This window comes from Drosophila eugracilis, unplaced genomic scaffold (genome assembly GCF_018153835.1).
Source record: "Drosophila eugracilis isolate 14026-0451.02 unplaced genomic scaffold, ASM1815383v1 contig_81, whole genome shotgun sequence".
Lineage (NCBI taxonomy): Eukaryota > Metazoa > Arthropoda > Insecta > Diptera > Drosophilidae > Drosophila > Drosophila eugracilis.
Window position 1 is genome coordinate 1 of NW_024573712.1, and position 268,085 is coordinate 268,085.

At 42.3% G+C, this 268,085-nt stretch overlaps 49 protein-coding genes across 100 annotated transcripts; 30 read left to right on the forward strand and 19 right to left on the reverse strand.

Moving 5' to 3' along the window:
* Positions 1-17,064: 17,064 nt before the first annotated feature.
* On the reverse strand, positions 17,065-21,911 carry LOC108106606 (KAT8 regulatory NSL complex subunit 3). 10 transcript variants are annotated; one of them, XM_017213800.2, is made up of 9 exons: positions 20,874-21,492; positions 20,410-20,729; positions 19,825-20,351; positions 19,321-19,766; positions 19,026-19,254; positions 18,852-18,911; positions 18,704-18,769; positions 18,035-18,634; positions 17,065-17,977 (listed from the first exon to the last, which is right to left on the reverse strand). In XM_017213800.2, exons 1-9 carry the CDS (start codon positions 21,219-21,221, stop codon positions 17,235-17,237), a joined length of 3,339 nt encoding a protein of 1,112 aa, XP_017069289.1. In that variant the 5' UTR covers positions 21,222-21,492; the 3' UTR covers positions 17,065-17,234. The 10 variants fall into 10 exon arrangements, with proteins under 10 accessions (XP_017069289.1, XP_017069291.1, XP_017069288.1 ...); XM_017213802.2 differs by lacking the exon at positions 20,874-21,492 and adding an exon at positions 21,646-21,911 and having other exon boundaries at positions 18,035-18,769; XM_017213799.2 differs by having other exon boundaries at positions 18,035-18,769; positions 20,937-21,492.
* A 20-nt stretch (positions 21,912-21,931) lies between these two features.
* Positions 21,932-26,057, forward strand: LOC108106605 (ATP-dependent RNA helicase DHX8). The gene is made up of 2 exons (XM_017213796.2): positions 21,932-25,230; positions 25,328-26,057. The coding sequence occupies exons 1-2, from the start codon at positions 22,044-22,046 to the stop codon at positions 25,873-25,875; spliced, it is 3,735 nt and encodes a 1,244-aa protein (XP_017069285.2). The 5' UTR covers positions 21,932-22,043; the 3' UTR covers positions 25,876-26,057.
* Positions 25,890-26,351, reverse strand: LOC108106608 (cytochrome c oxidase assembly factor 5). Its single transcript, XM_017213807.2, has 2 exons — positions 26,054-26,351; positions 25,890-25,988 (listed from the first exon to the last, which is right to left on the reverse strand). The coding sequence occupies exons 1-2, from the start codon at positions 26,249-26,251 to the stop codon at positions 25,947-25,949; spliced, it is 240 nt and encodes a 79-aa protein (XP_017069296.1). The 5' UTR covers positions 26,252-26,351; the 3' UTR covers positions 25,890-25,946.
* A 348-nt stretch (positions 26,352-26,699) lies between these two features.
* LOC108106454 (transmembrane protein 39A) lies at positions 26,700-28,311 on the forward strand. The gene is made up of 4 exons (XM_017213520.1): positions 26,700-27,052; positions 27,117-27,352; positions 27,405-27,966; positions 28,030-28,311. Exons 1-4 carry the CDS (start codon positions 26,783-26,785, stop codon positions 28,291-28,293), a joined length of 1,332 nt encoding a protein of 443 aa, XP_017069009.1. The 5' UTR covers positions 26,700-26,782; the 3' UTR covers positions 28,294-28,311.
* Positions 28,285-30,156, reverse strand: LOC108106453 (probable cysteine--tRNA ligase, mitochondrial). Its single transcript, XM_017213519.1, has 2 exons — positions 30,039-30,156; positions 28,285-29,982 (listed from the first exon to the last, which is right to left on the reverse strand). Exons 1-2 carry the CDS (start codon positions 30,047-30,049, stop codon positions 28,323-28,325), a joined length of 1,671 nt encoding a protein of 556 aa, XP_017069008.1. The 5' UTR covers positions 30,050-30,156; the 3' UTR covers positions 28,285-28,322.
* A 196-nt stretch (positions 30,157-30,352) lies between these two features.
* LOC108106455 (GDP-fucose protein O-fucosyltransferase 1) lies at positions 30,353-32,021 on the forward strand. The gene is made up of 2 exons (XM_017213521.2): positions 30,353-30,498; positions 30,553-32,021. The coding sequence occupies exons 1-2, from the start codon at positions 30,381-30,383 to the stop codon at positions 31,641-31,643; spliced, it is 1,209 nt and encodes a 402-aa protein (XP_017069010.1). The 5' UTR covers positions 30,353-30,380; the 3' UTR covers positions 31,644-32,021.
* Positions 32,022-32,029: 8 nt separating this feature from the next.
* On the reverse strand, positions 32,030-33,587 carry LOC108106456 (eukaryotic translation initiation factor 3 subunit M). Its single transcript, XM_017213522.2, has 3 exons — positions 33,444-33,587; positions 33,151-33,330; positions 32,030-33,096 (listed from the first exon to the last, which is right to left on the reverse strand). The coding sequence occupies exons 1-3, from the start codon at positions 33,486-33,488 to the stop codon at positions 32,158-32,160; spliced, it is 1,164 nt and encodes a 387-aa protein (XP_017069011.1). The 5' UTR covers positions 33,489-33,587; the 3' UTR covers positions 32,030-32,157.
* A 314-nt stretch (positions 33,588-33,901) lies between these two features.
* On the forward strand, positions 33,902-36,033 carry LOC108106460 (solute carrier family 25 member 35). The gene is made up of 3 exons (XM_017213525.2): positions 33,902-34,471; positions 34,538-34,673; positions 35,194-36,033. Exons 1-3 carry the CDS (start codon positions 34,224-34,226, stop codon positions 35,719-35,721), a joined length of 912 nt encoding a protein of 303 aa, XP_017069014.1. The 5' UTR covers positions 33,902-34,223; the 3' UTR covers positions 35,722-36,033.
* A 60-nt stretch (positions 36,034-36,093) lies between these two features.
* On the forward strand, positions 36,094-37,608 carry LOC108106459 (solute carrier family 25 member 35). The gene is made up of 3 exons (XM_017213524.2): positions 36,094-36,369; positions 36,430-36,565; positions 36,671-37,608. The coding sequence occupies exons 1-3, from the start codon at positions 36,122-36,124 to the stop codon at positions 37,199-37,201; spliced, it is 915 nt and encodes a 304-aa protein (XP_017069013.1). The 5' UTR covers positions 36,094-36,121; the 3' UTR covers positions 37,202-37,608.
* Positions 37,609-37,796: 188 nt separating this feature from the next.
* On the forward strand, positions 37,797-39,449 carry LOC108106457 (solute carrier family 25 member 35). Its single transcript, XM_017213523.2, has 3 exons — positions 37,797-38,199; positions 38,584-38,719; positions 38,780-39,449. The coding sequence occupies exons 1-3, from the start codon at positions 37,952-37,954 to the stop codon at positions 39,308-39,310; spliced, it is 915 nt and encodes a 304-aa protein (XP_017069012.1). The 5' UTR covers positions 37,797-37,951; the 3' UTR covers positions 39,311-39,449.
* A 219-nt stretch (positions 39,450-39,668) lies between these two features.
* Positions 39,669-42,610, forward strand: LOC108106461 (receptor expression-enhancing protein 5). 3 transcript variants are annotated; one of them, XM_017213526.2, is made up of 4 exons: positions 39,669-39,904; positions 41,509-41,741; positions 42,271-42,370; positions 42,433-42,610. In XM_017213526.2, the coding sequence occupies exons 1-4, from the start codon at positions 39,754-39,756 to the stop codon at positions 42,492-42,494; spliced, it is 546 nt and encodes a 181-aa protein (XP_017069015.1). In that variant the 5' UTR covers positions 39,669-39,753; the 3' UTR covers positions 42,495-42,610. The 3 variants fall into 3 exon arrangements, with proteins under 3 accessions (XP_017069015.1, XP_017069017.1, XP_017069018.1); XM_017213528.2 differs by lacking the exon at positions 39,669-39,904 and adding an exon at positions 40,236-40,621; XM_017213529.1 differs by lacking the exon at positions 39,669-39,904 and adding an exon at positions 41,339-41,457.
* A 60-nt stretch (positions 42,611-42,670) lies between these two features.
* LOC108106462 (probable 28S ribosomal protein S16, mitochondrial) lies at positions 42,671-43,286 on the reverse strand. Its single transcript, XM_017213530.1, has 2 exons — positions 43,048-43,286; positions 42,671-42,988 (listed from the first exon to the last, which is right to left on the reverse strand). Exons 1-2 carry the CDS (start codon positions 43,162-43,164, stop codon positions 42,716-42,718), a joined length of 390 nt encoding a protein of 129 aa, XP_017069019.1. The 5' UTR covers positions 43,165-43,286; the 3' UTR covers positions 42,671-42,715.
* An 85-nt stretch (positions 43,287-43,371) lies between these two features.
* LOC108106451 (zinc finger protein 665) lies at positions 43,372-52,241 on the forward strand. 15 transcript variants are annotated; one of them, XM_017213501.2, is made up of 12 exons: positions 43,372-44,225; positions 46,170-46,306; positions 46,383-46,462; positions 46,911-47,213; positions 47,572-47,768; positions 47,840-47,945; positions 48,015-48,339; positions 48,405-48,569; positions 48,630-48,777; positions 48,847-48,989; positions 49,044-49,662; positions 50,917-52,241. In XM_017213501.2, exons 1-12 carry the CDS (start codon positions 44,100-44,102, stop codon positions 51,082-51,084), a joined length of 2,517 nt encoding a protein of 838 aa, XP_017068990.1. In that variant the 5' UTR covers positions 43,372-44,099; the 3' UTR covers positions 51,085-52,241. The 15 variants fall into 15 exon arrangements, with proteins under 15 accessions (XP_017068990.1, XP_017068988.1, XP_017068989.1 ...); XM_017213499.2 differs by having other exon boundaries at positions 43,373-44,225; positions 48,844-48,989; XM_017213500.2 differs by having other exon boundaries at positions 43,373-44,225; positions 47,840-47,942; positions 48,844-48,989.
* Positions 52,242-55,021: 2,780 nt separating this feature from the next.
* Positions 55,022-69,752, forward strand: LOC108106585. The gene is given in 7 exon segments (XM_041819604.1): positions 55,022-57,151; positions 57,276-57,542; positions 57,638-57,705; positions 57,766-57,827; positions 57,887-61,742; positions 61,918-65,872; positions 65,874-69,752. Coding segments are annotated over 7 exon segments (13,458 nt in total). The 5' UTR covers positions 55,022-55,606; the 3' UTR covers positions 69,579-69,752.
* Positions 69,753-69,933: 181 nt separating this feature from the next.
* Positions 69,934-72,592, reverse strand: LOC108106586 (vesicular inhibitory amino acid transporter). The gene is made up of 2 exons (XM_017213768.2): positions 71,715-72,592; positions 69,934-71,652 (listed from the first exon to the last, which is right to left on the reverse strand). The coding sequence occupies exons 1-2, from the start codon at positions 72,059-72,061 to the stop codon at positions 70,356-70,358; spliced, it is 1,644 nt and encodes a 547-aa protein (XP_017069257.1). The 5' UTR covers positions 72,062-72,592; the 3' UTR covers positions 69,934-70,355.
* Positions 72,593-72,776: 184 nt separating this feature from the next.
* On the reverse strand, positions 72,777-83,744 carry LOC108106264 (putative transcription factor SOX-15). The gene is made up of 3 exons (XM_017213230.1): positions 83,650-83,744; positions 75,118-75,812; positions 72,777-74,529 (listed from the first exon to the last, which is right to left on the reverse strand). The coding sequence occupies exons 1-3, from the start codon at positions 83,700-83,702 to the stop codon at positions 72,944-72,946; spliced, it is 2,334 nt and encodes a 777-aa protein (XP_017068719.1). The 5' UTR covers positions 83,703-83,744; the 3' UTR covers positions 72,777-72,943.
* A 4,001-nt stretch (positions 83,745-87,745) lies between these two features.
* LOC108106791 (40S ribosomal protein S23) lies at positions 87,746-89,027 on the reverse strand. The gene is made up of 3 exons (XM_017214036.2): positions 88,913-89,027; positions 88,331-88,490; positions 87,746-88,094 (listed from the first exon to the last, which is right to left on the reverse strand). Exons 1-3 carry the CDS (start codon positions 88,914-88,916, stop codon positions 87,827-87,829), a joined length of 432 nt encoding a protein of 143 aa, XP_017069525.1. The 5' UTR covers positions 88,917-89,027; the 3' UTR covers positions 87,746-87,826.
* A 2,154-nt stretch (positions 89,028-91,181) lies between these two features.
* Positions 91,182-101,592, forward strand: LOC108106592 (monocarboxylate transporter 3). The gene is made up of 4 exons (XM_017213778.2): positions 91,182-91,354; positions 91,764-91,902; positions 98,497-100,381; positions 100,452-101,592. The coding sequence occupies exons 3-4, from the start codon at positions 98,500-98,502 to the stop codon at positions 100,604-100,606; spliced, it is 2,037 nt and encodes a 678-aa protein (XP_017069267.1). The 5' UTR covers positions 91,182-91,354; positions 91,764-91,902; positions 98,497-98,499; the 3' UTR covers positions 100,607-101,592.
* LOC108106591 (dynamin-like 120 kDa protein, mitochondrial) lies at positions 101,587-106,645 on the reverse strand. Of its 4 annotated transcripts, none has more exons than XM_017213775.1 (14): positions 106,517-106,645; positions 106,113-106,410; positions 105,917-106,052; positions 105,658-105,774; positions 105,484-105,558; positions 104,830-105,419; positions 104,397-104,770; positions 104,173-104,337; positions 103,941-104,119; positions 102,714-103,186; positions 102,290-102,408; positions 102,142-102,226; positions 101,870-102,074; positions 101,587-101,813 (listed from the first exon to the last, which is right to left on the reverse strand). In XM_017213775.1, the coding sequence occupies exons 1-14, from the start codon at positions 106,543-106,545 to the stop codon at positions 101,749-101,751; spliced, it is 2,910 nt and encodes a 969-aa protein (XP_017069264.1). In that variant the 5' UTR covers positions 106,546-106,645; the 3' UTR covers positions 101,587-101,748. The 4 variants fall into 4 exon arrangements, with proteins under 4 accessions (XP_017069264.1, XP_017069263.1, XP_017069266.1 ...); XM_017213774.1 differs by having other exon boundaries at positions 103,932-104,119; XM_017213777.1 differs by lacking the exon at positions 105,658-105,774.
* Positions 106,646-107,024: 379 nt separating this feature from the next.
* Positions 107,025-110,906, reverse strand: LOC108106744 (SNF-related serine/threonine-protein kinase). Of its 2 annotated transcripts, none has more exons than XM_017213982.2 (9): positions 110,682-110,906; positions 110,147-110,380; positions 109,861-110,079; positions 109,607-109,782; positions 109,179-109,545; positions 108,993-109,118; positions 108,811-108,937; positions 108,086-108,748; positions 107,025-108,020 (listed from the first exon to the last, which is right to left on the reverse strand). In XM_017213982.2, the coding sequence occupies exons 2-9, from the start codon at positions 110,350-110,352 to the stop codon at positions 107,313-107,315; spliced, it is 2,592 nt and encodes an 863-aa protein (XP_017069471.1). In that variant the 5' UTR covers positions 110,353-110,380; positions 110,682-110,906; the 3' UTR covers positions 107,025-107,312. The 2 variants fall into 2 exon arrangements, with proteins under 2 accessions (XP_017069471.1, XP_017069470.1); XM_017213981.2 differs by having other exon boundaries at positions 110,147-110,417.
* Positions 110,907-111,169: 263 nt separating this feature from the next.
* LOC108106510 (ubiquitin carboxyl-terminal hydrolase 20) lies at positions 111,170-114,850 on the forward strand. Its single transcript, XM_017213604.2, has 5 exons — positions 111,170-111,333; positions 111,432-111,795; positions 111,851-112,655; positions 112,715-114,102; positions 114,186-114,850. Exons 1-5 carry the CDS (start codon positions 111,250-111,252, stop codon positions 114,470-114,472), a joined length of 2,928 nt encoding a protein of 975 aa, XP_017069093.1. The 5' UTR covers positions 111,170-111,249; the 3' UTR covers positions 114,473-114,850.
* A 97-nt stretch (positions 114,851-114,947) lies between these two features.
* On the forward strand, positions 114,948-117,383 carry LOC108106513 (SET domain-containing protein SmydA-8). The gene is made up of 6 exons (XM_017213607.2): positions 114,948-115,243; positions 115,306-115,757; positions 116,148-116,576; positions 116,643-116,750; positions 116,821-117,005; positions 117,087-117,383. The coding sequence occupies exons 1-6, from the start codon at positions 115,109-115,111 to the stop codon at positions 117,326-117,328; spliced, it is 1,551 nt and encodes a 516-aa protein (XP_017069096.1). The 5' UTR covers positions 114,948-115,108; the 3' UTR covers positions 117,329-117,383.
* A 104-nt stretch (positions 117,384-117,487) lies between these two features.
* On the forward strand, positions 117,488-123,844 carry LOC108106509 (ATP-dependent translocase ABCB1). The gene is made up of 9 exons (XM_017213603.1): positions 117,488-118,480; positions 119,368-119,593; positions 119,658-119,941; positions 120,064-122,014; positions 122,079-122,384; positions 122,455-122,594; positions 122,655-123,216; positions 123,275-123,421; positions 123,480-123,844. The coding sequence occupies exons 1-9, from the start codon at positions 118,365-118,367 to the stop codon at positions 123,678-123,680; spliced, it is 3,933 nt and encodes a 1,310-aa protein (XP_017069092.1). The 5' UTR covers positions 117,488-118,364; the 3' UTR covers positions 123,681-123,844.
* A 38-nt stretch (positions 123,845-123,882) lies between these two features.
* Positions 123,883-127,427, reverse strand: LOC108106511 (heat shock 70 kDa protein cognate 5). Its single transcript, XM_017213605.1, has 6 exons — positions 127,215-127,427; positions 127,057-127,103; positions 126,227-126,805; positions 124,843-125,947; positions 124,641-124,781; positions 123,883-124,572 (listed from the first exon to the last, which is right to left on the reverse strand). The coding sequence occupies exons 1-6, from the start codon at positions 127,302-127,304 to the stop codon at positions 124,474-124,476; spliced, it is 2,061 nt and encodes a 686-aa protein (XP_017069094.1). The 5' UTR covers positions 127,305-127,427; the 3' UTR covers positions 123,883-124,473.
* Positions 127,428-127,865: 438 nt separating this feature from the next.
* Positions 127,866-130,236, forward strand: LOC108106512 (dnaJ homolog subfamily C member 11). Its single transcript, XM_017213606.2, has 6 exons — positions 127,866-128,123; positions 128,185-128,761; positions 128,815-129,112; positions 129,168-129,284; positions 129,351-129,774; positions 129,833-130,236. Exons 1-6 carry the CDS (start codon positions 128,049-128,051, stop codon positions 129,965-129,967), a joined length of 1,626 nt encoding a protein of 541 aa, XP_017069095.1. The 5' UTR covers positions 127,866-128,048; the 3' UTR covers positions 129,968-130,236.
* Positions 130,237-130,374: 138 nt separating this feature from the next.
* LOC108106514 (beta-1,4-N-acetylgalactosaminyltransferase bre-4) lies at positions 130,375-132,526 on the forward strand. Of its 2 annotated transcripts, none has more exons than XM_017213609.2 (5): positions 130,375-130,700; positions 130,762-131,054; positions 131,110-131,533; positions 131,587-131,805; positions 131,877-131,989. In XM_017213609.2, exons 1-5 carry the CDS (start codon positions 130,576-130,578, stop codon positions 131,884-131,886), a joined length of 1,071 nt encoding a protein of 356 aa, XP_017069098.1. In that variant the 5' UTR covers positions 130,375-130,575; the 3' UTR covers positions 131,887-131,989. The 2 variants fall into 2 exon arrangements, with proteins under 2 accessions (XP_017069098.1, XP_017069097.1); XM_017213608.2 differs by having other exon boundaries at positions 130,377-130,700; positions 131,861-132,526.
* A 1,676-nt stretch (positions 132,527-134,202) lies between these two features.
* Positions 134,203-140,552, reverse strand: LOC108106729. The gene is made up of 7 exons (XM_017213966.2): positions 140,343-140,552; positions 136,804-136,890; positions 136,548-136,747; positions 136,275-136,480; positions 135,172-136,220; positions 134,883-135,074; positions 134,203-134,823 (listed from the first exon to the last, which is right to left on the reverse strand). The coding sequence occupies exons 2-7, from the start codon at positions 136,870-136,872 to the stop codon at positions 134,689-134,691; spliced, it is 1,851 nt and encodes a 616-aa protein (XP_017069455.1). The 5' UTR covers positions 136,873-136,890; positions 140,343-140,552; the 3' UTR covers positions 134,203-134,688.
* Positions 140,553-141,801: 1,249 nt separating this feature from the next.
* Positions 141,802-143,712, reverse strand: LOC108106450 (inactive selenide, water dikinase-like protein). The gene is made up of 2 exons (XM_017213497.1): positions 143,597-143,712; positions 141,802-143,230 (listed from the first exon to the last, which is right to left on the reverse strand). The coding sequence occupies exon 2, from the start codon at positions 143,214-143,216 to the stop codon at positions 142,020-142,022; it is 1,197 nt and encodes a 398-aa protein (XP_017068986.1). The 5' UTR covers positions 143,217-143,230; positions 143,597-143,712; the 3' UTR covers positions 141,802-142,019.
* A 109-nt stretch (positions 143,713-143,821) lies between these two features.
* Positions 143,822-148,133, forward strand: LOC108106447 (chaoptin). Of its 2 annotated transcripts, none has more exons than XM_017213493.1 (10): positions 143,822-144,026; positions 144,091-144,342; positions 144,401-144,561; positions 144,621-144,790; positions 144,848-145,450; positions 145,511-145,765; positions 145,824-146,435; positions 146,491-146,585; positions 146,650-147,537; positions 147,600-148,133. In XM_017213493.1, the coding sequence occupies exons 2-10, from the start codon at positions 144,242-144,244 to the stop codon at positions 147,991-147,993; spliced, it is 3,279 nt and encodes a 1,092-aa protein (XP_017068982.1). In that variant the 5' UTR covers positions 143,822-144,026; positions 144,091-144,241; the 3' UTR covers positions 147,994-148,133. The 2 variants fall into 2 exon arrangements, with proteins under 2 accessions (XP_017068982.1, XP_041675529.1); XM_041819595.1 differs by having other exon boundaries at positions 144,012-144,026; positions 144,151-144,342.
* A 648-nt stretch (positions 148,134-148,781) lies between these two features.
* Positions 148,782-173,966, forward strand: LOC108106445 (potassium/sodium hyperpolarization-activated cyclic nucleotide-gated channel 2). Of its 13 annotated transcripts, none has more exons than XM_017213479.2 (16): positions 148,792-149,684; positions 150,260-152,734; positions 158,821-160,554; positions 164,294-164,471; positions 164,626-164,864; positions 164,960-165,123; positions 165,272-165,408; positions 165,455-165,607; positions 167,507-167,602; positions 170,378-170,527; positions 170,594-170,670; positions 170,799-171,110; positions 171,258-171,352; positions 171,422-171,510; positions 171,568-171,884; positions 172,220-173,966. In XM_017213479.2, exons 2-16 carry the CDS (start codon positions 152,664-152,666, stop codon positions 172,353-172,355), a joined length of 3,948 nt encoding a protein of 1,315 aa, XP_017068968.1. In that variant the 5' UTR covers positions 148,792-149,684; positions 150,260-152,663; the 3' UTR covers positions 172,356-173,966. The 13 variants fall into 13 exon arrangements, with proteins under 13 accessions (XP_017068978.1, XP_017068967.1, XP_017068968.1 ...); XM_017213480.2 differs by having other exon boundaries at positions 148,793-149,587; XM_017213478.2 differs by having other exon boundaries at positions 148,791-152,734.
* On the reverse strand, positions 173,890-176,369 carry LOC108106448. Of its 3 annotated transcripts, none has more exons than XM_017213496.1 (5): positions 176,067-176,369; positions 175,158-176,012; positions 174,936-175,034; positions 174,675-174,877; positions 173,890-174,606 (listed from the first exon to the last, which is right to left on the reverse strand). In XM_017213496.1, exons 1-5 carry the CDS (start codon positions 176,256-176,258, stop codon positions 174,060-174,062), a joined length of 1,896 nt encoding a protein of 631 aa, XP_017068985.1. In that variant the 5' UTR covers positions 176,259-176,369; the 3' UTR covers positions 173,890-174,059. The 3 variants fall into 3 exon arrangements, with proteins under 3 accessions (XP_017068985.1, XP_017068984.1, XP_017068983.1); XM_017213495.1 differs by having other exon boundaries at positions 173,890-174,170; positions 174,234-174,606; positions 174,936-176,012; XM_017213494.1 differs by having other exon boundaries at positions 174,936-176,012.
* A 5,583-nt stretch (positions 176,370-181,952) lies between these two features.
* LOC108106526 (protein Shroom) lies at positions 181,953-227,582 on the forward strand. 3 transcript variants are annotated; one of them, XM_017213652.2, is made up of 10 exons: positions 181,953-182,173; positions 189,522-189,843; positions 200,337-200,569; positions 201,507-201,862; positions 202,377-203,145; positions 203,215-204,226; positions 204,309-204,496; positions 225,199-226,627; positions 226,694-226,951; positions 227,009-227,582. In XM_017213652.2, the coding sequence occupies exons 2-10, from the start codon at positions 189,628-189,630 to the stop codon at positions 227,270-227,272; spliced, it is 4,725 nt and encodes a 1,574-aa protein (XP_017069141.1). In that variant the 5' UTR covers positions 181,953-182,173; positions 189,522-189,627; the 3' UTR covers positions 227,273-227,582. The 3 variants fall into 3 exon arrangements, with proteins under 3 accessions (XP_017069141.1, XP_017069142.1, XP_017069144.1); XM_017213653.2 differs by lacking the exon at positions 181,953-182,173 and having other exon boundaries at positions 188,394-189,843; XM_017213655.2 differs by lacking the exons at positions 181,953-182,173; positions 189,522-189,843; positions 200,337-200,569; ... (2 more) ...; positions 203,215-204,226; positions 204,309-204,496 and adding an exon at positions 217,450-217,747.
* Positions 227,583-228,291: 709 nt separating this feature from the next.
* On the forward strand, positions 228,292-231,774 carry LOC108106700 (spermatogenesis-associated protein 20). The gene is made up of 5 exons (XM_017213933.2): positions 228,292-228,567; positions 228,631-228,786; positions 229,170-230,636; positions 230,722-230,927; positions 230,991-231,774. The coding sequence occupies exons 1-5, from the start codon at positions 228,416-228,418 to the stop codon at positions 231,452-231,454; spliced, it is 2,445 nt and encodes an 814-aa protein (XP_017069422.1). The 5' UTR covers positions 228,292-228,415; the 3' UTR covers positions 231,455-231,774.
* A 150-nt stretch (positions 231,775-231,924) lies between these two features.
* LOC108106701 lies at positions 231,925-233,415 on the reverse strand. Its single transcript, XM_017213934.2, has 2 exons — positions 233,271-233,415; positions 231,925-233,116 (listed from the first exon to the last, which is right to left on the reverse strand). The coding sequence occupies exons 1-2, from the start codon at positions 233,331-233,333 to the stop codon at positions 232,337-232,339; spliced, it is 843 nt and encodes a 280-aa protein (XP_017069423.2). The 5' UTR covers positions 233,334-233,415; the 3' UTR covers positions 231,925-232,336.
* Positions 233,416-233,955: 540 nt separating this feature from the next.
* Positions 233,956-236,347, reverse strand: LOC108106730 (activity-regulated cytoskeleton associated protein 1). Its single transcript, XM_017213967.1, has one exon. The coding sequence runs from the start codon at positions 236,269-236,271 to the stop codon at positions 235,501-235,503; it is 771 nt and encodes a 256-aa protein (XP_017069456.1). The 5' UTR covers positions 236,272-236,347; the 3' UTR covers positions 233,956-235,500.
* A 1,274-nt stretch (positions 236,348-237,621) lies between these two features.
* LOC108106298 (activity-regulated cytoskeleton associated protein 2) lies at positions 237,622-238,413 on the forward strand. The gene has a single exon (XM_017213267.2). The coding sequence runs from the start codon at positions 237,733-237,735 to the stop codon at positions 238,315-238,317; it is 585 nt and encodes a 194-aa protein (XP_017068756.1). The 5' UTR covers positions 237,622-237,732; the 3' UTR covers positions 238,318-238,413.
* A 222-nt stretch (positions 238,414-238,635) lies between these two features.
* Positions 238,636-241,058, forward strand: LOC108106775 (general transcription factor IIH subunit 1). The gene is made up of 6 exons (XM_017214016.1): positions 238,636-238,669; positions 238,827-239,095; positions 239,152-239,490; positions 239,550-240,512; positions 240,579-240,754; positions 240,809-241,058. Exons 2-6 carry the CDS (start codon positions 238,942-238,944, stop codon positions 240,932-240,934), a joined length of 1,758 nt encoding a protein of 585 aa, XP_017069505.1. The 5' UTR covers positions 238,636-238,669; positions 238,827-238,941; the 3' UTR covers positions 240,935-241,058.
* A 204-nt stretch (positions 241,059-241,262) lies between these two features.
* On the forward strand, positions 241,263-242,245 carry LOC108106352. The gene is made up of 5 exons (XM_017213332.1): positions 241,263-241,366; positions 241,425-241,541; positions 241,602-241,780; positions 241,832-241,942; positions 242,062-242,245. Exons 1-5 carry the CDS (start codon positions 241,277-241,279, stop codon positions 242,243-242,245), a joined length of 681 nt encoding a protein of 226 aa, XP_017068821.1. The 5' UTR covers positions 241,263-241,276.
* Positions 242,246-242,397: 152 nt separating this feature from the next.
* On the forward strand, positions 242,398-243,470 carry LOC108106290. Of its 3 annotated transcripts, XM_017213259.1 has the most exons (6): positions 242,412-242,461; positions 242,532-242,567; positions 242,631-242,747; positions 242,812-243,026; positions 243,089-243,199; positions 243,257-243,470. In XM_017213259.1, exons 3-6 carry the CDS (start codon positions 242,637-242,639, stop codon positions 243,432-243,434), a joined length of 615 nt encoding a protein of 204 aa, XP_017068748.1. In that variant the 5' UTR covers positions 242,412-242,461; positions 242,532-242,567; positions 242,631-242,636; the 3' UTR covers positions 243,435-243,470. The 3 variants fall into 3 exon arrangements, with proteins under 3 accessions (XP_017068747.1, XP_017068746.1, XP_017068748.1); XM_017213258.1 differs by lacking the exon at positions 242,532-242,567 and having other exon boundaries at positions 242,398-242,461; XM_017213257.1 differs by having other exon boundaries at positions 242,402-242,567.
* A 99-nt stretch (positions 243,471-243,569) lies between these two features.
* Positions 243,570-244,728, forward strand: LOC108106289. Its single transcript, XM_017213255.1, has 5 exons — positions 243,570-243,707; positions 243,766-243,879; positions 244,021-244,262; positions 244,317-244,427; positions 244,483-244,728. Exons 1-5 carry the CDS (start codon positions 243,606-243,608, stop codon positions 244,652-244,654), a joined length of 741 nt encoding a protein of 246 aa, XP_017068744.1. The 5' UTR covers positions 243,570-243,605; the 3' UTR covers positions 244,655-244,728.
* Positions 244,729-244,847: 119 nt separating this feature from the next.
* LOC108106235 lies at positions 244,848-245,913 on the forward strand. The gene is made up of 4 exons (XM_017213161.2): positions 244,848-244,952; positions 245,024-245,140; positions 245,197-245,585; positions 245,643-245,913. The coding sequence occupies exons 1-4, from the start codon at positions 244,857-244,859 to the stop codon at positions 245,890-245,892; spliced, it is 852 nt and encodes a 283-aa protein (XP_017068650.2). The 5' UTR covers positions 244,848-244,856; the 3' UTR covers positions 245,893-245,913.
* A 38-nt stretch (positions 245,914-245,951) lies between these two features.
* On the reverse strand, positions 245,952-246,626 carry LOC108106356. Of its 2 annotated transcripts, XM_017213337.1 has the most exons (3): positions 246,519-246,626; positions 246,375-246,458; positions 245,952-246,317 (listed from the first exon to the last, which is right to left on the reverse strand). In XM_017213337.1, the coding sequence occupies exons 1-3, from the start codon at positions 246,612-246,614 to the stop codon at positions 245,952-245,954; spliced, it is 546 nt and encodes a 181-aa protein (XP_017068826.1). In that variant the 5' UTR covers positions 246,615-246,626. The 2 variants fall into 2 exon arrangements, with proteins under 2 accessions (XP_017068826.1, XP_017068825.1); XM_017213336.1 differs by having other exon boundaries at positions 245,952-246,458; positions 246,519-246,614.
* A 183-nt stretch (positions 246,627-246,809) lies between these two features.
* LOC108106302 lies at positions 246,810-247,614 on the forward strand. The gene is made up of 2 exons (XM_017213273.2): positions 246,810-247,052; positions 247,108-247,614. The coding sequence occupies exons 1-2, from the start codon at positions 246,849-246,851 to the stop codon at positions 247,612-247,614; spliced, it is 711 nt and encodes a 236-aa protein (XP_017068762.1). The 5' UTR covers positions 246,810-246,848.
* On the forward strand, positions 247,615-248,639 carry LOC108106303. Its single transcript, XM_017213274.2, has 3 exons — positions 247,615-248,032; positions 248,094-248,192; positions 248,249-248,639. The coding sequence occupies exons 1-3, from the start codon at positions 247,937-247,939 to the stop codon at positions 248,615-248,617; spliced, it is 564 nt and encodes a 187-aa protein (XP_017068763.1). The 5' UTR covers positions 247,615-247,936; the 3' UTR covers positions 248,618-248,639.
* A 123-nt stretch (positions 248,640-248,762) lies between these two features.
* LOC108106359 lies at positions 248,763-249,389 on the forward strand. Its single transcript, XM_017213340.1, has 3 exons — positions 248,763-248,849; positions 248,903-248,998; positions 249,054-249,389. The coding sequence occupies exons 1-3, from the start codon at positions 248,763-248,765 to the stop codon at positions 249,387-249,389; spliced, it is 519 nt and encodes a 172-aa protein (XP_017068829.1).
* Positions 249,390-249,470: 81 nt separating this feature from the next.
* LOC108106380 lies at positions 249,471-249,988 on the reverse strand. Its single transcript, XM_017213369.1, has 3 exons — positions 249,893-249,988; positions 249,649-249,829; positions 249,471-249,589 (listed from the first exon to the last, which is right to left on the reverse strand). Exons 1-3 carry the CDS (start codon positions 249,974-249,976, stop codon positions 249,471-249,473), a joined length of 384 nt encoding a protein of 127 aa, XP_017068858.1. The 5' UTR covers positions 249,977-249,988.
* Positions 249,989-250,196: 208 nt separating this feature from the next.
* On the reverse strand, positions 250,197-251,008 carry LOC108106351. Its single transcript, XM_017213331.1, has 4 exons — positions 250,890-251,008; positions 250,712-250,831; positions 250,497-250,653; positions 250,197-250,438 (listed from the first exon to the last, which is right to left on the reverse strand). Exons 1-4 carry the CDS (start codon positions 250,986-250,988, stop codon positions 250,224-250,226), a joined length of 591 nt encoding a protein of 196 aa, XP_017068820.1. The 5' UTR covers positions 250,989-251,008; the 3' UTR covers positions 250,197-250,223.
* A 2,203-nt stretch (positions 251,009-253,211) lies between these two features.
* On the forward strand, positions 253,212-260,539 carry LOC108106271 (diuretic hormone receptor). 2 transcript variants are annotated; one of them, XM_017213236.1, is made up of 12 exons: positions 253,212-253,763; positions 257,360-257,657; positions 257,889-258,087; positions 258,214-258,307; positions 258,466-258,640; positions 258,699-258,772; positions 258,846-258,956; positions 259,193-259,381; positions 259,446-259,561; positions 259,770-259,826; positions 259,890-260,097; positions 260,157-260,539. In XM_017213236.1, the coding sequence occupies exons 2-12, from the start codon at positions 257,393-257,395 to the stop codon at positions 260,181-260,183; spliced, it is 1,515 nt and encodes a 504-aa protein (XP_017068725.1). In that variant the 5' UTR covers positions 253,212-253,763; positions 257,360-257,392; the 3' UTR covers positions 260,184-260,539. The 2 variants fall into 2 exon arrangements, with proteins under 2 accessions (XP_017068725.1, XP_017068726.1); XM_017213237.1 differs by having other exon boundaries at positions 253,546-253,588.
* A 5,680-nt stretch (positions 260,540-266,219) lies between these two features.
* Positions 266,220-267,482, forward strand: LOC108106343 (lysosomal aspartic protease). Its single transcript, XM_017213323.1, has one exon. The coding sequence runs from the start codon at positions 266,244-266,246 to the stop codon at positions 267,453-267,455; it is 1,212 nt and encodes a 403-aa protein (XP_017068812.1). The 5' UTR covers positions 266,220-266,243; the 3' UTR covers positions 267,456-267,482.
* Positions 267,483-268,085: the final 603 nt, after the last annotated feature.

The window sequence follows — 268,085 nt, forward strand, 5'->3', positions numbered from 1 at the left end:
CTCGTTAGGCTTGTAATTTAACTCCCAATAAAACTGCATTCCAGTCTAGAAATGTATGTTTTTGGCCATTTTTCGATGTTTCCAAAAAAGTAAAATTTGCTCCAAACGGATTTTTCGCCCTTAATATCAGTATTTTTGCCATAGCAAAGCCAAAAATGATTGTCGAAATATGGCATTTTATAGCTCGTTAAGCTCGTATTTCAATTTCCAATAAAACTGCGTTCAAGCCTAGAAAGTCACATTTTTGTTACTTTGATTTTTCGCCCTTAAAATCAATATTTTAGCCTCAATACCCATATTCTCAACTAACAAGCTTTCTTGAATATATATCTATATCTGTTTATACTTTTACTTACTTTATCTTTCAAAAACATGTAAATTCATATTTGATCTTAGCTTCTAAAAAACCCTATAATGAACACAAATTTTATCCAGTCAACCTCAATCTTGTGGTCTAGTGTCGATGAGCTTATATCTGTGTACTCTTTTCATGACAGCGCTCGGTGTGCCAAATATTTTTGACAAATGCCGCTCAGCTTATAAAATATTTAAGCCAATTTTTCACATCTCCAGCGCTGGTGTCATTCTTTCAGCAACATTTTCTAGGTTACGCCATTAAAAATTAATTATTAATTTTCTGTGTTTTGATGGGGCGTCCTTATCCTCACAGGGGAAACAAATTTGGACACCTAAACCTCTAACAAAAAAAATGCTAAAGAAATGGGAAACTGAAGACCAGTAAGCCAGAGACACACCCAAGAAACAAATTCTTCACTTTCACATTTTGTCCATTGATTTCTATTTGATTTCCATTTCATTTAATTTCTTTACTTTGCTTTTTGTTTTGGCCATTAAAGTGCTGTTTCAGTTTGAGTAAGATTCGTTTTTAAGCATTTAATTTTGCTACTACGGCGGCACTTTCTAAACAAAAGTTTGCGAGTTGGAAAAATCACGGCCATTCTTATGTAACTCACAGTTTTCAGTATTCTTCTCCACGAAATCCGAACTTTTCTGTTGTTTTTCCTTATGCACCTTTCTTGGCAATTTCGCTTTGTTTAATGCCCATTTCAAGCGCACTCACTGCTCTTGGCCAGCAGCAGCAGCAATTAGCGTAATTTAGTTGCATTTAAGAAGCGGAAATAAAACTATAAAGATTTTTTTTCTGCTTTGTTTTTCTTACATTTTTTTTTTGTGGAGAAAAGATGGAAGGAAAGGCAGTTCCGATTGAAGAAATTTGTTATTGTTTGCGGTTTTTTTTTTTGCTGATTTTTTCCCTGAACTTTTTCCGCTGGATTTATTCATGGGGAAATTTTATTGTAATTTTAATTCATAATTTACTGTTCGTATGGTTAAACCACTTGACAGCTAGAGTCTGGCTGGTTGGCTGGCGGTGTTCTGGGCCGGTTTGGAACGTTGGAAATTTCATTTTAATTTGATTGCAGAAATTATTACAAATTAACTGGATTTTGCTTAGAGCCAAACTTTAATTGAATTCACAGATGAGAAAGTTCTAGCGCAACTTTCTTCATAATTCAACTTTCTTCTCTGCTAATCCCCGTGCTCATAATGCCCTCCCCCCGTCACTCCAGCTCTTTATTTGTTCAACTTTGGCACGTTCTTGGCTTCTACTCTTCCTATTTGTTGGCCAAAACTTATTTATTGCAACGCCAACACCATCCCTTTCCCCCCTTCATCCAACCCACAACAATAAGCCCATGAATGTCGTGCCAAGCCAAGGGGGCTCAGGAAAGACAAAAAGAAAAGAAAATTCCATCGTCTGGCAAAGAAAATGTTGATTTACCACAATTGCAGGCGATTTTGCTTTCTTTCCTTAAATGGGCTGCCCATAAACTTTGGCTTTTGTTGCTCTCTTTTTGTTCATGGTAATGAAGATTTAATTTGACTATGATTACGTTAATAATTTCGCAAATCAAATCCAAGGGAAAACAGTCAAGTTCAGGGCATTAAAATAAATGTTTAGGTAATTAGTTGGCCTGGCATTTAATTTAATGCTAATGTTTCTTTTTCTATCCTTCATACAATAAATTTTATATAATTTTAAGTATACAAATTTTATATTCCAACTTTTTCAAATTCAAAATCCATCACAAGCAACATCAAAGTAAAAAAAGAAATGGTTTCGGCGGAAAATCATGGGGAAAATTTATGCAGTAGGGCCAAAAATTAGCATAAAATTCTTGGGGGCGAAGACTTTGATAAACATTCTTGTTTGCCATTCTTAAACCACCCTAAACCCACTTATAGATCCCCCTCTTTTCCTGGCAATGAACCGAAGCTATCGACTTGTACCAGTTAACCTTGATTCAAAGCCGCAGAGAGGAAGCGCGCGTGGCGCGATTATTGCAAAACTTGCACTAAATTATCAAGTCAAACTCCCCCACAGAGCAAACAATTATAAAATTAGCAAATGAAATAAAAAGTTCTTGGCAAATATAATATATGACACTGGGGGATATTGATAGGAATTTCCTTGCTCTGGACGTTCGGCCTTATCGATGCCTCCACAGAATTGAAACCCCAACTGAGCTCAGCAGAAAATACTTGAAAAGAATGAATGAATCACTTTTGCAAAATATTTTTAAAGCACACTTGAAGATAATAAATCCGGCATGGGTTTACAAAGGCGTTATCTCTTGCTGGATTATGTATATATAATAGTGATTTGCAAATATATATCAAAATTTGTCTTGAGAACAAAGTGGAAATTGTGAAATTTTTAACTTGTTTAAAGTGTCAATGACTGGGAATTGCAACAAAAAGTATATTTTGATTAATATGGCATTGCAGTAAGGCTGTTTATAAGAATTTGGCACAAGTTAAGAGATTTCTGATGACAATAATCAGAATAAAATCCAAATCCCTAAGCTTGGCATGCATATTTTCTGCAAAAACCAAATTGCAATAGTGAACATAATGTATCTCTTCTGAATTATTCACGAGGCTTACTTTTGCCACTTGAAATCTGCTTTGCCATTACACCTGAATCACGTCCATAATGCGACCCCACAAAAAAAAAGTTTTGCATTTTGCGTTTTTAGGACATGTGTCCCATGCATCGTATCTATAATATGTGGGCCACGTTTAGTGCTCGTACGTGTAGTTTTATCCTTGTGCCAGATTGATTTTCCTTGCTGACTTTCCCACAGCCCATCCTCTCTTCTTCTTCTTTTTCTTGTTACTGTTGTTGTTGTTGCGCATTGTGGTGGCAGATTCTTTTTCATACGCCCCATGCTCTTATTGATTTTTTTTCCTTCTGCTCATTCGCTTTTTTTCTCTCGTGTGTTAAAGAAAAAAAGGAAAATCGTTTTTTTTGTTCGACATTTTTTTCCACATTTTTAATTGCATTATGCAGTGAAATCATTGGGTGTCAAGGGGGGGCGGGGCAACCAAAGTTAATTTCATTTGCGAGTGTGGACAGGATGCAGGCGAAATCAGAGTCTAGGGCTTGGCTCTCTGGCCATTGGATTCCATTGTTCGGCCCCGTCAAAAGTTCAAACTTTGCTTTTAACTGATTTGCCAGGGGATGAGGGGGAGTGGTGGCGGTAATGCGATTGGGTTTTCCCCCAAACATTTCCGTTCATTGCATTGCTTTTATTTGGTTCAAGGATTTTCCACATCTATTAGGAAAACTTTTGAAAATTGCAAGCGAATTAAAGCTAATTAAGAGTGGAGAATACAGAGAAATTGTAAAAAATATAATCCAGCCAAACATTCTTTTAATATTTAATAATTAATAACTAATATATAACTTAAAACAAAACCGAACTAATTTCCCTTTAAACCAAAAATAGTAAAACTGTAATTTTTATAATTTTCATTGCAGTTTTCTTTCGATTTCGATTTCCTTTAACTTTTTCCATTTCCTTTTATCTGGTTGGCCATAAATCTGCGTTGGGATCATTAATTTGAACCCGCTTAAGGGCTTTTGCCCGGGGACTTCATTTCTGTGCCACAATCCGTTGCACGTGTACCACTTTACCCCCACAGTTGATTCCCTTTATCACCTTCCCTTATCAGTGTAGCGACAGACAAAAGGCGGGCGAAGTGAAAATAGAGGGAAAATGCCAACTATTAAGTTTTCCGAGCTTAGCAGAAGTCGGCAATGTTTTCACTTCGCACTTTGAGGGACTTCCCTTCTGGTTTTGGCCTGCTAAGAGATCTGAGAGTGGGCACATAAAAATGCTAATCATTTGCTCATTAAATCCGCATCATCCGCTGCCGACGTCGCTGCTAGTGTTAATGACAGGACGACACCAGCCGGATAAGAGAGAACCGTAAAGACTCCCGGAAAAAGTTAGAGAGATAGAAAGAGATGTACATTGGAGGCCCGGGCCAAGCAGCACAGCTGTTCTGGGGGCCTCAAAAGTTCAACGAGAATTTGGCACAAGGCAAATAATAAATGAAAAACAAAAACAACGAAGAGCAGAAAAAGAAAAGGGAGCGAAAACAAGAAGAGAAATAAAGTACGGGCAGAAGAACAGAGGCGAGAAGTTGAGCGAAGGGCAAGTGAGGGGCATTACAGTGGTTGCTAGAGTTGAGGGAAAAATATTTACTTTGGTAATATTACATTCCTTAAAATTTATTTAAAGCTTCATATTTATCCAAATATTATTATTATTATTATTACGAATTTTACTTTTAATATTTCTTAATAAAAAATATATAATTTCATTTAATCAGAATCAGATTATATAGCTTACACAGCGTGAATGTGTAATCAACTCTAAATACCTAATTGATTATTAATTACATTTGATTACACTTTGATCCCAAAAAATATCACAATAATACATAACTAGATACAATAAAGCCTACACAGTTATAAAAATAAAATAAGCTGACTGCCTTTGGTTGGGTAATTTCCACCCGCTATCCCCTTACGCAGACATCTTAACGGCCTGTGAAATATTAGGCCTGGGCCGGGAAGCTCGGAGTTCGGAACTGAGAACTGAGAACTCGGAACTGGGGCTGCTGGGATATGCCGAGGTCCTTCGTCAGGGAAACAAAACAGGCCACAGGGATACATAAAGCACACGGAGTCGGGCCATAAAGGGGGCAAAATGGACTGGTGTGATGCCAAATCATCTGTTTTAAATCGATTTTCCTTGTTTTTGTTGTTCTTTTTTTTCCCTACTCCTTTGTATGTGTATGCTTCTTTACACAGAAAGAAAAGATAAATGGTGATAGGTTAAAGACCAGTTAATCTGAACATGAAAAATGAGAGATATTTTAGGAGATAATAATTGAGTAGACAGATTTTGTTTAGTGGCACGTCTAAGCTAGAAAATCCACAATTAAAAATACAGAAAAAATCTTAATATGAAAATTTCCTGATTTTTTCAACAGTGTACTACTATATCTGACTTATCCGCCAACTGTAAATATATGTTAAACCCTTGGGACAGCGAAAGAAGGAAAAATTGCGGCAGTCATTGCCTCTAATTCAGGTCTTAAATTTTCCTTTGGCAAAAAAAAAAAAGTTTAGTTAAAAAAATAGTCCTACGCCCACACTGAACTCCCCCTTTTACTATCTAGCTCTTGGTATCTGCGGCTCCCCCTCGAAACTTAATTGACCCCAAAAATAGCAACGAAAATTGCTTTAAATTTGTTAAACTTCAACGGCAGCCAACCAATCTCAGATCTACGCCTACGGGCCTTCGAAAAGAGAGGCCGATAGAGATTACTTATAGAGAGGGAGCCCGAAAGAAATCGAACGAAGCATTTTTGCTCATTAAATAAATCAAAAATTGCTTGGGCCTCTCAGTGGCTCTGACCAAAAATGTCGAATTTCTCGACTTGGAGATCGAAATACTCGTAATTTATGCAAATTGAGGGAAATGTTGGCCAAAATCTTGAACAAAAATGTCGCTTTTGGTGTGCCAAGACGAAATACTGATTTCTTTAGATTTATCTTTGGAAAAAAAAAAGAAAACTTGCAAATTGTTTTGAATGGAAATGGCCAAAATAAAGCAAAGTTATGAAATTAAGTAAGATCACGCACCCAGGTAACACTGGGAGCTGTAAGTTTTCGATTTAAGCAGATATAGCATGAGCTCACGTTATAAGTTTAGTAAGTCGAACTAGAACTAGAACATTTGAATATTTAAATTCCAGAATTATTTAGGTTTTCTGAATGAGAGAAATCTGTTTTACCATAAAAAGGCATGAGAAATTTTACGAGCTGAACAATTCTAAGTTTGTGTCCAATTTCTGTTGGTATAAATCTTGGAGTGTTAATTAATGCAAAGTTTAATGAAGTTCTTTTGATGAAATAAATTTAGTCTTAGAAGAGGCAACTACTTAAAATAAACCCTCTTCTTATAGTCAGTTAAAACATTGGTTATTTGATCGTTTCAGATTATAAATAAATAAAATATTTTAGCTTATAAGTTTAGTTTAAGTTTAAAATATTTAAATTCTACAGAGAACCCCTTTATGGAACTTTTCTATCCCTATGTTTTCCCACATCTAAGACCAACTGTAGGCGCAGCTTCTGATATCAGATTTTTTGGAACAATTAAGCCGCATCCACATTAAGTAACTTAAAAACCAAAAGGCAGCCGCTGACCCAGCTCACCGATCTCAGATTGTTCTCCGCTCGCAGAGAGATCAACGTGATATATATGTATGTACATATACGAGTATATGCCCCTTTCAAGCCGCCCCTATATATCAACGAAAACAGCTAAAAACAAACTGTGTTACGTGCCACAAGCGAACAACTATCAGATAAAACATGATCATAACAGCACATATAAAATTTTAACTATTTTTCATGGCGGGCCAGTATGAAATTTTATTGTTACGCTTGTGTAACAACAAAAACAAAAATAACAACAAAAAGCAATAAGCCACAACAAGAACCAGTCACGTTATGAGTAAAGTTGGAACAAAAACAACAGCTAAGATAACTGCAATTTGTTGAAAAGGGGAAAAAAAAGGTAGTGGTAAGGGTTAGGGTACTCCAAAGAAGAAGAGATTGCAATTTTCAAATCACTCGGAATGAAAACGAAATTTATGAATGCCTTTTTATAAGCAGCCCCACTCGAGTGAAGGTCAATATATTGGTGAATCCATAAAAAGGTGCGATTAGGAAAAAAAAGTCGTCCAAGAAGTAGACGTGATGCCATTCCGATTTTATTGCGAATGAGTGTGCCTTATAGGCCAAATTCCCCAACTTAAATAGCCAACTGATAAAATTTCTTATAATATACAAAAACCAAGAGTTTTTCTAGTATATTATTATCAAACGTGTCCGTTATTAAATCATAAATGTGTTAGAAATTCCCCTACTATAAATGTGTAATAATTATCTTCGCTTGAAAAGAGTTTCAGCTTGAGCTGCAAGTCATTTTCAGAAGGTGAAACATGTAAGTAAACAGTAAATGTCATCAGGTGTTACTTTTTCTAATCAACCAAGACATTCCAGTGACTAATGTAATTATATAAAAAATATAATGTTGACTTCCAGCAATTATGATATCAATTTTTTATTGTAAGAAGTAAGGAAATGATAAATTAACCTTATATAATTTTTGATTCCTCAATAAATAGGATTTTCTAGCTTTAGCTACTATCAAAAGGGTGTCTTAGACCAGACCCCAAATTAAATTCCCTTTAAATATATTTAAATAAGGTATAAACACGCTTTTAGTCTTAGTTTTATAACTTAATCAATTTTCTTCACAAAACACAAATTGGAACTCAACTTTATCTACACCTTCTATTCATTGTGAATCTACTCATACATAAATTTATGAGGAACCCAAAAACTAACCAAAGTTTTGAAGATTAAAAAATGCTCTGTTCAAGTTCCCTTCTTCTTTCTGAGGTAGCTCACCTCACTAAATGACCATTTTCACAACCTACTGACCATGACCATGCGAGAGAGGGTTTCCAATTAACGGTGATCAAGGCTAAGGGTTAACTGCTACACCGACTTTGATACTGCCAATTTGCGAGGGTGTCCATGGGTGAAGGTCAAATGGGGGACTATTAAAACGCGTTTACTTCACAAAACACAGCACTTTATATGCCACTCGGGGTTTTCAACTTGAATTTATTTAATTTTCCGGGCAATCAATCAGCTTGTAGACTTTGTTAGTTACTGACCTTTTTTTTTGGTTTCCTCTGGCTGCAATTTTCCACAAATTCGTTGAGTTTCGGCGCAATTTGTTTACTTTTGCAGTTTGTCAGCGTGTGGTGTTGTTGTTTTTGGTGATTTTCCGGGAGCTTTTCGTCCAGTTTTCTTGCTCTTTTTTTGGGTTGGGTATTTTTGGGGCCCCGAAAAAAGGACGATTTCTATATTGGTCTGGCTCGCTCTCACTCTCTTTTCGTTCTCTCTTCCTTTTTGCTCCTTGCGCGCGCGCTCTCCCAAATTGATTTTCACTTTTGGCGATTGTCAAAAAGACGGCAACATAAAAATAATAATAAAACGAAAAACGCAGGAATTTTCACTTGTGCCACTTTTTGCGGCCACAGTTGTTGTTGTTGTTTTTTTCTTATTAATTTTTTCACCTCTTTTCGATTTTGTGTTTGCAGGAAAACGGGTTTACGTTTTACGTTGATTTTTTCGGTTTTTGGGAAACAAGAAATTCCTACTACGTTTTTTCCTCTCTTTTTTTTATCTTTTCCTTACGTACGCCTTTTTCCTACTGACTTTTGCGTTTTTCTCCTTCGCCGAGATGCTCACACACACACTATAGCACACTCCTACTCACGCACACACACACGCACCGGCCAAACAACAAAAATTCTTTCGCTGTCTTTGATTTTTGTTTCTTTTCCTTTTTGGCTTTGATTTTAGCTGCTGCAAAGGCGAACCGGTTTTTGTTTTTATTTGTATTTTTCTTCTTGTTTTTGCACTTCACATCGATCGGTTTTTGATTTTTTTGTAGGTTGGTTATTTTGTTAGCTGCAGTTGGCAGTTTTAAATTCTAATAATCGTCGTGATTATTTCAAATATTAGTCGGGCGAATTCCGTGCACCGTTATTTTGCACGCACACACAAACGGATGTCTCGCTCCTTTTCGCTCGCACTCTCCTTGAGCCTGGGCGAAAATGACGCGCACAAAGCGATTTTATGTTAAATATTTAATATTTCGATTGTTTTAGTATTTGTTTTTTTTCCCGGCGACTTTAACGGTTACCGATGTGTTTTTAAAACATTTTTTGAACGGACCACGCGAAAACACATGCAGCACGAATCGCGGTTGAAAAAGCAATAACAAAATTCGTAGGAGAGCGCACTAGAGGTGGCAAAACATCGATTACTCTTGCTTATCGCTCTTTCTGTAGAGCTAATTGGAGAGAGAGTTCGAGTTCGAAGGGAGAGCGCATTCTGTTAACCGTTTGTAGCAAAAGGTTTGAGTCGCCGCTTAGTTCTTATTAGGGTTCTGACCACAGAATCGATTCTTTGATAAAGGAATCGACTATGGTTAATTTATTTTTAAATTTAAGAAAAAGACATTTCAAAATTAAATCTTATTAGTACACGAACAAAAATATATACAAGAATTTAATATTTTTATATTCTTTCATTAAGACACTCTGATAAGAATCTAGTCTAGACACCAACCTATAAATTCCACCATCGAATTCGAAAAATAAACTGTTCAACTACGCTCTCTAATATTTATGGAGCCGGTTGTTGGGGCGAATTTCCTAACAGAGGCTTAACATATCCGTCTAACATTTTATGTTTTTGCTGGTCACTTTCGTCATTAGTTGAAATACATCAAAAGCGTCGGAAAATCAAACGCCTCCGCAGCACCCCATTACCCCGCCATCATGCCAAACCCCCTCGAGCACCTTGACTATTTTCTTGCACAAGTTCTGGGTCACTTGGGTATTTTTGCAAGCATTTCTTAAGGTTTTTCCCCGGATTTCTTTTAGCTCTTTTTTGGCGCCCGAATCGTTTTTCATTTTCCTGCCTTTAAGTGGGTAGTGGGGGCGTTTAGTTGGAGAGGCCACGTGCGGCTCATCCATCGCTTCTGCTGTTATTGTTGTTGTTGATGTTGTTTTCTTGGGAGCGACAGCTTTTCTTTGCCGGTCCATTGTTCCCAATTTCCTCGTTTGCTGTTTTTGTTTTCTTGTTTTCCAAGGGTTATTTCCAAAGGCGCCTTAAGTTGTGGTTTTGTTTTTTTTATTGCAAAAAAAAACCTGAATGTCCAAGTGGCTTTTTGCCCACTTTTATTGGCCAGCAACGATTTGGGGCTTGCTAATTGGCAGCTTAAAAAAAATGCAAGTTATGACCATTCCAAAAGGAATTAAAATTTTAGCATTTTTTCAGATTGGCATTTTTGGAATTTTGAGTTTTAAAAATAAACGATTGTAATTTTCCTTTAGTTAAATTATTATCCATTTTTCATTATAAACCTAAAAATTATTAAGTGTTTTTAAGGCAATTTTTAAGTGTTTTAAGGCAATTTGTTAAGTTTTACTATAGGATTTCTACACAGGCTTTCTTTTGGGTGGTAAAATACTTTTATTTCCTCATAAAATTGGAAACTCTATCTAGTAATCATTCCCACATATGAAGTTTATGCAATTTTCCTCTAAATTGAAGATCAAACCCATCACTCATTTAGCATTTTCCTACTTTTCCCATTTGACTTGATTTATGCAAAACTCCAGCATTTTGCGAGAAATGAAAATGTTCAGTCAATAAACGTGAGCCGAAAAATGATGACCCCAGAGGTCAGTTGGGAGTACCAGTACCCCTATTATGAAGAGGAGGTGGCATTGGCTTTGTATGGAAAATTTAGTAGCGGCAGGAAGGAAAATGCAATTTCGTTGATGCTGCCGATTTTCAGCTCTAATAATACCCGCGCGCTTGTGCTGAAGAGAGAGAAAGGTTTTTCTCTGCACTTTGCAAATTTCACGCATAATTAGAGGGATGGTTCGTTTTCCAGCCAAATAAAGCTTCTTTTTGTAAACTGCTTTTATTTCTAATTGGTAACTGACATAAACTGCTCTCCATAACCAATAAAGTAACCTTGGAATACAAAATATTCCGACCAATAACCATATTTAAAATATTACTCACATGCTAATTGGTATGGAGATTCCTGTCGGCTGTAATGGCCCCACAACTTGCGTGCTAACCTTAAAGTTTGAGAGCCATAGATGTTAGATGTTGCAACTCGTGCTGCTGGTGCAACATGTAATGTGTACGACACGCCCCCACAAAACCTATTCGCCTCCGCCCAACGCTTTCATAACGTGCACTGAAAAAATTTGATGTAAAATATAAGAATAAAAGTTTAGTCAAGTTTCAGTTTTTGAATTTATATTTTTCCAAAACAAATACAAATTTTTAATTCACTTTTAATAGTAAAAGAAACAAATCTCAAAACTAATCAATTTTCTTAGGAAAAACATCTTTATAGTATTAGATCCTAGAAGATATTTTTCGTTTCCGTGTAGCCACAATGGGTGGCAAAGCTCGGGATGAAAATTCAAAAGCGGCAGCCAACGAATTAACAATAAATAACAATCAACAGTGAGGGTCTGTGAAAGGGGCAGAAAGGGGGAAATGTGGTGCTAAATAAAACCCAGCTGCAGAGGATCACTTCGATCAAACAAAGGCTTTCGAAGCGCCATAAATCAGGAAAACCAACTGCAAAATTAGCCAAAAGCCTTTTTACTAGTTACGGTTAACAAGTTGATGCTTAGCCCAAAAATTAAATTAAAATTCATATTTTTCTACCTTGTGATAATTTAATTTATTAATTTGTAAGACCAATCAAAGGTTAGATTTTGTTACATAATTAAAAAAGATGTTTAAAAACTACAAAAATATATTTTAGTAAATTTTGCAAGTCATATTGAGTTTGATTTTTTTTTGCTAAACAGGAAATGCTGGAAAGGAATTGTGTTTTAATTTCTTTTAATTGTCAAAAACAAATTTATACAAAATAATAAAGCAGCCTAATATTTTTAAACTCATCTAAACTGAAAATCTACTTTGTATGAAACTGCCACTCCGACTTGCAACTTTGCATAGCCGAATACCGGTCGCTAATTTATACGAAAAGCTTATGATCTGTGAATAATTACGATAGCCTCTCGGCAATGCTAAAATAATCAAAAGAGCTCCCCCTTTTTTTTGCTAAGGATCGCGGATCAGTTTCTGCGGCTCAGCAAAGCAGAAAAATTGGTGGGAGGAAAGGGAGGGCAGTAGTAAAAAACAAGGCTGTCCGAGTGAAAGTCCAACGTTCGGCCGCTTCGTTCACATCTCACTAACCTCGTGATTTATATATTTGGCCCAAACCGGCTGTCTGTTTCAAAATCCCGCTACCCCTTCTCTCCCCCCGTATGCAACCCGATTGACTGACAGTTGGACAGACAGACGGGCGGCTGGAAAAAAGAGGCGTGGCATGCGTTGCTGCATAATGAAAACGTTTGCAGACAGCCCAAAACGGCAGCTGAAAACAAATTTGCATACTTAGGCGAAGAGGAAAGTGAAAATTGCATCAAATATTTTCCAGGCCAAATGAGCGAAAGTAAAACGTAAAAAGGAGCAGCAAAAAGTGGCAGAAGCAAAAACGCCAAACAGGAAATGCATTTCAAAGCGTTTGGCAATTTGCAATGCTTGCCGAACTGATATTTGATATTCAAATTAATTTTTTTTTCTTTCAGAGCCCACCAATTATGTAACTGGATTATGATTGAAGATTATGTAAATTATTGTCGAGTTGGAATATTAAAATATTTGAGGTATTTTCCAGGCAGCTAAAACTATAATTAAATAATGAGTAAGTGGATTTTGTATAAAGCAGCTTAAATCGAGATTTTAGATTATGCTAATGGCTTTTGAGGTAACACCCGGCAATAAATAAACCATAAAAACAAACAAATTTTTCAATTAGATTTTGAATTTTTATTATGCAATTTGTTGGCTTGTTTAAGTGACTGTAACCTTCGAACATACATAATACTTAAATTAAAACTATAACTAAGTAGCTAGCTATTTAAAATAGTTAAAAACTTCACTGCAAATAGCTTTAACATTGTTATTTAAAATAAAATTATTTGTTAGTATAATTTAAAAGACAATTCCAAAGTCACAAAAAGAATATATAAATAGAAGCTGTCTTTACTTAATAAGTTCCTTGAATTATGGTTAAACTCCCTTTTAAGTAGATTTCCATAGCTTGTCAAACTGTAATATCTTAATCAGCATTTTATGGACAACATTCTGCATATCAAGAGCTCTTTTCTAGTTAATGAATACCCAACTGCCATCAAGAAAATAACAGACACTTAAAGGTAACCGGATAATACTTTAAATCATAGTCATCATACAAATTATCCATCCCTGTCAAACTGTAATAACTTAATGAGAAATTTATGCAAAATATTTTGTAGACAGAGAGCAACAGCCAGAAACGGAATTAAGTAATAAATTCATGTTAAGAACCAACTGAAAGCTGCAAACTGTCGACGACTGGCCAGAAAAACCAGCTTTTCCCCATCTCCCCCTTGTTCATATTTTTTGCTATTCCAGCACTTACACGAATTACGCGACCTGAGAAAATTGTAATTCATAATATTCCATCCTGGGGAGGCGGACTAACAAATCCCCGGGGACTGGCATCCTTGCTCTTGCTGTGGGATCTGTTTTGTTATTGCTAAAAATAGCACATGCCTCAAGGTTGCCCGGCTGAGGGGTTGCTTGGTGGGGCCAGAAGGTCTCATTCTGCCACCGTTTTTGTTTCGTTTAACGTGCCAAACTTTTGGCCAACGCAACTCCCCCAAGACAGTTAAGAGATGGAATAAAGGAATACGAAATGAGAATGGTGACAGGTGAGTGGAAAGGCAAGAAAAGGACAATGATGCAAAGTCAGTTTGATCACAGTTCATGCAGAGCTTGTAAAACTTTTTCAGTTTGAAAATTTACATTTTTTTTAACAACGAAAGGATTAATGAAATAAAATATAGTAAGAGTATAGTATCAAGTTTCTGTTACATGAAAAACGCTAGAAACTAAGTTTACATAAAACAAATTCCTTTATTAAAATTTTAGTTAGTTTTTAGAAAAAAAAAGCTTTTTAAATAAAGTCATCAAGTCACAGATATAAATTCCATTGCTTAAACTTAAATATGGACTTTTAAGAATTCATTTTCATTACTTAATTTAACCAGTTCTTCATTATTCAAAAACGATTTCCACTTTTTGTTGTCTGCAATTCTGGGTATGTTCCACTACGTCACATCACATGAACTAATCAAATTAAAAAGCGCAAAAAGCAAACTGAACTTAGGATGGAGGCTTTAGGCAACTACCAAATCCGGATCAGAGTTACCTGCGTTTTTTTATCACGTGACTGCAAGGTAGTGGCCAGTTCCCAGAATCATGTTAAAAAATATGGAAAATGTGCGAACTATATTAACTTTTCTTCAATTCAATAATAATTTAAAGCTTCCTTTAAGAGACAATGAAAACTGCAAAAATATTTCAGAAGTAAGTAAATATGTAAGAACCATAGTTTTTCCCCATTTTTTCTGACGTAATCAGATGGCTGACTGAAATGCGCCGGCTCCTGTTCCCTCTCCTGATGATGATTCTGCTCCTCCTGGCGAATGCTTGCCCTGGAAAAATATTGAAAGTGTCAGACACACATTGAATAAAAGAAGCAAAGAGATAAAAAGGCGGGAAATTTGGGCGAGGAGTTGGCGAAAAGAGTCCGCGAGATTGCAATGTAAGTGGCATTCGCTATTTTCCCTCCGCTTTTCGCCATTGCACTTTCACATCATTTGCATGTTATTAAGCACCATTTGATGAGGGGGGGGTGCTGTGTGGGATGGAGATGGGTGGCGCATTTGTGTAAAGCAAACTATCAGAATTTGCCCGATTCCTGGGCTCACTCTCATTTTCCATTTCCCCAGGAGTATGCAAAATCAGAAGTGCAGCTTTTCACCTCCTTCCCTCCTCTTTTGGACAGCATTTCGCATGAATGCCCGCGCTTATTAGTATTTGTGTAAGGGATTTTGTGTGAAGGATTTGCGGTGTCCTTTTCTAGGATGTTGAATTTTCCAAAAGAGAATAGGATGGGGAAAAATAGAAAAGGATAGGTGTAAACCAAAAAACCGACAGATTTTCTGAATGGATTTGCAAGCAAAGTTTAGTTCTGGGGGGTTACAGTTTTAGAATCACTATAATGAAGTTTTAAAATTTAACAGAATGAAAACTGAAAACTTTTATTTCATATTCTAGCAATCTTGAATTTAATATTTATATTTATTATATTTATTTAATATATATACTAGCTTCTTTAAAGTTACAGCAACAACTCGACAAATTTTGTTCTTAAAAATCTTTACAGATTTTAGAAACAACACAAAAACATAAATTAAATGAGTTCAACCTGGTTAACATAAGCCACCAAATGTGCAACAAACTTGCCCCAAAAAATTAGGCTAAACACAAAATAATAATAATAAGCCATAAACAAACGCACATGCTGGCTGGTGGCTGGCCCAGTGGGTTTCTGGTCCGACAAATTGCCACAAATTAAGACCAGATGGGGAAAAAAAAGGTAGAAACCAAATGCTCCCGGCAGGTGGTAAGCGAAGCGAGACTGCAACTGAAATTGCATTGCAAATGCAACCAGCAGCCAGCTAAAGACATTTTTAAATCAAATTCGATTTGGGTCTTGGCATTTGGCGATTTACTGAGTCTGGGAATCGCCCGGCTGGCTTTCCACATTATTTTCCAATTGCGTAAGCCCCTAGGAAATGGTCAAGGAAATATTCAGGATTTTTTCGAGCCCATAAAATATGTCGCCGAAAATCAAAAGAGATATTTCCAATAAGTTAACTTGCCATGCAGCTGACAGTTTTAATCGTTTGCACTTTTAATTTATAAATTACTTAAGGAACTTTTATCACTTTATGTTACTGAGAAAGTTATTTATTCGTTAAGAGAATATTTTTATTTTTAATATTTGAGATATGGAAAGTCTCTTAAGATCACTCTAATTTAATCACCCACTTTGATCCTTTACTTTAAACTAGTTTATCCTTGATAATCACTAGTAACTCTGACCGATCTGCTTCTGATCACATTTAGCGCACTACTGAAATCCCAAGAAGTCCAAAATGTCGGTATTACCCTTGACGCTATAGAAGTCCAGAGATATATGTACATATTTATTTGTATATATCTGACCGATGTCGAACTGTACATGAAATGTAATTAAATATATAACAGACACTAATGCAAATAAATAGATATAAAAATATTTTGCAGTCGGGCTTCGGGATTCGCGACGATGTTCTGAGTAGCGAAGGCGCTTTACAAATTGCTGACTGGTCAAAAAGGGTATTTAACCCAATAATGCCAATCAAATTATTAGCTGGCTTAAAACTTAGAATATACAAAATTAAATTGTGAAAGTAATATTTTTCAAATATTTTTAGAACGAATTATATTTTGAAAATAAATAAGTCCTTTCAAAGAACTATATATAATAGATTTTTTCTTAAAAAAGTATTATATAAATGCCAGATACGTTTGTATTATTAACCCCTCCCTAATGGGTTAATTTGAACTACATAAAATAAAGAGACATTTACCAAGAAACCCAACATATATATATGTACCTATGTATGTGTACATATGTAAGATCGTCCATCCATTTGCCCATGAAACTTTAGCTTTTTGTTCGAGCGAGCAGCGACGAGCGACGAAATGCAATTCTAAGCAGAAAGCCTGTCAGCAGACCAAACTTTGACAATCACTGGTTCCAGTGCAGGCGTGTGAACAGTTGGAATATATAATGCCAGATAAAGCCCCTCTCTGATCACTAACTTCAAGGTAACGCATTTTTCAACAGCAGCATTTTTCGAACTTTCATTTAATAATTTTCTCACGCCGCTGCCGCTTCCTGTTATCCATGGCTCTCCACCTTATGCATATATATCTAAAATATGTATATAAACCAGCATAAATCCAACCAGTAACCTTAAACCCAGACGTGGAATTTGCACAGGTTTGCAAGCGAAGCATTCTCAAAATTCCCAGAACTTAAATTCAACTTTTTTTGTCAATTTATATATTTTTTTATTTTATGAAATTATAATCCTTCGAATAAAATAAGAGGGAAATTGAAGACCTCCCCCTTACCAACATATTATTGACTTTCTTAACATATTTACAACGTTATCATCTATTTACGTACTAAAATGTAACCAAAAACGTGTAGTTCTTATTTTTTGATTTGGGTTGGTGCTGCCGCTGTCGAAGTTGGTGGTGTCGAAGTGGCTGTCATCTTGGGGACGGGTCCAATATTGACCACTCGGCGCACTGCAGAACTTCCCGAAGATGATGATGAGACGACAGCTCCACCCGGTATACGATTGCCCAGCATTTGCACTGGCAACTGCTTGAGTCCGGTGGCAGATTTAAAGTAGATGTTTCGTACAGGAGTCTTCCCGTCTCCGGAAACTGTTTTGGTAGTTCCCGGAGTGCTACTATTGATCACCTGGAACTGCGGATAGCTCTTGTTACCCGCTTGACGGAGAGTTCCTTGCGCAAGACCAGAAGCCGTCGGCTTAATGGTTTGTACATTAACGGTCTTGACACTGGTAACCAAAGATCCTGTAGCGGGATCTACCATGATGGGACTATTGGAAGATGTGGTGGTCACTACTCCTCCCGTCTTTGGACCGCTTACAATTCTTATAGGAACACGATGTGCACCAGTAACCACATTTCCCATTGGTTTCATTGTATTCCTATTGAGATATACCACTTTATTCTGGCTGGTAACAGGTCCTCCGGGAGAAGAAGTAAACAATTGCTGAAGGCCCTTGTTGAGCACGATATTGCCCGACTTGGTGGCACCACTAATGCTTCCACTGCTAGATACTACGCCTGAAGGTTTATTAGCCTCTTTAATGATCTTCTGACTGATAATCAGTGGACTCTTATTCGCGCTACGAATGGAAGCTTTAAAAAAAAGAAAAGTTAATATCAAGATTATAAAAATGATGTCATTTAACAAACCTGGTTTAATTTCCTTATCAACTTGTTGATGTTCCGGGATATTTCCTTCGTTGTCGGCAAAAACAATGGGCATATCGATAATATTAGACAAATCCATACTCCCGGAAGCGCTGCTATTTGCTGTAGTAGGTGCACTTTTGGTAAGGTGCAGCATGGTCATGCCGTTGGCGTTCTTGAACACCGTGTACTTCTGTTGTCCCGACGCTGCGGACGTCGATGACCCGACTACACCTGTAGATGATCCCGCGGTAGCAAATTGCTGCGTTTGTCCAGTGGGCGTTTTCAGGGTGAAGATTTGTTGGCCACTAACTGATGTGTTTGGTAGCGTCTTCACAATGCTGCCAATGGTTGCTGTACTGGCAGATCCACCACTTCCCTTATTTAGAGTGTAGTTAATGAGTTTTCCCTGCGCTGGTAGAGACTTGATTTGGACAAACTGGTTTGAGGGTATCATCTTGATCTTGGTGCCAGCGGCGAGATTAACGGGCGGCAGTTGTTTTCCCAAAACACCTGTTGTGATCATCTTAGACAGTCCTAATGATCCTCCTGATCCAGATACTCCTGCACTCGATTGGCCGTCTTCATAGTCCATGGAATCATCTAGTATGAATTCAATTGATTTGTTAAGTTCTTCGCTGCTCATTTTGATTTTGTCTGGATGAAGTGCACCTTTTTGGCTACTAGAGCCGGCCGAGCCACCGACATTGGGGAGAGGGCGAGTTCGGGGTCTTCCAACTGAAGGGGGTAAAAATGTTAGTTGATGAATCGGGGATGGTAGCCGTAAATGGCAATAGGGAAAGACCCAGGTTGATTTTACCCTTTCGCTTAGCAGCAAACGGATCAATGAGGCGCGGTGGCTTCGGCTTGTGAACGCGATCTTTGATTGATGTATATTTTTTGATTGGGAGTGTTATAGTTAGTGGGTTAACATGCGGGATGGATAGTAGGATGATAAGGTTGTGCTGAACTGTTCGTTTTGGTTGGTACTTACTGTGTGGCACAAACTTCGTCTTTGCGGGCAGACCCATTGTATCGTCCAAACCACCGTCACCCTTACGCTTACGCATCTGCTGAACAGCCTTGTTTGCGTTTCCATCGGCCAGAATGTGAGTTTGTTGCTTCTGTTGGCGCTGGTAGCCCTGCTGCTGCATTAGAGAAGTGGGCATACGTGGTCCAGGTGGATTAGTCAGAGTTCTATTCACAAATTCAAAGACTTCCTCCTGAAAATAACAAATTATTGAATATATAGTTAATTAATTTTTTATATTGGTTTGGATTGAACTTACAACCACCATATAATCCACCATGGATTGGGTAACGCCCTCTATGCGTCGCTTGCTTTTCGGAACGCGCAGTGCATCATCAGCACTACCCACAACCACCAGCGAGGATTCAGACTGCATTCGCTCGCGTAACCCTTCCATTTCTTCCTGGCTGGTGCGAGCTGAATTCTGCCCGATGACAAAGAGTATAGGCGCCTTAATGTCTAGCATACGATCATCGGGTGTTCCACGAGGCCCACGAATAGTGTTGTAGGCAAAGCCCATGCAAACCACACAGGCCACACTTTCCGAAAGAGCAACCTGTAGAGCTAAAGCCGCTCCAGCATTGAAACCGACAAGAATAATGCCTCGGTTAGGATTATCTGTGCGCAATTCGTGGATCTTGACACGTGTAAGACACACAATGGTTTCGGCCACCTGGTCCAGATTGTGATTGCCAATTCTGTTATCTAATGGAGTAAAAAAATTAGTTTATGAAAATTGTGATAGGATTAGTTGTAAACGTACTTGTATTCGGTAGTGTGATTTGCACGACTTGTGTGATAGTGGCCAATGCCTGGTACCACTTCTGCATTCGGTCCGAAACCGGCCCACCGACGGGCATAGTGGGTATCACTACCATTACAGCGTTGTGTGTAAGTTGGCGACCCTTAGGGAGTATGTTAGGCTCCCATCGCTTTTTCATCACAGGTGCAAGCAACTCCTGACTGTTGTTTAGCGGTCTACTGAAAAGCATCTTGTCCACTAAAGTAGGCAGCTTGGTCTTCAGCGTCTGCAGAATTTCTAGGTATGAAGCCATGTACGAGGGCGACAAGTGCTCCATGAGCAGAGCATGAATCCATTGCGTGATTCGTGACTCCCAAGACACGCTGGCCAGAACCTTGCGAAGCCTAGAAGCGGACTTGTCTGCACTTACACGACGATAGATAGCCTCGTGCTGGCGTTTGTCGTTGGCCAGGCGAGCCAATTGATCCTGGTCCAGAATGGCACAGACCTTTTCGAATAGTGTCTGCTGCATGGGTGTCCAACCAAATCTTTAAGAAAGACATTGTGTTTACAAGGTTTTACAGGGAATTAAATTCAAAAACTTACTGATTGACGCGCGCCACCCAATCTTGTTCATCCGAATTGTTGTTCTTAACGTATTTTGCAATACGAGCGCATTCATTCATTGCCTCCTTGGCAGCTATCTCATCATAGGGCGGAACATGCGCCTGCTGCATCTCCGCCAACTCTTCGTGCTGCTGGGGATACGTGTGACAACTGGGGCACTGCGGCGGATGGCGGACCAAGATGTTCCTCGCCGGTGTAAGGCCATTGTGGACTTCGCTGCGTACTGGCGTATCGCGCATATAGCTGTGCTCCATTTTCTCACCAAAAGAAGATTCACTTGGCGCAGAAATAGTACTCGACTAGTGGATAAAAATAATAATTATTAGTACTTAAATATACTAAGGGGATACATTAGTGATTAGAAAATGATGTGATTGAGAGGATTTTGGGCGCATGCAGTGCTGGTTAATGGATGATATGTGGTGCCTCTAGTTTAACATTACACTCTCGGTCGGCGTAGAGGGCGACGTGACGACCAGGGCGGGTGACTTTATCATCGACTGAACCTTTGGCGGTGAGCTGACTTTAATGGATCCCGACATGGAGGCTGCGCTGCCCAGGGAGCCGGCCTTAACCACATAGTACGAGGCACTGGCTCCACCCACTGGTAGATTGTTTGTTTTTGTTGCGGTCGTTGCCGCCGAAGTTGCTGTTGTGTGTGTCTGTGTGGTGTAGGTACTTTTGCCTGCTCCAACCCGAGTCAGAAATTTGCTGGGACTGTAGGTTATAATCGAGGTGGAGGCCTCTGAAGTATGTGGCTGACTTCCGCTGGAAGTTGCTATTTCCTTCATGGTTATTTTTTTATTTTGTTTGTTAAAAAGGCAGCCCTTAGTTGATTTTCTTCTTCTTCTACGTTGTTGTCAAACTTGCGGCGTTGTGAAACAGCTGAAATCGCGACAAACCCCTGGCCTTTGGCCCAAAACAAAGGTCAATCGCGACACGCACAGATTTTAACCAATTTTACCAGCAATTCTTATTGATTTTCTGGTATTTGCTTGAGCACTACGCGAATTTTCGTTGTCGCAAAATATGGCGTGCCTGATATGGTGTTGCCACATCTTTAACTGAAAATTCAATACGGCAACTCCGCAACGTCCCCATACCTCAGGCCCCGCGAAAATATTTATTCTATTTCACAACAAACAGACAGCCAAGCGAATACGCACTATCACGGAAGTATGAAGTAGTTACAACGTTACCCTAGACACTACTTACACTCTCGCTGGGCGTTGGAGTAGTGGGCGGCACAAGCTCTATGTCGCCGTCCAGCGGCTGGGCCGCGATTTTTTGTTCCTCCTCCTGCGACACATTCTGGACTACATTGCCCCCGCTTTGGAGAAAATTGTTGAAGCAATCGAAAAACGAAGCCATATTTCGACGTGTGTTAGATCAAAACGGAGACTATTTTACTTTTGACAACAAAAACGCGACAATAATAAGCGGAGCGTCGAAAACCGAGTGATAGGGGCTAGAGTTGCCACCTTGCTTGGCAGCTGGCATACTTGGGCAACCCCGCGGCGTGCAAAAACAGCTGGCCGCGTTTGTTGCAGAGGGAAACTTGCCATTATTTCAATAAAATAGATATAGTTAAGTTGAAATAATACTCAGGCAGCATGGACGAGTTGCAGAAGTTGGAGTACCTTTCGCTGGTCTCGAAGATCTGCACAGAACTGGATAATCACTTGGGCATTAACGATAAGGATCTAGCTGAGTTTATCATAGACTTAGAGAACAAAAATCGCACATACGACTCCTTTCGCAAGGCTCTGCTGGAGAATGGCGCCGAGTTTCCGGACTCATTGGTTCAGAATCTCCAGCGCATCATCAATCTGATGCGCCCAACTCGTCCTGGCGGCGCTAGCGAAGAAAAAATTGGCGGCGACAAGAAGGAGGACAAGAAATCCCAACTGATGAAATTGTTTCCCGGTCTCGCTTTGCCCAATGATAAGTACAGCAAAACGGAAGACAGTGATGACGAGGAAAAACAGAAACCGGAGAAAGACGGCGGTCCACAAAAAAAAACCGACATGAGCGACGTGGATGCAGCCATGCTGGAGTTGGAAGCTCTTGCCCCTGGTGAGGGCAAAACAGAGGTGAAACCGCCTAAGGAAGCTAGTTCCAGGGATCGCCACAAGCACAGAAGCAGGGAACGAGATCGGGATACCAAACGACGCAGTAGATCACGAGAGGATAGACACTCAGATCGCCGAAGAAGCAGATCTCGTGATAAGGAACGCCGTCGGCGCAGCAGATCACGAGAAAATCGCCGTAGGAGCAGGTCTCGAGAGGATCGTGATAGAGATAGGGAGCGACGTCGCAGAAGATCCAGTTCAAAAGATCGCCATGAACGCCGACGACGCAGTCGCTCTCGTTCCACAGAACGAAGGGACAGAAGAAATCGGTCCAGGGAACGTGATCACAGCGAAAAGATGCCACCACCCTCCGCCATGACCGATGATCCTGAAGCAGGCAAGATCTATTCCGGCAAAGTGGCCAATATCGTGCCCTTTGGCTGCTTTGTGCAGCTCTTTGGACTCCGCAAGCGTTGGGAGGGATTGGTGCACATCTCTCAGCTAAGAGCAGAAGGACGAGTAACCGACGTTACCGAGGTAGTCAATCGGAATCAGACGGTTAAAGTGAAAGTAATGTCCGTAACTGGCCAAAAGGTTTCCCTGTCCATGAAGGAGGTAGACCAAGAGTCTGGAAGGGATCTCAATCCGCTGTCACATGCGCCCGAAGACGAAGAGGCTCTAAGGGATCGAAATCCAGATGGACCCTTCAGTAGTAGCACTTCCATGCTGAACCTCCAAGGCAATGGCTTAGATGGCGATGAACACGAGTCCAGAAAGCGGGTGACCAGGATTTCAAGCCCTGAGCGCTGGGAAATAAAGCAGATGATCAGCTCCGGTGTGCTAGATAGAAGTGAAATGCCGGACTTCGATGAGGAGACGGGACTGCTTCCTAAAGATGAAGACGACGAAGCCGATATCGAAATTGAGATTGTGGAAGAAGAACCACCCTTCCTCTCCGGCCACGGTAGAGCATTACACGACCTCTCGCCAGTAAGAATTGTAAAGAACCCCGATGGCTCCCTTGCCCAAGCTGCCATGATGCAGTCGGCTCTGTCCAAGGAGCGTCGCGAGCAGAAGATGCTCCAACGTGAGCAAGAAATGGAAGCTCTTCCCACAAACCTCAACAAGAACTGGATCGATCCACTACCGGAGGAGGACAGCTCCCGTACCTTAGCGGCTAATATGCGAGGAATGGGTGCTGCTCCTGTCGAAGTTCCGGAATGGAAAAAACACGTAATTGGAGGTAAAAAGTCGTCCTTCGGCAAGAAGACTGATCTGACGTTAGTGGAACAGCGCCAGTCGTTGCCCATTTACAAACTGCGAGATGATCTGATCAAGGCTGTTACGGACAACCAAATTCTTATTGTAATTGGAGAAACAGGTTCTGGAAAAACCACACAGATTACTCAGTACTTAGGCGAATGTGGATTCACTGCCAGAGGAAAGATTGGATGCACCCAGCCTAGACGTGTGGCTGCCATGTCTGTGGCCAAGCGCGTGGCGGAGGAGTACGGTTGCCGATTGGGCCAGGAGGTTGGCTACACCATTCGTTTCGAGGATTGCACCAGTCCAGAGACCATAGTCAAGTACATGACAGACGGTATGTTGCTCCGTGAGTGCCTTATGGAGGCGGAATTGAAAAGCTATTCGGTGATTATGCTGGACGAAGCTCATGAACGAACAATCCATACGGATGTGCTCTTTGGTTTGTTGAAGACAGCCGTGCAAAAAAGACCAGAACTGAAGCTTATTGTTACATCGGCTACTTTGGATGCGGTAAAATTCTCGCAGTATTTTTTCAAGGCACCTATCTTCACAATCCCCGGAAGAACTTTCCCGGTGGAGGTCCTATATACTAAGGAACCGGAGACGGACTATCTGGACGCCTCCCTGATTACAGTAATGCAGATCCATCTGCGAGAACCCCCTGGTGACATTCTGCTTTTCCTTACGGGTCAAGAGGAGATCGACACGGCCTGCGAGATCTTATACGAACGAATGAAGAGTTTAGGACCAGACGTGCCAGAGTTGATTATCCTGCCAGTGTATTCTGCTTTGCCATCTGAGATGCAGACGCGTATCTTTGACCCTGCGCCAGCTGGAAGTCGCAAGGTTGTTATAGCCACGAACATTGCAGAAACTTCTCTGACAATTGATGGAATATTCTATGTGGTAGACCCTGGTTTCGTAAAACAAAAGGTGTACAACTCAAAGACCGGCATGGACTCTCTGGTGGTCACTCCAATCTCGCAGGCGGCTGCAAAACAGAGAGCGGGAAGAGCTGGGCGTACGGGCCCAGGAAAAACCTACCGTCTGTATACAGAGCGTGCCTATCGAGATGAAATGCTGCCCACTCCGGTGCCAGAAATCCAGCGTACCAATCTGGCCACCACAGTACTTCAACTAAAGACGATGGGAATCAACGATCTGTTGCACTTTGACTTCATGGACGCGCCGCCAGTGGAATCACTGGTGATGGCACTCGAGCAACTGCATTCCCTATCAGCATTGGACGACGAAGGACTGCTTACTCGTCTTGGTAGGCGTATGGCAGAGTTTCCCCTTGAGCCGAATCTCTCAAAGATGCTTATCATGTCCGTGGCTCTACAGTGTTCCGATGAGATTTTGACTATTGTTTCGATGCTCAGTGTGCAGAATGTGTTTTACAGGCCAAAGGACAAACAGGCGCTGGCGGACCAGAAGAAGGCCAAATTCAACCAGGCGGAAGGTAAGTCCATCCTTAAAACTTAACTATGAAAGAATTGAAGCTAAAACCTAATATGATTATTTTTGCTGAAAGAGTACTAACCCGTTCTTTCTTATAGGTGACCATTTGACGCTGCTGGCCGTGTACAACAGTTGGAAGAATAATAAATTCTCGAATGCCTGGTGCTACGAAAACTTTGTACAGATTCGAACCCTAAAGCGCAGCCAGGATGTCAGGAAACAACTGCTGGGAATCATGGACAGGCACAAATTGGATGTGGTATCAGCAGGAAAAAACTCCGTTCGAATTCAGAAGGCCATTTGCTCTGGATTCTTCCGCAACGCGGCGAAAAAGGATCCACAGGAGGGTTACCGGACCCTGGTCGATTCCCAGGTGGTTTACATCCATCCGTCAAGTGCTCTCTTCAATCGCCAGCCAGAGTGGGTTATCTACCACGAGCTGGTGCAAACCACCAAGGAGTATATGCGTGAGGTGACCACCATTGATCCCAAGTGGCTGGTGGAGTTTGCTCCGTCATTCTTCCGATTCTCGGACCCAACAAAGCTGAGCAAATTCAAGAAGAACCAGCGTCTGGAACCGCTGTATAACAAGTATGAGGAGCCCAATGCCTGGCGTATCAGTCGCGTTCGAAGGCGTCGCAATTAATTGACTAAACCCAATTATGTGTGTAATTTTTTGTATTTTAAGCTCTTAGAAATATAATATAAGTTTAAACTTCAGTAGCCTTTACGACCGCGAAAGCGCTGCCGATTGTCCAACTAAAAAGATGGAGGTATACATAGGTTTTGTTAGATATAAATTGGAATATTAAAGATAAACTAACCAGAGAACGCTTGCACTCGTAGAAGGTGTTTCGAAGCACCTGGCATTCTGGCGGGACGTTATTGTCCTGAAGGCACTGGCGCGGCGTCTTTCCCATCCGGCAGCACTCACTCTCTAACAGGCACATCTTGAGGTCCGCCCGCACTCCCGCACATGCGGTTTCATCGGCCAACCTCTCGTTACCCTCGTAGCGCATCATCTTTCGATGTTTGTAAGTTTTTTAATATATATTTTAAATATTTCTTGGATCAGTTACAAAACCAAAGGACAGCTGATAAAAACTGCCGACTTCCAGTGTTGCTTAACATTTGATATTTAAACAGCTGTTTTCATGGGCGTAGTGAGCTTAAGGGTATATTAATTATCCGACAACTATTTCTTGAAAAATAATAGTTTTTTTCTTGTAAATATGTAAGAAAAATTATTAAAACTTAAATAAATTCTCATAAATGGATTTTTAAATTATTCTTCACGTTAAGTGAAAAACAAATAATGTTGTTGGCTCGCAGCAAGCTGAATATTGCCCATACAAATCTATAAATTATTCTTCTATTAAAAACATGAAGGGCTATGCGATCCCCCTAGAAAAGTTGTTGGCTACGCCCATGGCAAAATGAGTTAGTGTTGCAAATCGCACAAGGTTGTGTCCTCCACCCGCACAAAAACATTGTCACTTGAATTGAATGTGATCTCAATGTAGCTCTCGCTAAATCCAAGAAATTTAATAGCTATGACCTACGACGAGCGAAGTAGTGATGGCAGCAGCTCCAGCGAAACGCAGGACTCTTACGCACACCTACTGTCCCCTAAACCGGGCCAATCCCAGACACCGGCCACCGCGATGCCGAAGCATATTCCTTTTCCGGAGCACGCCACCACATCCGAGTGGCTCAGTGAACTCATAATGTGCGCATTTACCATGGGCTCTGCCATCGTACAGTTCATCAACATTTACAGGACTAACTGGTGGCTACCACAGGCTCACACTCGGCACATGGTGGTGGGTTAGCACAGGTTTCTATACTTCATTATTCACAGCATTAATAGCAAGTCTTTGCCCCTAGAACATCGAGCTCATCGATCCTTATCTACGTTATCTCCTCCTCATACTCAACACGCGAAGACTGATTTACTGCTTGCTGCTGGTAAAGGTTAAGAAGGGCAGTGAGAAGAGCCGACATTTTATCCGGCTGGGCATAAAGTACGGATTTGGAGGTATAGTGCAGCTGGCCCTGAGTTTCTGCGCTATGAAGCTGTACCAGCAGCACTCCTATATTCTACTTCTCTTCCTGTCGTATCCGTAAGCATGAAACATTTAATTTTTAGTAGATACACCTGAATCTCTTCTTTAGAGTTGTCATCTATCTGCTGATCTTCGGCTTCCAGCTAGAGCCCTTCCTGCGCACCAGGTTTGAGCTGCCTGGCGTGTATATCAACGATCTCCCCGTCCACAGCTGTACCACCAACCCGGTGAACATTCGGGACGAAGTGGAGACACTGCGTCATGACTTTAACAAGCGCTTCAAGCAGCTCATTTTCACATCCATGCTCAATGCATACTACAGCGGCCTGGTGCCCTGCTGTTTGGCCGTCAGCGTTCAATATAATGTACTCCGCGCTGCCCAGCACTGCATTATCGTTTGCTTGGGCGCCTTTAGTCTATGTGCCGTATTCCTATATCCTGCTAAGTACAGTGATACTTTGCATCGAGCTACTTTGCATTTAGGCTGCTGGCAACGAATCGACCGGGAACCTGCACCTTCGCAATTGATAGTCGCCGCCAGTGCTCTCACCTGGTCGAAATACTCCTCCTACAACCATGGCACTGTGGTAAAGCACAACGGTGGCCTCTACCGAAGTCAGGGCGTAGTCACGGTGGCCACACCGGGAAACGCCAGCCATGCACGATTCTATGTAAGTTTGAGAGTTGAGGCTTTTAGCAAGAATGTTAAATGTTTGTATGTATGACTTTTACAGAAACTCTTCCACAATCCCACTATTATCTACTCTACATTGGCTATACTTCAGGCTGCCGTTTTGCTGGTTGAGATTGGATCTCTAAGTGCCGAGAGCGTTGAATGGCACTTTGTGCTCTCTATTAGCTTCGTGGCCTTCACCAGCATGGGAGCCTTTTTTAAGCTAGTCCGTGACTACCTTATCACCAAGGACCTTTACAAGACGGAGCACGCAGTGACACCTGATCAACCCTTTCGACTACGCATGAGAGATGCATTTATGTAATAACATCACAAAGAACAATATTTCGTGTTTTATTCGGCAGAGCTTTTGCTCTTGTCATCGGACTTTTCACAGGACACGGCAAATACCCAAGAGCTGCCCTGTTGGTGGTCACGCACCTGGATGCCGTGCTGTTGGAGCAGACTTCTCAGTTCATCACAGGCGGCCAGTAGCTGGGTGTTCTTCACTTTTCCAGAAGTGGCATTCTCCCTCATTTTTCCTCGAATGCTTAACACATCATCCACTAGCAACGATGGATCTATGCTATGATCCGTAGAGCAGACTTTCTCATGCAAGGATTCTCTTTCGTGCAACTCCGATAAACCAAAAGTGACTACAGCACGATTAATAAAGTTTCCAGCTGCCAAAAGCAGGTCCATGCAGTACGCAGGCTCCTCTTGGGCGTCCACTTGCTGATCGTTGATACAGCGACTTATGCTGCTCATCTGATCCATTAGCACGCTAATTGATCGGGCGGTATCAAAATCATCTCGGAGGCAATTATCGAACTCAGTAACCATATGAGTCAGTTGTGCCTTCAAAGCTCCCTCGTCCAATAAGTGCACCGGCTTTAGAAACTGTGTATAAGCATTGAGATCAGCTTGAAAGTTCTTGAAACGCTGCAGGGTCTGCCGAGCGGTTAACATTAACTGATCGCTATAAGGCATGGCATTACGATAATTGGACAGAAGGCAGGCCATTCGAAACTCGTCGGCTGTGTACTTCTTAAGCAGTTCGGTCACAGAAATGGTGTTTCCTAGAGACTTTGACATCTTTTGCGAATCCCCAACCATATGAAGCTGTCCAGTGTGTATCCAGTAGTTTACCCACTGTTCTGTTTTATAACGAGCGCAGCACTGAGCTTCCTCATTTTCGTGGTGAGGAAACCGCAAATCTAAACCGCCAGCATGGATATCTACCTGGCGACCAAAGAACAGGCCGGCAATAGCGCTACATTCGATGTGCCATCCCGGGCGACCCTCACCACCCCAAGGAGCCGCCCAGGTGGGCTCCGTGCCACTCTTACGCGCCTTCCACAACGCAAAGTCTGCGCTGTTTCTTTTCAAAGTATCTGGCTTCTCCTCGCTTATATTCAGCTTTAATAGCTTTCCATAGTTTTTGCTTTTTGAGACATCAAAGTAAACGGACTTATCTGGCGTAACATAGGCTTGCTTTTCAGCTATCAGATGTTGTATGAACAGTATAATAGCAGGCATGGTGGTGGTAACACGGCTGCGCACATCCGGCTGCTGGACATTAAGGCGCAACATGTCTTGCCGAAACTCTGCCTCGTAAGCTAGCGCCATCTTTTGCCAGTCTAGTCCTGCGAGCTGGGCTCGCTTGATAATCTTGTCGTCCACATCCGTTATATTCATAGCGGTTACCAAATTTATTTTAAAGTAATCCCGGAGAATTCTCTGCATGATATCTACCTTCACGTAAGTACTGGCATGTCCAAGGTGGGCAGAGTCGTAGACCGTAGGTCCGCAGGTGTACCAAGTAACCATTTGAGGGTTTCTCAAGATTAGGGGCACCTTCTGTTGCATTCCGTAATTGTAAATGTTGATGCCGGTGTGCTGACCAATTGGTTTTCGCCATTTAAACGAAATGTCTGTCTGGTTAGCATCATCTGCAAAATTCCGCCGGCAGACCGTTTTGGATCGCCTGCTTAAAATCCGAAGCGCCTCCTTGCTGTAATTAGGTTTACATGTGAGGATAATAACAACTGCATTCAGATTAATACTCACAGGCCTAGCATTCTATCTTTTAAATTTTGACTAGTCTAAAAAATATATTTCTTAAGTTTCATAAATAACAATAACATCTGATTGTAAAAAAGGAGGTTGCCAGACTTAAACTTCTTGGCACTATACAGTAGGGTGTGTCGATATAAGCTTTACATTTGTTAGTCACTTTATTGTTGTGCACACATATATTTTTGATTGATTTCAAGAAAAGTTTGTGCAATGAAACCTAAACTATTTTTACCGACTAGTAACAAAAATAACAGCTTACTGAATATTTAGTCAACAATTGAAACGTCCCATTACAGAGCTGCCACCTGGTTAGAGAAAAACGAAGCCGGCAGAATGCAGTGGCTTAAAATGAAGCTCCGCTTTATAAACTTAATTTTACTATTAATAAGCTCAGCATGTGGCCAATTAGGAGGCGATCCCAACGGCTACCTCACCTACTGTCCCTGCATGGGTAAGCTCGACATTTAAAGCACCTTAAAACCTATGTAAACCTTTCCTTTTAAAGGACGCTTTGGCAACCAGGCCGACCACTTCCTAGGATCATTAGCCTTTGCCAAAGCTTTGAACCGTACACTGATCCTACCCCCGTGGGTTGAGTATCGCAGGGGCGAGCTGCGATCTCGCCAAGTGCCATTTAACACCTACTTTGAGGTAGAACCCCTCAAGGAGTACCACCGCGTCATCACTATGGCGGATTTCATGTGGCACCTAGCTGATGACCTGTGGCCTGAATCGGAACGTGTTTCCTTCTGCTACAAGGAGCGTTACAGTCTCCAACAGGAGAAAAACGATCCAGAAAAGCCTAATTGCCATGCAAAAGATGGAAATCCATTTGGTCCGTTCTGGGACACTTTTCACATAGACTTTGTGAGATCAGAGTTCTATGCTCCATTGCATTTTGATGTTCATCACAGCAATGAGGCTGCCAAGTGGCAGGCCAAATATCCTGCGGAATCATGGCCTGTCCTCGCTTTTACTGGTGCCCCTGCTAGTTTTCCTGTTCAGTTAGAAAACTGCAAGCTGCAACGCTATATGCAGTGGAGCCAGAGATACAGAGATGCTTCAAAGGAATTTATCAGGGAGAATCTCCCGCGAGGTGCCTTTGTGGGCATTCACTTGCGCAACGGCATTGATTGGGTGAGAGCCTGTGAGCACGTTAAGGACAGCCAGCATCTCTTTGCATCACCGCAGTGTTTGGGCTATAAAAATGAGCGTGGTGCCCTCTATCCGGAACTCTGTATGCCCTCCAAGGAGGCCATCATACGCCAGCTAAAGAGGACTATTAAGAACGTGCGTCAAACCCAACCAGACAATGAAATCAAGTCGGTCTTTGTGGCTTCCGATTCGAACCACATGATTGGCGAACTTAGCACGGCTCTTAGTCGTATGGGCATCAGTGTACACAAGCTCCCAGAGGATGATCCTTACTTGGATTTGGCCATTCTCGGACAATCCAATCACTTTATCGGCAACTGCATCTCCTCTTACTCGGCTTTCGTAAAAAGAGAACGGGACTCGCACGGATTTCCATCATATTTCTGGGGATTTCCAAAAGAGAAAGACCGCAAACACTCCAATGTGCACGAAGAGCTATAATTGATCAACAGAAAACTATACTTAAATACTCTTACAGGCCATTTTCGGTTTCCATCTCAGCAAGCAATTTTTAAAAACATTCTCAGTATAATGATTAAGATTAGTTTTACATCACTTTTAAACGTATTTAGTTTCGCAATGTGTAAGATAAAAGTTCCAATTTATAATGACAAAAAAAAATGTCTTCAACTCTTTTTTACATAGTTAAATAACCCTCAAAATTATTTGATTCATTAATGAGTTTAGAATCTTTTTATCAGAAAAGCTAACTTTTATTGTTTTAGCTCTAAATCGTAAATTAAATTTTGTGAAAACCGTTAAATGCCTTTAAAAACACTACAACTTAGATATAAGATATTAAAGTATTCCTCGCATTTACCCAGACATCGATTTTACTTATAAATTTATTCAAGGTTTTTAATTCACGCACTCTTGAAAATAATTTAGGCCGTAATTCCATTGCCCCGAGGCTAGCATTTGTTCATCATCATTGCAGTTTTGGGGAGTGGTATTCTTAGTGTATCAGCTTCTGGGAGCGGGCCAATTCAAGTTGCGCTGAGGATACGCTGGTTAGGCCCTCACGCACTGTGCTGAGGTTCTCCTTCCAGGCTTGTAACAGGTCGCGGAGCTGCTCCCACTGTGGCGCTCCAAAGGTTCTATGCATTGTGGACGAGATGTGGACCTTGTGGTTAGCCTGATCCAGACGTGCGCGCACCAACTTCGTTTTCAGCACTTCAATAACAAAGGGCTCTACCTCATCCTCGTTGATCTGCAGTTCCTTCGTCAGCGTTTCAAAGGTCATTTCCGGACTGCTCTCAGCCAGCTGCATAAAGGTCAATAAGCGCATCTTCTTCATGTTTTGCTCATGGTTCAATCCCTGCGAGTTAACGAACTCCCGGTGGTCCTCGTAAAACTGAACATAGGCAGGCAGCTTCTCCGACACAAAAATGGACAGCAGGTCGTGAATGAGGTCGCCCTCCAAAAAGCGCACAGGCTTCAGCGCCAATAGAGGATCCAGCAGGAATGTATTGGGGTCGGCTAGGGCAGTCACAATGCACTTCATGGCATCCTCGCGAGCCACACAGGCATTGTCTGCCGTGTAGGTGCCCAGCAACTCGATCATAACCTTAGAAGACAGCTCCAGATTCGTGTCCTTAGTCACATCGTGCAGCAGACGGTACAACTTTTGCATCTGTTCCGATGAAGGTGGGCAGTTGGCGAACTGGGACTTGAGCTGATCCACACCAGTAAAGACTTCCAGTACCTGTTCGCATTGCTTGGCCACCTGAACGAGATGGTAGTAAACATGGTAGCGCAAAGGTGAAGCGGTGTCCAGGTTGTTAAAAAGACGCCATAGCGATTGGAGGCACACCTTGCCCAGCGGATGGTTGGGAGCCTTGGTCATCTTCTCGCAGTAGGCCAACACAATGTTTTCGCCGCGATCCAGAGGTATCTATAATTTGGCAGGATATTATTTTCTGTTAATTAAGTAGACAAGATTACTCACCGTGATCATAATAGACACAATGCTGTTGAGGATGCCGTCAATCTGCGAGGGCTCACCGTCCTTGAAGCAAACGTCGCAGACTCCAATGATCTTGTGCAAATCATCCTCGACTCCTTTGTTAGACTTCTCCGAAGAGATTTCGGCTCCCAGCTTCTTGAAATACTTGCGCAGCTCTTGCACCTTTTAATAAATCAAAGAACATTTTAGTTTTGTTTTGCAGCAAGAGGAAGACATAACCTCAATTTCGGCCAGCCGCCTAAAACCATAGTTAAAATCGTACACTTCTACTCTACCTGCTCGTCCAGGGACAGGTCTATAAAAACCGGATGCGAAGTCATGTTTTTGAAAAATGTTATTCCACTTATTTAAACAAATGCAGCTGAAAATAACACGCACACACGTCTTCGGCGCTTTGACAGCTCGAAAGGAAAGAGAGCAACCAGTGCTGCCGCCTTTACCCTGTTCCCGCTAAACAGAGATGCTCTCGAACAGAAGAGCAAAAGAAATATGATTTTATTAAGTATAACCACTTTAAAATAGATAATTTGTCTCCAGCATTAACAAAATTTATTATAAGAACAATAATAAATAAAATGTAGCTTTGTTACATTTGACACAAAGCTAAGTTTTATGGAATTATATCAGAACAAAATCTAAGAGCAGAGTTGCCGGACTTGGAAAACTTCATAAGTGACTGCTTCACAGCTACGGGACTCCCGTTATAAAAACTCTTTTCACAAGATTTGTTTTTTTTTTTTTTGAAAAATTATTTTAATACTAAAACAAAAGAGTTATAAATAATTGTAGTACATATTTGCAACAATCTGGCAGCATGATTTCGGCCAAGACCGCCGGCCACACTAGTTATATTATTCGCCTTAATTATATTATATTTGTATAACGGGCGGGGGGATCGCAGTTGCAGCCGTGATAGCTAATCGCGGCGGGGAATTATGAAATACACGGATAGATACGCAGATACGCAGCGTGCGGCTTCCTAGGGCCAACGAATCCGCGGCAGGCGGCACAACAATTTCTAGTCAACTACCATCCTCAAGTTAACTCGTGATTACATGGCCACCTCGGATTTTGTACTTGGCGGCCTGGCCTCCGTCGGCGCCACTTTCTTCACCAATCCAATCGAGGTGATTAAGACTCGAATCCAGCTGCAGGGAGAGTTGGCGGCACGGGGTACCTATGTGGAACCTTACAAAGGCATCGTGCATGCCTTTGTCACGGTGGCCAAAAACGATGGATTATTGGGCCTCCAAAAGGGTCTGGCACCCGCACTGTACTTCCAGTTCATCATCAATTCCTTCCGGTATGGGTTACCGATCCGTCTGTGATTAATAGCAACTAATTATTATTCTGCAACTCCACTTTACAGACTTAGCATTTATTCGGAGGCAATGGATCGTCGGTGGATGCACAATAAAAAGGGCGAGGTGTCCTACGGCATGGGACTCTTGTGGGGCGCCATCGGCGGCGTCGTGGGCTCCTATTGTTCCAGTCCATTTTTCCTGGTACGCTTAGATACGGATGTAGCGAAACGTTACATAAACAAACAACTTATCTAACTGAGCCGCGTGCTCATCAGCATTTTGGACCTTCCATAGATAAGAGCCTCTATTGACAACCGTCTATCAGTATCTAACTATTACTATTTCAAGATAATCGCAGAGAAATTATCATAGTATCTTAACTAAAAACGAAAATAATATCATTTTTCCGACGGATTTGATATTGGTTTGCCCCAGTTATCTCCAGATATTTGCACATTACTAAATGAGTCATAAATAATGACATAATGTATTCAGACCGAATTTTTTATGTGCACAACTAATTTGCATTTCTTAATGAATTTAACTATAATTTTTCCACGGTGTTCATATAATAATTTCAAATACTTTTTCTGGGCTTAAAGATTTAATATCTAGATCATAGAGCTTTATTTCTTTGTAAGCTTTCAATGACTTTATTAATTTTCACAATTTATTAGCTAATTTCTATTTTCAACATTACTATATTATCTTTACGTTTCAGATCAAAACGCAGTTGCAATCGCAAGCTGCCAAGCAAATTGCAGTGGGCTACCAGCATGCCCATACTTCCATGAGCGATGCATTGCGACAGATCTACGCCAAGAATGGAGTACGAGGACTCTGGCGAGGATCGGTGGCTGCGCTGCCCAGAGCGGCTTTGGGATCAGGTGCCCAGATAGCAACCTTTGGCAAGACCAAAGCCCTGCTAGTGGAGTACGATTTGGTGACCCAACCCACGTTAAACTCATTTTCGGCTGGCTTAATAGCCGGCTCCATTATGTCGGTGGCCATAACGCCGCCAGATGTGATAACTACCCGTCTTTACAACCAGGGCGTGGACGCCGAGGGACGAGGTCTTCTCTATCGCGGTTGGCTTGACTGTTTCGTTAAGATTCTGCGATCCGAGGGTGTCTACGGTATGTACAAGGGTTTCTGGGCCAACTACCTGCGCATTGCCCCACACTCAACACTGGTCCTGCTTTTCTTCGATGAGCTGATCGCTCTGCGCACAAAGTATAGCCGTCAATGACCCCAAAGATATGTGGTTAAGTAGCTTTACTTTAAGTACAAAATTGTTCGACTTGTTTGTAATGCTCAACATATATATTTTGTTTGATTATGGCTATGTTCAGATAGATAAAACGTTTTATAACATTTTATCCTCCTGAACTGTGCTTTAGTCTGTAGTGAGTAGCTCAATTTCCTAGTTCCAATCTCTAAGCCTAACCAAGCCTCAGAACCAATTTGTGCCTTCAGTAAGCTAAACATAGAGCTGTTCCTGTAGCCATTAACTATGCAATATTTTGGTGCAATAAACCAGTTAGTTTGTTACTTTTTAAAACACATTGTTTGCAAGTCTCAGTCTGGTGCTTATCGCAAGTATACCATTAGTGATCACTAGATTGTGATACAGGACGGACGTCGCATTGATGGCTACCTCGGATTTTGTGCTGGGCGGCGTGGCTGCCATGGGAGCTGGTTTGTTCACCAATCCCGTAGAGGTGATCAAGACTCGCATTCAGCTGCAAGGGGAGCTGGCTGCCCGAGGATCACATGCACAGCCGTATAAAAGTGTCTTTCAGGCCTTCGTCACAGTGGCAAAAAATGACGGAATACTGGGGCTCCAGAAAGGATTGGCTCCAGCGTTATGCTTCCAATTTGTCATCAATTCTTTCCGGTAAATGCTAGCTGTCATATAACAAAGAAAGTTTCATTTTATATATAAATTTATTGTCAGATTAAGTATTTACACCCAAGCCGTGGAGAAGGGTTTGGTGCACAACAAAACTGGGGATATATCCTTTGCGAAGGGCATGTTTTGGGGCGCCTTGGGTGGCGTTGTAGGTTCCTACTGCGCTAGCCCCTTCTTCCTGGTAAGCGATTATGTAAATCAAACTTTAGAGGTCTGATTTGGCAGACATTTGACAATGTCTCGAGCAGATAAGATAAGACCGCTGATAGCAACTTTTTCATTCCAGATCAAGACGCAACTTCAGGCACAGGCCGCCAAGCAGATCGCCGTTGGTTATCAGCATCCGCATGCCTCGATGAGCGATGCGATAAGGCAAATTTACCGGAAGAACGGAGTCTTTGGACTCTGGCGGGGATCCATGGCTAATGTTGGCCGGGCTACGGTTGCATCCGCCGTTCAAATCGCTACATTTGGCCAGGCAAAGTCTCTTTTGAAGGAAAACGGGGTGGTAACTAATCCCACAATCCTGTCCTTCTGCTCTGGGTTATCAGCTGGATCATTTGTGGCGGTGGCAATTACTCCTCTGGATGTGATCACCACTCGTCTTTATAATCAAGCGGTGGATTCCCAAGGTCGTGGTCTTTATTACAAGAGTTGGCTTGACTGCGTGCTCAAGATCCTGCGATCGGAGGGAGTGTATGGATTGTACAAGGGCTTTTGGCCAATTTACCTTAGGAGTGCCCCTTACTCCACTTTGGTGTTATTGTTCTTCGATGAGCTTATCGCCCTTCGCGAAAGATATGGCCTTCACTACTGATTTATTGAATTTTTAAAAGTCGCAAAGCGCCATTAGGAAATCAGAAATACTTCGTTTTTTAATTTATATATAATAGTTGAATACTTTGAAAGTGACAAGTGCGATTCTGAAATCAAAATTGTTAAAAATAAAGCTAATAGTTCATTAAATTATTAGGTTTCTTTTCGTTTATATGCTTTAAGTACTCAAGTTTTAAACCTTCTTCACAAATAAAACAATCCTTTCAAAATGGAAGAAATTTACTTTTTTTCTATTCAACTCAAAAAGGTGTTCGTTTCATTCCTTAAACCAAGGACCAAAATGAAAATGTTAGAAATATCAATAAAGAATTATTTTAAAACTATTTTTGTAAATAAATTTGTTTTGCAGCACTTACATTTATCGATACTATCGATAATATAATCAAACCTTTTTTTAATACAAAGTACCCAAGAAAATATATCTATTTTTTAAGTGTTAAATAAAATTTAGTAAATACATATGTACATATATATATATATATGTATATATTACACTGCTATTAATATTTCTTATTTTAAAAAGTTTAAAATAATCATTATTTAATGGATCATCACCATATTATATTATTAAATGACTTCATTTTAACTTAGGATTCAGGCAAATAGAATTCTGTTTTAAGTTACGTTTTGAATCGATATCATTTCCGATTTCTTTACAACTCTGTCGACTGCTAACAAGACGACAGTAAACAAAATGATAACGTAACATTAACTAAATTAAGGTGAAGAAATGACGAAGTCCGATTTTGTGCTGGGAGGAGTGGCTGCGATGGGGGCGGTAATGTTCACCAATCCCATCGATGTGGTCAAGACAAGGATGCAGTTGCAGGGAGAGTTGGCGGCTCGAGGAACATACGTGAAGCCCTATCGGCATCTTCCACAGGCGATGGTGCAGATCGTTCGCAATGATGGTATCATGGCATTAGAGAAGGGTCTTGCCCCGGCGTTGTGTTACCAATTTGTTCTCAACTCCATGAGGCAAGTAATTGGGGATCTCTTTGGGTTGTATTCCATATGGTTGTAAAATAGAGAGAAACTTGTTCCCAACCCTAGAAGCCAGTGGCGGGGTTAAGCAATATTTTTGAAGGGCATGAAATGTACAAAATCAAATCATCTGTTGAATAATTTTAAATTATATAATATGGAATTATTAAAATAAGTTGCCCCTTTGAAATTTGATAACATATTGTCTGAAGAGCTTTACCTAAGTAACAAGATAATGTCAAATAATTTTGTCACCTATTTATCTAATCTTTGTCAAGAAATTAAGTATGTATAAAGAAGATGATTTAAGATAGGAAATTTCTATTAAAAACTTCTTTCATATTGTAATTTTTTAATTTTATTTTAATCTTTTCTTAGACTTAGTGTTTATTCAAACGCATTGGAGCTCGGATATTTGCAAAGCGCCGATGGCTCTATATCCTTCTTCCGGGCCATGATCTTCGGAGCCTTGGGCGGCTGTTCAGGAACGTTCCTTGCTAGTCCTTTTTACATGGTACATTTAAGATATAAGCTTTATCTGATCTGGATACCTATATATATCTCCCCATTTCAGATAAAGGCACAACAGCATGCCCAGGCTGTGCAGTCAATTGCCGTGGGATTCCAGCACAAGCACACCTCGATGATAGATGCCTTCCTGCACATTTACCGAAACAATGGCATTACGGGATTTTGGCGCGGTGCGGTTCCCAGCATAAACCGAGCGCTAATCGCCTCCAGTGTCCAGATTGGCAGCTTCCCTAAAGCAAAGGCGCTGCTTAAGGATAATGGATTGGTCACCCATCCTGTTCTCCTCTCCTTTTGTGCCGGGTTGACATCGGGATCTTTTGTGTCTGTGGCCAACTCTCCTTTGGATGTGGTCACCACTCGAATGTACAATCAGCCAGTGGACGAAAAGGGACGCGGCCTTGTATACCGGGGAGTGGTGGACTGTTTTACCAAGATCCTGAAAACAGAAGGTCTCCACGGGATGTACAAGGGCTTTTGGCCCATTTACCTTCGTAGTGCTCCTCACACAACCTTGACATTCGTCTTTTTCGAAAAGTTGCTTTATTTGCGCGATAAATACGTTATTTCAGCTTAAAAAAACGGAAGTGTATGTCAATATATTTATATTGATATCAATATATATGTTTTATATATTTATATTAATATCAATATATTTGAGAACAAAATTCATTTAATAAACATGTACATGTACATGTATAGACGTTATAACATTAGATAAGCTGTTTATAATTTCGAATTTAAATTATAAGAGCTTGTTTTTTTTACTTTCTCAAAACTACTTAAATAAGTTTCTAAAATCCTTTCTTATCTTTGATCCGAGGGATAGAAAAAGAAAAAAAATATTTTGAAAACGAAAAACCGACATCGCAGTGGGACCATTTGTCGTGAAAAAACTCGATTTTGTATTCTGAGTAAAGCTTGCGCGGTCATACTGAAATCCCCATAAGTGTTGGGAAAGTCGGCGGCGTCGCATATTTTTGATTGACAAACTTATATTTTTAAATATTATTGGAAAACATGGCCTCCCCCGTATCTCAGGTGCAACAATTCTTCGACGGCTACAAACAGAATGTAGCCGGGGCACTTAATGATACTTCCAAGCCCTGGACCAAAGCCTTCGATTCCCTGGAGGAGAAGACCGGCGTGAATAGGGTCAATATTTTTTTGGGTGAGTATGCTATCCTGGCGACGTCATCGCATAGTCTTATGTGAACCAGCGCCCACGTAAAATTCCAATTTGACCCCCGGGTAATTGACTGCGTAACCAGTGAGATTTATCAAGATGCAGTGGAATTTTTCGAGATGCTTAAAAATAGCAACCTGTTATATGTAAGCAATGTTATATGTTTAAATCAGGAGGGGGTGACCAATTTGGGAATTAATCACTCGACTTAAACGTTAAAGCCCAATTAAATAGTGTGTTTTGTTTTATCACTAAGCGCTCAACCAATACAACATAGCATTTAAGCATGTGATGTGTGCGTGTAAGCAGCTACGTAGGCAGCTGCCGATGTGTGCGCGCCTTCTGTTATCCACAAAAGTTTTCATGTTTTGTGCTTTTCTTTGTTTACTTAAACGAAAGTACTTTTTCTTAGTACGCGGTGAGCAATACATTTCGTGCATTCCATAGTCTTAATATTTTACTTATTCGGAGAAAGCCCATATCTCCGGGGTCAAAAGGTCTAGAAGGTTTACAATTGAGACGTGGCGCTTGGCACACGTGGAGAAAATCTACACACCTGTGTGCGTAGTTTAATAGAGCTTAAAGTTCTCGTTCGGAGCTCTCCGGAGTTACCGATGTGGCTCTGGGATTATATTATGCTAATCAAACAGCGACGGGAGTCGCGGCGCAATGTCAGAGTTCCCCTGGTTTACCTAGGCACAGGTGAGAATGCGGTCATAATAGCAATGAGAAGATATATTGTGAAAGTCAAAAATCCCACCATAATAAACATTTATTAATCATCAAACTATTTGGCCTCATTAGTTGTTAAACATCTATACGATATATTGTCGAAAGATTTTAATTTGTGAAATATTTATAACAAAGAAGGAAAGCCAAAGTTTTACCTATTTTCGAGAGCATTGTCGACTCGGTAAAGATTCAGCAAGGGAATAAAAAAAAGTAGTTTTCAACCTTAAAACAGTTTTTAAATCAATTTTCAATTTGCATGTTACCTGTAATATTAAAACTATGATTTATAGGGCATACAACATGTCCTTTTTTACAAACATTTTTTCAAAATTACAATACGCAATGCAGAGCATAAATATAATTAGCCGCTGCCTAGAATGAATGACATCATACATTTATGGCAAAACAACTGGCCGAAGTCCGCTCATCTGGGCGGACAAAATGCAACTGGCCGGGATCAGAGGTAGGCCAAGACATCCGCTGACAACAGCTAAAGGTTTATAATTAGCCAAAGGCATGGGGCTGTTTAGGAACCCCAGGGATCCCCGAAGGGGCACCCTTAAAAGGCGATCAGATATCTGGCTAAATGCCCCTCGAATTGTCAGTCTGTTAGCAATATTGTGTAAGTTTAAAATCCCTTTGACCAACCTGCGCCTTGTAGAACCGCTCCTGCCTTGGACCTAGCCAAAGGGAAAATGCGCCACTAGGGCAACAGCAATTGACCAAGTAGACGGCAAGCATGGCAGTCGAGGGATTGGAGATCAAAATAGTGGAGCTGTTCATAGAGAATGCTATTCTGCGCTACGGTAGAACTCCAAAAGTTTATTGTAGTTTACTAACTAATTTACTATTTTCAGTTGCTTCTGGTTTTTGCGCTCTCTACCTAGTCTTCGGCTGGGGCGCCCAGCTGCTGTGCAACATCATTGGAGTGCTATACCCCGCATATATCTCCATCCATGCAATCGAGTCTAGCACAAAGCAGGACGACACCAAATGGCTGATCTACTGGGTCACATTTGGAATCTTTACGGTGATTGAATTTTTCTCCAGCCTGCTGACTTCCGTGATTCCCTTCTACTGGCTGCTGAAGGTGAGTCTAGTCTGCCTTTATTTAATGAATGATGAAAAGTATGTAACAGGTAGAAAGTATAAAGTATATATTCTTGATCAGGATCAATGGCAAAGTCGATTAAGTCATGTTCGTCTTTCTGTCCGTATGAACGCTTGAGATTAAGCATGAAGATTCTTGAAGTCCCTACGCAGAGCAAGTTTATTTCAGCATCCTACCACGCCCACAAATCACGAAAAACTAAAATCGGTGAAATCTCAGAACTATTAGATCTAGAAAGTTGAAATTCAGTATGTATAATCTTGAGATGCCAGCGCATCTTATAGCGATACCATTTTTATTTTATGTTAATATTATTTATCTATGTTATATTTATTATTTATCTATTTCGCTATTTATGAAGAAATGTAGGTTATAAGACCTTACATGGGGAGTGACGTCACTAGCAGGTACTCAACATGCTTTCTCTGACAATAGGTGGCGCTTTATGAATTTGCACTAGCAAAACTACTACGACTATAGCGTGTTTTCTTGTTTTCTTTCTATGCAGTGTGTCTTCCTTGTCTGGTGCATGCTGCCCTTTGAGCGCAACGGTTCCACCATCATCTACCACAAACTGGTGCGACCCTACTTTCTGAAACATCACGAATGTAAGTGAATTGACCTTTTAAAACTTGAAGTTAGCTAATGAGAGTATTTGTTTCCCTATCAGCCGTCGACAGGATCATTGACGATGGCATGAAGAAAGCCGCTGGAGTGCTTAAGCACGACTAGAAAGCCGATGTGCCGTAGCTCCGCCCGCTGCTCTCTTACCCATGCATTTGGTTTAGGGCCTGGTCACCAACCTCACCTCGTATTGGTTATGTTTTGCAATAAATTTTAAATCTGTACTATATTTGTTGTTAATAAGAGCACCAGTGGTCGGTCACTGAACAAGAAATCTCCGCTTGTTAAAAGTAAAACGAAAACGAGGTTTTATTAATGAACAACTATCTTCATGAGCTTGATTCCGCTTTTTCTGCGGTATCCTCCGCCTTGGCAGCTGCTCTTCGGTTCCGCCAGGCAGACATGTATGTGCGAGGGTGAATGGGCAGTAGTCCGGCGATTCCCAGCAATTCTGCAGCCGGTGTGGACAAGTGGGCACCTTTTCCTAGCCAATAGCGAATCCTCTCGGTGTTCAGGGCCACCAATCGTTCGTTGCTATCATTGGGAAGGGGATCAAAGGAACCAACCTGCTCAATGACAGGCTGGTGCTGGTTCTTGCGCCTCTGAAATCACAAGTATCTTTTATAAGCTGTAACCAATTCTATGCGTTAAAAATACACACCTCCATAACGACAATGTGATAAAAAGGCCGGTTCGTACATCCCAGGCGTACGAACCGAATGATTTTAGCCGACTTGGCATAAAAGCGGCCAATGCCACTGGCTGGCGATAGAGACATCTTCGTAGTTCTAAGTTTTTATACAAGTTATAATGGGAAATAAATATGAAATCAGAAAATGTGAATTGTTATGCAAAGCGTGACCGCCGAGAGTACTTTAAAAAATACCAAAAGAGATGGTCCCACTAGCCATTTAATTTTAAGCGTTGCCAACCCGCTCGACGTTGATATTCGCGGCTTCCTGACAACCCTGTCCCGCGCACACACAAGATGGCGTCAGAGAACGAGAAGCACGAACACTAAGGAATTTGTTCAGTGGTGTCTGTGTCTGTGAATTATATTGAAGGAAAAAAGAGTGTTTTGTTTATAAATTTAATTGCAAAAACTGCACATAGTCACACGGGGCGCGTGCACACGCACACCCACGCCCACACGTCGCCAAACAGCCAAATCAAACCCGAGAATGTTATCAATGAAGCGTTCCCCAACGAACGCCAAGTGAATTTTTTTAGACACCGAGGGACGGAAAAAAATGGCGCCCGCAGCCAGAGCAACTTGACTTTCTTTTCGGTCTATATAGTAGTTCGCCCCCGTCTCGTCGTCGGCGAACGAATGCGGTGATTTTTTCGATTTCGTCGCAGTGCGATATACCTAAAATATAAAAAAGGAAAATAAATAAAAGAAGATAGAAAGAAAAAGTGCTTGAGAACCCAAACGTTTTGAAATTTGTTGTGTATATTTTGGCTTCGAATACAGCCGCAAAAATACCATTACCAATTTCCACTTACTACTACTAGAGGAGGCTAGTATTTTGTACGTGCTTTAGAATACATACATACATACCTACATATACCACAAAGCAAGCGAGAAGTGCAATTACATTTGCGTTTGGAAATTTTGCGCTTTTTTCTCTTCCGTCCCGTTCCCCCCCGAAAAAAATTCCCGCTCCCCCTCTCTCTCTGTCTCGCTATCTGCCCCCCGCATTGTGGTAAATAATGTGCGCCGCCCAGAATCCGCCGCCCTTCGGCTATACCTGGGGCTTTGCGGACAACAGCAGCCGCACCGCCGAATCGGTACTGGAGATATCGCCTAACATCAACTATACGGTCAGCGGGGAGTCGGTAAGTTTTAACCAAATTTTATGTTATTACTAAAAAAAAAAAACCTTTGAAAGCTGCCAGGATATTCGTATTATCCACCTTTCCCGCCCACTTCAGGTGCGTGTGTGTGAAGGTGTTGCTGTTGCTTTCCCACACCGAATTGTGTTGTGGCCACCAACGCATACATATGTACATACATACAAATGCACACACGCACTGCGTTACAGTCGCACTCGCTCGCCTCACCAACACTCGCTGTTTTCGCCAACGAACTGTGTATGTATACGGCCCGACTGGCATTCACGTATACGGTATACGTGGATAACGAGCAACTGCGACATACAGACATACCTACATGTACAATGTATATATGAATACGCCACACTTTATGTAACTGCGTTGTCATGCGAATATACGAATATGTATATAAATATATATATATGTATAAGGGGAATGGAGCGAGTGTGTTAGAATTCTTTTACCATACATCCATACGGTTTTTTTTCGTTTCCATTTCATTCGTAAACATTCATAATTTGGTATTTGTAAAAGCGAATGCGTACACAATTGGCTCTGTGTGCAAAGAAATTCCCAAAATAAAAACACGCGCACCTGGCAAATGGGTAAATAAATAAATAAGGCGTAAACCCCACAACCCATTCCCAAACCCAATCTAGCCAATTAATTAGCGGGAAGGTCGTGAAATTTTCAAAAGTCTGGCAGCTGGCAAAGGCAATCGATGCTAATCGATATTTTTGTACACTATGTATCGCTAACCTAATTTTAGTTCTATTAATAATTATGGCTTTCCTTTTGATTTTGTTGTTGTTGTTTTTGCTTTATGGAGAGCAACAATTTTTGTTGTGCAATTGGCAGGAGAAATAGCGTTATTGTTTTTATTTATGTATTTTTTGTTGTTGTTGTTGCTGGCACTTACACAATTGCACACGAGGCAAATTCGCCGCACTTGCGCGCCTGATTACGACGTGTGTGTGCGTCAGTAGATAATTCGCCGCACTTACTTTCATGCAGCTGTGTGTGTGTGTGTATACGCACGCATACACTCCCAAAAATGACGTGAGCTCTTTGGTGTGCGTTTTGTCGTGCGTGTGTTTTGATTACTTTTGCCGTACCGTTTTGGCGCCCATCACACACACACTCACATGCCACGATGTCCAATTGCACTTACACACAAGGAGTGAAAAAGGCGCGCTTTTTGCAAACATACCCTCTCGTCATCAAATCCCCACCCCTTTTCTCTCTGTTTATCATCTGTTGCCGCACTGCTGGCTGCGCAGGTGTAGCGTGGTTATTGGTTATCAATCAGAGCGAAAAAAAACAAACAACAAAACCATAGCACGATTGTAAGCAATTACCGCTAACCTGAAGCGCAGCTTGCAGATCTTGGCATAGCGAGTAGCGACTGTACTTGTTAAGTTTAAGTTCTCTCAAAAAAAGCTTTTAAACGTGCATTCATTCAGATTTCGGGACTACATATAAGTAAACGTTTTTCCAAACCAATCTATAATATTTAAGAAACATAAGCAAAGACGTTCTACAACTAACAGGGTAGTGGAAATCTAAAAAAAATCCATGGAATTCTTAAGTTTATCAATGGATATGGTAAAATTAACAAAAAAAAGTTTAATGTTAAAAAAAAAAAAAAATTCAAAAATGAAGTACACTTTGTAGATTACCTATTAATTGCCCATAGAAACATTGACAGTTACTTAATTGAGTAAAAATTAAAAATGAGTGCATTAACCTCACAAACCACGTGTAATTCTGTACATACATATGTACATATATATGTATGTAGTTACAAACGTAGACTGTATTGTTTACTGATTTTTTTATGTGGATTTTGTTTTTAGTTAGTAGTAATATAAACCTTAGCCTGGTATTTAATTTTAGTTATTCAAAAATTACCCAAAACGACAAAAGTATTAAAATCCTTTATTTCAGATGCCCTACCTGTTATCGACGGATGGATCATTGTCCGTTCAAAAGGATGTCAAAGGCCTTACAGCTGGCGGTAAAAATAATGTCGTTCGTCGTATGTTTGTCGTAAACGATCCATCATTTCCGCCTGGAACACAAAGGTGCGTTTATGCTCCAGAGGTCCGAGTTCCAACCAACAAAATCATCAACTATACCCCTTTTTACATCCCTTTGCAGAGTTATAACCGCCGGTGGAGCATCGACGGTGGTCAAGAAACAGGACCCAAATCAGCAGGTCCTGAGCCTCGACAAGAACTGTAAGTGGATCGATTCAAAGCGAATCCAAAACCCTTCGAATCGAATCAGTGTTGCACGCATTGCTGTTACTGTGTTGTGATTATCTATATATTTTGGGTTTTCTGTTAATCGATTGTTTTTCTCTCTCTACTCCCGTTTATTTATTTTATTTATTTTTTTTTTTAATTCTCGCTCGATCTCGCTCGCCCTTGAATTCAACCCGAAAAACCGAACCCCAAAAATCCACCATCTCCTACAAAACTCCCACCGTGCTTGTGTGTTTGCCCGTATTGCTATTGCACCTGATTCATCAACGACCCACCGATCATTTCGCTAACTGAACCGCACAAACACAACATCACTTTGCAACCATTTAACACCACACACAACAACACCTCATCACTTGGCGGGCGGCGGGCGCGGGCTGATCGAACCTTCTTCAACGAATCCATCGAAACGAAACAACAGATCTGTTAGTAGATCCGGCCACAGCCGCAGCAGCTGCAGCCGCTGCTGGTGGGGATCCGGGGCTCGCCCACCATCACACGTTGACCAACGGCAGCATTGTTGATGCCAAGACCGGACAGACGGTGCTAACTGCCGGATCTGCGGCGGCCAAGTCGCACTTCAGCTCGATCGGAGCACTGCATCTCACGCAAGAGGAGTGCAACGAGATCCTGATCAAGCGCGCCATCGCTGCCGGCCACCATCAGACGCACACAATCACCGCTGCCGACGGATCCCATCACCATGCGTCCGGCGGGACACCAAGTAAGCATCTCAAATCTGTGTTTGTTACCCCTGCTCCAGTCCCTCCTGCCACAAACTCCTCCACACACACACACTACAATCCGTTCCCCGATTGAAGTAATTCCACCGTAAACTATCCGGCATATTGGTAACATTCTCGGTTCCGGTTGCTTTTATCCGGCTGCGTGGCATATTTAAGTTATACGTTGTAATCATAGTTTTTGCCATTGTTTAGTTTGCCTAACGTTGTTTTAAGTTGTATTAACCCCAAATGAACCCAAATATTTTGATTTGCATATATAGTTTGTTCGGATCTTTGATTTTTTTCCTTTTGTTTCTTCTCTATTTTTTTTTTGTATCTTCCTTTGAATTCCATTTGGCTTTTGTTCCGTTGGCGGTGCAACAACACTCTTAGGTGACATACTTCCTGGTATTTCAGTTCAAGTACAGAAAGTAATACAAGGACTAGAGGATAACGAGGACTCACAGGGCGAAGCACCCAACTTAAAGTTGGAGCCAGGCACATTAGAGTTGTCCCCGAAGACCGAACTACAGGAATCAATGCATTTCAGCGAAGTAAGTAGTGGATTTTTTTTGGATCAATAATCAATATAAAAATACTAATTGATTTTCATTATTTTCTTTAGACGGACGCCACCATTAAGAAGGAACGCCCGTACAGTTGCGACGAGTGCGGCAAGTCCTTTCTGCTCAAGCATCATTTGACAACCCACGCACGCGTGCACACAGGTGGTTGTTCTTGTTCCTGGCAGAATATCTTTAACTATCGAACAGGCCTAATTATTCCATTTGTCCCCACAGGTGAACGGCCCCACATCTGCACCCATTGCGGCAAGAGCTTCGCGCACAAGCACTGTCTCAACACTCACCTGCTGCTTCACTCCACGGAGAGACCTTATCAGTGCCAGGAGTGCAAGAAGAGCTTCACCCTCAAGCACCATCTGCTGACCCATTCGCGGGTCCACAGCCGAGAGAGACCCTTTGTCTGCCAGGAGTGCGGACGCGCCTTTCCGCTTAAGCGACACCTGGTCACGCACAGCAAGTTCCACGCCGGCGAGCGGCCGTATGTCTGTGAGGAATGCGGTGAGAGCTTTGCCCAGGAGAACCACCTGATTATGCACTCGCGGTGAGTTGTAATTTTAATGAAATCAATGATTATTGGCCTGACCTTTGCTCTTCCTTCCCGCCCAGCTTCCACGGTTCATTGAATCCATTTGTTTGTGCTGAATGCGGAGCTTCGTTTCCACGAAAGTTCCAATTGGTTAACCACGGACGTATTCACGGCAAAATCCCCCACTCGTGCACCGTGTGCGGCAAGGAGTTTCTACAAAAGCGAACACTAGTTTCCCACATGAGGTAAGCACACAGCATTGATTGTCATAAAGCAACCTTATCTAAGAACTCCTTTCTCTAAAGGCGCGTACATACTGGAGAGCAGGCGCATCCCTGTGTCAGCTGCGGCGAGGGATTCCTCACCAAGGCCGAGCTGCATCAGCATGTGAGGACGGCTCACAATGGAGTCAATCCCAACACGAGCAGTGCCACCATAATAGCCAATCAGCAGGTTTGTACATGAGCCTTTAATAATTTTTGTAAATAGAGATTGAATGATTTGAATTTAAAACTCAAGCAGCTGCAACAGGCCCATCATCATCAGGCCGGTCAGCAGACGCATCCGCAGACCATAACCGTGGTAAGCAATCCTGGTAACTCTACGTTGCTGACTGTTTCCACCACGGATGCCAATGGTGTGGCACGTCCGCAGTTTGTTTGCCGGTAAGTTGTGGTCCCCAATCAGTAGAATTTTCTTAATTTTTTCTATCATCATAGGGAATGTGGTAGCGCTTTTAATAGCCGAGAGGCCTTGGCACTTCATTTGCGCCTACACACTGGCGACAAGAGCCTAATGACAGATCTGTGTGCCTTGACAGCCGCGCTGCCGGGTCATTTCTTGAGCACGGCAAGCTTGAACCCGGGCACTGTGGTCACGGCCAATCCGAATCTGGTTGGTCAGAGCCCTGTGCCAGTGCAGATCATATCGTCCACCGGTCAGGTGATGTCTCAGACCACGCTGGTGCAGGCCGCCAATTCGACCCATCCCCAAGCTGTGGTCACCGCGGTGCCTACGATGCCCGTGCACGGTCAGCAACAGCACCTGCAGCACGTGGCCCAGCAGCAGCAGCAACAACAGCAACAGCAGCAACAACAACAGCAGCATGTCGTCTCTGTGGCGCCGGCCAATAAGCCGAAGTCCCATTTCTGTGCCAGCTGCGGCAAGGGATTCGCCGCCAAGCACGGACTCATGCAGCACAATCGGCGTCACCCGAACGGCGGATGCACGGTGCGCACCCACGTGTGTGAATGCGGCAAGGCCTTCTTCCAGAAGAACCACCTGATGCTGCACCAGCGCCAGCATTTGGAGACGAAGCCAGCCATATCGCAGCAACAGGTATGCTAGACTCCAGTCCCAGACCAGTGCCTCTCCGATAGCCCGATAATCAGATAATCAGTTAACCCAGATAACCTGATTCCCGTCACCCCGCCCCGGATCCGATCCGAACCGCTCCGTTCCGCTCTTTAATGCTTTGATTTACACTACTTAGTTACAGTTAAGTCTAATTCTAGTTGGGAGTAAGTTAGGCGGCCCTAACGTACATGTAAAAAACTAAGCACCTAAACAATGTTATCAATTCAAAAATAAAACGATTCTTATTGGTATTCCGAAGAGGCTTTGTCGGTCAGTCGGGAAGCTGCGAACAGTTTTCTAGCTTACTCTAAGTTAAATGTCCACTTGTTTTGCGTCACCATCTATCTGCAATGCCCGCCCATATAACCCATCTATACATATATGTACCACTGAACCAATGAAACAGAATCTGAAACATAATCGCATTACCTTTTCCAATACTTTGCAGCTTGTTGTACCAACTACTTCTTACTAAGAATTAAACGAAACAGAAAAACTGAAAAAAAAATGATAAACAAAACCACAAAATGAACATTAAAGCTAATCAAACGAAAACCAACTCGAGCGACATCCATTCGCACAAGCGCACATGCACAGTTTTGAATTTAAATTCAAATTGAGATTCGAAAAATATTGGAGTTGTCAATTCTGAACCTATCGAATCCTATGAGATATGTGTGTGTGTGCATGTGCGGGTGTGTCTGCCTATGTGAAGGTGTGTCTGTCTATGCGTGTTCTCTCACCAAATCTATAAATCAAAATAAGCCAATAACTCTGCAATGAATACAATCTAATCGTATCGTATTAAATCGAATTCCATTGAAAAGGCTTCAGTTTGCGCGTTTAGGTGTGTATGAAATATCCAAATTATCGCTAATTCTCTATAAGTGTTCCTATATATATCATGATATTATGTTGTATGTATTTCGTTGTTTTTACTGTTTTTATTGTTGTTTGTCGTATGCTTAGAGATATCCCTAATTATAGTCGACTCTGCCTGCGTCTGTCCTGTATTTCAATAATCCATCTTTTAATATTTTATGTGCTCTATTTTCTTTATTTTCCCTTTCCCTTGAAGCTTGCAACATGTTGCTTGTGTCCTCTTTGCCTGAGCGTAATCTTTAGTTTAGTTAATATTATTTCTGCATATATAGTCGTCTAATCGAGAGGCTGAAATGGCCATGAGTCTCTAACCGGCTTGAGCTAAACCTCTTTTGCCCTTCCCCATTTTTACAGGAGGCCTCTGCCCAACAGCAACTGGCGTCTGCCGGCGAACAGCAACAGGTGCAGGTACAGATAATGCCCGATGGCCAGATTCACGGAAAGGTGATTAAGTACGAGATCTGCCGCAATGTGTTGCCGGAGGATCAACAGCAGGAGCAGGCGGACATGAGCGCTGAGTAATCGAGAGCGTTTGTAAATATATATAAGTGAAAAGTGGAAAAGCAACATCAGCAGCACCATAGATAGCAACAGCAACAGGAAAAGCATCAGTAGGAACACCTTCAGCGAAAAACGGATCACCAGCGCACACGGGCAGACACAGGCAGATCCCTCCCAGAAAGGTCCTCGAAGTGGGGCGCATGCGTTTAAAGCTATTCCCTTAAATGTAATATTCTAGTTAGTCTTAGGTTACCAGCTAAGTAATCGCATTGTACACATAAAAGTTAACTAGCGTTACAGACATGAACACACACACCTTATATAATATATATATATACAGACATATATAGATTTACGTATAGAGAGTATCTGTTAATTTTTGCGATGCCTTGGTCGCATCTAAAACAACAACCTGTATGAGTTGCAAGTTTTAAAGCGTTACGTTCAATTGGTTTTACGCATTACACGAGTTTTAAATAACACAACTTATACACAAACTTATATTCAACTAGATGACAAATAGTTATGCTTAAGTGTAAACTGTATACATATTAACACGAAACATAGATGAGTACGGATAGTTCTAGACACTAGTATGCGTTGCACTTGAATACGTAACCAGCGGCTCCAATCCAGATATGGCGTGGATGTTTGCGTGGTCGCGATCGTGGGCATGGACTTGGGCCTGTGGTTGATCCCTGCCCAGAATCGCGTTGGTGCAGCACATTTCGAATGTACATAAAGAAACCGGAGCTCGCTGTAGTCCCAGGCAAATGCATAACAGGTCTGACTCCAGTTGGAGTCTAAACTGGGACTAAGGAATGTGGAGTAGGTGCCTGGCACAAAAACTAGCTAACACAGATATTCAACACGAACACGAACAGCGAGAGAAATCTCTAGCGTAGGTGACTGCAATTGTTTGACAACCCAAAACACCAGCCTAGCAAACGAAAAACTTTAAACATTATTCAATGAAATTAGAACACAAGAAGCAGCTAACAAGAACAGACATTCTTATAACCAAACCCACATCATGTAATGCACGCTTGGCGACGTATATCACACACAAACACACTGTAAAAATTCTACGTTAAGTCTTAGGAATGCGTTAAAGCAGACGGAACATAATTGGTAATTATCGTAATCTGATAAATGAAACAATAAATAATGAACCTACACTAAGCATATATTTTAATATGTAAGCCTTAAAGAAATACAAACGGAAAATATGAATTATAATAAACAAAACAACGTGTAATTGCAATTAATGCTGAATTGTTCAAGCATTGCAAAAATGTTCACCTTGCGAACATACTATGGGGGTTCTTATCTATACTTTTATATTAACTCGCCAGGCATCGATCATTTAGTGTTCTATCTCCTGATAAGAACAGCGCCACATACCTTGCGATCTATAATAACAATTTGGTTTGGATATGACCTAATGTTCTTGCCCTTTAATTGGTTGTAATATCAATAGACTTCAATCAATATGGAAGTATTGCGTCAAAGCTATGTAATCTAAGACTTGAATCAATTGGCCCTACAGCTTTGTCTCGCAGTGTACCGACCAAGGAACTTTCTTTTGTCAAAAAATGAATGAATAACTTATTTATAGATTTGCTGATTAAACAAACAAACGCAAATATTTGCCATATTGACTGTGAGTCAACTCAATTGCAATTTTTCAGCAGTAAATCGTTGAGTAACTTAAAGTATGAGCATGGGAAGGGAATTATCTACAGTATATTAAGAGTGTATGCAAATTATGTAGAATACCAAGGTAAGGGTAAGAGCAGATAAGATAATACTAAAATTTGTGGAAATTCAACAAAAACTTTTGTCTAATTGTTTTGCCTTAGGAAAAAAATTAGGCAAAGCTCTCTGAAAATGAAATCAAATAGTAAACACGTTGGTTTTTAAGTTCCTGCCCCAAAGTATGGATAGACCACAAGCACGTCGTAAATGTCCAACAGCTACCCATACCCGTAGTCATTACAATTCATCCACCGCCGTAACTTTTAATTGTTTATAATTTTTTGAGATACAAGTGAATAATAATATATTCGCCATGCTACGTGACTGGGTTCCTCTTCATGCCCATATGGGTATCGTCAGTTGAGTCAGTTTTGGATATTCGGGCGTAAGAGAATGTCGTTTGCAAGTCGCCCTAAAAGTGCATTGTGCAACGGATGGTGGCATTTAGTATGCAGTAAAAAATACAATTTTCGGAGATCTCGACATTTCGGCCAACTGCCAAATAAGGGCTGACATGGACACGTTACCTTGATGTGCATTTCGGCTTATTGTTAAATTAAAATTAATTGAACTTGAGGCTACGCGACAGCCGAAACTTGCGCATAAATTTCGAACACGCCTAGCCTATGTCGTCGTTTCGGTCTCAGAATTTAATTTCAATTCCAAGGAAAACTTTGAGATGAGAGATGCCATCATCCCCTCACTCGATACAGCGATCTGCTTAAATATCTCTCCCTAATTAGTCGATCTACATGTTTTTCCAACGCACTGTAGTTACTGGCACCATTTACAATTGCCATTTGATCCAAATTGCAGCGTGTTCCAGATTCAGTTGCAGTTTTTTTATGCCCATGCGTCCATGTCGCTGCCGATGTGTGCCGTGAATTGCTAAGCAGGTTCCACTGTTGCCGCTTTTATTTTCCACTTTAATTTTGCATTTGTGTCTTACTTCTATTTGTGTGATTTTATTTTGTGTACCCGGTCAGCAAACAAGTTTTGATTGCTTTTGGCTTCGCATGAAAATTAGTTTCGGCGCTCGTTGCTCATACGCCGCGTATGACGTCAGATTCGAATTAAGCAAGAAATTGGGCTTTGCTTTTCTTGATATATTGTTTGTAGCTTTATACGCCCGGTATACACACTTGGTTTGGAGGTCACATGGGGTTCTTTTCCATTATGCAGCTGATCTATTGCAAACCCTCATTTGGACATATCCACTTTCAGATACTTTTCATTTGCACCCACCCAAAGGCCGTTATAAATCAATTGGGCCATTGAGTGTATCATTCAGAGTTATGGCGAATAAATCTTGATCTTAGTGTGGCTTACTCAGCTTCCCCGGAGACGCCCACGTAGCGCCGCTGCGCCGCTTGGCTAGACGATCTCCGTCAGTAACGACAAACATGGCAAGCATGTGCTGACTAATATATCGGTCTCCGATGCTATTCAAATTTAATTGTGCATCCGACAGACGTAGCCGTTAACCCGGCCTAATTTGGTTTGGCCAATTTCGCATTTTGTGTCAATATTGTTTTGGAAGACTGTTTGCTACGCAGGCGCACGCCCTGGAAGTTCGTGCTGCTCTGTTTTGTGTACCTGACAAGCTCAAACAGAAAGACCGCCGGCATCGGGCGTCGGGCATCAAACATCAGACATCTGTTTGTTTTGTTTTTATTGGCACTTTCACAAAAGATCGATGCGGTTGTGCGTGCGGTTTTTATTGGCTTATTGAACTCGGTCTTCGTGGCAGACCGGGTCAGGGGCGGATTTGGAGTGTTTTGTATATAGAGGAATAACTTTTTTCAATTTGAGAGACGAAGAGTGTTTTTGAATGTACCTCGTTTTCGCAGTTTCAATGGGATACTTAGTTTTTGGGATACCTGAAAGAACTTTGAACTAAAAGAAATTCAGTTTTATATACTGAGAATTATGAACACATTATTTTGGGGAAATATACCCAGTATGAGCCCCCTTGGATCCAAGCCTGTACCGTCCTACGCATCAGTCGGAATCCGAAACCTACGCTGGCCTGGCTTTAACTTTTTGCCTTATGCGAAGGCGGCCGTTGTTGCCTCTCGCTCTCGCCAATGGCCGAAAGCCCACAAAAACGCTTCTGCCGGCGCCGCTGCTGCCGCTTTCAGCCGGCAGCGCACAGATAGTCGGTCGAAAGCAGCTCCAGACGCGATCAGTACGTTTTGAGTTGTGCTTCGCGACGGTTGGTGATCTTAAAAAGTGCTCTGAACACGAATAGTGCCCGCAGTTTCTCGGTTTTGGTGTTACTTTTTTTTGGCTCTGCATCTGTATCTGTATCTCGATCGGCTCCAACCCGCTGCATCCGTGATTCTCTCCCCAACTTTTCGAGCGCGTGTGTATGTGTGTGTGTGTGCCAGAGAGTGCTAAGCTTTTTGCTCACACGTCTAACGGTTGGCTAAGTGTGCGTGTTGGTGCCTTAACTTGAACTATGGGTCGCATGTTCGTGTGCGTCTAATAAATATATATTTAAAAATAAGTATTTCGACATTCCGTCGTGGAAATTATGTGACACACCAGTCCAGATCCAAACAACGACCACGTCCCATACATTCACGCAATATTATTAAAAAGCCATCCGAGTGCCAAAAGCAACGAAGCGAGCAATAATTGTGATTAATAACAACGAAACAAACGAATACCGACCGCAAATTAGCCCCATAAGGCCACCCAAATAGCTAAAGTCCAGCCAGGTGCATTATTCACAGCTCCCAAACGGTGATTACCTCATCTGTGTCAGCGCTCCGCCAGCAAAATGGTATCAAAAAGCAATAAAAAGAAACAAGTGTCTCAGCAGCAGGCGTCGACGTCGCAGTCGCAGCCGCAGCAATCTCAACCGCCAGCAACATCGACCACAACATCAACATCGTCGGCCGAGGCCACGAAGCTTACCAAAAAACTGGGTCCCGATGCGTTCGCCACTCTGACCACCAACAACAGCTCCAGTTCCGTGCAGCATGAATCGGTGACATATAGTGATCCTGTGGGGGCTAGCACTTCGGTTGCTTCCTTGCCGGCGGCTGGTGTAAGAAGCTACAGCAGCCGGAGTCAGAGCAAGAGCCAAGCATCCGAATCGCATTCCACCTACACCGAGCAATCTCAATCCCAGCTGCAGTCCGAGCAGTATAGCAGCAAGATCTCCCGGGATTATGCCAACCAGAAGATCATCTCATCGATTGATCTGCTCGAAAGTGAAAAGAAAGAGCCAGTATTCTCGGTACCCATCGAAGTGGTGGAGATCACAACACCCACGCTATCCGTCTCCGCCAGCGGGGGCAGTGTCTCGAAAATGTTCACGTCCTCGTCAATGTCTTCCAGCCAACAGCAGCAGCAGGCCAGTAGCTCCAGCTCATACTTCCAAGCCACAACCAGTTCCAGCCGGAGCGCCAACGAAACGCTGATTTCGAGCGAGAGAGCCGATACGGCTACCGGTATGACATCATCCGGACCGAGGAAACAGGTTGGCTTCGATACAGACACCAAGACAGTGACAAACATTAATAGTAGTAGCAACATCAGCAGCAGCACAAACACAAACACTAACACCAACATAAACATCACCACCAGCAGCAGCAATTTGAGCGAATCTCAGAGCGTGCCAAAGCTGCCGCCAGCGAGCGGAACAGCTGATGCTCCCGCATCGGTGACGTTGCAAGGCTACCCCGAACCGGTTGCCGCGTCGTCTGGCGCAACCACAACAAAGACAACGTCATCGACGCGACACAACGATAAACTGGAAGTGGCCAGCGCAGACACAGCTGTTGATAGGGCTACGTCATCATCGTCATTGGTCGACAGAAGGTCCAACAAAGAGGTCAGCGAGAGTTCCGTCCTCAAAAGCTCTAGCAGCAGTAAGCAATCGAAGACTTCGTCGAAGAAAGAGGTTTACGATGTGAAAACCAAAACCTGGACGGAGTACAGCGATGGCAGTTCCCAGGTACCGAGCAAGACCAGACCGACCTTTGAGCGGTATGTCAGCAAGGAATCCGATGGCACCTCCAAAGTAACGTACAAGAAGAAGATATACGACAGACGCAACAATCGGTGGCGCGTGGTGGACGAACGGACGGTGGACAGTACCGCCGACACGGGCTATCCCGAAATAGTCGATGATGTCATTAACACAACAAGAACCACATACACCACCAAAGTGTATGACACGAAGCTCGGCAAGTGGACTGTGGTGGACGAGAAGTCGTTCACTGATACGAAAGCTTTCGTGCCCAATGACATTGCTCGTGAAATCGAGAAAGATAATACCGATGTTGCAAACATAACGACTACAACGGAGGTAACGAAGGTAAGTCATTGATTGTGCGTGCCTGCGTGTGGGCGTTGATTAGACCCACCCAAAAGCAGAAGCCACATACGAACATTTCGTAGGTGTGTGTCCAAATTGGATTTAAAGGAATTTTCCCATTTAGATTTTCGATGCGAGCATCAACGACTGGCGCGTTCTGGACGAAAAGGTGCACACAGATGTCATTGAGAAGATCGTAGAGGCTCCCAAAAAGACCATTTACGTGGACGAGTTTGTGGAGATTGAGAAGAACACCTCGATTTCGGAAAACAATGAGAACATAACCCTGAACTTGAAAGAGACATCGAAACACAAAAATATTACCGAAAATATTTATGATGAAATCGATTATGTGCGCACTGATAAACAACGCCTAGACGACTCAAGAACCGTAAGTATATTAGTTAAGAAACCAAACTACAGATTTCCGTAAATTGTTTGTTTAATCATATTACTTACTTATGTTTCTAATACTGTCATCTGCAGCGGGGAGTTGTGAAAAATAAGTCATCAACACATAGTGAAAGGTGCATCTGTGAAATCTGCACTTGCGGGTAAGATTTTTATATAAAAGTAATATTGTTGTTATCCTAAAACTCATATTTTCATTTTAGGCGACACCATTGCTCAAGCAGTACAACGAAATCTTCAGAAAAAACGATTATACAAACCGATGGCAAGTGAATTTTTAGAAAGAATACTTTATTTTGTGTTAACCTTTTCGATATTTTACAGATAACGTCGACGAAGCATATACAAGGATACGTACAAATACATGGTCGAAAAAAGATAAAGGAAACATTCCCAAGCAAAACGAAGACATTCTAGTGGACTACATAGTTATAAAGAAGCCAGAAGATAATCTACGACCAGAAGGAGACTTTTTAGTTCCACCAAAAGAGCCATACAAGCCGGGAGAAAAACGTGAAAAAATTGTTCATACCGACAACCTACGCACCGAGGGAGAAATGACTTTCGTAGAGAAAGAAGAATATCAATATACTGTCCGTCCTGGATATGTAAAGCCCACAGACAATCTAAAGCCCGAAGGCGAATTTTACAGCCCAGAAAAGCCTAAGTATCGTCCGGGGGATAGACCTTCTCAAGTGCGACACCAAGACAACCTTAAGCCAGAAGGTGAGTTTTACACTCCCGAGAAACCCGGATATACACCAGCCGACCGCCCAACGCAAAAAAAACCAGTGGACAACCTAAAGCCGGAGGGAGACTTCACTTCACCAGAAAAGCCAACATACAGACCTGGTGAGAAACCTGAGAAAATTATACGGAGTGACAATTTGCGGACTGAGGGCGAAATGACATTCGTTGAGAGAGAGGAATATCAATATGTGATACGACCGGGACAAGTCAAGCCAACGGATAACTTAAGACCAGAGGGTGAATTTTACAGTCCTGAAAAACCGAAATACCGCCCAGGCGAACGACCCTCTCAAGTGCGTCCTGTTGACAATCTAAAGCCCGAAGGTGATTTTTATACTCCTGAACAGCCAGGATTTCGACCTGCAGAGCGGCCGGTTCAAAAAAAACCAGAAGACAATCTTAAGCCAGAAGGAGAATTTGCAAAGCCAGAAAAACAAGTTTACAAACCTGCCGATAAAACTGAAAGGATTATTCGAACAGATAATCTTCGCACGGAAGGGGAAATGACGTTTGTGGAGAGAGAAGAATATCAATATGTCGTTCGTCCTGAACAAGTCAAACCACTGGATAATCTAAAACCAGAAGGCGAATTCTATAGCCCAGAGAAACCGAAGTACAAGCCAGGAGAACGACCTTCTCAAGTTAGACCAGATGATAATCTCCGACCAGAGGGGGAATTCTACACACCGGAGAAGCCAGGATTCAGGCCTGCTGAGAGACCAGTTCAGAAGAAACCGCTGGACAACTTGAAACCGGAAGGCGAATTCGTAAAGCCCGAAAAACAACTTTACAGGCCGGCTGAGAAAACTGAAAAGATCATTAGAACTGATAATCTTCGCACAGAAGGAGAAATGACTTTTGTCGAGAGGGAAGAATATCAGTATGTCGTACGTCCTGACCAAGTTAAACCACTTGATAACCTTAAACCTGAAGGAGAATTCTACAGTCCTGAGAAACCGAAGTACAAGCCAGGAGAACGACCTTCTCAAGTCAGACCAGATGACAATCTCCGACCAGAGGGGGAATTCTACACACCGGAGAAGCCAGGATTCAGGCCTGCTGAGAGACCAGTCCAAAAGAAGCCGGAGGATAATTTGAAACCTGAGGGAGACTTCTACAGTCCGGACAAACCGAAGTACAGGCCAGGAGAACGACCTTCTCAAGTCAGGCCAGAGGACAATCTCCGGCCGGAAGGAGAATTTTACACACCGGAGAAGCCAGGATTCAGGCCTGCTGAGAGACCCGTACAGAAGAAACCGCAGGACAACTTGAAACCGGAAGGCGAATTCGTAAAGCCCGAAAAACAAGTTTACAGGCCGGCTGAGAAAACTGAAAAGATCATTAGAACTGATAATCTTCGCACAGAAGGAGAAATGACTTTTGTCGAGAGGGAAGAATATCAGTATGTCGTACGTCCTGACCAAGTTAAGCCACTTGATAACCTTAAACCTGAGGGAGAATTCTACAGTCCTGAGAAACCGAAGTACAAGCCAGGAGAACGACCTTCTCAAGTCAGGCCAGAGGACAATCTACGGCCGGAAGGAGAATTCTACACACCGGAGAAGCCAGGATTCAGGCCTGCTGAGAGACCAGTTCAGAAGAAGCCGGAGGATAATCTGAAACCTGAGGGAGACTTCTACAGTCCTGAGAAACCGAAGTACAAGCCAGGAGAACGACCTTCTCAAGTCAGGCCAGAGGACAATCTCCGGCCGGAAGGAGAATTCTACACACCGGAGAAGCCAGGATTCAGACCTGCTGAGAGACCAGTTCAGAAGAAGCCGGAGGATAATTTGAAACCTGAGGGAGACTTCTACAGTCCTGAGAAACCGAAGTACAAGCCAGGAGAACGACCTTCTCAAGTCAGGCCAGAGGACAATCTACGGCCGGAAGGAGAATTCTACACACCGGAGAAACCAGGATTCAGGCCTGCTGAGAGACCAGTTCAGAAGAAGCCGGAGGATAATCTGAAACCTGAGGGTGACTTCTACAGTCCTGAGAAACCGATGTACAAGCCAGGAGAACGACCTTCTCAAGTCAGGCCAGAGGACAATCTCCGGCCAGAAGGAGAATTCTACGCACCGGAGAAGCCAGGATTCAGGCTTGCTGAGAGACCAGTTCAGAAGAAGCCGGAGGATAATTTGAAACCTGAGGGAGACTTCTACAGTCCTGAGAAACCGAAGTACAAGCCAGGAGAACGACCTTCTCAAGTCAGGCCAGAGGACAATCTCCGGCCGGAAGGAGAATTCTACACACCGGAGAAGCCAGGATTCAGACCTGCTGAGAGACCAGTTCAGAAGAAGCCGGAGGATAATTTGAAACCTGAGGGAGACTTCTACAGTCCTGAGAAACCGAAGTACAAGCCAGGAGAACGACCTTCTCAAGTCAGGCCAGAGGACAATCTCCGGCCAGAAGGAGAATTCTACGCACCGGAGAAACCAGGATTCAGACCTGCTGAGAGACCCGTACAGAAGAAACCGCAGGACAACTTGAAACCGGAAGGCGAATTCGTAAAGCCCGAAAAACAAGTTTACAGGCCGGCTGAGAAAACTGAAAAGATCATTAGAACTGATAATCTTCGCACAGAAGGAGAAATGACTTTTGTCGAGAGGGAAGAATATCAGTATGTCGTACGTCCTGACCAAGTTAAGCCACTTGATAACCTTAAACCTGAGGGAGAATTCTACAGTCCTGAGAAACCGAAGTACAAGCCAGGAGAACGACCTTCTCAAGTCAGGCCAGAGGACAATCTACGGCCGGAAGGAGAATTCTACACACCGGAGAAGCCAGGATTCAGGCCTGCTGAGAGACCAGTTCAGAAGAAGCCGGAGGATAATTTGAAACCTGAGGGAGACTTCTACAGTCCTGAGAAACCGAAGTACAAGCCAGGAGAACGACCTTCTCAAGTCAGGCCAGAGGACAATCTACGGCCGGAAGGAGAATTCTACACACCGGAGAAACCAGGATTCAGGCCTGCTGAGAGACCAGTTCAGAAGAAGCCGGAGGATAATCTGAAACCTGAGGGTGACTTCTACAGTCCTGAGAAACCGAAGTACAAGCCAGGAGAACGACCTTCTCAAGTCAGGCCAGAGGACAATCTCCGGCCAGAAGGAGAATTCTACGCACCGGAGAAACCAGGATTCAGACCTGCTGAGAGACCCGTACAGAAGAAACCGCAGGACAACTTGAAACCGGAAGGCGAATTCGTAAAGCCCGAAAAACAAGTTTACAGGCCGGCTGAGAAAACTGAAAAGATCATTAGAACTGATAATCTTCGCACAGAAGGAGAAATGACTTTTGTCGAGAGGGAAGAATATCAGTATGTCGTACGTCCTGACCAAGTTAAGCCACTTGATAACCTTAAACCTGAGGGAGAATTCTACAGTCCTGAGAAACCGAAGTACAAGCCAGGAGAACGACCTTCTCAAGTCAGGCCAGAGGACAATCTACGGCCGGAAGGAGAATTCCTACACACCGGAGAAGCCAGGATTCAGGCCTGCTGAGAGACCAGTTCAGAAGAAGCCGGAGGATAATTTGAAACCTGAGGGAGACTTCTACAGTCCTGAGAAACCGAAGTACAAGCCAGGAGAACGACCTTCTCAAGTCAGGCCAGAGGACAATCTCCGGCCGGAAGGAGAATTCTACACACCGGAGAAGCCAGGATTCAGACCTGCTGAGAGACCAGTTCAGAAGAAGCCGGAGGATAATTTGAAACCTGAGGGAGACTTCTACAGTCCTGAGAAACCGAAGTACAAGCCAGGAGAACGACCTTCTCAAGTCAGGCCAGAGGACAATCTCCGGCCAGAAGGAGAATTCTACGCACCGGAGAAACCAGGATTCAGACCTGCTGAGAGACCCGTACAGAAGAAACCGCAGGACAACTTGAAACCGGAAGGCGAATTCGTAAAGCCCGAAAAACAAGTTTACAGGCCGGCTGAGAAAACTGAAAAGATCATTAGAACTGATAATCTTCGCACAGAAGGAGAAATGACTTTTGTCGAGAGGGAAGAATATCAGTACGTCGTACGTCCTGACCAAGTTAAGCCACTTGATAACCTTAAACCTGAGGGAGAATTCTACAGTCCTGAGAAACCGAAGTACAAGCCAGGAGAACGACCTTCTCAAGTCAGGCCAGAGGACAATCTACGGCCGGAAGGAGAATTCTACACACCGGAGAAGCCAGGATTCAGGCCTGCTGAGAGACCAGTTCAGAAGAAGCCGGAGGATAATTTGAAACCTGAGGGAGACTTCTACAGTCCTGAGAAACCGAAGTACAAGCCAGGAGAACGACCTTCTCAAGTCAGGCCAGAGGACAATCTCCGGCCGGAAGGAGAATTCTACACACCGGAGAAGCCAGGATTCAGACCTGCTGAGAGACCCGTACAGAAGAAACCGAAGGACAACTTGAAACCGGAAGGCGAATTCGTGAAGCCCGAAAAACAAGTTTACAGGCCGGCTGAGAAAACTGAAAAGATCATTAGAACTGATAATCTTCGCACAGAAGGAGAAATGACTTTTGTCGAGAGGGAAGAATATCAGTATGTCGTACGTCCTGACCAAGTTAAGCCACTTGATAACCTTAAACCTGAGGGAGAATTCTACAGTCCTGAGAAACCGAAGTACAAGCCAGGAGAACGACCTTCTCAAGTCAGGCCAGAGGACAATCTCCGGCCAGAAGGAGAATTCTACGCACCGGAGAAACCAGGATTCAGGCCTGCTGAGAGACCAGTTCAGAAGAAGCCAGAGGATAATCTGAAACCTGAGGGAGACTTCTACAGTCCGGAGAAACCGAAGTACAAGCCAGGAGAACGACCTTCCCAAGTCAGGCCAGAGGACAATCTACGGCCAGAAGGAGAATTCTACACACCGGAGAAACCAGGATTCAGGCCTGCTGAGAGACCAGTTCAGAAGAAGCCGGAGGATAATCTGAAACCTGAGGGTGACTTCTACAGTCCGGAGAAACCGAAGTACAAGCCAGGAGAACGACCTTCCCAAGTCAGGCCAGAGGACAATCTCCGGCCAGAAGGAGAATTCTACGCACCGGAGAAACCAGGATTCAGACCTGCTGAGAGACCCGTACAGAAGAAACCGCAGGACAACTTGAAACCGGAAGGCGAATTCGTAAAGCCCGAAAAACAAGTTTACAGGCCGGCTGAGAAAACTGAAAAGATCATTAGAACTGATAATCTTCGCACAGAAGGAGAAATGACTTTTGTCGAGAAGGAAGAATATCAGTATGTCGTCCGTCCTGACCAAGTTAAACCAGTTGATAACCTTAAACCTGAGGGAGAATTCTACAGTCCTGAGAAACCGAAGTACAAGCCAGGAGAACGACCTTCTCAAGTCAGGCCAGAGGACAATCTCCGACCGGAAGGAGAATTCTACACACCGGAGAAGCCAGGATTCAGGCCTGCTGAGAGACCAGTTCAGAAGAAGCCAGAGGATAATCTGAAACCTGAGGGAGACTTCTACAGTCCTGAGAAACCGAAGTACAAGCCAGGAGAACGACCTTCTCAAGTCAGGCCAGAGGACAATCTCCGGCCAGAAGGAGAATTCTACACACCGGAGAAACCAGGATTCAGGCCTGCTGAGAGACCAGTTCAGAAGAAGCCGGAGGATAATTTGAAACCTGAAGGAGACTTCTACAGTCCTGAGAAACCGAAGTACAAGCCAGGAGAACGACCTTCTCAAGTCAGGCCAGAGGACAATCTACGGCCGGAAGGAGAATTCTACACACCGGAGAAGCCAGGATTCAGGCCTGCTGAGAGACCAGTACAGAAGAAGCCGGAGGATAATCTGAAACCTGAGGGAGACTTCTACAGTCCTGAGAAACCGAAGTACAAGCCAGGAGAACGACCTTCGCAAGTCAGGCCAGAGGACAATCTCCGACCGGAAGGAGAATTCTACACACCGGAGAAGCCAGGATTCAGGCCTGCTGAGAGACCAGTTCAGAAGAAGCCGGAGGATAATTTGAAACCTGAGGGAGACTTCTACAGTCCTGAGAAACCGAAGTACAAGCCAGGAGAACGACCTTCTCAAGTCAGGCCAGAGGACAATCTCCGACCGGAAGGAGAATTCTACACACCGGAGAAGCCAGGATTCAGGCCTGCTGAGAGACCCGTACAGAAGAAACCGCAGGACAACTTGAAACCGGAAGGCGAATTCGTAAAGCCCGAAAAACAAGTTTACAGGCCGGCTGAGAAAACTGAAAAGATCATTAGAACTGATAATCTTCGCACAGAAGGAGAAATGACTTTTGTCGAGAAGGAAGAATATCAGTATGTCGTCCGTCCTGACCAAGTTAAACCACTTGATAACCTTAAGCCTGAGGGAGAATTCTACAGTCCTGAGAAACCGAAGTACAAGCCAGGAGAACGACCTTCTCAAGTCAGGCCAGAGGACAATCTCCGACCGGAAGGAGAATTCTACACACCGGAGAAGCCAGGATTCAGGCCTGCTGAGAGACCAGTTCAGAAAAAGCCGGAGGATAATCTGAAACCTGAGGGAGACTTCTACAGTCCTGAGAAACCGAAGTACAAGCCAGGAGAACGACCTTCTCAAGTCAGGCCAGAGGACAATCTCAGACCGGAAGGAGAATTCTATACACCGGAGAAGCCAGGATTCAGGCCTGCTGAGAGACCCGTACAGAAGAAACCGCAGGACAACTTGAAACCGGAAGGCGAATTCGTAAAGCCCGAAAAACAAGTTTACCGGCCGGCTGAGAAAACTGAAAAGATCATTAGAACTGATAATCTTCGCACAGAAGGAGAAATGACTTTTGTCGAGAAGGAAGAATATCAGTATGTCGTCCGTCCTGACCAAGTTAAACCACTTGATAACCTTAAACCTGAGGGAGAATTCTACAGTCCTGAGAAACCGAAGTACAAGCCAGGAGAACGACCTTCTCAAGTCAGGCCAGAGGACAATCTACGGCCAGAAGGAGAATTCTACACACCGGAGAAACCAGGATTCAGGCCTGCTGAGAGACCCGTACAGAAGAAACCGCAGGACAACTTGAAACCGGAAGGCGAATTCGTAAAGCCCGAAAAACAAGTTTACAGGCCGGCTGAGAAAACTGAAAAGATCATTAGAACTGATAATCTTCGCACAGAAGGAGAAATGACTTTTGTCGAGAAGGAAGAATATCAGTATGTCGTCCGTCCTGACCAAGTTAAACCACTTGATAACCTTAAACCTGAGGGAGAATTCTACAGTCCTGAGAAACCGAAGTACAAGCCAGGAGAACGACCTTCTCAAGTCAGGCCAGAGGACAATCTCCGACCGGAAGGAGAATTCTACACACCGGAGAAGCCAGGATTCAGGCCTGCTGAGAGACCAGTTCAGAAGAAGCCAGAGGATAATCTGAAACCTGAGGGAGACTTCTACAGTCCTGAGAAACCGAAGTACAAGCCAGGAGAACGACCTTCTCAAGTCAGGCCAGAGGACAATCTCCGACCGGAAGGAGAATTCTACACACCGGAGAAGCCAGGATTCAGGCCTGCTGAGAGACCAGTTCAGAAGAAGCCAGAGGATAATCTGAAACCTGAGGGAGACTTCTACAGTCCCTGAGAAACCGAAGTACAAGCCAGGAGAACGACCTTCTCAAGTCAGGCCAGAGGACAATCTCCGACCGGAAGGAGAATTTTACACACCGGAGAAGCCAGGATTCAGGCCTGCTGAGAGACCAGTTCAGAAGAAGCCGGAGGATAATTTGAAACCTGAGGGAGACTTCTACAGTCCTGAGAAACCGAAGTACAAGCCAGGAGAACGACCTTCGCAAGTCAGGCCAGAGGACAATCTCCGACCGGAAGGAGAATTCTACACACCGGAGAAGCCAGGATTCAGGCCTGCTGAGAGACCCGTACAGAAGAAGCCACAGGACAACTTGAAACCGGAAGGCGAATTCGTAAAGCCCGAAAAACAAGTTTACAGGCCGGCTGAGAAAACTGAAAAGATCATTAGAACTGATAATCTTCGCACAGAAGGAGAAATGACTTTTGTCGAGAGGGAAGAATATCAGTATGTCGTACGTCCTGACCAAGTTAAACCACTTGATAACCTTAAGCCTGAGGGAGAATTCTACAGTCCTGAGAAACCGAAGTACAAGCCAGGAGAACGGCCTTCTCAAGTCAGACCAGATGACAATCTCCGACCAGAAGGGGAATTCTACACACCGGAGAAACCAGGATTCAGGCCTGCTGAGAGACCAGTTCAGAAGAAGCCAGAGGATAATCTGAAACCTGAGGGAGACTTCTACAGTCCTGAGAAACCGAAGTACAAACCAGGAGAACGACCTTCGCAAGTCAGGCCAGAGGACAATCTCCGACCGGAAGGAGAATTCTACACACCGGAGAAACCAGGATTCAGGCCTGCTGAGAGACCAGCTCAGAAGAAGCCGGAGGATAATCTGAAACCTGAGGGAGACTTCTACAGTCCTGAGAAACCGAAGTATAAGCCAGGAGAACGACCTTCTCAAGTCAGGCCAGAAGACAATCTCCGAGCGGAAGGAGAATTCTACACACCGGAGAAGCCAGGATTCAGGCCTGCTGAGAGACCCGTACAGAAGAAGCCACAGGACAACTTGAAACCGGAAGGCGAATTCGTAAAGCCCGAAAAACAAGTTTACAGGCCGGCTGAGAAAACTGAAAAGATCATTAGAACTGATAATCTTCGCACAGAAGGAGAAATGACCTTTGTGGAGAAAAAGGAGTACCAGTATGTTATTCGACCCGAACAGGTGAAGCCAACTGACAATCTGAAGCCCGAAGGCGAATTCTACAGTCCTGAAAAATCAAAGTATCGACCAGCTGAGCGAGTGTCCGTTGTTAGGCAGAAAGATAACCTAAAAGTGGAAGGAGAGTTTTATATTCAAGAAAAAGAAGACTTTAAGCCTGCTGAAAGGCCACAACAAAAGAAACCGCATGACAATTTAAGGCCGGAAGGTGAGATGATTATCCCAGAGAAGGTTAAGTATAAGCCTGCCGATAAGGTAACTCGGGTGATTCACAAGGACAACCTTCGAAGTGAAGGAGAAATGACTTTCACCGAAAAAACAGAGTACCACCACGTAGTTAGACCAACTCCAGTGAAACCAGAAGATAATTTGAAAACAACTGGTAAGCTCTACGTACCCGAAAAGCCAACTCTTACAAATGGTGAACGTCCCGAGCCGGTTAGACCTAAAGATAACCTTAAACCTGAAGGCGTTATGTACACACCTAATAAGCCAAAATATGAGCCTGCCTCGCGCCCGGAACAGAAAAAATATGCTGATAATTTGAAACCAGAGGGTAAGATGCACATTCCAGAAAAGGAAGGTTTCAGGCCTGCAGATAGAGTAAAAACGGTTATAAGAAAGGACAATCTAAAAACGGAGGGTGAAATGACATTCACCCAGAAAGACGAATATCATCACGTAAAACGGCCAGAGCAAGTGAAGCCAAGCGATAACCTTAAAGTCGAAGGCGAGTTCTACACACCCAATAAGACAGTCTTTAGACCCGCTGAACGACCCACCCAAAAGAAACCTAAAGACAACCTTAAGCCCGAGGGCGAGTTCTACAAGAGGACCGACCGAACCGAGACTGATAGCACAACAGTTACAGAAACCATTCGAAGGGAAACACCTAAGCGTCCCATTGACAATCTGAAGCTCGAAGGATCTATGACCGTAACTAGAAGAGATGATTATAAGAATACGACTAACAAGACCATTGATAGAACTCAACGTACTCAAAAAATCAATCACAACAGTTCATCTATTACTTTGGGAACTGATACTACAATCCGCAAGACAACAAATCAAATGAACTATGTATCTGGCAAGGACGCAGTCAAACAAGTCGATTCTAATAGCCAAAACCCAGTTGATGGTCTTATTGTTGTATCCACAACGAAGGTAACTACTGTAGTAGGAGGTCGTCACAAGAAAGAACCCGAAACCGAGTATGTCAAGAGGCCAGCGAAGATTAACGTAATAGAAAATGTGGCCAAGAATACAACAACGACAAACATCGAAAATACTCAAAATATTCACAAAGAAACTACGTCGATGCAAAGGAATCACAACTTAGTCCAAAATGCTATATCGACTACTGAAAATATCCGAGGTTCGGATGTATCCAGTAGTGCTGTTGAAACTAATCGCAGACATTTAACCGATAATGTCACTGGGGACAGTAACTCCCGAGTGGTCTCTGGTGGAACAGTCTCCAATACTGTAACTGGTGATTCATCCAATCGCGTGGTCACAAGCAGAAATGTTACTAGCAACGTAACTGAGGATTCAACATCGCGAGTAGTGATAGGAAGAAACGTCTCCAGCAATATTATTGGAGACTCAACCACACGCATGGTTTCTGGAAGAACAGTCTCTAATAACATTAGTGGTGATACCACAAGCCGAGTGTTGTCTGGTGGCTCAGTGGGACATAACATCAGCGACGATTCAACAACGCGAGTTGTCTCAGGAGGCAGAAGTTCCACCAATAACATTGTGACCGGAAACACAGCCTCCCACATGACTACTTCCAAGCATTTCCATCATCGAAAGAGCGAATTCTCCTCAGAGGCCGATGTCTCCAATACGGTCTTCCATCGCAAAAACATAACCAGCGACTCTAATACGGCCAATGGCAGTCTGACTTCTAACGGAAAGATGCAGCGCAAGAGCATACTAAATCTACACGAGCAGCCCTCTAGCTCTACTATTCATGGTGGAGAGCGTCAAAGTTACAGCAGCATCCATCGCCAGAATCGGGACTCTGATGCAAATACTACTTTTACGACTGAACGTCGAACCTGCAATGTTCACAAAGAGAACAGGGAGCACAACGTGAAGAACACATCATCTATGTCCCGTATCATTTCTGGAGGCTCCACGGGAGCTGACAGATCGAACATCGAACGGTCAACGGCGACACGTACCCAAATTTCGGGAGGTGGCATCGATTTTCCCTCACAATCTCACTCACACTCCGGAAGCCATACGACCCGTCACCGAGGAAGTCAGCACGTGTCCACCTTAGGCGGTGGCATCGATTTCCCTTCCTACAGTGCTCACAGTGGTCATACCGAACGTGTGGTTACCCGCCGTGGAAATCAGTCCTCAATTAGTCTGGGCAACGACAAGTTTACCGGCTCCAGTTTATACAAAAGCGAATACATTACTGCCCCAAAAACGACCTGTGCTGTGCATAAGATTAAACAAGGTGCATTCCAACATACCAGGAGTACTCAAGAACACAAGTTCTTCAAGACCTCAAACTAACCAAGTCACCGTACGAGTATATACATATCCTTTGCTTTACTAATACAGATATCCCATATTAATAATAAGCTAAGCTTCCATGACAATATATGTTTTATACAATATACAAATCAATCCGAAAATGAAAATTAACAATAAATATAAATTTTTGAAACGAAAAATATAGATTTTTTTGGATAAGTGGGTTAACTTTTTTAGGATCAACTGGAGATGATGTCTTTATTGAGAGTTTAAAAGATGCTAGTGTCGTTTTAAGGGCTAGTATGTAAAGGTAACTGTATATTTAAACGTTAAAAAAATCCACTTGGCTATATATAAACAATGAGTTCTATCTATAACATATTCGTACATTTCGTTTTGTTTTTGTATAATGGTGTACATTTGCAGTTTATTGGTTTTCTCTGTTTCAATTTCTCTAAATCTTATAATGCATATTAACACAATAAATATTTCTCTTCTCATATTCGTACATACTTATGTATATTCATATATTCATCGTTTCTCTTAACTTATTTTCTGTATATAACATAAATTATTATTATTATTATATTTGTTTGGAAGACATTTTTTCGCTTGTTTGGAAGACTTGCGTTTCGTTTCTTATAGACTAATATTATTGTTTTCAATTTCGTTTCGAGTGAATGGTATGTTTGGGTGATTCTTCGTCATTTTGGGCACAGCCAAATGTGATGACAAAACATCTGGAAGACATGCCATGCCCAAAAGTGGAAGGAATCACAAAATAAGAATCTTTTGATTAGATAGTTTACAATCAATTTAAAATGGAAGACCGATTTCAAATGCATTTATCAGGGCATTGCCCGAATCGTAAATACCAATAACGCCAAAGAGCACACCGAGCCCAATGATGAGGTAGTCTTTGGCTATTTCTTTCTGATCCAGCAGGTGTCCCTTGATCTTGATGTGGAAATAGCAAGGCCAGATAAAGCTTAGCATAGTGCCAGTGAAGCTGCCAATGAAACCCATCAGAATGGAGAAGTGGGGTATGAAGATGGCCATCAGTATGGTGGATACAATGACACCGACGCGGAAGCCCAGGCCCCAAACCTTCAGTTCCCCGTCCAGATTCCAGATGGTTGGAAATTTGGTCTTTGGTGGACCTCTAAAGAAGTTGCGTTCGAGCAATTCACAGGCAGCATAGTATGGCAAGGGATAGCTAAGAAGAGCCTTGATGACCAGGAAAAAGTTCACCATGCCCTTAAAGCCCTGCGAGTGCAGATTATTAGTGATCACCTGCTGTGTGTCATTCTGGAAGGTTAGAAAGCAGATGTACCCGAATCCGGCCTTAAAAACAGCAGCAGCGATATGAGACCAGTCCAGCATCCAGTTGAACTTAGATCGATCGATCATGTTGCCCTCAAGAGTGGGCAGGAAGATCTGCGAGGTGTACGAGAAGACGATCACACCCAGTGAGATGGGAAAGTTCTCCATGTCGATGCTGAAGCGGACCTTGGACCAACCCCAATCGCCGATCTGCAGCAGGCAATAGCCCAGGATTACGGCGTTTATCACAATGTGCGACATTGTGCACCAAAATGAGAGGGTCGAGACCATTTTCAGTGACTTCAGGAAGCCCATGGGTAGCAGAAAAATGCCCACGAACAGCATCCAGGATCGCGAATCAAACGAGCCCTGTGGATACGTTCCAGCTAAAAGATCACCGCAAACCACTACGTAAAGGATGCAGGTCATCAGAAGCTCAATAAGCTGGGCAATACTAACAGCCCGGGCACCCAATTTGGGTCCGAAACACACCTTGGCAATGGCCACATAACTGTCGCGTACTCTCACCATTTGTCCCGTTGCCGGATCCGGTTCATATAGACACTGCACCAGGACCTTGCCCGTATAGCAGCAGATGTGTGCTATTCCCACCATAGCCACGATGGCCCAATAGCCGCCATGGAGCACGGCAAAAGGTAGCGATACGATGAACATGCCCTGGATGGCGTTTGTCACGTTCCATGCAGCCTGGAACTCGTCGATTTTGCAGCCGCCGCCACCTTCTCCCTCGCAGACAAATGAGCTTCCCTCCGATGCAATGCTACCTTGCCTGTGGAAAGAGAATTACATTAGGGATTGCATCAGTAGTGTGCACTCTTCAGATAAACCTACCTAAACCCGTCCGTTTGCTGATACCTGCCATCGTACTCATTGAAGGATGTGCTTTGGTACTCGTTCCTGTACTCGCCATCGCCTCCGCCATCGCCCTCGTTCGCCCAGCTGCCGGCATTCCGGAAGGGATTCGAGCTCATCTCGGTGGTCTGCTCGCCATCCATGCCCGCCTCCATGGACTTGTGTTGTGCCTGCTGGCTGTGGTGTTGGTGCGCTGCGGTGCTGCCCGGCGGTTGCTCGTAGTCCTTGCGCTCTGGAATTTGCTGTCGAGCCGTTTGCACGGCCACATTGAGTATGTTTCTCAGAGGCGGCAATGGCGTGGCTTTCAATTTGGCTATGAATGACATGTTGGATGCTGGCTATAAACGGCCCTGATGATGGTGGGATGGCTTATGGTGGTGGTGGTAGTGGTAGTAGTAGTGGTTGTGGTGGTGGGGGTGGTCTCGCCTGATGGCGGCGGCTGCGGTGGTGTCAAGAAGGCGTGCGAAGTTTATCGATTTTATCAGAATTTTCTTTAACAATTTCGTTGGCCTCCAGTTTCCGCAATGGTTCTCGAATGGTTTCTCTACTGTGGGGTCACATTAAGTTTAACAGCAATCTAGAAAATAAAACTAAATTTTGTCTCGGATTTGGGTTGATTTGCAACTTCTTGGCGCCCTTGTGCGATGTGGAGCACGTTAATCATGCGATTCTCGGATACTTGCACATCCTGCTCACTCGAATGCTGAAGTCCAGTTTGAAAACTGCTCTGAAAGCAGCCGAAACCAATGCGGAAATTAATTGAAAAAGTCTTGTGAATTTTATGTAACGTTGAAAAATTTGTTGGCCGTGCGAATGAGAAAAGAAAAATCTTTGCACTCCAACCTGATGGAACTGGCAGTGCGCAGGCTCCGGTCGTGTATATATCGGGTGGCTGTGTCAGTGTCATATGGTCACGGTCCATTCGCGTTCCACCCCGAAGAAGCTGTCATTAGAAAGTTACGTTCCACATTGACATTGAAATCGATTATGCGTTTCGATAACTTAAGATTTACTTTATTTCGTTTTGTGTGGTGTGTTTTCTCATCGTATTTATAAAGTTCTAATAATTGTACAATTCAAAAGAGTTCTAGGTCTAGGGTTTGGGATTGGGATTGGAAGAACATATTTTGGGTGCGGGAGCAATCTTAAGACTACCTAAACCACTCTCTAAACTCTAGTTACCAAATATTACAAAGTTCTGATCAGTGTCAGTTGCTGTAGCAGGTTTTGCGCACTCCCGCCAAAATGTTGCTAATCTCATCATCTTTGCGCTGCTGTTGTTCGAAGAGCATTTCACCGACTCCAACGCCGACTCCCACGCCCACCATTCCAGGTCCTGGTCCGAAGTGGTGATGATGTTGCTGCATGGCTGCCGGATTCGAAGTCACCGTTTGGTTGGGAGGTGCTGACAAGGAGGGTGGAGCCGAATGCGAAGCCTGTTGCTGCTGGACTGGCGCTTGGTTTTGGGGCTGACTCTGAGCCATTCCCTCGTAACCCCCATAGTTTCCATAATGCAGATAACCGCTCTGCATTGGCTGTGCTCCGTATGCACCCGATGTCGTCTGCTGGAATGGTACCGCCAGCTGGAGAGGAAAGGCGGCCAACGAGGTGGGGGGATACGGAAGCTGGGTATAGTAGCTTGCCGCTGTTGCCGGCAGCATGGCGTTACTATAGGCCTCCGCTTCGTAATCGTCGTAGTTCTGATTCGTGTCCGGGTATTTAAGGCACTTTTGGACGCTTGCCGTATCCGGAGTGGTTTCTTTATGATCCACTGCCGACGTTGAGTAGTCCAGGTCGTTGCTTTGATAGCGCAGGAAGTCCTCGTACTGCATCCCATAGGCATTGGCGCTGGGCAGATACTCATTACCGGACAACTCATTCATGCTGAGCCTTAGATTACCACAGTTATCCGCCATGGACACTGTATAGCTACTCATTTCGCTGGAAGGAATGGGTCCGGCGGAGCTGGAAGGTGTGCTTGTGGCCAAATTACAATGCTGCTGCAGAGCACTTAAACTATTCCTCATCGTGGAGCTACTGTCATCTTCCGATACGGACACCGGTGGGTAAAATGTTCCCTTGACGGAGTGGCCATGATCTAGTAGACCCCTATTATTACATGTCACATACATTCCTCGAGCTGCCACCACGGCAACGGATGTTGGTGCCAGCGGATAGGAGGCGGCATACAGACCCTGCTGAGATTGTCCTTGCGACTGCCCCTTGCTTTTGTCCTCAGACTTGGAGAGCTTTTCCTGGCGGGACTTTGCCGCGCGACTGGACGGCGGCGGCTTCGTTAACTTCTTGAGCAACAATGAGCTATCGTATCCTCCACCCGTGGGTGAGGACTCATTGAGCAAGGCGGGCGGACAGTTGGCGGCCAGTGACTCGATCTGTTCCGTGCTGTCCGCATTGCTATAACAGTCCACGGAACTGGGCGAATACGTGGGCTTCAATGGTTGTTCGTAGAGGCCACTTGGAGTTGTCTGGCCATGATTCTGGCTCGTGGAATTGCAGGTGCTTTCATCGGTGGGCGTTGTATAACTGGAGGATGCGGTGGCCAACGGTGGTGTGGCCAGCTTTGGATTCGATTTGGATCCGCCAGTGCCCGGATTGGGTGAACTCTCGCTTTGTTCCTTGCCACCCGGTTGCATGGTTCGCAGTTTGGACTGCTTGCGTCGCCGTGGTCTATATTTGTAGTTCGGGTGCTCCGTCATATGAATAACACGCAGACGCTCCGCCTCTTCTACATAAGGTCTTCGATCTTGCGGCGTTAACGAACGCCATTTTTTTCCTGGAGATGCAGAAAGATTTAAAGTATGGAGGAGTTTAGTTATGCTAACAAAAGTAGGGATTTTATTTAATACATAAAATCATTTCTCTGTTAATAAGTCAATCAAGAAAAAAATACTGTCTTAAACACCTTCTGAGTTTATATTCACTCTAAAATAATAGTAGACGTATTTTTAAATTCTTTAATAGTTTGTTTTAAATCAATATAAATTGTAAAATCTAGATTCTACCTATTTTAAAAATCAGTAAAAGTTTATTCCGAAAGGGCGACTAAAACTATGCATCATGACTTGTTGTATTGAGACAGGCTTTGAGCTTCTAAAGACCTGTGTTTCGTTATATGATAAAACAAGTTATGAAAACATACATTATTAGATGAAATTACGAATAAAAATATTACTTCCATGACTTAACTTTTATGATCGAAAACAAATTGTGATTGATGTTTGAAAGTGAGGCAACATTTTAAAATCAAAATTTCTTTATGGCAACTAAAGTTATTAAAAATATCTAGTTCTTATTTATAAAATAATTCACTAAATAAATAAGTTGTGTACTAAAGTATAAATATTGAGTATCAACGACTTACCCAACATTTTGCTGAGATCCGCATTATGCAGGTCGGGATTCTCGTCAGCCAGTTTCTTGCGCTCGATCTTGGCCCAGACCATGAAGGCGTTCATTGGCCGCCGGATGCGCGATTCTTTGGCACTTTTTGACTGGGCACCGCCGGGCCGGTATTTAAGGTCGGCGGGCAGCGGCTTATGCCGCTCCAGATAGCCACAATTGGGAGCGCACAGATCACCCTTGTAGTCGTAGCTCCACATGGATGCCGGCTCGATGGGCGAATGCGATGTGCAGTCCTCTATTTGTCCAGATCCTCCGCCTACCATCCCCGCATGCGGATGTGACAGGAATTTGTTGAGCACCGAGTTACCACCACTTCCTAGCAAAGGGATGTTGCTGCTGATCAGTGATCCAGATGCAGTGCCTCCACCCACATAGGCACTGGACACCATCGGCATGGGTGAGTGACTGTGGCTATGAGCCGCCAGAACAGCCTCATTGAGATGTTCATTCTCGTATCCGGAACTCTGTATGGCTGGCGAATGCAAACTGGGCGAGGAGTGCTCACTTCCCTGGCGCACATGGTAGATCCCGGCATCGCTGTTGCTCTCGTGCATCAGACGACCATCGGTCAGGTAGCCGCCGTGTTCGGGATAATCGCTGCCCGTGGAGTGGCTGTACTCTGGAGTACGCGAGACGTGCGGGTACTTCTTTGAACTGGAAGGGAATGAAAAGAATATTTCCTTAAATGATTGATACTATTTAAATTCGAATCGATAATAAAAAAGTGCTTATATAATGATTTAAAATGATAAATAATTGGTTTAATTTTAGGGAAATTAAGTAAAGAAGTTAGGTGAGTTTAAAAATGTTAACGTGTATAAACGTGATTAATTTGATTCCCAAACTTAATGCTGGATTAGAAATCATATCATAACTTTAAGCTAAAGTCAGCAAGTTTTTCTATCCTTACAACTTATGTTAATTTATGACCAATTTGACATATTATCCCAAACAAATTAGCCGCTAACACAACAATTTCAAAAAGCTTATCTGATTGCTAATTAATTTGTTAGCTTCTTAATCGTTTTACCTAATTAGGGTTTGATTTTTTTTCTTTACTAAAGTGGAGATCGATAGCTAACTGACTAGTTTGCTAAAAATTCAGTCAACACAATCTATAAACCCTAAACAAGATGGAGTTATCCCTAAAGTCAGAGTCCCCACATCGTATCACATTCATGATCGTTGTTAATCCTTCTCCCAAAAGGCTACTGCTGGAAATTACGTGCCGCCGGCAAAAATGTCCCTCGCAATGTTCCTTATAATGATATTTAAAAGGGCTGCTAAATACGTTGACAATTTTCGCGTCGCTGGCACGCACAGAGGAACCGAAAAGCAAGGGGTATATGGATCAAGAGGAGATGGAGGGGGAGGAGTATGGCTTTGCATTTATCAGACACCAGAGAGACACAAACTGGAACTGAAGATCGGAACCGAACGGATTGGATCGGATCGAATGGGGCTCCCTGCATCGGTGCGCTCCTTAATGTCAGCGGACATAAATGTAAATTGGGCGCGTGCAGCTATTGTATTATCAAAGGAGGCCGCTTTAGCTCCAACAAGCCACCGTCGCGGAGTCGGCGGAGTAAGCAAAGAAGCTGTAGCTGGAGCAGAAGCTGGTAACCAGACTGGAGACCCTGGTACCAGGCCAGACCAGACCAGACCTCAGACTCAGTTCGGGAATGAGACTGAGACTGAGAATGAGAATGAGGCTGGCCGCAGTCTGGGCTGCCTTGCCGGACCTTTATGCATAACTTTTAAAACTTGCGACATATCGACACATTTCAAAGTAATTCGCCTTCCAAGAATTCAGCAGCAGCAGCAACAGCATTGGGAGCATGAGCATGGAGAGCAGCCCCGAACGACAAGTTTAAATATTGCCAAAGCTCCCGAGATCCCAGATCCCGACTTTCGATCCTTTGGGGATCGAGCTAACCAATGCCGCAGTATGCGTGCTCCCTCTCGATCTCCTCGATTTGTTACCGTTTGAATTTATTGCTGCCCACTACACTTTTGGTCTATTGTGTGCCGTTGGTGACTTCAGCTCCTCTTTTGCCTACCTACCAGAACCACTGGGCCTAATTGTTTGCCTTGGATCTGGTCTTCCAGCCATTGAGGTCTTGGTTTCCTAGCTCTAATTCTTCTGGCCTTTAAGATACTAAGGCGCTTTAGTCTTTGGCTTAAAGTCTAAGTATCTGTTGGCTTGGTCTTTAAGTAACAAAGCTAGGCGCTCTAGTTTCGGTGACTTTCTTCCGCCGACAATGCCGCCAAAGTTGCAAATTTCGGTCTGCAGTACCCTTAAGAGAAGGCAACTTAGACTGGCTAACCCCTTCAATGCTCCTTAATGCTCCCATGTGAATGTATGGACCAGCCCTCGGATGAAGGTTCGATAATTTATTGAGGGTTTTCGGTGACGTCGTTACGTTTTTGATATTCGGTTGCTGCTGCCGCTGCCGCTAAATACTTGGCCGCTGTCGATACGCCGCCAGCTTGGCCAAAAAGAAGGGGTACACAAAATTATACCGTCCTGGTAACGTCTGTCCGGCTGTCCGTCCATTTGCCGCTGTCCAACCTGTCCCAACTGTCGACTGTCTGGTCGAAGTCGGTCTGGCTTTATCCTAAGCCCGCTCACGATCCACGAAGCTCCGCTCGGCTTAGCCAGCTTCTTTGGTCACAGCTTCAGATTCAGTTTTCTGGCTTTAGCTACAGTTTGTGGCCGCGGTCTGCTTAGCCATGGCCCTGATTTTAAAATAGGACACATACAGTGGCCGGTAAGTTGGCATTTTTATGCGCGCAAAATGTCAACATCTTTGCAAAATGCCACATATTCCACATTGCGGCCAGCCTCCTTCTTACCTGACCCCCACTCCCTCCCTCATTCTCTGCCCCCTGTTGCCTGTGTCCAAGTACTCGATGTCCGCCGCCAACTTGGGGACCCATGGAACGTTTTGTTTACGACAACATCGACTTCTCTGGTGGCTGCCACAGAGTCCACGGTAAAAGTGGAAAGGGAGCCTTGGAAAGGTGGAGGTAGAGAGAGAGATAGAAGGGGACTCCCCCTGAAGCTGCCACAAAAGTAGGCAACTCCTCCCTTTTAACAAGCCCCTGGCTTCATTCAGGAGCCGCAAACTTCCAACTCCGAAGAAGCCGCATTGATCTGGAGAGTGTCAGGCGCTTTAGCATATTGTGATTCATGTGACGCTCTGCCGCGCTTCTCAAGACAGCCTTTTAACGTGGAGGCCACAAATGCCCTGCTCCCCCTTTTCCTGAAAATCGAATCATATATATATATATACATACCTATATATGTATATATTGGGGGAACAATTGTCACAGGATTTGGTAATAAAGATCGGCGGCGGCCTCCCCTTAAGCTATATATTTTCATCCATATTCATGGCTAATTTTAGAAAGCTTTTCGGCGGTCGCATAACTTTCGGTTGACAAACTGACATTCCAGCAAATAGGACAGTAATTAAGACAGATCCACCGCTACGGTGGAGCTGTCAATACCATTGTCTAGCCACTGGACCCTAGGCCAGGCCAGGGGATCCACTGACAGGTATGTGACAACAATTGGGCAGATTTGTCTCCGATCCTAAACAATCACACAGGGACCAGAGTGAAGAACAATGGCATTCTATTATTCGAGGGATTTGTTAGACTGTTCTTTTTTTTTTTTAGGTATTTCATAGACCGATTTAGACGTTGATATGGAAATCAGTGAACTATATAAGTAAATCGATTAATCTTTGTTAGAAGTAAGATGTTAGTTAAGAATTAGAACTTATTTTAACTTTATGGGGAGCTGTATATAAGGTTATCCATAATGGATAATATTCGTCGTAATACTTCCAAATCTGATCGATATTTTCCTGGAAGATGAATGAAACTTTCTCACAATTGCATGCTATGAAACACTGTTATATGTCTTTAATATATATGATTAAGTCCAGGTGCCAATTTTCCAATTAAGGTAAACTAAACCCCATTAGTAATCCACTTGCCCTCATATACATTTTAGAAAGCTTCTGCCCAGCATTATGGTAATTAACAACCTTGATATATAATTTATTTAGATCTGATAGTGAACTGAATACAGAACTAATCAGTGCTGGAGATTGGTTAGTTTAACCCCAGTGATCTGACCACCAACGAGATGCATGCCTAGAATGGCAAATCATTTGGCGCCTCATCTTCGATCGCATTGGGCCAGTTGGCTTGGCAGCTGTGGATGTAAGCGGTGGGGCAAGGTAATAAAAGCCATTTTGGTTTTCGGCCACAGTCAAAGCCAGATTGTGAGGATGATGACGGGGCAGAAGGAGGCGGTTGAGGGGGCCTGGAGGTGGGTGTGGCCAGCGCCTGGCGAAGAGGCATCTGCCGCGGCTCTCCATTTGCTCCATTTGCAGTCTATTGGCTGCCTGCTGTGGCTGCAGGCGCCCCAACCCGAATACAAAATACAGATTTCCAGAGGCCCAGCTTAGCGCGGTGAAGGCAGGAAAACGAGTTTGGCCCAAACGACTTGGCACGACTTGGGCCCAGTTCCAGTTGGAGGTATGGTATGGGTAAACTTGTGGAGCTGTAGCTGCTGCCCAGGTGTGATGTACTTGAATAACTTAACGACGCAGGCCCGGTCTTTCAGAGACCAGCGATGAGTTGTCGGCCGATCGGATCGGCCATTTACGCATACATATGCATGCCCGCTTATATAAATATATCCCAATATATACATATATATATATATATATGGCCGCATGTAGATGCTGTTGACCAATAAGCATAAACAGCCCAGCATCCGGGCTGAAAGAGCCGCCATCTTAGCTTTAATGAACATGAACATGAAGGTGAGCTACCTGCTCGGCTGCGAATGAGAACGAGATCGGTACGCACAATGGACTGGGGTATGGGTATATGCCTATACCTGTGGTGTATGTGTATATATACCAACTATGTATATATTTCTGGGCATACATAATTAAACTAATGAAGCAAGCGAAGAGCGAAGCATCATCATCACCATCCATCTTCGAGGGCCGAGCGTTGCCGAAGTTGGTTTCGTTCGGCTAATGAGGTTTATTGCTGCTGTCGTCGCTGGGATTCCCCCTTCTGAATGCCCCACTCCTAGCCATCGAAGAAACAACGAAGACCCAGTTCTCACACAAGCGATTTTAAGAGCATAAAAAAGATACAAAAATTTAATGGATTTTAGCACGCACACCAGCACACGCAGCGGAATATATGAGTTTCTATATAGACTCAGATACAGATACGGATACACCCTCGCAGGTTGAGGGGTACTAAATTATATGGATTGCATGGAAATGGAGGCAGTGCTACATGCTCGTACCTTAGTAAGTAGAGTAATTGCATGTGGAGGATCTGTACTTAGCTAGTTGGTGGACTAGCAACAATAACTACCCGGGAACCGGACATTAATCAGGGTTGTTATAAAGGGTCACAAAGTACCTTGGCCATATGCATAACTTTATTCCTGATTTTCGATTGGGCTAGCTAACATTTTTACAGGGGGGTGTTGACTACCTTAAAAGTTTTCAAACCACTAATTGGGTTTATTAAATTTAATTACCCGGAAAACTTTTAGGTCTATAGATCATGCAAAGTACTATTATCTTAGACTTTTAAAGCAAACAAGGGGTTGTTTTACAATGAGTATTAAAAGTGATTGAAGTTTTATTAAAAATATCGATGTCTTTGTTATGTTTGCAGTTACAATTTGCAACTTTTAATGTTTATATGATTTGAAATATACATGTACATTTCAAAAAGGTTTTCCTAGACACCAAATTTAGCAAAAGATATAGTCTGTCGGATAAGGTTCTGAAAAGGTTTTTCAAATTAACTACATGTATTATTTTACAAAAACTTTTAACGTTTTTAGGTCTGAAAACAATTGAATTACATTCTTTCATTAAAAATTGTCCTTCAATTTTCAAATTGCTTACTCAAACTATTTTAAACATTGCCTATTTATTGAATTTTGAACTATATTCTGTAATTACGGGTTTGAAAACAGAGAAGGACTTAAGTAAATAAAAGTAACTTCATCTTTGTAAGTTGGCATCATAAGCAAATCCTTCAATATAAAAATGCATTTAGATAAAGTTGGATTATTAAGCTTCCAAATACTATTTCAACATGTTAGTAAAAAGATACATATCATATCATATCACCGTCATGTCTAATAGGTCTAACGCTTAGTAGTAAGAAAAGTTTTTGGGTTATTATAATCATATTTCAACAAATGCTTATGAGGTAGGTAGCAAAACTGTATTAGATCCTTCATAGAAAAAAAGTGAAGTTTTTCTTAATAATTTGGATTTAACTTGAATCATTTATTCATATTTATGTCAGTAGATACACTAGATACTTCATATACCTAAATTGCAGCCATAACAAAAGTACTCGTGCAGTTTTTTCTAAACCCAACTTAAAGTAGAACATCTCAAAGGTGTACAAATATCCTTTAGAGATTTAATAACTATTTATATCAAAAATAAGGAAATTGACAACTCAATGATTTTCAAATTAATAACACTATATTAACTTTGGGGAAATATTTATAGAGATATATAAATTACAGGCTTTGGGGAAATATACCTGCCGAAATTAACGTGTTTTTTTTTTGTAACTTTTACATTACTTTACCGGTTTGAACATTTACCCATTTTAAGCAATTCTAAAATATCTAGAAAGGAAGGATGGTAAAAGTGTGCACAGAAGTTTAAAATTACAAAAAATAGTAAGAAAGAAATAATTATTAATAACTGCAACTTTTCTTTGTTTTGGTCATATTCTTATAATGCCATTCAGTACATTCTATCTGGGGAAAGTAAGCTTTCTTCTTGAAAAACTGAGTACAAGCATCGATATTTTTTGTTGCTTTACCTATCAGCTTAATCAATACAATTAACCAATTAACCTGTCGACACACGATTTATAAACATTTCAAAAGATTTATATCTCTCTTCCAAGAAGTTACAGCCGCTGGAATCTCCTTCTACGTCAACGAAAAGCTTTAGTTCCTGCTTGGAGTAAGGGAAAGTCCAGAAGATTTCAAGAATACGTCACTAACTACGCATATTGATTATCCAGGAACTATGGTTAACTAATGCCAATTATAGAAAACTTTTAATAGGAAATGTACGAAAACACTTTTAAGATTTTATACCCAGCTTAGTCACAGTGAAATCTTAATTAATTGCCAAACTTGATTGGAAATCCATATACACTACAGTTGGTTGTTTATTGGTCATTGAATTTTATTTTTATGTGAAAAACTATTTAGATTGAATCCGAAGTTAGCAAAGTTTAGGTAGATCGGTAGATCGAAGCCTTGGCTTGATTTATGGGGGAACCATAAAAGATCAAATTGAATGAAATGGCATCAAATCGAGTTGATTTGTGGCCCCTGTCACGTGCTGAGCCAATCCCAAACAGGAAGATTCGAAAAATGTGACGAAAAATGCGACAAGCTTTCTCGCTCATGAAGTCTTGGAGAGTTTGGAGTTTTTCGTTTTTAATTTTCAAATGAAAAGTGTGCGGATTTATCTGAGCTTTTCATCTGTACTTAATTTAATTTCATGGCTTCATTTCCATTCATAATTTCAGGCAATTTGTAGACGGGAATTTCCCGTCGGAAACAACGAAAGTCACTCAGCTAAATAGGTAATATATATATGTATATAGGGGATGTACTATACTATATAAACTGGTATTAAAATCTCATGCGTATCTATCAAGCTGTGTAGATCGGAGTTAAATATTTTTAATGGTCAAGACGGCATGACCTCTGGCCGAAATATACAACCAAAAATTAAAACCTCTTTCTGGGCTTCTATGCGTTCTTGCCCTACACTTTTTCCCAGGGTCTCCACCCCCGTCTTCACCAGAGTCTTGGCTCACTTTCCACTTGACCAATTTCGAGCCGCGTCCGAAGACGGTTCTTAAGTTATTCGCAGTCGACCATTTACATATTTACGTTAAACTCAGAGGAGAACTCACACAGTGAAACAAGAAGCGGATACGAATACAAGTGCAAGTGCTGCGGGGCCTGAAAACTGGGGCCACACCAAGGAAAATCTAAGCAAATTCCCAGGTTTTATATACTATAACCCCTATATGTATATATCTGTATATATATATATACTTGTTTTTATGGTCGTAGCTCTGCTACATTCGACATCCCCGACGGTGTTTTCTCGCTGTCGTGCCCGCCGCTAGTATCTTAGTATCTGTATCTGTGACTGACTAAGTCTCTTGAAAAGTCCCAGTCATGGGCCTATATATATACGACAATATATATGTATATATAGATATATACCTACGATCTAGAGAATTTCTTCACCACTACACGAGCGCCTTTTCCATTTTTCATTATGGTTATTATCTTGAAGATATGTATCTTCGCTTCGGTTGGATATAATTAAACAGCGAGAAAAAAATTTTAGCATGGGAAAAATGTAAATATTACTTGTAATTTGTTAGCAGATGATGTGGATGTTCGTGATCATATGAGGGTTCCATTTTATACGGCAACGGCGACGTTCGTGGTAACGGTGACGGTGACGTTGATGTTGTTGCAGTTGCAGTTGTTGCTGTTGTTGCTGTTGTTGCTGTTGTTGTCGTTGACGTCGGTGGTGGCAGGTTGAAATTGTTGTTGTTGTTGGTCGGGGCTTTGCTTTAGCAGGGCCAGCAGCATTTTGCTTAATGTTGCATTATTCCGTTAGTTTTTTCCCTTTGTCGGTGGGTTGGTGGGTGGTTTGGTGGTGGTACAAGTGGTGGTACTGCTACTGCTGCTGGTGGTTGCCGGGCCCAGCATTATGCCCAGTTACAGTTCCAACCATAAATTTATGTGCCACGGCATGTGTGAATTTGCGTCCATTTGTTGTCAGATTTTGTTTTGTTTCTGGCTCAGACCCTAACCCACATTTTGGCCACGATTTTGCAATCGGCTAATGATGTGGATATATATATTTTATTCTCACTCTTCACTGGGGGTTTTTTTTTTTCAAAAACCCGTTGCGTTTGTATCACTTCAAAATTGGCACTTTCAAAAACCGATTCGATTGGCACTTGCTCTTATAGCGATACTTTTAAAACCCGGTTGGTAACAGCTATGAATTCTTCCGATTGGTTTATAGTTTTTCCGATACTTTTAAGAACGTTTTGATATAACCAAGTTTGATTTGTTCTTGATTCTAAGAAATCACTTTTCCGTTTGCTTTTGCCCCGTAAGGAAAGCTTTTTTAGCTTTTCAGCTAGACCGACTACTAATGATCGTATCGGTTGCCTAAAATCAAGGGCTTCGACATTTCACAAGATACAAACGGCAACAACACTCTTGGGAAAATGAAAATGCACGGCACAACAGCAACCACTAACTAACTAACTAACTGGGCCTATGTACAGCGGGCCAGTCTGTATGTAGATATATTTATGATTACAACCGGGGGTCGCAGATGGCGATGTCAATGGAGAGCTACTACTAAAGCCCGATTCAGAGACAGAGTTAGTAACTGAGTCTGAGTTTCAAGTCGAAGTGGTTATAGAAGTCGGAGCCGGAGCTGGAGCCGCATGAACCACGCTGATGACGAACCGCAGGCCAACTGAACTCGGCGACCGATCGATGCTCTCTCGAGCTCGGAGATTGTGAACTGAACGCCTGAACGCTGGAAACTGAGGTGTCTCTGCCTTCAGACCCGATGCATAAGGCCAAAAAGCGAAAAGCTAAAAAGCGCACGGTCGGAACCTTTCGCGCAGTCTTGGGTTAGAGCAACCAGAGAGCGGCAGCAGCTGCTCACCAAAGCGGAACGGGCAAGTGGCTCGGGTCCAAGCCCAGCCAGACCCAGGTGACTTGGGCTCTGACTCCCATACCATACCACACCATAACATACCATAACCATTGCTCTGATCTCTCTTTAGCCCCCGAACCCAGAGCAGCGGCAAGTTCTTTTGAATCTAATGAAACAAACCTTATTTAATATTCATTCGCTTGGCCGTCCGTTCGTTCGTTCGCTGGTTCTCCCTCTCTCGATCTCAGCCAAAAGAGCCTCAGTCTCACTTTCAGAAATGGAAAACCTGTTCCCCGATCCATTTGTTGTGGGAGAGACGACTTTGCATTTGGTTTGTTTCAATTGGTGGAGGCCCCAATGTCGTTGGGGTCTCTATATATGTATATACACATATGTGTGTGTGTATGCTGGCCACAAATACTCGAGAAGGGGATCTCACCCATACAAGGAAGCCAGCGTATGCAAATATCGTAATGTGCGGAACCCCTGGGAAAGGGTGTTATTTGGATCAAATGAGGCAAAGTCTTTTCAAAAGAGAGATTCGCAAAAGATTCGGAAATATTTAAATAGGCAATCTTGGCAAATGGAAAGCAAACGAAGTCATTAATCAAAGATGATGTACGAATTAAGATGTTTAGAAGGGAATAGAAGGGGTTTAAAGAGATTTGTATAGACGCTTGATTTATAAAATGGTGAGTTTAGTTAATTATTTACTCAAATTTAAACTTAACTTTCAAAGAGTCTATTAAAATGTGTATAAAATAAAGGTTAAAAATTAAGAACCAATTGAGAAAAAAATGTATAAAATCGAAATAAAAATTGTGTTTATTTCTGTTTAATCAATTATTTATCTTATAACAAAGTTTGCTATCCAAATCACTTGTTTTCAGATCCTATCAATATATCCCCCGCTAATACCCCCATTAAGCATACGCCCTGTAAGCCCAATAAAATGCACTGCCCTGCAAGCCTGGGTAATATTCAAATAGAGCCATATTTAATTTTTATTTCACTCTCCACCCACCGAAGTTTGGGGCCAAGCTGATTGGTATCCAAGTGGAGATAAGCAGCCAAATTGCATATTGCAACAACTGCTGCCAGCAAACCAACCGCACAGCCAAGCCCAAAAAATCGGAAAAAAAAAATCTGGAAAAAAAGCGACGAACCTCCCAGAAGACGAGTCAAGTACGTTGGCAGGTAAAAGTGCATGCGGCCACGCGCAGGGCATTTAATAATAATAAACTCGTACTTGGTTGGGGGGCCAAGCCAAAGCCAAACCGGAGTTCATAATTAAGCGCCAGAATGCCGGGAAAGCCTTCGCTTCTTCTTACCATAGATGCAAAATATTTGTTTATCACATCGCGATAATTGCCGCCGGCAAAGTGAAGACCAAGTCTTGGTTGTCTTGGTCGTGGATTCGTGGATTTATGTGCAGAGGGGCCGAGCATCGGGCAAAAGGTTCCGAGCATCGGAGCATCGGTCAGACCAAAAGAAAGAAAATCCCAAAAAAAAGAGGGGAGAATCGCTGCGCAAGCGTGTGCCGCAATCGAGGAGAAGACTGCTGAAGACTGAAGACTCGCCTAAAGACCAAAGACTAAAGACCGAGAACGGTATTGGGATTGAGAACGGGGCCGGGGATAAAGATTGAGAACGAGGATCGGATCAAAGCGTGCCTCGGTGGTGGGTACAAGTTTATTGGCGTGGCGTATGTGCAAATAGCCCCTCCATCGACTGCTCCAAAAATGTGGGCGTGTGACACTTGAGCGGCTATCGCCAGGGAATCTCTGCCTAAATGCGGCAAAAGGAGAAAAACAAATTATTGATAAGCAGATCGGACCATGGCACTGCGAGAAATCACATGCTCTCCAGCTTGTCATAGACCTGCAATCGAAATGCTTCGATTTCTCGCAGTGCACCGCCAGGTAGGAGGTGCAGTTTTCGACTCCTTATCGCTGATGAAGCCCGGCACACGTTGCTTTGGTCCAGGTCCGGGCCTCATGCATTGATGGCTGTCTGTTTCCGAGGCTCTTGCCTTGCCGTTCTGTTATATAAGAAAACTTGGCAATAGCAACTGCGGTAGGTACGAGAGAGCCTGGAGATCGCATCGAGGGAGTGTTCCTGCATTGCACAATTTGGCTGCCAAATGATTTGACAATGAAGTTATTACTAGAATATATAGTTTTCGTGTTGAAAACTCCTTTTCAATGTCGAAATCTTTCATTGGATTTTCTTTTGAGTTGCCTGCTATTGAGATTTTGAATTCACGCGGCTTAGTGTTGCAAGGCACACGCGGTTTTACGCTTTGCAACACTAACATGGTTGCCAGTTAGTTAAAAAACTAATCCTGCAAAAAATACAATATAAAATAAAATCAAATAAATCGTTAATGGAAGAATATTTAATTTGTTAAGTAATTGTAAATAATCATAAATTCATTACTTCTATTAGATCTAGCAGGTTGTTTAATTTTAGAAAACGTTTTTGCGTAAGATGGGCCTCCCCAAACAAGATATATCCTAAAGATACCGATTGTTTATTTTTATCTGAATATGAACAATCCATTTATGATAATAGCCAATTTATTTAGTAATCTTGAAATATATCCTACAGTAGTTTTTACAATATATTTGTATTTAACCCCAAGATCGATTTTTTTTGTTAAATCCATTTATAAACCTTTCTTGTTGGTTTTGATATTACAAAAATCCTATAGATTTAAAACCCTGTACAATTCAGACAAATAACAAAATCACATTTAATTGAAACATTAACAGGTTTGTTTCTTTCTTTTTTGTTTATTTAGCTTTGTAAAACCCTAACTCTGCTTGTCTGGAAAAAGATTAGATGCAAGTTCATCTAAGATCTTGGGCGCTCCTTCTTCTCCTTGTACAGGGCCAACAGAGAGACGTTGGCAACCTTGACAACCTTGAAACGGACACCGGGAATATCACCGACGGCATGACCCTTACGACCGAAACCGGCAACCAGGACCTCGTCGTTCTCCTCAATGTAGTTCAAGCTACCGTCACGTGGTACGAAGGCGGTGATCTTCTTGCCGTTCTTGATCAGCTGAACCCTCACGCACTTGCGGATGGCAGAGTTAGGCTGCTTAGCCTCGACGCCGCTGTGGAAAGAGAAGGTAAAATCGGATAAGTTTATGATAAAATAGCAGAGAGAATAATTTACACTTTTTATTCATTATTCGCTGCTGGCACGCTTGTCATCTCACAGTATAATCCTGTGATTTGAGTTACAAAATAAACAAAACACAAAAATATACTGCGAGGCGTCGAGACGTGGGATCACTTCTGGGTTGGAGAAAAAACACTGCTATAGACGAGGTCAACAATCTGTACTTACACCTTCTCAAGGACGATTCCCTTGGCGTGGGAAGCACCTCCGAAGGGATTGGCCTTCCATCTGGTTCCCAAATGAGCCTTCTTGTAGTCTTTGTCGGCCCAACGCTGGTCGCGACGGTGGTTCACATGCTTCCTGGCAGTGCGCAGACCTCTTGGCTTGCCTGTAATGAATTAAAATATACATTATTTATAGATAATCGAAGACTGCAGTGCAACAACACAATGTAAACAAATGGCAGCTTATGCGGCTTCGGTTTTGAGGTTAAATAGAGCCAAGACTCTAAATTACTGCCTAATGCACTTTCCTCACAAATAGTTATTGCATTTTAGGCATATTGGTTGTTTGTTTATATAAAACATGATATTTGCTCGTTACAGTCAATGATTCATTAGATTTTATTCGATTTCTGAAATCGCAGAAATCGCAAGTCTCCGACTTGTTTGCACTTGCCAGAAATTCAACACTTTTGACGTTAATTCACTTACTCTTTTAACCGCGCTGCATTCTAAGCTCCGTTTGTTCACTGTTTGGCAACGCTTTTCGCATTTTTTCGCACAATAACTACGCTTTTCAACAACTCACCCATGATTTTCCAACTTTCTCGGCAAACGGCGGAAATAAAAAGAAGGAAGACAGAGTGACCGTTGTTAAGCGTTGCGAAATACCAGCGTGCTTGTCAGTGTGACCACAGAGGAATAGAACCATAAAACCAGCGATGATTATATCGATATTGTGATTTCTACTATCGAATATAATCTTTGCTCATTTCTGGAATTTTAATTTTTTCATTTGTCTTTACACAAACTTGCGCCTTCTTTGGATGGTATTTTTTAGAAACGGAATACAGAAATGTAATAATTTTTTTATAAAAAGTTCAAATTAAATTTCACGCAAATACGTTTTGGGGACAGGTTCAGACGAAAATGTGACCCTATCCCCCAAAATACCTAAAAGATGTGTAAGGATCAACCAAAGACTCCAACCACCATAAGATACAGCCCTGGTCCTAAGTTTTATATATTGTAACTGATTTTTAAAATTCTTTTAAGAATTTCTAAAAATAACCTATTTTAGCTAAAAATGCTATACTTTCTGTATGTTTAAAATCGGTCTTTAATGCGTAGTACACTTTAAGTTAAATGTATTGATATTATTATCAAAACCCAAAAAATTAAGCGCTGATGCGTCATCATTTTCGGGGCTTATTTGCCTTTAGGATAAACAAATTCGAGTAATGATTCACCATTTTCTTTGGATTAAGTTATGCTGCTTAAACTAAAATAATATGCATTTTCTGCTGACCAATGCTCACATGACTAATTTTAATCCAAGCGTAAACTGCACTGATAAGACAGATATGTTAATATTTTAAGAAAACATTAAACATGACAGATGCTGCGTAAATTGATGATGAAAATGTTTTTGAATGAACTGAGAAATCTGTAGGAGACTATTATGTAACATTCTCGTATGTTTTATAGTGCACCCATCCAAGACCGAAGTACATATTTATGTCCGCCGTATTGATGAGATTAGATTAATCACTAAATCCGGCCAAGTTAGGTAAGATGTTGGCTGCCAATGCTAAAAAAGAATTTAATTTCTATAATCTAATATATTTTTATGACGTTCCACTCATGGCCGTATAAATTTGGCCGCTTATCGCTGCACAAGGGGTTTTCGAGGGAAAGGAGCAGCGGCTTATCAATCAAAACTCAAAGTCAGCGGCGCACGATTCGCTGATTGGTCGTTTTGATAGAAAAACTTAAAAACGGAATTGACCTGAAACGATATCGATACTAAAATGTACTTGAATTAATTCATTAATGAATACCATAAAGGGACCAAAGTTCGAGAGTCCCCCGGAAGATAATGCCACCGCAACCGGATAAACGCTAGACTGATAAAAGCATAATCCCAGTTGGTCTGGAATTCGCTTCATTTGCGTTTACCTTAACCACTTTGCACTTTTTGAGTACTTACAGTTCATGGCCCTTCAAATGAATTCAATTCACCGCCTGACTTTCGGTTTTTGCCTACTAATTACCCTCGTCCCGCTTTATCTATTCGGCAATGTTACGATTTCATAATTTCTGGAGACAATTTCGAAATGCCCGGTTCTTTGTATTTGGGCCATTAGTAAGCAGAAAGCCGGTAACCTGCTGATGAGCAAACAGAAGCCCCTGACTACCTCTTAACCCTGTGAATGAGCTCCATTCACATTTTTTGAGTTTATCTCTTTGGTAGTGGAAAAAGCCAAAGGCCCACACATCAATTGAAATAGCCACAGCACGAGGGCAAACAAACACACTCACACATTAGTTATCCAACTCTTGATATTGTTCGGGAACAAGAAATATACATGTAGTTTCTTTTTCTCTGGAAAAAGTCCCAAAAAAGAAAGAGAACCGCCGCAGCAAACACTCCCAAAAACTCAAGTCGAAACAAAAACGGAGGCAAAGTCAACAACAACACCAGCGACTATAGTTGTTGTTCGGCATTGCGTATACGACGGAGTGTTCTCGAGCCATTTTGATAGAGCAGAGAAGAGCGATCGAATACATAAGATGCCGGCAGTACTCTCTCGTTCTCGCTCCCTCTCTCTCTTATCATAGGTACTCCTGAAGTTGGTGGCTTCTTGACCGATCAGATCGTATTAGTTCGGATTAGATCCAGGCGATTTCATTCAGAACGCACTCCGTGTAACCAGAAAACCTAACAACAACTTACAAACACACGAACAGGTCAAGCACACAGATACTCACGTACACAAGCAGAACGTGTTGCTGCCGTGCCCGTTGGTGTTGCTGCTGTGTTCGTGTTGCTGCTGGTGGTGCTGCTGCCGTGCTGCCTTGCTGCTTTCTGCTGCGCGGTTTATACTGCCAACACATTCTGATTTCCCTTAGTTATCTTTAGTCCGTCGCGTCGTTCGCATCGTTCATGAGGCATTTGCGATCTGGCGTCCTCAGCGGAAACCGCAACTGAGTGTTTCGAAAACGAACAACAGGAATAAAACAGAATAAAGTAAAGCAAATAACGCACACAACTCGTACCGAATCGAAACGAAACGAAACGTATTCCCGAAACGCGAAGAAAGCAACAGCAATAGCAACATCGGCGCAGGAACGAACTATAGCCGCGCGCACTTTTTTATATGCTCCGCATGTATATATATAAATATATATATATGTATATATACATGCTACTCTGTTCCGATCCGATCCGTTCTGCCCCGACTATATAAACATATGTACAATCAGATACTGATAAATATATGCTAGAAGTATTTTTAAGCGTGTTGTTTCGCTTCACGGCGATCCCGCTTCCTCGTTGCCGTTGCCGTTGACTTTTAACTTTCGCTTTTACTGTGTCGGCGTACGCGTTCGATTGCTTTCGCTTTCTCACACCAGACACACCATCAAATTCTTTGCAGCGCGCCAAAAATAAGATCAGAAGTTGCCACCAATATAACAGCGAATAGCCAACTGCAACACGCCGCATCATCATCAACGCAACGCCAGCAACATCTTTCGACAACGCGACACCGACACCGACAACATATAAATATATAGGTAAGCCAACTCCCAGAACCCAAAGTTCTCACTCCTCTAAACTTGGCTCAAAACGGGTTTTGGCCAAAAACACACGACCACGACCAACGACCAACGACCACGATGAAACGCAACACAACGCAACGAAAAGCAACGCAGCGACATGCGGCAAAAGTGCTTGGCGGCGGGTTGAAAAAATTAACCATGTTACCACTTGGTTGTTTGTTGGCCAAAAAGGGAAAAACCTGGGAATGGTCTAAAGCCTCAGGCATCGATACCAGGAACAAGGCACTGGCAAACGGCTTTCGAGTCGCAATTTGCAGCCGTCTTTGTTGCTTTGTTTTCCCTCCCTGAACTTGAACAAAGAACGAAATCAGCTTACGTTAGATCGATACTAACTAAGCCTATGTTGTTGCCCCCTCCACCAAGCACAAATATCAATCAGTTGGTAGACAGAAAACGTGATCTTAAGTTATGATGGATAGGCTACTAATTCGTTTTCAAAATACTTCATTAGATGTGTTTATCTGTTGAGTTTTTTGACTTCGTTTCGGTATTGAAACTCCAAATTGATCTTAGATCCATAAAAACTATTTTTAAAAAACAAGTTTAAGTTTATTAGACATTTTATAAACTTGATAACTTTATATTAATTGGTTTTCAAATCTGTGATCAAAGTTAAATATTTCTGGAAAACCAATAGAAACCAGAAGAAAACTTCGATCTCTGGAAGTTTTTCCATTAATATAATAATAAAAAATTTCGATTTCTAAATGGTGAACCATTTTTGTATATTACATTTGATAGTCTAATCAATATAAAGCACAGCAAATCCATTTGAAATGCATATAAAGACAGTTTAGTGCAGGGTATCTGTCCGATACCAAACTATCTACTTGCACCTGCTGCCTATGCAAATGCAGATACATTTTACCCACTCTTGCCATCATTAGCCGCATATTAATTATGGCCAGCAATTTCGCATGCAAATCGACCAGGCAGCTTGGCTTTATCTTTTATTAATCCGGGCTGATCCGTTCCGATCTGACACGCCTTTCGCCGTATGGTGAGTCAGCATCGACTTTTTTTTGGCATTTGCCCAAGGCTCTCTTTTGGAGTTTGCGCGTGGCTTTTGTTGAGTTTTATCTTACAACCGGTTGCCGGTAAAAAACAAACAAAACAAGCCGCAAGCCAAGTGTTAATGGCAGATCCCACAGCTGTCGAGCGGTCACAGAAATCGAAATTAGCAATCAGAAATCCGAAAACCGAAATCCCCAAGCTGAAACAGAAACCAAAATCAGACATCCATATTCATATCAATGGGCCGTGACGCGTGTTGGAAGCATTAGAACTGCAAGATGCCAATGACCCAATTTCCCCCACTCCACCATTAATTGCCCTGCCTTGGCAATTAATCAATCTGAATTCGAAACTGAATCATAGTAAGTAACCGAGAGACTGGCATGCTTTTGGAACTACTTTTCGATAATTTTCGGTTAATTAGCAGCTTAGAAAAAAAAGCATTAAAAAAATGGAAATTCACATTAGACAGCCAGCAAACATGTTTTCTGCATTCACAATACCCCCAGTCATTGCCAAAATAAATGGGGTTTTTTCTCAACATTGGGCCAAAGAATTCTTGCTACTTGGGTTTCTCATTCTTCGGCATGGTCGAGTGCGCTTGCGTGTGGACGGTGCAGACGGTGGTTTGGAAAATCCAAACCCCAGTATCGAAATGCTCGAATCTCGAATGCTTGAAGTCTCAAACTGTGGAAATTTTCCCTTAACACGGATCGATAATCAGCCTGTAAATATTTACAGCAGATTAAGCCAATTTTAGACTGCAGTTGCAGTTTGTTTGTTTCCTTGATTTGCTTATCAGATCAGCGTTGAAAACAAAAACACCAACAGCAACAGCATTTTGGCGCCAATGTCGGGGTCGAAATGGTTCGTATGGAAACGGATCGGATTGGAATGGGGCAGGGAATCGTATCAGTTTTGCTAAGCAGCTTGGATTCGGGGTCGAGTTGGACGACATTTGAAAAAATGAAGCTCGAAACGGAGAGATGGGATGTGGAAACTGTGGGGCTGCGTCATGAGACAATGACATCTGTAGAATCGGGAAATGACTGACGCAGCCACGTGCAGATAACCGAATAAATAAACATTTAAATAGCCCAGAAGCTAACACACAAATCACGACTTCTGTCGATTCTACTCCCAAATACTCTCGATTTTCAATTAGAAATAATTGCGCTACTTGCACTTATTTTCCATGATTTGAACATGTTAATTGATTATGAATCCATGCTCTACTTCCGACATAAAAGAGGACCCCGGAGAGCAGAGACCCCGGCGACCATTGATCGCTCCACTAATTGTCGCGGCCTTTGTTCATGCCGATGATAATGGTCTGTGGTCTCTGGTCTCTGGTCTCTGGTCAACACTAGCCACTGGACAACAGAGGAAAAGCCAGCTGATAGTGCCCCGCATAAGATTACTAATTGTGTCAGATGCTTGCTCCAAAAAGATACTTCCTTCAAAGCACTACCATATCGTGCTTTTTGGATTACTCAGTAATACTGCGCCTTGGGTGAAAGGCCGAGCGATGAACTTGAGGTGGCAGCTGCCCTCGAGTGTTTGCCATTCCCATCCGGAATGGGGTCAACTTGAAGTAGCGACACGAGTGTGGAGAGTCGTGAGGAGTACCAACAGCCTCTACGAAGAAAACCATCCAAAGATCCAATCCCACGGATCCGGTGACAAACATTTTTCCGGATATATTTTTGGATATTTTCGTCTTTCTTTCCGGGGCGCGCTGTTAAACTCATTGTTCCAACTGTTTTTTCCATTTTTTTGGGATTTCGTATTTTCTTTGGAATTTTTTGATTATTTTAATCTTTTAAAAACTTGTTTTATGTGGAATATTGTCGTTTAAAAGTTTATCAAAATAAGAAGTATATAAAATCTCAGTTTTTTACGAAATAAATATAAATTTAATCGATTTAATCGTTTAATTTACTCTAAAACCTTAAGTTCAACCTAGAAGTTAGCTGCAATCTACCAGTACTTAATAAATATATATTAAATAGTCATTTAACTTAACATTATACTAATGAATAATCAAGCTACATAATCTCGGAAATAAAATACATGTGAGTCATTAGGGTAAATTTTAAACCAAGAAAATGAGTGATGTTTCTTTACTATAGAAGTTATTTCGCTGATATTACAAGAATTCTTTATTATTCTCAGGCTTAAGATTCTTTCTTGGCTTCCAGAAATTCCAATAAATCCATTTCCTTAAATCAAGGAAATATATATCGATTAATAATTACTCAGTACTTAAAAAGTTGACTCAAAGATTTCCAAGTTTTCTTATAACTGATTGGAAATTCCACAAACATAACTTCAACTGAAGTTACTTCTACACTAGAAACCAAAGCCTATAGAGCATCCTTTAGACGGTGTTGCCCAGGCCAAGATCTTCGTTTTCCCTGCAACCACTCCGCCAGACTCGCCTTCTAGGGCTCTCGCTCCATTTTGGGGCCGGCTTAGCTAATTAATATTTTGAGCATAAAGTCGTTTAACGATTGCTTCACTTGTACCTACAAATTGCGGCGCTGAGATACGACGGCTCTTGGAACCTGTCCGAGATACCGATACCGTACCGATGGAACGGACTATCTAAATGGGTCCGCACGCACAGAATTGAAAGGGAATGGGGTAGGAAGGGTGGAGCAGGGAAGGACGCCGGGACGAAGACTAAGAACCGGACGCCCACAGTTGCATGTTATAAATAACAGAGCCATGTACTACATGCGACATATGTGTGCAATACTGAGGGAGACGGTCGCAGATAGAGATACAAATACTTGTAGATACATGTGCACGTTTAAGGAAAACCGGCGGCAGGAAAATGTCTTCAGAAGTCGCCGTCTGTGTCTGCGTTTTCGTCTGGTCGGGTCGGTTTCCCCTCTCTTCGAATCGCCCCTCTTAAATGTCCGTCGATTTCTGGCCATATGTGTTTACCTATAACATTTATTAATTCAATCGACGGGCATCAATTTAAGCGCTGTCAACGCTCACAATTGGCACTGACAAGTGTTTGCGACCTCCGCCCCCTCCTTGTTGCCTCTGGCAAAAAAAATGAATGATGGTTTGGGGGCGGGAGTCGTGGGCTGTTTGCTCGCAGCGGGATTAGCTTACAATAAGCGGGAGGAGGTCGGATTCGGAGGCCACGGAGGCCGCAGGAGCCGCCTTGTCACATTATCCGCCGCTTGTGGGGCCAAACCCACCAGGAAACAAACAAAACAGATAGTTGGATAGTTGGATTTCCTGAACGCAAACATGGGATACTCTTAAGTAATATATAATATTGGCAATAGAGAAGAAAAAATACATTTAGAACTATATATCTTCCAATATCTTTGTATCTTCTATCGAAAACCTTTAAGCCCACAACACAGAGAGGACATACAACTTAAAAAAGAAGAAATACACTTTCATTTTATTAACCTAACTATTTTTAAGAATTTAATCCGTTGACAAACAATCGAAGATAGTCAATAAGCCCCAAAACCAGCTATCCAAGAACCTATCTGGGTGCGTCCTCTAGCCAATTTGTAGCCCTAAGATGTCTTCGCTTTCGATATTGTGGCAACAATATGGGATCGGGGCAACAAGTAAATGCTAATGTCTATTTATACTTCTGCTGTTGGCTGTTGCTGTTGCAAGTCAGTTACGCGGAGGCACTTGACGGGTTTCCTTCGATGGGTACTCGATGCCCGGTCCGGTTGTTCTCGGTTCTTGATTCTCAATTCTGGGCTCTTGGCTGTGGTCCCTGCTTTTGGGTTCCACTACCTCTTCCCTCGTGGTCATTTGGGCATGAAAATGAAAACAAAATCTGAAATACGAGCGCGAGTCGAAAAGGGGTCTCCCCGATTGGGTGTGTATGGAGTGTGTGTCCGTGTGTGTGTGGCGAGTATTATGTTATTGTGTTTGGATTGGCTCGAGGATGGTTGTCGCAACACTTTCGATTGCACAATAAACAATAACCCCAGCCAGACCCTTGCGCTATCGGGGCGCTTGGTCTTTATGGGATCCCATAAATTCGCATGGTCAATGATATAGCCGAAATTCCAGTCATAAAGGAAATGAAATTATCAAGCTGGGCCCTGTCACGTGGTGGTGCTGGTTGAAGGTACTAAGTACTAGGTGTTGCTATGTACGAATCCCCGTATCTGGTGGCCATTAGCCGTATACTATCCGGTTAAGCCGTTGCCGGGCCACGAAAATCCGACGTGATAAGGCTAAAATCTGGCAAAATAATCAATTAATTTATGGAATGCAGGAGCAAAGGCTGGGATAATAGGAGCCAGCGATTATCAGCCAGTTATCCGGCTATATCTCTTACTAATGATGAAATCTCAGGCACCCGTAAATCCCTGCAATTTCCACTCTGATATGGTTATCATTTTAGATAATCTAGGCATATTTACTAAGATATTTGTTAGGGGATCTGTTTTGGTTTAGTTACAAAATATCCCAACTCATCTCGTCTAATGAGCCTATCTCGGGTAAGCTTCTTCTTGTCCATGTAAGCTCTACAGCAGTCATGAGTTTCTGTTTCTACCGGATGATTGCCCCTCGGCAGATCAGATTAGATAAAGGCACCAAAGCTAGAGCCAAGGCCAAGAGTTTGTTAGCCGAAAGATGTGGACAAACAAGAAAAGCAATTTAAAAAGAAAAAAGGCAAAATCCACAGCACAATTTGTTCTCGTGTGCCTGGCATATTGAATTTTCTGAGTATTGTCGAGTCAGAAGACTGTTCCTTCGCCAAATGGAAGAACCATTACGTATACTCGTACATAATTGCAAATTCCATTTGGTATTTGTGCTTGGCCAAGACAGCCGTTGACGCACTCCTGTCCCTGGCATTGGCCAGGCCTGACGTTTGACAATCCACCCACCCACTGAACACTAAACACCACCTGCCACACCATCCCACCCACCCCGTCATCCCGAACGATCACCAATCACCGCCCCCCCTGTCAGCGCCATCTGCCGATTGACGTCGTTATGATAAACAGCGAAAAGCCTTTCACACCACGCACCTTTTGCAGATATCCCACAGATAAATATGTATAGCCGGGGGCAAATTGTTAGTTCTTATTTGAATACTTATTCTTAATTATATATTTGCTAAATCTGTTTATCATGCAATAATTACCCAACTCTTTACAGTTTTTATTTATTAAAAGGGGTAAGGTAAAAATAACACTTATATAGACTCTGGAGGTGAAATGTTTAATTAGGAAATCCTCAGTTTGTTGAGATTTTACAATGTTTCAAACATAAGCGAACATTATATGAAATTTTCCTCATTGTATGACCCACATTGTGCCTGTAGAGGTACAGGTAAATGTTCAATTCTCTGGCTATCGGGGCACGTGACATTCAAAAATAGACTTATCCATGCAAAATAGAGGGAGTCATTGGGGGCGTATACGCAATGTGAAGGCCACACGGTTTTTAGGTAAACACTTGCGTAACAAAAGATGTGATCTCTCTGGGTGCGTCCGTACTAATTCATTATTTTCTCAATCTTTTTAGGAAATGGCCACGCAACAGACCAAGTCGCAGGACGAGCTGGCATCCAATAACCTGCTATCCAAACAGCCGGACAACATTAAGGAGGAGAATGAGAACGAGGAGGAAATCGATGAGGCAGCAGTGGTGGTACCGCCGGACAGTGGCTGGGCCTGGGTGGTAATGGTAGCCTCCTTCCTCTGCTGCACGGTGATCGACGGCATTGTCTTTTGCTCACCACAAATCCAGGATCAGCTAATGGCGGAATTCGGTGTGAGCAAAGCCTATGTGGCGTTTGTTTCATCTTTGCTCAGTGGATGCTACCTGATGGCAGGACCATTTGTAAGTGCCATGGCCAATCGGTTTGGCTTCCGTCCGGTCACGATTACGGGCGCGATATTCGCAGCCATCTGCTTTGGACTCTCCTATTTCGCACCCAGTGTTGAGTTCTTGTTCCTTGTCTATGGCGTTCTTGGAGGTATCGGATTCTGCATGGTCTACATCCCAGCTGTTGTGATCATTGGTTTCTACTTCGAGAAGTGGCGTGCTCTGGCCACTGGAGTGGCGATGTGCGGTTCCGGAGTGGGAACATTTGTGTTCGCACCACTAACCAAACTATTGCTGAACAGCGGTTGGAGGACAACGCTGGCCGTCCAGGGACTCATCGTGCTTTCATGCGCCCTCTTTGGCTTGACCTTCAGACCCATTCAACCGATTACGCTGTCGGTGACCAACGAGGAGGGAGATGAGAAGGAAAAAAGCAAGCTCAATGGCCATGGCAATACGGTGGCGCCCACACCCCAGCTGCACCAGGCGGCCTTCACCAAGCCCCTTCCAGAAGGTCGTTTCGCCTACTCGATGCCCAACTCCGCCCACAACACCTACATGGGTGCTTCCCAGCGTAACCATTATCCCACTGCACAGGAGATCTTCAAGGGCATGAACCTGGAGCGTCGTCCTTCGGGCACCGCTCAGGGCAGCAAGGGCACCGAACTAAAGCAGCTTAGGAAGTCGCAGCCCACCACACCTAACGGAGATCCACAACAACTGACCTTCAATCTCCACAAAGAACTGACCACCGTGGGTGAGAACGAAGAGGAAGCCGAGAACGATAACCTGTTGGAGACCGAGGCCAAGCCAGTGACCATCCAGGCCCGCCGGCACACAGTATCAGGACGCAGACCCCAAGACCTTGCCAAGCGAGCGGCTGCTGCTGGCAATGAGGCTCATCATGGACAGGTGCACTCCTCATCCAGACCCATGTACCGTGACGATATCTTCTTCTCCGGATCCCTTACCAGGATTCCCCAATACCAATCGCAAACTTCCCTGGCCTACCACATGTCCGTTACCCGTCTGCCCACCAAGCAGGACATGCTGGAGGATCGACAGAAGGGATGCCGCATCTGCCCAGAAGCAGTACGTCGTACCCTATCTACCATGCTGGACACCACGTTGCTCAAGTCGCCGGCCTTTATGTGCCTGGCCTTCAGCGGTTTCCTGACTATGATGGGTTTCTTCGTGCCCTTTAGCTTCCTTGAACCTCGCGCCGTGAGTGAAGGAATGGATGGAAAAGCGGCCCTGGCGGTGATTTCCGGCATTGGTGTTGTAAATACCATCGCTAGGATCGTGTGCGGATCAATCAGCTCATTCCCTGCCGTCAAGCCTCTCTGGCTAAACAACTTCGCCCTAACCGCCGGCGGCATCGCTACTATTTTCAGTGGCGTAGTCGTGAACGCTACAACCCAGTGGGCCTTCGCTGTGTTCTTCGGTATTTGCATTGCCTGCTTCTCGGCCCTGCGATCCCTGATCGCGGTGGAGCTGATTGGACTTGAGAAGCTGACCAACGCCTACGGATTCCTGATGCTGTTCCAGGGCTTGGCAGCCACCTTCGGCAGTCCCATTGCTGGTGAGTAATCCTTAGTCACCAAACCCCAAACGAATGACGATTGATAATTTATTATTTAAACATTTTTCAGGTGCCCTCTATGTGATGACTGGAAGCTATAATATGGCCTTCTACTTCGCTGGCGGGCTGATCCTGATCTCGGCCTTCCTGTGCTATCCACTCACTTGGGTAGCCAGGTGGGAGCAGAAACGCAACGAGAAGCTGAGCCCCTTGCCCGCAGCTTAAGAAGCGTTGGAGATCAGAGCGAAAGAATACCTGCCGGAAAGCCTGAACGCCGTGTCATCGCAGCCACAACTATCTTCGATGGCACCTTTCGGTTTTGGCAACACTAATTGCCAATCACTCGATGTTCATGTCGATGGAGCTCTAGATTTCGGAGGAAAGCGAGTGCGGAAGCGTGTTCCGAGTACTTAATACGTTAAGATAAGACTAATCGTAATGTTGTGCCTTCAGCGATATCGAGTGCCTATCACACACACACCTTACCCCAAATCACACGCATAACAGCAGAGTGGAGCGAGTGTAAATTATGTTTCTATAAGCTTTAGTGGAGGAGCCCAGATGTGGACTAGAATTTAGCAGTTAGGCTAAGCGAAGGATCGGAGAGGAGAAGAAGAACCGAACACATTATTAATATTATTATGATAGCCCGTAAGCAGCTGAGCACATGGTTATGGCTGGGCCACAAGTCGACTGCCAAGTTAAGAATCGTTTGTTGAGTTATGTATTTAACATGATAGGGAACGAGCATTTGTTTACCTTCTAAGAGATATGGTACTGCACCGCCATCACGGACTTGTTACATAGCTAGCTAGATATACTTTTATCAATCAATCAATCAATTAAAGACGCGGACTGGCAAACGGGCGGGGTTAATGCACCCGCCGCCGATCGTGGGATTAGCCGAACGTGGACGAATCAAATAAACAATCAGCCACATGATGAGGCATCTGGTGTACAAGTGCTGTGCTCTTATGCAAACAGATTTATATATTACACGATACAAATACAAAAAGCAAACAAAAACACACACACGAACCGCTACATACTCAGCACGTTGAGTGCGTTTCGCGTTATCGTTTATCAACTACAATTGCATTAAAACAGGATTGAATGATTTATATTACATTTAAATTAATGAGTTTACATTGCATTGCATGCGACATAAGGTTACACTTCATAAACAATAAAGACGATTTCAATAATACGAACTAACGATCTATTAGTTTATTACTTTCGGAGCACAAAGTAAGCTTAACTAAGGGGCTCAAGCGTGGTACTATGAACAAACATTTGAAATGTGGGCTTAAACTATCCAATTAAATAAGTAACGCCTCAGGTGTTGTGTCTTTGGTCATGGCACACTACTATTTCTCCTGATTCAATGAATTGATGAACTCCTCCAGCTTCTCTTGTATCTGTCGCACTTTGACTGATAAATTGAGAGCAATTAAATTGGCGCCAAATTCAATTAACTGGTTAACTTACTTAGTTCCTCAGCAAGCAGCACACGCTTGCCTGTCAGCAGGTATCCCTTCTTTTCCTCATCGTCACTGAACTCGTCCAGCACAGCCTTGATCTCCTTATCCAGCCGCCGCGCCTCCCGATTGATCACCTGCTGCCTCAGTGCGTTGCCCGTTATTTTGATCACCTGCTGGATGCGCCAGAAGAGCACGACATCGCTGCAGGAGATCTGAGGAGAATTAAATAAAAGGCATTAAATAAATTGGTTCAAGTAAGGGAAAAATCTTCCGGCTCACCTCACACTCGGCTCCCTGCTGTGTGTAAAGGTAGTAAGCCTTGCGGCAATCCTTTGCCCTCTGTAACGCCTGCTGCAGGAAGTGTCTGAATGTGGGCGATAATGTTTGTCAATGATAAACCTAAAAGGTTTTGAACAAGACAACTCACTTTCTGTAGACTGGGAACCACGTTTGCCTTATATAATCTGTGTCCACATCCACATTATCCCGCTGAAGATTCTTGCGCACCGTCGTCAGTTCATCATGAGTCAGGGTGGGCAAATGTTTCTGCAATCACAATCGTAGTTAATGTTATCTTTATTAATTTTACCAATACAGAACATAATAGTTATGAGAACATTAAAATAAATCGACTTTAGCTGGGACTAGTGCCATAAATTTATCTTTGACTATTTAAAAACCTATCAATTAAGAAATGGCTTTCAATTATGATATAGTTAATTGGTGATAAAATGTTAAATAATTATTTTCAATGTTATTGTCGTGAGAATAAGTTTTAAGTTCAAATCAATTACCGATGGTTCTCTAACCTATCCCGAAAGGGATAGCATCACAAAAAATTCTAAACTTACCGTATCGTTTTTGAGTATTTTGTCCAGCTCGTTCTTTACGCTTCGCCTCTTCTGCTGATCCTGCGTCAGGTACTGCCAGTGAGTGAAGCGTCGCAGCTGGCCAGGACCAAACATTTGTCCTAGCGTCTCCTCCGTTTGCACAAGCTTGGCATTCACGGAAGTCTCCAGGAACTTTACCGCCGAGTCCCACTCCTGCTTATCATGTACAAAGCGATCCTCTAGCGTATTCAGCTGGATCACACGAAGCATATCGATGGCTTTGTCCTCCCAACTGTGTCGCCGAATGGCTTCGTCTACCACCGCAGCCTTCAGCTGATCGAAGATGCCGTCATGATCCTGCGTCTTCTTCGAGCGCTCCATCAGAGAGATAAACTCCATTTGCAGCGCCTCCCAGCCAGCCTCCACCGATTTGGCAGGCAGTGCCTGCTCCGCCCACTGACGCAGCTTGATGTCCACCATCGTATTGAAAGAATCTATAAAGAGCACAATCATTGTATGAAATTAGTTTGGATATTATATTAAGGTATACAAATACTGGGGAATGGTAAACAAAGCCACAAAACACTCAGATGCCTAACTCGATAACTGCAATTTGGATTCAATTAGACATTGATTTGGCTGAATTCATTCAGCAAATTAACGGATCTGTCATAAAATGCAAAATAAACACCCGTTGAGCGGGCCAAACGTGTTTGTCGGCGATAAATCCCTAATACCGCATACATTTTTGTATTGCTCACATTAACCAAAATCTGGTTTCGTTACAGGTGATCGTAAATCTCCACTTATAACACTTTCCGGCACATGACTGCTACGCAGAACCTGTGACGATCCCGGCTTAGTCACTCTATTTTCAGGGCAAAGGCAAACGGTGTTAATGGAGTCGAAATTGTCTGCCGGGGAGTACACATTAAATTTACACTCATGATTCAATTGGGTGCTGCAGGAGTCTCAAACCGGTTTAGAAATCTTTAACGCATGTGATTCCCTTGCACGGGAATTGGGACCCAAATGCGGGCCATGATAAATGCAAAATTAAACAAAATATTTTAACGACGCGACATTTACAGAGACACGTGAAGTTCGAGGCAGGTGCTTTTCCTCCAAAAACAACACACAATGGCGGAGCACAAGGCGGGAGATTGAATGGACGTGCCCCCATCGATGACGTCGGCGAAGTCTGTTTACAACCTACAACTTAGCACTACAAAATATTACTTTGAGAACCTGACTGAGCGGCGGGCAGGTAGATGGTTTCAAATACATAGTTAGAAAGCTTCTCCCAGAGCTTGGTGTTGAGAGCGTCGTCCCACTTTTTAGCTGAGATTTGAGAGAGAGTCACCACCTCATCCAGTATCTCGCCCTTGGCCTTGTCAAACAGCTCGTCTCGTCCAGACTCACGCAATCTAAAGCAAATAATTATCAGATAATAAAAATCATCTCAGGGGGATTCACAAACCTGGGAAAGTTGTTCTTCCATTCGGTTTCCAGATTGAATCTGGTCGCCTTAAATGCATCTGCCTGCTGCTCAATAGTTTCCCTCACCATCTTCCAGAAACGATCTGACACCGCCAAGCTTAGATTCCGGCTGGTTACTTGATGAGGCATGATAACGCCACGACGACTAAGTATGGAGAGAGGTGAACTTTGGCAATTACACCATCACATCCTCTCTATACTCACTGGAAAAGCTTTGAGTTCTTGAAAAAGTCCTCCTCATATTGCCGGATGGCATCAATGCTATCATCTTTCCGTCCACGACCGGTCACAACGGCATAATAGCCCAGAGCCTTCATTGGAAAGAGTTTGCCCGAAAGGATTTTTCTTATCCTATCTGGATCGGCTAGTTCCTCAGCTAAATCCACCTTTGTCAGTACAAAAATGGTGCGTCGACCCAAGGGATCGCACTGCATGACCAAATCAGTGACATTACTACGCTCGGCATCAACAGACCCATCCTGAATGCAGAGAATAATGGCGTTCGGGTTGCTCATATAATGCTTGGTCATCTGGTGAATCGAATCTTTGGTATCCGAAGCCATGTCCACAGTCATTGTCTAAAATAAAATTTAACATCTAACATTTGAAGTTTATCCAGTGAAGTATTATTGGTTACCGAAATAATGCCTGGCAGATCGACTAAAACCATTCTCTGCAGTCCGGGACCCTTGACTGTCATAGCAATGACTTCATTGCTCACAGTTTTACCACCTCGCACTGAGGCCTTCATGCGATACTCCACATCCCGGCGTAGATCTTGTAGATCAGACTCCTTGGTCAGATCGTATTCCCGATCGGAGTCACGGAACTGAGCCACATGGTACGGGCCTTCGGCCAAAGTGACTTTAACTGGGGCTCTCGTCATCATCTCGCCACTGCCGCGGGGAAAGATGCGAGCCTTAGCAATGGATTCCAGCACAGAGGTCTTGCCACTGCTTTGATCTCCCACTACTACAACACGCGGAAGATGATCGGCCATCGTGTAGCCCGTGTCGTAGCCTGAAAGCTCATCCAGAACCTCCGAGTACATGTCAATCAGAGATTTTTTGATCTTCTTTGCAGTGGTCTTTTTGTTCGTCTTGAGGATAAGGTATTGCTGGCGCAGCTCACGATTCTCCTTCTCCATCTTTTCTAGCTCCTTTTGATATTTGATCTGCACGTTCATGATCTCCGTCTGCAGCGTCTCCACCTGGCTCTGAAGTTTCTCTGCAGAGGTACAGATATTAGTTTTAGTTTCAAATTAGATTGCAAACCCAAGCTTAAACCATACCATACTTCTTTCGACTTTCGTCGGAAGTAATGCCCAGAGCGGCCACCGTAGTCTTTGCCTTCAGATCATCTTTGGCTGCAACAGATGTTAAGAATAAGTCTCGATTGCGGTGGTCAGGGTTCTCTCACTTTAAATTGGCCCAACGTTGGGAGACTGTGTTTTAGAGTAACCTACTTTCGACAATCTGAACTCCTTGATAGTCGGCCGCCTCGATGGCATCATCCAGACGACTGTCAAACCAGCTGCGCCATTCCGACAGCTTATCCTCGCCCAGCTGCTTGAGCTTTGGATCTACAAGCAAACGCCCCAATAACATCAGTATCATTCAGTGCAAAAAACCAATCAAAACGAAGAGTTCAATGCGATTCTATCCAAGGTATATGACCATTTAAAGTGAGAGATAAAGCTAGGGAGGCGCAGCAAGGACACTCACCGACATCGATGGCGTTCTTCACCAGGGAGCCCACCTCGATAAGATTCCGCGAGAACTGGCTCCATCGTTCGCCCTGCGGCATAGCATCCTCCAACCACTTAAAATCCGGTAATCCATCCTTCCAGTCCTCGTATTTCTGAAAAAACAATTCACGTCTCTTAAGTTTTCAACAAGTTATATAACTTGCGAAACTCACTTTGCTCAGGGACACGCCCCCACCAATGGCGCCGCCTAGGACTATGTATCGCAGTTTAAGGGCTCCCCGCAGGATGCGCACCACTAGCATTCCATAACCACGCGACGGCGGAGGCATTTGCCAACCCCTTGCCGGGTTGCCGGCAAGAAGGAACTCCTCGTGGCGTTGATGGTTTCCATTGGAGTTTGAACTCCCATTGCCCTGGGGACGTCGTTGGTGGCTGGTGATGCTGCAGAGCGTGGAATGATTACAGCAGGCTACCTTGGTGGAGTAGACAACAGCTTTTCTCGCGGTGCGCCTATGGGCAAAACACATTGAAATAAGAGATGTGCCGATGACGAAATCGTTAGGAAAAACAGACAAGTAAACCTTTGACCATTGCCGTTGCAGGCGCGGATTCTTACCGGTAAGTGTTCTGATAGATGCGCAACATGATTGCTGGTCAGGATTACAATTTCCACTCAGTTTACTTTGTTTATTTTCGGGAATTAATCAATTTTCCTGCCGCAAAATCTCATCTTTTTACGAGTCCGTGGCTGTGTGACCAGATTTCAAATACTTTCTGCACTATTGCAAAAGGTAATAGTTGTACCTAGTGTAGGTACGATTTAAAAGAGGGATTAACAAAGTGATTTTCGTCCTCTTTTCTTTAATCAAATTTTATATAAGTAATACAAATCATCTCAGGAAAGAAACATTTTCTTTCACTCTAGCAGGTATAAAAAAAATCTACTGGTGGGAATCTTTGCTGAGGTTGGTGTGTACACACTGCATAGGACCGGCTAAATTCAAATCCAATTTCCAAAAAAAGCTCATGCGTCGGAATTTATAAAAGGAACTCACTCAAAAAACAGATTTCCCTCCCAAATCATTAATATTTGGAACCTAGTTCAGAAACTACTCACAGTTTAGTCCAATGTCATATGGGCATTAATGTATTTTCACTAAATATTGCATTGAGTGATTAGACTTACAATTATACATAAATTAATATATTTAGAATAATTTAAGCGTAATGACGACAGACAAAACAATTACGCTACCTCTAAATTTAAATATTCTCGCGCGCTTTTCCTATATACGGGGGATAACGTTGACGTTTATACGTTTTAATTAATACATGCATATTCTCTACGTAGTTCTCTTAACTGAAGTTTTTTTAATATTTAGAATGCACTTGCAATGAAGTAACTGTGTCTATTAAGAGAAGTTCATCATGGGAAAGTATTTTCCCAACCGTCGGATTTTCTTCATGGTGACAAAGCATTTAGAGCCGGTAACGTGTATTGCTTTGGTAAGGCTTTTATCCTCCAAAATCAAGTCGATCTGCTCGATTGAGTTTAGATTATAAATATCTTTTGGTGTTTCGTTGGACTTCTTGCTGTTGGCTTTCTGGCTGCTAATGTGGATGATGCTCTGGGTGTGATTGTTATTTTTGTAGTTGTGATTGAATTTCCTACTAAGATTTGTATTATTATTAAAATATTGCTCTTGTTGAAGCGTAGCTTTGGCTGCATTCAAAGTATTCATGATTTGGTCCGTGGCATCTGTAGCGTCTACCTCCTCATCATACTCTTCCTTGGTTTCGGCAACGGAGAATGTGCTAGTGTTCAGGCTAAGAAGAGAGTATCTCTGATCGATATGTTGGGTGGACGAAGACGACGAGGATGCTGCTTCGCTCTCGGCATAGCAGCGATGCCGCATCTCGTACTCCTGAGCCTCAGTTATGCGGTCCAGCGACTGACTCTCTCGAATGCGTCGCCTCCTGTTCGTGGAGTTTCCTGTTGTAGCTGTGCTGACCTCTGCCTGCTGCTTATCAGCGTGGGAATGCTTATCAACATGATCCTTGTGCTGTTTCCGGCTTTTTTGTGTGTGAGATTTGCGATTTTCATCGGATTTATTATTTGGCTAAAATGAGTTTGGTGAATTATATAGTTTTAACTACTAAATTATGTCATTTTAAAAAACCTTACCTCTTTATACTGCGATTGTCCTTCTTTTTTGCCACTTACGGAGCCGCTTTTAGAGATAAAATTTGCCGTACCACTGGCCGAGCCGGGAGGCGGATATAGCTGATCCTGTGAGTCGCTCGAGTCGTCGTGCGAGTCCCGACGATGCATGCGAAACCGCACTGGAGTGTCGCCTACAAACTTGTTGATCTTTTTCTTATTTCGCGTCTTGGTGTCATCGTCTGATGCCTCTGAACTGCTGCAGGAAGGTGTTCGAATCTTGTTCAGCTTTGTGCGTCGGTGCGTGAGTACCGGATTCTTGCTGCTGCTAGGTAGAGGTTTTAGTTTGCCAATTTCCAGTTCCTTGAGACCACTGAGTGTGTCCTCATCTATCTTGGCACATTTTTCCATCTGTTTGAGCTTTTGGGCCAGCGTTGCATCCACCGAGACGACAATCTTTGTGCGTGAATGGCTTGGCACTCCGCTATTGGCTATATGGTCTCCTCGTATTTGATTTCCGGGCTCAGAGCTGGAACGCTCATGCATTGATTTACTGAATATGGAATCTGAGATTGCCTCGCGCCGCGACGACGTAACCTTTAATTCATTGCCTATGTCCGAGCATTCTGTGGCAGACTCCTCTTCGTCCTCCTCGCGCACGATGCTGCACTTACTACTGCGCTTGTCCTATCAAAGTAATTTGTATAATTAGATTTACTGCGATTTAAATAAATACTTAATTAACTTACCGGCTTGCCACCGTCGTTCGCGAACTGAGCTGCAGGAGTCACATTAATGCTGATGGGTACTCCTCCTTTCGAGGCTTCGGTTGGACTTGGTTTCTCAGGCACGGGTTTGCGACTTGCATCTCCCACTCTTATGAATGTATATAAAGGTTAAGGCTGACATTATTTGGGCAATCTGAACTCACTTTATGCTGGGATCATTGAGAAGCCTTTGCTTTTGGGCCTGTTCCTCTCGACGCCGTCGCAGACGTAATTCCGCCAGCAGAAAATATGTTGCTGTTATGTGATTGTACTTATTCTTGTCTAGAGCTCTGTAATGACGTCACTGTAGGTCAGCCAGAAATATTTGGTTTTATTTGTGTTCTACTCACTGCAATATCTCTTCCTTGGACGCAATGTTTCCGTTTATCATTTTCTGTATGATAAAGGCGTGATCCTCTTCGCCCAGCTGTTCGCGGCTGACTAAAGGCAGAAAGTGCTCCGTGGCGGATGTGGTAGAATCGGGCTCGTCGATTGGCTTTAGCCAGGCAGAGGAGGCAATCTCTTCGACAGTGGCTCGTTTTTTTGGATCCCTCACCAGCATAGAGGCAATAAGGTCTCGACAATCTGTAGACACGTGTGAGGGCACCGTGTACTTGCAGTCCATGATCATGGTCAGAGTTTCTGAGTCATTTGCCTTTTCAAATGGCGCTTGACCGCAGACCAACATGTACAGAATGACTCCCAGGGACCAAATGTCTGGGGAGATAAGACAGAATGGTTAATGTAGGTTTAAAGAAAATTCTTGAAGCTGACATACCGACTGCAGGCGCATCGTATGAGTCACCCAGCAGAATCTCTGGTGCCGAATAGGCCAAGCTGCCACAAAAGGTTTCTAGCTTCTGACCCGGCAAGAACTTATTGCTAAACCCGAAGTCCGTGAGCTTGACCAGGCCCAACTTTTCGAAAAACACTACATTCTCGGGCTTGAGGTCCCTGTAAACGCGAAGCAAAGGTTACGTAAATCAGTGATCGACACAATACGGCGTATTATCAGTTTGAGCGGGCTCTCACCTGTGTACCACGTGCAGCTGATGACAGTACGTGATAGCACGTAGGATTTGGCGGAAATATTTGCGGGCCAGCTCCTCGCTAAGTCCAGAGTCGTGCTTCATTATGTAATCGTACAGATCCCCGCCGTCACCCAGCTCCAAAACCAAGTACAGTTTAGTCTGGGTGTCAATAACCTCGTACAGTCGCACGACATTTGGGTGCTGCACCAGTTTCATGCATCTGAGAAGGATTGGGAGAGCACGGATTTATTTAAATGGTTTCAGCTTACATTTCTATAGTCACTCACCGCACTTCCTGGAACAGATGCGCCTTGGAGACCTCATCCAACTTGGTCTTGTCCACCACTTTGACCGCTACCTTGGCGCCGGTGAATACGTGTCGGGCTAATTTGACCACGGCAAAGTGACCGGATCCTAAGGTCTCTTCCAGGTCGTAAAGCCCAGCGATCTTACCATCGCTTACCCCGCCAACGGGCTGCGTCTCCAGCGTCATTATGGCTCCTTGGCAATCTTCCAACGGCCTGCGTGTTAGGCACAACTATCAGCGATTAGCTAAAACTATAATTATAGAGGTCTATCATTTCGGGCACGGGATGTTCGCCGTTTAAGTGCTTCTTTATGAACGGGGTTTGATGTAATACATATGTGGTAGATTGAAAGGCAGGGGAGCTTTCTTTTACACTGAGGCAAGTGTACACTTCTTGTCCTGCTCTCAATTAATGATTCATTCGGATGTGTCCTTTTTATTTTCGGTGCCGAGAAGGAACATTGCAAAGGCAGGGCTGTTACACAAGGGGATGCGGAAAGGCAGGGCCGTTTTACCTTTTACAGCGGAGGGGAAGTTAAATTCTCCGCCAGCAGATGCAGAAAAAACTACGATGCGCGACCCATTCCGGGATGGGGGCAACTAAACCTGGGCTCTCACTGGCCGCTCGAACTTCTCGCACTAAACTCTTGGCCCTTATCACTCATGAAAACGCTTAGTTACACTTTTTGTATACACATTTTCGACTATTTTCTGCGTTTTTTCTGAAATTATAATTAGTGTGACCAACGGCTTATTTGTAGAGATGGAACGTAGCGTTTTCATAAATCAGACATTTCGTATTGGAAAATTTACATTCGAATATATTAAGTTGTTTAAGATTAAAATTGACAGACTAGTCGAAAAATAATCATTGAATTTTTTCAAGAGTAAACTGGGCCTTTAAAAGCGTTGATGCTTTGATTGGAAAACAATCCGGAGACTTCGTGGTATTTTGCTTGGTCACACCTCCATTGAATACCAAAAATACCGATTAAAATCGCAAACGCCTTTTCTTCGGTTGTTCCAATCAAAATTCTCTATTAAAATATCAAAAAACATAACATAGGCAGCCAGTGAGCTATAATGAGTTTAAGTCCCAACCGAAATCAGTACAATCCACATGTAGACCACCTCAATCACACCGTAGACTGCGACCAGTGCCACAAGGTTAGCTGATGGGGGCAAGATCCGCTCCAGGCGAACTATCCCTTTCGTTGGCTTTGTTTTGGACTCTATTACATGACTTTCGATTTTCTTCCGTACAGCTGGCGAACGGCTACGCCATGAGCGACCCAAGGAGCAGCCGATGTCACGATAAGCTCTTCAGCGGTTCTCTCAATTCACTGGCCAGGCGGGATTCGGGCGGTAGTGGAAATGTTGAAAAGGACAAGGCCAGAGGCTCGGGCACAGGACTTGTCGGTCTGCAGAACCTTGCCAACACATGCTACATGAACTCGGCTCTGCAGGCTCTAAGCAACCTGCCACCGATGACGCACTACTTCATCAACTGCAGTGACTTGGTGGAGTACATAGCAGAGCAGAGTGCCCGCCGCTGCAAGCCCGGCGGTCTGGCCAAGAGCTACCGTCGTCTGATGCAGGACATCTGGCAGGAGGTCGACGATCCCAAAGGTTCTGTCCTTTATCTTCTTAACTGGAATATGTATTCATGTATAAGATTTTGCAGAGAATATTGCTCCGCGTGGAATTCTGTACGGTATTCGTACGGTGCACCCAATGTTCCGCGGCTATCAGCAACACGACACTCAGGAGTTCCTGCGCTGTTTCATGGATCAACTACATGAGGAGTTGACAGAACAGGTCTCCTTCCTGCCACAGACGCTGAACCAGGCTCAGTCCCAGTCGCAGTTAAATCAACAGCAACAGGCCAACGAAACAGACGACGACAACGAGGATGAGACGGCCCCGACATCTATGACTCCTGCGGCTTCCGAGAGCGAGTACGATACCTGTGAAAGCAGCATGTCCGAGCGGTCTGCTGAAGTGTTGCTGAAGACCGAATATTTCGTGACACCTTGCCGAACAAACAGTTCTAACAACGCCCTGCCGGAAGGTCATACAGGGCACTTGCAGCAATCACAGTTACAGCACCAGCAAAAAAGTGCATCGTCTAACGAAGCCCAGAAGCCGGTAGAGGCGTCTCGATCAATTATCAGTGACGTATTCGACGGCAAGCTCCTGTCCTCCGTGCAGTGCTTGACCTGTGATCGCGTATCTACGCGCGAGGAAACATTCCAGGACCTTTCGCTGCCTATTCCTAATCGCGATTTCCTTACCGTTCTCCACCAGGCGCACAGCTTGAGTGTGCAGAGCCTTAATGCCGCCGAAACATCCGCTAGGACCAACGAGGGCTGGCTGGCTTGGATGTGGAACATGCTCCGCTCATGGATCTACGGACCCTCTGTAACGCTCTATGACTGCATGGCAAGTTTCTTTAGTGCAGACGAGTTGAAAGGAGATAACATGTACAGGTGAGAGCTCACTTTAAGATATTAAAGATATAGAATCTTTAGTGATTACTTTGTTTTAGCTGCGAGCGCTGTAATAAACTCCGAACGGGTATAAAGTACTCCCGTGTCCTCACTTTGCCCGAGGTTCTGTGCATCCATCTGAAGCGCTTTCGGCACGATCTGTCTTACAGCTCAAAGATCTCCTCGGACGTTTACTTTCCGCTGGAGGGTTTCGACATGCGGCCATACATCCACAAAGACTGCAAGAGCGAGGTGCCTATTTACAACCTGTCGTCCGTGATTTGTCACCATGGAACGGTGGGTGGTGGCCATTATACATGCTATGCACGTAATGCGATCAACGGAAAATGGTACGAGTTCGATGATCAATTTGTGTCAGAGGTTTCTCCGGAACTGGTTCAGAGCTGCCAAGCGTATGTTCTGTTTTACCAGAAGCATAACCCCCAAATGAAGATAGTAAGGGATCAGGCAATGACTTTGTCTACTACACATCCCCTATGTGACTCGGATATTCAATTTTATATAACGCGAGAATGGCTCTCAAGGCTTGCCACCTTCTCGGAACCTGGACCGATAAATAACCAGGATATGCTCTGCCCCCACGGTGGTATTCTACATTCCAAGGCGGACATAATCAGTCAGATTGCAGTGCCTATCTCGCAGCCGCTGTGGGACTATCTCTATCAGACTTTTGGCGGCGGACCAGCGGTGAACATAATCTTTGAGTGCGAGATCTGTAAGCGGGCGGCAGAAACGTTATCCCGTCGTCAATATTACGAGCTTATGGAGTTTACCAAGTACAATGGCCTACAGAGCGAGTTCGACTCGACAGCCATTTATGCGATCGCAATGCCCTGGTTGCGATCTTGGCAGCAGTTTTCGCGCGGGAAAACTCACAAAGACCCAGGACCGATTGCCAACGAAGGCATCTCTGCTTCCACTGAAAATGGTTCGCTTAATGGAACTGCCACTGTAAGCTGTGTGAGATTGGGCTCTGATTACGCCCAATTAAATGCCCGCCTTTGGCGATTCCTGCATAACATCTACGGTGGTGGTCCAGAAATTATGCTGCGGCAGGCTCTTTCCGATGACGATGAAGCCGAGGAAATTGAAATCATCGATCAGGACGATGAGTGCGACGATGATGAGGATCAGGAGGAAGACGAAGATGAGGTGATTGCGACAGCCAACTATCAGCACAATCATTCCGACACCGAAAGCAATTTGGGCCGCCGTACAACTCCGAGCCCAAGTCTCAGTCCCAGTCCAAGCCTAACGGCCAAGCGTCAACCGATGGAGGCGGAGTCGGATCTACGGCCAAATAGTCCAAAGTCCAAGCGCAGCAGGTCCAAATTGAAGGTGTCCGCTCTGCGTTTAAATATGCGGAAGAGAGGCAAACGAAACCGCAGTGCATTTAAACAGCATGCCGAGATGTTTGGAGCCAAAGGTTGTTAATGGGCACTTAAACCCATTATTAAATGGTCTTTGTAAATTTATTTATACTTTGACATCTCTTATTGTTTTTTGCAGGAAACTACAATGCCCACACCAATGTCGATCCACTAGTTACCGAGCAGCGGGATAAAGAAAAGGACCGAACTGATGCATTTCCGAGCGAATATAGCTTACCGATTTCTATACCATTCCAAAGCGATAATTTCCAGGTGAACGGTGTTCACGAAAAGTCGCGTGACAAGAACAAACCGCGTCACAGCTCCAGGACCGGCAGCACCGGTACCACTAAGGGGAACGTCACGCTCCAAAAGTTCGTGACCCTGCGCGAGGCCAATGGGCCGAGTGACGAGACTGATATTTGATCGACGGCACCAGAGGAGCGAGAAGAAGTAGGAGATAGTGCCCTTGGCCAGAGACGCCAAACGCCGCTGCCTAAGCGCAGGCCGAAATCCAAGTTTACGCGTAAGCGAAAGCGTCAGTAATTTTATACCTCAGTGTTTTGTTGGGGTGGAGGCTATATAAGTTATGTAAAAACTGTATTTATAAATTAATCGTATTACCCGGCGCCTTACCAGTTATGTTTTACCAGCTCCTGGCCAAGGGTGATTTTGTATATAGTATGGAGTGCTTTAATTGGTGTAACAATAGCAAATAAATCGTAGAAATCTTGGTCAAACTGCGGGTTCTGTGAATCTAGGCTTTCAGCATAGCCCAGACAACAAGAAAATAAAGAAAATCAATCCTTCGTTTTATTTCATTACGGTTAGGGTGGCACGCCGCACAGCATTGGTCCACTCAAGAGCGACGAATTTTAGCTATTTATAGAGGACTGAGCGTAGAGCAAGGTAGCAGATGTGTGTTGCTCTTCAGCTGGCCCAGTTTATAGAGATTCAGTGAGGCGTGCGGAGGTGGATGCACATCTAGCAGTTGTGTGAGAGTGCGGGTGCGGATTGTCTGGCTGAAAACCATCTCTTTTGGATAGTACATTTGCTTTTGGTATGATGAATCCCTGCCATGTGTGCGAGGAGCCGACAAAGAACAAGTGCTCCAACTGTAACCAAGTATCGTACTGCAGTGTCCAGCACCAAAAGCAAGACTGGAAGACTCACAAGCCCAGCTGCCATCCATTCAAGGTGCCGTACTTATTGACATCCAAAGGTTCCGAAGGTCCAACATAACCTCAACACTTTTGCAGATCGCTCACAATGAGCAACTTGGCCGGCATCTGGTGGCCACTCGTACTATAAAACCTTATGAGATAATCCTTAAGGAAGCACCTCTGGTGCGGGGACCCGCCCAGATCTCTGCTCCCGTTTGCCTGGGATGTCTGAACGGTATCGAGGCCGACGATCACATCGAATGCGAACAATGCGGATGGCCACTGTGCGGACCGGAGTGCAAATCTCTGGATGAACACAAAGCAGAGTGCAGCCTTACCAAAGATCGGGGTCAGAAAGTTAATGTTCAGGAGTTTAGTGGACCTCATCCTCTCTACACGTGCTTAAGCACCGTGAGGTGTCTGCTGATTGGCGAAACTAGTCCCGAGAAGGCCGCCAAGTTTCAGGAGCTGGAGTCACTGGAGTCGACTAGAAGGGGATCAAACCAATGGAAGGCTGATCTGGCCAGCATCGGACAGTTTATCCCCAAGTAGGTATATTTAATAATGATTAAACTGAATTGCAATCGTCTGAGTACTATCTATTCATAAATATTGCGTACAAACTGAGGGAAGCGAATTCCAAAAAAAAAAAAGACTGACTATGTAAAGGTAAACAATCTTATCTTATCTCTTATTGGTATACATTGCGGTATACATATATATACATATATGTACATATCTCAACGTTATATTTGTTTTACTGTCTAGTTCATAAATATTTATAATTAGATCGCTATCAGCATTTTAATCTAAAATCATTTATGTATGTATGTAAGTATATATATTTAGATTGAAATCATAAATCAAATTTTATTGATATTTAAATATTTTTAAAGTATTTAAGATAAAACTATAAAAACATATTCTGATTCCTCTAGATTCTTTAAAACCCAGAAGTTCAGTGAGGAGGAGATTATGAAAGCAGTGGGTGCCCTGCAGATCAATGGACACGAAGTGCCAACAACTGATCCCCCGCATGTGGCTGTCTTTTACACGGCCTCCTTCACGGAGAACTCTTGCTTGCCCAATCTGGCCAAGAGCTTCAATAAGAACGGGCACTGCATCCTGTGGGCACCGCGGGAGATCAAGAAGAATGCCCATCTGAGCATCTGTTACTCGGACGCCGTGTGGGGCACCGCCGATCGTCAGCGCCATCTGATGCAGACTAAGCTCTTCAAGTGCACCTGTGAGAGATGTGTGGATGTGACCGAGTTGGGAACCAATTACAGTGCCATTAAATGCGAGGATCGGCAGTGCGGTGGTCTTATGCTGCCCATCAAGGCGGAAGACTGGAACGGTAGTTGGCGGTAAGTCTTCTTAGATATTACTTATGATAAATCTCGAATTTTAATGGTTTTTGAGATATTATTCAGGTGCCTGGAGTGTCATAAACAGGTGCAGAAGCATTATGTAGAACGGATTTTGGAACGGGCTGGCAAGGATATACAGAGCATGGAGAAAAACGTTGAGAATGGTTTAAAGTAAGTGAAACTCAGTAAAAGATGTAAGGAGTATCTATATTCAAAATCACGCAATATCTTTATTTTTTAGGTATCTTAAGCATTACGAAAAGTGGCTGCCTCCTAAGCACTTCCATATGAGTGAAATAAAAATACTTCTTGTCCAGCTGCTGGCCAAGGATCAAAAGGAGCTGATGGTTATTCCAGATGATAAGCTCTTGCTGAAGTTAACTTATGCCCGAGAACTCGTTGAGTTATACGAGACACTAACGCCGTGTAAGCTTATTTGTCGATAATTACGTATACGCAGCGTTATCTCAAGTGGTCATTTGTTGTTATTATTTGTTTACTCGATAGGCGAAGTTCGCACGCTCGGCACGCTTTGCTTCGAATTGCATTCGGCGATTGCCGAGCAGACCCGTCGGGTAGCCCTGGAATCGAGCCTGTCGCCCAAGGATCGTCTGGAGGAGTCCTTGTTCTATGTGGAAAAGTGTGTCAACTATTTGCAATACGAATCGGACATTTTCGTTGAAGGCCACATGCTCAAGCAGGCCAAGATCAACCGCGATGCCCTGCGTATGGTAACCAGGATCTCTTAGGCAATCAGTTAATAAGCGAATGTATCAATATTGCCAATAAATTGTCATTACTATATCCCACTAATTGCGGTTCATAGGCGCTAAGCCAGCATGAAATTTGCCAGTCATGTCATCACATTCATAGGTCCAACGTCATTAGTTGTTGGCCAATTTGATTTTCTACGTATGTATTTATCGATTTGTGAGTCAGTCGTGCTGACAGTTTACGCGATAAGGATAATAATTCAAGTCCAGTGCTTGCGAACCGTGACATTATAATTTGCTTAAAGCTCCGAATTGCTTTTATTCCCAACAGGTGGTGGCGTATATATAGTAATTAATGGTTTATTATTCAGTCACCAAACCCTCACTACTTGCAGATGCTTAAGTAATAGCTAATCAAAATCTGTTGCAATCGTATATATAGATGAGTAATTACTCATTATTCTCTCTGCCTGATAATGATGACTTAACTTTATCTAAAGAACGGTATTATGGGAAATTTTACAAACTTATCTTTGGCCATACATTATGCTCATTTATAACCCTTAAGAATTTGATTTGGTAGTCAGACAAAATAAAATATTTCAATTATTTATTTATATTTTTTAATTATTTCCCCTTAACAACAATTATTCACAATTTGAAAATGACTGACCTAGGGTTACAGAATTTACCCCACTTCATTCAATTATTTTAGATCTTGATGGGAATTACCCTCCCAGTCATAACAATTCAATCATTTTCATCAGTTTTGGTTTCACGTGCAGCCATTAAATACCATTTGACCACGAATTTCACAAGCAGACGGAACTCACCGTTACTCTTAAGAATTTTATACATGTTCAATATATTGATAAACAAGCATTATCAGTTGATAAGGCACCACTCTGGCCAGGAGGGCATTCTAATATAAGCCCAAACCCGCTGCTATATTCTAATAGTCTGTTTTAGTCTGCACTGCCATCAGGTCTTTTTTGGCCCATGTGATTCTAACAGCCCATACGGATTGATATATTGTGATACTTAGTCTTAACCTTCGAAGTATATATACACGATGACCGTTAAGAACGGCGACATCGTCAAGGACGATGTGAATTCGCGATCGCAGTACAAAACAAATATTGTCCTCAGCAGCAAATTTGAGGATTCGGAAAAAGACCGAAAGAGCTTGTGAGTTTATAAAAGTATAAAATAAAAGTCCTTTAAGGATATAAGAAATAGGAAGCAGGAAATTTTGTGAATACAAGTGTTTGATAAAAACTGTGTGCCTGAAGGGTTATTAAACATTTTTAATGGCTTGTTAATTAGCAAAACTAATCTAACTAATCTCTGGTCAAAAGTTTGGAACTCGTATTTTAATTAATTGACATGTGTTCATCGAGTGGTTAACAAAATCTATATCGCGTTTAATGAATTCCATTGAAGTTTTTCACCTTTGACAATTATGCTCTTCAACGATGACATTGCGAATTATTCGTACACAGTGGTTAGGTACCAATTGTATTTTTTTTTTGTATACCTATATTATAGGTTTGTACTGTCTTTTGATGAAGTGAGCTATATTAACTAAATTGATTTCAAGTTTATTTTGATACAAAAATATCATCTGCTTTAAGGAAATTCTACAAATTGTAGAGCTCTTTTCTAGAGTCTTAGTTTCTTACATATATTACTTTTTTATGCTTTAAGTTATTATATGAAAATTTCTTAACAAAATAACAATTGATCGAGTGTATTAGCTGTCGGTTTAATATTGTATCAAAACCTATATAAGCAGTAAATAAGAAAGCCAACCGATCAGGCAATCTCTATAACAGACTCTCATTGGCTATATAATACTACAGATAGTGACTTCGTTGTGCAAAAACGAAGCGTGGACATAGTCCTATTGGAGCTTTGAAAGCACTTCCATTGGCTAGTGTCATAAGCAGATAAGGGTTGTGATAAGAGATTGGCGATTTGTTGACTTGTGGGGTTCATGGCTATGGCGTCAATATAATCGACTTACTGATAACAATCTATGATTTGGTGGGCGACACCCTTTACTATTATTGCAGTGAACCCAACAAATCGAAAAAGAAGTCGAAGCATGACGAGGCGGATGCGAGCGATGAGGAGGATGGCTTCCGCTATAAGGAGGAAGTCAAGCAGGTTAGCTACTTTCAGCTCTTCCGGTATGCCACCAACAAGGATCGTGGACTCTACTTGATCGGAATACTGTCAGCTGTGGCCACAGGCTTGACCACTCCAGCCAACAGTTTGATCTTCGGCAATTTGGCTAATGTAAGTTATCTTTTAAAGTTTTTTATATCTTAGACCGTTATTTACATCTATCTAAATTCCTTAGGACATGATCGATTTGGGTGGTTTGGCAGCAGGGGGAAAATCTTATAGAGCTGATGATGATGCTGGAACTATGCTATTGGACAAAGTGAGAGAGTTCTCCCTGCAGAACACGTACATCGGCATCATAATGTTGGTGTGCTCATATCTCTCGATCACCTGCTTCAACTATGCGGCCCACTCCCAAATCCTAACCATCCGCTCAAAGTTCTTCCGCTCTATTCTTCATCAGGACATGAAGTGGTACGATTTCAACCAGAGTGGTGAAGTGGCCAGCCGAATGAATGAGTAAGTACACGATTACTACAAACTATGATTATTTACTATCAACTATTATCTTTTAGATCACGATTTGTTATATATATCACTTTGATATCCAACTAATTTAATGTGCTTCTTTCCATTTTCAGAGATCTTTCCAAGATGGAAGATGGACTTGCTGAAAAAGTAGTAATGTTCATTCATTACTTAGTTTCTTTCGTTGGATCTTTAGTCTTAGCCTTTATCAAGGGCTGGCAGCTATCGCTAGTGTGTTTGACCAGTCTTCCCCTGACTTTTATTGCCATGGGTCTGGTATCCGTTGCTACATCCCGACTTGCCAAAAAGGAGGTGACGATGTACGCTGGAGCAGCCGTGGTAGCTGAAGGTGCTCTATCTGGCATTCGGACAGTGAAAGCATTTGAGGGGGAAGGAAAGGAAGTAGCCGCCTACAAGGAAAGTGTGGTTGCCGCCAAGTTCCTTAACATCAAGAGGAATATGTTCTCCGGAATCGGTTTCGGTTTGCTTTGGTTCTTCATCTACGCATCATACGCTCTGGCCTTCTGGTATGGAGTTGGTCTGGTGTTAAAGGGATACAAAGATCCGGCATATGAGAACTACGATGCCGGTACCATGATTACCGTATTCTTCTCAGTGATGATGGGTTCCATGAATATTGGTATGGCTGCTCCCTATATAGAAGCCTTTGGAATCGCAAAGGGAGCATGTGCCAAAGTCTTCCACATCATCGAACAGATCCCCACCATTAATCCCATTGATGCTCAGGGTAAAAAGTTAAATGAGCCCCTTACTACTATTGAATTCAAAGAGGTAGAGTTCCAGTATCCAACGCGACCAGAGATTCCCATTTTAAACAGATTAAATCTGAAAATTCATCGCGGCCAGACGGTCGCCCTGGTGGGTCCCTCAGGCTGTGGCAAGTCCACCTGCATCCAGCTGGTGCAGCGTTTCTATGATCCCCAGGCTGGAAATCTCTACTTCAATGGCACCAATATTAAGGATATTGATATTAACTGGCTGCGCTCTAGGATTGGAGTGGTGGGTCAGGAACCAGTCCTTTTTGGCACTTCCATTTACGAAAATATCAGATATGGCCGAGAGGATGCAACCCGTGAAGATATCGAGGCAGCTGCTGCCGCCGCCAATGCTGCCATTTTCATTAAAAAGCTACCCAGAGGATATGACACCCTGGTGGGTGAGCGCGGAGCTCAGCTGTCTGGAGGTCAGAAGCAAAGAATTGCAATTGCTCGAGCGCTTATCCGAGACCCTGAGATCCTGCTACTGGATGAAGCCACCTCTGCTCTGGATACCGCCAGTGAGGCCAAGGTACAAGCTGCTCTGGAGAAAGTAAGCGCTGGAAGAACCACCATTATAGTTGCTCATCGTTTGTCCACCGTTCGTCGGGCAGATAGGATTGTGGTGATTAACAAGGGAGAGGTCGTGGAAAGTGGAACGCATCAGGAGTTGATGGGACTGAAGGATCACTACTATAACCTAGTAACTACCCAATTGGGTGACGATGATGGTTCAGTCTTGAGTCCCACTGGCGACATTTACAAGAACTTTGACATCAAGGATGAGGATGACGAGGAAATCAAAGTACTTCACGAGGATGAGGACGAAGAGGAGGTCGTGTCAGATAAGAAAAAGAAAAAGAAGAAGGTCAAGAACCCCAACGAGATTAAACCCATGAATGAGGTAATGAAGATGAGCAAACCGGAGTGGTTGCAGATCACAGTGGGCTGCATCTCCTCTGTGATCATGGGCTGCGCCATGCCCATCTTTGCCGTACTCTTTGGCAGCATCCTGCAGGTTCTTTCGGTTAAGGATAACGATGAATATGTGCGCGAAAACTCCAACCAGTACAGTTTGTACTTCCTGATTGCTGGAATCGTAGTGGGCATTGCCACTTTCTTCCAGATTTACTTCTTTGGAATCGCCGGAGAGAGACTGACGGAACGTCTCCGTGGACTTATGTTTGAGACGATGTTGCGACAGGAGGTTGCATGGTTCGATGATAAGGCCAATGGTACCGGAAGTTTATGTGCTCGACTCTCTGGAGATGCTGCAGCAGTTCAGGGTGTAAGTTAATAGTTCATATGCAACTAGTTATCGAAACTTATTAATGATCTTATTATTCCATCAGGCCACTGGTCAGCGAATTGGAACCATCATTCAATCGATTTCTACTCTCGCCCTTGGTATCGGTTTGTCCATGTACTACGAATGGAGCCTGGGATTGGTGGCCCTGGCCTTTACTCCTTTCATCCTAATCGCCTTCTACATGCAACGTACTCTCATGGCAAAGGAGAACATGGGATCCGCCAAGACCATGGAGAATTGCACCAAACTGGCTGTTGAAGTGGTTTCCAACATTCGTACTGTGGCATCTTTGGGCCGTGAGGAAATGTTCCACCAGACTTACATTGGCATGCTGATTCCTGCTGTTAAGGTAGATCCATGTAATTTATAGTGACTTTACATTGTTGCTAATTAATGTATATTTAATACCCTTATTAAAGATATCCAAGAGGAACACCCACTATCGAGGAATGGTCTACGGTCTTGCCCGTTCCCTGATGTTCTTTGCCTATGCCGCCTGCATGTACTATGGTACCTGGTGTGTGATCAACCGCGGAATCGAGTTCGGCGATGTGTTTAAGTGAGTGCAGTGATTACCAAAGATATCCAAGAATATTCCTAACATCTGACAATCGTTTAGGGTATCCCAAGCTCTGATCATGGGAACAGCTTCCATTGCCAACGCCTTGGCCTTTGCTCCTAACATGCAAAAGGGTATCACGGCAGCTAAGACCATCTTTACGTTCCTTCGCCGCCAGCCGATGGTTGTGGATCGACCAGGAGTTTCTCGAGCTCCCTGGCACTGCGAGGGAAGCGTCCATTATGACAAGGTGGAGTTCAGCTACCCAACGCGTCGAGAGATTCAGGTGCTTAAGGGCTTGAACCTAAGCGTTGGCAAGGGTCAGAAGGTAGCTCTAGTGGGTCCTTCCGGATGTGGCAAGTCTACTTGCATCCAGCTCATTCAGCGGTTCTACGACGTTGATGAAGGAGCCACTCTTATTGATAAACATGATGTCCGCGACGTTTCGATGTCAAATCTGCGCAATCAATTGGGAATTGTATCCCAAGAGCCAATCCTCTTTGATCGCACAATTAGGGAAAATGTTTCTTACGGTGATAACTCAAGGAATGTGACCGATCAGGAGATCATTTCGGCCTGCAAAAAGTCGAATATCCACGACTTCATCTCCAACCTACCATTGGTAAGTTACCTAATCCAGAATATCTTATCAATTATAATAATTTCGTGAATCTTTTTAGGGCTATGATACGAGAATGGGTGAGAAGGGTGCCCAGTTGTCTGGAGGTCAAAAGCAGCGTATTGCTATTGCAAGAGCCCTCATCCGTAATCCCAAGATCATGCTGCTCGACGAGGCCACCTCTGCCTTGGACGCTGAAAGTGAAAAGGTAAGTGTACAGAACTCTGCATCTGATCCGACTAATTAATTTCTTAAATCTCTAATAGGTTGTCCAAGATGCACTTGATGCTGCCTCTGAGGGTCGAACTACGATCAGCATAGCCCATCGACTATCCACTGTCGTGCACTCGGACGTCATATTTGTTTTAGAGAATGGAGTAGTTTGTGAAACCGGAGATCACAAACAACTGCTCGCGAAACGAGGACTCTACTACACGCTCTACAAACTTCAGAGCGGAGCCATGTAGAGCTACAACATTATTGTAGGCAATTATTTAACTTAGTCAATTGCGAACAACGACACTGTTTAGTATTTGTACAAAAACTCCATAGTTAAGCTAAACTAAGATTATTTATCACCACTAATTATTTAATAACTTCCAGAATTTATGAATGAATTTTAATTTGAACTTTACATCATTGTAAGAAATATAAAGATATTTTTATATGTAAATGTTTATTTTTGTTTTATTTTAAGTTTACATCGATTTGTTTAAATTTAATTGCATATTACCCAGTCGAATTGGTTGTCCACTGGAAACCAAAATACAATTTAGCTTAAAGTAGGACCTCCAAATGATCATCTATTTAGTTGTCCGCGTCTAAAACGCCGTGGCCGCTTTGCAAATTGAGTTTTTGTGCTGTGCTCGTTATTGTACAACTACATCTAGTTTAGAATATACGTAAAAATAATCAAAATCTTACAGGAACACAACACAAGACACTGACCACGCGAATTAGATAAGGGAGAAAAAGGTTTGATTGCATAACAAACAATAAAAACTTTATGCAGTCGACCGGTTTGGTTCCCTAGCGGCTTTGTCTACGTCTTTTTGCTTGGAAGTCACATTGTCTGATTTGACATGATCGCACCTTATAGATTTTACTACACGTTTTTGGGTAAATGCTTGTGGCTTTTTGTGTTTCATGATTCGAAAAAGGAATATGACGTGTTTTTGTGTGTAACGTAGAACTTAATCGAAATCCAGAAGCGGTTATTATTAAATAGGGGAACAACAACTATGACTATGGTTGCCTAATTTAGTTCTTCTCTTCCTTCTTGGCTTCGCCAGAAGTGTCGCTCGAACTGCTGCTGTCAGTGGAGCTGGCTCCACCACTGCTCTCACGCTCAGCGGACATCTGAAATTAAAAAATATGTCAGTGTAAAATCTAAAAAGAAGCAGATCATTCAAAAGCTAATGACATACCTTCTTGTAGGCTAGCTCAAAGAGCTTCAGGGATGACTGCTGCAGCGATGAAGTAGCCTTCCTGACCTCCTCAAGATCGGCGGTTTCCTTGTTGGCCAGCAACGTGCGCAGATCGGCAATCTCTTTCTTCAGCTTCTCGCACTATAATTAAATTAGAACATTAGTATTTCTTAAATATATGAATTGTTTCTTTATTGATTACCTCTTCAGCGGGCAGCTGGCTCTTGAATTCTTCCATCTTAGTCTCGGTGTCGTGGACTATGCTCTCGCCCTGGTTGACGATCTCGATCAGCTCACGCTTCTGTTTGTCAGCTGTGGCGTATTCCTCGGCCTTCTTGATCATGTTCTCGATTTCGTCCTTGCTCAGACCACCGCTGGACTGGATAACGATCTGCTGCTCCTTGCCTGTGCCCTTGTCCTTGGCCGAAACGTGCACAATACCGTTAGCATCGATGTCAAACACCACCTCGATCTGGGGCACACCGCGAGGTGCCGGGGGAATTCCAACCAATGTGAAGGAGCCAAGCAACTTGTTGTCGTTGGCCATCTCACGCTCGCCCTGGTGCACCTTAATCTCCACTTGGGTCTGGCCATCACTGGCCGTCGAGAAGACCTGCGACTTCTTGGTGGGAATCGTAGTGTTGCGGGAAATAAGACGGGTGAACACTCCTCCCAGGGTCTCAATACCCAGCGACAGGGGAGTAACGTCAAGCAGGAGCACATCGGTGACATCACCAGCTAGCACACCACCCTGTACGGCGGCACCAACGGCAACAGCCTCATCGGGATTCACAGAGCGAGACGGTTGACGTCCGAACAGCTCCTGTACGGTGGACTGCACCTTGGGCATACGGGTCATACCGCCGACCAACAACACCTCTCCGATCTCAGATTTGGAGACCTCAGCGTCAGACAGAGCCTTTTGGCAGGGTTGGATGGTGCGCTTGATTAAATCACCCACAAGGCTTTCCAGCTTTGAGCGCGTCATTTTCAGGTTCATGTGTTGAGGACCGGCGGCATCCATGGTCAGATAAGGTAGATTGATGTCGGTCTGCTGAGATGAAGAGAGTTCGCATTTCGCCTTCTCGGCAGCCTCCTTTAGACGCTGCATGGCAATGTTATCCTTGCGGATGTCAATTCCACTGTCCTTCTTAAATTCAGAAACCAGGAAGTTTACAATATGGTTGTCAAAGTCCTCACCGCCCAGCAGAGTGTCACCGTTGGTGGACTTGACCTCGAACACACCCTTCTGGATCTCCAAAATAGAAATATCAAAGGTGCCGCCGCCCAAATCGTAAACGGCAATGCTAAAACGGAAAAAATTTATGAATTAAATGGTTTTGCTAGATAAAATCCGTATAAAGTGAATTATAGACAAGACCCTTGGCGGCGATTGAGTCTATAAAGATTACACATTAAAAACAATCATAACAAGAACTTTAGTATATTTATTAATAGAAGTTACGATAATTTTCTTTTGTAAAATATCTTTTTAAAGCTTTAGAACATAGTTATATAAAGATAATCAGTAAATTAGAAAACTAGCTTAGATATAATTATATCTTATTATTATATTGAATACTCACATTTTGTCCTCCGTCTTGTCCATTCCGTAGGCTAGAGCTGCAGCAGTGGGCTCGTTGATTACGCGAAGCACATTGAGTCCAGCGATCTGACCAGCATCCTTGGTAGCCTGTCGCTGGGAATCGTTGAAGTAGGCAGGCACGGTGACCACAGCATTCTTTACAGGAGTGTTCAGGTAAGCTTCAGCGGTCTCCTTCATCTTAATCAGGATGAAGGCACCGATCTGAGAGGGGGAGTACACCTTGCCATCGGTGGAAGAGACCCAGGCATCGCCATTGGAGGCCTTGACGACTTTGTAGGACAGGTTGGTGATGTCCTTCTTTACCTCAGGATCATCAAAACGCCTGCCAATCAGACGCTTAGTGGCGTAAAAGGTGTTTGCCGAGTTGGTCACCGCTTGGCGCTTAGCGGGCATGCCTACCAGGCGCTCACCATCCTTGGTAAAGGCAACGTGGGAGGGTGTGGTACGGGCTCCTTCGGCGTTTTCAATCACCTTAGCCTGTTTGCCCTCCATGACAGCCAGACAAGAGTTAGTGGTTCCCAGATCGATGCCAATAACAGCACCCTTGACCTCACCGGACCTAGAATATGGGATGGGTTTTAAATGGGCATATGGATACAGAGCGCTGATAAGGCAGCCGGCCACAAGTGCAGATAAGCACCACGTTTCTAAGTACAGATATTTTCAATTAGACCTACAATTTCTTTAAACATCATATATTATGATGCAACTTAAGGTTGCTTCTGGAAATTCTTGTGTTTGCCGAGTGCTTACATAAGCGGGGTTTGGTATTTGAAAAAAACAAAAAATAAATAACTTAGTTTTACATACTTGTAACGCAGTTGGGAAGATAATCCATTGCTAGCACCAGGCAGATTCTGCAAGGAAAAAAAGGTGCTTGGTTATAGAATCTTCCCGTAAAACATGAACACCAGCCGCATGCGGCATTTTATATAATAGTCGGGGGGGTTGGGGGGTAATCTACTTACGCGGAACATGCTAGAAGCTCCGGATATGTTTGAGGGAACTACGCCGACCTGGCGGGCGAGGCGGGGCAGAAACTTGGGTACTCGCAGCATTTTGGCTTTTTACTTCTGCAATTTCACACGAGCAATTGTCAAATTAAAAGCAAAAATTTCGTCAGAAGAGCACGTTTCTTCCCGTGAGCGGACTGTAGGTAAGTGAATGCCTCTTCTCTAGCAGACTATGCGATAGTTCGCCGAAGCTCGAGTGCCAGAGTTACCAATGTTGAGGTAGTGTTTCTTTATTTTTGTGTTGTGTAAAAAAATTCAAATATTTTACTTCGTTTCCAGCACAATGTGGTTTTAAAACATAGTGAATGAAAGCTAACTAGATGTTAAGTGACAGGTCTTCGGAAACCTACAGATTCGCTTTGGATCAGCCATATTTGTATGGCTTCTATTACACAAAAATATTCAATTTGATTTAACTTTTGGCTTCAATTAGGGTAACATGTATACAAAAAACTGCTTACATTTTACTTAAATCTCCTTTACTTATCAGTAAGGATTTAAGATATTTATGTCCTCCAGCTGGCGATAGTTGGCAACACTTCCTATCTCCTGTTTACCGTTCACAAGTGAGACCGTATTGTCGTTGTATGACCGCATTCCAAAACAAAATCCTATTGGAGCAAACCATCGTTAACTATCGGAACATTCAACACATGTATAGGCATTGCGTAAAAGTACCCAAAAATTTCGAAATCCCAAATTAACACAGAACGCCGGTGAGGCCCGTGCGCTGCCCCGACCCTGCCCCTATATAAATCCGAGCGGGAACCGCGGGATCATTTCACCGACATGGCATCGGATCACGATGAGTCCGACGCAGAGCTGGATGAGAACTACTATACGTTTCTGAATTTGCCCCGGGATGTAAGTGCAGCGTCACCGGCCGGTATATAACACCCTTGGCTTAATCTTCGTCAATTTCCAGGCTACTGCGGAGCAGATCAACACGGCGTACCGGAAACAAAGCCGGATGTTCCACCCAGACAAGCATCTGGAGCCTGAGAGCAAGAAGAAGGCCGAGATTATGTTTAACCGCACCAAAAGGGCTTACGAAGTTCTGTCGGATCCCCAGCAGCGAGCCATATACGACTCGGTGGGCGAGAAGGGTCTACGCACCGAGGGATGGGAGATCCTTCACCGGACAAAAACTCCAGATGAGATTCGGGAAGAGTACGAGCGGCTGGCCCAAGCGGCCGCTGAGAGACGCCTTCAGCAGCGTACCAATCCGCGTGGTAACATCACCATCAACGTAAATGCCACGGAAATCTTTGCGCCTTACGACGACTCTGAAATGCCCCACGTGGAGATCGGTTCCATGAGTATTGCCCAGTCCATTGAGGCTCCGATCACGCGCAAGGACATGATCATAATGAGCGGAAACTTATACTCCTCCAATGGTAATGGTAGTGGAGGCTTCGTTGTGGCTGGGCGCCGGCTACTGAACAAGGGCTGGCTAGAGTTGTGCGCCGGAGCGGGAAACGGCTTCCTTCTGGGCCTTAAAGGTGAGTCTATATAAATCTGGGAACTTTGAAAAGTGCAACACTTTCCATTTTAGGTGGCCGTACTCTTAGCCAAAAAGTGACGCTGAATGGAGGTACGAACCTGAACTTTCGAGACCAAGGTGTCTTACCCGCCCTGTTCTCTACACTGGCCGTGCAGCTGGACAAGCACACATTGGGCAGCCTTACGCTGAACGCCGGCCCGCAGTCCTCCATGTCAACACAGATCGATCACTCAAAGGAGACGTACTCGCTGAGTTCTTCCCTGGTGATAGGCACGCCGCATGTGTACTTCGGGCTTTCCTACACCCGCAAGCTCTTGGAGAATGAGCTGAAGCTAAAACTCGCGGCAAAGTAGGCACTTTAGATAAATTGAAAATTTGTTATTAATAGATTTTCTTTATGGCAGAGTTGGAACCTTTGGCTTTATGGGCGAGTACGGAGTGGAGAAGAAGGTCTCAAAATATAGCTCAGTGACTGCCACAGTCTCTATTGGCGTGCCTTCTGGAGTTATTCTAAAATTCAAGTAGGTGGATCCTTTTGGTTTATCTTTAAAATTTTCTACATCTCCACACGCGACTCGCTTTTACAGAATATTACGTTCAAATCAGTCGTACGTGTTCCCTATCCACCTAAGTGATGAAATAGTGCCCGCAGCTGTTTTCTACGCCTCTGTGACACCGGTGATTGCGTGGTTCTTGATCAAAAAAACTGTGATGGACCCCATGGAGGCAGAGCGGAAGAGTATTGAAGTAGAGCGGACGAAACGACAAAATGAGCAGAGGCTATCAGCCAAGCGGCAAGAGGCGAGTGCCGCCATTCACCTTATGCAGGCCACGTACAATAGGATCATGACCGAGGAACTGTCGAGAACGGGTCTGATTATCACGCGTGCTGTATATGGCTGTACGGCGGAAGGCGGCAACCTGTTCAGGCCAGATCAGTCGCTAGATGTTACCGTACCTATTCAATGTATGGTCAAAGATGGGACCTTACATCTGCACGACTCCTCAAAGGTGGGTCTCCTCCTTTGATAGAGAATTTAATTATATTAACATTCATGGTTCCTTACAGAGCGACCTGCCCGGATTCTATGATCCCAGCATTGGCGATGACAAGATTCTGCGCATAGAGTACACCTACCAAAACCAGTTCAAAGTAATTAACGTCAAGGACAACGAGGCGCTGCGACTACCATTGCCAGGATAGTGAAGCCTTGTTGCTCTACACTGCAATTAGTTTAAATCTTCAGTTGTGTTTGTAACTTGTTTTTATTCTTGATAGAAAATACCCATTTCCAGGACTGGGGGCAAATTCCGCCTGTTCGTATATTTCCCCAATTTTCAATACCACTCTGTAACTCGCTATCCTTTGGATACCTATAAGATCCGACAAGCGCAATAAATCACAAAACAAGGAAAAAGTTGGGACTTAAGAATATATCAGTATATTAATATAGTTTATTTGTTCAAAAAGTACTTTTCTTTTTGTTAATTCAAAACGGGAAATCCATTTTTTTTTATTTTACAATACATACAGTCTCGAACCAGTTAATTAATTTTATAATTTTAAAAATAAATGAAAATTTTAGTGATGGTTTTTTTAAATTTCCCCGCCATTAGCTATCGCTCAAAATTTCTTCATAGGAGTTGGTATACAACATTGGCAACACTGGCTGAGGGGGAGACTCAGCTGACTTTTCTGTTGAACCCTGGAGTTAAAATTTTTAACTCTGTTCGTGGGTAAATGTTTTGCGCTTAATAATAAGAGTTCGTGGCGCCAGAGCATCAAGTAAGGTATGATGCAATCCACGGACCATGTCCCTGTTCACAAAAGCGAATCTCATACGCTTTCTGGCCGGCGCGATATTCTTATTGCTGGTGCTTAACTTTGTGGGCTTTCGCACTGACGGAGCTAGTGGCACTTCCCTTAGCAAACTCAGGTAACTGTTTCCTTAATATTCCCAGAAAAGAATTATCTTATCTGAGTGCTTTGGTTTTCAGCATTCGGCGCGTGCACAAATATGCTCATATCTATGGAAATGCCAGCAGAGAAGGAGGAGGAGGAGAAGGGCTACCCGCTGCTCCACTTGTCTTGTCCAAGGACAGGGAGCGGGGTCGGGTTCCCGACGGCAGTCCCAACTCCACCCTAACAACTGTGATTGCTAACGCAAACTTTACTTCCATTCCACAAGACTTAACGCGCTTCCTGTTGGGCACAAACAAGCCGCTGCCCTTGGGACAGAAATCCACATCCGCCCTCCTCGCTAACTGCACTGATCCCGACCCTCGCGATGGTGAGTCTTGCTCCGGCATGCTCTTCGGCAGATTTTTGAAAAATACCCTTTGCAGGTGGACCAATCACACCTAATACCACACTGGAATCGCTGGATATAATCGAAGCCGAGCTGGGTCCTCTTCTGCGCCCTGGCGGCGCCTTCGAACCAGAAAATTGCCATGCCAAGCACCATGTGGCCATTGTGGTGCCCTTCCGGGATCGATACGCCCATTTATCTGTTTTCCTGCGCAACATACACCCTTTTCTGATGAAGCAGCGCATTGCCTATCGCATTTTCATCATAGAACAGACCAATGGAAAGCCCTTTAATCGGGCTGCCATGATGAACATTGGCTATTTGGAAGCCTTAAAGCTATATCAGTGGGATTGTTTTATATTCCACGATGTCGATCTTCTACCGTTGGACGACCGCAATCTTTACAACTGTCCACGTCAGCCTCGGCATATGTCAGTGGCTATAGACACGCTGAACTTCAGGTAAGCACAGGAAAGAGATAAGAACATAATCGCATTGTATGAATTCTTATTAGGTTGCCTTATCGATCAATATTTGGAGGCGTTTCTGCCATGACGCGTGAGCACTTCCAGGCTGTAAATGGATTCTCCAACTCATTCTTTGGCTGGGGGGGCGAAGATGATGACATGTCCAACCGGTTAAAGCACGCCAACCTATTCATATCAAGGTATCCCGTCAACATCGCCCGCTATAAGATGCTCAAGCATCAGAAGGAGAAGGCCAATCCTAAGCGGTTAGTAAAGATAGTTTAATATATATATTTCTTTAATATCTATTTTAACCAAAAGCTATGAAAACCTTCAGAACGGGATGAGCAAAATAGAACAGGATGGAATCAACTCGATAAAATATGCTATCTATAGCATAAAGCAGTTTCCGACATTCACTTGGTATTTAGCTGAGCTAAAGAACTCCGAGCGGAAGAGTTAGCTTGCAAAAAGACAGCGTTACAATACGTGACCTTTCCAACTATCTAATATGCGTATGTACAAAGGACATCATTACTTTCACGAACGGTATTCTGTTTTAATAGAATGTCAGATTATGGAAACATGATTAGAATAATAGACACATATTGTGTACATGGTAGTAAGTCCAGTAACTATACTCATATTACGATGTAGTTTACTTTTAATCCATAATTTAGCTTCAATTCGTACTCATAGAAAAACAGTAAGAACTTGTCTTTGTAGCAATAATCCTCCCGTTCACTACTCAAAGTGCTCAATGATACTTATATATGTATATTGTACACCTATGTTGATTTGTTTGAATTGTTTTTGTTTTGTTTAGTTTTTGTTATTCGACTATTGTACTTTATTAACTTCTCAAAAGACACCTACACCTACTCCTACAAGGTGAAATGTAGATATTACTTTTGTGATACGCAAATTGTTATTCGATCAGAACGATTTATACCAAAATAAAATTATAAAAACTTTTACTATACCAAACGCCAGCCCAAAAAAGGCATTCCAACAGTTCATCGCTTGGTCTGGTTTATCTTGTTTCTTATTATGGTTAATAATTGAATAAGAGGTATTATATATAGTTATGTAATACATTGGGATACACCTTACGTTAATTAAAATTATTGGATGGAAATGCAGGTAGAAAAATTGGCATCTTTAAGACTTGTGGACATTTTATTGATAGACTCCAAGGTTTGAGCAAATAAACCTGGTGTCTGCGTCCTACATGATGCTGCACGGCATAGCAGAGCATAGGAGCAAAAACTGTACGATGCCGACATTCTCTATCCTTAATTCGGAGTCGGTCCCGTTATAGCTCATTTCGGATCCTTTGTCACATTGAGCCTAAGGGTTAAGAAAATTCAAATTGGGATAATTTAGGAAATAAAATCTCAAACACTCACGTTTGGAGTAGAATCATTAGATATCCCAACGAGCTCCACATCGATGGAGGTTTTTCCACGCTGGTTCCGTGCGAATTTGGGCTCGGACTTATTCCTTACGGTCTTATGGCTAGCAAACTGATCCAATAAAATGTAAGGTATGAACAATAATTACAGGGGATTTAAAAAATAACTGGTATCAAATCAGTATTTAAGTGTAATCTTTACCCATTATTGACGAATAAAAGTACTAATTGCGGTCTAATAATTATCATATAAGTGATTTCTTTTTGATAGTTCTTAAGTTCTTCTCTGTTTTAAGCAATTAAACTTATCGTTCATTGCTTGCTTGCAAAATCAATTTGATGGTAAGGTTCCTTGCAGTTCCTTCCTTCTCTAACGTTGTAAAAACGCATTCAGCATGCTACGTTGACGCCAAAAAATTTAAATAAAGTCCATTTAAATTGCAATTCAACAGGGGCGGTCAATAGCCCTGGAACGCCTGTTCGAACAATAGCTACTACCTTAGGTTCGAATTTATTTTAAGATATTCAGTCTGAAGTAAACCACTTTAATTAAATAAATACCGTTAATAACTTTTAATGCAAAAACAAGAAGAATAAGACAAAATGTCTTGGTTTAAAATTCGTATAAAATTTGATAATTAGTACTGAAAACTGTTTTACTGCTAGCGCACGTAAGACCGATATGAGAACCCCTGGTATATAAAAAAGAAAGCCGCTGTTACGCAAAAATCGAGTGGAAAAAATATTAATAGAGATGAAAATCACTCTTTTACCATTGTTTTGCTTGACAACTTTTGAAAAAGAGTTTTTACTTATTTTGTTTAAGATTGTTTTTTCACTTTACACACTACAGGGAGATCGGTTCTTACTGGGGACAAATATGAGTCACCTGTTTAAAGCCAGGATCTAGTTTTCATCCTTGTGGTATTTTTTAATGGTCACACTAAAAGGCACCTGTGGTTCTCCAGATCTTATAAGCTAATTACTTTTCGATTTGGTCGATAAAAGTTATGTCCAACCCAAAATTTAAGGCGGGAACCAATTTAAATTTATATACGTTTCGCTGAAGGTTGTCTTACCAAATGTTTGCAATGATATATATAATAATGTGTGTCATTATTATTATTTTGTGATATGCAAATAGTTAAACAATTAAAACTATTTACCAGAAAACAATTATTAAACCTTTTTCTAGACCAAACCCCCAGATAAGTCCAATTATCTAAAAAGGCATTCAAACAGTTCTTCGTTTCGTTTGTTAGATCTCGCTTTTATTAGGGTTACTACGTGTATTAGAGATAGTATTTATGGCTCTGTAACGACGGGGGTTACAATTACTATTATTATTTATGATTAGTGGGCACTTGGGGTCGCTGGTAAAACGAATAATAGGGATAATTGGATTCCATGGCTCATTTATTAGTGTTTGGTTTGCGATATGCAAATTACAGTTAAAACAATTGGTATCCATTAAAATTTTTGGCCATCCCAATGGAAAATTTAAATGCTAGAGCAACAATTTTGAGCAAATCCGTAGATGACGTTTTACAAATTATATACATAGACAATAATAACGTAAAGAATATTTTAAAGTTTCGCATATAACGATTAGAGCAAGTGACAAGCAAACCCTTCATAGGTTAGACGACAAGTAGAGAGCAATTAAGGATGCGGGGCAGGATTTAGCGTTAGAAGCCTATATACAATATACGGTATGCCCGGCGATATACGCCCTCTACATAATGGAGCAAGGCATGGCACAGCAGAGGGGCAGACACAGGGGCACCACGGCACCACCGGACTTGGTTTTCGTCTTTGACTTGGATCCGGACTCGTACTCATACATTCCAGATCCCTTGGCCCAGCGACCCTAAGATTTGTAGATATTCAAATTTAGATACTTCATTAAAATATATATCAAAAACTTACTCCTGAAGCAGATCCTGCATGCATTTCCTCGCGCTTCATGACAATGGTATCGTGTCCGGGCGGATAGTATACCTCCTTTCCAGCCTTATTGACGGATGGCACATGCTGCTGGTTGGGCGAGGCCACAGCCGTTTCGATTTCGCGCTTGCGTACTGGAGTCTCAATGTCCACGCGATCCACATGATCAGTGGTCTAATTAAACAAAGGGTGAGATATGAAGTTAGCATATAAGGCTTACAAAAAAATATGTTCTGGTAGAGTAACTTGAATATCTTCTTCCCAAACTTACAGTTCCAAAGGACTGCATCAGATCGTCCACTCGCTGAGGAGGATTACTATTGACTGGATACTCGACACCATCTACGGGGAAAGGAGATGGTGAACCATAGTCCGGACCACGACGGTTGTTTGTGTTGGTGGTCGATGAGTACTTGTAGCTATAAGTGGTCGTATTTGGGGGATAACCATTGCCATTTGCTGGCTGCTGTGGATACGCGTTGTTAGGCGGCAGCTGTTTAAGGGGTGCAGATTGAGAAAGACCAGGCTCATAGGGTCCACCGTTTGGTGGTCCATGGATACTGTTGACTGTGTTTGAGGTCTCCGTCTCCTTATAGTAATAACGGTTCACTCCGGGCTGCAGCGGTGGGCTGTTAGGTCCTCCGTAGTTGGGACTGTGAGCCGGACTGTGCGGCGGATAGCGCTGCTGTGGAGGCAGCTCATTGACTGTGTTCACGTGATCCGTCTTATGGATATTGTAGATAACGGTACGGTTGCCTGGTGGGGTTCCTGCCGGACCCGATCCCAAGGGCAACTGACGAGGCTGTGGACTCACTCCGCGAGTGGTGGTCTCCTTGTGCTCACGAATCTCGTATGACTGGTTGCTAACCACCGGACGATCGTTGGGCCTGTTCAATGTGGAGTAGCTCTCCCTGTTAAATACCACAGTCTGAGGCACGTGGGACGGCTGTTGATGCGGGATGGGCGAAAGCTGCGAGAAGTTCTGGCTGGAGTTGTGGCTCTCGTGGAGTTTGTAGCTGCTGCTCAAAGTGTTCGAGTTGTTCAGAGTGTGAGTACGGTTAATGGTGCTGGTGTTGCTACCAGGTCCTGTGGGCGGAATTTCGTAGGTGTAGGTCCTCACCGTGGTAGTGACCTTGGTGCCCGGAGCAGGCAGGATACCATCGCTCAAGGCGATGTCCTGCAGTTCCTTGTCGATGGTTGTGCCGCTGGTCAATGTCTGATTGGTGGTTCCAGGCAACAGTTCCACATTGTTGTTAATAGTACGATTGCTCTCGTAGATTTTCGACTTGCTCTCGTAGTGTCCACCGCCGGGGGAGTGGGCTGAAAATATTACAAATGAAATCCACCTATTTTATCACACTTTCTGATCCTTACCCAGAGTATATGGTTTTTCCTTGGTCTGATATTCATCACGCTTCAAGCTCGAATACTTGGCCGTGGACTGAAGGGTGCTATAATCGGTGGGATTAAAGGTCTCAACATCATCGATATAGGGCTGCTGGCCTCCAGAACCCGAGTGTTTGCTGGTCGTGACCACTCGCGTAGTCCTCGTTACAGTGCCCGAGGGATCAGTGCGTTCACTAGATGAAGATAATATGAAAACCAAGTTAGTCAATAACAATCACACAAAATCTTAGTCAATCTCACAGTGTTCTATAAGTCGTTCCATTGCTGGGCAGTAAATCGCGATCCCTGTTAGTAATCTGACGTTCCTGCTTCAGATCCTCCAGCAAGGCATCCAATTGATCAATGTTCTGGTCGGGTGATTTGCCCTGATACGAGGCACTATTATCGCCAGAACTTGAGTATTGATAGGATGACTTCTTATAGGCATAGTTCTTGTCATTCTAAAATGGTTTACAGTTAGGTATCATTAAGTTTGGTCATTAATCAAGGTCCTTACCCTGCCCCATTTTGAAGGCTTGTCCCGCAACGAGGATGAGTAATTTTCCGAACTGCTCGAGTACTGCATTTCCAATTAGTTAGTTTGCTGAAACGGAAACCAGTATGTCATTCATAAATTATTCAAATTCTACGTGTGAGTAAGTAAAACGAATCGTGGGTGTCTGCGAGACACGTAATCACGGCTTGTGACCCCGAATGGCAGGTTGATTTCGCTCCAAGGCGGTTCGCAAGAATCCAAACCATTTTTCCCATTTCCCACCCACGCAAATAATATATGTTCGAAAATGGCCGCATTCGGCATTCTGAAGTGAGAACTTTTGGCGCTTTAATGGCAGCTTAAGTCATCTGAAGTGGGCATCACTTGAATTCACAAAGCACGGAATGCCAAACAACAATGAGCATGAACAGGCGGAGGCTGTCATGCGAAGATGAAATGCTCTGGAAAGTGGCAGAAATAGTTCTAAAGGCTAAGCTCTATAGCTATAAATGGTATCCATGTGGATTCTGCTAGAAATAAACATTCGGCTAATAATATTTTTAATATTTAAGGAGAAAAAAATTCTAACAAAAATTTAAAAATAAAATATAAATATTTAAAAACATTTATGATAATGATAGTTTCTTTGAATTAAAAGCGATATAAGAATATGAATATGAAGAAAACTGAAACTCATAAACTGATATTTAAGACTTTTTAAATGAAATACTTTATAGGCTTTTAACAATATTAAATTGAGCTTTATGTTATAGCTATGTATATATTTCAATGCTCATCAAAAGTTATATAAATTTATTTGTCAAATCGCTAGAATTGTTCTATAAATTATAGCTCAATCTTTCAAGAAGCTATATGAATTTATTTGTCAGTTCTAAAGCTTTTAAATCAAACAACATACTGTGACAACCTTGAAATTTGAAGGCCAAGTATTAGACGTAAATAAATTATTATTAATAATAATAACATCTCGCATTTGAGCCTTTACGATAACAATACCCTTTGGCAGAGAAACCTCAAAAATTGCTGGCATTGATTTTCGGAACTGGCACACACGTTGCAAAAATAAAATAAAAGAAGAAGACAAAAGGCGGAGGCAAAAAGTCGAAAAATTCAATGTCAAACTGGTTTTCACTTTCGTCGTGTCCTTAAACTCCTTTTTTGTCTGGCTTGGGATATGCATATGTATATGTATATGTACATGTGCACCTTAATTTCATTGTGGATGCAGTTTGTTTTTGTGTTTTTTTTCGATTTTCAGCGATAACCTTGTGAGTAAGAGATAGTCTGAGATGATGCTAAAAAATTTAAACGAAGGATGACCGACCGACGATGATGTCATAAGGCGGAGCTTCTGACAGCCACTGCATTAAACGTCAACGCTTTAGTTGGCTTAAGTAATCAAATCAAGGCGAGCTAAATAAATCACCTTTGAATGGGGATCTCGGGGATGCTATGCCATATGGTCAACGGAATATAGTTATAGCTAATAAAGACGCACACAGCGAAAAATACACGCATAAAATAGCATAATATAAATAAAAGGCCAAATCTAATTGATGCCGCCGACTGCGCCGCCTCCTCCCCACCCACTATATATATATATATTACAATAGTATATATATGTATATATATTGGCTCCCCCGATCTCAGCACGTTTTTAGCTGCTCTCTGGGCCTAACTTTTGGCGACGAAAAAAAATAACAAAAACAAAACTCGGAGAGCGGAGCGTGTGTTTTGTTTTTGCATATGTACAAACACGCAGGTCAGAAATGATCTCATATAGTCGGATCGAAACGTGTTGTTGTTGTGGTTGTCTGTCTGGCAATTGGAATTAACCCATTGATATTCGTAATACTTGGATCAGTGGACTCTGATCACTGGCGTATTTTTACGATTTTATGAATGAAAGACTTGGAAATAAGTATTATTTTAGACCCTTAATTGCAGATAATTTGAGATACTCGTACATTCGATTTCTTTTATTATCTAAACTCAGGCACACTTTCTTATTTTCCAATTAAGGCAATCGTTCATTTTAAATTAGATTTTAGGCGTCTTATAAGGCGTGTGAAAGTTAGGTCTCAAACACAATATGTTAATTTAAGTTTAATGTTGATTGACAGAGAAGCTTTATATTTATTAACATAAAGTTCAAAAATAATTGCAAATAATCCAACTGATCTATAAATAATCTCAGTCATTTACGCAAATTTCGAGCGAAAGTAAACATTTATACGAAAAGGTGGGTTGTATGTTATGAATCACATGTAGAAGTATGGAAAATAATATAGGATTTTAAAAAAATTTTAAATTTCTCAGAAAAGACACATCACTAGGTTATAAATACATGCATAAGTGCATTTCCTGTTGGTAATATGAAAAGCCATATTGTAACGGTTTGTTACTATATTTTCTATATGTTTATACATATATCATTAAAATTTCATATTATTATGGATCAAATCCAGTAGAAAAATAAAATAAAAGATTAAAAACAATGTTAAAAGAAATACCAATGAAGTATTTTTAAAAAGTCTATATTTTTAAGGCCAAATTGGAATAAGATGTATCGCTGCGGGTTAAAGTGGGCGGGGTTTTGGAAGGGGGAAGCGAGATCGCTGATCACAACGCAAATGCCAGAACAGATACGTAGGCTAATGGCAAACAAACTCGTAAAATAAACAAATATCGAGCTAAGCAACGAGTTTGAAATGGCCAAAAAAAAGCGAAGGTGTTGTTGTCGTCGTTTGTGCCGTTCTGTTGTTGAAATTTCCGAAAATCAAATCGAAACGTAGGCGAATTTTAACGTCTATATACATTTTGGCCAGGCATGTATCGTTATCTATATATATGTTGATGTTCTAGCAGCAGTGTATCTGAGAGCATCTGTGTGTGTGTTGCGAGTTGCCAATTCGTGTGGCACCCACACAAAATATCCATAACAATCCACGAGTTCAAGCCAAGCGGACATAAACAAGCTGTAGACGCCGTTTGAACTTGGCTAAATTAAACGAAAGTTGTGTGATCGTCACAGATACAGATACAAAAACAGATACACAGATAAATTTACTGGGCGAATTTCCGAGCGAACAGTTTTTCGACTTTTGCCGAGCCATTTCTTCTTTTTCAGTATTTCGTCGGTAGGTATATGAAAACAAATAATTCTATTTATAGTTCACTGCCACTGTTCTTTCAATTTGAATACGGCGCTGTCGGGAAAATAAATTGAATGTACGTACGAGTGCCCACCGTACATGAATCATCTGGCCAAGAAAAAGATACAGATACATTGCTATATTGGTCGAAGAGGATGCTTTTCTGTTTTTCTATTGATTTTTTTTTCGAATTTCACTTCAAAAAAGAGAGTACTTCCATGTACATGAAAGACTACAACTACCAAACGCGATACATAGGAAAAACTCGTTTCTATGTGCGGTTTTAAGCTCGTCTTTTCATAGACCAAAAATCCAGCATTAGCCCACACACAAGCACACATTAGGTATCTCTCTCTCTTTGACACAAATACTTGCAGCACTCACTGTGCACTTTTCCAAAACTCCAAATACGCAACTATTGAGGTACAGTTCAATGGGGAAGGAAAATCTCTTCACTGTGCGGGAAATTCGTTGGTGAGTGTATTAGTGTGTGTTCGATCGCTCACAGCACAAGAATGTAACGGTTCGCGCAATGTTGTTTTCCGGTGAAGTTATGTTTCGGAACTGGTCGCGTCGCTAGCTCTGTCGGTACTGCTTGGATGCGATTCGATCGCATGGCTCGGAGCCACCTGCTCGCCTGAGAGCATCTCCCTCGCCAAAGCTTTTCTCTCTGCAACGCAGCTAATGCTAATTGATCAAGCGATAGAGAGAAAAAAGAGATACACTGATTGTTCGCAGAACATCGAATAGCAAATACTCTAGTATTGAATGTCTTCAATAAAGTTTCATTTATCAATTTTCAAAGTTAAGTAGAAGAATTGACAAGAACAATATTAGAAAAAGAGAAAGTAGTTACAAAAATCTTGGCTTTCTGATTTCAATATCACTGAAACTAAAATCTGAATTTTTTCTTATTGGTAAAAGATACCAAAGTTGGTTGATATCAATGTGGAAATTAGGAAAATTTATAAAAAGGGTCACGTGCCTAAAAGTATGCTAAATTTACGCCTGCGCGATAAACGGTTGTTATATATGACTTTATATATTCCTTTTTTTTAGTTATGTGTTTTTACAACTAAGATATTATTGCCGTTTTAGATACCATTAACCATCAAAGACAAACTTTGAGAATGTAAAAATTGTTGTCTGTTGGGTAAACAAAAATCGTAGAAACTCAAAAAAAACCGATCGAAAATTCAAGTCGTGTTTCTCCCAAAAGTCGGAGTTCGAACGACCCAATTTATTTCTGATCACATAAATGTGCTTTGTGTTTGATCAAAACACTGCAAATTAAAAAAAAACTGTATTTTCGAATGGCCTTTCTTCGTTTCTGATACTAGCTGAATGCATTCTAAATGTTTGTAAAATGGTGACACTTTTAAAGATTTATCTTAAATAAAAATTACTGATAACTCCGCTCCAAGGTTTAACCTGTCAAACAAAGCTTTTATGGTTAAAACACACGTACACCTCGACAACTTTAACTTCCAAAACTCGTGCTTGATTTTATTAGCAAGCACCCGAGTCAACGTAGGTACAAAAGTTAGCAAGTTAGCAAATTTAATGTTTATATTAGCAAAGTTTTAATTCCAAAGTGCAACTATACAAATTTACATATGAGTGCATCAACTTAAAAAAACGAAATTTATAGTTTAGAAACCTTTTTCACGACTACTAAAATTATTCAGTTTAATTCAGAAAACATTAATGACAGCGGTTTGATCAAATGTATACAATTTAAAGATGCTCCACTTTTCTCCCAGCCATATGCGATTTAATAACAAAAGTTTACTTGAAAAAGCTCATCCAGATGCCCCGCATCACCCCGAAAAAACCGTTCTCGTTCGTTTACTCGATACAAAAGAGTCAAGTGTTTTCATTTTATTCACTCGTATTGCAGTAGCGACGTCCATGATTATAGTGATCAGAGAATCTGTAGTTGATAAGCTTTTTTATAAAAAACAAAGACCGTTGATGCCGGTTACAACTGAGGGGAGCAGCAGTTACGTTAAAATTACTATACTTAAGGTAGACAAAAGCGGATGATCACGCGGAAAAGATCTAATCCTTGGCGGGAACCTCAATAACGCGCGGTTTGTCGATGATTCGAGCGGTCTTGTTGCCCTTCTCAACGATGCCAATAATCCAGGCCTGGTAGCCCTCCTGCTTTTCGATGTCCTTGCAATAGGCGGCAGCCTGCTCGCGTGGCAGACAGATCAGTAATCCTCCAGAGGTCTCGGCCGAATGGCCTTGCAGCAGTTGGAACATGTTGCCGCAGGCTTTAGCCACGGCAGCCATCTTCGCAATCACTGGCAGATTGTGAATAACAAACGACACATCCTTCTTCTGATGAGCAGCCAGGGTTTGTGCGTGCCCGAGAAGTCCAAATCCAGTAATGTCGGTAGCTCCGTGGGCATTGTACTTGTGCATGAGACGAGCAGCCACGCGATTGAGCCTCGACATGGAGTTCATTGCTCGGTGGTAAGCCTTGCGGACATCCTCCTCGGACACTACAAGTTTGATGCGGTTCCAGCGCTCCGGCTGATCGATCCACTGGTGGGCATTTACGGCCACCTGGGTGCCCAGTGGCTTGGTTAGCACGAGGACATCTCCGACCACAGCATTATCTGGCACAATGTACTCATTTGGCTGGCAAATGGTCGAGGCCACGCCTCCAATAGTGCACCATGGGTTGACCACGCTCTGTCCTCCAGTTACAGTGGTCCCCGCTTCCAAAGCAGAATCCTTAAAGCCACGCATTATTAGTGGAATGACCACGTCACGCTCCTTCTCAGTCATCTTGGTGCTGACGGCAAGGAGCATAAGCATGTTGTCGCAATCGGTGACTCCCATGGCGTACAGATCGCTGAGCACATTGGCACAGGCGATCTTGCCCATCATGTAGGGATCATCGACAATAGGGTAGAAGAAATCGGTGGTCTGCACTAGGCAGAGGCCGCCATGACGCAGAGGGATCACGGCACAGTCCAAGCCAATGCCAATACGAGGAATGGCCACGTTGAGGAACTGCGGCTCCTGGTCCTGGGCAGAGTAATCCTGCTGCAGGGCAGATACCAGCTTGGATAGAACATCCTGCGGCACCTTGCAGCCACGTCCTTTAAGGTCGGCAAATCGGGTGAGTCGAAATGAAGCATCTAGATCGTGGGCCGTGGGATCAAAAGGACGACGTAGTTCGGCGTCGCCACCACCATGGAGCTCCAAGTGGGCCGAGTTCAGGACATCAGCTGCGTAGCTCATCTTGATTTAAAGAGCTGAATAGGATACAGGGTAAAAAATGGTATAATTAATAGGAATGGCCAATTAACGCAGTTTTGCCGCGCAACAAAAACAGAGTGGCCCATTCTATGCAGCGAGTAACTCGCGTTCTCCCCGGCCACCAATACCACAGCGCTCAGACGTGTACATACACGGATTTTCTGCCGCGTGTGTGTAGCGAGGCCTGCGATTGGCTGTTGCCGCGATGGCGGCTAAAACGGGCGAAGTCAGTATTTCTCCCTGTCGGCGAGGCGAGAAACGTGAACAATGCCCACTCATTTCAATTGCAAAATGCCAAAAAAAAGTGCGCACTTTTCAATTTGTCCCTTATTAATTGCAATTAGTTAACCGGTCGTACTTACATTTGCTTGTGCTAAGGTACAACAAGAATTGTATGGGGACGCGAGCAAATTTTATTTATTTTGCGCCTGGTTTTGCTTTTACAACGAGCGATATGTCACAACAGGGTTGCATTTAGTAGTGCGGGTGATTCGATATGCGGGCTGCCGATAGTCCAAAATGATTGTTTTGAAGAGCTGCCAACTTGCTCGAAACCTATCGATTACAATGCGCGCCGATGCTAAAATAAATAAAAATATGTTAATTCAGCGGAATAAAAGAAGAAATAAAGGTAGATACCAGAATTTACTGTGTAATATCATTAGCACACATGCAGTTTAATGGGTAATCATTCTATGGGGCGTTATTAAAGCTCCAAAGAGAGTGCCCTAAGAAGGCCGAAAGAGCGGTCTATAAAAACCTGTTGCGCCAGCAGAGCGAAAAGTAAAAGTGGTGAGCAGACCATGAATATATTTACCTTTGTTCGTTGATAAGACAATTAAACTTTACTTATTAGCTTGAAAAAATCAAGCCATTGAAGCGGATAATCTTAATACAAAGAAGTTCAACTTCCTAGAAAACTGCGCCCATACAAAAGACTTGGGCAGCGAACTTGGTATTGGGCCATGGGCTAAACTAAATTAAAACGCTGACGAAATCGCTAAAACATGATTCAGCTACGCCTGCGCAGTCTCGTTCTGCTGCATTTTATAGCCCTGGCAAGTTCGGAGTATGTGTACGGCGAACCGGAGTATAAGTGTCCCAAAAAGTGAGTTGTCTTGATTAAAAATATATTTTTATTTATAAAAATACTGTTTTTTTAACAGATCCAAAGTCTTGTACCCCTGCGAATGTGTAAAGGGCAGCGATAATGGACTCTATATACGCTGCGAAAATACCAATTTGGCGACTTTATCCGTAGCTCTCCAAAATTTGGCTTCCTTTCAAATGCCTATTGAGGAATTGACCATCTACAGGGGTCATTTTGGTGCGTAGTTTTATAAAGCCATTAAATTTGTTAATTTAACATACCAATTTTATTTCTAGTGCGTCTATATGGACCTCTGTTTGCCCACATTAAAGCGCGTTTGCTGATCATTGAAGAAACTCCATTGGCCACCATTGAGGATTACGTGTTTTATGGAGTCAACAACACTTTGGAGCAACTGCACCTACTGCGCACCAACCTAAGCCGCATAGGACCATTAGGATTCGGCGTAAGAACGAAATTAGACATTACAAATTCTTGAATAAAACACTAAATATCTTGACAGATTCTTGGAAAAACGAAGGAACTGGTTATCGATGGTCATGCGTTCGAGCAGCTGCCCAAGGATCTATTTGCTGGCCAAGAGATCACCAATAGTCTTGGGATAATCAGGGTAACGAATGGAAACCTGAGTGATCTGCCTATTGAGACTTTCCAGCCATTGCGAAAACTTAAAACCCTCGACCTGCATGGCAATCAGTTGGAGAACTTGAAAAGGAATCAGTTTAAAAACCTTAGAGAGTTAGAGGTCCTGGATATAAGTCACAACAAGATCAAAAAGTTGGAGGCACAGCACATAGCTGACCTTACTAAGATGGGATGGTGCAATGTTTCCCATAATGCCTTGAACGAACTAAGTCGTGGAACTTTTGCCAGGAACTCTGTATTAAAAGTGCTCCATTTGTCGCATAACAATATTTCACGTCTGGATGCGAATAGTTTCAGGGGAATGCGTTTTTTGCGACGACTTTTCCTAAGTGATAATGTGCTTACCGACATTGGACGCGGTACCTTCGGCTCGGTTGCCCGCATAGGAACTATAGATTTGGCACGCAACCAACTGAAGAAAGTCGAGTTTCAGATGTTTACGCAGATGAACTATGTAGAGGTAAGAATTAACATTATAAAAGTTTTATTTAAATGCATTAATGGATATCTTAAATTTTAGTTACTGGATTTGGCGGAGAACAACATCACCAAGATTGAAAAGAACTCGTTCAAGGATATTTACCAAGCTGTGATAAATGTCTCCCATAATGCTTTAGAGCTTATCGAGACAGCTGCCTTTGAAAACTGCGTGAACATTACGGTTCTTGACTTGTCCCATAATCGCTTGACAAATTTTTCGCGCCGCAGCTTCGATGAGACCACTTTTGCAACATATTTTCAGTTGAGTTATAATAACCTTACCAATTTAGCACAGGTAATAGCCTATCTTTTGTGTTTTAATAAGTTTACAAATTAATTGTATTATCCTGCAGATTCCCATTCAAAATATGACGGGCTTGAAAGTTTTAAATGCTTCTCACAACAGCATAACTGAGATACCCAAGAACTGTTTTCCAAAGCTTTATGAACTGCATACGATTGATGTTTCGCATAACAACATTTCCAGCATATTTAATGGAGTTTTTCAAACCCTGTTCTCTCTCCGATCAATTGATCTGAGTTATAATAGCATGCGGGAGATCAAGTCTTCAACATTTGGCACTTTGCCTACATTGTTAGAAATGGATCTCAGTCATAATGAATTGGTTTCCATAGTGCGAGGATCATTGGCCAAGTTGACTAGCATGCGGCAGCTGTACTTGAATAACAATCAGTTGGAAAAACTCTTCCAGCTGCCCATTTCCCTGAATGAGCTGCATTTCAGCCATAACAAACTGAATGAAATACCTGCGGGCACCTGGCCAGTAATGAACTCACTTATATACTTGGATCTGAGCCATAATCAACTGGGTGATAGTTTAAATGGACAAAGTTTTACGGGTCTGCTGGTAGTGCAACGTTTGAAGCTTCAGAACAATGGCATCAGTCAGCCACCAATGGAGGCAGTATCAGTGATGTCAACATTGCAGTATTTGTATTTGGAGGTGAGGAAATACCTTTAAATTTTAAAACTTAACTTAAATTGTTACTTCCCTTCAGAACAACAACATAACCACCCTTGAGCGCAGTGCCTTTGGAAAGCTGCCAGTACTGTTTGAATTAAATCTGTATGGTAATCAAGTTAAGGACATAAGGTAAGATGTTATTGAAGTATAAAAATGTATTTTCGTCAATTTCTTATCCCTTTTCAACTTTTAGTAAACGAGCTTTTGAGGGGTTGTTGCAATTGCTCACCTTAAATCTGTCATCCAACGGAATTCAGCAGCTACAAAATGACATATTTATTGGCCTACCATCTCTGCGAAACCTTGATCTTTCCTTTAATTTCCTCACCAAGTTGGACAACAAAACCAATGGAGTTCTGGATGATTTACTCAGTTTGGAAACCTTAGATTTGAGTCACAATCGTATAAGTTTTGTGACAAAGAAGACGTTTCCTTCCCATCAATACATACCATACAATCTTAGGAACCTCAATCTGAGCTATAATCAAATGCCAGTACTTACTTATGATATCACGTTTGGGACGAAAAAGCTATTCAAATTGGACTTGTCTCATAACCAGATAAATGATCTTCGGAGAGGAGTTATATCCAATTTTACTTCACTTCATAGTCTTGACATCTCCTATAATGAGCTGGCAAATCTGAAATCTGAAGAGCATATCTTTGACCTGCCACAGAATCTAAGCAGCCTAGATCTTTCCCATAATCAGATCTACCATCTTCCATTTGAAAATCTGGTAAAGGTGAAGTCGCTAAAATATATCGATCTTACCAACAATAGTTTGGAAGATGTGCCTGCCTCAATAGTTGGCAATATGCGGAATGGTAGCCAAGTTCTCCTTGCTGGAAATCCCCTGCATTGCGGTTGTAATGCCCGACCTCTAAAGTACTTTATGCTGCAGCAAACGACCCCTGGTGAGGACTTGCAGAGCATACACTGCGGCACGCCATCTTTGATCAAGGACAAGCAACTTATATCTCTGGATGATGAGTATCTGCACTGCGCCGAGGATGAGCGGGAGATGTACAAGGGTTTCGACTATGAGCAGCTTACGGATGTCCGTTTCAGAGAAGTGAAAACGTAAGCATTACATTACTTTAAACAAAGTAAATTTTAAATGACCCAAATTTTATATCTTTTAGCACCAAAGCTGGTATGTTGACCCTGAGTTGGTTTGTTTCCGGCACTTCCGATGTCTCCGACTTCCATGTTTATATTCGGAGCAATAGCAACGAGGTGCTTTATCAATCTGACTATGCATACAACAATCGTACTGCCCAAATTCCAGTAGAAGAGCTGACGCGGCTTGGAGAACAGAAACTACTGGGAGCTGAGATTTGTATCGTATCCCGGGATAGCGACGGCAACACCCGCAAATGGTTCTCTGGGCAGTGTCAGCAGCTGCCATCGCTTAAGCTTCCTCGGACTTTCTTTTTTGGAAACTTTCAGGTCAGAGGAGGGGTTTCCAAAGCGTCCAGCAGCCTACCTCATTGCCTTTTGTATATGATTCTCTTTTTGTTTTTCACCCGTTTGTAGTAAGCATGGGGAATCTATACCTTCTAAATTGATATAAAAGAACTTAAAAGTGTACATGATGTTAATTTCTAAGATATATCTATATGCTAATGTTCTTTTTAAGTTCTAATTAATGTGATAAAATGAATCGTTAACAGAGATCAGACTGACCTTGATCTTTGATCCTATTGTTCGGCCGTGTGCATATGTCTTTGTGGCCATGGCTCACTGTAAGGACATGGTGTGCTCTGACCTTACAGCTGAACATGTGCGCGACGCCCTATTATCACAGCCGTGCGCACATGTATTTGTTTACTTGGACGCCGCCTCGCGTGGGCAGCGCAATTCAGAAAGCGTTGGAAACCACAGCCAACCAAACGGGCCAGCTGATGGCTGATGGCCCAGGCTGGCGGACTTTCATTCAGGGCGAAAACACAAAGGCTGTTATCCGAAGAGCTCCTCGGAGCGTCGATTCATTCTCAATTCAGTTTCGGTTTCTGTTTTTGCAGCGGGAGCGGACGAAATTACTCGCCTGGAGAGCCTGCCAAATGCGCACTCGCGCTCTTGGACGAAAAGGCATGCGATGATTACAGTGGCGAACGCAATAGTTAGCATAGCTACAGTATCGGTAGACCCCTAAAAGTGGGCTTTGGGTTTTAAGTTATTTAATTTTTTATTTTCTTTTAGACTTATTATTTTTATTTAAGTATTTAATATTTAATCCCATTTCCTTTGGCCATTTTCCCATTTAGATTGGCATTATGTTTTTTAATACAATACTTTTTCAGAAATGTGATCTGCTTATTTCAGGAAAAGTTTATTTTTTTAAAACTCAATATTGGTTCTTTATAAAAGATTTCTGAAAGATAATAAGAGCCTTTTCAATTATCTAATCGTTTCTAAAGCTGTGAGTAAACTAAAGGCTCACCAACTTTTAAGCCCGCCACTGTGCCAAAGGACACGAGACACTCAGGACATGTGCACTTTCACTGCCGCGCCACCCACACGCTCTCGGTTTCACTTTGGCCGCAGAAGAATGTGCTTTTGTGCCGTTCGCCTTTGCCATCCTGGACCCACCTCCACAACCACTCTTCTGGAATTTGGCAGGCGACTTTGCCTGTCCTTATCGATTTTCAGCGAATCTCGCAGGCTCGGCTCGGCTGTTTCTGTTTCTGTTTCCACGGCGCACGTCAGTGGCATGCGAATCGGAAAGCCAAGTTTCACTTGTCGCGCTGAGTTCGTTCGTGTCGCAGCAGCAGCAGCAGCAGTAGCAGTCGCAGCAGCAGCAGCGACTGTGCCGTTATTCCGTTCGTTACATAAAGAAGAGATTTCAAATAGCAAGTTTAAGTGCGCTGCTCGGTGACGAATGGCATAAATCATTCAGAAAAAGCAGCATTGTGATAAACATTTAAACAGCCTATAAACGGAAAGAGCCAGCGCGACCCAAAAAAGAAAAAAAAAAGAAGAAAGGAAAAACCTAATCGAAATCGAGTGAAAAGAAAAGAAAAGTAATGAAATGAAATGAATTTCGAGAAGAAGTGACTGTGTATCTGGTATATATGAAAAATATGAAATATTAAATGTGCCGTAACACGGGCGTTGAAAAAAGTACCAGGTAGTCGTGGGCTCGGGAAAAAAAGAAGAGGAGTTCAAAGAGGACGCGGAGGAGGAGGTGGAGGCAAGGTGGCGAAAGACGAAAGGCGAACGAAAATGTAATAGAGGTCAAAAGAAGCATTGATTTAACGTGTGCACTTCCTCCCACTTTCATCTCCACTCCTCTGGCTTCCTCTTCGTCAGCTCCTCCTTGTTATCCTCCCACCACCACTACCACTACACCACCTCCAGTGTGTCCTGTGTGCCTTGTGCCGTTTTTCGTACCACGACTGTGAACTGTGTGTGTGCGTGACTCTCTCGCAATATTTGCGTGTGCGTGCCTGCTATGTCTATGTGTGTTATAAATAATTTGTTTAAAATTCGTCAAATCGCTTGACGTTTCATTCAATAAATTTCATCCACTAAGACACACGCACACACACACGCCCGTGAATCGTGTATGTATGTGCGAAAAATGTTGATGACGAACCACTTACGTCTATCGCAACCCACGAAACCAACGAAACCACCACAAACACAGCCGCAGCAGCTGAAAAAAATCGCATGTAACACACCAATACAGTCACATACCACACATACACAAACACACACCACCATACACACACATAGTCCTAGGACACACGTACTGTTCAATATCCAATAAGAAACCAAGCATAATTACATAATCAAATAGAACGACTGGCAAAAAAATAAAAACTAGAAAATAAAAAGACAAAAAGGCAAAACAAGAATAAATAAAACAAAGCGGAAATCAGCGCAAACAAGGACAAGAAAGCAAACGAAAACTCGGGAAATCAACGCAAAGTGCAGAATTATTTAATCAACGCCAGCTAGTCACCAAGTCAGCAGGAAAGAAAAAAAAAACCCTGGAAACGCCTATAAATAAAGGACACGCGATAACCAAAAATAGAATGTAATGATAAAACCAAAACCAAAGTACCTGCAACAATGAAATTGAGCAAATCTTAAAAGCATAACCCAAAAAACCAAAAGAACAAAAGCAAAACCCAAAATTAGAATTACTTTTAATAAATATACAAAGGACACTCGCTATATACAAAAGTGCTATAGATAAACGATAAACGCTAACCACGTACATAAAACCAAAATAGAAAACCGTAGTTCGTTGCAGTTTGTTCACCGCTGGAAGTTACTGATATACAGCCCAAGGATATGATATAAAGCGTAATCCCCGTTGAGATAGAGTAATGGAACTAACCTCGTAGTTTGTAGAGAGACGAGCGTCTCTGCCCGTAGGACAGCAAACAGCAAAAAGAAAAACGAAAAATTTAAAATAACCGCAACATAAACGCACTTAACGACTAACTAAAACTACCAAGTAGTTGCCTCTCTATATACAACATATATATATATATATATATATACACCTACGAGATATATACAAGATACTTAGCCGTAGCGAATAGAAAAACGATAAACGCCAGTCTGTATATCTTACCTATATGGATTTATTTTTATAATGCCGCTAAAGCAAAACTCGATCCCCGCCCTCGACCTAGGCCTTTCAAATTGCATCTGAATAAGTAACGAGGGCGCCGATTAATGCATTAATTGGGTGGCGAAGGACGTCGCCACACGGAGTCCCAAGGAGGGACTGACTGTCGCCGGGTCCGGATCCCTTGCGTGTTGCTCGTGCCAGATACACAACACACACCCAAACACACACAACCTTAGACCCGTTGGTTGAGAAGGGACGAAATTAAGCTACCTGCTTTTGGGTTTCCCGTGTTGCGCTGCCTTGACGTAACTCCGCCTTAACTCGCGTCGCTTCCATTTGCCACACAAAAAGTGAAAAGAAAAACAAAAAATAATATAAAAGGCGACCGCAAAAGCCAAAACTGCGGTGCGTTCGTTAAACTTTCATGACCAAACATTAACTTAAGCAGGGAGGACGAGAAGAGCAGGAAAAGCAGTGAGTGGAGCGGCTAGAGGGTTGGAAAGCGGAGAGATAGCATACATTTTGGAGCAAGAAAACTGAGCTGTCATCATCACAACTTCACCATCCCAAACCTGATCCCCAACTCCAACAGCTAGTTTGTTATTTGTGATAAATAATTCAACGATCCACATCTCGGATCCCGATCCTGCCCACCCCACTACAGCTCCAGTTACCGTTGACGTTAACCGTTACTGTTAACGTTACAGTTATAGCTCCAGTTCCAGGCCCCACCATCACATCTGTACACCACCAACCGAATAGCAACAATAACTATACCCTAGTGGATAAACGACATTTATAATCCAAAGTACAAAACGAATAGCCCCGAAATAACGCTCTTAACTAAAGTAAAACAAAAGCTAAACTATAAATAGTAACATATGGTATTATTATACACGCAATTCAAAACAGATAAAGTCATAAAGTCACATAACCTCAAAAACAAACAAGGCGCATAACGAAACGAAGCGAAACGTAACGTAACGAATTGAAACGAAAAGTGAAGAACCATAAGCAATACAAGCAGTGCTGTTGACTATTTTAGAGGCCACCTTTTAGATACCTTCACCCAACCAACCTACGTTACTCAACCAAACACCTAAGAACCCACCAAAATCGAATTGAAAACCTAACCTAAAACCTAAAAAACACGGATAAAGACGAACAGCCCCATGTGCGAGTGAGACAGTCATAAACATATAAAGACAGACAGAGAGAGAAAGAGAGTAACACAACGAAGAGCAATTTATTTTTGTTTACGTGTCCGTGTGCTGGACTTGTATTAGTTAATGCCAAAAATCGAAACGGAAGTTGCACCCACACCTGTACACACGACAACTACTACTACTGCTAGACTCATATACACACGTACTCAGCTGCCATGACAAGGCCAAGAATTGCAGTGGGCATTGCGAGGCCTTTCCGGCGGCAATAGCAATAGCAACAACACCCTCAAAAAAAAACAAGAAACAACAAAAATAAAAACAACAAAAAACGTCCTGCAAAATTACCAAAACAACAACGTTAGCGAAGGTGGCGCGAGTGGTTCGATGTGGTTCGAATTCGAGTTCGAGTGTAGGTGGTGACGTGACAGCGGCGGCGTCGTGGGTCCAAGAAAATGCACGTTAAACACACTCAGCGACGAGTCAGCGGTCCTGGAGCCTTCGGAACCTTTACCAACGATCAACGGTAGGCGTTACCAACTCACTTGCCATCCTTGTATGTCCTTGTACTGTTGTTGTGCACGATGTACGTTGTACTGGTGTGGGAGGTAGGTGAGAGCGAAGCACAGGATGCTTCTGGTTCTCGGATATCCTTGGCTCATTCGATCACGATCTCCCACACCGCGTTGTACAGTTTTGAAATGAATGTATTTATGTTTAATTTTTCATGTGATCCCTAGGGTGGACCTGAGTTTACTAAAGAGTCAATTATTAAAAACTTAATATTTAAAGTCATGAATTGATAAAATTATTTAGTATTTTGAAATATTCTTTACTTTTTTTAATAAACTTGGCTGTAAAATTTGAAAAAAACTTTCGGTATAGATCGAAAAAGGTGTAAACGGTGCGAATGAGTAATAAAGTTGATCACCATGTCGTATGAGTAATTTTTTTAAATTACGAAATATGTATAAAAAAATATTTTCCTAAACAAACTTAACTTGCATTTTAAGAACTAAGGTCCACCCTAGTAATCCCGTTTTTTGTGTTGTTCGTTTTGTTTCGTTTCGTTCCGTACCGTTATGTTCAGTGTCTCTGTTTCGTTTCTTTGTATCTTGAGTTACCCTGTTATTGTTGTTGATGTTGTTGCTGCTGCCGCAATTGCTGTTGTTGTTGTTACTATTCACGTTCATCAGTATGTTTGAGAAAGTGTCTGAGTGTGTGTGAGTGAGTTGCCAAGTGGCCTTTTTGTTGGCCTGCTGTGAACTGATTTCCTGCTCCTGACCAGCCACCACCCACCTCCCACCATCTGCCCCGTCCCCATTTAAGAGGTCATCCGTCACTCCAGTCAATGCAATTACGAAACTAGATTAAAAGTCAAGCCAGGCCGACAACAATGGCCGCACAAATACAATGAATCGCATCGCTTGAGAATAGTGTCAAAGTACTTTAAGTGCAATCGTACGCAGTGTTGCATACATTCAGGGGCCACTGTACATGGAATTGCAATTGTATAAGTTTGTATGTGTATGTGTGTTTGAATGAGAGGAAGCTTTCGCTTTTACTTCAATGATTAAACCACTGACCGAATTTCGGCTGGCATTTGTTTGTATGTGTAAGCGATTGTGTGTTTGTATGTATCGATAAGCGCTTGCCGACTACTGCATTGTTATTGCCACCCACACATACACATTGCTTATACAGACACACAAGCTAACATGCAGGACAACAGACAGAGACGGCGACAGTGAGTGAGTGAAGCAGAGTGCCAGATAAGCTGTTCTTTTCTTTTGTGCCAAAAAGGAAGCCCGATGTTTCCAATTGAGCTAGTTCTAGTTCCACATTTCCATACACTCGACAGCAACAAAAACACATACATACACATAAACATGTTGGCAGAAACACAGACACACAAACAAACACACACACACACATAGGCAAACATACATTTGCAGGACCCACTCGTGTCTGTGTGCTTTGTGCAGTTAATTTAATTTCTTATCCCCCAAACGAATCTCATTTAAGTTATTTCCCGCTCAGTTTGTTAGTTTTCAGTTTCGTTTCCTTCATTTCTCGTTTATTATTTCCATTTTGGTGCTCGTCACGTGAATAACTTGGATTTATTTCGTGTCCTTGTCGTTGTTGTTTTGCAGAAAAACTTTGCTTAAAAGTACAAAAACGTTGAAAAACAGAAAGTAAGAACCAACCAAAAAAAAAAAAAAAAAGACCAAGAAAAACCAAATATAAACCACAAACCGAAAACCGAAAACGAAAATTTTGCAACTCACATTTGCTGTGGAGCGCGATCTTAGACATCATCTGTGAAGGTATTGCCGACCAACTTCCGAATACTACCCATACTTTCTCTTTCTATCTCTCTTTTTGTCTCTCAGTGTCTCCGCCTCTTTCTCTATATATCTCTATATACTTATATATAGATCGTAGTCTCTGTATGGTATACTTCTATACAACTAACTACTCCATTTACTATACTAATACTAACTACTTAACTGCAACACAGATATATACATTCATACACACACACACATTTAATGCTACTACTAACTTTTCTGCTCGTTATTAGAAACTATCCCGAAAACTTAAACCCCAGCGCAAGTTTCAACTTTTGAGCTTCACAATTTCTGGTTGGTTGCAAACTGAAAGTAAATTCATTAACTTTGATGCACTTTTGCTAGCATACCCCTTCCACCAAAAGTCAATCAGAAAGTGTTCCGAATGCATCGCTTTAATGACTTTCAACCTCAACACCCAACCCCCCGCTCTGCTCAACCTTGCCTGCTTAAGATCTTTAGTAACCCCAAAACACTCTTATAAGATATAAGACCCCTTAGATTTCCATATATCATCCGGAGTCGAATCAAAATTTATTTACAATTGGCATGTCAAATGGTTGTGATGTAGCATTTCTTTGTTTGTTAACTCCACTGATTTACCCCCTACCCGCCCCAACACAACCCTTATGCCCGCAAGTCTGATTTATTAATTGCTCGGCTGTCGTAATAATTAATGGATAATTTGGCTGTATTCTGGTTAGCCGAAAAATCGTGTTATTTATAGTTGAGCTAAGCTAAGCCCTTCTCCTCTCATCCATCCAGTTCTGTGCGTTCATTTGCCTGTCCAACCGGAAATCTTTTGAAGTCAAAATTTAATTACTGACTCTGCAGTGTATTTAAAATGACATTTCCATATATAAACGACATTAGATGAACCGTTCGTAACCTCGGTTTGATATTGCAATGACCTTAAGGGGGCCAAAACTGGAAAATTTCGGATTTCGGGAAGGTCGTTTAGGACCAGTTCTGATTGTTAGATTTTTTATTTTTTGGAGGTATAAAATCAAGATAAAGAATCTCAAAAGGAAATCCAATATTTTAGTTTAAGCAAAAGGCATTTTCCATTCAAAAATATAAAATACTATAAAGTAGAATAAAATATTTAATAGCTCGTTCTTCCTCAAAGTATTTACACAGATCTTAGAACTATATAGAGGAAGTCGTAATCATCTAAAATATATTACGATATTCCAAATTCACTTTCCCATATATACAAAGAAGAAATCGTTAATATGTATTTGATCAAATAAAATCCGGCTGACTGCACAGGCTTTGTAAATTGGCACAATGGTAAACAAAATGTGCACTAAAAATGGAAATTTTCGTAATTTGTTTACACGGAAATGTGTATCGAGTGGCATGTTTGGTAATTTGCTTTCAATTTTGTTTGATTTTTGCTGGCGGGAGCTTTCAGCTCATGAGCAATTAAATGCATATTGAACGTTTTCCAAAATATTCGCCCAGCATCAGAAATATATATTAAAATAGCTCAAGCGGTAAGCGGTTGAGTATGTTTCAAAAAGTTCAAGACCACAAACCAAAACAATATTCCAAACATTCTCGAGATGGTCCATGGAAATTAGAGCACAGCCAATGAGTATTACATTTCCATCTCCATTGAGACAAGTAGATCAGTTATAAATATAGTTGTGGATCCCCCATTTGGGGGCTAACAGCTGCACTTGATTTAATATCGATGAACGAAGTGGAATGCAGGCAGCCAGCGTCTCAATTACGTACGCCTTACGAATTTACGCTTAATGCCTTCAATTGGCTTTTGAATTATTAATTGAGGCATATTGTATATCAGTCGGGGGGGAAGGGTGGAGGGGCATTGGCGATTTCGATGGCGGAAACCTGCTCCGGCAGACTTGTTTGCCCCCACCCTCCCCAATTTCAAGCTTTCGAGGATGGGCAGCACACGCTCAAATCTTCGTGGCTAATCCCCTTGCTAGAGGGCCACTCCAATGCGCCAGAGTTGACATTGGACGTAGGCCGCACAAAGAGGGAACACTGAGGGAAATTACAAGCTAATTGGGGTAGTAACCCAGCAGTTTCTTGCCTATCAAAGCGGCATAGCAACTGGAAGTCTACGGTTAGCTTACAGATAGTTTTATTCTGTTAGGAAATATATTATATTAAACAGATAGTAAACCAGATTAACTCTCTCATTTCTCTCTGTGCAGACAGGTTGTCTTATTAGTTTACTTATCCCGCAAACTGGGCCCAAAACTTGGACTCGTTACCTTGCCTGCGAAACTGCGAAAAGGGGCAAGGGCAACTTTTGACTGCAGCACTTGACAGGTGGCAAACACTCGAAGCCGAGATGAAAAAGCCATCAGATAGGAACCCCAAGCACTGGAATTCCCCCGAGCTGAGCGATGCTTTCGCTTTGATTTGCCTTTGGCTCCTCGAAAAGTGACTTTCGGCCAGATTAGGTCCGAGATCCGAGATTGCTAAGAGAGGCCCGCCACTCGGCGCCGGATGTTGAGATTGTATCTCGGTCGTTCGGTATCTTTCCGAGTGTGTGTGTGTGTGTGTTTGTGTTTGTGTGAAGTGCTTAACTCTCATCCGCTGAGCATTGGCGTGCAAATATTTGACATATTTACTTATATTTGCACAAATGCCGTTTTGATTTCCAAATCCAATTCCGATTCGCTTTCAAATTTGTGAATCCGAATTGGGATAATTGCGCCCCGTGGCGCGAGGGAGCCTGCCTCTGCCTAATTGACCGAAATTGATTCGAGTCGATTCCCCGGGCCTGGGAAATGCTCTGTTTGCTCCATGCACCACCATTTCCACCCGCCCCATTTTTCGCACTCAACTAGAGCTTGGTTAGCTGGGAGCCGGAATTTGAAACGGAATCGGAAAAGTTCGATGCACGCACACCGAGAATAGAGCTTCAATTGTTTTCCCATTGTTCGAGAAGGAGGGGGTCTTACCCCCCGTTTCCCGCACACCACCTGAGCCAGTGTTTAGCTATGTCAATACAATAGTTTGCCTCACGTTTTGGTAGCTTTGATTGCCCTGGGCACAGTGGGCCAGATCACCATGCTCAGCACTCATTTCCACATAATTTGTAAATAACATACACAGCTTCCCATGCAATGCCACTGTTACTGGCCTTTTCTTCTTTTTTTTGCTTCCACGCCTTATCAGCCGAGTCTGTCTGTCGCATCCTTATCTTATCTTAGCCATTTGGCAATTTGATTTAGGGTACTTCCGCCGCCCACCGTGCGGAATAGTTCCATTACCATTTGCGGCACGCGTTTCCAGCCATATATCTCTATCTCCACCCATATCGACGCGGTGTGTATCTGTATCTGTATCCCTATCTGTATCTCCGTGTAGCTTTTTTGTTACCGCTTGTGTATCTGTATCTGTATCTATATCTGTATCTGTGGCTCTATCAGTGCTTGGCCTGCGTGCCGCCATACATTAATTTAGTTGAATTTTTCGCGCGATCAGAAACCAGATGAGCATGTCAACCATTGTATATAGATGTCTCTATAAATTGTATCACACATCGCGGTCACACTGGGCACTCGATATAAAGGAAAGTTCAGGCAATAAAAATAGTTAATTCATATTAATCACTTGCTGTTTATGAAATACTCCCAAGCATATATTGCAATATCCCAATTAAATTAAACTATTAAACAGCTTAAATCAATATAAAAGTAATGACGACATTAATAACTTTTTAATCTTATAATCCTATTAAAGTCACGACTTAAGACGTTTGAAATAAGTTGAAAGATTAAGTCACATTTTTGTCTATTAATTTTGTTAAACTCCCGAGACTTCTGAGTCAGATGGTAATTAGCTGATGTAGTCATACTCGAACCTATCTTGAACACTAGCTGGTTACTATATCAAGTGTCCTCTGTGCGATGAACTCACATATATGCCGGGAATGCGATACTCTAACCCACCTCTAACGCTCCCCACCGCTCCTCACATTGTTGCACAATCAATATTTATAATTAAGAATTTTCTTTGTTTGTCTCGCGGTTTTCCACACTCGCACACACTCTGTTTCCTGCTCACTTTAGCGTGGCCCTCTGGACCACAGAACTTGCGTTTCGTCTCCCTCCAATGCTTGCTTGCCAATTTGAAATAGATAAATTTGAGTGTTTGCCAGCGGCGCTGGCCATTCCATGCCGCCATTGAACCCGGTACTCATTGAAGTCTCCTCTTTCTTTCCGCCCTCACTCCGTTCGGCTCCTTGGGCCGCCCGTGATGATTCCGCCAGCAGTGCCAGTCGCGACAACTTGTGCCCGGACAGCAACCAACAACAACAACAGCAGCAGCAGCACCATCAGCAGCGGCACTCGCACTCGCACCAGCACTTGGTGCGCCAGTCTCTGGTGAGTCTCAGCAACGGCCAGCCGGCGGCATCGGCGGCGGCGGACAGCGTCTCGCTGTTGCGAGCGGGCGATGATCAGCAGCAACATCTCCAGCAGCAACATCTGCAACAGCAGCCACACCTGCAACAGCAACGACAGCGTAGCAGTAGCAGCCGACTATCCACGAGCGGCATCTCCAAGCAGAACTCCGGGGACAGCAGGAGCGGACTGCGAATTCTTGATAGCAGCCACAGTCCGGTGAGCTGCGGTACCCAAAGTGTGAGCAGCACTGGTGGCCAGTCGGCGCTTTACGATGCCTGTCACGAGTACTCGCGTAGCTTGAGTGCAGCGGCAGCAGAAGGAGCCGGTTCGCTGCTTAAGAGCCACTACAGTGACCAGCAGTTAGCTCAGCCGGAGCCAGATCCAGAACCGGATCCGGAAAGGGATCGTGACAGGGACAGAGATAGGGATAGAGAACGGGAACGTCGCCACCTGACCAACCTCAATCTCAATCTAAACAGCGAGTACGACTACAGCGGGAGTGATAAACAGCAACTGGTCAACGAGACGTACATCTTCAAGTGCATAGCCAATAGTCCCTCTTTCCTGCGCACCAACAAGATCAAGGAACAGTCCAAGAAGCTGCGAAATCTCTCCCTGAAGACGCGAACCGCCAAGAAGAAGGGTCAGATCATCTCGAAATCGAACGCGGTGTCGGATAACTCACTGCATCCTGGTGATAAGTACTTGAACTTATATCTGGTGGAGAAGAAGCACTCGCTGCAGCCGCAGGTGGCCTCCACCTCTAGTTCCACCCCGCATCCGCAGGCCTCCTCGGCGCCAGCCAGTTCAACATCCACCTGCACAAAGTCCCAGCAGTTGCCTGCCTTGTCAGCGGTTGCAGCCCGACAGCAACAGTTGCTGCTGAACGGATCGCTGAAGGGAAAGGGGCAGAGTAGGCAAACACTGCCCGGACATCGGGCATCGGTGAGGAGCGAGAGTGGAAGCGGTAGCAGCCACACCATTCCGGCGACGGGCAAGAGTCCGCCGGTGCCGCACTCGCTGGCGGCCAAGATCAGCAGCTCGGCAAGCGGCAGCAAGAACTGCAATTTGCTTAGCGCCAGCAGCAACTCATGCCACAAGCTGAATGCCCACACCCAAGGATCGGGAGCAGGATCGGGATCAGGTACTGGACACAGTCACTACGCGGCAGTCTCGCCCAAGAGTTCGGTCAGCAGCAACGGTCACCTGAACAAGTACTGCCTCACGGACCTCACCCGCCGCAAGGCCGAGTTCAATCGCCAGCTGAGCGCGCCCACGGACTACACGCATCACTCCTCAAGCAACGGATCACAGCAGGAGGGCTCGTCGGAGGCCAACGAGGGTCACGAGCCGGTCGGAGAGTCCACTATCACCGTAGCCAGTGCCGGGGTATCGTATCCACATCCGTACTCCTATCCGTATCACTACTCGCATCACGCCTCCTCGGCCACAGCGCCCGCCAATCTCAAGGCGTCGCTGCAGCTGCACAGCTTTGGGGGCCACCATCCGTGTCCTTATCCGACAAGGCCCACGTCCACGTCGTGCACCAACAGTTTCAACCGGCGTCACATCCGTCGGCATAGGGGCAAGCTCGGCGATCGGTGAGTACGATTAGAATAAACTTAGGAATGTAAATAGTAATTTGATTTAGTATTTAAATGGATTTAATAGGAATTTAGGTTTACGTTTAAACAAGTTGATTAAAATTCTTACATACAAAGTTTCACTTTGTTTAGTTACTAATTCCCAATCTAATCTCTAGTACAATCGATCCGGAAACTGAAAAGAGAACAGTTCGATTACTACCTTCGCATTTCACAGATTATGTTGTTAGAAAGCTAAATTGTATTCATCTGATAATGGGAAAACTATCTCGTTCAATGAACATCTGACCTAGGCATTGTAAAAATCTTAAAATAGATGGAAACTTTCCTAAAATAAAAATGTTAGAATTATGAGGGGATTTCTGAGACAATGACAATGACGACGACGACGAGTTGTCCCTCCGTTTGCCCAGTTCCCCGAAAAGAGAACGAGCCACTCAAAGACATTACCCCGGCTTACAAGTGGGAATTACGCGTATGCAAAGCATCTGGCCAGCGTCTCTTACCGGTTTTTTTCTTTTTTTTGAGTGGCTTTTTTGTTCGCTCCGCTTATCGGCGGGCATTTGCATAATTCCATCGTAGCAGACCGAGATTCCCACTCCGACCTGCCTTTCGTCTCAGCTCGCGCAATAAACTTCTAATGGTCGTCGAGCAGTGAACTCCACATTTGAGCGGATCGAAAGCTAAAAAGCCAGAACAAAATACGTAAAAAGAAAAAATCCCAAGGGTTCAAGAGTCTACAATCGGTGTGTGTAATAAGTGAATAAGTCTAATTGCAAATGAAATTTATTAAAATATTAAAAAGACGATAAGAAAATGAAAATAACATATGCAAAAACATGTTCTGTACTTGTTTTCGTGCCTTTAAATAAGTTTTCTAAACAAAAGCAAGCAAACAAAAGGCTAAACAGAAGGTCTTAGTGTTAATTTGTTTAAATTTAAGCAGAAACTTTAGTTAGTATTTGGTGTCAAGCCTTGAACGCCCCTATTAAAAAGGAGTCCCCATGGAATACTTGAACAATCGCTTGTGATTGTTTGATTTCCAAACATAATTGAATCGATAAAAGTGACGCGGAAAAGCCGATCCATTATCAGCCTGATTGCAAGGGCTAAAGTAAACAACATTTCCATCGCTTCGGGTGAATAACATACATAATTCCATAATTTGTCGCGGGCAAACAAATCCACAATTTGCAACCCAGAAACGAGATCCAGACCGAGACCGAGACCCCAAAAACATATATACACTTCCTCCTTTCTTGACCAGTGTTATCCAAACCAATCCGATTCCTCTGAGAATAGAATACATTTGCATACAAACCCAGACGATAGGTATTTGCGGATCATTGTTTATATACCATTTGGTGTTTACTGTTTTCGGATAGTTTTCGATTCTCGTGTATTTTGTATTTATTGTGTGTGCTTTTATTGGCATCAATTCTTAGTGAAGACAGCCCGGGCCAGCGAATTACAAGCAGCCATAATTTGCGTCGTCGGTCGTCGCGAAATCAATTAAAAGGCAGCACAAATTCGTTATTTATTTATTGTGCAACGGCCGCGGGGTTCAGAACAGGTTATCAAGTCGTCGCAGCATCAGCAGCAGCTTAATAAAAGTCTGGCAAAAAAAAACAAAACAAAACTAGTAGCCATAACAGTAAAGAGAAACGGAAAAGATACAAAAAAAGATACAAAAATATAGATAAAAAAGCAGCGTCAAGTGCATGGTGTCAATATCGCAATTATTTAATTAGGCAATTGCCAGCCAATTTCGGTCTAGCACTTCTCATTGCCTCGGAAGCAAACTGCAATTCCTGGGACCACCAATTGATATTCGAGGTAAGAGAGGTATCGCGCTTGGCCAGCAGTAAAAACAGAAAGTAAAAACTAAAGACCTACACACCCATCCATCCCCTCTGTTCTCGTGGATTCTCGAGGACGCCCGAACCAATACGATCCCATACGATCCCAGCCGATTCGTTTCGATTCCATTCCGAAATGCCACGAAGTCTCGGCCACGATCTGGTCTCGTTTTCGGAGTGTTTGCCGGCGATTTTCTAGGCGGTTTGCGAGCGGCAACCGCTGCTAGTCGCAAAAAGTTTGCCGCTGTAATCACTCCAAGTACCCGGTTCTACTCTACATACATACAACGCGCTCTTCCAGACTTCTCCGTTTGCTCCGGCGAAAGCCGAAAGCCATTCTGTTTGTGAGTCTCTGTGGCCCGACAGTCATAGTCATAGTTCATAGTCAATCCATCAAATCAGCGAAAAACATCTGCTTCCAGCACGTTTCTCGGTTGCCAACCTAATAGTTAAAGAAAAAAAAAATGCAAAATAAACATTAAATAAAAAATAATACACAGGGTGAAGTGTGATAAATACGAAACCGCAATTATGAAAATCTATCCATGAAAAGTGATTTGATTTGATTTGGTGTAATGCAATAGCTGGAGGAAAATAAACACTCAGCGGTTGGCGAACAATCATAACAATAACAATAACAATAACTAATAAATTCATTAGGCTAATGCCAATGGCGGCCAAGATTAAATTAAATCAGCTTCATCAGGCTTAATTAAAACGAAACTTTCCCATTTAAAAGTACACTCAATTGAGTGTGAACAGGCAAAAGAGAGCACTAATAATAATAGAAGCACAGACACAATTACGAAAAGTATTATAAATATATACAAAAAAAAATATCAAAGTACGAGTAACCGTGACGCCAAAAACCGAAACCGAATACGAATCCGAATCCAAAAAACCAACGTAACCACGAGCACGCGTCTCCATCTCTGCCGGGCTTTAACAATAGGTCCGCCGTGAACGTGAATAATATCCGTACCACGCGATTTGTCGTTCAGTGTTCGGTGTTCACTATTTAGTATTTAGTGCCTAGCTGTTTGCAGCTCCAAAAAAATAATCATAAAAAGCCCAAGGAGAGGGTAGTGCTGACAAAGGCGGGGGGTTCAGGTTCCAGTTTCTCTGGGGCTGCTTCCCCGGAAAACCTTGACAATCGTGATCTAGTGGGCAAGGTGAGGGCAGCTGCCGTCGCTCTGATTTCAACCTGCATTGTGCGTGTGCCGCAATTAAAAATAAACAAAAATATCAAGAAATACTGGATAGTGGCGAAGATCGAAAGTTCGAATACCCTATAAAATTATAGGGTAAAGTAAAAGTAGTGAACTTTATATAAATTTATTACAAGAGTGACTGTGTTCTGATAATGACAAATGATTGATTTCAGAGAAGATCAATCATTGAAATTGTGAAAAATTGCTTTTTGAATATTCGTTATAAGCAATGAAACTTTTGGTTCTTGATAGAAAGTGATGAATTTATTATTCTTAAAATTAGAACATAAAATCTGTGCTAAATGTGTTTATTTTCTAAGAAAGAAAGCTTTAAATATTCAGGAAAAACAACAATAAATAATCAAAATTTATATCTTTAAACAATTTTGAAAGAAATTACAAAAAGTTATGTTTAGAAAAACCCCAAAACCTTATATACCCATTAAAAGCGTATATGTAATCAATAAAACCGGTGCGTTTACCGACATCGGACCATCCCGCCCACCTTGACGCCCCATCTGCGTAGTTTCACTTTCATTTTAGGCTGAACAGCCGACCAGCCTTATGGCATAGTTTGTTGTAACGGAATCGTTTTATTTTTTTTTTGCTGAGCCAGCAGCAGCACTTCCGTGTTTACAGATTCCGATCTTCTCAATGCCATTTCAGACTGCTCAGCGGGGATAGTGAGGAATCGGTACGCTGCTCCTACTGCTCGGTGCTGAATGTGAACGAGAACGACCTACGCATTTCGTTCGAAAACACCTGCACCGACTCCCTGGTCACCGCTTTCGATGATGAGGCCCTGCTAATATGCGACCAAGGAACCGAAATGGCAAGAACAAAGGTTTTATTAGTACTACTAGCACAGGACATAACCATCACTAAGCACTTTAATATCCAAATTCTCATCAGACTTTTGACCTTTTGACTGCTTATTTAGGCAATTGTTGGTTTGGAACACTGAAAGTCTAATGAGAGCTCACCTTGATCTTTTGTAGGTACACTTTGATGACGTGTCGTTGTACGGCACTCCGAAAGAGGAGCCCATGCCCAACATACCGATCGTGTCGGAAAAAGTCTCTGCGAATTTCCTAAAAAGTCAATTGCAATCATGGTTCCAGCCGACGGACAACCGACTGGCCATGAAACTGTTTGGCAGCCGAAAGGCGCTGGTCAAGGAGCGCATACGTCAGAAAACTTCCGGGCATTGGGTCATACACCCTTGCAGTTCATTCAGGTGGGTTGTGCTTCTATAATAATAGCAGAAACTATTTAAAGATACTTTCTATGATTTTTCAAATCTCTTACTAATCGTAACTTAATTTTCAACAGGTTTTACTGGGACCTTTGCATGCTTTTATTATTAGTAGCAAATCTTATTATCCTGCCAGTCGCAATATCATTCTTCAACGATGATCTGAGCACACGATGGATTGCCTTCAACTGCCTAAGTGATACTATTTTTTTAATAGATATTGTAGTCAATTTTAGAACAGGTAATGCACACTCAACCGAGCAAAACTAACTAACAAAACCCCCCGTTTTCCGAACTAAACTCTTCCAAAAAAACTTCGTACCCGATTGTCCTAAATTTCTTCGTCCCCATCTTAATCGAACAACTTTCGAACGAATATATGATTTCAGGAATTATGCAACAAGACAACGCTGAACAAGTAATATTGGATCCAAAGCTTATAGCTAAACACTATTTAAGAACTTGGTTTTTTCTCGATTTGATTTCGTCGATACCGCTAGATTATATATTTTTAATTTTCAATCAAGTAAGTCAATGTATTTAAGAAACAGTACGCAACATTTTAATTTAAGATTATGAAATTGCAGGATTTCTCTGATTCTTTTCAAATATTGCATGCCGGACGAGCCCTGCGCATCCTGCGTTTGGCCAAGCTGTTATCCTTGGTGCGACTGCTACGGCTTTCCCGTCTCGTGCGCTATGTTTCCCAATGGGAGGAGGTCTATGTGAGTACACCCGGTTCATTTTGGCAACGCTCGATCCTTTAGTTTCTTTTAGTTTCGTTTCGTTACCGTTTCATCTTTTGTTTGCATAACAATGTACTTACTCTCCCTGGTTTTCAGTTTTACGACACATTTGTACAGTATATACACAGAAGAAAGTTGATATTAAAGTCTTTTTCGATTAATTATATATCATATCATATTGACGCCTTTGATGTCATACGGATTTTAAAATCAATTCATTATATTTATTTTTAGAGTTTGAAAAGTTTCAGTCAACATAAAGGTTAAAAAAGCAAAATTACGTATGTCTAAAAGTATGCAATGGTATTTTACACAATATACATTTTGGTTTTTAGTCTTTGGCAATTGAATTGCCACTAACTTAATATAAAGTTCACTTCTTTATCGTATCTATTTTTTCTGTGTATATATTTGTTTCAGTACTCCGTTTCGCCACTACCTTTTCGGTTTAACTCCGGGGATCCTTGATCCCTGAACGACCCCATTTTTAGTTCGAATTTCCGTTTCTTTTGCTCCAAATTATCGACCGTAAGATCAGCATAAATACTCGTTCACTCCACACCACAAAAAACAGATTCGAGGATCTAGGTTATAGCCAGGCAACTGCAGTTAGGCTTAGCACAGTGGTCAGTGGTCAGGGGAGTATTATAAATATCTATATATATATATATATAATAATAATAAATCCCCAAAGTGCTCACTTTTCTTTGTTACATGTGTACCGTACATGTGTGTGGCATTAAAAGTACTCTAATTGTGGATGGCGCGCAGAAATGTTCAAACTATGTATTTTCTTTGAGTTGTTATCTGGAAGCTCTATGTCTATGATTTCCATTAAACGTTTTAAAACCTTTGCGTTCGATTACCAATCGTTTTGTTTACCAAGTATTGATATACCTCCCTCAACCTATGTGTGTCTATATTAAAAGTCAATCAAACATAGAACCAGACAATCGCTGTACCATAAGCCAACTCAGTTTGTATATTATACAGTTGTGTGACCCCGATGTTTGTTTTCGTGTTGTGCGCCTGTTGCTGCGCTTCGGGTCCACCAGACCAGATCCAGAATAATCAATCCCCCAGGCCGATTACTGCAAGACTACATACCTAACTCTCAAAAACCAAACACACACACACACATACACACAAACACCCAACATATTCGTAATATATACAAATCAAATCGAATCGAAAATGTATATCGTTTTTTTTAGTATTGGGTTTTTCTCGAAATATCATCTGACGCGCTCGCTAAGCTTGAGAACTCGTTCACTTGTGCCGCGGGAAGAGTCCTTTGCTTTCTTTCACATTTCTTCAGTTGACTCTTCGATTTATCGCTTCTGTTGTTCTGATAATCTATATTCGATTTACGATTTCCTATTCATTTTCTTGCCGACTTTGAAGCACTCAAATCGATATTCTTCATTGCACTTTGTAAAACTCTTTGAACTACTTTGAAGGCATTTCCGCAACTCAAGGGTTGGGGAATGCTTTAACCCTATATATCTCTATATCCGAAAAAAAAACGATATTCCCATCCACTATCCCGTAATTCCCAACCCCCAGCCACACCACACCCCCTATGAGATACGTACAAGTACAGCTCTTTCAGACCTTTGTAAAACATTGCCTAAAATTGGAAACCACCGTATATTATGATTTATGTTTATTTTGTTTTTGATGCGCTCAACTTAAGCGATGAAAAGAAAAGTATTCTGCTAAATGCAATTAACAACTTATGATGCTTTGACAATAAAATAATAGCAGTTTAAGAACAACAAACAAAACAAAAATAAAATAAACAAAACAAATACAAAATACGAAAATCCAACTTAGCTGAATCAGGGCCTAAAATACCTGTGTATATATGGTTTTTAGATTCTGCAGAATCTACAGAAAAAAAGTGCTGATCGCAGAGGGAGAATGAACAGAAAAGACAAAGATGGCTTGACAAAAAGCAACCTAATTCTCAAGGTAAACCATCCAATAAAAAGTAACAACCCAAAAATCAAAATCAACAACACAACAACTTCAGTATATATATATTTGATAAACAAAAAAAAAAAAAACCAAAAGCCTTGATTGATTGATTGAAATTATGATTATGTATTATTGGTGCAACACACAACTCACATTTTTTGAGGAGTGTTTAAGCCAAAATTGAGTTTTAGTGCATAATTTCGTTCGATTGTTCGTTCGTTCGATTGTTCGTTGATCATGTTTGCTTGATTTTAATGTTCGTTCGTTCGTACGTTCTGTAAATTTTCTGAGACTGCCTTTTTTACATATTGATTGATTGATTGATTGATATTGCCATACATAATCTCTATTTCTCATTTGATGCATAATGAAAATCTCGAAAAAACGTTAATGAAGAAGAGTGTCTAGCCCAAAAGCAGCAAACGAAATAAAAAGTCTTTCACATAAAAATAAAATCTTCGGTGCAAAATCGAAGCTTTTTTCATGCTCTTCACACGACGTAGTATCAGTCAGAAGGATAATGTAATATATTTCGTTAGATTCCGCCGTAGTTTTTGACTCCATGCATGGGCATGATCGGAAATCCTATCGTACTGTTAATATTTATCATTGTGAACCACAGATTAGCTGGGTTATAAAAAAAAAAGTCACTGCGAAGAGCATGAAAACGCCACAGATCTCAGGATATATTACGGATTCGAATTGTATAGTTTGTTGAATGCTTTATGCTTACAAAGGACGAAACAGCACAGATCGAAGTATTACCACTGTAAAAACACCAATAATAATACCAAGCACTATACTATATAGTAGCAAGAGTAATGGCTGCTGCTGCTTTCGCTTTAGGTTTTAGGTCTTAGATCCGGACACAAAGACACACATCCAATATAGTCAATCGATCTGAAGCAGGAAAACTGATCCAACGACCAATCAGATCGAACACGAACACTGTACTATATCTAGCTACATACTACTCGTATTCTATAGCATACATTTGTGGGCAAGTGCCAAACGCTTCCCACGTATCCTAACCTATATCGTATCTATCGTACTCAACTTAACCTCACTTTGATTGACACTCTGTTCAATGCTTTCTGCTTTTGTGCTGCGCGCTTTCCGCTCGTACTCTCTCTTGCTCTCTCTCTCTCTATTCCAACTACACAGAGAAAAATCTATGTATTTTTACAGAAACTTTTGTAAATTAAAATATTTTAATTTTTGTTAATATAGTTTTGAAGATATCAGTAAAAAATAATAAAGATAACTAGACAAACTTTAAGTTTTTTATATATATCTCTAATCATGCTTATAGTTTTCATTCGTTATTGCTATGAGATATAAACTTGAATTAATGAATAACTAAACTATTTTTCTATTTTTACTACTGATATGCTCAAAATTTCTCATAAAAAAGATTCCTTTCCTTCTAATCCTTTTAATGTTTAAACATATTTTTTCTCTGTGTAAAAATACAACTCTGTTTTGCTGCCTCTGCTACCGTTACTTGTTGTTTTGTTACTGTTACTGGTTTGGTTTTGGTTTCTCTGATTTTCTTTTATATTTTATCTCAGCCTCCTCTTCAACTTCTGTTGTAAAAAAGATTTCAGCAGGAGCGCGAAAAAAAAATATATGAAAAAAAAGCTTTTTGGAGTGACACCCACACACACACACATGTACACGCACACAAGCAGCTACAGCCACTGAATTCTTGAATGCAACAACAGTTATTTTATTATCTCAATACCGCTCCCTATCTCTCTCTATCTCTTTAATTTTCTCTCAAGTTCTGTGTTTCCTGCTCTTGCTCTATGTTTTCGTTTACCGTTCGTTTGGTTTCCGTTAATTTTTTGTGTACATTCCGTTGGTTTGTTTACCGTACTTTGTACAGAATTACGTAGTTCAATTACTAACAACTGCGAAAGTCAGACCAAAAAAAAAAAAATAAAAACAAAATGCTTTCATTGTAAAATACGAGTTTCGAATTCGATATTTTGAACGTTTGAACGGCTTAGTGTCCATAATTATGTTTAACAAAAGTAAAACTAAACAAACAAAAAACAAAAAAACAACAAACAAAAGTAAAGATGAGCACTTGTACCATAATTTAGCAGCTGATTTTGCACCTATTCGAAACGTAGAAATGGTTTGAATTTGAATTGATTGAGTTTGAATTGATTGCTCAGGTTGTACACTGTACACAAAGTACACCCAGTACACCGGACACTGTTGTATTGCCTAACACTAGACTAATCTTATCTTATTTTATCTTATCGGATGTATTACATACATCTTCTCCCACCCGCTCTGCTCCGATCCGATCCGACGATCTGAAGGCCGAGGAACACGAGTATCCGTTGCATACTTATCGGGCAGAGTGGGGAGATTGAGTAATTTCTTGTTTAATGGCTGTGGTTTGGTTTGTTTTAGTTGCTTTGATTGGCATAACGCAATAATAATTGTTATATTTACTATCGGTAGCTGGAAACGCAAAAAAAAAAAGAAAAAAAAAACAAACAAAACGTCACCAAGTGCGACAAGTTGCAAATAAATTTTTCCAAGTTCCAAGTTTCATTTCCTAGTTTGGGTTTCCTTTCTCTCGTTTACTTGAGACATTTGGTTTAATATATGTGGAACTCACACTCATATGTAACAAGCACACTGAAACACACTTACACCAACACACACACACACATGGACACAGACACATACACGAGCGGTGTTGGGCTTTGGTTGATGTGCACTGTTATTGATTGACCTCTCTGGTTGCAGTTCCTCAATATGGCCTCGGTCTTCATGAGGATCTTCAATTTAATTTGCATGATGCTACTGATCGGCCATTGGAGCGGTTGTTTGCAGTTCTTAGTGCCAATGTTGCAGGGTTTTCCATCCAACTCCTGGGTCTCCATCAACGAGTTGCAGGTGCGCTTTTATTGGTAAAACCTTTCTAGCTGGTTTCGGCTATCTAAATGGGATGTTCCATTGCAGGAATCGTACTGGCTGGAGCAGTATTCGTGGGCATTGTTTAAGGCTATGTCGCACATGCTCTGCATAGGCTACGGCAGGTGAGTTAAAGGCGATTATCACTGTAGTTACAAATTATAATCCAAGTCCTGAAAACGAATAACCCAAAAAAGAGCGTTCTTATCTTATACATATGTATAACCCTAATAAAATGTTGTTTTTTTTTTAGATTCCCACCACAATCACTGACAGACATGTGGCTAACGATGCTTTCGATGATATCCGGGGCCACCTGTTACGCATTGTTCCTCGGTCATGCGACCAATCTCATCCAGAGCTTGGACTCCAGCCGGCGCCAGTATCGCGAGAAGGTCAAACAGGTGGAGGAGTATATGGCCTATCGCAAGCTGCCCCGCGACATGCGGCAGCGCATTACGGAATACTTCGAGCATCGGTACCAGGGTAAATTCTTCGATGAAGAGTTGATACTTGGCGAGTTGAGCGAGAAATTGCGCGAGGATGTCATCAACTACAACTGCAGGTGGGCGATCTGTCACTATATAATGATTTATCAATTGTTTCTACTTTCAGCCAATTAGATAGAATAGTATAGTATCCTGTAGGATTAGTATTTTGAACTAACCCTTGATTTATAATTAATATAACTTTATGTTAACATTTTTCACAGATCCCTCGTGGCGTCAGTGCCTTTTTTTGCTAATGCCGATTCGAATTTCGTTTCCGACGTAGTTACCAAACTGAAATACGAAGTTTTCCAACCAGGTAAGGGGTTTTAGCTTAATAATAATAACATAACGATCTTTATAGTAACGCTTTCTCATTCTCTTTCAGGTGATATTATCATAAAGGAGGGTACGATCGGTACTAAGATGTACTTCATACAAGAGGGCGTGGTGGACATTGTCATGGCCAACGGCGAGGTGAGCAGATCATTAGTGTTTCAAGTATTACACTGGTTAATTGGGTTATCTTCACAGGTTGCCACCTCACTATCGGATGGCTCTTACTTCGGTGAGATCTGTCTGCTGACCAATGCGCGTCGTGTGGCCAGCGTGCGAGCCGAAACCTATTGCAATCTATTCTCGTTGAGCGTGGATCATTTCAATTGCGTTCTGGATCAGTATCCGCTGATGCGCAAGACCATGGAGACTGTGGCCGCCGAGCGGTTGAACAAGATTGGCAAGAATCCAAACATAATGCATCAGAAGGACGAGCAGCTGAGCAATCCGGAGTCGAACACGATTACGGCTGTGGTGAATGCCCTGGCTGCCGAGGCGGATGACTGCAAAGATGAGTGAGTTGGCTAGGGGAATATGTCTGAGCAGACATGAATATAAAAAATACATTAAATTATTATATTAGAGGTTAGATTTTTATCATTTATCATAACTTTTGATTTTGTTCATCTTATGATTTTACCTATAAATATCATTGTCACAGTTTATATAAAATTATGATTTAATTTTAAAGTTGATTTATGTAAAGTATGTTGGATTATTTATTTAAGATATGCAAATATAAATGTTAATTACAAATTATAATATATTGTTTAACGTTTTTTATTTTGTTCAAATAAGTGTATCAAAATTTGCTAAAACAATGATTTAATTTCGTTTAAATCCATTTCAGTGACATGGATCTCAAGGAGAATTTACTGCATGGGTCAGAGTCGAGCATTGCTGAGCCGGTGCAGACGATACGTGAGGGTCTACCGAGGCCGCGGAGCGGAGAGTTCCGCGCCCTGTTCGAGGGCAACACCCCATGACACTGAGGAGCAATGACGAGCGGTGCCGGCGGGCATCGGGCAACCATCTGAACCAGCTGTTCGCTGAACACTCACTCACCTAAGCCCACACCCATGCCCCACACACACACACAGGACTCCCACACTCACACACAAACACAAACACACACACACACACTGCGTATATAATAATTTAGTAAAAGGAAAACCCCAAGACGCGATAAGAGTACACTAAAAAAAGAATCAATTTATGGTAGACACTCTATATATGCAATTGCGATTTAGTAGAAAACGTATTAAAAACAAAAAATCCAAAAAAATGATAAAACAATTACACAAAAAATGTCCTCAATAATTATTCATAATTTCAGCTCCGCTAACTGTGATGACTTTAATATAAGAATCGAAAAAAATTAACAAAAAAAAGAGAAAACGAGTACATACAGAGATAAATTATACGATAGAGAGAACTCAGCAGCCAGCAGACAGATCAGAAAATCACAACCCACAGCCATAGAAGATTTGCCACCCCACCACACAGACACAATCTCCACACACCACAAACACACACACACACAAAAGATACTGACATATAAAGTAAATCTACATATAAGTTTTATGCCCACGATATTGTAACGATAACGAAGTGAATAGACTTTTGAATTGCTACATAGGCGTTAGTCCTATGGACCTACTACAAGAACACACAGCAACCACACACAAGCAAGCACACCTGAAGTAGTTGGCCAGGTGAACAGGTCAAAGGGTGATCACAGGTATCAGGCATCAGGCGACAGGTGACAGTCAGACAGACATGCATCAACTTATGATATAAACGAAGCGAAGCGTTACAGCATACCAAAACATATTTATGCGCGTAGCTATTATGTACTCGAGCAACCAACAAACAAACAAACAACCAAACAATTATGTATTATTGCGATTATATAGCATATTTAAATACGCATTGCAAAAAAAGGGAAAAACATAACTCAGCAATATACAAAACAAGAAAAGAACCCAAGAAACAAAACAAAAAGAAAAGTATTTAAGCAAATTTAACGAATGCGCATTAGTAGTTGAACTATTAGTTTTTCACTCACTAACAAACAAAACACCACTCGACACACAACGTAGTAGAGAAGCCTCAACAAAAAACTAAAAAACAAAAGAAAAAAATATATTAAAAACCAACCTCAGGGTGCCGTCGTTTCAGCGGTCACCAAAAAAAAAAAAAAAAAAAAAAAAAAGATGAAAAGAAAGAAATAATAAGAACAGACAAGAAAACCAACTATATACACAACATATATATACAAAACATAGACAATGTTGTCTTTTATAGGGAATTGTTAAAGCGCCTCAGTTACATTTCAAGTATTTATTGCGGGCCTGCCGCCAAGCAAGATCATGATTTTCCATTAACATTCAGAATTTCCGTTCGAGATACCATATTTAGTTGCGAGCGAGATCTCTTTTGCAAGTGGTTCGTCTTTGAGTCCTTGTTTGTTTTACTTTCGGGCATAAATCAGGCGAAGGACAGCGACTTGTGGAAGGATTTATGTAACTTAGTATTTTATTACACGTAAACTAATAAAAAGAAAGCAGAAGGACAGCGTTTGCCTTAAAATAATACACCAATGAGTTTCGTTTAAGGTTTCAAAGGGCAACATAAAGGGAGGCCTGCTGATTTAAAATTGATCCTAATATTCGAAAACATACTATTAACTAAGCTGTGATACAGCGACGCACCAAACCGCAGTCGATGAGTGATTTGTTGAGGTTCATAAAAGCCGCTTTGCTGTCTGGATCTACGAGTACAATATAGGCAGTATTGTTCTGCAAAAGCAATGTAGTTATAAGTAGTTTGGCTAAACTAGCCTTTTTAGTTTCGCGACTCACCTTAAAAGCCTCCACCTGAGCGTAAAGTCTTCGATAGGCAACCATCTTATAAAATAAGTCTATAGCTCCTGCGGACCAGACTGAACCCCTACATTGAGTTATAAAGGCCAATCGACCGCTTAAATACTGCGGCGGGAGCAAAGCAAATTCCTTCAGTAGAAACTTAATGTTTTTGGCGCTAACACATATGATAACTCCTGTGTCAATTAGCTCCACCTCGATTGGATTGCAGATGCTAATGGGCCGGTACCTGACAACTTTGGCTCTTTCCCATATACCCGAGTTGCTGCAACGCACCGCACAAAGATGATCCGTACTGATTAGGCACAGGGGAATAGAGTACTTCTCTGAATCATGACTGTCGTAAAAGAATCTAATAGAAAAAGTTTAAATCAAAACATTTGTTAGTCAGTAGTTGTAATAGAGAAACTCTTAACATACTGCATATTGGAGGACAAGGCCTTGTATTCATTAAAACTTTCGTCATATACCCAAAAGTTGAATTTGTGTGGATTATCGACATTTACAAGCTGCACCTCAACGCGTTGCATTAACTTAACAACGGCTTCAATATCGCGATTGGGCAGCTTAAAGTCAAAGCGAACAGAATCCTTTGGATAGTCAACGGCTAGAACTCGATGATCCTATAATTTAAAAACCTTTAATATTATTGCAGTTGCTTTTAGTTGAAGTATATCAAACCACTGCATAAGCTGGAATAGCATTATCTCCGTCTCCATCCTCGGAAGATTCATAACCAAAGAAAGGTTCTTTGAGTTCTTGAGTTTTGGGAATATCCTCCTGAATGGTACTTTTGGTTAAGAGATTAAGCTCAGGATGCGCCACTGCCTCATCTTTCTCCGTTGAATTTTGAATTTCAATGGCGGGTAGTGTTTCCTGCTGTTTCTCGTAGCTCTTACTTACCTTACAATCTAGCTTTCCTTTGGAAAGAGGAGGCACAGCTTCTAAAGAGAGGCTTTCGGAAGTTTTCATCAATTCTTTTGCTGCACTTCTTAATTTCTTTAATGGTTTCCCCTGCTTAGCCTCTGTAATAGTTTGAGGTGTGGAATCTTTCTTTGGCTCATCTTTTCGAGGCTTCGGATTTGGGCCGATCCGCGCCTGACTATTAATAGTTTGATGTGTTGAATCTTTTATTAGATGATGATTTCTATATTTTTGAGGCTTCGGTTTTGCGCCGATCTGCGCCTGGCTATTATTTTTGCTTGGCTTTGGTTTCTGTCGAAATGTCTGCCATTGCGGGTTTGGATCATTTTGGGGATAACCATATTGATTAATCAGCGACAGAATGTATTGATAACATTGCTGCTGGTAATAATTATATAGCACCTGCTGCTGTGCTGCCCAGATTACGTTACTATTGGCATAGCCACTCGCTGTTTGGAAGGAATACATTGGCCGATTATAGTTGGAATACAAGGCGGGACATTGCTGATTGGTGGGCCGCTGATATGATCGAAGCGGTAAATTCCTGGTATTCATTTTCTGCACACTTTCGTTCTTAAAAACTAAATCGGAACGCTCAGAGGGATGGCAATACCTTGGTTTATGATTGGGTTTTGGATGGTTTTTGGATGGGTTAGAGGACTTCTTTTGGCAATTAACTGTTTTCTGAAAATGCGCCGAATTGTATGTTGGTGTTTTGGGTTTATTTTTGGATCGGTTGGAGGACTTCTTTTGGCCATGAACTAATTTCTGAATGTGTTCCGATTTTTCTGTTGATATCACAGTTATCGTGGCCTTGGTTCCGAGGCCTATTACCTAATAGTTTATGTTAATTATTAAACTGTTTAGCTTGATTTAATGGATACATACCCTAACTGTATCTGGAATAGAACGAAGGAAGGATTCGGCATCTTTGAATCCAAGATCACTATAAGGTATATTGCAACCTTCTTCGCTGCGGTAATCGTGGATCAGCTGCTCTATTGTCATCCTTTCAGGTGAGGACACGATCAACGAGAACACCACCTTCTTGACTAGACTCAACACCCCGCTATTAGCCATGCTTAACAATAATTACACCAATAGAGTATTATTGATGCCTAGAAATTTTTAAAACAATGCAGATTTTTATTTGCCGCCACTCTTAGAATTGGTACTTTTCTAACTGTAAACGAGGGCTGCCATGAATAAAATAAAAATATCGATTATACATGTTGGGATACTATTAACTTATTAATCTTTTTGCATACCCAAAACTTGAAACCCTTAACCAATTAAAAAGTTTTTCTGTCACTTTATTATACAAAAAACAATATCTAAAAACAATATATATATCATTGCTTACGCTTACATATCCCTTTAAAAGAAGTTTTAAAGTTATTATATTTATTTAAATTTTTTAAATATATATTTATCGTTAAACTCAATTAAAGCTTGGCACTATTATATTTAAAATACAGTCGCCTATAAATTTTATACAAATAAGTATCGATGTTTATAGCAAGTAGGGCCAGGGCATGTCGTTATCGATAAGTCGGTGCTGCCAGATAGTGATAAAGTGATTTTCCGCCACAGAAAATTTTAATTTGTCCGTGCTGCCATATATATTAAATATAAGGTTGACTATTTTGGCGCCACTTTCAAAACCGGTTGAACCATATGGCGGTGTTAGCTTTCGTTTCAGTTTTTTTTTTCTGTTTAATGTAATTCTACACCACGAACAGACGTCCTTCCTTGTGAAACTCAAGTAGCAGAAGGAAGCTACAAGTTCAGCGTAAGTTCAAGTCACATGTGGGGCTTGATGGCAGACCACCGGCAAATGGCATGTTTTTTCGGATCGGGTTGAGTTAATCTTTGACTCGGAATTTCCATAGTTTAGTATAATGTTTTAGCTAGAACTTGGCCATTTAGATTTGCAATTGCTAGATGTTACAACATCCGTTTACAACTTGGGCGGTGAGCCGATAAATCACAACTTAAAAACCGCCCAAGAAATGGAGTTTTTCCGGGAAGGTACACGAGTAGTATAACCAACCACTTTCCACACACATGACACATGAACTTGTCCGGAGACAGTGGCTCCATTAATAATTTTCACACGACCGGCAAAAGGGGCCTTGTGCCATGTAAATTTTACAAGCCCCTTCGTCCACATTTTCTTGGTTGCGTAAGCTGATACGTTTTAAGTTTTTTATGCAGCACCATAATTATATTCTTTATATTGTTTATGAGGAAACAAGAACTGGAACAACAACAACAACAACATCAACATCAAGAGCAGCGTTTTTGTGGTTTTTGTTGTTACCGTTTTGGTCACTTTACAAATAGTTGAGGAGGAAAAAAGCTCGATGGGATCTCTGCAGTTGGCTATGAGCGGGTGACTTGGCAATCAAACCGGTTGTCCCTGCTCCACGGCTCCATCTCTTGACTGTGTTCGTGTGTGATTTATAGTTACGCACAAGCGCGCAAATCCAATTAGACGAACTGGCTGACTGACTGACTGAATGGCTAACTGACTGACTGACTGACTGGCCAACTGACTAACTGACAATCGGAATCATGGCCCGCAGCCAAATGCCACCAGGTTATAGGACGGCCGCTGGTTCGATACAATCTGAAGATCTCTTCCAAATCTCCCCCAGGCACTCCGCCACAGTTGTCATTGGCCAAGAGTATATCTAAAAAATGTTTCTTTTATTGGTTCTTTAATATTTTATTATCCTATTAGGGTGAAGAATAGATATTTTGTTTAGAATTACCTAAAATGATCTCAATATTGCAATAATTTTAAAGGCTTTACAAATATTTATTTTTTAACTAATATTTAGAAATATTTTAGTTATAATACAAAATAATTTAACCATTCTGTAACACCCAATAAGTGCCAAATTATAGTTTCTAGAAACATGTCAGACTTTAATGTTTCCTCCAATTGATTTCCTGATATTTACAGCCTTTTATAACCCCATTTATCTATCTTTTACTGTACCCCCCCCCAAAAAAAAAAGATACATATGGGTCGGGAGTCTGTATCTGTTTTTGATGTTTACATCATCGCCAATAGCGGAACTTCAGTGGCCCGGCCACACAAATGTCGTCCACAGTCCATCGTCCATAGTCTTTGTTGCATTTTTTCAAAAATACACACATTCGGAGAGCGACAGAAAAACGAACTGCAGCCGCATCTTTATCTAAAAATTGAATTGAAATGTATGTCATAATACCTTTGGCATCCCGGCCAGTTGCTTGACATTAAAAATGCAATTCCCCGTCACCAAGCCTGCCCCCCTACCTTCTCCTTTCTGACCAAAGAAACCAAAACCACATATGCCTGAATGCAAATTTGCTGCCATATGGAGCATTAAAGCTGATGACGTAGTCATCGTCTCACTGAAATTGAAATGCAACTCACATTTTGGTGGCCCGCTCCTAGTAAAACATTTTGTGTTTTTCATTTTTTCGCAAAAAGGGCTATAATGTTATTGTTAGTGCTGTTGTTGTTTCCCACGTTAAATGGGTCTCCAGTGCGATATCGGTATATAGAGATCTGGGTCCCCGTACCCAATGAGGGAGTGTTCCACGCGTTCCGCACACCTGAATGCTTAAACAGATCGGACCTGGCGACGGAATCGGAATCGGTGTCCGGATAACAAACCGATAACCTTCGGGTGATTTTTGGGGCTTTTCCTATGGAAAGTCAAGCCGGTCTACGGATTTGGTAACAGCCGCCGGACAATAGACCGAATTTGGTAGAGACCGGCGGCAAAAGGGGTAAGAGCAGATTGATTGATAGTCTCGGCACATTCCAAGCTTCCCTTTGAGGGCACTGAAAGAAATGTATAGTTTGTTATTGAAAGCTAAAAGTTATGTTAGATTTATTAACTATTATTTCCTACAATGAAACTTTTGTTATTAATTACTTTAGTAATGAGTGTTGAGTTGCTGAAAAAGTCAAACAAGAAGGCCGGTATTACTCATCGTTATCTAATTAACATTTAATGGTATTTACTGCCAAACCTCAACGTTTATTCCAGTGTACACCCCCTCCATAAACGTGTTTTCGCCCTTTCTCTTTCGCACTTTCCCAGTTTGTAACTCTCTTGTGTCTTTTGCCAAGCAAATGCGATTGGATCAACAAGCCAAAGCGATGATTAATTGGGAATGACGACTGGAGGTGCGAACCTGAGATTGGGAATACGGTATGGTAGATGAGAAGGTGTTGACCATGTTGTACCGCCATGCCATTGCAGATGGGTCAGATCCCAAAACAGATCGCCTAAAATCGTTCAATGAACCAGCAATCGGAAATAGACACAAAAAAGCGAAGATCTATTATGATCTTGTCTAGAAATAAACACCGTTCTTGGATGGACTGACTATAGTCATTGATTGGGCTTTGTTCTGGCGACTCTGCCGAAATTCTGGCAAAATGATATTTGCATGTTTGGCCCAAACCTTTCGCTTGTACCGTTAAATCTGCGCCACTCTCTTAACACGGCCGTAAACAATAAATTAGCCAAAGCAGAAACAAAATGCCTCATTAGCACCTGGCTTGCGTGCGATATTGCGAGAGCTTTCGATTTAACGGTTTGGTTATGGCCGATTAAGTGATTGAAGCTCAATTTGATTTGGGCCAAAGGGTTCAAGTTCGAATTTAATTAGATTCTTAAAAAAATGAAAAAAGGAAAAACAAACTAGTACACAGCAAGTTCTTACTTCCTTATATAATATTATGGGCACTTTACTTTCTAGTTATTGGGTTCTTTTGGTTGTGTTACCAGCACTTTTTCTGGCTTAAACCTGGGAGTATTTTAAGATTTCTTAAAGTAATTTCTAAGATTATTTCTGTATTTAGTCAAATCTTCTTTTTTGATTTTATTAAACTAAATTTCTTGTTTTCTAAAAATACATAATTTGGCTTAGCAAATCTAACATATGCCTTGATTAACGACTTATCTCGCCATCTAAATTATAGGCTTGAAGGGGATCTTCTAAAGAAATATACCTACCAAATGCGGCAAAAACACTGGGCTACATTTTTCTCAGAACCTTTGCTTTGAACCTAACCGAAATGTGCGACCCATTTAGGATGTGTTTAGAGGGTTTACCTATAATCTATCATATCAATATTATTTAGTAAAAAATATATTCTTTGTGTATTCAATCTGTCTTTGGTAAATATTTAAAAGTGATAGATTAGTCAAGTTACAGCATTCAATATGTTGATTGGCAAACATGCTTGTTTTTATTGGACATTTTGATATTCCATTTTTACATTAATTCAGAACAAATTTTAATTTCCAAGGCAATATATTTGTTATGAATAAATCTACAAATCCAAATCCTTAATTGCTTTTAAAACGCTCTATTTTACAGTTACACAAATTAGAAAAAGCAATAAATATTCCTTTTTAGCTGCTGACCAAAACGTGCAAATTTCAAAGAAATTTAAGGTATTGTTCAAAGGTCTTCTGATTTTTTGTTCTTAAGGAGTTCAAGTTCAGAAGACCGACTTCGTTGGTGGTCTTGGGTCTCCTGCTGCCTCTTCAGATTCTCCGTGAGAGCACACACTCTTAATTAAAATCAACTTGCGATGAAAATGAAAAGTGCAAACAGAACATAAATCAACTTTGAGTGAATCAGAATCGGAATCAGATTCAGAATCGAAATGGGAGTCCTCAAGATGCCCGGATCTCTTCTCTGGCGGACTGACGGACTCAACGGCCTTGCTTATCAGCCGTTTTCCCTTACTTTCCTCATTCGCTGGCTCTTTTGGCTGGCCGTCTTGCCACACGATCTTCTTATTCCCTTTGTTTTCTTTTTCGGGTTCAGTTTTTATGTTTTTTCTTTTTGGTTTTTGGCTAAGTTACAGGCCATTTTGCCGCAACAGGTTCTTGGCTCGCTTCTTGGCCCGCTGTCTTCTCTCTCTCTCTCTCTCTCTCTCTGGAAGTCTTCCAGTCCCGTTTCCCATTCCCTCCCCTTCCATTCTATAGACTGAGAACTGGACACACTGGCAACAGGTTCTGAGCGAAGAGAGCTCTCCGACTCTCTCGACTGAGATAAGTGACTTTCAATATGAAATACAAATATACCTGTTTGCTTTGGCTCTGCTTGATAAGAGGCTCTAACCCCCATTATTTAGCACTAAATTTACCACTGGGTCGAAGACCCTCTCTCTCTCTCGTTTAGGCACACATACTCACACCTAAAAGCAAGCCACAGGTAGTGCTATAACAACAACAACAGCTTAGTACCGTCTCAAGATAGAGATACTCTCTCATTCGGTCTCTTTCTTCGGCTCTCTGGTGGATTGATTTCCAGCTGGCGTTTAACGTGGCCCAATCGAAGAAGTGCAGGGTATACTAGACTAATGATATGGTATGTAACATAAGGGTTAGATATAATAACTTTAAAAGTACATTAAAAACCAATTACCGTACAATAAAAAAGTTAGACCTTAAAAGGAATAGAAACATATTCATAAAACTGTTGCCTACTTTTCGGCGACCGTATGTAATTAAGAAACAGGCAAAATTAAAAGAAAAATGTTTTAAGGAGAAACAAATAAAATTAAATAATAATAATAATAAATTTTAAGACATGTTACGTTTCGAAAGTCCCTTAAATAAATATGACTTATATAAGAGGTATCTCTTGCGGGGTACATCTTAGTCCTATCAATCGAATATACATAAATAAAGAGGTCTGCGGCATTTTCGCAATCCCAGAGAGAGAGAGGGCAAGCTAGAGTGAGAACGAGCATGAGTCGGATTGGGAGAGACATGTGGCACACGAGCTTTGCCTGATCGCGAGTTTCAGTCTTCTTTTGGCTCTCGCACCGTGCAGTTCGTGAGGAAAAGCGGAAAACCCAAGAAAACTCAGAGCGTTGCATGCCCCGCGATTCGGGGCTCGTGTCCGTGTACTTCTCTGTACCTGTGTGTGCCCGCGTATTTGTGTCCGTGTGTGTGTGCTAGCTTGTGAGTTAACAACAAAATTAAGCAACCAAAAAAAAAAAAATGCACAAAAAATATTAAATGCAGTTTCTACTCAATGAAAATGCTGTGAATAAGTTTAATCAGCTCTCAAGCTCGAGCAAAGAGCAAGAAAGAGAGAGAGAGATAGAAGAAACAACAACAATTAAGTGGCCGAAAAGCACGAAACGGCATTAAAAACGACAAAAACAAAAGGTGTCGTGTAAAAATGCGCCTGAAAAATTACAAAATTTAGCAAACATAAACAAAAATACAAAAACCGTGTACAAAGATCAACCTTCGAGGGTTTTAAGAGTTCTTCCGCCCCAAAAAAATAGTTTTTCTTAAAAAGTTAAACGTCTGGTTTTGCCTTTTAGCGGGTGGCAAGAAGTTTCCAATTCTCCCTCTTCTTTATCTTCATCGTATTCTCCTGCGTCTTCTCATTTCATTCTTCTTTTTTTTTTTTCGTGGCTGCCCCAACAAGTTTTCCCCCCCAAACAACAAAACGGCGATTTTTCCAACCAGTTTTTGGCGCTTGCCATTTTCCGCGCTTCAAAACTTCTGCCCCTTCTTGTGCTGCTTCTTCTACTTCGTTTTCTTCTGCATGTGGAGAGTCCAAGAAAGAGTTGGGAAGACTGGAGGAGGGACAAGGTGGAGCTCAAGAGCAGCTGCAAATTTCGCATGGGTCAGTTTCAAAGACGAAACCATTACGATCTCGTTTCCATTTCTACACCTTCAACCATAAAACTCAGGCTCAGAAGAATCCCCCCCAAATCTCCTCTATTAAAACATAGGTGTCGGGCAGTACGTGTTTTGGATTATTTTCAACGAGTGCGGCTCGTAAAAAAAATGAATAAACACATTTGCGGTAAGAAACATAATTCTTTTGGCCAAATGTATCTTTGAGCACTGTATAAGTTACATAAGCTAGTGCATAGAAAAAGAGGAAAAAGGTTGAGAGAATTCGAAACTGAAGGTGTTTTTTCTTCTGGACTTGATTAAGGAGTGTTAGAAGTCGGAACAAAGAAGGTTAAAAAAACACAAATGCAATTGAAAAGCTGATAAGGCAGGTAGAGTCAACTAAAGGAAAATGCAAGCAATTAGGTTTGTGATATAGAAAACACAACAAAAGTAAAACTAGAAATCTTAAGGAAAAATTTGTTCTTTAAAAGAAAATCTTAAAATAATTTAGGTTAACTAAAAGTTTATATTAATGAAAAAACAAATAATGTCCGCATTTATCAGACTACCGTTTAATCGAACTACTTTCATAATAAAAAACAGATTGAATGCAATTTAAATGCAAAGATTGGCCTGAATTGGCCCAAAACAATAACTGAAGCAAAGGCCCCAAGATAGTGGAAAAATTTGCATAGAAAACAAAGCTGGAGGAAAACAAATTCTCGAGTGCCAAAGAATTCCGAGTTAGATTCTGCCAGCGATAACGGATGATAAAGAGAGCAGGAGAGGCAGAACGAATTATTCAAATCCCCACCCGACCAGGTGACAGTTCTGCAATCTGCAATCCAGGGAAAGTGGGCGTTAATGTCTCTCAATGGGCGGTTCTCAAGGGGAAGGAACTCAGAGCAGGCGTAGGGTTTCCATGTCGTTTCCATGTGACGACTTATCAACTGTCCCGACGGCTGGTGAGGATGGGGGGTAGGATCGCTTAGCATCAACATCAAATACTACTCAAGAATTTCAAAGCAAACTTGTTTGCTCAACTTGCCAGCGATTTGTGGGAGGAATGGGGGGTTTTCTACACCGTAAAAAAGGGTTAACTTAAGGAAGAAAATATCAAAATAAGGTATTTTGAGTTGTTTTATTAGAAGAATCAGTAGAAGAATTAGTAAGCACTTCTAGAAAAACTATTAAAAAGCTACTTTAAATTAATGAAATCTTCCTTATATGTAGCTTTTCAATATGCAATAACAATATATTTTCCAAAAACTAAGGGGAATTAATAAACTTTAATAGTTTTTCCCACTGTGTAGCCAGGAAGGTAGGTAGGTGGATCTGGTGGTTAAGGTGGAGGTGGAGCAAAACTGAGTTCAATACACTCGACGGCATTCAGTGACGAACATTTGGCTTTCTGGGTGTTTTGAACTCATTTCGAAATGCGTAAAATTTGTTTTGTCTCTCGGCCTCTCGTTTATGTATGTGAGTGCCGTTGAAAGATTGATTAAATTATAGAGTATAGAGTGATGTGTTGTCGACCGTCAATTGGTTTACCGATGATCTATTTAATTAGGAAGACAAACATCCGTGGAATGCGCTGTGCGGCGACCTTGCCATATTTGACGACTTGACGACTTTTCTATCTGCTTTTCCATTCCCATTTCCATTCCCATTCCCAGCCTTTTGCAAGTTGTCAACTTCATTGGCAACCCGTTTTGTGTTGTTGCCCCTCTTCTCGCAGAGAGTTTTATCTTATCGGGCACTGTTACCGGCTTGCCAGGCTAAGACTAATTATAATCTTATCTGTCACAACTAAGTAGTGCAAACATCAGTGGAACTGTAACCGAAACACAGAAAAGCCCAATGGATTCAGATCTTTGGATCTCAGTTCCCTCTTTCGCTTCACCTGTAAACTCCTCACCATAATAAGCTCAAATTTCGGGAAAACAACGTGCAAAGTATTTTCCCTAAAATTGCGCAAAAAAGTGTGATCCCCTTGACTGATTCTTGTCTTGCGACAGACCAGCTAAGCAAATAAACACTGGCTATGATGTAGAGGGGAGAGTTCTACCAGAAGAATTCAACAATCCCCCAAAATAAAGTTCCCAAGAAATTGCCATTTCATCATTATTTGAGATAGTTGACAGTAAGCCAAGCGGAAAAAGATTTACCAAAAAAAAAAAAAGGTAAAAGGAAAACAACCGTTGTTTAAAAAGCGATCAAACTTTCTAGGATTAGTAGAGTACTTAAAGAGAATTTCATAATCGAGGAGTTCTAAGTAATAAATATATTTTTTAAAGTTTATTTACTCAAATTAATTCCTAAGTTTATAAAACTTTTAAAGCTACTGCAGGGCACTCCGAGCGGTTTACTTTTAATCTAATGTTCGGATTTTAGAAAGGTAATAATAAAGTTTTAAATTTACTAATTTAAAGTGAATTTGAATCAGTATATTTTTAGTTTATAGTCACAACATAAAGCAATGCTAATAAAGTTGTTATTACCTTTTGCCTAAAAATAGAAATCATCGTTAGGAAAATTCCAGTAATGATAATTCTAAAGACATTTGTTTTTTTTTAACCTTTTCCTTTCTTTTCTGCTGTTCCGGAGTTTTTTTTTTTTTACAATTTATATTTGCATTGCATAGAGTGCGAGGAATTCGCTAAGCAAATATTTGTGCCCCATACCACTTGTAGGTATCTGTATGTGCCTCCATACAGCAGATACTTTCCACCTTGGGCCAGCATCTCGGTTCAGTTGAGTTGTGTTGTGTTTTGCTGTGTGGAAATGATAAGCGAAACGAACGACCTTGTTGCCGAAGCCAACGACCTTCGCAATTTACCAAACCAATTACAACTTCCCCGGGCAAACAGGAGATGTAGCATCCTGCTGCGAGATTGTGATCTGGGATTTAGGATCAGGGATGTGGGTTCGTTGTTCGGGGTTCGGGGTTTTCGGTTCTTGGGCTCTGTGTATCCGGAATCCGACGGAAGTAAGGTGGAACAATTGACGCGGGATCGCAGGATCTGCTTAGGTAGTTGACAAGGATCATAAACAAAAAAGCCGCTGAAAAATCAAGAAGAATGAATTTCAAATCTGCGCTCTCTCTTTGCATCTCTTTCTTTGCTGCATTCGCTGGCTCTTTCACACTGCACGGGGGTTTTTTCGCGATTGTTTCTCGTTGTGTGGGTGTTGTATTCATTTGCAACTACCAAGAAGCGCGGCTTGGGAATATTTTCCTTTGGCCATTTTATGTTTTTGCTGTGTGTTTCCATCTTTTTGTTATTTGCTGCAAGCCAAGCGCAGCGGAGCACTAAAGAAAGCGTTGAACTTGCTGCAGGTTGCAATTGGCAAGGTTTGCCAGGCCCTTTTTTTGCGGAAATCCAGCGAACGAATTACATTTAATTGTAAATTTATGCGTCTGCTTCCGAAACCCAAGTGCCCCTCAGTACCCCCCTGATCCCAGCAATCTTTCCCTTTGGAGTTGTGTGAATGCCTCGCGATCTTCACCTTTGTGTGAATGTTTTCTGCGGCAGGTACATAGCTGTGTGGTGTGAGAATTGACAAACTTATAATGAGTCGACAGTAATGAGAGTGCACTGAAACAAAAATGCTAAATATATCCCAAATCCTTCATCTCTTTTATATGTCCTTAGATGGCATTTTGTATATGTAAATCTTAAAGATACTTTTTACAGAAATGAAAATATTTATTTTCATTATTCAAATTACTTGTATTCCCCTATGGTGGTTTATTTTCTGTTTACATTACATTAAATAACTTTAATAAAATGGCATACTTTACCCACTGTAATCTAGCTTGACTGTAAGTCTTCTTTCCATGAAGATCACTCTGTCTAATAGACTTCATTTTGTGCTCATTAATCCTGAACTTCTAAGATCATGTTCTTGGTTTCAAGTTGACAAACTAATATGTTAATTTACACCACTTTAGAAATATCCCCTTGGATTTTTCCCAGTGTGCCTCTTAAAGCCACCGAAAAAAAAACCAACTGCAGCCTTGGCAACACCTCCGCCCAGGTACATAATCATAACAGATAGCCGGGCACAGGTAACAATTTCCATTCATCTCTGCGCTGCTTTGTTACGCTTGTTAGTAGCTGACACTACACTCAGATTTACGACGACCTTTTAGGCCTCTTTGCATTCACGGCTATCAGGTATCCGGGCATCTCAATCTCAGAGCACTCTTCTCCTTAACCGGAACCCTATATGACCACCTACACAGCGGGCTATAACTGGCATATACTTTTAAGCTGATAACCAAACACTTGATTTGCTGAAGTGGAAACACAGGGGTCGCAGTTCAAGAAAAAACCAGAACCGTAGGTTGCCAAAACAATAATCTCTGTGATTTATTGTCCTTTCAAGAGATCCTCGCTGTTGAGATGAAGATTAAGATATTGTCAGTCAATAGGAAGATGATGAAATCGTATTTAATGCGGTGTTTTCTTTGGGAGAGAGAGAAGGGATATACCTTCCTGAATATAGGAAACATTATTGTTAATAGAGATCAATGGCGGGGGGGTTTCTTAGCCATTTGTGACCTCGCCATCGATTGGCTGGCAATAAAAACCCGTTCTGGGGACTCGAACTGGGGAGCTGCTAACTGGAATTGGAATTGGAACTGAACTGGGAACCAACTAGCACTCGTTATTGGCCATTTCGACTGGGGTGTGTGTGCTCATTTCGCTGGCGCCACTCCGATTTTGCATGTTTTCCGCATTTATTTTTTCAGCTTTTTTGTTTGTTGTATTTTTTCCATTTTTTTGCATTTTGACGTGGAATTTTTATGGCCAGCAAAAGTGTCTAATTTCGTTGCAGAAAACTGAAAGCCACTTCAACAGCAATCACATGTGTAGGTTTCGTTACTGACCGAAATCAAAAATATTCTACCCAAGGCCATAATTAGAAAATTGGTGATTAGCTGGAAAGCTTTGGCAGTCGAAAGTCGGTAGTCCAGGGGGCATGAAAGTGCATTTAGCAATGTCATTGCACTCCTGAAGCTGCACCAAGCAGATTTATCTGCCAGGTACTATGCCCCCATCCCGAAAACAGGCTTCCTCTTTGGGGGCTTCTTGCTTGGGCCTAGGTCTTCTGCTTCTGCATTGAGAGAAAATGTTAGGAATCTTAAATATATCTAAAAGAACTTCAAAGAAAGCGATAAAAGGAACTAAACTGATCTGTTTTTTTTACCTTTTACGTTTCAAGATGATAAATCATTTATTAATAAAAATTAACTTCTAGAACTTGATTCTTGCTAAGGATAGGATTTCCTTTTGGCCAGTGTAGCTGGGTCTTCGTTTTGTGTCTGGGTTTGTCAACAGCCTGGCAGAATCCAGTTTTCGCCTAGGAGCCGCTTTGGCAGTCGATGTAGAGGAGCAACAGTCGTCCAGATGCCGAAGCCTCTGCAGTTCCAATTCCAGTTCCAGTTCTTTGGGCCGTCAGAGCAGCGGCTCATAATTATGCATTAAACACTCGAAGTTTACGGGCCAGAAGTGGCAGCTGCAACTGCGGCTTTAATGGACATCAATTTGCATGGAAACCATACAGAAAACGATGACATTTGAAAGAGCCAACTGCGTGGGTCGTTTGCTATTTGTATATAGATATATATAGATATATGCAATATGCTGTCCAACCGAAACGAAACGAAATGCAGTCGCCAAATCGCATTTGAAAATGCCCAACAAAAAACTTGTTTATTGGCTTAGACCCCTTAGCGTCGCCTCGCTGCATGCATATTCGTCTCGTCTCGTCTCGTCTCGTGGGTCAATGTTATGTAAACCTGGTTCACTTTTTTTTCTTTATTTATATTGTATATATATATATACATTTCATCTTCTTCTTCGTTATTTTCTGGTATTTTTTTTTACCACACACATAATACGCTCAACTTATTACACAAAAACCCAAATAACTCAACAAATATTTACGGACGCAGTCAACAGAAATCGATTCAATTTTCCTCCCTACCTTGTTGTTGCTTTCTTTCCATCTCTTTCTTACTGAATATATCCATCTCTTTCATTTGGCGTCTATGTGGATTCGTCTTACTGGTTTGGCTGCACTGCATTCCAAAGATGCGAGTTGCGGACCGGACCCGATAACAGAAATAAAAGTGCAAAGCAGCCACATCCAAGCCATTCCAGCCACCTCAACATAAAAAATACAAAAAAATGTCGCCAGACCAAATTAAAATAATTTAACACATATAATTTCGTGTATTTTTCGCTTACATCATAACTCTTGTCAAAAGGTGGCCGAAAAATGAGATTGAAATGAAAATCGGGCAGCTCTAATCGCAAAATCACATCAGCAGAAAAAAGAAGGGGGAGCTGGAAACTCAAAGATAATTCCTCAACTTGTAGTTTGCATTTCCACTTAACTTTTTTTTATGGTTTTGGCAAGATTTAGTGACAATAAAAAGAGTAATAATAGAAACGGAACTAGATCGTTAGATCGTTACTTTATATATATAAACATAATGGTTTCTTTATTTAAAAACAAAAACATTTTGAAAATAACTTTTGGCTTTATGCCAAAGTTATGATTCCTAAACTGCTCACCCTTAAAACTTACAATAAATCCAAAACTCCAAAACCTTCTCTGATACCATCAACCTCATAAACCTTGTCTGTCTGACCCTTCTCAGAGGTGGCCGTAAGATGAGATTGAAATGAAAATCCGGCAGCTCTAATCACAACAAGCGATCGTCAGAAATAAAAACCCCCCTCCCCACTGGAAGAAAGAAAAACTAAATGAAAATGCGTAATCACAAGGAGAACGGAAATGCCTCCGAATTAAGCGAATCCAAGGCTGTTGGCCAAAAGAACTTGGCCAAAATGGAACCAGAGAACAACAATAAGATTTCGGTGGTGTCCAAGCTCCTGCTAAAGGATAGCAATGGGGCTAGCAGCCGGAGTAGCAACAGCAATGCCAGCTTCAGTTCCGCATCGGTCGCCGGTTCTGTACAGGTAAGTCAGAGTCTCTCTATCTCTTATTTTTTATTTTTTATTTTCTGCCAACCGGTTTCGGTTTTCTTTTCTTCGAGCGTCTGACTTGTGTGCTTCTTGTTTTTATTATTCTTGTTAATAAATCCTCGAAAGCGCGCAGAATTCCAATCGCACACGGTCTCTGACTCACAGCCACAGAAACTCACCCAAAGACCCGGCTCTTGGCCAGCAATATGAAACAAAAGTGAAGGCTCAAAGAAAATACACAAAAACAAAAAATTATAAAAAAAAAGCAACAACAAAAACAAACAAATGAAACGCAACGAATCGGAGCCAAAAAGCCCACGCACAGTGGGTCTGAAAAGTCTGGGAATTCGATTTTCGATATTCGGACCACTGCAGGTTCCTAATTGAATTATGGGCCTGACCTCCATTTGCATTGCCCAACCCCGGGAAGTTTCGTTTTCGATACTCCATATGGAGTATACGAGACACACTCGTAAATCTCCTACAGCATCTGTGTGTGTGTGTGTGTGTGTATGTCACTCAGTCACCCAAAAAGACTAAGGAAAACGGTAAAATTTACCACTTGGAGGAGAGTTTTGTTTGTTTGTTTTTTTTGGGGATCATCATGTGGGGGAATCCGTTGATCGATCAACCAACCAACCGACCGACCGACCACTCCCCATTCTCATCTTTCTCCTCCGCCAGGATGCGAGTTATTAATTGGACAACTGGCCATGAATGAAGCCATAGGAATGTCGACTTGCGTGTGAAGTTGTTTTCTCGATGCCAAATGAATGAATGAGTGCCTGCTGTTGTTGTTTTGGTTCTCATGAGATAAAATGTGGGCTTTGATAAGGAAGCTGTAGAAATGTGGTTCAAGGTGTCACTGATTCTGAAAATAAAGTGGTTTATTGGCTGGCCAAGTGATTAAACAACTATTACTTTTGACTAAAAAAATACAATTTAAATCATCCATGAAAATATAGTTATTATTCCTGAGTTACTTAGAAAGAAAGTTAGCCAGTATCTTGTGGTGCCACAATAATTACTTTTAATGATTATTTTGTGGCTGCCAAACATTCTTGGAAATCTTCTCTTTCACTTGCCCCCAATGATGGCATTCTCGATCATTAGACACACACAGTCATCACACATACACATAGCAACTGACTGATTCTGTTTGATTTGCCCCGTCACCCATTAACCTTAACTGAATTATTGTGGGCCAGGGACGATCTATAATCCCACCATTGGGCCACCGCCATTCGATGTTCTGCTGTGTGGCAGTGAATGCCACACGTTGGAAAATGGATTGGTTTGCTTCTAAAATGCAAAATAATTTACCAAATTAACGGTACCATTATCAACAGCGACGATCCGATCAATCAAACTGAATCCGATCAATTAAATGTTGCCTCCGAGCGTGGCACAAAGAATCAAGAAAACACCAAAGAGAAATGAGCAATAAGAGGAAAAGAGGTTATGAGCAGAACAGAGCAGAATGCTAAGAACGTGGCTAGTAGATGATGGTGCACTGATAAAAATTATGAGTACTAAGAACTATAAGTTATCAAAAACCTTAAAAGGCTAAATTTTTGGCCATAAACCTACTTCTACCTCTGCCAAACTCTTCAGCATATCCCGATTAAAGTTTATCTTTAAAAATCTTATAGAATTTTCCTCATTTTCTCCTCACATTTCTCCCAGTGCATCCGATCGTGTTGATGATAGCTGGGCGAAGTTGGAGAAATGTGGCTGAGAATTGGAACAGCATTGACCTTATCACCGAAAGCTTCGTCTGCCGGGGTCTTTTGATTAATCATCTCCATTCTTAATTGTGGCCCCATCTTCATATATGCCGATTGTTATCATCACATCGCCTTCCTCTAGCGCTTGGCAAAATAGCAAACAAAAAAAAAAATATGTATTTTCCATAGCCTTTGGGCCTGGCTTAGATGTGGAAAGAGAATGGCCAAGCGGCGATCGATAGATGGATCGATTCGCGGATCGATGGACAATGGCGGGCAGGTTATTGAACCGCTTTATTCTCGGGCATTTGTAACGTTTTATTTTTCATATTTTCTTCATTTTTTTTTTGCTATTTTGTTTGAGCTTCTCCACAAAACGCTAATTACTGGCAGCGAGGCGCACGCTTTAGTTCCAGTTATTAGACAAGACTCCACAGCTGGATCCTAACGTCGATACTCCCATGCTCCAGTATTTCCCTGCGCTCATCCTCGGTCCATTGATGGCAGTGGTCGTGTGTGTATGTGTGTTGCAACATCACCATCACAGCTCTCCAAGCTTAGAACTAGTTTCGGGGTCTGGCTGAGATATTTTTGCATCGATTAGGCCACATTCCACGCACCTATATCGCACCGCTGGGCGTTGCAATCTCTTCGGGGGCTATTTATAGCTACAATCGAATTAATTGTGGCCACGCCCCACAGCGTTAGTGCCGGAATCTCTGACAAAACCAACTGTAATGGCCCCAACTAGTGGGTAGTGGGGTAATGGTTAATGGGTAGAAGGTAATGGCTAGTAGGCAGCCCAGTATCCAATGGGCTTGACGAAGGTCGTCGCTGTCCATTCTTCTCAGCCTCTTCTTTGCTTTAGATGAATGCGCAGATTTCTAAAGAAAAATATTTTGGTTATAGATGTTCAGATTTTTTCTTCATTTTTTTCTCCCTTTTTTTTTTTTTTTGCTTTACTTGGGTTTTTTCTTCTTTGTTAACTTCTTTTTTTTCTGTCGAATCAGCCAAAGCACTTGACGCTGCACTGGAATTGGTTTCTGTTTTTTTTGTTTTTTTGTCTTTATATGTATTTTGGTAAAGTTCAAGTGTTTGTTGGGGCTAAAGCTGAGGCTGAAGCGTGAGTTGATCATGTCGAAGCCAGTGGGCCACCTTAATCGTCGCTTCATTTCCGTGCTCCCAGAGCTTTCCTTTCAGCTGCGGAAATGATCGCATATTTCGCCAAAAGAGATCTCCGCCAGCCGAACTAGCCCATCGGGTTGCGCAATTAGGGGCGGCTAAGCGGTCTGGTCTACGCCTCAATGGCTAACACTTTGGGCAGAATGGGAGGGGAGTCTTTAAAATTATAAATAGACTTGGGCTTGGAGTGTCTGGGCAATGGAAGAAAGGTTTGATTTTTGGTTTAACAGGAGTTAAGCTAACTATAAACTTGGAGCTAAAAAATACTTCTTGCACCTCTGTGGCATGTTCTTAAAGGCTTCTAATGAAGTTTGTTTGTTAGTTTAAATAAGAAAGCAAATAAGATTATTTATTCTGATTTCCATTGAGTTCCTTTAAGTGTTAACAAGCTAGGCGGGATGTGCATTTTCAGAAACTTAAGAAGAAACCTCAAACCTCAGTTTCTGGAAAGATTCTAAAAGAATGAAAACCTCTCTAACGTGTTTCTCCAAGGCAGAAGCTTAAGCATTAGCTACTTAGTTGGTTAATTAATATAATTTCTTAGATTTTCATGAAAGAATTACTGGTTTTCATTTGTCGTTTTCCCATTCTATTATAATCACTACCAGCAGTGTGTTCGCTGGCATTTCCTCGGCCTGTCTTCTATTTCATTTTCATTTCCAATGTCTGTCGAACGCTTCAAGCTCAGCTCAGCTCAAACTCAACTCTGTTCAGTTTTGTTTAGCTCGACTCTTAACGCTCATTAGTTCTCTAAGTCCGTCAGCCCCAGCTCTCGACTTGTTTTCTCACACACGCCACATACAGGAGGCTTCAGCTCTGCAATTAATTAATGCCAACAGTCCGGCAGCAGCAGCAGCAGCAGCAGCAACAACAGCATCATCAGCTACAACAGCAACATCAGCAACATGAACAAAAAGCAGCAACAATGCCGCCTGCCAGAGCTAAATTCTAGCCAGATTCCAGCTAAATTGTTTTGGCTTGTCTTTGAACTCGAACCGCCGGCTTTTTAGCTTTGGCTTCTTCCCTTCTGCTGCCAATGGTTTGCATTTTTTCAGCAGAAAGGAAAATAACAAAAGAAACAACTATAACAAATAATTGCACTCTTGCTCTTGCGACAGGTGCAAAGCAACGCTCCTTCATCTGGCATTCTGCCCCCCCGGCAAAAATGTTGCGGAAAATTTCACCTATGTCGCTATGCTAGGGAATCGGAATTGGAAGCGGAATCGGAATCGGAATCCATTGTTCCGGAGATGGAAATGCTCGGTTCATTGTATGCACTTCTTCTTCTTCTGGCCAACGGGCATGAAGATTTCTTTATGAACGAGTGGTGGCTTAATTAATTAACAGGCCAAGTGAAAATGCATTTGGCCAGGTGCCGTTGGCTCTGCTCTGCTCTGCTCTCCTAGCCAACTTCGATTTCATTTTCCGTTGGAGTTTGCTGTTGGGGGCTTCTTTTTTGTATCTTTTTTTTTTTGTTTTTTTGGCTAGTTCTTGAACCCACACGAGCAAGAAATTTCACTTTTGTTTCTCCTCCAGCAACGGCAGACAAAGCGACATTCGAGCCACGAAAATTTTTGAGGTCAACAGCAAGAAAAACGGAGACGGAGACGAGAGACTCGTTCCCATCACCGGAGATTCATTCCGTCTGCTGGCCGTTTTGGCCAAAAGTGGCCACAAACATTTGTGGTCTGGGCCTGTGTCTGTGTCCATTGAAATTCTTGCCATCGAATTGAAACTCTTCGTAATTTAATGCCAACTTAGAAGCCTCGAGCTCGTCAAGAGTCTGGCAAAGAGAGAGAAGAGACAGCTGCCCTTTCGATCCAGTTGCAATTTGGCCGAAAATAAACATGATTTGCCATTTCGATTTTCTGTTTTGTCATCCGGCAGCCAGCTAAAGGAGAATCGGTATCCTCAGCGCTGGAAAAACAGAAAGTGACCGAGTGAAAGATTTTCGGCTTTCTAATTGGATCTCTGCAGCGGTTGATGGTGACTCTTTTTTGGGTTCCGTTGGCTTGGCTATCTTCTGGCATCGCCTGGTCAGTGGGGCCTGGCTAATTAAGGGTCTCGCAGCAGGGCTAATTATGGCAAATATATATTTTTCCATTGGCATATGTGTGAAAGTGAGTCCAAGAAGAGCAAAATGCGAACCATGTTGCCGTCTGCTCTAGACTTCATCCGCACGCGGTTTTTGGTTGCGCTCCGCTGGTCGAACTAAACCGAACCAAGCCGAACTGGATATATATGCATATATATATATATATAAATTGCGATATGTGTACGTGTTCTTCTGACCTTCTGGAGCTGGCATTCTCCCGCATCTTGAGAACCAGTTGGGGTTGGTGCACTGAGAAGAAAAAGGAGTCCTAGAAAATATAGGAAATTTAAAAGTGACCTGAAAATCAGAAGAAGAAAATATCTTAAGAGAAACTTTTCTTTTATAAAACTTAGAAAATGTATTGATTACCCTTAATATATCCTCAATATATCTTTAGTATACCCAAATATTCTCAGTGTTCTTTAGCAATTTATTTGTTCTTGTCGCAGACTCCTTTTTGGCCGGGCCCGTTGAGGTTGAGTTGCGTTCCTCGACTGGCCATGTTCGTTCTTATTTGCTGCACGCCTGAAACTTATCACTGGCCATAAATCTAGCCGCATGCCAAGCCTGGCCAAGTCAGCATACCAGACCAGTGGATACGATACGATACGATACGATACCATTGGATGCCAGTTGACCAGACCAGACCAGACCTGGCCTGGTCAGTGGATAACAGCGGAACGTACCAGTTGCCATGCCATGCCATGCCATGCCATGTCCATTACCAGTTCTCTCTCTCTGGCCGCTTTTGGCCAGTTTCGCCAAAGTTATTAACGCCACAAGCGGCCATTGAGGTCAAGGATGCCTCGGATCCTGATCCCAATCCCAAGAAAAATCCATTTCACTCCATTGCATAAACTTAAACTCATTCCCACTAATGAGACTCACCCACCGCCAGCTGCCAAAAATTATTACTAATGAACCGCAGATTCACTTTCATCGGTGGCCCACTTAAAGGGATTCACCGCCGAATGGCCAGTTGCCCGATCACTTGACAGCTGGCGAAAGGAGTTGAAATCGAAGTGCCAGACGTCATCGTCGCAGCATCCTCGCCATTCCCCGCATTTCTCCCAAAACTTTCCCCGAAAGTGTGAGTCTTGCCGGGACCTCCAAAGCACTCTTGCCACTTTGATTTTATAAAGCCAAGAGCTACGCAATCTGCGGCGTTGCAAACGAGCGGTATAAGTATTCATGCTGCCGGCCATTGAACAGTGGTGCCAAAGGACTTGTTTTGCGAATGAAAGTGGGTTAAGCAAATAGTCATTCGGTGGGGTTTTTGTATGTGTAAAAGTGAAGTGCATTTGTTTACTTAAGTATGAAAGAGGTTTTCGTTTCTTCTGTTTGTTCTTAGATTAGGAAATATCATACTAAATTATATTTCAGCTGCTCGTCTCCTTACACATTAAGTTTTACAAGTTTTTGAAGGTCTTATAGGCTACTTTTCCTGGGTAAAAAGTCACTCCTAAGATGTGTTCGAAGTTAAATGATATTAAGTATGTTTATCCATAACTTTGACTTACCTTTCCTGAGTATTAAAACTACATAGTATAATAAGCGATCCTTTTCCTATATAAGCATTAACTATTATCCAACCCAATGTGCAGCCACAGCTTGGCCTGGCTCGCACTGCCGTTTTGTGACTGTGTCCAATTTGGGCGCAGATTGACAGCGATATGCGTTTAATTTGACGATAAATGGCCAATATAGCACGCAAGCCAAGTTGTGGGGAGATCAGGAGTTGGATGGAGGGCAGTAGTAAGGACTCGGGTTGTTTTGTTTTGTTTTTTTCTCGGCTCTTTGCAATTCAATTCTAATGCTCGAGGCCCGCGGGCTTCTCTGACTCGTTCGTGCTCTCGCCAATTGCCAAATTCAAATCCAAATCGCAGCACGATCCGAGCTGTGAGCTGAAGTTGAAGTTGAAACTGAAGCCGAGAGGTTGAAGCTGAAAACTGAATCTGAATCTGAAGCTGAAGCTAAGGCTAAAACTGAAGCTGAAGCTTTGGCCACGTTGGCAACTGACACGTTTGCTCGCATTTTGATTGCAATTTCTTTTCTTTGGCCAACTCTCGTCTGGAAAGAGTCAAATTCGTGTTGGCCATTAAAAGCGACCAGCGACAATGGAAAACGCAAATCAAAATAGCAAGAGAAAAAATTTACAAATTTTCCTCACGAAATCATTGTGGCCAAAATAAATGCCAAGCTGATCGGAGACACGAAAATCTCCAGTTTACTGCATTCTCGCTGCAAATTCCGCATCTTTGGCGAGACATGTGGGCGTCTGTCAATCTGTCTTTTCTTTCTGTACCCCCTGTCTCTCGTTCTCTGCCTCTGTCTCTTGCCGCCTCGCTGCCACGGCTGTTGCTGTCTCTTATCACGCGACTGAGAACGTCTGACAGTCTGACTAACTGACCTTCTTGCGAGGCATGAGTCAAGCGTTTCGCGGCGATAGCCAGCGATACTTTCAAACAAAGTCGTCTGGATGCAAGTTAAAGTGATGTGACTAATGCTGTACAGTAGAGCTTTTATATAATTTAAATATTCTGGATCAAAATAAGAGGATTTGTTTCCTATTATGAAGAACGATTCAAAAAGAATCTTTTATAGCATAGAAAATGTATGGATTTCCTTTATTTTCCGAAGATATTTTAGTTTTCTATTTATTTAACTTAACTTTTAGTTATTTCCTCTACTTACGACTTTGCAACTACTCTTATGTAAGCTGTAAGTTTTCCCTTAAGCTAACTTTTCTTCCAGCCCTATAAGACAGTTTTCCCTGTAGCCTAATCTACTTTCCGTTGAATAGGAAAAAACAATTTAAAACTAAACGGAAATCGACTTAAACAAACAGAGAAATGCTTTCTTTTGAAATGTGACTATTAACCCGTTAGGTTAGCCCTGGGTTTTGCTGGCGGGTTTCCGCTTTATTGATATAATTTTAATGGATTTAAAAATATTACGCATACGCCCCAGATGCCCGGAGTTACCTTTCCCCGTTTATCCGTTTTCCCAGGCAATTTGTTGCACTTTTCCTTCAGGCCATAAGTCGTGGCACTTAGCACAATTCATCAAGTGATTTATTTAACACGCGCCTTGGCTTTCGGACGACGGAAGTTTGATTTCGCCCCGTGGCACGGGATCATTAAGAATCTCACTCCAAACCCAAACAGATCCAGCTGTGACCCACTGCACCAGTTTGGACTCCAGCTAGAGCTTCATCTCCATCCCGGACTTTGGCCCTGGTCATTGATTTATGGTGCTGCCGGAGCTGCTCATCCAGAGCACAATTTCACATGGGCACACACATACAGCTGTGGCCGATAATTATGGGTTTTGGACCAGAGAGGTTTTCTCTAGGATAAAAATGGGCCAAGCCAAAAAACAAAAAAAAAAAAAACCTAGAAAAACAGCGAAGGCAAAGTAAAGGGCCCCGTGGGACAGTTGCTGATTTAAATTCGTGTTAGAGAGACAAAATAATTACGGCAATTGGCCAGAAAAATAAACCCCAAAAACTCAAACGAACTGAAATGAAACTGCACGACGATCGACTGACTGACTGGCTGGCTGGCTGGGTGAGTGAGTGAATGAATGACTCCACTTGGAGTTGGAATTGGAGACGAAGTCTTGGTCTTGGGAACATTCGGAGAGTGGCTTGGAACCATTAAAATTCTTGGGGATGCGCCCTAGGCAGAAACCACCAAAAAGCAGAAAAAAAACCAAAAAAAAAAAACGCAGAGAGGGAGCGACCTAAGTAGTTGACCCAGAAAACGATTCTATTGCATATCGGCAACTGTCAGTCATGTGATTCGTTATTATTGTTATTATATATATTTGCCATTAAGCATTTATGATTTTCTGATTTATTTCAGCTGCTTTTGTGGCGCCAAAGTCAAAAAGACAATCAGCAGCAGCTGCTGCCCACATAGCTACCAACAAAAGCATTTATATATATATATCTATATATAAATATCGTTAAAGAAAAGACCTCTACAATCCCCAATCTCAATGCAATCGAGACTTGAAGCCAAGTCAGTCAAGTGGCTTAAGGCTTGGTCTTGTAACGTTTCGTTTTCGTTATTTTCAACGTTAGTTTTATTTCAAGTCGGCTTATATATGTGTATATATCCCCCTTGTTTTGCTATTTCTCCATGGGTTTCGGCTTTATGCTTGAGTATTTACAATTCGATTTGGTTTACGAGAGTCGCAGGCGCAAACATCCAAAAATTAAGTATACGACACGAGGGTTGGCAAGCAAATTGACTTGATGAGTTGATGAGTGGTGGCAAATTTCAGAAGGGGTTAAGCCTTATGACTGAGTGGGAATATCATAAACTGTGATCACTTAAATGCTTAACAAGGAGGCCAAAACAGTGACTGTGACTTGGATTTACTCCTCTAGGAAGTTGTTAAGCTTTTATATTTCAATTTGATTTATCAGCTTTGTCATAAAAAGTAACATATGTGCTCCTTAGGCGTGTGCTTGTTGCTTGTATGTCTTTATTACATATGCAAGAAGACAAACAAACAATTTCTGTTAATAAAATCCTTGACTTAAATTCGTCTCTATCTATGCAATTAATCAGTAAAATGATTCCAATATCAATCTTCTACAAGCAAAGGCTTGTGAATCAATAAATCAATAAAATTCTAACTGATAAGACGTAAGCAAAGGAGAAGCATACAATATTAATTAAGGGGAAAGTGTGACTAATATTGTTTGTGAATGAATAATCAATGATTCTTAAAGATTACTTAGGGAACTACTTCCTGTTTATTTCATAGTTACTAAGCCAAATATAATCCCGACTTCAACGACTTTAATCACTGTTTGAATTTAACCAGAAAAGCCCATGGCCTAACCAATGATCATGTTATCGATCTGTTATTTCTTCGTTACCAAATTTTCACTCAATCCAGTAACCAGTGAACTTGATCACCGGATCACCGCAGCATGAATCACAGCTCGAAGGCTTGAAGCCCTGCTCATGTGGCTCCAAAACCGTTCGCCTTGTGCACACCATTACTTAATCCGGCTTATTATGGACGCTCCGCTTGGCGGTTGTGTCTGCATCAACGGACTCCCCATCAGCCTCTCTCCCCCTTGCGATTCCTCCCTCCCACGATCAAGCCGCTGGTTATGTACATAATATATATGCTTTGGCAACATCGCAAGTTGTTTTTGGTTATTGCCGCTGCACTTCAAATATGTTTGTTTGTCGGCAATTGCATCGCTTGCACTGCAATAATTTTCACTTAATTATCTAATGAGCGACCCAAGACTCTTTGAATTTCGAGGGACTATTGTTGATTTTTCTGTTTTTTCTTTTTGTTTTTGTTTTTTTGCTTAAGCTTTGAGCGCAATTATGGCCTCGGATCATTTGCAAATGTGAGGTATCCGGTCAGCAGCGGTCACATAACTAATGATTAAACCATTTAAATACTTCGAACTTATGCAACAACGATTTCTCTTGTCCGAACTCTTGCAGGATGATATGCCGCTCCACCACAACAGCAGCCAGCTGGGTCAACATCATGGCTCATCGTTGGATCAGTGCGGATTGACCCAGGCCGGTCTCGAGGAGTACAACAATAGATCCTCCTCGTACTACGATCAGACGGCCTTCCACCACCAGAAACAGCCATCCTATGCCCAATCCGAGGGCTACCACAGCTATGTGTCAAGTTCGGATTCCACATCGGCCACGCCATTTCTGGATAAGTAAGTTGTCGCGGAAAAGCGAGGGGCAAATAGTTTCTGTGCAGAGAAAGAAAATTATGAAATTATTAGAACTATAAAAAGATAAGGCGTGAAGTAGGGAAAATGTTTATTGTGGGTCAGGAAAATTTTACAATTTTCTTTTTACATTTTGGAAAATATAATTCCCATTACTTAAGGCCCAAAAGTTACTCAAAAACCTAATGAAAGTCACTTCAATTTTTACATTTTATAAATTAACAATATAATGATGATTATTCATGATTATTTAATTTAAAAATATCTTCTTTTAAGTTGAATTTATAATATAAATTTATTTAAAAGTCAACTTTCATGTTCATAAACTTTCTTAAGAATTAAGAAATGATAAATTTTCCCTGGAATTTTCTTTCTGTGTGCCTGTTGCATTGCAAACACGTTTTTCTTCGCACATACTCACATCAAATGCCGAACGACAATTATGAATTTTATTTGTACACTAAAAAACGCCATAAAAAATTCTTGGTAACTCGCAAACACATGAGATCCAAGCGTAGACGTTCAGCCAAGAAATAAAACCGAAAACGAGCAGCTTAAGCTCGGCTCTCAAGGTCTTCTTGGCTATGTCTCCATCTCCATCTCCATTTCTATCTCCGTCTCCGGTTTTAGCTCTATTTTTGTCTGTCTGTACATATGTCTGGCCTGGTCTATCTGTCCGACTAGCTGAACTTGCCCCAAGTACCGAAGAGAGTCCGCTTTTGGCTATATTTGCCCGATCCGAAGGCTAAGCAAGAAATTCAAGTAATTGCGGCCATGCGAAAAGCCCAAGAAACCAGAAATCGCAAATTTCTGTAGCACGCAATGATTTGCCAAAAAAAAAGAAAAAAAAAACTTACTTACTTTAAGATACTTTAATGTTGTTTGGCTTCTTCAACTCTAATTCGGAGTGTTCTATTTGCAGATTACGTCAGGAGAGCGATCTTCTGTCGCGCCAGTCGCATCATTGGTCGGAGAACGATCTCTCCTCTGTTTGCAGCAACTCTGTGGCACCTTCACCCATTCCGCTCTTGGCCCGCCAGTCTCATTCACATTCTCATTCGCATTCCAACTCACATTCCCACTCCCACGGCCACGCCCACTCCTCCTCTGGCTCCTCTTCATCCAATACCAGCAACGGCAACGGCAACAGCGGTACCAATATTAACAACAACAGCTCGGAAAGCACTTCCTCTACGGAAACCCTCAAGTGGCTGGGCTCCATGAGCGATATATCCGAGGCGAGCCATGCCACAGGCTATAGCGCTATTGCAGAATCGGGTAAGTTTATTGATAGAGATATTAAGCTATGATTGCCATTTAAGGTTTAACTATTAATGAGAGGTATTACGAAATTAGTTAGGCAAAATCCTTATGTAAAAACAAAAAAAAGATTTTTCCCAGAAAAGTCCTTTTAACTTTTTCAAGAAGTTCTTTTATCAGCTTGTTCTTTTGATCTCCTTTAGATTTATTTTAGTTTATCAATAATTTATTCCAATAAATAAAATCATAAAAAACTGTAACTTAAAACAAAGAATTGACAATCGTGGCTTGAAAACGAGTGTGGGGTCATAGTGTGGCAGTCTCAGGTTTTTCAGGGGGTGAATGGTTATTGGCCAGTTGTTGTAATAAGAGAAGGTAGCCAAAAAAAATGTTTTGGGCGACTGTCGGGCTATAACCCACTCCCCCACGACCTTGGCTCACTGTTTGGCCCACTTTTACTTGGCTCAAACTTTGGCTCCTTTTAGAATGGCCGAGGACACGCCCTCTAACCGTTCTCCCTTTTGTCTTGCAGTTTCCTCCTCGCAGCTGATTGTCCACAGCTCCCGGGTGCTGACCCCCAAGCGTCATCATAGCGAGAGCGTGCTGTACCTGCACGACAATGATGTGGCCCCAGCGATCTCACCCACTGAGAGCACCTCCTCCAAGATGATCTCCGAGGAGGCAAGCGTTGAGGGTGCTTCGTTGGTGGTGCAGCCACTTCGCATCCAGCACCGTCACAGTCCCAGCTATCCGCCCGTGCACACCTCTATGGCGCTACACCACTTCCAGCAGCAGCACCAGCAGCAGCAGCATCAGCAGCAGGATCACCAGCAACACCAACAACGCCACCTCATTAACCAGACCAAGCTGAGCACACAAAGTTCCTTGCTGGAGTTGGCCTCGCCCACGGATAAACCTCGCTCCCTCTTAGGGCAATCGCATTCCATGGGCGATCTCCAGCAGAAGAATCAGAATCAGCAGCTTGGAAGATCGACTGGCCAGCAGCACAAGTCTAGCATTTCGGTGACCATTTCCAATAGCGAAGCGGTGGTAACCATTGCCCCACAGCCTCCGGCTGGTAAGCCCAGCAAACTGCAATTGTCATTGGGAAAGTCGGAAACTCTCAGCTGCAGTACACCCAATATTGGGGAGCAGAGTCCAACGAATAGCATCGATTCCTATCGCAACAATCATCGCCTGTTCCCGGTAAGCACCTACACGGAGCCGGTGCACAGCAACACCTCGCAGTATGTGCAACATCCGAAGCCGCAGTTCAGCTCCGGGCTGCACAAGTCCGCCAAGTAAGTAGATCTTTGAAGATACATCCTCCCGAATCAGTTAACTAATTTCTCTTGGGGATTCTCCAACAGACTTCCTGTGATAACGCCAGCTGGGGCAACTGTCCAACCCACCTGGCACTCGGTGGCCGAAAGGATCAACGACTTTGAGCGCAGCCAGATGGGAGAGCCTCCGAAGTTTGCCTACCTGGAGCCCAGCAAGACGCACCGCCTCTCGAATCCGGCTCTGAAAGCCCTCCAGAAGAATGCCGTGCAATCCTATGTGGAACGACAGCAGCAGCAGCAGAAGGAGGAACAACAGCTACTGCGTCCGCAATCCCAGTCCTATCAAGCATTGCATGTGGAACGGAAATCACTGCCGAATAACCTGAGTCCCATATTGGTGGGTCTGCCCACGGGGAGTACCTCTTCGTCGACGCGTGACTGTAGTTCACCCACACCACCACCACCGCCACCTCGTGGTCGAAGTCTGCTGCCTAATCTTCTGAGGCGCTCCAGTTCCGCCTCGGACTATGCCGAGTTCAGGGAACTGCATCAGGCTCAGGGTCAGGTCAAGGGTCCCAGCATCAGGAACATAAGTAATGCCGAGAAAATCTCCTTTAATGACTGCGGAATGCCGCCTCCACCACCGCCGCCACGAGGTCGTTTGGCTGTGCCCACCCGACGCACTTCCTCGGCCACGGAATATGCTCCCATGCGGGACAAATTGTTGCTGCAGCAGGCCGCCGCCTTGGCCCACCAGCAACACCACCCGCAGCAGCATCGCCATGTACCACCAACCCATTTGCCACCCGAGCGTCCGCCCAAGCATCCCAATCTCCGGGTGCCTTCGCCTGAGCTCCCACCACCACCTCAGAGTGAGCTGGACATAAGTTATACCTTCGATGAGCCATTGCCGCCACCACCGCCACCGGAAGTTTTGCAGCCACGTCCCCCACCCTCGCCGAATCGACGGAACAGCTTCGCCGGGGCATCCACACGTCGCACCGCCTACGCAGCCCCACCACCGCCCACCGCTGGCTCCACAATTGCCGCCGCCGCCAAGGTGCCACCGCTGGTTCCCAAGAAGCCAACAAGCTTGCAGGTGGGTCGTCTGTCTGCAACTACTGTTTAATAATTGCTTTTGTAATTTTTGCAAATATTACAATTATATTTCTTTGTTGCAGCACAAACATCTTGCGAATGGAGTAGGAGGAGGCAGCAGTCGCAAGCGCCCGCACCACACGACACCGCAGCCCATCCTCGAAAACGTTGCCAGTCCAGTGGCGCCACCGCCGCCCCTGTTGCCGCGTGCCAGAACCACAGCCCATGACAACGTGATTGCCAGCAATCTGGAGAGCAACCAGCAGAAGAGGTGAGTAATAGATTTTAAGGACAAATTGAGCTCAATCTGAGTTATAGTTTGGAATGGGAACTTAAAATATTTACAAAAAATTCTCGTCATCCGAACTCAAATTATTTTATTTCATATTTCAAAAACATTTCCTAGTTATTACATCTCATTAGTAGCTTAAATTAAAGAAGTTATACTTAAATCCACTTTGAGGGTCACTGAGAAAATCACAGCACAGCTCGTAGCCATCAAGCCAAAACGTATTCAGCGATCTCAGCAGCATCCGTGGGCTTCGAGCCACTCCCTGGCTCATTGTTCTTGACCTTATCGAATCCAATTAACTTTGAATCGAGTGCGTGGCACGGTAGCCGGCGAGCTTCGGTGATCTTGGCTAATGAGCCGCTTCCTTCGCGGGCTGGCCGTCAATCAGCTGTCGCCTAATGCTTAATTGGATTATGAAATACTCTGCTCGCTGAGCAGCTAGACTTTCGCTTTCGACCCACTAAACCCATAAACCCGACCGACTCCAATTGCCAATCGCCAAAACGCCAATTGAGCCGCCGCCACCTGAGTGCGGCCACAAAAATGTGTCAACCAAATAACGATTTATGTTTTGCTCCTTGGCGTGTGGGCAGCTCACCACTCCCCAAATCCCCGAGATTCCCCCCCCGAAAATGGACCAAACAAACCATAGCAACCCATAACCACCCACCCCACAGGCAGTTCTTTGTTCTGATTGTGCTGGTAAAAGCCAATCAAATTGAAAATCGAAATTTATCCGGCCAGCGGGACAAAAGGTCCATTCTTGGCCGGGGCTTACGGCATGTGACATTGATAGATGAACGCCGGGCGGTTCATTAGCGCACCGAGCGCATAGTTTTTGCATTCACTGTATGGCATCGCACCCAATTTTCGGGCATTAGATAACTCAGAGCCGCACATTGAGTTCAGGCTGTGGTTGCACAGTGGTTAAGATTCGTTATGTTGTTAAAGGTTTTTATGAGTCATTGGAAATAAATTTTATTTAAGAGTTTGTTAGCCATTATATCCTATGGAATAGAGGTAGATAATGCGGTTTTTGACAAGCTTTAGTCGTATTCCCGTATCTTTCGAGTAATTTTTAATTCAGAATCCTTAACAATGAACTCCCACATTTAATTAATTTTCTGCCACTGTAGCTTGTCCATGTTCAATAATTTCTATGGGCTGTCATGTTTTTTCCTCTGCTGTTTCTTTTTTTTCTGATATTGTTATTTTTGGAGGGGGGTTTTTTTTTTGGTTTTCTTTTGGTGGCTCAGTTGACACCGGTTGAGACCTTTGCGGCACGATTTGTTGCAGCAGCAGCATCCAGCACGAGACAAATATTGACACAATTTGTGGCAAAGTCTTGCAGGCTGAGCCTGGCTGGCAACTTGTAAATGGGCTTGTCAGAGGCTTCGTTCGTTGTCGTTTTAGCCCGGTCGGGAGTTCAAATGCCGTTCACCGCGAACGTGCCTAATTTGCATTTTGAAAGTTTGGCGTGCGGAAAATGGAGCAAAGGGCAGTCATCGCTTGCATTTCTCGAACCGACTCACCTGCAGACACTTTTCCAGCGACTTCAATTAGAGCAGTTAACGAAATAACAACAGTCGAAATTCAAAGACCAAAAAACCAAAAAACCCTGAGAGGTGTGCCATATGTTCTCTTGACAGCCTCTAATTATCGCCTCGCACAGCCGTTGGCCAAAAAGTCAGGCAAAGTGCAGGCATTTGCCGAATAAATTCCCTCTGTGGCCATTTGGCAACACTCCAGCTAGGTCTTGGCTGTATTATTTTCAAATTAACTGCCAGCATTGAGCAGCGACCACAGACCACGCGTCGTATGCGCGCTATAAATCACTCATTCGCCGTGTTGCCGCGGCAAAAGCCACTCAGCTAAAAGGAACAAGCGAAACATAATGGCAAACGCCAAGTCAGACAATTCAATTTATCCAGCCGCAAGTCGCGACTCTTTCGATGCAGTTGCCGTGATTAGACGACGGCGTAGCCGCTTTTTGTTTTTTTCTGTATTGCTAGTCACATTTAACAAAGTGTTTGCCATAATTTCTGGCCGCTATCAACGGCTAAATATCGACAGTATACCCAATGATCGATTGAACTTTGCTCCGTTGACGATGACGATGCAGCAACTGCAGCAGCGACAGATTGCCGATGAGAACATGCCCAACAAAAGGCGATTGAATTTAATGGCTTCGGGGGCTTGGTACTGACAGATGCAGTACCTACATATAATAATAAAGCTCGTTTAATCCAAGTAAGATCTTGATAGTGGTAGAGAGGAATATAAACGTATATATGGAAAACAGGAATATGTTCAGACCTTTTATGGTCTTTACAAGGTTCCTTGGTCGCATGAATGAACAAAAATAATTGCCTACTTTTATGCTTGGCAGTGACAGATATGCACTGATAAATACACAACGCTTAAAACTATGCTTTAACTTTTGTAAAAACGAAAGAATTAAAGAGAAAATATTGCCAGCTCTTAAAAATCTCATTTGTAAGAGAGCATATTTTCCTAAAGAGCAAAAGTCAAGCAGAAAACCATTAAAGTTGGAAATGGCAATCTTGTCTAATACTCAATAAATGTCTTAATTGAATGGCCCATAAATAACAGCTGATCATAAACCGAGAACCTTAGAATTTAATGGCAAATTTTTAGTTTTTATTTTCAATTTATTTAGCAAAATTCCTAGCTAATGACTAGTGTTTGTTAAACAAAAATTATAAGCCGAAATTTAAAGGGTTTTTAGCTTAGGCACCTGCAATCAAAGAGAACTTACTCTCTTACTTTGCTAATTCTCTCTTAAATACGCTCTTAAACGAACCGGCTCTGCAGTGGAGTGTGTTTAAGGTCTTTTGTGTTTGGTGTGCCATGTTTTTGTGGCCATCATCCCGCTGACGTTGCCGCAACTTCAAACGAGTGAAAACGTCTGACGCGTTCGGACGTTCGCGCTAGTTGACGCGTGTGTAAAAAGATAAATCAATTGCATTTTGCCATCGCAAGCCGAGATACGATATTCGATATTTGAAATTCGGCAATTAAAAATGTAAAACTCTCGTGACACTTGGCTGCATGTGTATATCAATTTCATGTGTTTTTGTTTTTCTCGCGGCCTCAACTTCCTGATCGCCAAATATCCAAAATAAGGAAGTTCAGCGGCGGGTTCAAATGTTGGGCCAACAAACTGCATAGCATTTGCACAAATAACTGGCAAACAAAAGGAAGCATAGTATCACGCAAAAGTTCGGTTTATTTTGTTGTCATTTGGGGATCGTCTCCGCACATATATCTCTTGAGATCTCTGCGCGCGCGTGTATGTCTGCTGGTCTTCCCAACAACCAAATTGGATTTCACAATACTGGATACCGTCTACCACATGAAAATGGTGTTCGGCGGCAAGTTTCGAATCAGAAGGTAAACACAAGCACACATACACACACCTACAGAAATTCGCACAACTCAATTGCCAGCCAGGTTGGTTGGTCAGTTATTATTATTACGATCTCAGCTGATAAAGCCGGCTATTAACGATCGCCATTAGTCAGCGGTAGCAGGAAATTCTCTGAACTACGTTGTTCTCTGTTAGCTGGCACAGGGCAAAAAAAATGTGACATCTGGTTCTGTTTGAAAGTTTGGATTAATTTTCCATTTAGCTGGAAGTAATCAGATCCATATCCATGAAAAACATTTAGAAAATATGTAGATGAAAAATTGTTTTAAAAATGTGTCATCTGTTAGGGAATGGCAATAATAGTTTCCATGAATTCCCCAATTAATGGGGAATAATGTGTTTCATATTAACAGAAGGCAATTTTGGATTTTTATATGAATGATAAATAGATTTTGATATCTGTATTTTAATAAATAAAACAAAACATCGTACTGAGATTGTTTTCTCTTAGGAAAGATACTATTTCTAATTACTTCTAAAATCTCAATTAGTGAAAGTTTTCCAACCATAAATCATTGAAGTAACCACTATTTAGTTCTCATTTTTTCTATCTGTATCCCAACTAAGCGGCTTGAAAATGAAAACTTGACTTTTAATAAGAACGCGCGTCAGGCAATGGAGTATTTCATTTTATTTTTTTCCCAAGATAAGCTTTTCTGCGAGTCGCTAGCTAACTGCATTGCTGTCTGGCTTTTGATCTGAGGTTGCAGTCGCTGGGTTAGCCGATAGCTGTTGTTGTTGTTGTTGTAGTGGCTGCTGCCGCTGTACTAGTTTGTGGCGACGTTGTCGGCTAACTTCAGTGAAACCATATTTAGCATGCTCAATGCCTAACGTCTCCGCTAATGACGACAGTTGTTGTTGCCTGCACAGCGAACAAAAAGTAACCCCTAACTGTAATAACAATTATTTTTAGGGGTTTTTTGTTTAATTACCTAACTAATTAGAATGCTGTTTGTTGGTTAAAAAAGTTGGATAAATATTTAGAGGTAAATAAGGTGAGCAAATAATATTATTTTGATAATTAAGTTGGATTATTTTTGGGGTATTATAAAGTGTGGCAATTTCTTATGATATTTATAAACAGAAAAGTAAAGATTATTAATTCTTTTGATCATAAAATAGATTGTTCTTACTATAACTTACCCGAATCGATCCCCCATTTCCCTAGTATTTTCTCTCTGTGTGGATCTTTGACTTGTCTCTGAGGCTCTAACAACTTTAGCCTGAGTTGATGAATTTTCACAGCTGTTGGCTCTCTTTCTTTCTTTTCTTCTTTCCATCTGTCTCCATTATTGCCATTCCATTCCCTTTGGCAGCCACGTAGGCGGCAGGTGCAAAACTGTGGCACGTTTCCTTCTCCACCTCTAAGATGTTACCTTTACCTGATGCCATGGCAAATTGTCTGCCGACTCACTGCCTCTAAACAAACAGATATATATATATATATATTTCTATTTGAATTCCATTTGTATCGGTGCGACCGAGACACGCGTCATTCGCCATAATTCATAACGAGATCTATTGACATTCGGGCCATATAAGTGCTAGGTGGGTTACACTTTGTATGGCAAGCCGGCTATCAGTGCAAAGATCTTATCGATTTTTTTTTTGTTTTTGCTATTTCTGCCTGGAATGAGAACAATGAGGACCTTTGTTTGGTTTGGCAAAAGCGGCTAGAACCGGTTTTGGCCAAGGAACAGCTGGTGGTTGATTGGTGGCACAGTTGGTTCGTTGGTCACCCCTAGGAGTGGCCCGTTGCTGTTGTATCCCGGCAACTGTTAAGGCCAACAACCCTCGAAGGAAGCATTAAAATGAGGACACCACTCAAAGGAAACCCCAGTGGTTTCAGTCGGCTTTACTTTCACTTTGAAAATGTCATTCGTTTTCGTAGAATTCAGGGTAAAGACTGTTCTTTACTTAGACTACCTTTGAGGGGAGGTTTTTTTAAGATTTATTTTAAATTATAAAAGTAATTCCCTTTTCGGTTTGAGTATCTTAGTTAGTTATACAACGTCTCTCTCTGTAGGGTAATTAACTAAAACTTAACTAAGTCGAATGGATTGGATTTGCCTTAAACTTAAAGACTTGAAGAACCCTGCCAACTTATATGCCCAAATTAGTCGAGGGTATAAACCATTAGCATAAAAAAAAGAAATAAAATAATATTCAGCTCTGCCGTGTGTTGGATCGTTATTTTTTTTTTTATTGAGGCTTTGCACGAATTTCGAAATAAACGACCGGCCAAAGAATTTGCTGTCTACGAGTAAAAATTTGTTAGCTCAGCCAGCGACGACAGCAGGGAATTTCTTTTGCTGAATAAACAAAATCAAACCGAATGGAAAAACCGAAATAATCAATAAACATTTTTTACAATATCAAAGCGGAGACAAGAATGCTCAATCGATCTTGTTCCCAAGAGATCCATGAAATTACTTCGACCTTCTGGCCAACTTTGATTTGTTTGTACAAATGCCCTGTGTGGTGTGTGCCATTCGCAGGGCTAAATGTTTATTGTTATTGCGACGGCCTATTCAACTAAGCAAACATCAAACAATAAATGTTTATTGTGGCCTGCGTCTGTTTTCATTGCCAATCGAAATCACCGTGGAATACTTGTAATACCAATCAAACTGCGTTCTCCTCTGCTCAGTTCCAATCTGCTCTGAATTTGTGCCTTGATTTGTTTGTGGTTTCCATTACGACAAGCCCAAAGGGGGATCTGTGATTTTGTTCAATGCTAATTATAGGCAACACCAGGCGACGAATGTCAAGAGTTTTCAATTAGCAGCATTTTGATTGTTCTTTTTACACTGCGCTTGATTAGATTTATGGGCTTTCGTCTTCGACTTATGGCTGCTATACCATATTCAGGTCGTAGCATATTTTTTTTTTTCGAAACGTTTCGCGACTTTATTTTTATGGCTAAATGATCGCCAACAGTTGAACAAACAAACAAAATACCCACGAATTTATATACAATATAGCGTATGTATACAAATTAACATGCCTTCAATTGAGTCGAAAAAACAACAAGAAGAATAAGAATTCGAATCAAGTACACGCGGCCATATTTCAGTCTTAATAAAAACGTATAAAAATGCCATTTTTTTAATCAACGCTGACAAATTGACAATTTGAATAACATCAGCGAAAAAACAAGAACCTTACGGAAGCCTCCGAAATTAACAGAGTTGCGGAAGACTGATTAAGAGATTCTGTTAATCGACAGGGTTCAAGAATCTCTCAGTCTATCAATCAATCCGGTTCTCTTGGGCATTCTATCTACACTCTTCTGTATTTATGATAATTAGATGGTCTCGTAAAATCGTTAAATCGGTTAATTGACTTGGCTTTTCTAATGAGTTTGGCCCTAACCAACGATCAATTGTTCTACGATTACGTATACGGCGTGTGGTGCGTACTAATGGTTAGGCTTCTGGGTCGCCCACGATATGTAAATGGTGTTACGATCGACACATGAAAAGCTCTTCATTATCGCCCTGCTCTAGGTAATATTGGAACTTAGAACGTTGGGAACTGGAATACGATTTTGACATTACCCCACAGGTGGTGGTGGTGGGCTGGTCTCAGCTCCAGGGAACTTCCAACAACAAAGAGCCGCTCCACAAAGTGCTGAGGGAAAAGCGTTGAACAAAAGCTACCTACGTAGTAAACACGATTGCAATTGTAATTTATTTTTCTGTTCTATATATATATATATGTTTATATACCGCATTCTTACTTTCCCAAGTTATCTGAAAGTGAACGGGCACTGGGATCGTTACTCATCATGTTCAGTCTGAACTGAACATAAAACTGAAAACAAAAAGAGTGGCTCAGCCAACCATCAAGTACAGGCACATATCTGCATGAAAGCCTGGAGTATACAGAGCATATTTATACAGATATACTACCTATATATATTTATATAGAACAAAAAGCCAAATGAAGCTAAATGAGTGCAGAGTGACAAAGGCAAATGGGGGAATTCCATGGCCAGACAAAGGCGACTTCGCAATGCTCTACAATACTAAAAGCGGAAGTGTCAAGTGAAATGGGTGGGATGAGAATGGAAGGTGTTGGCCTTTGTAGAAAGTTGACTTTTCAGTGGGTCTGTGATGAGTGATTATGATTTTGTCTTTCTTGATGTTCTGAAAAGATACTCTCAGGAATTGGGTCTTTCAGTCTGCAAGTCTTTAACCTTATGGTATGTAGATATTAAGCAAACAGCAATTTACCATCTTGAATTACTTTTACCTTCGGGTAACCTTCTTCCTTCTCTTCAAAATAAATATTATATCTGACATATATCATCTGAAGAACTTACCCATCATTAACATTAGGACAAACCTAGAAATGTCAAGAGTGCACCTGTTGATCTAGGCCTAATCCCTTAACTTTTGTTACTACTCCAAAGTGTGGCATGTGGGCAGAGTATAATTACGGCAACGGTTCCCACTCCACAGATACACATGTACATACAACAACCAGGGGCGGATAATGTTGCGGGTTCTCCCAGAAGAAGAATAACAGAAACGGAGACAGAAAAAAGGCAGCAAGTTCAAGTCGAGCGGGCAGGCAAAGTACCGCAAAAGTCAAACAAATGTGGCGGCAAGAGATATAGTAAAGTATATATGAAGTATGAGTATATATAGGAGGGGGGTAGCACAGATGAGTTCCCCCAGCCAGCTGATTGGGCCTCAAGTTAAGAACATTTGGCATACATTTGGAAGATGGGGGACCCAGGTCAACGGATGTGCTTGCGGCTTCAGCTTATTTATATCTCACCTCAGTACAAGGTCAAAATCGTGGTCGAATTAATGGCAGCCACAACCGATTCAATTAGCCACAAAATTAATGAATATAAGACAAAAAAAAAACAAAAAAAAAGCAAAGACTAAACGCTCCAGTAACCTCCGGCTGCGAGCAACTTCCTTCTGAATTCGTGGCCAAAAGAGCCACGCAAATCATTAAGAAACCAAACTGAAAAATTTCACAAATTAACTTTATAACACGAAAATTTCTCGACGCCAGACGAAAAACCGAAAAAAGATGATATCTTCAGATACCAGCACAAACATAAATATACTCGTATACAACGAAAAATTAATAATTATGAGCTGAAAAGTGCCCGAAAGGTAAATAAGTCTGGCTTCCTGCCCGAGACTTCAGCTTTTTTGGCTACTGTTTGGGGTCCGATTGGATCTTCGACTTCTTGACAGGGTCTTGGGCCTTATTTTTACGAGCACTTCGATTTTCTGGTTTTTGGTTTATAATATATATGTATATATATATATATATTTTGTCTTGTGCCGTGCACGAAAATTGCTTTGACACAAAAACAAAGAAAAACTTTTTTTATTTAGTGGGTCACGCGCGTCATGACCAAATGAAAACCACTGGACAGTCGGGGCAGCCAGTCAACCTACCAACCCACCCAGATGATAAAAATCAAAACATGCGCAAAAACCAAAAAAACCGAAAAAACCAAACCAAAAGTAAACCAAAACAAAAAGAGCAGTCAGAAAGCCAAATTAAAATCGGAGCAGCACTTGGCCCGGGTTTCCCGGCTCAAAGCGCATGTTTAAATTGTTTGCCTAATTTGGTTTTTTTTTTTTTGGGTTTTTGCTTGTCCGCAAGTTGGCTCAAATGTATTGCAATTAACATTTTTTACATACAATATATATGTAGTTTTAAACGCAACAATTTCTCATCGGCCTGGGAAGGTTTTTTGGCCAATGAAATGGTCATGAAATATGCAATTTGAGGCATTTGGTTGAGTTTTACTTCGAGTGGGCCATAAAAAACAAGAAGTGGGAATTTTAGACAAGACCACGTTTTATTTTTGGGTGATTTTTATGGGACTTAATCTGTTTAATTGGGGACTTTTAATTACGCTTGCTGGATTATGAAATTGAAATGGTTTAAATCGTGATGGGATACAAAGAATTAGTTAAGCTAAGTTTGGGTTTTAATTAGTGTGTCTAATTGTCAGGGTTTTTGAAAAATTCTTAAAAAATATTATTATTGTGAAACTTAAACAAAGCTAGCAAATGTCTTAGCTATCTTTTTTTTCAATTTATAATGGTTGTAAAATGTCAAAATACCATATTTCCTTCTATATATACAAATATCTTATCTTGTATTTTATTCGATTTATGGCGTCTTGGATCTTAGCTTCTTCTTTAAAAGAGTTTACTCAGCGTTTTGGACTTTGATTTGGTGACTTCTTAAGGAAATAATATACATACTTACACATTTTTATTTGTATTTCATTGCCACCTTATAAACATTATATGCCCATAAACGTCTTTCTTAGAAGGGTCAGTTAAATGATAAAGAAATTGAGGGAATCCCCCAATTTTAAAACTGACAAAGTAAACTGTACTATATCAATCTCTTCTGTATTTGGCTTATTGCGCCTTTAGATTTGTGTGGCCCTGAAGAGAACTTCTCTCCACTCGACTCCCCTCTTTCGCCACGATTCCAGTGTTAACTTGGCTATTGCCAAAGCTAATGACCAAGTCGATAACCGCAGACCCAACGCAATCGGGCGTGTCAACTTTGCGGCGATGACTGTCCCTGTCAATGAACTTCGTGGCTAAATTACGTGCCTGCAATTATTCTGGAGGCCCAGGAAGAGACATCAACCAAAAAAAAAAGAAGTACAAAAAATCTGCATAAATTTCTGGTTGCGCAATGAGAACTCGCTCGATTGGTGTTTAAAATTTTTGTTAAAGATTTTTATGGTCAGACGTGTAGATGGCATTTGCGACAGTTCTGCGGGCCAAAGAGCCGTTAAAATGGGCCACAAAACGAGCTGAGCTGAAATTCAATTAGCGACACCCACAGGCCCTCCAAATTGTTGCGATCATAATGTGTTGTTTTTTTTTCTCTCTTTGAGTCCGAAAAACTTAAAAAGCAATTTCGTTTTAACGATAGAACTCAAAATGACACCAAAATGCTCTGTGATTGCCGATCGCTCCATTTCGGCTGTCTGGGAGAATCTCATGGGATGGGAGAAAAGCTTTCAAATTTCAAATTTCAATTTTAATTTCATTGAAATGTGCGACGCACTTGGGCCAGACATAAACATCAAATCAGCTCAAATAAATGGTAAGAGCCGGGGGAATGCGTTTGCATTATGCATATTAAATGCTTTCACTTTCGTTTCAACCAGATAAAAGTATCTCTACACCTTTTTTTTTTTTTTTTGGCAATGCCCTGCACGATGGCCGCTAAAAAAAGTCGGTAAATATCTATATATATATATACTCGTATCTCGATCAGTCGAGCAGTAAATTGCGTGAAAGCCGAATCTCTGGGCCACAATTGAAATGCAAGACGCTAGATGCAGCTATTTCTATATTTATTCCTATGATTGGCCAACTATATATATATATACTTAGGTATATATCCGGCCATGGTCAGCTGTTCGTTGACTGATTGTCAACCAACCCGATACATCGCAGTCTGCCTTGTCCTCAATCATTACTAGCTAGTTGCATGTTTTATAACGCAGATGATCACATGTATATGTCTATATCTATATATATATATATATACGACCACTCGCACTTGGCATTGCATTGGCAACAGTGGGAAAAACTGGGACTTAGTTCTAGATTATTATCTTAACTGCTAGTAATTTTAATGATAATAAATAATGTATTTAATCATGGGTCATGGGCAAGATAAGATGGCAATTATCATTTTGATAATGCAATAAAAGGTTTTTCTAGTTTTGATAATGTATTAGAAACTTAAATTTAGATACCTAATCAGGCCTTTGAAGAACCTTTAAACCTCTCATCATTTTCCCCATAGGAATCCCCTTTTTAAAAGATTTTCTTCGAGTGCCACTTTAATAACTCGTAAATCCGTAAGTCTAGACAAAGTCTGCGGCGCTGGCCAACTTCGTGATTGATTCCCACAAATGCAAATGAGCAAAGCCAAATGAAATGCAATCAGGGAGGGTTATACATATATCTTATATAGATATATATTCCCTATTCTCCCTGCTGGTACAGAAAATTGCCAGAGCCATGAGCCAGGGTCATTATTATGCGTGCAAGTTGGGGATTTTGCTTTCGTACGTGGCCATTTTGCCGCCGCCTCAAGGCCAAGAGTCTGTCATTGCAGCCCCTTTTCAGCACTCTCTTACCCCTTACCCCCTTGAAAAAACTGAACAAAAAGCGTTAACTAAGCTTTTGTGCTGTTCTTCTCGATACCACATGACGAATTCAGCCAACCAACAAAGAAAACAAAGAAAGACCACAAATATGCATCGATCCGCTGATCCTGAGACTCTTGCCGGCCTTTTGCGGCGGCCTTCGGTATCACGTTCTTCAGGGAAAACCTGGATGATGATGATGGGCCTGAAAAGAAGGTAAACAATTTTCAATCAGCCCGGCCAAGCGAGCAGCTTCCAAGCTGGCCAAATCCCTTGGCTCTCCTCCGACAAACCAATTTGCAATTTAAGCAAATGAAATGCAAACCCAAGCGTACAAATTTCAATTCCTCGCACATACCGCATCATAAATAAAAATAAAAAACAAGGAAAACCAAATGCCCCAAGACAATCTGCATTCCTCAGAGATATATATATATATATATATATATTTGTAAGATCATATAGAGATTTTGGGTCAGCCGCAGTGAATAAATCAGAGCAGGCACATTAAATGAGAGCCAATATGTCAGGCTGGCATCTAATTTGTTGGCTAATCAGTTGCAGCTCCCATCTCCTGGCGACTCGGAAAACTGTGTAAATGGAACGGCGCCGATGTCAACTTCGCCACATGTTACCCCGCCTCCCAGTGAGCAACTCATCCTCTATCCCAACTCATAGCAGGCGGCGCTGTCATCGTTGCCAAATAAATTGTTTAGCTGAATTATGCCATTTATTTTTAGTCACTAAACACAGAGTCTGCCTCCCGCCGTCGCTCTCATTTTCCCCTTATTTTCTCAATGAAATTTTGTGTTCTAGAACTTTGGGTTAACTTCCCAAATGGGTTCTCTATGATGAGCACTTGTCCTACTGACTCATTGGTTAATGGAAAAAAGAGCTTACCTTATCGGTTTGATAGCGAATGTTTACCCTCTCTGATAAATCAAACGGGAGAGTGGAAAATTCATCAAACTTAATGGTTTTGTTAGATAAACTTGATGGCTTTAGTTATATAAAATACTTAACTTAAGTTTAACTTCCCTTAAAATTATCTTTCGTTTCTATTAAAGGGTATTTAACATGCCCTATAACGTAGATAATAATCATAAAGCACATATCAAGCGAGTATCAATATCGTTAGATCCCATCTTTTATGACCCGTGCTTTAATGACCTCATCTCCTATCGACCCCCGCCCATTCATTAAAGGGTATTGAATATTTCCCCTTTCAAAGGCCTCACGTTTTTTCGCCCATATTTATTTAGCGTTTATTTTCAATTTGATGATGGCACATATCAGTTTATGTCGTTTTCTCTCCCTATCGCTCCTCGATTTTCCATTCTCGTTCTCTCCCTGTCACGCCGAATGTAAATTTTTAGCATTTTGCCAGCGCGTTCAGTTTTGTTTTGTTCAATGAAACGCGTTGTCGCGCTTTTATTTTCGGCCATTTATTTGATTTATTTTTGCAAGTTCCCAATACCAATTTGTTCGTGCCCCAAAACGAAGATACAAAGTGCCGCGTGCTCAATTGTTTTGATCTTGCCCATCGACTGGGTTCCTGAACTCTCGTTTGGACAATGGCTCAGTGGTTTCAATGGCTAAACTTTCGGTAAAATTACACACACCCAAGCAGCCAATGTCTAGACAAAAACCTATTATGCAGACAAAAATCATCAGCAGAAATGGGAAAAACGATCGAGCACTGACGTCATGATGGGGTGGTGCTGGTGGTGGTGTTGGTGAAAAGCGAGCAACGTCGGCTGGGGGAATGCGTTAATAAAATTTTCGTTCGTTTCCTTCGGCCATATATGACTTTTAATTGCAGCGCCAACTTGGGCAATGCAATCCCCATACCCCATAACAGCAACCTTGAAAACGCAATCCATGCCGCCGTCAAATCTTGATCTCGTTTTTTTTTTTTATTTATTTTTGTTTTATTTTTGCCATATAATTGCGTTTTTCATTTGCTCTTGGCATTCACAGTGGTCGGCCAGACTGGAGTTGTACACAGAAATAAAATTTTATTATGGGTTTTCCTAGGTTGGGTTACGAAACGAACAAGAAATTTATAATGAATAACATATATAAATGATAGAGAAAGGGGTCAGATTTCTATATAAAAGATATTTTCCTTACATTTCTGCAAATTCTTGTGAATATGTTGAAGATAAGGAAAAGAAAAGAAACTATAAAATACATAATATTCTGTGTCTTAACTACTCATTTCTTCCCTTCAATAACTCTACATTCCCTTTATTATCAATTAATTTTTAAACGACTTCAATTTCTTTCTCTGTAGCTGCCTCTTGTTGCACGCGATCGACGCCAAATGAATGCCAAATGTGTTTGGGGCTTCATTTTTGAGTTTTCAGTTTTGTTTTCCCCCTTAACCAATCTTGGGGCCCGGCCCAAAAGCAGCGACAAAAAAAAAAGACAACGGGGGATGCTTCCTGTCCTGCGGCAAAGCTGCATTGCTATCGCTGCAATGTTGCAACAAGTGGCCGCAGTGGATTTTTCGATTATTATTATTATTATTATTATGCAGGCAGAGTTCGTTGAACATTCCTCGAAGGGGGGCGAATGTCAATTTCACGCTTTGCTTTTGCCAAAAAGAGTCAGTGGAGAATTATGTTTATGACGATAGCGAGTCAAAGGAGAAACGCCCATCAAAGCCACACGAGAGAGATAGTGACCATCATCATCATCATCATCATCATCAACGTAATCGTCATGATCATTAAGGGGGAAGACCATCGCGATGAGGTTGTGGATCTTTTATCAATAAACCGTTAATTATCAAAAGCGCCTAACTGCAGCGCGATGGCTTTGCTATAGGAAAACAATACGCGGATGTATTTCTGTATTTTTCTATAGGTATTTTATTTTATTTTCGCTTTGTCTTATCCCCACCAGACGCAAAAAGGCAAAAAGCTAGGAGTGCCACTCATCCAGCCAACCGACCAGCCACAGTCCATGGGGCAACGCTCGAGATCGCCACGTCCAAGGTTTTGTAAATAACCCGGCCACTGGCAACTGTAGATCGTGTGGGCGTGGGCTGGGCTTTGGCTTTGGTTTTGGGTTGCTGTAGAATTGAAAATTGGAATGGAATGGAAATTGAATCGGGCCTGTGAATTGGGTGTTCCGCTCCACAAATCCTCAACTTTGGCCAGCGACCAAATTGCGACGCAAATTGCCGCCCCGAAAAAAGCCAAGAATAAACAAAGAACACTTTTGGCAATTGCTGAAGATCTCTCCAAAAAGACAAAAGGGCCGGGCCCAAAATCTCAGATGAGTTGGCAAGGTTTACTTGGTTGTCTTTTTTGCTTTTTGCAGCCTCATAGGAGTGACCTTGTGGAAATACGGTTAAATTCTAGAATTGTCATTGTTTTTCTGCACTCATTCACTCATTCATCAAGCTGAGTTCTTAAGCCTAACCTTGCGGAAACCCCCTCTATTTACTTAAATATTTTATGCTTTTTTTTTGGGTTGACAAGCGCGTGACATGCTAAACACGATCAAAGAGCAGGGGCAGTTCTTATATATCTATATAAAGAGACTGATATCTATATTGCCATCAGAAATCGATCAATCGATACCGAAACGGTTCAGAAGCAGCGTGAGAATATTTGAACTTTTAGCTCGAACTTCTCACAGAGTCCGCAGAGAATTTGCATAAATAATTGCTGATTGATGCAAATTCAGTATGCTATATACCAGCAATGCATTAATTTGGTTCGAATCCATTGGATTAACCTTGATTTTGGTTCCCTTTGTTCTGCCTTACGACACCCGATGATCATTGTTTATTCTCCGCCAATCTGCTGATCATTATTGCTTATGGACTGGCGTATATATGTTTGTATGCTAAAGGTCACATTCGCTGTCGAGGCAATTAAATGGTCCGAAACATAAGCGCAAGACCATTCATCAATCTCTCACTTTCGTTCCAAAAAAAGGCGAGCAAAAAAAAACGTACTTGAAGTACGAGTATCTGTATCTGTGGCACGTCTTGTGTATCTGCTTGGATAGTTCCTGGTGATCTCACTTGCTAGTTCCCTATGAAAGTGCAGTTCTGCATAGGTGACATCATTTCATATCATCATGGCTATTTTGTTGGAAAATTTTTCATTTTACGCGCTTCATAAAGTTTTACAATTAACAGCTAATGAAGGTTCATGACAAGGCCCCACTACACTTTATGGTGTAACCTAGGAAGTTCTCAACTTTATTTTGTCATTAAACATTTTCAGAATTCCTTCTCACTCACACTCTCTTTCTCTCTCTCTTTCTCTGTGTCTGGTTTTTCTAAAGTTTGTTGAGAAATTTGTGTTATTAAGAAATTAAGAGCCGCTTCGCATGCTTTTCTTTTCATTTCTTTTCTTACCATTTCATTTCTCCGCCGCCGGATCTTGGCTAACAAGTAAATGTGTATGTTGGCCTCTTCGCTCTTTTGCCGTCCATTATCTTTCGCTCTCTTTCAACTGAAATTAGTTGGCTAAAAACAATGAGAAATCCGTATTCAGGGCAGTTCCTTCAATGGCCGCAACACTTTGGCATTCGGCGACGGACGACAGAGGCCGGACGCCGAACAGCGGCTTTTGTGTAATATCTAAAACAAAAACACAAAAATACAGAAAAAAAACGCAAATGGCTCAAAGTCTTGTAGCCATCCCCTCCACTATACCCCCACTCCACTATATCCCCCTGCTATATCCCCCTGCTATATCCCCCGACTTTCGGCTGATCCGGCCATGGCGGACGTGTTGCGCATGCGCCCGAGGGCAATACAAGTTGGCCGCTCTGTGTGTGTACAATTTATATGCCAAGTGGGCTGAGAGTGAAAATGTCATTGGCAGATGTGTCGCGGATATTAGCAGCGGGCTCTCCTCTCTCCCCTCGAGCCCCTTTTTGCACTGCCAGAAAATCTACGCTATTTGATTTATGATTTAAAGATATTTCCGGAACTTGCTGGTTTGGAAAATAATTTATTATAATGCCTAGAACTCTGTAAGGTAACCCTTAGTTCCTTTTAAGAGCTTTAACTTTCGATAATAGTATCAGTGGAATGAGAAAGAGTATGTTTAAATACAGTCCACCTTCTCAACTTGATTAAGTTCCACGGACTTTTAATGCCTTCAAATCAGCCAAACTAATTTGGTTTTTATTTGATAATCAGATAATTGCTTTCATATGGCTTATATACTCCCTAAACATCTAACAACTTCCAATTTCATGGCAACATATTTCTCCTTGTGCACCCTTCAATCTCTTCCACTTCCTCTGCTGGCCCCCATCAACAGCCAGCAGACAAAAGGCCCGCACTCGACTGAATAATTTGTTTATGCAAACGCAACTTTGCGAATATCAAAAGTAACTATTTAAAGTGCGGGAGGTGGGGCTGGAATTATTTACAAGCTTGTTGCTGTCGTAGTCCAGTGCGCACACATGTTTCCCGTGCTGGTTGCAACTAGTGTTGCTGATGCTACTGCTGCTGCTGTTGCAGATGTTGCTGCCGTGTTCTGCCCCCTGGTTGCAGGCATCTTTTTAGCTGTAATTATGATGAGCTGAGGCCGTTTAGCTCACAAGTTAATTACCCAGTTTCATCGGATTCAATGGGACAGGCCGACCACTTTCGACACTTTCAATGGGGGCTGGGCCAAGAGCAGCAGTGGGCATCTGTTGCTGATGTTGCTGCTGCCACTGCTGCATTTCCCAAGCTATCTATTTTTGGTGCTTGAGGGCCGCAAGCGAAAAGCGCCATTAAATCGATTTTACATTAAAAATATTGCACAAGCCATCATTGTTGGCGTTGCTGCCAGAATTAATGGATCATAATTATGGTACAGTAGCAACAGCAGCAGCAGCAGCAGCAGCAACGGCAACATCAGCAACAGTAGCCGCGGCATTAGAAAAGAAAACAAGAAACCAAGCGGAGAGGCAGACAATTGGAGTCCGATCACGAGGCAGATGAACAGATGAACAGGCACAAATTGTTCGAGAGGAAAAGTTTTCGATTCGGATTTAGGTTGCGCGGGGAAATCTCAGGCGGCGATTGTGGGACTCTCCGCCAGAAGGTTAGAAGTAAGTCTTTTATTTCTACAGCGTCTCCCAGAAAAAGATGCCACCACTTAGCTAACATTTTAAGTGAAAGAGAACTTTTCTTTTCCTTTTTCTTTTCTTTATTACTGTTGATGTTGCTATTGCTGCCGTGTTGTTTCTTGCATTGTTTTTCGTGGAGTTTTCCAAGAGAAATTTATGGCATACTTTGATGGACGATGATGCGTGGCTGCTGTCTCTGCCTGAATGCCAGGGAAAAACTAAAGAAAAGAAAAACAGAAGCGATTTGTTCTGGCCGCAATGCTGACCTCCCCCCGAAAGAAAGCTAACTGCGCTGATGGCCATCTGTTTTTGTTTTACTTTATTTTGTTTTTGTATGTTGACTTGACGTCATTTTGCGGCAAGTGAAAATGTGTGCGATGCGGTGCCGACAAACCCGTTTTCAGGTTTCAGTTTCGGCTGAGCTTGTGAGATGTTTATGTTTTCAACAACAAGCAGCAGCCACAGCAGCAGCAGCAGCAGCAGCAACCGCAGCAACAGCAACATTTGTTCGCCTTTTTTTCGGCTCAATGTTAAGACGAGATGTTAAAAACGTGATTTCCATGCGTCGCCAGCGTTGTCGTTGTCGTTGTCGGCATATTTAAATAAAATACTTTTACTATCAACGAAAACTAGTCAGCCAGCAGGAGCAGCAGCAGCATCAAACGGCAAACAGCTCGTTATATTGCTGATCAAAAATTATAGTGCAACTGTGGCTGCTGCACCAACATCTATTGCCTATGTTGCAGTTATAGTTGCCGCTGATGTGTTGCTATGCTGTGTTGCATACGCAATGCGCAACGCAAAAGGCCACTGACCAAGACCTGGATCGGCAACACCACCCAAAAGCCACTGAACCCACCAATTATCCCATACCAGGCGGGTGGTGGTTAGCGGTTGCTGGCTAGGAGAGCTTAGTAAGCTTAGTAAGCTAGGTGATAATATCCGATATTCGATTTTTTAAGCCCTATAGACGAACGGTGTTTATTGTCGACATTAATGCCGTGGGTTATGCAAGGCAAGGTAATTTATCAATTTTTTTGTTTTCCTTTTCATAATTTGCATCACATAACCAAATGGAACGCCGCCCCGCTCGGCTTAATAATGCCAAATAGAGGGAAAGATAGGCAAATATATAAATAAAATATGCGTTAATTGTATGGAAATGTATTTAGCCCAGTGTCCGAACATTTCTTTTGACCCTTTCTTTCGGCCTTTGTCATTGTCTCTCGCCCAGCCGTATATTATTGGGAATTATACAATATTAGCTGGCAAAAAAAAAAAAACTTATTTTTGATATGTGAAGTGAATCATAATAAAGCTGTTACATTTGCCCCGTCCCTCGATATTGAGGGTGTGTATATATAATAAGCTTATGTCAGGTAAATCTCTATCTTGAAAGAGGAATTCTGTTGGGGGATTACAAGGGTCTCTTTCCCAAGGCCTTATCTATGTTGCTTGGCTAAGATTACAAGATGATAACCCCACTAGATAAGAGCAATTATCTCCCTTGACTGTTCTGTAAGTTCTTGGCTTATGCTAGACCTGCTTTCAATTAACTCTTGTGATGTCATCACCCTGATATGCAAATCCATATGAAAATGCAACCGTTTCTTGCCTTTGTCTTAGCCAAATTGGCAGTAGAAAAAAAAATACAAAGTAGACTTACTCAACAGGCGAACGGAAGTGATTAAGAAAGGCGAAATGGCAGCATCTAACCATCTCTCTCTCTCTCCCTTTCTGGCTCAGCAATGAAAGTGAAGAGGAAGAGGGGGACTTTGAAAGATGGAACTAGACAAAAGACTGGCGCTTATGCAAATGCTAACTGGGCAAAGATACAACCAACATCCAACAGCTGTTTTGTCTAGCTCCAGTGATGTAAGCCAGTCCAAAACGTATTCCCCCAGTTTCATCTTCATCTCTTTCACTCTGCTCTTAATTTATGCAAATGCGACAACATTTCTTCGATGGCTTTCTTCAGATGCAAAGCTACATATGTATATCTCTATATATACCGCAGTCTTCAAGTCTGGCTGTATGTAATGCAGAAACAATAAAGATTTTTGCCAAAACTGGGGGTGGCCAAGCCGAACGATATGCGCTAAAATTTTTAACAAAAGCTTTTACAATAAAAAACAAAAAAAAAAGAAAGAAACAGCCGAGATGTTAGGTACACAAAAACATAACAAATTAGTTTAGCACTTTTGAAAGTTGTCATGGAAGGGGTGGATGGGGGTAAGAAGGGGAAGCGGACATCGTCATACGCCTTGCACACTAAAACGACTCTGACTTTTGCTTTTCTGAAACTCTGAAACATAAAACTCTTTATAATTGCACTGTAAACATTTCACTTTCGTTTTTATTCCGCCTTTTTGTGCCCTGTGTCTTGGAAATCAGCTTAACACACGACGAACTGTCGTCTCCTCGCGTCGTGCACAGAATAATTTCATCGGTCGTCGCTTTCGCCATCATATTACAATAATTTACAATATGTGGGTGCTTGAAGATAAAGATTGCATCGGGTTTCGGTTTAAAGCTGTGCCTCCACCTCCGCCTGAGCCTCCTCCTTCCGAGGACTCAATTAGCATCTGTCCAGATTATGGCCGCCCATTTGCATTAATGAGACGTGCGATTCGGGAAATATGGTTTTTTTTTTTGGTGCTTATTTCCCAAGTCGTGGCGGCTACTGCCGATGACCCCACGGATGACCTTTAGTTAGCTGACATTTTATGCCAGGAAAACCTTTTTCTTTACAAAGCAAAGCTGCAACGCCCATAAACTGAAGAAATCAGATCTAAAACAAATAATACATTGAAAACAATGTTTATGTAGAGGGGCAAACTTAGACTCAGACTTAGTTTTAAATTTCTTTAAAATTACACTTTTATCAATAGGAAATATTACTTATTAGAAACTTTTTTCTACTTTCACTTATAAAACTCCTCTCTTTTACTCTTCTTACAGATCAAATTCCAAGGCCTCGTATTTGCCGCGCCAGAGTCTGGAGAAGCTGAACAACACAGATCCCGACCATGGCGTCTACAAGCTTACCCTCACCTCCAATGAGGACCTGGTGGCCCACACTAAGCCCAGTTATGGGGTGACTGGCAAACTGCCTAACAATCTGCCAGATGTCCTGCCATTGGGCGTTAAGCTCCAACAGCAGCCAAAGTTGCAGCCAGGATCGCCGAACGGCGATACCAATGTGACCCTGCGCTATGGTTCTAATAATAATCTGGCTGGGAACTCACCGACAGGTACCACGCCCAACTACTATGGGCAGAGGTACTCAACTCCGGTTCTGAGTCAGGGCTACGGCAAGAGTCCGAAACCCGTGACCCCACAACAATACACGAGATCTCAGTCGTACGATGTGAAGCACACGAGTGCGGTGACCATGCCGTTAATGTCCCAGTCCCACGTGGATCTCAAGCAGGCCGCCCATGACCTGGAGACGACGTTGGAAGAGGTACTGCCCTCTGCCACACCCACACCGACGCCCACACCGCCACGCCTCTCGCCGGCCTCCTCGCACTCAGACTGCAGTCTGAGCACCAGTTCCCTGGAGTGCACAATCAATCCTATAGTGACACCGATTCCTAAGCCCGAGGCGCACATCTTCCGCGCCGAGGTGATCAGTACCACCCTGAATACAAACCCGTTGATAACACCACCCAAGCCCGCGATGAACCGCCAGGAATCTCTGAGGGAGAACATCGAGAAGATCACCCAACTACAGTCGCAACTAATGTCGGCGCATCTCTGTGACACGGGTCTTATAGGCGGCTACACCAGTCCCCTGATAACCAGTCCCACTGCCAGTTTCGTCAATGAACCAATGATGACACCGCCACCACCGCCCAGTCCGCCTCCCCTAGAAGAGGAGGAGGAGGTAGAGGAGATGTGTGTGCTCGACAAAGAGCCCAAGATCGAGGAACTGCAGCTGATGCAGCGCAGTGAATTGGTCCTGATTGTGAACCCCAAGCCCAGCACAACGGATATGGCCTGCCAAACGGACGAACTGGAAGACAGGGACACAGACCTCGAGGCGGCTCGCGAAGAGCATCCGACCAGGACCACTCTGCAGCCCCGCCAGCGACAACCCATCGAACTGGACTATGAGCAGATGAGCCGGGAGCTGGTGAAGCTCCTGCCGCCAGGTGATAAAATCGCCGACATCCTTACACCAAAGATCTGCAAGCCCACCTCACAGTACGTGAGCAATCTGTATAATCCGGATGTGCCCCTGCGGCTAGCCAAGCGCGATGTGGGCACCTCTACCCTAATGCGAATGAAGTCTATCACATCGCCCACCGAGATTCGAGTGGTCAGTGTGGAGCTGCAGCTGGGCGAGCCAAGCGAAGAGCCAACAAATTTAATCAAACAAAAGATGGTGGGTATTTTCATGTGATATCTTAGTAATCCTAAATCCTATAACCAATCTTTATCTCCTTTGCAGGATGAGCTCATCAAGCATTTGAACCAAAAAATTGGCTCTCTAAAACGTGAGCAGCAGACAATCAGTGAAGAGTGTTCGACGAATGACAAACTGGGCCAGGATCTCTTTGCCAAGCTGGCGGAGAAGGTGCGTCCCAGCGAAGCCTCCAAGTTCCGCACCTACGTCGACGACGTGGGTCACATCACCAGTTTACTTCTCTCGCTTTCCGAGCGTTTGTCCCAAACCGAGTGCAGCCTGGAAACGCGCCAGCAGGAAAAGGTGAGAATATTTTAGAATTTACTAAATGAAAGATATTATAATAAATATAATCCTTAGGGCGCGCTGGAATCGAAGAGGGATCTGTTATATGAGCAATTAGAGGAGGCGCAACGCTTAAAATCGGATATAGATCGACGTGGAACCAGCATCGCCGGATTACTGGGCAAAAACCTCAGCGCCGATATGTGCGCCGACTACGACTACTTCATCAACATGAAGGCCAAATTGATCGCCGATGCACGCGACCTGGCCGAAAGGATCAAGGGCAGCGAGGAGCAGCTTAGTTCCCTCAGCGATGCGCTAGTCCAAAGCGATTGTTAAACTGGCTAATAGCTATTGGCTAATGGCCAACTTGGCCGATTCGATTCTCCCTGCTGTCAACTCAAAGTTGAGAGCCGATCGAGAGAGTCTGCAGGATCTGCCAGCCCAGTCCGCAATGTGTATTAGTTTAAAACGATGTGCTTAATTACCACACCCACACTATAATGTATAAATATTGTATGTTCATTTGTGATTTTCAACTAGCTAGTAGGTTAATTATTCTATATATCGGCCGCATAGGTGTAAGCATTTTCTACATAATTATCAAAGCAAAGATAAACTGTATGCATTAATAAAACTATGAAAATTATTTAACTGGTATTTTGAATACAGCCTGAAAGTAGGCAATACAAATTGGGATAAATCACTTCGATAACCTAAATATATTTGGATAAATTAAAGTAATTATAGCTGTGACTGAGGTATTTGTAGGTTTCCTCAACAAAAAATAGTTAAAAAATTTCGTTTCAAGAAAAATATAATTCTCACATTTCATTATGGGTGGCTTATTATCGGCTGCGTTTTTATCATAAAGAATGTATATGTATGTATATAGTTAACTCTCGCAATTCAGAATTGGCTCTTTCAAAGTGTCTAAATATAATGCTAACTACAATTAAGTATATATATAGATATTTTGAAGTTTACCTAACTCGAGCTCTTTGGTCAACAGATAGGGATTCTTGTTTTTGAAGTTCTACTGTAATTTTATTAAAGGTTGTTACACCGCCTCATCTAAATGTAAATGAACTTACCGGTTTAACAAGTTTTGTAGTCACTCGTGCTTATATTTCACAAATAAATTTGTTTTTGAATATTGAACTATATTATTTGTGCGTTGATTTTCGTATAATTATTTACCGACATATAATAATTTGATTAAATTAAAAGTAAAATACGTAACAGAAATATTCAAACAAAACTAATCGATGATCAAACTGTAAGCATCGAAATGAATACAGTTTGACATCCGATAGTATCAAAAAAAAATCGTCTTTTGTTCCAGCTCTACAGCCGATATGCAAAACAATATTAAAAACATTGGGTCAGTTCGCGTCGCTTGCACACGTTGCAGTTTTATTAGCATTGGACGAGGTCAAGTGAAAGCAAAGCGCAAGCCCCGAGATTCCCGATTCGTTTGCTATGTTCAGGGTCAGACCGCTTCTCCCCTGGATACGAAGCTCTGTGCAAACGACCTTGAAACTCCAAACAGATACATCGAAGTCCGAATCGGTCCGACGGAACCTGCGACTCCCACACATCGGTTGTCGTAGTCATTGTCGGACTGTGAGCAAGTAAGTCTCGTTCGTCCTATCAACCACCTGTTTTTAATGTTTTTTATTATTTATGTGGCGTAGTCTGAACAACAGGGGAATGGCCACCGGTGGAGAAGCATCCAAAGAAGAAGTAGCAAAGGCGGAAGCTGCCAAGGAGGAGCCGCCAAAGCAGGGCAATCGCTTAGTTGCCTCTAAGTCTCCGTATCTTCTGCAGCATGCCTATAATCCGGTTGACTGGTGAGTAGAAGAAAACGAAACACATATCGAAGGCGCCAAGTAAATAGAGAATCGTGGGTGTAGCTTGTCGTTAAATCACGTGTGATAAGAGATAAGATTGCTACAAATCACAAAGAAACAGCAAACAAAACAATAATATTCGTTCATATGTGGAGCCTCAAAAAATTCTAATAATACCTCGCTTTTGTTATCTTCAATTTAAGGTTTTTAATTTATTTTACCATTTGAAAGCCTCTTCCCTTTGTTATTATATAAACTTGTTATGTAGCAATACCCAATCTTAACAAAGAAACCATGTAAACGAAATAAAGTGGCGAACAAAGTCATAACTCAGACAAAGCTCTAGATATCGTTGATTTTAATTGAATCCTAAAACTTTGTAGGTATCCCTGGGGCGAGGAGGCTTTCGAAAAGGCCCGCAGCGAGAACAAGCTCATCTTTCTTTCGGTGGGCTATTCCACCTGTCACTGGTGCCATGTAATGGAACACGAATCCTTTGAGAGTCCCGAAACAGCGGCCATTATGAACGAGCACTTTGTAAACATCAAGGTGGATCGTGAGGAGCGTCCGGACATCGACAAGGTTTACATGCAATTCCTTCTGATGTCCAAGGGCAGTGGAGGATGGCCAATGAGCGTGTGGTTAACTCCTGATTTGGCACCATTGGTGGCGGGAACTTATTTCCCGCCAAAATCTCGGTATGGAATGCCGTCTTTTGGTGCGGTCCTCAAATCCATTGCTAAGAAATGGGAAACCGATAAGGAGTCCCTTTTAAATGCCGGATCCGCTTTGTTGGCTGCTTTGCAGAAGAACCAGGATGCTAGTGCTGTGGCAGAAGCGGCATTCGAAGCGGGAAGTGCTCTACAAAAGCTAAGAGAAGGTATCAACGTCCATAAGCAGAGATTCGACCAGACCCACGGAGGATTTGGTTCTGAGCCAAAGTTTCCGGAGGTACCACGTCTTAACTTTCTGTTTCATGGCTATCTAGTCACTAAGGATGTGGATGTACTGGACATGGTGATCGAAACGCTGAATCGGATTGGAAAGGGTGGCATAAATGACCATGTTTTTGGCGGCTTTGCTCGGTATGCGACCACTCAGGACTGGCACAACGTCCACTTTGAAAAGATGCTCTATGATCAGGGCCAACTAATGGTGGCTTTTGCCAATGCCTACAAGGTGACCAGGAAGGAAACATTTTTGGACTATGCAGACAAAATATACAAGTACTTGATTAAGGACTTAAGACATCCTTTGGGAGGCTTCTATGCAGGCGAGGATGCTGACTCTTTGCCTACCCATGATGACAAAGTAAAGGTAGAAGGAGCTTTCTATGCTTGGACCTGGGACGAGATTAAAGCTGCTTTCACGGACCAGGCCAAACGATTTGACGACATTACGCCCGAGCGAGCTTTTGAAATTTATGCTTTTCACTACGATCTAAAGCCACCGGGAAATGTACCAGCTTATAGTGATCCTCATGGCCATCTTACTGGCAAGAATATACTTATCGTACGGGGATCGGAGGAGGACACCTGTGCTAACTTCAATTTGAAGCCGGAACAATTTAATAAGCTGCTGGACACAGCTAACGATATTCTGCATGTTCTGCGAGATCAGCGACCGCGTCCGCACTTGGACACCAAGATTATTTGCGCTTGGAATGGCCTGGTCCTGTCTGGACTCTGCAAGTTGGCCAACTGCTACTCCGCGAATCGGGAACAGTACATGAAGACAGCAAAGGAACTTCTCGAATTTCTTCGCAAAGAGATGTATGACCCAAAACAGAAGATTCTCATCCGTTCTTGCTATGGTGTGGCCGTAGGAGATGAAACCCTGGAGAAGAACGAGTGAGTTTTATATCAAGAATATGTTACTTACCTTTAAAAATATTTAATTTAAAAACTCAAATAAAAAAATCATTTATCTTTCTAGATCCCAAATCGATGGCTTTCTGGATGATTATGCGTTCCTTATAAAGGGTTTGTTGGACTACTACAAGTCTACACTAGACGTAGAAGCTATGCATTGGGCTAAGGAATTGCAGGACACACAGGATAGGATTTTCTGGGACGAGAAAAATGGTGCGTACTTCTTCTCACAGCAAAATGCACCCAACGTTATCGTGCGGCTCAAGGAAGGTAAGTGTGATCATCTTTTGGATCTTTAGTCTCCACAAACTTATTTCTTATATATTTCTAAAGACCACGATGGTGCCGAGCCTAGTGGTAACAGTGTCTCCGCCCGCAATCTCGTCCTTTTGGGACACTATTACGACGACAATTCCTATCTTCAAAGGGCTGGGAAACTGTTGAACTTCTTTGCCGACGTAGCTCCCTTTGGCCATGCTCTCCCAGAGATGCTATCCGCCCTGCTGATGCACGAGAACGGACTGGATCTGGTCGCTGTTGTGGGACCGGATTGCCCCGATACTCAACGTTTTGTTGAAATTTGCCGCAAGTTTTACATCCCAAGCATGATTATAGTACATGTGGATCCCTCTAATCCAGAAGAAGGCTCTAACCGGCGCCTACAAACGAAGTTTAAAATGGTCGGGGGCAAGACTACGGTTTATATTTGCCATGAGCGAGCGTGCCGTATGCCAGTTACTGATCCGCAGCAATTGGAGGATAACCTCATGTCATATTTCTCTTTGAATCGCGCTTAAATCCTTAAAGTTACTCGAATTCTATTTTTATAACTTATAAATGTTACTGTTTTTTTCTTTGCTTTTAAAGCAAAATAAAAATGAGTTCACGGAACTGCATAGTTGTAAGTAGCTGTTAGTAAGCACCCCAATAGACTTGCAACAGAGTCAAGCTAGAGTTAGCTTCTTTTATTGTCAAGTCTGAGAGACTTTCGCCGCCTGCATTGCTCCCTAAATGTCTAGTTCGTTGAAGTTGCAATTTTTAGCGAAAGAAAACTAATATAACCTTGTATACGTCTATATAAAAAGTTAATAAAGACAAAAGGGGAAACCTTAAAAAATGTGGCTTAAATAATTTTATATTTAAAACAATCGGAAATTGGTAGGTCTGGAAATTGGATTAGCTTAAGCGAAAGGATTAAATGTTCTATTACACATTATAGAAAACAATGAATGTTCTACCCGACCTGATTAAATAAAAGTAAGGTCGATTAATCTCTCTTCTCGAATACAACACGTTTTGTGCATTTATTGGAATCGTTCTGTTCGTGGAGCAATCAACCAATCGGTGGTCGGCTGCACCTGCTCCGCCCCAGAGGCGTAGGCGTAAAACTAGGCTTTAAACTAAATGCGTGCCCTGCGCTGCGTCCGCGATCCGTATTCAAACCCAATCGTTTGGGGGCATGGAGCTGGATCACGGAGGCGACGGCAATCGCCATAGAAGGAAACTAAACGTATGGAGAGAACAGCTCGGTAATCGGTAATAATAATCGTAATAATAGTAGTTTGTAGCAATTAAAATAATTTAGTTGAAATTCACATTCATCACATTGGTTGGCCGACCATCTGCCATGCCTCATCCTCAACTGTTGCCGTCGTCGTCGTTTTATCTTCCTCCGGCTTTCAGGTGTCTGCATCATTGAAGCTCATGGCCGCATCGAAGCTATCTACGATGGTCTCCATGCGTTCATGGTGCTCAAATCGGGCGAACTTCCGCGCGAATTTCCGGCCGGATCGAGCTGTGCTATACCTCCGCGAGAAACGCGCCCGCCGGAAGAACCGAAAGCGAGTGTCTTCTTCCTCCTCGTCGTATTCCGGCGCCGACACCGAATCTTCATCTGTCTCCCGCAGAAACTCCTTGGGATCTCTATGGATCTTAAAGATCTTGGTGGCCGTCGCCCCATTTAGCTTCGATATGGTGCGCGAGGCATTAAGGATCCCACTCGAATTCGAAATTGAACTACTGCGGTTCTTAATGGCCGTCAGCCGATTTGTGATGGATACCACGTTGAATAACTTGGACAATTCCGAGTCGACACAACGCGATTCGCGACGCAGGTTCTTGCCGTTCTTCACGTAGATGAAGTGGTTTAAGGGGCTCTGGCTCAAGCTCTGGCTATCCAGGGGATGGCTTCCAGCGGAGCAGGTGGGCGAAATGGAGACGGATACGGAATTGCTGCTACCGCCACCCCCGCTGGTCAGCAATGTGGGCGTGGAGGGCGGCGCTGGCGGTGGCACATGCGGCATTGTGTAGCAACGCTGGCGGCCCGAGGCCAAAGTAGACCCCCCGCCCGCCGGCCCATCGTACAGGTTGGTCACATTGTAGCGGCTCAGGCGACACAGCGACGTGGACTCCGGCTCCAATTCCGCCTCCGGATCGTGGCTGGTGGGCATGTCCATCGCCTGTGCGAGTATGTGCATGGTTTTTGGCCAGGTTTTTCGAGTGGGTGGAGCGTGGAGAGCGGAGTGGTGTGGTGTGGTGCGACGGGGCAAAAAGAAAGGGCGTTGTAGAAGTGGATTAGCAGGAATCATCCACGAATGTAGCGCGTCCACTCACCTGCAGCAAGCCTTCGACTTCCATGTACTGGCTGTCGGTGGTGAGACGGTGTGTTTTGTGCATCAGTTGTTGATATCAGGTATATTGATTAGGAAATATTATTATTTTCGCCAGTGTGACCAAGTGGCAGAATGCAAGTCATACTGAGCGACGGCCTAGCGTCAAGTCATACTGGTATGCATCACTTAGTCATTCAAAATTAAAGGCAAGTAACTTTCTTTTTTAAATTATTAATTTTTATTCCTTTTATTAGCTCTTAAAACAAAGATATTTTAATAAAAATGATAATAATAATTCCTTTAACTTTTATTATTTAATATATTATGGGCTTTATTGCTATAAAACAAACTTCGGCATAAATAGCCGCAACAAAATGCTTTTTGTTTCAAATAAAAACATTGACATTTATGGGTATGTTCTGCCATACAAATATGATAAATAAAAAATACTAAATCTAAATAACAGACATCTGGCTACGATGTCATTTCCGCCGGAATGGAGTCTATCGATAACTTGCTTCTGTTTTGTTTTGGTGTTGTTTTCAGTTGTAGTTTTTAAGAGTATATTAGACTTTTTACCTTATTTAAACTTTACATAACTAATAAATAAGAATAATTCTTGAATTGTTTATTGCCTGAAAACAGAATTTACCCGCTTATCCCAATTAAATAAAAATAATTCCATATATGTTGTTTAGGTGTTCTAGTTTATTTTTTCTGGGTTCAGTCTTTCTTAGTTTCTTGATTTCTGATGCTTAATCCCGGTCACTTGAGGTCATCAATAGGACCCCACTTTTGGATGCTGCGTGAGGATTGCGGGCCAAACTTTGTGTGTGCTTGTGGCCAAATCTCCAATTTATGGCGCACGGTGTAAGCCTAGCCACCATGTTCCGGATATATTCCGGGTCGGATGGTTGTGACGCGCCTATGTCATCTGCACAAGTGACCGGTTTAGCATATGGTGGGCGGAAAGAGTCAATACCGGCTGGAGGGGCGCGGCAGTGACGAGATCCAACCGCAGACGTTTGTTGTTGTGTTCTGGCGTGCCTTAAGCTTGTCGCGGAATCAAAGGGGTGAAATGTTAAACAGCCCAACACCCGAGATCCCGACTGGGACAATTTTGACGTGCCAACCGCACGAATGGCGAATCAGGAGCCATCGTAGTACGATGTGGTTACTAAAAGTTTTGACAAAAGTCAAAAGTTGTTTGGTTTTTTAAATTTCCGAGGAAATTTAGGTTTTGCCCGGTTCACGCCCCCTGTAGATCCACTCGCACTAGAGACATCACGAAGAGCTCCAACCCACAAAACCGGAAGTAGCCGAAGCTTCGACCGGAAATGCGAATGGTCACCCAACGGGGCTGTCGATGTCACGTGCAAAAGGATCTAAGCGGGCGATCACTGGGCGGGGGGTTTTTTGCTAGCTTCACAAAGGACCTGGATCAGTTGAAAAAACAGCGAAATTGGTTACAAAAGCGATGTCCCCTACATTTTTCAATATAGTGATCATCTCTCTGGTGGCCAAGTTATAGCTACTCTTCCGCTGAGCGGCACAAAGTGGAGCCGGCGGTTGTGAGAATTATCTGGTGATGGAAGGCGACTGAAGATCAAGCAACATCCACTCGTAGTCGCAATGTTAAAACAAAAATCCCGTAGCCAAAGGGGTGCCATAGCCGAAGCTTTTGGCAGAAACCCTTTGGATATAAAATTCGTATTTCTTCATTGCAACCAACCGATTTTTCGGACGAAATGCCTGATCCTCAGCCGTTCCGCCTGATAATTCTCGAAGCTTTGCTTGTTCTAGTTAAAAATACAAAATTCAATGTTACAATTTCAAAAATTGTTGGACGATATGCTGGCGTTTCTTGCCAAAATAGCCGCATGGCGGCGTGAAATATTATCAAAGTAAAGCCGTTTTTGAGATACTGCGAATGGTAGCATAAAACAGCGTGGTTATTTTGGGTTTTAGATGCTGAACGAAGCTTACCGGCATGCCAAATGCCAGTGAGTTTGGAAGAGAATGAGATTGCTGCCGGTACATGTTGCTGCTGTTGGTATTGCTGCCGTACTTGCTGCTCCCTCGCTCTCTCTCTCTAGTTGTTGGGCTTTCGCTGACGTCGGTCGGCCAGTGTGGCAACGAAAAGTTCTATATTAATTTTGTTTTTGGGCGTAACCACCGGTGATGTCATGTGGTGGCTGCTGCCTCTAGTTGGTTGTTGGTATTTTGGTCACCTATTCCTCGTTGTTATCCTCCTGCCGATCCTTTTGGCGCTTACGGCAGTTATCGAACGTGTGACCCCGGAAGCTGCAGTAGGTGCAGCGGGTGGTACGCCGGGAGCCACGAGCATTCTTCGCTGTGGCAGCTTGTTCCTCGTTCTCCTGGTTGTTGTGCTCGATGATTCGGCCCTGTTCCAGGAGCTCCTTGAATGACTGTACAGCCTGGCGGGAAATATGCTTCCGATACTTGATGTTTAGCAGGCCATAGAGCAGATCCAGTTCCGTCTCCTCGTCGTGGCGATCGCTGGGCAGCTGGGCCAGCAGAGCTCGCTTGTGGACAACAAAGGTATCGATTGGATCATTGTCCTCCTGTTTGTTCTGGAAGAACTCCATGTAGACCTGGTAGGCGGGCTTAGTGGGCGAGAAGTGTTCGCGGATGAGAGCAATGGCGTCGTTCCAGGTGTGGGCCTCCTTGCGGACTCCCTGCCACCAAGTACTGGCCAGTCCGTAGAACAACAGCGAGATACCCTTAAGGGCGTTCTCGTCGCTGATGTACTCCAGCTCTTTGTAGATCTTGATGTTGGTGATGAATTCCTCGACCACGTCATGGTCGCGCGTACCGCCGAAGCTATGTGTGCATGCAGAGAAGCTGCCCTTGCCTTTAGCACCCTGGGCGCCAGCTTCTCCAGCTGCAGCTGCGTTTCCGGCGGCACTAGCGGCCGATACTCGCACGGCTTCGATCAGCGCGTGAAGCTGCTCGTTGGTCATCACTATCGGTTGAGCCATTTTGGTTATGTTGGGTTTAGGTGATAAAACTCTTGTGGTTCAGTCGGCGGACAAAGCCAGTGTAGCGAATGCGGCCGTTGATGTGAACTGAAGAGCTCTCCCAAATGGAGGGGCCTTTTATACCCGCCAGTTGTGAAATCGAATTTCGAAAAAGCTTATGGAAATGGGGAGAGCCAAAGTGGGAGAGGAACGGCCAAAGAGCGGGCATTGCCTATGTTTTTTGGTTTGATTATTGCTATGAATCATCGGAGCTACAATAATTATATACTATGATATATCAGCTTGAAAGCCGGTAACTAGCCCAAAAATTGATAAACACATTTATAAATGTTTGAGTTTATTCTTCAATTGATTTTTGTACCATTTTTGAAACAAATTCGTACTAAGATATTTATAAGTTTTTTTTTTATGTTTTTACGTTAATATTACATTGCTATTTGAAATTCTCTCAAGTATGTGATTTATTTGGTAGCCGACACGCAACCTTGTCATCAAATATAAATAAATTAAGAAGTAATTCCTAGAACATTTGGTATTGTATAAAATTGTTTATGAATTTAAATTAAAAATAAATACGCACACATTTTTAAAATATAAACCTTATACTATGATAATATAATATTATCAATTGAAAAGAGCTTTGTTTATGTTTTACAAATTTGCATTACATTTGAAGATACTTTTCTTGGCTGTAATTTCAGCGGTTTGATTAGAATTTATTCTTTTACGTTGTCTCTCGAAATTCAATACACGCGACCCTTTATTAAAGTAAAGTGTACTTATAAAAACATGGTAAGTACTTAATTCTTAAGTTCAGTTAGGGTGCATGGTCTAAAGAGCTCTGTGTATTAATTCTCCCTACATTATACAAGTGTTCGCATTTCTGAATCATTAAAAACGCAAATTAATTTTGCTTTTTATTGTATTAATGTGACGTCATTAGTTTTGAGTTAATAGATATCTACATATGTATATTAATTTGTCATGGGAATCAATATTGATGACCTCAGAAAAGCGGTTTAAATAGAATTTATTTTGCCAAATATAAATAAATATTGATTTCAAGAAATAACTTTCTTCTAATTCCATCCATTAGGAAAATGACATGTTTGAATGCCACCTGATATCAGGGTACATTATCTTTAGAAAAAATGTGTGTAAATCGAATGAAGATAGGAGGAGTGAACCCCCCAGAGAGTCAGGCAATGCTCACCGAATTAATTTAAACACATTCAGAGAGCGGCGTCCACTTTTCGATATTCGAAAAAGCTTTTACTCAATGGAAGAGCGGAATTGCGTTTTATTTCACAAGAAGTCTAAATCTCTGAGTTGGCAAAATTCAACGGCAGTTGCTCCCCCACCGCCAAACGCTTGGGGCTTGAAATTTCGTTCAGAGGGCTTACATTTCCGCCGTTCGTTTGTTTACTTTTCGCGGAACCGAAACGAAAAACCGGCGAAAATATGTCGCAGATGTCCGACGAACAATTTCGCATACTCATCGAAACGATTCGATCCCTGGCACCGATCAAAGATGAGCAACCGCCTTCAAAGGGGAGCTTCAGTAATTGTACGGTGAGATTCAGTGGCCAGCGAGATCATGATGCCGTAGATGAGTTCATCAATGCCGTCGAGACTTACAAAGAGGTAGAGGGTATCAGCGATAAGGATGCCCTGAAGGGTCTGCCACTGCTCTTTAACAACATAGCCGTTATGTGGTGGAAGGGTGTGCGCCGTGATGCCAAGACCTGGCCAGACGCACTGCAACTTCTGCGAGATCACTTCTCTCCCACCAAACCGTCCTACCAGATTTACATGGAGATATTCGAGACGAAACAGTCCCATGGCGAGGTCATAGACTCATTTGTTTGCAAGCAGCGTGCCCTGCTGGCCAAGTTGCCAGACGGACGACATGACGAAGAGACTGAGCTGGACTTCATCTTCGGGCTTATGCAGCCCAAATACCGCGAGAGCATTCCCCGGCACGAGATCAAGACCTTTCGGGAACTACTCGAAAGGGGGCGAACTGTGGAACGAACCAAGCACTGAAGTTGAACTTAAGTTAGTTAGATGCAAAGATATACATAAATATACATATAATAGAAAAATAAAACAATTTAATCTTATAATAACTTGATTTTTTTAATCTTAAAGGTACTGTTTTCCAGATTTTATATAAACTATTACAGAACCCAAATAAATTCAAATAAATGCTAAACAAAAGACAAAAATTATCAACATATTTTTAATAGGGCTTTGAATTTCCCGCTCAAATAATTTCGATTAATGGGCTGTGGTTCTAGTTTCTAGTATTTTCTCTTGGCATACAAAGGACAGATTTTCATCACGACCACAAGTCTGGCCACACTGACTTTGGCATAATTTCACGATTTTGGCCGAGGTGCGTGCGTTTTCAGTAATAAGTTGCAAGTAACGTGCAAATTCGACCACCAAATGGGGGGAAAGTGCCGCCGGCACATTTAATATTCCCAATTACCAGGCGGGATTTTTCCGCCAGCCCAAAAATGCTTCTCAGACCGCGTTTTCTGCTCTTTCAGGTGCCAGGACTCTGCTGGCATCCCCTTTCTCGTTCTTTCAGAGGCTCTGATGTGAGACGGCGACCGTGGATCTGCGACTGCAACTACGACTGCTGAGAGCCGGGCGGAGGACACGATGACCACCAGCAGCGAGGATGTGCTGCTCCAGATGGGCGAGGTGCGGTACAAAAAGGGTGATGGAACTCTCTACGTGATGAACGAGCGGGTGGCCTGGATGGCGGAGCACAGGGACACTGTTACGGTCTCTCATCGCTATGCAGACATTAAGAGTGGGTGCATTTTTCAAACAATTTTTGTTCAGGTTCAAAAACCTTTTTATATGCAGCCCAAAAGATCTCACCCGATGGCAAGCCCAAGGTGCAGTTGCAGGTCGTGCTTCACGACGGTAACACATCAACCTTCCACTTTGTTAATCGTCGAGGACAGCCTGCCATGTATGCCGACAGGGACAAGGTCAAGGAGCTGCTTCAACAGTTGCTGCCCAATTTCAAGCGCAAAGTTGATAAAGACCTTGAGGATAAGAACCGCATCCTTGTGGAAAACCCCAATTTACTACAACTCTACAAGGATCTTGTCATTACCAAAGTGCTAACTAGCGATGAATTTTGGGCCACTCACGCCAAGGAACATGCCCTAAAGAAGATGGGCAAGTCCCAAGAGATCGGTTTGTGTGAAATCCCTTCTGTTCTTCTTAGTTCTAACGGTGTATGATTGTAATTCCAGGTGTCTCTGGCGCTTTTCTGGCCGATATAAAGCCGCAAACGGACGGATGTAATGGCCTCAAGTATAACCTCACCTCCGACGTGATTCACTGCATTTTTAAGACCTATCCCGCCGTCAAACGCAAGCATTATGAGAATGTGCCCGCCAAAATGCCCGAGTCCGAGTTCTGGACAAAGTTTTTCCAGTCTCATTACTTTCATCGAGATCGCCTTACTGCTGGCACGAAGGATATATTCACAGAATGCGGGAAGATCGATGATCAGGCCTTAAAAGCGGCTGTGCAGCAGGGAGCTGGTGATCCTTTGCTGGATCTCAAAAAGTTTGAGGATGTTCCTTTGGAGGAGGGCTTCGGCAGTGTGGCTGGGGATCGTAACGTCGTGAACAGCGGCAACATTGTCCACCAGAATATGATTAAGCGATTCAATCAGCATTCCATCATGGTGCTCAAGACCTGTACCAACGTAACCTCTGCACCGTCGACCATGACCAATGGTACCAACAATGCCAACGGACCGGTTTCGCAATCAGCCTACACGAACGGTGTAAATGGGAAAGCCACTGCTTCCGCAACGAAGAGTTCCTCCAATCAGGTGGACAAAGACGAGCCACAGAGCAAGAAGCAACGAGTGATGGAAAAGATTCATTACGAGGATTTGGGTGAACCCCTAATAGAAGGAGACAACGTTGCCGGCCACGGAGACAAGGCCACCAAGTCCAAACAATTCGAACTGTCTAAGGTGGATCGATACCTCAACGGTCCTGTCCAGAACAGCATGTATGATAACCATAACGACTCCATGAATTTGGAAGAGGTGCAGTACAGGCTGGTTCGCAACTCAGAATCCTGGCTAAATCGAAACGTTCAGCGGACTTTTATATGTTCCAAGGCAGCTGTAAATGCCTTGGGAGAGCTGAGTCCTGGCGGTTCCATGATGCGTGGCTTCCAGGAGCAGTCAGCGGGACGTAAGTTGGCAGGAAATTGATTTAAAGTTTAAACGTAGTTAAATACTTCGATACATCTTATTGCAGAACTTGTACCAAGTGACTTCCAACTAGAGCTGCGTCACTTATACCTATCGCTGTCCGAGCTGCTGAAGCACTTTTGGAGCTGTTTTCCGCCCACCACCGAGGAGCTGGAGGCAAAGCTGCAGCGCATGCACGAGACCTTGCAACGCTTCAAAATGGCCAAACTAGTGCCTTTTGAGGTTGGTTTTAATACTGAATTCCTTGAACCTATCATGAACTTTCGTACATTTCAGAATCGCGCCATGCACGAACTCTCGCCGCTGCGCTCCTCGCTGACCCAGCACATGAACCAGCTGCTGAGCACCGCCAATGCCAAGTATGCTACTTGGAAGGAGCGAAAATTGCGCAACACCAGGTAGCAAACGCCCAATGGAGGCGTTCTCGAGCGTCTGCCACACACCTCAAGAACCATTATTATAGACTAGGAATAACTATAAGCGTATGCGGAACGCATTGGAATAAAACATTATTTGCAACTTGGTAGACCAGCTCTGTTTTAATATCTATTTTTGGTCTCGATCTGTCGTCGTGACTGTGGTTATTTTGAGACCATCGCTGACTGCGGTTGGTTTTGGTGCGTTCTCGTGCCGGTCAATTAGCAGCTCTGAAGATTCTATAAAAGTTGTAATATTGGGCGCTAGGCGCTTCAGTTGTCTGGCAGTTCTTGGTCGCGAAACAAAATTCGGAAATATTTTGTAAAAATGGATATTCAGTTATTCTTTTTCCTTATTCTTTTGAGCTGGGCCTCAGTGAGATCCACCTTGTTATTTCAAACTAACTCTGAATTTGGTGTAAATATAATAATAGTTTTGTATTCTGAATTATCATAATTAAATTCCATAAATTTAGATTTTCATGGCTATATCCGTGCCACTTATTTTGAAGAATCGCAATGTCTTCCTTTCGTATAATTACGAATTTAATTACTACCAGCCAGAGCACGTCTATAAATATCCTCCTATATTGGTGAGTTGGTAAAAAAAATTCAGGATATTCGGTTTAGAAATTACATTTTGATCGATTTAGATGGGTAATGATTGGGAGGAGAGTTACTTGACCTACAATACCACTGGAGGTGAGGGTAGCAGCAGTAGATCCTTTCACTCTGTACAGGGAAACAGTTCATCAAAGCTACGTTCTGCTCGTTCTTTACCAATCATGAGTCGAACCAATTTTTACATAATGCTAAAGGATAAACTTGAGAGGTAAGTACAATGTAGTTACTTATTATAATTCCTAACACTAATACATTACAGATCTGGTTATGCCGCTAAGCCCTGTCTTCTTCGCCTGATTTGCGAAACTAACGCTTCAACGCTTGGCCAAGTCAATGGACTCTTAGGCAACATAGTGCATATCTTATTCACGTAAGTCTAAGAGCTTTTTCTGATCTGCTAATGACAATGATAGCTCAGACCTACGATGGTAACTGTTAATGAAAGATATTTTTAACACCACACTCAAAAACCGGGGTTTCCTCTTGCAGACCCAGCAGCTCTAGTGACGAACATCTAGACAAAGCCTATTACCAAGCCGAATGGGATGGTCATCGGTATGGGGATTGCTCATCGTATGCTAGCCAATGTGAAGAGAATGTATTGGATCTGATCTCAAGGCCATTGCTTGATGTTCTCCGAGAAGTTCTGGACAGACGAAATGGAAGACAATAAACTGGATGGTCGATAAGTCGCTTACAGTTTTAACTGCATTAAACCAATTCGGACCGACACCGATTTCCAATTCTTGGTTTTAATTAACAGCTTCTTGGATACGCACCTTTCTTGCTGACTTTTGTCCAATTCGGTCACCAGTCTGATTTAAAACGCTCTCAGTCGATCATCGGAAATCATTACTTTTTGGATACTTCTTAAATATTTTTATAACATGTACATATCTTTTATATTAAAAACTTCAGTTTTATTATGTGCCATACTAATAAACTTTAATTTTGTTAAGTCCACGCTACTTTTTACTACCAACTCTGAGTATGGGGTAATTGTACTACAAATCCAGTGTTTTTAAAAAGTTTACTGTAAAATGGTCTTTGCTTTATAGATATTCATGGCCATATCGGTGCCCATTGACTTGCCACATCGTAATGTCTTTTTGTCTTACAATTACGAGTTCAATTACTATCAGCCGGAGCACGTGTACAAATATCCACCGATTTTGGTGAGTGTGATAATGGTGTTAGCTTTTGGTTCTGTTTAAAAGTGTTTTTCTTAACAATTTGTAGATGGGTCAGGACTTTGAGGATGGATATCTGACATATCCAACCACAGGTCGCGAGGCCAAAGGTCGACACTGCCAAAATTGCACTGATTGGAAAATTAAGGTCAATAGTACAACTTCAAATGGTTCCCTCAAAAAAACAGCCTCCCGTGAAAAGCGAGCTTTAACTCTGATGAGTCGCTCTGTTTTCTATGCCATGTTACGGGATAAATTAAGAAGGTGGGTGTGATAATTATTAAATTAAAATAAAATATTGAGTAATATTGTCAATACATTATCAGATCTGGTTTTCCTGCTGAAGCGTGTTTGCTGCGTTTGATTTGTGATACAAATGCCTCTCAGCTGGGCGACGTCAATGGCTTTCTAGGAAGTTTAGTTCACATTATATTCAGGTTATATTCTTTATTGAAATTCCATTTATAAGATAATAACTTTTTATATTATAACAGTCCCAGCAGTTCTAAGGATGAGCACCTGCCCCATGAATATTACCAAGCCGAGTGGGATGGTCGGGAGCATCAGGAGTGCTCCGCTTACACAAATAGCTGTAAAGAAAATATTTTGGATCTGATTTCTGTGCCACTGGAGCAGGCCTTAAGCAATATTATAAGTCGACGAAGAAGATGAAAAAAAAAACTAGAGTACTGCCAAGAACCATAAAGTATCTTTCTTGGGGGTGTTTACATATCTAATTAGCAGTCACTTGCCACGCACTTGTTGCGAGTGCCCGACTCCAATTGTAATTCAGTTTCGGTCTGAACATCGTGGTGGTCTAACGTGCGTCTGTGGTTTGAGAAAATGAATCTCCCTAGTTACTTTCTTGGCCTGGTTTTCCTTATAACAGTTTACCTTGATTTAAGCAACTCCTTTGTGGCCTTTACAACAGCCAGTACCCATGGTGTAAGTTATAGAAAAAAGTAGAATATACCAAAAGAGTACTAAAACATCGCAACTTTAGATCTTTGCCGCAATTGCTGTTCCGCTCGAGTTGCCCCATCGAAATGTGTTTGTTTCGTACAATTTTGAGGCCAACTACAATTTACCCGACAAATGGGAGAAATGGACAATATTTGTAAGTTTCATTTTCGGTTTGTTTGCGGCTATAAAACGCCACATTTGTTGACAATTAACACTCTTTTTGTGGCACAATTAACAGTTCAACCAGAATGACACTTTTGTTCGATTATTTACTTATGCATGGTTCTAATTCCAGCAAAACGGTCCCATAGAGTCGGTGGAAGTGGTGGATAGTTCGGATACAGACACAGCTTCGGAGTCATCTCGAAAGTTGGCCAGTGGTTGCAAAAATTGCACAGTGGACGAGAGTGAGGATGGGGGAGGTGAAGAGCAGGATGAAGTGGAGGGCACTACTGAAATGCTTTCGAAAGAACGTAAAGTTAGATCCCTGCTTACACGCTCAAATATCTATCATATTTTCATAGACAAACTAAGAAGGTGAGCTAATATAAGTTAAACTCTTTAGTTCCTATACTAAATTTAATATTTTAGAAGTGGTTTCCAGGGAGAAACTTGTTTACTTCGCCTGATTTGTGAGACAAGTGCTGCTCAATTAGATGAATTCAATGGCGTGTTGGGCAGTGTAATGCATGTCTTATTCAGGTATTATCAACATAACTTAGTTAAACCAAATATAATATATATTTTACCATTTAAGTCCCAGCACTTCCGAGTCAGAAGATCTACCCCTGAGATACTACCAAGCGGAACACGATGGCTGGAATGGCCATTGCCATTTCTATGAACCAGGCTGTGGCGAAAGTATTCTGGATTTGATTTCACAACCTTTCGAAGAGATTCTAAACCACATTGAACTCAATAAAATATAGATCAAACATACATTCATAAATCTTTGGCTTGAGAAGAACCTACCGTTCGACCCAATTTGTGTTACTGGCTTTTCAATTAGCAACTTTCGCTGCTAGAAACTAGAAATTATTAATTGCTCAGTCACTTCTAGATTGAAAGAATAGGTTTTCACTTTGGCTTCTCGAGACTAAGAGTTTAGTTGAATGATGAATTTTGGATACAATGGATGGTTATAGAACCCTCCTTATCCTGTTGACTTTTCACTTTTTCCAGGCTTCACAGGCAAAGTTCGTTTGGAGTACGGGAGGAGCATCTTCAGTAAGTTTTGGGATACGATTTTTATCAGGCCTAAAGAATATTTTCTAATTTATCTTATATGCCCTTGTCAGCTTTTTGTGGCCCTTGCCTTGCCCTTGGATTTACAGAGAGAAAAAACGTTTTTGTCCTACAATTTTGAAGTGTCTTATGACTTGCCCAGAACTTGGAAAAAGAAGCCGCCATTTTTGGTAAGAACTTAGAAGAAAACTATGATTCAAATTCTGATCATGAAATCTCTTTTTAGCGACATGGGAATGGCACAGATAATGATAGCATTATGAGCCATCACCATGGACACCAACAGTTTCATGATTTTATGTACGAGGACTACTATGATGATGACCAACATTCTGGGCACAAGCACAAACATCATCATAATAAGAAGAAAAAGAAGACTAAACCCAAACCTGGAGCTGGCAATAAGCCAACAAAAAACAAGCCCAAACATAAGCACAAAAAAAAACATAAGCCAAAGCCAAAGCCACCACCAGAAGAGGAGGACAATGACTACAAGGATTTCTTTCAGGGATTTCCCCTAGATGGCATGGGTGAGCCTGTGCCCAGAGGTCGTGCAAGAAGATCGCTACTCTCACGTTCCAAATTCTATGATATAATCAATCATCGCTTTGAATTGTAAGTTTTCCCTTAATTATGGGCCTTACAAATCACAACTTTTATTACATTTTCCAGGCATGGGTTAGGCTCAGGTGATAGCTGCTTATTAAGACTGATTTGTGAAGCAAATGACTACCAATTGGGAGATCTTAATGGAGTTCTTGGCAGTTTAGTTCATATAATGTTCAGTCCAAGTACCTCACGATATGAGGCTCTGCCAAAGCGTTACTACATCGCCGAATTGGATGGGCGGAATGGGAAGTGCGGGGGCTATCACTTGCAATGTCATCACAGTGTTCTCGACATGATCACGCAACCTCATTAAAAATAAAACCAAAACCCACTAAATATTATTCATAACAATCGTATTTATCCACAGTAATGTTATGTGTTTTTCATGAACATTTTTAATGCTGGCCATGGACAACTCTTAGCATAGCTTTTAGCCTCCTGGCACATTCTATTATTCCGTTGCCACATTTTATCCGGACAGGTGAATATCAAGCGGGCATATGCACAAAGGCTATAGAAGAGGGCGTGTCTGTCACAGGCGTCACTCTGACGACTCAATGGAGATAGCTCCTGGTATTTGCTCTTCACCACCGAAGAACATCTGGCGAAGTTGGTTTCATATGCATCGATGGTGGGTTCATTGGAAAAAGCCCGCTCTAGCATGGGTCGGACTTTGCCTTGAATCAATCGATTTCCCTGCAGAACTGAGCTGACATTAAAGATGCAAGCCAAACGGCACTTAACGAGGGAATCCAGTAAATTAACTTGACTCAAGGATATACTTTTAGTACTTACACTGGCCTGAGGTCCCGATTTATTACACTCGCTATTATAAACTCCCCAATTTGGCATGGGTGCTGGACAGCAAACGTGGACATTCTGTTGAAAAATAATGTAAAATGTCTTCAAATGAGTATATAGATTAAAACCATAATATACCTGAACTGATTTGGGAGCTGCCTTGCACTTGGCTGAATAAAAAGGATCTACCAAACCAAGAAATATCAAGGCAACAAGTATACGCCCTGTCCGCATAGCTACAGCTTCGAGAGCCTAATGAATGAATCTGCTAAATGTGTAAAAATATGTTTGCGTGTGGCCAGCAGAGAGATGACTAGAAAAGATCACCCAACCATATATTAACCCCTTGATGCTGCTAGGGATTGGCTTTGTATTTTACATCATTTTTTAGTCAGAAAAGTAAATATTTTTATATTTTCCAAATTTTTTGTTTAATTTATGTAGGGTTCATAACGCGGCATCCTTAAAATGTCTTCTGTTGTACTGCAGTTGGTGAAGTTCTTGTGGCTGCCGTTGATTGTTTGCAGTGCCACCAACGATAAGTCGGGATTGCAACAATGTACGGACCTGCTGAACACCCAAAAGTTGGTTTCCTGTTGCGGAAAGTCCTTTCTCGATAAGTTTCTGTTCATTGGCAGCAATTGTACACCCTATTGGGATAATTATGGTCCTGTGAGTAATTCGGTTGCATATATGTTAAATAATCTCCTGAAGGATACATTCAAAGTGCCGCTATGAGTGCCTGTATAACCATTGGAATATTCTTGATAAGGAAAACAAGATTAGGAAACCAGAACTTTATCTGATGATCACAACCCTGTACAGTCCCCTGAATGGTTACGATAAATATGGAACTGCCTTGAAGGCAGCCCATGAGACCTGTGAGGCCTTGGGCTCAAGACACGCCGACTTTCTGTTGCTCTACTCCAATCAGTTGACGGAGGAAATAGGAATGGACTCCTCCACTTGCTTACCATATGCGATGCTACATGCCCAGTGCACCACGGTGTACCTAACCGCCGATTGTCCTCCCGAAAACTGGAGGGGAGATGAAGACTGCGACAGTCTTAAAAAAACTTTGTCCACCTGCACGAAAAAGTTGGATGAAAAGACAGATGATATGGAGGCAAGGGAGATGGCTAAGCAAAGTGGCTGTAACTTAGATTCCGAGGGATTCCAACTGGTAGTGTCTAGCATTTTAACCATCATAATCTCAAGGCTCTTGTCAGATTAGAATCTGTCCAGTTGTCCTAACTGGTTAACTACTGGGGATTATCGCTTATTATTTGTCTGTTTTTCAAGTTCCTAATCGGTTGCATTTAAGCTGATCCAATTCAGACAGTTTAATTGCATTTGTCTGGTTATAGACGAGCCCCCAATTGCGAATATTTTTGAACTTTGGACCACTATAAATCCACCATCAGATCACGATGACTGCTCATTTTGCCTCACGAGACCATCGTTTAAAATGTTTTCGTTGTGCTCGATTAATTAGTGGAAGACCGAGTTATAAATTAAGCGGTTAGAGCGATGCGAAGCTCAGACTGACTGAAATAATGGCCTGGAATATAGCTCTGCTGATCTGCTGTTCGGTGGTACTGGTTAGGAGTAATCCCACTGATGTAGACTGTACTCGTCGTCAGGATTTCAATGTGAGTATTACCTTATAGGCCATATCAATCAGATCAATATATGGATATCGTGCGTTCACAGACTGTAAAGGATTGCTGTGCCTATCCGACTTTTAGATTTGAACAATTTAAAAAAGAATGCGGCAAATATATGCCAGTTGGTGCTCCCAGAATATCACCCGTAAGTTTTAGGTATCCTTATAGTCTGATAATTTTATAACATAACCATTTTTATAGTGCCTCTATGAATGCATATTTAATACGACCAACAGCATGGTGGACGGTGCCATTGATCCTGACAATCTCCAACTCATGCTGGAAAAACTTTTCGGTAGTAATCCGGACTTCATAGATGCCTACTTCAACGGCATAATGAGTTGTACAGAAACTGTACAAGATATGATAAGCAATAGGAGACCTCGTTCTAAAAATAAAACCTCACAGTGCTCTCCAACTGCCCTCTTCTATGGAGTTTGTGCCCAGAAATACGTCTTCAACCACTGCCCCTCATCCAGTTGGTCCAGCACTGAGTTATGCAACTTGGCACGATTGCAGAACATGAACTGTACGAGTGCGAGATCATCACGTGGTACTAGTAGTCAATAAGTTGAGAGCGGTAATAAAATATGAAATGAACATTAAATGGTTATATATTAAGTAAATGGGCCAAAGCGAAAGTAGTTAGGGTATCCGGTTTGGGTGGTATATATATAGAATTAGGTAACTCGGAAATCAGCAGAAGTATCTCGAAATGCTTCACCTGCTGACTTGGGCTCTAATATTTTTACCAGCCTATCGAGCTGCAGATATCTCTTGCGCTCAAAGGCCGGATGTAACAGTGAGTAATTTTTTAATAAAGAAGTTGGGATAACTAATACCTTTACCTTTTAGACCTTAAAAAACTGTTGCAAGCTGCCGAATTTGGACTTTAAAACTTACAATTCGAAATGCAGTCAGTACTTAGTAAATGGGGCTCATATATCACCCGTAAGTCGAATGAATCTTCTTAAGATTATTAAACTTTGTTAACCTCATTTTACAGTGCAGCTTTGAGTGCATTTTCCAAGCTGCCAATGCTATGAACGGCACAAGTTTGGTAATGGAAAACATTGAAAAGATGATGAAAACCATTTTGGGCTCTGATGAATTTCTCCAGGTCTATGTAGATGGCTTTAAGAGCTGTTCTGCTCAGGAGAAGGTAATGATTAAGACCCTAAAACGCCGACGTATGCCCATCACTGGAAAGTGCGGCTCCATGGCCCTGATGTACGGCCTGTGTGCCCACCGTTATTTCTATCGCAACTGCCCGGAGAGTGTCTGGAGCAACAGTCCCGGCTGTAATGAGGCCAGGGAATATAGCATACGCTGCGATGATTAACTAAATGGTTAGCGAAATTTAAATGAAATAAATCACATATTTTCAGCTGCTTTGATCACTGTGTGATGATATTTATTTAGCTTAGTTAAAGAGTACATCCCGCCAGGTGGGCTTTTCTTCGTATCGAAGGACGCTTTGCCCAGATGGGCAGCCAAGTTGGTTCATGGATTCTTCTTCTTCTGACTCCAGATTTAGGTTGGCTATCAAATAAAGTCGATGTAAAAGTATAAATTTCGGTTTTATATAATTTCTGGCTTACCAAGTTCTTCCAAACTCAAACCCAAGCGTTTGGCATGCTGTATTAGAGCTTTCATGAGGAGATTGGTGTCCACAACACCATCATGTTCAACATCTTGGAAGGAGACCATGATGTCCTCATCCATCTCCTCTTCTGGATATTCTTCTCCGAACGGAGCCAACTCGTTATCATCATCATATGACTAAATTAGCATTGGTTATTTACCTTATTTCTATTATTTTATAATATTTCTCTTATAATTTACCTCAGGTCCTATCACAAAGTCCTGGAAGGCAGCCTGAGCTCCTGACCAGAGCAAAAGGCAGCCGACAAAGGTTAACTGGTTCATGGCTGCTGGTTAATCGACAACTGTTCCTCAATCGAACATCGAACTTTGACTGATCATAAAGTCCAATGGGAGCAGACGGAAAGTACTCGTAGTCCGTTGTCATGGTCAATTTGCTGGTTAATGGTCAACACACCGAGGTCGGATATTAATGGCATTTAAAAAACAGGCAACAGATTAAACTTAATGGACGAAACTTTTACTTTAAATGTTTGTTTACATGTTACAAAGATGGAATCTATATAGAGCATCAGCTGCTGGGCAGTGGTACATGGGGCAGGGGATTACATTGTTCAGCGAATTCCTTGGCCAAGTTACAGGGTCTCTCGTTTTTCCACATTTTCGATGGGCAATTGAGGAAAGTCTCGGCATTTACACAGCTATATATTATTCCGGCAAAAGGTGAACAGCCATGGGGAAGGACCTTATAGGACTCAATGTTCATTGAGTCCATGTGGCCCTTAACTGTGTGAAAATAATGAAACTTTAATTTATGAAACTGCCTAAGAATAATCATACGCACCGTTGGTCAGACAGGACTCAAATGAGTGGACTATACGGGAAACAATATCCTGATCTCGTCGATGAACATGCTGTTCTAGATATTGCTTAACCCTCTCCATTTTAATATGTCCATTGACCATAGCACCCGTTTCCCGATAGATGCAATCAGGATAGCACTGAAATAGTGAAAGAACTTAAAGGGATGGGTTTCCTTTACAAAATATAACTACTTACCAGGTGAGCAAAACTGGGGTATTTCGAGTTTGCTGACTTCAAGCCACTCACATATTTGTGGCACTTCTGGGGCACATCTCCCATGTCCAATTCGGGAGTGCGACAGCAAGTGTTAATGTCCTAAAGGAATGATTTATTATTTTTCAGGAAGACTTTCTTAACTATTATTTTCACTTACGAAATTATTAAAGTTCGGGGGTTGCGAGCAGTTAAATGCCGCCTGTGAACACTCCAGCAAAACGAGGAAAAAACCAAAATAAATTATAGATTTTTGCATGTTTTTAATATAGTGATTAATGTCCGCTGTGGTGCCGCAAAATGAATAAAATTTTTCTGGCCGTCAGCCCGTCGCTTTATATAGCCAAATTTGGACGGCTTTTAATGGATCGAGTAATGAAGTCGGGTCGTTTACCATTGTTTGTTGGTTCAATGCATCTGCCGAAGGCTGAGAGCCAAACATCAGTTACTCACAAAGGTTGACTGACTGATGACTGGACTCGATTCCACTCGATTTTATTTGGACAGCGCTCGTGCGTGACAAGAATTTTTGTTTGGGGAAATACCAGAAGCTGACGCAAATTGGGCAAAAATAATATGGATGAGAGATTAAAGCGGGGCTAAAGTTCGGGTGACTCACATCCATCCAGGTGAGGATGCGGATAATCCTTTCGCTATTCCGTTACATCCTAATTAGTGCGGCGTGTAATTAATGAGAATGCTGAAAGACGAGACCCCCTATGGCCACCGAAGTGTTGAAGATGCCAGCTAAGTAATTGTTGAGTGCTCACACCACCAGCTGTCATGTGTGGCTACACTGAGAGAAATTGCTATGAAATGGGTTATGATTTTATTTTTATAAATATATTACTTTACAAGATCTATTTATGTTACCAACCAGAGTAGATTTTTTATCCAGAAATCATATAGCATTACCTTACTTTTTCCAAAGAGAAGTCAATGATTGATTTTTCTCAGTGTCTGTGTGTGCGTGCTTCTCTTTTGTGGGCTTGTTGTGTCTTCTGCTCAGTGATTTCCTCCTTATGTTCCTAACCACTAAGCTGATGGCTTTTTGGGCATAAAACGATTTCATCGGAGTTCCTTTGTGCTTAATGCGAGCTTAAATGCCGCGAGAGAGTACATTATTTAAATGGAAGTTAGGTAACTACATAATCCCCGATGAATTAAAACAAGCTTATCAAAGTTTTGCACTCTGATTGATTTTAGTTTTCCCATTTCCTTTTGGCCTATCTTGTTAATTGAAAAACCAAACCCAATGTTCTATGCCACATCACAGACAATGGCTGCAAATTGCAACACAGGTGATGCATTCAATGAATTTCCCGATTGGTTATCCGCAAATGAATTAAAAAACTTTTCAGGTGGAAAGTGTGAGAAGCATATATGAGAGGAGAAAAATCTCTGCAAAGAAAAAAAAAACAAGCTGCTTGAAATGCGTGTGACATTAAATATGCATGAGACAGAACGAACGCTTTAATGCCTGCTGGAGAACTGGAGAATACCGGGTCAGTAGAGATACACAGAGAATCGGAGAAACAGAGAGATGGAAGCATGTGGGAGGAACACAAGCCGGGGACAACGAACATGTCTTTGCTTTTGGCATGGAGAGAAAGCATTTTTAAATTGGAATTTAAATGCTTCTGAGTGGCAGTTGACATTAGCATTTGTTTGAAAATCAAACAGTTTGGATAAGGATGTCGACATCCCCATAAACTCCCTCCCCCATCTAAAACCCCAGCCCAACCCACCAAGCCAACCCTCATGTGTCACACGCATTCCGAGGCCCGTAGCAGACCCAGGACATCCGTCTAAATGTTTATCATTGTAATATAAAAATTTAGCAGACGGGCAAGCAAAAAGCTGGCTTGTAAATAAAAATGTTGCCTTTGTTTTCTCTACAATTTAATTTCACACATTTTCCGGGAACTGATTTGCCGGGAGGCCTAGCTATATTGATATTTCAATAACTGTCAGTCTCGGGGGTCTGCCACTTGAGTTTAATTTGATTAGGCCACGTAAGAGGTGTCTTCGTGCGCATTTCACAACTCACAATTAAATTCAGCCTGCGACTTCAAAGGACCAGCATGGAGTTTTCAATCTGTATATATATTCTATATATATATATATTGTTACAAAATCAGGAGTATCCCTTTTCCGTATACCCTAAACAAACAGCCAGCGAAATGCTGGGCAAACATCGGGCCCAGCACATATTTGCATAAATCAAATAGGCAGATTTTCAGGCATTAGAACTGCAATCGAATCGGTTTCCTGTTTGGGGTCCTTTTACCCCCTTTCCCCCTACGGTTTTCCACCTGTTGCCCGGCGAAAAGCTTTGGCAACAGCTTGTGGAATGCAGCTTTGGCGAGCTTTCCCCTTGTGGAACCCAAAATTGGCGCCTTTTGGTAAGAAGGCGAGGCTTGTTAAGACACATCCTTCGGCCGTAACTTCAGTTATCAGCGGAATGTGAACGAGTGCGGTTCTTTTCGGAATTTCAAAACTGTCTCGAATTCAAGGGGCCTCCTTCGAAACCGTTAAAGTGGAAACAAATTTTTGAATAATGTGCAAGTGGAAAATGTAAATTTTAATTAGCAAGAAAAGGAATAAGAAAATAATTACCTCATCTATTACGCATAACTTAGCAAAGGCAATGGCCCTTAGAGTTTTGTTTAGGGTTCAAATGTGGCCATAATAAATAATCCTGCATATAAATGTGAACACAATAAAGTTTTGGGCCCCAGTGCGTGGGGGTGTGTCAATAACCAAGGCAACTAGCCGCAACGCCCACTCCGGCAGAAACAGCTTAAACATAATCATTTCGCAGCTTAGAAGGCGTTAAACGCATTTAAGCCGGGTCAAGTAAGTGGTCGAAAGGACAAAGGACCCGCCTCCTGTGGCTTCGGTGGTCACTTGAAAAGTCCCCAGTGCAAATGTGTTAAACACACACAAGAAATCCCAAGGATATCAAGAAAAATTGCTGAACTGGAGAAAGGGAATCCTCATTCTGCAGATACGGACGGTGTTAGAGTAGAAGGTAGGCAATTTTCCCGGGCGGTTGGGTAAGGGAAACAAATTGTGGTTAATTAAAATGCCAGTGCATACACACACACGCCCACCTGCTGAAAACAATGCAACCGCTTACAAAAGCGAAATTTCTGCGGCTGAACGGGTGCGAGAAGATGGGGTTTTAGCCAGGGCTTCAGAGGCATTGTTTTGCGTGTTTGCTGTATCGATTGGGGTAAAAATTCCAACCAGAAATCAGAAATCAAAAACCCCCATCCAATCCAGCACTTTACCAAGTGATAACCAGGAAAGACTTGTTGCCCTAGCTTTATGGACTTCCGCTGCGAGCTGAGTAAATCTCCGACAGCAAATCTCCCTGGCATTTCGGCAACTTGTAATGCATTAAACCAAATTTTTATTGGAACCAATAAATAACAGATTTGGAGACCAGGTTCCCGTTCCTTTTGTAGCAGATTTTTATGGGTTTATGCTTAGGACTATCCGACGGAGTTGGTGAGAGATCCCTCACGTAGCTACAAATGCAGGCGCCTGCACGTGCCACATACAATGGCTAAGGAGAGCCGTTAAAGTCCAGACAATAAAACGCCACACTTGTTGGCAATCGCTGGAGTGTCCGGCCCCTTCCACAGTACCCAACCTTTCAAAGGATATGTGCTGACTTAAGCTTTCGAAGTGGCCAGCAGATCTGGCTCAAGCGGAAATGGAAATGGCAGTGCGTGCCTGCAAATTATGATGTTGGCTTGTCTAGACTGGCTTTTCCTTATCGGCCTCCAAGGAAACTACACAAAATCCAGAACAATAAAATTTAAGCGCCCAAGGAGGATGAATAAAATTAGCAATATATTTTCTCTGGGTTATATGCTGAATATTATATATTTATATTTCCCCTCTGTATTCCCGATCGCATACATTGTTTCCATGCTTAAATGAGCAATTTAATTACAAACTTTCTATACGCTTATGCCTGCGTGCTGGCTTTTCAGGCTGCCTTTGTCCATGTGGCGTATACGTAATATGCTGTTGCTGCTACTGCTGCTGCTGCTGTTGCTGCTACTGCTGCTGCTGCTGGTCTCTTGTGTGGCATGTTTATAAATTTTAAATGCTACGTTTTTTACCACTGCTGCTATGGCAGCTTATGCATATAAAATTTAATGAGCTACATTAATGAGAACCGAAATAGCACTTTTCCATCCCGCCGATGTCCCGTGCAATGATGTAGCGTTTTGTTTAAAGGTGAAAGTGGAAAGTTGGATAAAAAGAAACAGCCTTCAATGGCTTGCAAAATAATTTAATTTTTTGTCTGCATATTTTGTTGTATAAGTGCGAACGGCGAAAGCTTGCCACTATTATTATATTTTCAATCCCCTTAAGAAATCCCCGGCAATTGCGAGCAAACATTTATAAGCATTATAGCAGCCGGAAATTGCAGAAACTCTCGCATGGGCGAGAAAAAAAATGAAAAAAAAAAGACGGAGAAACCCACAAGCAATCCCCTTTTTTTTTGTTGTGTCGCCTTTGGCAAATCCATTGTGTGCAATCGTACGAGATTAGATACAATCTTCTATAATAGCATGTGCAAAGAGGCAAAGAGGGGGCAGAGGAGGCAGAGGAGCAGAAAGAACGATGTGCGATTTGTCCAGCTCACATCCCAAACAGACCCATTTCTTATGCCTTCGGTTATTTCTGGTAATGTCCTTTTTATGCCGCCGTTGATTCGACCAGGCTGAATTTGTTTTGCCTTGTTTTCCCGCCGGGCGGACATTCGTCAAATTGACTGGTCATAAATGAGATTTGCCCGTTGCCAGGCTGTAGCTGTCAGAATGAATTTGCATCCACACGCTGATTTCAAATGTATGTGTTCCTCTTGGGTGTTTTGGGCTTTGGTCATGTCTACTTCTGATTTCATTGAAATCAAATATGCAATTAGCTGTTATGGCCATAATTTAGGCCAGCTAATTTTTCGCCCGACGTTATTTATGAGGTAATTAGAGGCGCTCCTCTGCCATTTTTTTCCCTTTTCAAATATTTTTAACTTTAAATTGCGGCTTGTAAATATTGCTGTCTTAACTCATCTGTGCTGTAAGCGTGCAAGGCTTGGGAAATGGAATGAAGGCAACGGGGCGTATGTGTTATAAGTAACCGACCGGCTAATGAACAAGGAACCAGGACCCTGGCAAACTCCGGAAAAGACGTGCAGGCATGTGCTGTGCAGTAATAATCAACCAGCCTTTTGTTTTATGTACAAACGTACATTGCGTTAATTTACGAGAAAAACAAAAAGGAGAAACAATGAGCCAGGAAAATGGAAAGGCGCCGGAGACAGTGGGAGCTAAAAGTAGAGCACCAACCAAAGCCTTTGGGCGGAATTTTCAATTTGCCTGCAGGTTTAATATTTCATGGGTTGTGGCTAGAAATTCCTGGGCCAATTAGAAAATCGCCTCGGGAATGTTCTGTCCGAGTAAATCGGAAATTCCACAGAAAGTAATTGGCTTTTGGTTTTGGGTGGCACTTAAAAGATAAGCATTTTCATCTGAAATGAATGTGGATTCCAGTGAAGGTTTTTCCCCTGGGAATAAAGCGGTTTCTTGTTAGCTTAAAACTTGCCAAAAGATAAGTAGAAAGTGCTAACCACTTCCGCTTTGATTTTAGAGCGTTCAGACAACTTTTATAGCTCACTGTGAACAGACCCATCTACATATTTAATATAAATATATATATATATAGCGTATGTATGTGTCTTATTTGCCGCCCTGTTTTATGTTTTGCATTAATGTAACGATGCATCATTTATGCCATTTATTATCAGAACATAAATGCGAGATTTTAGCTCTGAGGCACAGCAAACCTCAAACTTGGCAGCCCAGGGCCCCCATCTTTGGCAGGAAGTTAGCGTTTCTAATTTCTATCACCATCAACCTTGACTTCCGGACCCTTTTTGACTTGCTTTTTATGGGCACATATCAGTACCGAATAACAGGACCTCCGATCTGCTGACGCTCCCGTCCGCCTTTGATGGCAAAACTAATGAATTTTTATGGCACTGGGCTTGTGCCTCTGCCTATGCCTCTGCCTATGCCATTGGACCATTGGACTTGGTATTCGACTTAAAGCTAACTTCCCTTCACGCAGAATTGATGGCTCTTTAAGCCAGCCACGATGTGGGCGTTGCCCAGAGTCGGTGAAACATGGCCAATGCAATTAACACATACAGGCCAAAAGCCACAGGCCGTGGACGCGGATGCGGTGGAGCGGGTTGAGGATGAAGGGTTGGCAATTGAACATTGCCTGACAGCTCTTGGTTTCAGCCAACCGCCGGGGAATCCCCTAACAATTGTGGGAATTATAACTTTCTGATTGAACGAATTCAGCAAGGGAGAGATTTGAACTTTGTTAAATCGGAGGAAAGTAGTTAGGAAACGTCTTATTTATCATAACACATATGATAGTGGAAAACTAACTCTTGGAAGGACATTTAGGTTTTATACAATAAACATTATTTTACTTTAATCTTTAAATCTAGAATTCTTAAGCTTACTTACTTAAGCTTAAATATCATCTTAATTTTACCTTTCTTTGAAAATAAAACTTTAAACTAACCTATTATAGTACCACACCAGTTGAGTGCCAGGATGTTATAGAATGAGTGACCACGACCACATCGAATCGGTGAATGCCAGCGGGAGTGATCCGCTCCTGGAGCTGCACAACCTAGAAGGCATCGGCGAGAGCGTAGAGCTGCAGTGTCTGGTGCAGGAACACATCGAGGCCTCGACCTATGGCAACGCCAGTGACCACTGCCTCACCCAGTTCGACTCGATTCTATGCTGGCCGAGAACAGCCCGCGGAACCCTGGCGGTGCTCCAGTGCATGGACGAGCTGCAGGGGATACATTATGATAGCACTAGTAAGTTTGGATGAGAGAACAGTAAAGAAATTATGACTTTATACTATCTCACCTTAAAAGATCACAACCTTTTAATGAAGTTTCATTCTTTGTTATGCTTAAAGAAGTTAAAAACCAGACATTAAGTCAACTCGAAAAATACCATTTTGATTAGGACAAGAAAGCAAAGGAACTCAGTCTATTTATAAAATTGTTTACATTTTCCTTGCGTGCCTTTTCGAATTTGTCCAGAGAATGCAACGAGGTTCTGCCATGCCAATGGGACCTGGGAGAAGTACACAAACTACGATGCCTGCGCCCACCTGCCCGCGCCCGAGTCGGTGCCGGAGTTCGAGGTCATCGTGGAGCTGCCCACCATTATCTACTACATCGGATATACCATCAGCCTGGTATCGCTCTCGCTGGCGCTGATTGTTTTCGCCTACTTCAAGTGAGTCGACCCCCTGGTGACCCTATGCTAGTACATATATATATATCGTATATATATCCTTGCCTGGCATTTATTTTTACCTAACCCCCCCTTAACAGCCCCTCTCCTTTGTCTTATTCGCCGCAGGGAGCTGCGTTGCCTGCGCAACACCATTCACGCCAACTTGTTCTTCACGTACATCATGTCGGCTTTGTTCTGGATACTCTTGTTATCCGTCCAGGTGAGTATTATGTCCACGAGATAATTGCAATTGCAGTGCTGTTAAATCATACTTGGTCTACAAAGGTGCAGCTTCTATATTAATAGCAAGCTAAAAGCATTCCCTGACAGGCTAAAAATGAAGGTTATTAAATATAGAGCTTGCCCTTTCATCTTTAGATCTCTATCCGAAGTGGCGTGGGCAGCTGCATTGCCTTGATCACCCTCTTTCACTTTTTCACCTTGACCAATTTCTTTTGGATGCTGGTCGAGGGTTTGTATCTTTATATGCTGGTGGTGAAGACCTTCTCGGGGGACAATCTGCGCTTCAATATCTACGCTTCTATAGGCTGGGGTAAGTTTGGATGCCTGGAAGTTTGCCAAACAATTAAGTTTAACCCCTGCTGACACAGGTGGTCCGGCCTTGTTTGTTGTCACATGGGCGGTGGCAAAAAGTCTGACGGTCACCTACAGTACTCCCGAAAAGGTAAGTGTGCTTTGAGATTACGAAGGGAACTGCTAATAGAGTCTACTCTTCTTTCTGTTTCCTTTTTGGGCAGTATGAAATCAACTGTCCCTGGATGCAGGAGACCCATGTGGATTGGATATACCAAGGACCTGTCTGTGCGGTACTAATCATCAATCTCACCTTCCTGCTTCGCATCATGTGGGTGAGTATGGAGTTACACTGAAAAAAACTAGCTAAAGTTAAATATGTCTTCCTAGAAGGTTCCAAAAACCAAAGTCCCATGGTTAAATTTGCTAAAAAGACCAAAATCTTTTAAAAAAATTTACAAAATTATTAAAAGTTTTTCTTTTTTAAAACGCAAAGTTAACCAGAGACCATTTTTTCCAGTGTAACTTGCCAAAAATAGCTAGCTAGATTATCAGGTTGCCTTTCTTTCAGGTTCTTATCACAAAGCTGCGCTCGGCCAATACAGTGGAGACTCGTCAGTACAGGAAAGCAGCTAAGGCCTTGCTGGTGCTCATCCCCCTTTTTGGTATCACCTACTTGGTGGTGCTCGCTGGCCCATCAGAATCCGGCTTAATGGGTCACATGTTTGCCGTACTGCGAGCGGTTTTACTCAGCACTCAGGTGGGTTTTGTCTACCTAAGCCAAGTGGTTTTCCTTTTTTTTTAAAGAAATGTGTGTGTCACAGGGCTTCTCGGTGTCGCTGTTCTACTGCTTCCTAAACTCGGAGGTGCGAAATGCTTTGAGACACCACATTTCCACGTGGCGGGACACGCGAACCATCCAGCTGAACCAGAACCGCCGGTAAGTAGTTCAAACTTATAAGTTTGTTACTAAGTACACTGGTTATAAAAACTTAAAATAAGTGGAAAAGTGTTTTTTAAGAAGCTTACATCTTTTTTAAAACAAAATGAAAGAGTTGTTGATTTTGAATGTTGTTTACTGCTTTTACCAATTGCTAATAACAAAGTTATATATTTTTTTCTCTCTGCACTTTCCTTTAACTTGACAGCTACACGACGAAAAGTTTCACGAAAGGCGGTGGTTCCCCTCGGGCCGAGAGCATGCGGTAAGTTATGTGATAATTGTGGCTAAGAAGTGACGGGATATCTTGACCTGACCACCGTTGCAGACCCCTGACCAGCTACTATGGACGCGGAAAGCGAGAGTCCTGCGTGAGTTCGGCCACCACCACCACACTAGTGGGTCAGCATGCACCACTTTCGCTCCACCGGGGATCTAATAATGCCCTGCACACGATGCCCACTTTGGCGGGAAATGCCATGAGTTCCGGCAGCACTCTGAGCGTAATGCCCCGGGCCATTAGTCCTCTGATGAGGGTGAGATAGGCGGAATGGGCCAAAGTCCAGCCTTTGACTAATCGTTTCTGAAATTCCAGCAAGGACTCGAGGAGAACTCGGTGTAGGACAAATCCTTAGCAAACTGCATCTTAAGAGACTGAAACTTTCATTGAATTCCACTTCCGTGTCGGAGATCTGCGAGTGCGATTAGTTAGCTAATACTAGATATTTTAGTGAGGAGTACGATGAAAGGAAGAAACCAAGTACCAAGCGGAGCCAGAAAGCAAGCAAACTTAAGTTAGGTCAATCGTTTTAAACTGTTAGATGTCGTCTATGTGAATCGCTGAAAGCCCCCATCCCATTGAATCAAAAAAGATGAAACCCCATTTCCGCTATGTACTCCAACTGTAGCTGTTGAATGTAACTCAATGTGCAAATGGATTAATTCTCTGTATGAACATAAAAATCTGAGCATCTAAATAAATGGTCTATTTACTTCGGTGTACTTTATTGCCGTTTTTCTTTTCATTTTTCGGGGATTTAGCATTGTGGTGGTTCGTCCTTTGATGTGCGGGTTCTTTAAAAAAGAAAATGCCAAAGAAATTTTCTTTGGAAGATATGTATGTATGTATGGAGCTGTTATGGCTACAAATATGGAAAAAGTTGAGGGTAAAAGTTGACACAGCAAACACATGTTCAGCTCTTCATAACTTTCCTAAAAGTATGCAACAGTTTGGCAAGCCAACAATATAGCGGCACGGAACTCAAAAATCTTTTACGATAATCTGCGAACAAAAAGTTTCATGGCCGAAACTTTCTATCAAAACCAACATTTTATGAAGCTGACAGGATAGAGGAAATATGCTGTAGGTTTATCATGGCTTTTCTGCTCTGAATATTCTAACAGGCCTTAAATAGAGTCGCATTTAATAAAAGTCCTTTTGCTCACACCTTTTCACTTCACCCAATTACATTTATAATTAATAGAAATTTCGGTTGCATAGACGGCCTAATTGTTCGCTAATTAGACCTGAGCGTGGCAAAACACTGCAGAGTTTAATGAGTTAATTGACCCAAGTTTGGGGCAAAAAAAAAAGAAAGGATTCCCTCATTCTATTAACTGCCTTAAAGGTCAACTTCTGGGGAACTTAGCATCCAAATGGCTTCTGCGCTTAGCCTTTTAGACAAGCATCCCATGGAAAATGTTAAGCTAAAAGCGTTGCACACATTTCGGCGTTCTCAAAATTCATAGAAACTACTGCCAGTTGTGCCCCAAAATGCTCATAAATGTTGCATGAGAAGCGGCCATGCAAGTACAGATAAAAACTAGAAACGCTGGCAGTTGGTTTCGTAAATAATTAAGGCTTTTTATACCCTTTTGGATATTAAATGGGTAAAATTTAAGAGATATTGCTAACAGAGAGAGTTAACAGAGAGAGGCATTAATGATTTTTGGGCATACAAACCTATTTTTTCTTTCTATATAAATATCAAAGAACTCCCTAAAAATTGTAGGGTATCTAAATTCCAAGGCAAGGAGCATACAAAAAGCAAAGTCCAGACATAAAAAAGAGAATACAGAGCCGAATACAAATGTAAATATTCCACTCCAACTGCAGATTGCTTGCTGAGACGCATGGCAAAACAGAAAAAATAAAATAAAAATAAATGTTTAATGTGCTCGAAATATGCACGAAACGTTTGTTCTTCTCTTCATTTGATATGCGGAGATTTCTTTCCTTTCCTTATTTCACTTGCTGTTTTTCTGACACGTGGTTTTTATATACGTGCATCCGCCGGAAGTGGCGATTGTGGTAGTCGTGTTTCCGTGCTTAGCCTAATTGAAATGCTTTAAGTGCCACTAAAATAAAACTTAAAAGGAAATCAAGAAAACCAACTACCAAACAAACTCTTGGCGAAACACTAACGTTTAAAGTGTGGCAAAGGCGCAAATGGAATCACATCAATGTGTGGCAGGTCCTTAACTTCAATGCCCCCGTCAACTTTTGCACAACTTCCGTCAACATATGCGTCGTGTGCAGCCGTCGCCTTGAAGATCCTCCTTTGCTTGCCAACCGGCGACAAGGACACTTTGCCTTACTTCAATACCTGAAAGAGCCAGATAAGAGGGGTGAAATGAGGGTGGCAGGAAAACGAGGCGCCACAAAAATGCCAACGCAATTGTAGCATTTTAATTAACCAAATTGTGCGCATAAAATGGCAACTTCAGCAGCGCGAGAAACGGAACTCAATTATAAGTCGCTTAGGCGGCCACTATACATGAAATCTTTTCCAAAAGGGTTCTTCAGCAGCTGCTTTAATTAACAGCCATACTCAAAAACTCAAGAGGCGGGGCATTTAAGGCACGACGCAGAAACTCTGACATTAACAAGTTGGCATCAGGTCAAAGGGCAAGCAAGCGTAGAAAAGGCATTTAAAAATGGCGAGCCACCTGCTGAATAATAACGGAGCAGAGGTTTTGGCCTGAAAGAAACAACAAATAAAATTGTATTGATTTTTTTCATTGAAAGAAAATTAAAATTTTTAAGCCCCAATTAAAAAGTCGTACAATTTAAGAGTCTGTAAACATGAAGAAGTATATAGAGAAGACCTCTCTTGCTGAAGAAAACATTTAATAGTAGGATAACTTTTTTCACTTAGTAGAACGCCGACATGGCTCATAAAAAGCCTGAATAAATCCGAAATAAATATTACATTTCCCAAAAGAAAAACGAAAAAACTCATCTGCAAAGCAACTTTCCTCTCTAATTAAAAACACTGTCCATAGAACGAGATGAGCATTCAGGGCGTATGTGATTTATGTATAGCTTCTGCCTTTGCGGCCAAATCTCCTTAATTATGTGTAGATGTATTATGAATAGGGCCAGAAACTTAGCGCCTAGATGGCGGCGGGAATTCTCGCCGAAAGTCCTTGGCCATAAAGTGTATTTCATCTGACGTGCCTCACGCTCGAATGCCTGTGGTTGCCGAAAATATTTGGCCGCAGGATGTGTTCTCCTCTCCTCTCATCTGACTTAGTGATGGCACTCTGCCCCGAGGACCTCGGCTAATTAAATATTTGCTCTTGCCGGCTTAAACAATTCCATCATTGTTGAGGGGAAAAACTTTGAACTTCCGATGATGATGATGGTGGTGGTAAGGCAGGAACTTAAAGCTGTCAACGGGGATGGCAGCGAAACTTCCTCAATCCTCCTGCTGATGACGGTTTTAAAAACAATTTCCACTGCCTGTCATCGCAACTGGGTAACATTCTTTATGCAAATCGAATTGGGACATCAGCTGCCAGCGAAGTTGAGTCAGTGCCTGTCACCTACAATCTCTATAAAGAGCACTCCTATATGCTATATAGTTCTATTGCATACTAATTACTGATTGGCATTGCGATAAATATTTCTATCCCCTTGCACCTTTCGGTTATATTCAGCACTTTATTGCTCAGAAAATCAATCAAAATTGAGTGCAAAGTGTTTGGCATGGTTGTTCGCTTAATTGATTGCTTCCACAGCAGCGCTGGATATCAATCAATGCCGCTGGCGAAGCAATTTAACCGGCTTTAAAACGGCTTAATTTGCCCGCTGACGACCGCAAAGTTAAAGTGCGAGAATCAACGTGTTAATGAGTTAAGAGCAACGCTTAAGGCCATTTCTTTCTCCGCCCCCCCTTAGCCCAATTCATCACACTTTTGTACACAAACTGCACAGCATTATCCTTTTAGTACATAATCCTTCATCCTTTTGGAAATATAACACCTCCTGCTATGGTGGCAGAAACTTTTCAATTTGCCCCACTATTTTGCATCTCTTGGCAGTGGCAATTTATTTCCATATTCCTGCTGCTCCATTGACATTTGCAACCGAGAAATGCATCCCACATGCGAGTTCGAGTTCCCACAAAACACTCGCCGAGTCCTTATTTATATTTTTCCGCTCTGGGCTAACAACTCGGTTAGGGTTAAGGGAAAGTTTCTGCGGCTGTCTGTGCGAAATGGAAAACAAATCAATAAACTGGATACCCAAAGTCGAGAGTCTTCCCTGTTTTTGGTTTGTTTCGACCCCCACTAATTGGCCCATAAATAATTTAAAACGGCAACAAGTCAGCGTCCTCCTCGTGTATATATAAATATATATATATATTTTTTGGCTTTTCTCAGAATCAGAAATTTCAAGAGTAAACCGCATGGCCAGACCCTTTTTTTCTCGTGTGGCCAAAATGTCGAGATAGAGAGCTGAGCCAAAGTTTTACGTTATAATTGGTTTTTTTTCTGGCCAAGACCACATGCCTTGAATCATCCACTTGGCTTGCAGTTCTTGGCGAAAACTTTTGGCCAGCTGTGGGTTTGGTTTTGCTACCTGTACATCCCTTCTACTCTCCTCTCTCCCCAAAGAACTCTATCTCTTTCATATTAGCCAGAAGGGAGCTGTTTTCCCCCTGCTTTTCACTCGGGTTTTTTGGTCCAAACCTAATTTATAAGCATCAAAGAATACAAAATGTGCTGCCTGCAATTTCCGCTTTCCAATTTCGAGACCGAGTTTACCTTTTTCCTTGTGGTGGACACAGGTCGAAAGAGGAAGACAAACTTTTCGTTTCTTTTCGCCAAAAATCAACAAGTGTTGCCACACACAAGTTTTCTTTCGGCTCTTGACACTCGGTGACAGCTTTTCCAGGCATCCCCTCCCCCCACTACACTCCAGCACACTTCCTGTCAGCAACATGACTTTTGACTTCAACTCTGCTGTCCCACTGACTGATTTTTGTGACAGCTCCCCTTTCCCCGGAATCAGAAACTCAAAGTTTGCCTTTCCCTTAACTTTAATTGTGTTTGCCTAATTCAATGAAGGTCTGCTGCTTAGCTCTCTATGCTCTTTGCCTAATGGCACCTAATGCAATATCAATTCATCGGATAATTTCATTTGCTCAGGGCCAGAAAGTCGCCTTTAATTAAACGCTCAGTTTTGTTTCACTTGCCAATCTTTTTTTTTTTTTTGGGCCAGGTCAAAAGCCTTGAGAGTCAGTCAGCAAAATGCAATAATTAATTGTGCCGGCAAGCCCCCAGCGACTTTCTGCGAAAAATAATAATGCAAAAGGAGCGGATGATACCCCGGGCATTGTCGTATTCCCCGGACCATTAGCGCAGGTGTGGCCTGTCATTGACAGCTGGCTTTCACGAGGAGGTCGTCTAAAAAGGTTTTCGGGATTTGGGATTTGCTGTCTTCTCTTCCCATTCCGTTATTATGCTATATTGAAGGCCTTGTTATTGTCGCATTAGCCAGACGGTTGACGTTTTAATTGGCGCCCAACACGTTGGGACAAATGATGAATAAATATAAAGCCTTCGCTTTATGCTGTTTGCCCTCGAAGTGATTCAATGTAGAGTGAAAACATATTGATAGACATTCGTATCCAAGCAATTGAGTACATCTTTATGCAAATGGCAAAGTGTAGAAATGAAAGTGCAATCGAGCAGCGCCCTTCAATGCCAACAACTACAATTAGAAGACCCTGCCATTGCTGCACTCATCTTTTTTTCGTTTTCTTTTTTTCCAGTTTGAGTTCACACATTGACTCGACTTGAACCCGACACCTTTGGACGCTTTTCATATTGCAATGAAAAGGTTTCCCTCATCCTTTACCGCCCACACATATTCGATTTGAGTTCGATTCCAAACTGCTGCCACACAGACGTTTCACATTTCCAATTACATTTTCATGGAAATTTTTATGCTGCTCGGTACTTATTTCGGTGGATGGGGTACATGGAGTTGTTTTGGTGTGAAAAAGCTGCCAACAAAAATGTAAATAAATTTGGAAAAATAAAGAAATTTTTAAGAATTTCAGTAAATTTAGGTTTATGCCCTGATATAGTTTTTAATCTGAGATTTTCGTTTGACTTTTTCGAGTAGAATTTTTCTTTTCAAGGGGTAACAACTATTCTCATCCCTTAGTAAACCATTTCCATATATGAAATCGGATGCTTGGCATATGCAATGGAAATATTTAAACACAATTTATTACACAACAAGTATGACAGGAAGGCTACCTACCACCCCCTCTTTTCCACTCTCAATTTCTCGTTATCGTATCGACTTTGCTTTGATATTTTATTGTAACAGTCACTTGCCTGGCTTCGAAATATAACTTGAATAACGACTGCTTTTGATAGCATTATGTGGCTGTTTCTTTCCCTACTTCCGCTGTTTTTCTTACTTCCGCTGCAGTTTCTACTTCCGGTCAGTTGCAGCCTGCAGTTGTATCGCGTCCCATTGCGTCGCTTTCCCTCTGCCCGTCATCGTTTCGAGAAGTTGGGCATCCGGATGGATAGACTGCGCTTGAAGTATGCCGAGGAGGTTAGCCACTTTCGAGGAGTATGGAATTCTGAGGTAAAGTCCGCGCCGTTGAGCAATTACCTGGATGCCCAGTACTTTGGACCTATTACGATAGGTACTCCTCCGCAAAGCTTCCAGGTGATCTTCGACACAGGTTCCTCGAATCTCTGGGTGCCATCCGCAACCTGTGCCCCTACAATGCTAGCCTGCAAGGTACACAATCGGTACTTTGCCAAGAGATCGACCAGTCACCAGGTGAAAGGAGACCGCTTTGCCATCCACTACGGCAGTGGAAGTCTGTCGGGATTCCTCTCAACGGATACCGTTCGAGTGGCTGGGTTGGATATTCGGGATCAGACCTTTGCGGAGGCCACTGAAATGCCGGGTCCGATCTTCCTGGCTGCCAAATTCGATGGCATCTTTGGACTGGCCTATCGTAGCATCTCGATGCAGCACATCAAACCACCTTTCTATGCCATGATGGAGCAGGGACTGCTGGCCAAGCCCGTATTTAGTGTTTACCTGAGCAGGAATGGCAAGGAGGGTGGAGCGATATTCTTTGGTGGTTCCAATCCTAGCTACTATAAAGGCAACTTTACCTATGTCAAGGTCAGTCATCGAGCTTACTGGCAGGTGAAAATGGAGTCTGCCAGTATCAGGAATCTAGAGCTGTGTCAGCGGGGGTGTGAAGTGATTATCGACACGGGCACCTCTTTCTTGGCTTTACCCTATGATCAGGCCATACTCATCAATGAGTCCATAGGGGGAACTCCATCGTCGTTTGGACAATTTCTAGTACCCTGCGATAGTGTTTCTAATTTACCAAGAATAACCTTCGCCTTGGGAGGTCGAAAGTTTTTCCTGGAGGGTCACGAGTATGTCTTTCGGGATATCCACAAGAATCGAAAGATCTGCTCATCTGCTTTCATTGCCGTGGATCTACCTTCACCCAAGGGTCCCCTTTGGATTCTGGGCGATGTCTTTCTGGGCAAATACTATACAGAGTTCGACATGGAAAAGCATCGCATTGGTTTCGCTGATGCCAAGAGCTGAGGCCATGTATGCTGTTTAATGTGATTCTTGTTATTTCACCGACTGGTTGCCATAACACGCGGAAAATCCTGAAAAAAAAAGGAAAAACAAAATATGGTTTTGATCTTAGGGCTGGGCGAGTACCCTTTACTAATTTGTTATCTATTTTAAGTATTGGTTATCTTAATGTTTGATTAATAAAATCTTGTTAAATATATTTTTTAAATGTGGGGGATTAAAGATGTTAAGATTAAGTGGGTTATTAAGACTTGTTATAAAGAATAATGTAAGATAAGTTTAATGTAAATAGAAGAGTTAGAAACAAGTTAGATACTAAATCTAATATACTCCAATATACCCTTTCCCTTGTAGCCTTGAATTTTTGTTAGCAAGCTGTTGCTATTTTTGGGCACGTGTACGTCATCGTATTTGGAGCAATGTTTTTGGTTGGTATAAGGGGGAGTCCTTGGAAGGGAAGACAGAAATCAAAACAGAATTTTATTATTTTATTACCTGCTGCTCCTTTTGCTGCCGCCTGCCATGCATTAGTCCCCACCGAATGGCTTCTCCTCGAGAATTCTGTGTGGGCGGAAGCTAATCAAAAAAATCGCTTGCAGCCAGTGCGAGTCGATAGAAACTGTTGGCTAAAAT

Coding starts and splice junctions, on each gene's coding strand:
- LOC108106454 (XM_017213520.1), top strand. CDS start 26,783: ATGACCTACGACGAGCGAAGTAGTGATGGCAGCAGCTCCAGCGAAACG. Junction 27,053..27,116: donor CTCACACTCGGCACATGGTG/GTGGGTTAGCAC, acceptor CTTTGCCCCTAG/AACATCGAGCTCATCGATCC. Junction 27,967..28,029: donor CCAGCCATGCACGATTCTAT/GTAAGTTTGAGA, acceptor TGACTTTTACAG/AAACTCTTCCACAATCCCAC.
- LOC108106264 (XM_017213230.1), bottom strand. CDS start 83,702: ATGGAACCCTCATATGATCACGAACATCCACATCATCTGCTAACAAAT. Junction 75,813..83,649: donor CATCTGCTAACAAATTACAA/GTAATATTTACA, acceptor ATTCCCTTCCAG/TTCAAAGAAGTACCCGCACG. Junction 74,530..75,117: donor GGATCTCAGCAAAATGTTGG/GTAAGTCGTTGA, acceptor CTGCATCTCCAG/GAAAAAAATGGCGTTCGTTA.
- LOC108106730 (XM_017213967.1), bottom strand. CDS start 236,271: ATGGCTCAACCGATAGTGATGACCAACGAGCAGCTTCACGCGCTGATC.
- LOC108106343 (XM_017213323.1), top strand. CDS start 266,244: ATGTGGCTGTTTCTTTCCCTACTTCCGCTGTTTTTCTTACTTCCGCTG.
- LOC108106445 (XM_017213478.2), top strand. CDS start 152,664: ATGCACGTTAAACACACTCAGCGACGAGTCAGCGGTCCTGGAGCCTTC. Junction 170,528..170,593: donor TCTCCATCAACGAGTTGCAG/GTGCGCTTTTAT, acceptor GTTCCATTGCAG/GAATCGTACTGGCTGGAGCA. Junction 170,671..170,798: donor CTCTGCATAGGCTACGGCAG/GTGAGTTAAAGG, acceptor TTTTTTTTTTAG/ATTCCCACCACAATCACTGA.
- LOC108106461 (XM_017213526.2), top strand. CDS start 39,754: ATGGCCTCCCCCGTATCTCAGGTGCAACAATTCTTCGACGGCTACAAA. Junction 41,742..42,270: donor CCTTCTACTGGCTGCTGAAG/GTGAGTCTAGTC, acceptor CTTTCTATGCAG/TGTGTCTTCCTTGTCTGGTG. Junction 42,371..42,432: donor CTTTCTGAAACATCACGAAT/GTAAGTGAATTG, acceptor TTTCCCTATCAG/CCGTCGACAGGATCATTGAC.
- LOC108106351 (XM_017213331.1), bottom strand. CDS start 250,988: ATGCAAAAATCTATAATTTATTTTGGTTTTTTCCTCGTTTTGCTGGAG. Junction 250,832..250,889: donor CCCCGAACTTTAATAATTTC/GTAAGTGAAAAT, acceptor TCATTCCTTTAG/GACATTAACACTTGCTGTCG. Junction 250,439..250,496: donor TGAGTCCTGTCTGACCAACG/GTGCGTATGATT, acceptor ATTTTCACACAG/TTAAGGGCCACATGGACTCA.
- LOC108106729 (XM_017213966.2), bottom strand. CDS start 136,872: ATGCAGTACTCGAGCAGTTCGGAAAATTACTCATCCTCGTTGCGGGAC. Junction 136,481..136,547: donor GGAACGACTTATAGAACACT/GTGAGATTGACT, acceptor ATCTTCATCTAG/TGAACGCACTGATCCCTCGG. Junction 134,824..134,882: donor ATGCAGGATCTGCTTCAGGA/GTAAGTTTTTGA, acceptor TACAAATCTTAG/GGTCGCTGGGCCAAGGGATC.
- LOC108106359 (XM_017213340.1), top strand. CDS start 248,763: ATGCTTCACCTGCTGACTTGGGCTCTAATATTTTTACCAGCCTATCGA. Junction 248,850..248,902: donor CTCAAAGGCCGGATGTAACA/GTGAGTAATTTT, acceptor TTTACCTTTTAG/ACCTTAAAAAACTGTTGCAA. Junction 248,999..249,053: donor ATGGGGCTCATATATCACCC/GTAAGTCGAATG, acceptor CTCATTTTACAG/TGCAGCTTTGAGTGCATTTT.
- LOC108106302 (XM_017213273.2), top strand. CDS start 246,849: ATGTCTTCTGTTGTACTGCAGTTGGTGAAGTTCTTGTGGCTGCCGTTG. Junction 247,053..247,107: donor ATTGGGATAATTATGGTCCT/GTGAGTAATTCG, acceptor ATACATTCAAAG/TGCCGCTATGAGTGCCTGTA.
- LOC108106526 (XM_017213652.2), top strand. CDS start 189,628: ATGAAAATGCGTAATCACAAGGAGAACGGAAATGCCTCCGAATTAAGC. Junction 200,570..201,506: donor GCCACGCCATTTCTGGATAA/GTAAGTTGTCGC, acceptor TTCTATTTGCAG/ATTACGTCAGGAGAGCGATC. Junction 204,227..204,308: donor AGAAGCCAACAAGCTTGCAG/GTGGGTCGTCTG, acceptor TCTTTGTTGCAG/CACAAACATCTTGCGAATGG.
- LOC108106271 (XM_017213236.1), top strand. CDS start 257,393: ATGAGTGACCACGACCACATCGAATCGGTGAATGCCAGCGGGAGTGAT. Junction 258,957..259,192: donor TCCTGCTTCGCATCATGTGG/GTGAGTATGGAG, acceptor CCTTTCTTTCAG/GTTCTTATCACAAAGCTGCG. Junction 259,382..259,445: donor CGGTTTTACTCAGCACTCAG/GTGGGTTTTGTC, acceptor TGTGTGTCACAG/GGCTTCTCGGTGTCGCTGTT.
- LOC108106290 (XM_017213257.1), top strand. CDS start 242,460: ATGTACATATCTTTTATATTAAAAACTTCAGTTTTATTATGTGCCATA. Junction 242,748..242,811: donor ACAAATATCCACCGATTTTG/GTGAGTGTGATA, acceptor AACAATTTGTAG/ATGGGTCAGGACTTTGAGGA. Junction 243,027..243,088: donor TTACGGGATAAATTAAGAAG/GTGGGTGTGATA, acceptor ATACATTATCAG/ATCTGGTTTTCCTGCTGAAG.
- LOC108106791 (XM_017214036.2), bottom strand. Junction 88,095..88,330: donor GGAATCGTCCTTGAGAAGGT/GTAAGTACAGAT, acceptor CTCTTTCCACAG/CGGCGTCGAGGCTAAGCAGC.
- LOC108106775 (XM_017214016.1), top strand. CDS start 238,942: ATGACCACCAGCAGCGAGGATGTGCTGCTCCAGATGGGCGAGGTGCGG. Junction 239,096..239,151: donor TCGCTATGCAGACATTAAGA/GTGGGTGCATTT, acceptor TTTTATATGCAG/CCCAAAAGATCTCACCCGAT. Junction 240,513..240,578: donor CCAGGAGCAGTCAGCGGGAC/GTAAGTTGGCAG, acceptor ATCTTATTGCAG/AACTTGTACCAAGTGACTTC.
- LOC108106380 (XM_017213369.1), bottom strand. CDS start 249,976: ATGAACCAGTTAACCTTTGTCGGCTGCCTTTTGCTCTGGTCAGGAGCT. Junction 249,830..249,892: donor ACTTTGTGATAGGACCTGAG/GTAAATTATAAG, acceptor ATGCTAATTTAG/TCATATGATGATGATAACGA. Junction 249,590..249,648: donor TTTGAGTTTGGAAGAACTTG/GTAAGCCAGAAA, acceptor TTTATTTGATAG/CCAACCTAAATCTGGAGTCA.
- LOC108106456 (XM_017213522.2), bottom strand. CDS start 33,488: ATGACTTCGCATCCGGTTTTTATAGACCTGTCCCTGGACGAGCAG. Junction 33,331..33,443: donor ACCTGTCCCTGGACGAGCAG/GTAGAGTAGAAG, acceptor ATTTATTAAAAG/GTGCAAGAGCTGCGCAAGTA. Junction 33,097..33,150: donor TTGTGTCTATTATGATCACG/GTGAGTAATCTT, acceptor GCCAAATTATAG/ATACCTCTGGATCGCGGCGA.
- LOC108106605 (XM_017213796.2), top strand. CDS start 22,044: ATGGACGAGTTGCAGAAGTTGGAGTACCTTTCGCTGGTCTCGAAGATC. Junction 25,231..25,327: donor CAAATTCAACCAGGCGGAAG/GTAAGTCCATCC, acceptor TCTTTCTTATAG/GTGACCATTTGACGCTGCTG.
- LOC108106303 (XM_017213274.2), top strand. CDS start 247,937: ATGGCCTGGAATATAGCTCTGCTGATCTGCTGTTCGGTGGTACTGGTT. Junction 248,033..248,093: donor CTCGTCGTCAGGATTTCAAT/GTGAGTATTACC, acceptor GTGCGTTCACAG/ACTGTAAAGGATTGCTGTGC. Junction 248,193..248,248: donor GTGCTCCCAGAATATCACCC/GTAAGTTTTAGG, acceptor CCATTTTTATAG/TGCCTCTATGAATGCATATT.
- LOC108106457 (XM_017213523.2), top strand. CDS start 37,952: ATGACGAAGTCCGATTTTGTGCTGGGAGGAGTGGCTGCGATGGGGGCG. Junction 38,200..38,583: donor TTTGTTCTCAACTCCATGAG/GCAAGTAATTGG, acceptor ATCTTTTCTTAG/ACTTAGTGTTTATTCAAACG. Junction 38,720..38,779: donor TTGCTAGTCCTTTTTACATG/GTACATTTAAGA, acceptor TCCCCATTTCAG/ATAAAGGCACAACAGCATGC.
- LOC108106744 (XM_017213982.2), bottom strand. CDS start 110,352: ATGACGCTGGAGACGCAGCCCGTTGGCGGGGTAAGCGATGGTAAGATC. Junction 109,546..109,606: donor ATACGATGCGCCTGCAGTCG/GTATGTCAGCTT, acceptor TTATCTCCCCAG/ACATTTGGTCCCTGGGAGTC. Junction 108,021..108,085: donor GACAATCGCAGTATAAAGAG/GTAAGGTTTTTT, acceptor AACTCATTTTAG/CCAAATAATAAATCCGATGA.
- LOC108106298 (XM_017213267.2), top strand. CDS start 237,733: ATGTCGCAGATGTCCGACGAACAATTTCGCATACTCATCGAAACGATT.
- LOC108106448 (XM_017213494.1), bottom strand. CDS start 176,258: ATGGCTAATAGCGGGGTGTTGAGTCTAGTCAAGAAGGTGGTGTTCTCG. Junction 174,878..174,935: donor CTATTCCAGCTTATGCAGTG/GTTTGATATACT, acceptor TTTAAATTATAG/GATCATCGAGTTCTAGCCGT. Junction 174,607..174,674: donor GCCTTGTCCTCCAATATGCA/GTATGTTAAGAG, acceptor TTTTTCTATTAG/ATTCTTTTACGACAGTCATG.
- LOC108106700 (XM_017213933.2), top strand. CDS start 228,416: ATGTTCAGGGTCAGACCGCTTCTCCCCTGGATACGAAGCTCTGTGCAA. Junction 228,787..229,169: donor GCCTATAATCCGGTTGACTG/GTGAGTAGAAGA, acceptor AAAACTTTGTAG/GTATCCCTGGGGCGAGGAGG. Junction 230,928..230,990: donor TATCGTGCGGCTCAAGGAAG/GTAAGTGTGATC, acceptor ATATTTCTAAAG/ACCACGATGGTGCCGAGCCT.
- LOC108106451 (XM_017213499.2), top strand. CDS start 44,100: ATGTGCGCCGCCCAGAATCCGCCGCCCTTCGGCTATACCTGGGGCTTT. Junction 44,226..46,169: donor ATACGGTCAGCGGGGAGTCG/GTAAGTTTTAAC, acceptor CCTTTATTTCAG/ATGCCCTACCTGTTATCGAC. Junction 48,340..48,404: donor CACCTGATTATGCACTCGCG/GTGAGTTGTAAT, acceptor CTTCCCGCCCAG/CTTCCACGGTTCATTGAATC.
- LOC108106455 (XM_017213521.2), top strand. CDS start 30,381: ATGCAGTGGCTTAAAATGAAGCTCCGCTTTATAAACTTAATTTTACTA. Junction 30,499..30,552: donor CACCTACTGTCCCTGCATGG/GTAAGCTCGACA, acceptor TTCCTTTTAAAG/GACGCTTTGGCAACCAGGCC.
- LOC108106510 (XM_017213604.2), top strand. CDS start 111,250: ATGAGTTTAAGTCCCAACCGAAATCAGTACAATCCACATGTAGACCAC. Junction 112,656..112,714: donor AAAGGAGATAACATGTACAG/GTGAGAGCTCAC, acceptor ACTTTGTTTTAG/CTGCGAGCGCTGTAATAAAC. Junction 114,103..114,185: donor CGAGATGTTTGGAGCCAAAG/GTTGTTAATGGG, acceptor TGTTTTTTGCAG/GAAACTACAATGCCCACACC.
- LOC108106289 (XM_017213255.1), top strand. CDS start 243,606: ATGAATCTCCCTAGTTACTTTCTTGGCCTGGTTTTCCTTATAACAGTT. Junction 243,708..243,765: donor CAACAGCCAGTACCCATGGT/GTAAGTTATAGA, acceptor TCGCAACTTTAG/ATCTTTGCCGCAATTGCTGT. Junction 244,428..244,482: donor GTAATGCATGTCTTATTCAG/GTATTATCAACA, acceptor TTACCATTTAAG/TCCCAGCACTTCCGAGTCAG.
- LOC108106462 (XM_017213530.1), bottom strand. CDS start 43,164: ATGTCTCTATCGCCAGCCAGTGGCATTGGCCGCTTTTATGCCAAGTCG. Junction 42,989..43,047: donor ATCACATTGTCGTTATGGAG/GTGTGTATTTTT, acceptor TTGTGATTTCAG/AGGCGCAAGAACCAGCACCA.
- LOC108106514 (XM_017213608.2), top strand. CDS start 130,576: ATGTCCCTGTTCACAAAAGCGAATCTCATACGCTTTCTGGCCGGCGCG. Junction 131,055..131,109: donor TGATCCCGACCCTCGCGATG/GTGAGTCTTGCT, acceptor TACCCTTTGCAG/GTGGACCAATCACACCTAAT. Junction 131,806..131,860: donor GAGAAGGCCAATCCTAAGCG/GTTAGTAAAGAT, acceptor TTTAACCAAAAG/CTATGAAAACCTTCAGAACG.
- LOC108106606 (XM_017213797.2), bottom strand. CDS start 21,221: ATGAAGGAAATAGCAACTTCCAGCGGAAGTCAGCCACATACTTCAGAG. Junction 19,255..19,320: donor TGGTGGATTATATGGTGGTT/GTAAGTTCAATC, acceptor TGTTATTTTCAG/GAGGAAGTCTTTGAATTTGT. Junction 18,770..18,851: donor GTTTGCTGCTAAGCGAAAGG/GTAAAATCAACC, acceptor TACCCCCTTCAG/TTGGAAGACCCCGAACTCGC.
- LOC108106511 (XM_017213605.1), bottom strand. CDS start 127,304: ATGCTGCGAGTACCCAAGTTTCTGCCCCGCCTCGCCCGCCAGGTCGGC. Junction 125,948..126,226: donor GACAAGACGGAGGACAAAAT/GTGAGTATTCAA, acceptor TTTCCGTTTTAG/CATTGCCGTTTACGATTTGG. Junction 124,573..124,640: donor TTGAGCTAGCCTACAAGAAG/GTATGTCATTAG, acceptor TTTTAATTTCAG/ATGTCCGCTGAGCGTGAGAG.
- LOC108106235 (XM_017213161.2), top strand. CDS start 244,857: ATGGATGGTTATAGAACCCTCCTTATCCTGTTGACTTTTCACTTTTTC. Junction 245,141..245,196: donor AAAAGAAGCCGCCATTTTTG/GTAAGAACTTAG, acceptor ATCTCTTTTTAG/CGACATGGGAATGGCACAGA. Junction 245,586..245,642: donor ATCAATCATCGCTTTGAATT/GTAAGTTTTCCC, acceptor TACATTTTCCAG/GCATGGGTTAGGCTCAGGTG.
- LOC108106447 (XM_017213493.1), top strand. CDS start 144,242: ATGATTCAGCTACGCCTGCGCAGTCTCGTTCTGCTGCATTTTATAGCC. Junction 144,562..144,620: donor CATCTACAGGGGTCATTTTG/GTGCGTAGTTTT, acceptor TTTTATTTCTAG/TGCGTCTATATGGACCTCTG. Junction 146,586..146,649: donor AATCAAGTTAAGGACATAAG/GTAAGATGTTAT, acceptor TTCAACTTTTAG/TAAACGAGCTTTTGAGGGGT.
- LOC108106586 (XM_017213768.2), bottom strand. CDS start 72,061: ATGTCATTCATAGCCAAATTGAAAGCCACGCCATTGCCGCCTCTGAGA. Junction 71,653..71,714: donor CAGCAAACGGACGGGTTTAG/GTAGGTTTATCT, acceptor CTCTTTCCACAG/GCAAGGTAGCATTGCATCGG.
- LOC108106592 (XM_017213778.2), top strand. CDS start 98,500: ATGGCCACGCAACAGACCAAGTCGCAGGACGAGCTGGCATCCAATAAC. Junction 100,382..100,451: donor CTTCGGCAGTCCCATTGCTG/GTGAGTAATCCT, acceptor AACATTTTTCAG/GTGCCCTCTATGTGATGACT.
- LOC108106512 (XM_017213606.2), top strand. CDS start 128,049: ATGGCATCGGATCACGATGAGTCCGACGCAGAGCTGGATGAGAACTAC. Junction 128,124..128,184: donor TTCTGAATTTGCCCCGGGAT/GTAAGTGCAGCG, acceptor GTCAATTTCCAG/GCTACTGCGGAGCAGATCAA. Junction 129,285..129,350: donor GGAGTTATTCTAAAATTCAA/GTAGGTGGATCC, acceptor TCGCTTTTACAG/AATATTACGTTCAAATCAGT.
- LOC108106459 (XM_017213524.2), top strand. CDS start 36,122: ATGGCTACCTCGGATTTTGTGCTGGGCGGCGTGGCTGCCATGGGAGCT. Junction 36,370..36,429: donor TTTGTCATCAATTCTTTCCG/GTAAATGCTAGC, acceptor ATTTATTGTCAG/ATTAAGTATTTACACCCAAG. Junction 36,566..36,670: donor GCGCTAGCCCCTTCTTCCTG/GTAAGCGATTAT, acceptor TTTTCATTCCAG/ATCAAGACGCAACTTCAGGC.
- LOC108106509 (XM_017213603.1), top strand. CDS start 118,365: ATGACCGTTAAGAACGGCGACATCGTCAAGGACGATGTGAATTCGCGA. Junction 119,942..120,063: donor GTGGCCAGCCGAATGAATGA/GTAAGTACACGA, acceptor TTCCATTTTCAG/AGATCTTTCCAAGATGGAAG. Junction 122,595..122,654: donor GAGTTCGGCGATGTGTTTAA/GTGAGTGCAGTG, acceptor ACAATCGTTTAG/GGTATCCCAAGCTCTGATCA.
- LOC108106701 (XM_017213934.2), bottom strand. CDS start 233,333: ATGCACAAAACACACCGTCTCACCACCGACAGCCAGTACATGGAAGTC. Junction 233,117..233,270: donor AAGTCGAAGGCTTGCTGCAG/GTGAGTGGACGC, acceptor ATACTCGCACAG/GCGATGGACATGCCCACCAG.
- LOC108106352 (XM_017213332.1), top strand. CDS start 241,277: ATGGATATTCAGTTATTCTTTTTCCTTATTCTTTTGAGCTGGGCCTCA. Junction 241,367..241,424: donor AAACTAACTCTGAATTTGGT/GTAAATATAATA, acceptor CCATAAATTTAG/ATTTTCATGGCTATATCCGT. Junction 241,943..242,061: donor ATAGTGCATATCTTATTCAC/GTAAGTCTAAGA, acceptor TTCCTCTTGCAG/ACCCAGCAGCTCTAGTGACG.
- LOC108106608 (XM_017213807.2), bottom strand. CDS start 26,251: ATGATGCGCTACGAGGGTAACGAGAGGTTGGCCGATGAAACCGCATGT. Junction 25,989..26,053: donor ACGAGTGCAAGCGTTCTCTG/GTTAGTTTATCT, acceptor CCATCTTTTTAG/TTGGACAATCGGCAGCGCTT.
- LOC108106450 (XM_017213497.1), bottom strand. CDS start 143,216: ATGAGCTACGCAGCTGATGTCCTGAACTCGGCCCACTTGGAGCTCCAT.
- LOC108106356 (XM_017213336.1), bottom strand. CDS start 246,614: ATGCGGACAGGGCGTATACTTGTTGCCTTGATATTTCTTGGTTTGGTA. Junction 246,459..246,518: donor CAGCTCCCAAATCAGTTCAG/GTATATTATGGT, acceptor ATTTTTCAACAG/AATGTCCACGTTTGCTGTCC.
- LOC108106591 (XM_017213774.1), bottom strand. CDS start 106,545: ATGTTGCGCATCTATCAGAACACTTACCG. Junction 105,420..105,483: donor CGAAAGTCGAAAGAAGTATG/GTATGGTTTAAG, acceptor GTACCTCTGCAG/AGAAACTTCAGAGCCAGGTG. Junction 102,075..102,141: donor AGCAGGGAGCCGAGTGTGAG/GTGAGCCGGAAG, acceptor AATTCTCCTCAG/ATCTCCTGCAGCGATGTCGT.
- LOC108106513 (XM_017213607.2), top strand. CDS start 115,109: ATGATGAATCCCTGCCATGTGTGCGAGGAGCCGACAAAGAACAAGTGC. Junction 115,244..115,305: donor CCAGCTGCCATCCATTCAAG/GTGCCGTACTTA, acceptor ACACTTTTGCAG/ATCGCTCACAATGAGCAACT. Junction 116,577..116,642: donor GACTGGAACGGTAGTTGGCG/GTAAGTCTTCTT, acceptor GATATTATTCAG/GTGCCTGGAGTGTCATAAAC.
- LOC108106460 (XM_017213525.2), top strand. CDS start 34,224: ATGGCCACCTCGGATTTTGTACTTGGCGGCCTGGCCTCCGTCGGCGCC. Junction 34,472..34,537: donor TTCATCATCAATTCCTTCCG/GTATGGGTTACC, acceptor TCCACTTTACAG/ACTTAGCATTTATTCGGAGG. Junction 34,674..35,193: donor GTTCCAGTCCATTTTTCCTG/GTACGCTTAGAT, acceptor TTTACGTTTCAG/ATCAAAACGCAGTTGCAATC.